This window comes from Synchiropus splendidus, chromosome 1 (assembly GCF_027744825.2).
Source record: "Synchiropus splendidus isolate RoL2022-P1 chromosome 1, RoL_Sspl_1.0, whole genome shotgun sequence".
NCBI lineage: Eukaryota > Metazoa > Chordata > Actinopteri > Syngnathiformes > Callionymidae > Synchiropus > Synchiropus splendidus.
Genome location: NC_071334.1, coordinates 66,246,886 through 66,490,181, shown reverse-complemented (window position 1 = coordinate 66,490,181; position 243,296 = coordinate 66,246,886). Strand labels below are relative to the sequence as shown.

The 243,296-nt window shown below is 41.4% G+C and overlaps 4 protein-coding genes across 8 annotated transcripts; 2 read left to right on the top strand and 2 right to left on the bottom strand.

Annotated features, from left to right (window-relative positions):
• Positions 1-14,882: 14,882 nt before the first annotated feature.
• LOC128748178 (gamma-aminobutyric acid receptor subunit gamma-3-like) lies at positions 14,883-118,042 on the bottom strand. 2 transcript variants are annotated; one of them, XM_053846662.1, is made up of 12 exons: positions 117,636-118,042; positions 117,312-117,463; positions 83,133-83,200; positions 60,646-60,737; positions 60,328-60,459; positions 55,476-55,558; positions 49,509-49,646; positions 34,918-35,070; positions 24,655-24,857; positions 18,964-18,987; positions 18,684-18,876; positions 14,883-16,899 (listed from the first exon to the last, which is right to left on the bottom strand). In XM_053846662.1, the coding sequence occupies exons 1-12, from the start codon at positions 117,833-117,835 to the stop codon at positions 16,586-16,588; spliced, it is 1,752 nt and encodes a 583-aa protein (XP_053702637.1). In that variant the 5' UTR covers positions 117,836-118,042; the 3' UTR covers positions 14,883-16,585. The 2 variants fall into 2 exon arrangements, with proteins under 2 accessions (XP_053702637.1, XP_053702647.1); XM_053846672.1 differs by having other exon boundaries at positions 16,757-18,876.
• A 3,581-nt stretch (positions 118,043-121,623) lies between these two features.
• On the bottom strand, positions 121,624-147,913 carry LOC128752861 (gamma-aminobutyric acid receptor subunit alpha-5-like). Of its 2 annotated transcripts, XM_053854550.1 has the most exons (10): positions 147,495-147,913; positions 147,148-147,222; positions 146,203-146,324; positions 143,572-143,639; positions 142,244-142,464; positions 138,450-138,532; positions 132,213-132,356; positions 125,990-126,142; positions 125,687-125,898; positions 121,624-124,805 (listed from the first exon to the last, which is right to left on the bottom strand). In XM_053854550.1, the coding sequence occupies exons 1-10, from the start codon at positions 147,542-147,544 to the stop codon at positions 124,503-124,505; spliced, it is 1,431 nt and encodes a 476-aa protein (XP_053710525.1). In that variant the 5' UTR covers positions 147,545-147,913; the 3' UTR covers positions 121,624-124,502. The 2 variants fall into 2 exon arrangements, with proteins under 2 accessions (XP_053710525.1, XP_053710527.1); XM_053854552.1 differs by lacking the exons at positions 146,203-146,324; positions 147,148-147,222; positions 147,495-147,913 and adding an exon at positions 144,284-144,512.
• LOC128752860 (gamma-aminobutyric acid receptor subunit beta-3-like) lies at positions 127,509-193,373 on the top strand. Of its 3 annotated transcripts, XM_053854547.1 has the most exons (11): positions 127,509-128,173; positions 149,156-149,203; positions 151,225-151,316; positions 154,228-154,295; positions 168,943-169,163; positions 173,037-173,119; positions 175,675-175,812; positions 180,301-180,453; positions 187,724-187,968; positions 188,155-188,223; positions 189,002-193,373. In XM_053854547.1, exons 1-11 carry the CDS (start codon positions 128,022-128,024, stop codon positions 189,371-189,373), a joined length of 1,641 nt encoding a protein of 546 aa, XP_053710522.1. In that variant the 5' UTR covers positions 127,509-128,021; the 3' UTR covers positions 189,374-193,373. The 3 variants fall into 3 exon arrangements, with proteins under 3 accessions (XP_053710522.1, XP_053710523.1, XP_053710524.1); XM_053854548.1 differs by lacking the exon at positions 188,155-188,223 and having other exon boundaries at positions 127,510-128,173; XM_053854549.1 differs by lacking the exons at positions 127,509-128,173; positions 149,156-149,203 and adding an exon at positions 150,712-151,145.
• Positions 193,374-210,188: 16,815 nt separating this feature from the next.
• ndfip2 (Nedd4 family interacting protein 2) lies at positions 210,189-224,401 on the top strand. Its single transcript, XM_053879298.1, has 8 exons — positions 210,189-210,403; positions 213,408-213,615; positions 213,680-213,810; positions 216,010-216,097; positions 219,999-220,123; positions 220,198-220,264; positions 220,338-220,445; positions 221,837-224,401. Exons 1-7 carry the CDS (start codon positions 210,377-210,379, stop codon positions 220,439-220,441), a joined length of 750 nt encoding a protein of 249 aa, XP_053735273.1. The 5' UTR covers positions 210,189-210,376; the 3' UTR covers positions 220,442-220,445; positions 221,837-224,401.
• The last annotated feature ends 18,895 nt before the right edge of the window (positions 224,402-243,296 follow it).

The window sequence follows — 243,296 nt, the reverse complement described above, 5'->3', positions numbered from 1 at the left end:
GGCAGATATCAGATTTTAAATGAAGCCCTAGATTTCAGCCATTTCATGACCACGTTTCAAGGATTTGATGACGTCACCATAGCACTGACTGACTCTTGCCGGCCTCAGAAAGTGCATCATCCCTTGGTGACTCGGCTGTCCGACCCCTGAGTTGGTGTCTTACAGAGGAAAACCTCCCGATGGTTTCAGAAGCCTCCTTCTCCTGTTTTCTCCCAGTCTGCTGTCAGATCCTACTTTTTTGCCAAATTCCACTTTTTTTGTTGTTTTTTTATGTCTGGTTGCAAGCTTTCATAACTCAAAGATCAAACACGACCATTTGAGCTGTTCTGGAAAAGAATATTGAAGTTGGATTGGTGCTTGTTTACAAGTGATTTAACTTTATACTGTTGGATCTGGTGACGTCGGAAGCATAATTAGACAATGAGGCGGACGCCAAGAGTCTGTTGTCATGGCAACAGAACTGAATCGTGAGGGGGGATATATGTGAAAACAAGCTAATAGGGATATGAGTCAACATCCCATAGTGCACGGTTTGTGAACGATTTTACTTGTCTTGATTCAGATTGCGTAAGTAATCCTTTGACGTGATCTGCACGAGAGGACCCCGACTAGAGGGGTGTCAGCAGCTGACCCAGCTCCATGACAGGAGAGGTATCTGCCCTGAAAAAATAAAATAAAATAAAATAAACAAAGGCTCTTCACAAATTCAACAGTCTGACGGCCGAGGGGAAGAAGCTGTTCCTGTGACGGTTCAATCATAATGTTATTATGTTATTATATTAAAAAAAAAAAAAAAAAAAAAAAAAAAAAAATATATATATATATATATATATATATTATTGTATTTTATTTTTGTCAGCACTTTATTCCAAAATACTTTCCTAGTTGGTGACCATGGCAATAAATTTGATTCTGTTCTGTTAATAATAATAATAATAATAATCATAATAATAATAATGTTCAATAATGAACTTAATGAACTAGTTTCTGTCGACTTTAGTTGGTTGATCTGCCTGAAAGAGGGAGAATGAAACGTCACGAAACAGTGTCCAACCTTTCAGAGCTCGGTAGCTGGTGCTCCTGGTTTAAAAGTAATCTGAGGTTTCATTGAAACGGTTGTTCAAACACAGAGGTTATACAACAAACAGTGCCATCTAGTTGCCCCTGAAAATGAAGACTCTGTTTCATGACTCAATCCATCATTAATATTCATTATCCTTGTGTATTGTGCTATTATATGGTAAATATTCCGTGCAACTGCTTCATGAGGCTGGTTTGCTCTTTTATTTTTAGTATTCAACATGTATTTAGTATAAAACTATCTTAGGAACACAGGATTTCCTGCTAGCACAGACTCGAGACAAAGAACCAGGTGGTCGGCCGTTCGCTAGATCCCTGGTTAGAATGTTTCACTCTTCCTGCTCGTGCAACTTGTGAACTCTCAACCTCAAACTTGTGATGGACTGAGATCGAGGGAGCCGTGGAAGTGCCAGCAGCTGTTCTCGTCCTGTCTTGGTTACACGAATAAAGTCAGTTCTGGAAAACATTTGGGGCAGCTGCTTGTACGACGAGGACCGGGGCTTTTGATTTGTTGATGTGCCTCCAAGTTGCACCCCCCACCTACCTGTGCAGGAAACATGAATAATACACACATTTATGTAGGTTGACAAGCTCGCAACACAGCCGTTTACTGGAGTGTGAAACAATCATGAATAAAATAAGAAACTATTGTCTTATTTACTGTCAACCGTTTTCTAAAGCCAACCTATTATTCAGGAAAGTTACAAACCCTTCAGTAAATCATATTCACCAGCCGCACAACGTGAGATCCGACAAACATCCAGTAATTATACTCCTTTGTTTTGACGCCTAATTGCACCTCGGCGTGATCGATGCTGCTGTCTAAACTTCCCCTCCCACCTCCGCTCAAACATAGAATCCATCTTCACATGGAGTGTGATGTCTTTATGGAGCGCACAGTGCGTCACGTTTCAGCGTGGTGCTGTCGCTAAATTAATAATTTGAGTGGATCGACACAAACACTGCGGATTGTAAACATGAGTACAGTGACGACGGCACACCTCCGAGGATTATCGCTCATTTGTAGTAAATATGAGAACATTCAATTACGAAGCATCACTTTTAATATCCCCCTCCTCCCGGAAAATAAACTGTAAGTAATCTGTGCTGGTTTGGTTGGCGAGTACATCACCGTGGAAACCTCCGCTGCTGCTGCGTTTTAGTAGCTGCATGCAGAGCTCTTTCCTGTTCCGTACTCCAACGCACACTGGGGTCTTTGTTGCTGCCATCAAATATTTACTCCCCAGCAAAGGAAGATTCTCCAACGCCGCACTTGGCTGAAGCCCTGTAATTCTTTGGCAATGTGAATTTTGTTCGCCTAATGAACTATTACAGCAAGCACCGGATTATTATTATTATATGAAACGTTGTGTTGGGACGATTGGGAATGCTGAATCAACAAGCTGCATGCTGAATTATGACACGTCTATATATTATATATATATAATACACGTAACAAGGTTTCAGAATTTGAGTCCACAATGAATGTAACGCTATTATATTGTAGCTACTGGACAAAAAAGTGAATCACAGTTCCTTGTGATAATTCTATTTTTTATTTAATTTATATGTTCGTTCAGTTGGAGTTTATAGAACAATAGTAATATTGGCAAAATAAATATGTTTTAAAGCGCAAGTTCAGTGCTTCCATGTTGCTGAAAAAACGTTCTTTCTAGCTGGCAGCTGGCTTTTCTAACAGCATTAATAGAGGATCGGCCTGTTGAGCTGCTTATAAATATTAACACAAAATGTCTAACTAATTTTTCACCAAAATGACAAACAAAGTGTGAGTCAGTCAAAAGATAGTATTAAACACAAGTTAAGTAGGTCAGTTATTTTCTCAAACCGTAAACTACGGTGGCCCAGAAATGCAACAGACAAAAATTTGGTTACAAATATTTTTTATTGACATAATCCAAAGGGTGTAAATAATAAATAAATAATAAATATGTAGGAAAACACAAATGTAAGAAAAATAATCTCCCAGAAGATGTAATTAATGATGACTTAACAACAATAGATAAAACAAAACAAATCCCAAAACATACAAACATAGACTAAAATAATGTCTATTAAATGTAACAAAAAATAAATGCAAATTAAAACAAAGTAAATATCTTGGCACTAAGCACTGGAAAAAATATGTTCAATTAAATTCAATAACTGAAAAGGGTAAATCATAAAAAGTTGTAGCCTTAAAAAAAACATTTGATTGGGTTTTTAATTCACCAAGTGAATAGTAACATTTGACCATAAAAATATACATTTAAATCTGAAATCATTAACACCACCACCAATAAATCAGCATGGCAGAAACCTGGAACAGTCGACCTCCACATTCTCACTTGGACATCAAGCTCATCACATCCCAGCAGAGGGCCACATTTGGCCCCACGGCCGCACTTTGGCCAGGTCTGATCGAATATGATGATAAACCACAGTCCCCATTGAGTTTGCCTCCCTAAAGCAAAATAGATTGGTTTCTGTCACTTTAGAATCGTGCCTCCTTTAGTTGGAGCTAGAACCGACCGCGGTTGACGTGAAGCTCATCGACAAGTTGCAGTTCAACTGTGGACTGAAGCTACGAAGAAAGAAAACTTCTTCAGTATATGTGAAAGAGTGCTGGCATTTCTTATTCATAAAGAACACTCTTTTTCCACGAGTGCGTTTCGCTACCATAAGCTGCTGTCCAGCAAAGAAACCAAGACGACTCCTCAAACAAGTGGAGCTTCGACTATTAAGTTCTGTCCTTCTTTGAAATGCACCCTTTTATTGGTGCTGCTCCTCCTTTGATCATTTAACTCCTTTCCAGCTTCAGACTTGACGCAGTGGTAACACACATGAAAGGCCTCCTCATCTATACCGAACACCTACACATCCAACATTACGTGTTCCTATACTCCTTGTCCCGTGGTTGATCCTCTGCTTTTGGTTTCGACCCAAATTCATATCCCAGCATTACTCCTCGCAAATCAATTTTGCGGCTGCTATGATTTAAAACCTGCTTAAAAAGCAGGTGATTTGGCCCAGATTAATGCAAAGATTGCTCAGGGAGTTTGTGTTGTTTCCGTCCTCTGAAGCATACATAAGATTTCCTCCAAGCAGGTGAGTCGCTGTGCTTTCCTTTTGTATTCCACATCAGCAGGCCGTCTGTGCTAACTGCCAGCTCTTATCTCTGTCACTGTCCTTCCCTCTCTCTCTCTCTCTCTCTATCCCCCATCCCACACACACTCCCACATGAATTCTCTGTCTGCCAACTCCATCGCTCGCTTCCCCTCTCTCTTTCACCCCGATCTCCCCCATTTACACTCTCATTCACATCCTCCATCTGTATGTCCCTGAAGCTTACGCTCACGCGCACAATCACGTTTGCCGAGAATAGAAAGAATCGACTCAGATAGCGACGACAGAGTAGGCGACTGGTGAGACAGAAAACAAGAATCTAGTAATACATGTTCAGGATAATGCAAACCTGGCAACAAGGAAGCAGAGTTTGTTGGGAAGATAAAAAGCCAGGATTAATCAAAGAGAAAACGTACATTTGTCCACCAGAGGAACAACACCCGTGAAAGTGTTGAACTTAAGGAGAAGCGTAAATACTGTAGACATGATATATAAATAGATAAGTCCCAGAAATAAATGAATGCAGTGAAGAAGCATGTAAACAGGAGAACAAAATGAGCAAAAGAATGAGTAAGGATCTGGAAGTTATTTTAGGAAAATTGTAAGATTGCAAACTATTCTTAAAATCACGTGTATTTTTAAGCAACTTTTTGTATTTCTGGTTTGTCCCTATTGACCCATTGTGCTTGGTATGGACTGACTCCAAGAGTTGCCATCAAATGTGAAAGAAATTTTAAGAACCACCTGAAGATGTGGAGTTGAACTGATGCCATGGCCAGGAGAAACCTGGTGGTAGCAGGACTCTGAGAGGGAGCAGGGGAGGCCAGCCAGGTGAATGCGGTCTGATTTGCCTTGCGAGATTGATGGAAGCAGTGGAACCAGACACAGGGGCGACTCTGTCTTGGAAGGAAGGGAGGCAAGCCAAGCAAGGGAGGTTGAACTATCTCCTATGACTGACCTGTTGCCAATCTCAATCTCAAGATCTGGAGCCAACATGACCCTATCCAATATGGAGAAGACACCTGTACATTGAACCACATAACTGGCCGTCCGAAGGCGATCGCAGAGGGGCGCTCCAGATGGAGGCATGATACGGTCCACGGGAAATCACCAAATGGGTGGAACAGCAATGAATCAAAGCCAAGAAGAAGCCTGTCAAAGTCATATCCATCGTGAGGGAAAGGGATGTATGACCAGCATGAATGGGCAAGAACACATTTTCTACCAAGGAATATGTGTCTGACTGGGAGCTGAAATGGATCTGTAGAGGAAGTCGATCTTGCCGCAGCAAGGTGGTGATGACGGCAGCTGACACACAGGCTTCTGGTCTGCTTGGTGCTGGGTGAAGCGCTGTCCCCTCAGTGTCTCTCCTCCTGCCGGAGGATGGCTATATATCCATGGTGTTGAGGCACCCTGGTCCTCCATCTCCACATTTGCCAAAGCCTACCACCTTAATTGTTCCATGCAATTCGCGGAGTCCCATGGGCAGGTGGTTGTCCGAAAGCAAACATGAATACGTTATGATTGTAGTCTTGGGAGGATCATTATTGGGTATTTAGACTAGACAAATGTTCACAGCAGGTGAATCAACAAGCAAGTTTTTTTGCAGTAAAACATTAGGCTCAACTGAATATCAATGACTGTTGTGATCCCAGTCAGCAAATGATTGTCGTCTTGATGTATTCAGAGACAATATTCATTCATCGTCTGACTCTCACAGAAGATGAGCCAGAGGATGGTACATGCTGCCACCATCAAAAAGTATCTCATCAACAAGACGAACAGCTTGTTATTTCATCACCAAGTATCATAAGTCTGGCACACTCCTGCTAGCTCCCGTCACCTAGTGCTGACGTAATGAACCACGACGCAGATCTCACCTCAAATCTGCCAGCTGGAGTCACACATCGACTGTGAACGTAGCGCCTCTGCCCTGACAGGATATACATGTATGGAAGGTTAATTGCTAACTTGCGAGACGGAAAGTCTGAGCGGCGAGAGAAGAAGGGAGGCTGAATGCTCCTCTGATTGGGTTATAAATACTCTCAATGGCTGCCTGATAAAGATATCAGACAAACAATACATGCTTGTACGAGTCTATACGGGAGATGGAAAGAGTTTAGAGCACATTAGGAGAGGATCATGAGAGAAAAACCCTCAATATATTGGTGTGTCTGGAAAGAAAACTGATGCACAGTTAGGTCTGAAAGTTGTGCTTGAACACCATCATACCCCTTGCAACAGAGGTCTGAAATCTGGTGACCAATCCAAATTTTAAGCAAATACAGATGGTCCAGATGATCTTTTTTCTTTTCACAAGTTTTTAGATGTCTTCTGAGTCCTGCTAGGGAGGAAACACGCGCACAGTTTGCAAAGAAATAATCATTGCGAACCAGAATATACATCTGCTTCACGGGATAATCTCAGGTTTCAGCCGTCACATTGAATCCAGGCATAATCTACAAGCAAGAGGCTGCTGGCGGAGCGGCGTTCTCGCTACCTCCAGTTTTGTTAAATAATTTATTTTTGCTATCGTTTGCAATTCCGCATTCAAATAGAAGCCTCCTGCTAAGACACATCACAGTGGATATCGCCATTCCACATGAGCGGACGACAGCCGGCGTCACGGAATGCAGGCGGGAGTGTGAGGAAGGAGTGCTTGAGTTTTTATCAGCTGGTCAGGTTGTGATTTAGAATGGCACAAGAGAAACCTTTCATTTCTATTAAGAAATATAAAACATGAATCCTGCAGAACAAAAGCTGATGAAAAATAAATAAATAATATCCGTTATTACGTCACGCCAAGGTTATGGTTTTGTCTATTCATTGGTCTGTCTTCAAAAAATATCTTGAAAAGTTACACTTTTAACTGATATGTTCAGAACACGTTGATGATGGGACAAAGAAGAGATGCTTTGAAGGTATCATGCTTTACTTTCATGGCTTGAAGCTCAGAACAAGGCAACAAATGAAAACCTTGACTGTAGCATCACACCATCAAAACAACCATCAAAACAAATCAACTTTCATGTGACTGGTGACATAACATGATGTTGTTGGACAAACAAGTTTGTTTCAGGGTTTCAAGAAAAAGATTGGTACTACTTGCGCAACAATAACTTTGGTGCCTTGCGGACCAGAGTTTGTGCTTTCTCCTCACGGAGGTTCTTTTTGCCATCAACTAACCCTGTTCCCATGTTGTAACTATGCTTTTAAAGATTATCCGGTCTATTCTTGACTCAAGCATTGATTTATCTTCTCTACTGTCCCTTTCAAACAAATGCAAATGTCAGATTCAAAGTCAGGACCACGGCCTGGATTGAAAAGGCAAAGCTATTATCAGTCCAAAAACACTTGCTGGACTTTCTCACTGCTGCTGTTCTATTAAAGGTTATATATTATGGCAAACCCACTTTTGATAGCGGGTAACAGTGGGTAACATTTGCGTAGCCCTGCCTCCACCTGAACTCCTGCTCAATAAAAGATCACCACCATCGGTGGGCCAGAATCTTTGTCTGCCATTTTTGTGACAAGGTCAATATGCCACAGCACCACAGTTGATCCACTGTTGGCTGTCAAGACGTGCGTAAGTCGTTCCAGAGGTTTCCAGCAGAAAAGGACAGGTTTTCACTGCCAAAATCTGTGCAGTGGTAATGTGTTGTGTTGTGTAATGACCCAAAATGGCTGATACCGAACCACAGCGCTCGCAACATGAGTTCCTTGCTTGGGTGGAGAAGTTAAAGAACCTCTTCCATCTGGTTTGAGTTGGACATAAAGTGAGGTAAACTGACATGACTGAAAAAGCTAAAATAATCTTCCCAGTTATTAAAACAATGTGCTTGAAGGCAAAACCTTTTAAAAACAGGAATCCCCTTGTGGTGACTCAGGCCTTCTGTCCACCAAGTCCACCTCATGCTCATTTCGGACCAGTCCAAGACCAGACTTGGCTTGTTCCAGGAGTCGCTGGAAAGCTTCTTCGTCTGGGAACTGTCACATCTAGAAAGGAGATCAGGAGCTCAGAGTGTCAACAAAGCCCCTTTATCCCAAAACAGGTTTTCATCTCAGAAAGCTGTTCACACTAGCTGTGTGAGTGCAACCATGCAGCACCTTCAGAAAGTCCAGATCATGGTTCATTGCACTCAGCTAGAGAACGCACAGCAGCAGGATTATACAATGCAATGAAATCACTTGATGCCAGAAATATGTCTCTACAGCTCCTCATTCATCCATGTCAACAGTGGAGGATTTAAATTAGCTGGTCTTCATCCTTTCCAAAAATCCTTTTGCATTCCTGAAAATCTCCTCCAGGTCTGCAATGTTTACAAATGCTTCATCATTTCTTGTAATTTTCAATGCAGCAGTTGACCTCAGAGTTTTGTCTGTTTGTGTAGCATTTACTCATTTGGGGGGTTGAGTTCAGTGGTTCCAAGTCACCAGAGGACGGAAGGTTAGGGTGAACATCCGTCTCGATAGAGTCCCCCTGTCCTGTTGGGCAGAGTCATGATAGATTTGTGACAAGTCCACAAAACTACATGTTGAATAAACGTCGAGCTGCATGACTGGTTATATATGATGGCAAACCAACTTTTGATAGTATCGGTGGGTCAGAATCTTTGCCTGCCATTTTTGTGACAAGGTCAATATGCCACAGCACCACAGTTGTTCCGCTGTTGGCTGTCAAGACGTGCGTAAGTCGTTCCAGAGGTTTCCAGCAGAAAGGACAGGGGGTGGAGGATTAGGGTGAACATCCGTTATAGATGGATGGATGGATGGATGGATGGATGGATAGATAGATAGATAGATAGATCATGTTCTGAATTTTAGACACATGGACGATGAGGATAATCCTCTTCTCCTTCTCCTCTTTCATCTTCTCCACCAGGACTTCCCTCCGCACAGAAACATGTCTGCTCGAGCCAGTCCCAGAATAACTGTCAGATATAACCTCCTGTGCATAGTACATATCCAGATATCCATGCTCGGGAGGTCCAGAAGGCATCCTGACAGGATATTTGAGACATCTGAATGATCGTCACTCACTGCAGGAGCAGCAGATCAACTCTGATTTCCTCCTGGGCGACCAAGTTGGTATCTTTATGAGCCAGCCATGCTGCAGTAAAAAGTAATTTGGGGTGTGATTTTATTCTCCTGTTACTAACCAAAGCTCCTGAACCGCAAAACCGTAAAACCCATGCGGGGTCGGTTTCCCCCTCCGTCTCGTCTCGGCGGGGCGGGCGGGGGGCCCCCCGGCCGCTTTGGCGACTCTGGATAACCTCGAGCAGATCGCTGGCCCTCCGTGGCGGCGACGTCTCTTTCGAATGTCTGCCCTATCAACTTTCGATGGTACTTTCTGTGCCTACCATGGTGACAACGGGTAACGGGAAATGAGGGTTTGGTTCCGGAGAGGGAGCCTGAGAAATGGCTACCACATCCAAGGAAGGCAGCAGGCGTGCAAATTACCCACTCCCGACCCGGGGAGGTAGTGACGAAAAATAACAATACAGGTCTCTTTCGAGGCTGCACGGAAGAATGATTGGTATTATGAGAGCTTTGTCCCTCCTTCTCTGATCTCTCATTCTTCCTTATTGGTGGACAAGATAACACCAGTAGGGATTCACTTTCAACCTCGACATAACATTCCACCCACTCATATGACACCTTAAGACCCATATATGCTCCCTTTACGTACAAAATTGTACCCATCCATTTCAGATAATGTTACCGTCACTGATCACATACTTCCATGTGTTCTTTACATTGATGTTCACCATTAGATCCACCAGGGGGAGCAGCCCAATGACAAACTGCAACATATACCTGGCCACTGTGGAAGAAGCATTGATAATGTACCTCTTGGACAAAAGACAAAATGGAGGCAGCATAAATGGGCCTTTGGTCTCTTGGGAATTAGGAAAAGCTGATTGTGGCAGGACATGGTGGTCGGAAAGGCTAAAAGGAAGATCCTGAAGCCTCATGGCCACGGCTGCATGTCGTATGTCCGTCAGTGTCCATATTTAAAATCACATTTCATTAAAAAAAAAGACTTGTGATGGAGAGAAGTTCTTACATTGAGGGTCATTTTCAGTTGTCAATCTTGCTCCAACTTTCATTTCAACCATTGCTGTCAGTTCAAGCGACACAAACCAAGTGTGAGCCGTCGCTTCAATTACATCTCAAAACTGCTCGACAGATCACGCCGTATTCCAGGGAAGAACGACTTCTTGCTTTCGACGCCTCGACAGAAAACAGGATGCATCTTTAATGAAGTTGTCAGTCGCGGGCATTGTGGGATGCATCCAAAACCTCTTCTCTCGCTTCGTGCGTGATGATGATGGAATGAACAAACAGAGAGATTTCCCACCATTCATGAGCGCGCTCAGGAGGAGGACGAATATTTTGATGCAACCGTTTCAATTTGCAGCCGTGAAGAAGACGACTCTATTGGGGCTCCAGATGGATTTACTCAGACAGCCCACACTCACCCAACTAAACAGCCACTGCAGGTCCTCGCTAAAGTTGTCTCTTCCGCATTTACCCTCCATTAAGAATTAAACTACACTCTTTCTAGCGCTGACCTATCTTTGGAGCAGCGCTACGCTGCGTCTGCTGGCCTCAGGCGGCTTCCGCTCAACAACTCCTTCAATCATTCACAAAACTAGGCCAGAAATCTTAGCCCGTGCAGGAACTTTGTAAGAACCTCTCAAGCCTAGTCCATCTCAGTAAAGTTTATTATTGTTACACATGGTGACGTAGACAGGACAGCAGGATAAATGACACAATTTACTCCAACAATTATGGATTTAAAATGGTGGATTGACAGCAGATGGTTTTTAGTAACATGAAGCACAACAGCGGTTCTATCATAATCTGCACTTAGCGGCTCTTGTTGTTGGTTTTCAGGGAACTGTAAGTCATTGCTTCCCAGTGAGCCACCGCAGCGAGCACTCAGCAGTTGTTCGGGTCCTCCAAGGTTCATGTGGCGTATCATCGAGCTGCATTTTGCACATTAACACTGGCAGCGGGGGCAGAATGAGTGGTGGCAGCAAACCAGAGGGATGTCTGAAGGATGCACTCTATGTCCAATGAATCGATTTCTAGAGACTTACCAATGAAATCTTGGGTTTTTCACATCATACTCAGTTTTCCAGTCCATCACGCACGTCTGAATCAGCTCACAGAGGTCCGACTGCTTCAATACAGATTTTGACATGTCAAAAACTAAAACAGGATGGTACACCAATCCACGACAGGAAATGTTTTACCTGTGAAAATTTCATCAATGAAAGTCAAGTGATTTCATTAACTATTGGTTTGCTCTGGATTTTTATTGTCACAGTGGTCACACAAATTGGGTTTGCCGACTCTATTAGAGGCATTTATAGAAAAAAAGAAAACACTACTTACGTACCTGAAGGCAGCATAGCGGAGGAGACCAGAGAAAGCCACTGCGTTAAGGTGCATGTGCACAGTAGATGGTTATTACTGAAGCTTTCACAGCTCTGACAACCCATCCTCACTCCAATGGTGTAACATTAAAGTTGGGAAAGTGGACTTCTGTGTCTTAGGGGAAGTAAAAAAACAAAACAAAAAAAACAGGTTTTACTCCCATTCGTGGTGGTGCAGGAAAGCGTGAGGCGAGGGCTAGCGGGGAGCATCACCATGTTGAATGTGCTGAAAGTGTTGAAGCTCTCTTCACTGAATTACACTGGCTGTCAGTTGCTATTTATAAACCCTTATGTGGCGCTCCTCCTCAGTGGCAGAAAGTCACACGGCCATTTGATGGATTAAATAGCAATTTCAGAGAGACGTTTTTTCACATGCCGCACTGTCAATGCGTCAACGTAAAACGCTGAAGGCTGCCTTTTTCATCAGTGTAGGATGCAGACAGCAACTTTCCCAACGTCAAAATATCACACCATGGATGTGAGGATGTGTTGCTGAGAAAGAAACAATTTTTCGGTCTTGTTTAAGGTGTCACACATCCATAGTGGTAAAAAAAATCAGTTGCCTGGGTGGGTGGAGCGTGGATGTGTGCGGTCATCTTCATAGTTTTCAAGTGTTCTGTTCTTGTCATCGACAATGAACACTAAAGTAATAGCAGGAAAAAAGCTTCAGAGTGGCAATGTGCTGAGACAAACAATGATGTCAATCATTGCCAAGTAAAAGTTCACCAGCAGTGTTCAGGGGAAAGTCGGATTGCCTCCCCACATATGCTAGGAAGACTGTGTTCTGTCCTCCGAGCGCTTCTTTAATCCATGATGATCTCCCTGGTCTTGCAGCAGAACTAGAGGAGATTGCTTGCCAAACACCACCGCGTCAATCCCCAACATCAGGCAAACTAAATGGGCATGTTGGTAAATTGGATGGCCGCGCTGAGGACACATCCTTGCAATGTTCCAGCATTCAAGTTCAGCAGGGTGATCTAGTCACACCATCTGGTACCAGTAAATGAAATAGTCTCCAGGAACACACTGGCAAGATGGTTCCAAGTGGAGGTGCTTAAGTGCTGACTTGTTGAACGTTGAACCCCAAGATCAGTCCCAAGGGAAGTTACATGATTTTGAGTTTATTTTATTCTATTTTATTTTTAAGAGATGATGACATCATCTTGAAATCCTCATAACTCATAAAAGTGATAAACTAGAAGCCTTCACTGATGTATGTTTGATCTGAAATTGAAACTCAAAAAACACATCCGCTTTTCTTGACTTACCTACCTGTCAAAATGTATGGCATTACATTTTTTTTTAACAAAACTCTTGATCTCTTGTGTATTTTGTCGATTGTTTCCCACCAGGCTCCAATAAAAACATACACACGCCCTTAAAAGCCATATAATTCCTTACTCATTGGAACAAAACGGCGTTCAGATTGAAGAGCGTGTACTTGAAGTCATTGTCGAGCCAAGAAAATGTTACAGCAGCTCCCACACTGACACAGATACAGACGCAGCTTACATGATCACACGTGTGCAAATATACTCCTGAAGCATGTAGTCACTCATGATTGAACACGTATTGCACATATGCATTCACACACAGAAGTGCATTGATTCCCTGAGGAGTGTTTTGTCACAAGGGGTGTCCATTCCCCATCGCAAAGCGAGCTGTCACTTTGCAAGGACGAGTGGGCTCATGAGTTAAATCTATGCACACACACACACACACACACACACGTGCATAGTTGAGCCCTCACACACACTGACAGTTCAATCTTACACTGCATAAGTGAATCCCTATCCATTTCCAGCGTTCGCATGCCGCCGAGCTTGTGCCTTGTGTAGGTGGCAGGAAAGTCTTCCACCCTCCGACTGCGCTCACTTTTACCCGCTTCACGCTGCCTGCTTTAAACTAGGTCAGCAAATTCAGGGTGAAGCAATGTCGTGCTACTGCATCTGTCGCTGTGTATTAGTTGAAATTAGTCAAGCCGAGCCCCGGAGGACAGTTGTAACTCATTTGATTGTGCGGAGACCTTCATTTGTCATCATCCTGACATTTCAATCGTTGTTGACTCATGAAACAATTAGAACATGAATTGATCCGGAAGTTTGTTTTTCAAACAGGGGGATGGTAGCACTCGTCATCATTTTTAGTGGGGGCACATTTGGTTCTGACTGATCCGTCGCAGCCTTGACAGGTCCATTCAAAAAGTCCAGCCCTGCGGTGTTGCTCCAACTTCAATGTCAGTGCAGTTGAGCTTCCACGAGGTTGGCAGGAAGACTGCGCGTGGAAGAGGTTGTGTACACGACAGCAAAAGTTATTCAGGATCAAAACGAATTGGGTTTGACAAAGAAAATGCCAGCCAAAAGTATTGAGCTTTTGGCTGACCTCCACTTTCCAGGCAGCAAATGCCAGAACCAGAGTCAGTCACTGGCTCGTGACGACTTGGAGCACACAGTCCCTATCATAGCAGAGATAGAGCACTATTTAAAACTTACATTTGACAATGTCAGGTACCTTCCCCAGTCTTCCCCAGCTACACAGGCTGGGAGCCGGTCCCTTGGAGGGCAATACTTAAAATGGCTGAATAAAGAAAGTAGTTTATCATTTTGAACCTCTGTTCAAAATGATAAACAGACAGATCTGATGTCAAGAGAATATAAAGGGATGTCCAGAAATGTCTAAGATGTCTACAGCGCTCACTGCTAAGGTGGTCAGTTCAGTAGCGTGATGTGGTCGGTGCAATGCTGTGGGGTGGTTTGGTGGTGGAGTCAGAACTGCAGACCACCCTGGCTGACCTTGATAGGACCTGACATGAGCAGCTGCAACAGTGGAAGACTGAGGTAAAGCACAGTCTTACTCTTGAATGAGTTGTCAAGTGGACTTTTGGACCAAGTTGACCAAATTCAGCCTTTCGTGTCAGGCTTTCAGTTGAAGCACATGTCCCGTCCTCCCAGGCATATCCTGATATCGCGGAAGTGCATCTTTGAAAGTCCATTCCCGGCAGAAAAAAAAGAGAAAAAAGATGTTCTGCCACTTTGCAATGAACAGTGACTTTATTTTAGGCATTAAATAGTTGTCATTCGCACAGGCCTCTCCAGCCAGGAGCCATCACTCACTGCTGATCAAACCCTAGTTGAGGAACGGACAACGTTAAAAATGAGTAAACATTAGAATAAAGACTTTCCTAAGCCACTTGATTAAAACATTATTTATTAATATAAGCAATGCATCACAGACTAGAAAAAGGAGAGCTACTTTCACACTACATCCTGTTACCATAAAATGTTTCTCCGAAAGAGAGCTGATCCAGGATCAGAACAGCTCTTCACAGATCAAAGCTCAAGTTTGAAGGAGAAACCAGGCGAGGAATGTTGAAACTTTGGTGAAGGGAAAACAACAAGAAGCAGCTACAGTTGCTTTGTACTAACAGCCAACACTGATCCTGGGTCAGTACTCTGATTCCAAAAAGGGCTCTAGAAATACTCATCCCAATCAGTTGAATCACGCGGATGACTTCCATGAGGACGTAGAAAATAGTGATTTGTTTGTCGTTATTAAAGTATCTCAATGGACTAAGACACTTATAAAGTGTAGAAGTATCGGAGGTGAGGAAAGTTTACCGCCGTGTGAGTCCAACGCTTCTCAGTTCAGTCAGTGCAGACCCACCAGTGAGGCACACTCAGCAAAAACACAATTCACTCGATTCACTTGAATCAAGGTGCGGGACGGCAAGTCAATGAATGCCACCCGGGAAAAGTGAAAAAGCTCTAGTCTGGAGGCTGACTGAAACTTTGGATTTTGATCAATAACTCAACTTTTTTCCTGATGCTGCCAGCTCCATGTCTCTCTAAGTGAAAAACGGTTACCATGTGACTCTGCCTAGAACTGGAGAATAATATGGGGTGTGATGTTGAACAGTTTCACACACACACAAAACAATTGATAATATTTGTGGAATCAGACCATATTACCTCCTATTTCTCACGGGACTGGAGGATAAAGCCACTCCCCCGTACAGGCGTTGTGGTGCCAAGGAAAACTTTTGTTGGGCCACATCACATCCACTGAATCCAGTCACCTGGGAGAAATCTCTACAAGAGCCACTGCCCACACACCCTTGTTGGAACGCAGGACTTGAATGAAAACCTTCGGGTACAGAGCCACTACTTCCACAAGTGAGTTCACGTATGTTGGCAGCCGCATGTGCCGACTTGATGCCATACTCCATTACGCAAAACAGAGAGTTCAAATTTCTGCTTTTCCTTACGTCTTCCTCTGCCTCCTCTGTCGCACTCACTACAGACTTCAATGGAAAGATCTGAAATTATGACCGATCACTGAGAGTGATCACTACGTTAAGATGAGGTGCCCTGTGAGACGGCAGTCACACAGGCACAAATCTGGTACTGTCCTCTGAAGGCTACCAGAAGGGATGTCTTGTTATTATTTCAGAACTTTATTTTGTGACAATTAAAAAATGTACTTTGATGTGTTTACTTATTGCACTGTGGTTGATGGATACACACACACACACACACACACACACACACATATATATATATATATATATATATATATATACATATATATATATATATATATATATATATATATATGAATCCTTGGCCACGCATCACTTGCAGTCAGTGTTCATTCTTCATTTTTCCCGCCTGAGAGGAACAAGCGCACTTCACTAAATCCATCATGAATATTTACCTTCAGTTTCAATCAGTTCATAGCGTTGATATTTTTGCTGAGTGTACACTGACTCGAGCATCATGGCAACAAACGCCACCAATGATTTAGCTTTTGATGAGGATGGAGGAGGCCCAAATATGAACTCCGTTTGGACTGACTCAACTGTGAAGCAGATCGACTGCGGCCTCACTACTGGCCTAACATACATTCCATATATAACAGTATGAAAATAGAAACATTAATTATATACATCTTACATAAAAAGCTTCTCTGAACATACAAATACTGGGTGGGGGGGAGGGAGTGTGGGGTGTTGATTGTTCTACAAAGCCCAACAACTGCAACGAGAACACCATAGAACAGTAAACAAAATGTTGCCAACAGCGTCGACCTACCTCAACCTGTGGTCTTGTGTCCATGTACATGGCATCAATTTTACATGTGTGAGTTTGGGGGCACATGGGGTGGGGGGATTGTGCGACTCCATTGTTGCCATCGATCGCCAGCCATAAGAACAAGACGATGCAATTCACCTTTGTTTGTCGTTGACCAGAAACTGGATGTGAGGCGAAACGAAACAGCAGGATTTGAAAGTTCTTCCGGCTCAAAGCCAAACAGTGTTGAGTGGCTCATTGAAAGCCAACACGTGTGGTGAAAAGCGCCAAAACAATGTTGATCAAAACTGCCGCAAAACACCCGTGGAAAGAGCACACCCGAGGGAAAGAGTTCACACGGCGGCTGCGAAGATGAACGACTCTCTCTCCATTTGAACTTGCTAATTCATCAACTGGATTTATTTAAATAATTTGTCATCTTGGCAGCCGCTGTAAACCTTCACACAGTGTTGTAAAGCTTTATGAACATTTAATCCGCTAAATTCGACCCATCGCCGAGACTGAATCATATGTAACACTTCAGTAAAAACACTACAAATAAACTGGTGGAGAAAGATGATACAAACAATAAGACTGCACAATATCATGGGCATTTTTCAACATGATGTGTGAAGAATTATACCAGATTTTGTTAGCATGAAACACTTTTCCAGTCTATTTGAGCCCTGTAACTGTGGCAAAGTCCAACAACTAAATTGGTGGCAATTGAAAAAAAGGGCAATAGCACATTTCATATATCAGTGACATTAAGCTTATAGCGGTTGCTATTAGTTTGAGTGGCGAATTACACGTTGGCAGCAGAAATGCAAAATAGAAGAAGGTTTCCTGTACGATAATTAGTCCACCAAGGAGGTTTCAAATTTGCTCTGAATTTCTATATTGATTTAAAGGGGCCCTATAATACCATATTCTTCATTAATCTCACATGCCTCGTATGGCATCCATAAAAAAGAAAGAAAATAAAGGTTGGTTTTTATGGTGTTTCATCCAGTCAAAATGGCTGCTTTGCTCAAAATTTAAGAAAGTTGGCACACTTGAATGGCTTCCAACTGCTGCTCACGAAGTAAGTTCAAGCCAATCGTGGACACTTAATACCAACGAAGGGGGCTGAAATCAAGAGCGAGATCAAACTGAATATAGAACAAATAACTTAGTTGATTCCAAAGAAAACATTTCAGTTTTTGATTTCACACTTTCTTTGGCAGCAAGAAATAAATGAATCTATACTACAAATAGACTTAAGCTTCTGTATTCAGTATTCAGTTTGTTCTCGGTCTAGCTCCCAGTTCAGTGGTCTCCACTACAACACTTGTGAGCGGTTAAAGGTTTTCCTTCATGAATCTTGGGTATTGATGAATAGTGTCTCCATATTTTGAATGGGCTTACGGAGAAAGAAATCTTAAATCACAATTTCAAGCTCTTTCTTTTACCTGCGTCCGCCAATACAGCCACGATATTGTGCAGCCTGACTTACAACAGAAGTCAATGTGCTGACAATGCCTGACACAGAAAGTTTGTGTGCATCTTTCGCAAAACATGCAATGTGGGGAATAAAAGACGATGAATAAAGTAAAAGCAGGGATCTATGTAAACGCTGTCTCTCCACATCGCACCCTTTCTGAAGAAGGCACTATGGGTGCTTCGCAATCTTGACCAAGATTCAGCATCCGTGTCGCCAACAATCTCTCCGGTCTCAGAGAGCTGAAACTTCTTTAACAATAGAGGCTTGTTGTCCTGAACCGAGCGTTTGCTGTCGTGACCTGACCTTGAAACCATGTATGACAGCATGTCCAAACCCTCCAAAGGCAGCAACAGTTTGTTCCACTTATGGCCGGACTGGCTTGTGCTTGATAGATCTAGAGGTAGAGGTAGCTGACCCAGTAGACGATGTTGAAGAGCAAAAACGAAGTCGGAAAGAAAACCCGGGAGTAGGAATCCAACTCACGAATGTTGACGTGGATCCGACCTTTTTTCCACCCGCCTTCTTTGCACTCTTCGTAGCAGCAGAAGAAACTTTTGCAGTCCTTCCCATCCAGGCACTCGTACATGCAGTTGTCGTCGTAGTCGTGCCAGAAGAGGGAATTCCCCATGGGCATCATAGGCCGAGGGGCGCGAGTGGCGTTGAAAGATGAATAAGCCTTGGTGAGAGACACAGTGATCAGGAATGAGTTCTTAAGCACTCAGTTGTCTAACGGAGTGACACAGTCGACAGAGAAGAAACTCACCATGTGGAAACGATGAGCCTGTGCCTGTGGGAGAGAGGGGATCAGTTCAGCACAAGTCCCAAAACATTAACTTTTATGACAATAACGGTGTAGCAGAATATTCTTAAAATTTAGACATAGCCGACCCTCTTTGGAAGGTGCAGGCCAATTTTTTTGACACCAAACACTGAATCAAAGGACTCGTCCACAGTCTGTTGAGACCAACTGACAGGATTTTTCGGAGAAAAAATCATTTATTTATTTTTGTGCGATGGACAGTACTTTAATGTTGAAGCAGTTTTTGAGATGCAATAAACCAGAAAAATAAGATGCATTTATCAAACCCAAAAAAGCATATTGATGATAATCTGAAATGCATCGGACAATTCATTGTTCATATATGAAGCATATATGCAGAGTGTTGTGTGGACGAATGGTAGCTATAAGATCTAGAATCATATCATAACAATCCAGCCAAAAATGAATGATTTAAAGAGTCACAAGACGTGAAAAGGAAAACTGTTGGTGGTTTTTATTTCTTTTTTCGTGTCAATGTTTCCTTCCTGCTTCAATCATCAGAGGACAAAATGCTTGTGATGTCAATCATGTTGTTGACACTTGCTTGTACTCATGTGAGTGCGGATGAAGGCACACGCTGAGGTGATTGACCCAAACAGGTTTTGAGGGCAAGAGCAAGAGAGAAGATGAAGTCACACCCGATGAAAGAAGGTCTCTAGTATATCTCATCAGGGAACTTTCTCACACGGTCCTCCATTGTCTGAGCAACGTGAGTGATTTCACCAGTCGCACATTCATCCTGCAAGCTGAAGATGAGTGAGAAATTGATCCCTTTTGCACTACTTGGCTGCACCAACTTCAGTCCAAGAGAATGAACATGTGTCAACTCTTTATGAGGTCTTTTACACTGGCACAGTCTTTGGAAAGAACTGGTTTGGAGCCTGAAAAGTTGGTTGACATCTGGAACCCTTTGACTGTATGAACCATGTTATCACGTTACGGCCAGTCCACACTTACGAGATGCATTTAGTTGTCTTCCATGTCTCCTCCTCATCAAAACTCCAATCGATCAACCACCGATCATGATCGGCCGATATGAGCCGATCACTATCTGTCCCTGTCCAACTGGCCACGTGTGCTACTGATGAAGCCCCGCTGTTTGTGATGCGTCTGCTCCTCAATCTGTCATGTAAACTTTGCATCCTGCAGCACATGCACGGGGAAAATGCTGTGCAGGGAAGCGTCTTCACATTAAATACGCCATTGAAAACACCAGCGCTTGACAGAGCATGGAGAGTTTTCTGGGTTCATGAAAGTGCAGCAGGCTGTTAGCGCAACACCAGCAAATTGCCCAAAAAAGAATTACGAATTTGACCAAGCCAGATGACCAGCCTTTCTCAGGTGTCGTTCACGCAGACATGGAAAAGACCAAATCCGTCACCGTTTGAGTGCAGTGTTGACTGCCTGAAGATGTTGCGGAAACTTTCATAAATGCAGTGCTCTCTGTCTTGGAGACAAGCGGCCAGTATGTAAATATTTCACAGACACAGAAAGGTCTCTTGAGATTCACCAAACTGCGACGTCTCACATCAAATTATTTGTTTTTCAGGTGTCCTTTTGAAAGAATATTTGCTGCATTCTGCAAGGTTTTTCTTTTTTTTTTCCTCCTTGAAGAGGTATATAAAAACATGTCTGATTTAAAATGATTTAATGGTTTATTTTTTTCACATCATGTACACACAAAGTCTCATCATTTTTATTACAAATGCATAGTCATGGTGAGCGGCATCAAAAATCCAGATCGGAACATCCCTAAACCCGTCAAAAGTTTGTTTGCTCAATGAAAACAAATATTTCAGAATATTAGAGTGTCCCATGGTTTTGCTGGTGAGTTGTTTACACTTTATAGCATCCTAGAACTTTAGTTCTGTTTACACTGGAATGAACTGGAGCTAGTTGGGTAGAATACACCAAGAACCAGTTCCAGATCCACAACCGCGTCATTGTTAAAGGCCACTGTATGTTTTAGGCGCCAGTAGTCGGGGTATGATTATTAAAACAACCACAGATGCGTTGGGGAGCTTGTTTGGAAACACAGCTATAGTACCTACCTAACACACAAACTCCATATCGTCACTGCTAAAAATACTGGCGCTTTTAAACATTAGAAAATCAGATACAAAAGGTTGCTCCTCCAGGATTCTACAACCCCCAAGTGGCTGTGAAAGACGTAATGCACTGTATTTTCCATAGTAAGTTTGCGTAGTTTCCGGCAAGTTATACCCTGGTATGGCTGGTATATATAAAAAATATGTTAAATATCATTTCACACTGACCGACATTACCGACATGGAGTAAGTATTTTCTTATGTTTGTGATGGATGGACCCGTTAATCTCGATTCCGTCCCACCACAGATCAAGGAGGTCATTCTCCAAGTCAGAAATCTCACATGATCAAACGTCACAATGGTCACATGGTCACACAACACAACACAACACAACACACGATTATGGTGTTTTTAGTTGTAAAAAAGAGGAAAATAAGCCAAAAGAAACATCACAATGATAGGACCACTAAAGGGAGATGAGTGATGTGGCGGCAGATGAGTGACATTTATTTACTGCTCATGATCCAAAACCTAGTATTTTTTCCTGTCATCCGCTCATTTCTCGGCTATGTTCCGTTCAGTGTGACAGTTCAAGTCGAGTGCAGCAAATGTCTCCTTGTGATTGTTCATCACAATCTTTGCACTTTGATTTGAAAACAGAGAGAAAATAATGACTCCACTAGGACGGACGACTCCACTCCTCTTATTTAGCATCAATAAACAAAAAACGCTTCATTATGGATCACACCATGAAAAGCAAAAACGTATTGTTAGTCATTTTAAATGAAGAAGAGTCAAGTAAAGTTCGGCGTTCAGCATGAGAGCTACCTTCTCCTTCGGCTTCATTACATTCCGCCTCATTGAGGCTCTTGGAGTAGATTACTATGTGATTAACCATTAGTGCAACGCACAGAGCTGATAATGACAAAGCGCTCAACATGTATTTAATGATGTTCCAGATTAATGGAAAAACTCCACTGAGCTCCAATAGTAATGTCCGAAATACATCATCCTCTGGTGTTATCACAGAGAAAGTGTTCACACATTAAAGACAGAATCGCCTCCGAAGAAATTCGGAATTGATTCTTTGAGCGAGTTCGACACTAATGCTCAGCTGTTTTCTGCACGACGTTGAAGGCTGGAGTGGGGCGCTTTAATTTGGGTAAAATCTGCACACAGAGTCATCCTTAAAGGAAGAGTGGGAGTCGAGAAAATGTCAGATGTGTGTGGTGAAGAACCAGAAATGAATGAGTGGGAGGCACAAAGGGGCCGAATGCTGTGGGGGTGAGGGAAATATGAGGCTTCCCCACAGAACATCCGTGCGAGGAATAGAAAAAACACCCTTCCAAAATAAGGGATAACTGAAAAGCCTTTGAATTGTTGAGCCCGAACTGACTGCATTCCAAACCCCTGGATTCATTAGCCGCAAGTAGCAGGCTTTAATGAAGAAAGAAAGATGGCAGCGGCATAGAGTCGGTTAGCTGTTGAGAGTCGCCGCCTCTGAAAGCGTACGTTGACATCAGGTGCAGCCTTGAGAGCACCCACGCAGAGCTGCAGGCTTGAACTCAAGAGAGACGGCACAGAGGATTTTCGCAGTTGTGTGTTCATGCCAGACACCTGGCACCCAAACACACGGTTAAATATCAGCGCAGCAATAACATCCGCTATATATTAACACTTACTTGCAGACATTAAAAAAACAAACAAATGTCAGTTCTCCGTATTTCTGCCCAGCAAACTGTCAGGATTCCGATATATTTTGAGCAACAATCACACTCATGAAACCAGGCAGGAAGCTGGGAGGAAACAGCAGGAATATTGAACCAAATATCATGACAGAAACAAAAAGTACATCGTTGATGATACTCTCATTCTGCATGACATCAGCAAACGTCTATTAAAGTGGTCAATTATTTCTATTCATCCGTGGTGTGCCTGGATTCTTCTATACAAAATTGTGTTCCAATCATTTCTATTGTGTCAAAACTCTAAGACAACACATGCCAAGAGTCGAGGGTCATTCAATATCATATATATATATGTATATATATACACACAAAACTCCATATCGGCGCTGCTCAAAATACTGGTGTTTTTAATCATAGCAAAGTCGAATACAACATGTTCCACCTCCTGGATTCAACAACCTCCAAGTGGCTGTGAACGTAATGTACCATATTTACCATATTTTCCATAATGAAACATAGGATATATATATATATATATATATATATATATATATATATATATATATATATATATATATATATATATATATATATATATATATATATATATATATATATATATATATATATATATATATATATATATATATATAGATGCACACACACACACATATATATACACATATATATATATATATATATATGTGTGTGTGTGTGCATCTGAACGCTCACGTCAGCATGGTGTGGAATGAAAGGTCTATCGTTGGTGGACTGAGGGCGTCACACCACCAGCCTCCTTCTCAGCCACTATTCCTAAATTGAAGCCAGGCAACAAAATCCATTTTCTATGTTTGGCAAGCCCAATATGAAGGTGATAAAACTTCAAAAAGCCAATGACAGTCATTTATCCGGTGATTCACAAGGAATTAGTTTTCATTTGTGGCAGCAGCTGAGGCTCTTCCACAAGATGGATGTTTGGGTGCGCACAGGAGAATCGAATCACGCTCCTAGTTTTAAGGTGTTTTGGTCGCTGCTTTGTTTTTTCCACAGGCGATGTGATGGATAGCTCATCACGTATTCTTGATATTTCAGAGACGTTGCATCTTACTGTCAATCTTTCGTGAAGAGGAATGAGACACTGTTTCTGATCAATGTCAGGAAGTCAGAGGAGGCCCAGTCAACATTCTCAACCTCATCATCTCCATTCATTTCTAGTATTTATGAAGCTCAAGAACATCTTCCATCATCCATCCATCCATCCATCATCTTAGTCCAACCAGGAAAGTTGACTGAAAACAAAATAAAACGGAACAAAAACTAGGGTATCCTGAAGTCCATCCACCTTCACTACATCTCGTGCAGGTATCACAGGTCAATTCAGAAACATGCTACATAGAGCTGCCAATTGAAAACACAAGTTAATTTTTTTTTTCAGCAAATCATACATTTCACTCAAGCTCTTGTTTGTTTTGGATTTTCAAGGACTTGGGTCAAACATACACCAAGGACTCATTTCCAGATCCATGTTAACTAAGACGCAGTATCGCTCAGTATCACTCCTCTGAGGTTGCAGACGCTGGACTAACATCATCAGTATGATGGAGGATGGAGGGTGTGGAGCTGACATTAGTGACTTTAGTTGGATTTTGGTTATCTAACCCAGATCCAGCTCTGTTCTTCTGCTGTGTCTGAGAAGAGGTCTCTGTATGATGCAGGCTGTCAATCATTGAAACAATTTAGCCCCAAAATTGTTGTTCTTGCTCCTTGATATTGCAGCTTTCTACAGATAATAATAATACTCCTTATAACACAATACTAAGAGAATTGACCAAGTTGAGAATGGCATTGATTGCCAAAAGCAGCAGCACAGCTTTTAAGGAAAACAAAGAACACATACCATAGCCATCCTCCTCATCTTGGGTGGCGGTCTGCGTATGCTGTAGGAGTAGTAGTTGAGCATGGCGTATTCAATCATGGCGGCAAAGACAAACAGGAAGCAGACGGTGACAAACAGGTCCATCGCCGTCACGTAGGACACTCTGGGGAGCGAGTTCCTGGCCACTGTGCTCAGCGTGGTCATGGTGAGAACAGTAGTGATCCCTGGAGGAGGGAGAAGAAAGCATCAGGGCAAAAGAGCGAGGCAGAGGAAACGCTTGCATCACACACACGCTCCTTGAAAACCGTTGTTGGGTTCACGGTTAAAGGTGTTTGGCGCTGACTTGCTGTCACTCAAGATAATGGTGGAGGCACTCTCAATTTGTCAATCTTAAGCTAGACCAGTGATTGGACCTGCTCTCTTCTGTGAAACAGATTCCGTATTTATTCTTAATTTCAAAAGGCTCTGGTAGCTCTCCTCAAGTGGCTGTGATGCAATTATGTGTCAGAAGTGGATTTGCAGGCAGAAGGCCTCCGTTACACAAAGGACAATCCCTGTGATGAAGAGGCCTCCGCTGACACCTGCTCATGAAAACTGTGTGAAGTGGCAGCTCGGTCTCTGGGCCAGGCAGCGTTCAAAATTCCTCATGTGTGGTGAATGAGGATTTAAATGTTTGGAAGGAGAATGTGTCCTTGGTAGTGTCACATTGAAGAGGAGGGCCTGAACTGTTTGACGGGGGGACATCAACTTGTCTTGAATTATCGTGACACATTCATGATCGTGAATGTGCACTCACAATATTGTTGTTTGTCTTGGCCATTTTGTTTCTCCCGCCACGTTTTTCATCACGCTACTCCTGCCAGAGCTTTCGTGGTAGAGACGCGGTTCGAAAGCAAAAACGTGGGGCCCGACCAGGAATCGACTGCTATTACTTTTCTCGGACCAAGGTGCTAGCTTTCCGAAGACATTCCAGGTTTAGTGGGATTTTTTTCCCGTTAAAAATGAATGGGAATATTTCTTTTACGATTTTTCCGTTAAAACCTCACCAAAAACCACAATAACCATGTCCGTCATTACGTTAAGTGTTTTATTGATGTCTCCACTACGATTTAGTATGTTTGATCATGTAAGACTTCATCTTTAAACGGCGTGGGGTGCACCACGATCGGAAACAGTAACAATGCAATATTCGCTGACTATGAAAAGCAGATCACGCTGTTGACATATTTAAAATTTACACTGAATTGCTAACCATGTATTCTTGAACGCCTAGTGGGCCACAACTTTGGCCAGATTTGGCCCCAGTGCCTTGAGTTTGACCCATAAAAAATAGTGCCTCATGTGGGTCATACAACATGTTTTTGGACACAATTCTTGACATAATCTAAAATGTTACTCTGAAGTATCTGTGGAATATATATATACATATATATATATATATATATATATATATATATATATATATATATATATATATATATATATATATATATATATATATATATATATATATATATATATTCTACACATATATATGTATATATATATATATATATATATATATATATATATATATATATATATATATATACGGAACAGATCAACTTGAGGTTTTGCTTCCTTCTTTACAGCAAAACAAAAGCAAGCCCTCGCATCTCTCCAAGATCCTGAGGTTTCAGAGTATCCTCTACTTTCCTTTGATTCAGAGATTGAGAATCATCGATTCCCCTGAAGAAGTTAAAGGCGGATCTGCGGGAGAGAGAACTGAGAGAACTCTCTTTTCATCTCCGAGAGCCCAAAGTTAAAACAGTGTCAGGGTTCTTAGTACAAAGTGGGTGTTGTGCCCAGTGGGGATTAGATAAATTAAAAATCATTTAACTGAAGCCCTGCTCTCATGACTTACAAATTCGGAGCATTCTCACCGCACCGGCAAAACATGGAGACTCTCACACAGAGCAAGCCACGATCTTTTGTGATGCAAATGAAAATTCTTCAGCAAATAGAACGCACTGAGGCATTTAGTGCAATAGACGAGCTACATCTCTAATTGTCCCTACATGCGATGATAATTTAAATAAATTACAATGCAAGAAAAGTCTTCTCCGCGTGGGACTTAATAAAACCAAAAATCGTTTTATGAGACATTAATTTCAGTTGAATTTGTCCACATGATGGGGAAACATCAGGGTGGAAGTGTTCCAGTGAAGAGTGGACTCTTTGCTGAATAAAATGCACAGAACAACATGTTTTGGTCAAGACGTAGTCGGAATGGTGCACTGAAAATCTCTTAAAGTTACAGCCCTAAGTTTGTGAGATTAAGTAGCTCCACCGAAACAGTTTTTCAGACATAATAGTTTAAAAAAAGGATCTAAAGACATCACATGAGAAGGGTGAGCTGGCTATTGGCATCTGTCAGTCCTCGAGCCAAACCTTGGTGACAAACAACGGAAAGGTTCCTGAAAAAAATGCCTCGGAGACAAACTTCATTTGCCTTTAAAAGCTTTCAACTACCGTTAACAGAGAGCGGAATGGTCTCCATTTGTCTTTAATGATGACTGGAAGTGGTCAGGAGCTGGCGTGGGTAATTACACATCACTTTTAATTGTGTCATCAGTGCCAGTGTTAGAAAAATTACTCCCCACGGTGCCTCAGAGGAAAGGATTGTGTTTGGCGGCTGAAACAAAATCAATGCCTTCAAAAGAGAGATGGACCCTCTGACATTAGTACCCACTGGGGACATCGATATCTTCGGCAGGGACACACGTCAATTCGTGGAACTCTCTGTCTCTCACTCAGCGTTCCCCTCACTTCTGGCTGACTTTCATCCTTGTATCCTATGTCTTTCAAAGCAGTGTTTTTACTGGTAGTTTCCATAGAGACGAGTTGCTGCCTTCTATTTCCAGCCACCTCCTCTGGTCTAGTGTTCGTCTAGACTTTCTCTGGTGTTTAATGCGGTTGCCAAAACACTTAAATTAAATGAAAGCCAGGGCTTCACTCAAACACAGAGACAGCAGTTTTTTATCTTAGCTTCATTTGAAAGATGTGACACCCCCTTGCTGGATTTTCAATCTATTCGGGGTCATGAGTTATCTTTGAGCACTTTAATTCATTCTGAAAGAATTGCCGCTTCATGGTGCCATGGCAACAGTGAGATTCTGGTCCGACAAAATAAAGTCGCACACATCATCCCAGACGATGTTGTGGAGATGGGCGATACAATGTGGGATCGCAGCTCCAAGCATATTCATTGTTATGGCGGTCTATCGAGGTGCAAAATCAAATCCATGTTGTATCATGCGGTCGCCTCAATACAGCGACACCAGATGCTGACCTTTGTTTTAGGATCTCAGGACAAATAATGCAGAACCTGTCGAAGCCTGTGTGCCTGTTAATAGAGTTGGGAGTGTTGGTGACGGGTCGGTGCCAGGTCCCGAGACAGGCTTGGATTGAATTAAGAGAACATCTGTGCTCAGGCTTGTCACAGTTCGATAGCTGACACAAAGGCTTGGAACAAGTCTGAATAAAAAAATACACAGCTCTGACATGTTGAACTCAACACCGTATTTTATGACTACATTAAAAAAATCAATAAATAACAACAACAACAACAACAATAATAATAATGATAAAAAGGGAACATGAATTAGCTAAGCATTTCAAGATAACTACAAGATGACACTTACAAAGTTGCAGGTGACAATCCCCAGTTTCTAGTTGGTACTTCTACTGTATACCGAGTTTCTAACATGACCAGTGAATAACTAAAACTGAATATTCTGTAGATGACCAGATTCAATAACTGTTGGTTTCAATCTCTGCACATGTATGGACATCAATTTCCATTGGCATTTACATTACTTACATGACATTCCCTCTAGTATACTACAAATGCGAGAAGCCTCATTTCCTCATACATTACACAGATTGAGAAGGAGCCGCGTACAGAACACATTTCTGCCCCTTCCAATACTGCTTGGATGTTGGTACTTTTGAGTTCCTCTCGTGTCCGTACCATGCCCTTTATATGACGTTGTGCGCAATGTTCAGTTTCTCCTGATCTTTCAAGTTTCTTCTCCAGAGTAATCCTGCATTTTCAGTATCAGATAAGCAGTATTTTCTTGAAAACCTTCATGATGTTTACATTTTTCATTTCCTTTGTCAGTGAGTCCCACATTTTCACTCCCACTATTGCAGTGTACATTAGTCTCTGTGTGGTTCTCGCATATGGTTGGTAGAAGTTCCCCCTTCTTCTCTGCTCCTCTTCATCAGGAGTTAATTTAAACAGTGTTTGGGGATGAACCGGTAGCAGTGTTTCATCATGCATTAGAAAATAGTTCATTGGTGTGCTCTGTATGCCACTTTATATACTATATCACTCTCATAGCCTTTCTTCAGCCATTCTTTTCTGTAGCAGAAGCAGTTGTCTTGTGTTACTTTGGTATTATGTGTTCCCCCTCAAGTCAGGTGTGGTTGATCATAGCACAGTACATGATAATGTACACCTCTGATACTCGATGAATTTCAAAAATCTTGTGCCTTCTATGTTCCGATTGGAGAATACTATTTTTAGATCCTCATCACTGTTGACAAAATAAGAGTTGTCACAAGTCACAGATATCATTTATGCATTGTATGAACAATTTAGATCCAAAAACTGAGCCTTGAGGTACACCACATTCTGTTATATGAAGTCACCGATTTCATGGTGATATCTCATGTTTTGCTTGTCACCCTCTTTATGCAGGGTATATGATCTTTGCGACATTCATTCTGTCAGGAAAGGCTGCTGTTTGTGGTGAGAGATTACACGTAACAAACACTGATATGAGAATCGGACTTCTTCCACTCGTACTCGCACACGTACCGGATATTATGTTACTGCACTTTTTTTAAATATTCCGAGTCAGACGTCACTCACCTGTTTTAAATTGTGTTGATGGTGACTGTTAATGAGTGAACGCTAACTAGCTGTTTGGTGTGGGGTCTTGATATGAGTTGTTTCACCTATAAATGGTCCATGTTCACAAAAGTGACTTTTTAGTTCACAACAGTTAGGAAAATGGCTTCAAGTTGATTAAATGTCAATTGCAATTAATCGCATGGCATCATGAGGGAGATATTAAAATATCTTGAACATTGAATATCCCCCAAAAATTTTGGTTTTTCAAGGTTACTTTCTCCTAGATTTAATGTCAAGGTTCCTCAAAACAGTTGGACAGATAGCTTTGTAAATGTTTTCTTCAACATAAAGACTGAACAGGAACTTGTCAAGTGAAGCTCAGCTGCATTGCGCTATTTCTGCTTTTGTTTTAGTTGTGTGTTTTCGCACCACTGCTCACAACACAATCTCACAACACAATCTCACATGCTTCGCAAAGAGAAAAAAAACAACAATATATGATTTTAAAATAGGGTTGAAACAAAGTGGCAACTGGCTAATACTGTAAAACATACAAACTCAATACAAACTCAGAATAGCAAGTTGACTGCTTGCTATTCTGAGTTTGTAACAAACACTATATATATATATATATATATATATATATATATATATATATATATATAGCTTGACGCTATGGAAAGACATGTATTGCCAAGAAAATGTGACTGAGAAATATTTAATATTTTACTTTGTTTAGGCCCCTCAGTGCGTCTTACTCTGTTTTGAGGTCTGCTGTCTGTTTTCCTTTAACAAACCTGTTGCTGGACTCATTCGAGATTAAGGTCTTCAGGGAAGCAAGCTCAGATATCTTACTTTCCTGTGCTTCTCAAAAAGCAATACCAGGAGAGTTGTGACTGACAGCTGATGGGAAATCCCGCTGAGTAAATGCTAGCACCTTGTCGGGGGACAGATCCTCAGGCTGCTGGGTGTAGGGAGGAGTTGGAGTGGCAGGGCAGTGCGGGTGCAGTGGGGGTGGTGGTGTCACCTGCCTTTTCCACACATTTCCTCCTCCGCCATCAGACTGACCCTCCTCCCTGGTTCTGACATTTCTCTCTGTCGCTGCTTGTCAGAGGCCATCACTTTGCTTTACACCCTTGTTTTGTTCCTCTCTTGCGCCCCCCACCACCATCTCTTATCGCTATTCTTTTCCTTCACCCCCTTGATCAGATCTGAGACTGACCAGTAAATGGAGGCAAAGCACTAAAGAAGGGAGGCTAAATGACTTTCTGCTGTCGAGCTGAAGGCGGACATTTATCAGCTTTGGGTCATCCACTCCCTTCCGAGGGAGAGCTGTGACCTTTCACTGCCACTGCTCTTGTCACGCAGCAACACCTGTGTGGTGTTGGATTTTAGTTGGTCTGATTTGACATGACAGTCGACAGAAAGACCAGTTCACAGCTGGACAGATGGACCTACAGTATTTCTAGGCAAAGCTCCATATTAAGGGGTAAAATGCCACCACACAATGCTGGTGTACAAACCTGGAGCCATGAATAATAAGGGTGAGCATTTGCATCACAATACTCCACAATATGACAGACGAACTGATACATAAGTCTCATCTTAGCGCACACACTCAATTGCTCTTGCACACAAAAGTACTTAATTGTACGTAGTATTGATGAGTAGATGAGGTTTCTTGACATAGTTTTGAAGAGTTGGCTTGGGGGTTGGTTTCATGAAACAGTGTCCTGATTCTCAGAGGCCACCAGATGGCACCGTCGACTGTAAACTGCTTGGACCTGAACAACTACAGTAATTCAATGAGCCCTCACATTATTTCTATACCAAAAGTGCCATCTAGTGGCCTCCGAAAAATAGGACACTGTTTCATCAAACCTGCAATACTGTATCATGATACCACATCTATCCATCAGTAACATTTCTAGTGGTTTTATTAGGATCCAAAACACAAGATGGAAGCGACCAAGCACTTGGACCTTTTCCCAGTTTAAATACAGTCAGTGAGTAGTTCAATGACCAAAGTATGGTTGGGAAAAAAAAACCTGCTGATTGAGGAGAACTGTAATGTGGAATATGGAATTATACTTGGGGATAACGTTTTCACTCTTACGTCTGTCAATGCCGACATGTTGTGTTTTGGATCCTAAACACTCCCGGAAGTGGCCTGTCGCTTTGCCCGGTCTGACTGGCCAGAGTGCGAGCTTGTGGCGGGAGTTGTCCCCCTGGGTTCAGACGGCCCACAGCCCTGCAAGTGCTCAAGTTCGTTTTGCAACCAATACCCTCGACTAGGAAGCGCAAAAGCAAGAGTGCGAAGAGATCGTGAGTTGATTCGATCACAGTGGCTTTGTATACTTCAAAATCACATTTAAGGACTTGTAGAATAACATAAAAATATCAAGAAATAACATTCTTCAACTGCACAGCTCCCTAACAGTTCTCTTTGTGACTTCACCGCTACTCATACTCATATATATATATATATATATATATATATATATGGGCATTCAAATCCTTTCAAAGGATTTCAAACCTTTTGTTGTTGTCCTACTTGATCCCTTGGATGTTCACCTGTCATCGTGACAACTTTAATCAAGGAGGTGGCGAAAAATAGTGGACTGCACACTGAGCAAGTCCTCTTTATTTTGATTTAACATACCAGAAAGAACCATCACGTGACCACAGGCAATGATTTTCCAGCCTTGATAACCACTTGGAATGACAGAACTCCAATATCAATTTATCATTTCCATGGAGATGTGTTGGATGATCTTGTCTGACATTGGTGGGCTGTTGAAGTGAAATTAAAGCAGTCGAGAAATGGGTGTGTGTCTCTATGTAAGTGACAACTAAAGTGTGAGGCTGATGTGGAAGGAGAGGCGTGCAGAGGCTCGACTGAAGTTCTTCTCTCAGATCGGCCGCAACACTGACAACACTAAAGACTACTTTAGTTATTCAATTACCAGCTTCCACTAGATTACACTCACAACATTATTCACGTGTGCTGCCTGTCCGAAAGGTCGAGGCACAATTGGGTCAAGTCGCGGGCAGTCGCTCCCGATACCATATGTCAAGCTTGACCCTCAATACTGGATAATCTGGAAGGGATTTAATAACACTGATACTGCAATAATTAATATAATAATATAATAACAATAATCCTCTGGCAGGAGGCTACGGTCTATCCAGACCAGAACCTCCCGACACAGGAACAGCTTCTTCCCCTCAGCCATCAGACTGTTAAATTCATGAACAGCCTTGTTTATTTTATTTTATTTTATTTTATTTGTCAGCACTTTATTCCAAAACACTTTCCTACTTTTCCTACCACTGACCATGGCAATAAATTAAATTCTGATTCTGATTCTGAATGCCATGAACATCACTCTGCTAACAGTATGGCAATTAGGTAAGCACTTCAGCAACTTTGTATTTGAACCATTCATGTGAAAACATATGTAAGAGATGGCCCTTTAGCAAATGACATGGTTGTATTTTAGCACTGACTCCGACATATAATTTTGAAAGCAAAAAAAAAAAGCCACTTGACATCACAGCCTTGACATCAATCGAGAAAAAAAAAAATGTTAATGCAAATAAGCATCTTATCATGTATGGCCTTTCCTTCAGAGGGAAGGTTGTTTAGTCACTAATTCTTGGTGCACCACATTATACAATGTGATGTCATCACCAATGCATCCATTCTGAAGGACAGTGAATGAGATACAGTCTCACAGCCTGAATGGAAAAATCTCATTTCAAAAGAATAAAGAGTTCACTCATCACTTCCACCCTGAGGATGAAGGTTGTGTCGATTCAACATAAACTTGGTCACGCTGGTGTCAAACACGAGAATGTAAATAATTTCGACTAAATAATCATAAAAAACGTAATTATAATAACAGACAAAGTAATTTGAGCTTTTTTGACTTGTTTTAACGAAGTCCCAATTGCCCCAAATTTGTCTGACACACGTTTAAAAGTCGGTAGTTTGAGGAACACGGTTCACCCAAAATATTGGGAGCATTCAAATGTAAAAGCACAGGACAAATACACGAATTCACTCTTCAACAACATTAAGATAAAGCAGTTTTATATTGGAGATTATTAGTCAAAATACTTTTTTGTGGTAACCAGACCAACATTTAAACCGGTCGATCAAGTTCACTGAACTTACAAGTCTCATGTTTTAAGTAAGATTTGATAGTACCCTGCTTGAGTTTAATTAAAGTCCTGTTCTGTTGGAGCAACACTTGCCGACACAGCGGGTGGAAATTAAGTTTAAGAAAGCGCGACCGACACGGCAAATGTAACATGATAACACGGTGTCTCTCCGTTGGGCCGTCAGAATGAAAATAAAGGATGGCTCCACATGGACACACACTTACCTTCCTTATCCCCATCAAACTTGTACAACACGCTCATCCACAGGGAGGCAAATGAACAGGCATGCAGGGAAGCAGGGCCTAACATGGCTGTCAACTCATGCAAAGAGAAATACAATTATGACAGAAGACAAACAAGCAACACTGATGGGGCGTGTGTTATCGAGGTGATTTAATGCACAAGTGAAGACGAAGCGAGACGTGCATATTCATTTGGCCACGCTGAGCCATGACGCCTGCAGGAAATAGGGTGAAACAAGACTACATTCATATGCTATAATTGATGTATCATTCATGACACGGCAACCCTGCACAGTAAAACTTAGTTGAATTAGAAATGCATTTTCATGTTGGCTCTCAAGGTATGACTGATTTCAGGTAGGCTTGCAACTACAGTTGTGCGGCAACAAACATATCAGTTCAAGAGAATAAGTGTCAACTTCATCTCTTAATTCATACCAACAGCCTCTCAAGTGCAAATGCTTGGACCACTCAACCAAACAAAGTTTGTAAAAAAAATAAATCTAAATATGTATAAATAAATATGGCGACACGGCACAAAAATATATTTCTTTTTATGTCAAGCTTGATTATTCTTGATCTATAACAGAGCACTCTTCAACAACAAAGTAAATAAAATAAATATAATAACAGAACCATCTCCACTTGGCACATGGAGATCGGTTGCTGGTACTGACAGCATGCCATGAAGGGTTTAAGCAAAGTACGCAAGCCTTCGCTCACGTTCCCCAAAACGGCAACAAGAAAAAAATACATCTAATGCATTTTGGTCTCGGACAGCTCACTGCTGAATGCACGGCTGTATTTTGGACTGGCACATTTTCAGGTCTCCATCAGTCAGATTCAGAAGTTAAGAATGGTCGACCAGATATTTTCCAACAAAAGATTGAAAAAATGAAACAAACCATTTTCAACACATACAAGACCGTCACCAGTGGGTGCACCATATGACACATCACTGCCACAGTGTCTTACCTAAAGCCGTCCGTGCAGGTGTGGCGTCGCTCTTGATCCAGAAGGAGACCCAAGAGAGGACCACTGTCAGGATGCATGGGATGTACGTCTGAATGGTGAAGTAGCCCATTCTTCTGCTCAGATCAAAATACACCGTCATCACAATGTAGTCACCTGTGAAGAGAGAGAGGGATTACTGAAAGGTCTAAAAGTCTTTCTGGTCAACCATCAGCAAAATGCAGCTCTTTTAGTTTCACATTTTCACCCTCCTGTTGAGTCGTGAGCGGCTCCTCGCAGTGCTGAGGAAAAATGCCATCCCATTTGAAGTTGATGCATATGCATTATCCGTGTGCGTTTGTGTGAGTCTGAAGAGCAGGTGTGCAGTGTGGGCTGTGCTCTTGGTCAAGGTCTAACCTTAATCTCCCACCAGAGTTGGCTGCCACATGGGAAAATCAAAATGACTTCAGTATGAATGTTCATTTGAATCCTCTGATTCATTGCAAATGTGTTCACATGCCATATGTGTACTCAGTAAATCACACAGTTGATACACTGCATACAACCCAGTCAATAAATATTTCTACTTTTATAATTATTGACTGAAATATGGTCGGTGCTAGGAATCGGAGTGGATTTCCGCGACTCAAATGCACCCTAAGAAATGACAGCCAAACCTACCACTGCAGTCTGTCAAATAATAAAAATATGTTTCCATGTCTCCTGAAGCTTTGAAGACAACAGGCTACTTATTTTACAAATGTTTGCAAATGACAATATCATTGCTAATTTGTTTCTCTTTCATTTTCTGATTATTCAACACAAATATTAATTATCTACGGCTTTGTCTTTTTTTTATCTCAAGATAAAAGTTATATGCATGTCAAAAAACAATAAACACATGCATGTCACTTCGTAGTTGCAACTAAAAATGTTGAAATATTTATTATTCATAACAATGACAAAGAAAAAAAAAAACTTGGCCGCATGTCAAAGCTTTTACCGAATTCACATAGAAGTATTAAGTATTGTTTCATATTCACATTTTTTTTTTTTAACTTCATTTCAGGACACTATTTTGTCATCACCTATTAAAAGAGGGATTTGCTGTTTAGCATCACCACCTCGTACTTCCCTTCAGATGAGAACCTGACATGACATGAGCTCTCAGCAAGTGAAGTCAGTGCTCACTGATTGAAATGAGTCAGAGGGATGAAGAGGAGCCCTGAGGCCACGCTGATGTATGAACGCACAAAACACAGAAATTCCGACGGCAAACGCGTTCATCTCAGCGGTCATCGATGGAAAAAGGGAAAATAGAGATGACCTTCAACAACAAAGGATTTCCCACCCCACACACATTCAACTTCTCTTGCTCATCCATTGGAACTGTTTAATCAGAGCAGCGCCTGCTTTATGCCACTCCCACTGTGAGAACCTGAGATGATCCCACACTAAAGGGAAGGAAAAATCCCTGCACGTGGTCCGAGAGCCCTCTGCCTGAATTCCTCTCACAAAGTTATCATCATTATTTTTTGCATTCTGCATTTGATTCTTTTAATGACTACTACTCATTTCAACAACATGTTTTGTCCCACAAGATAAATACATAATAGAAATAGATGAGGAAGAAAATACCTTGAAATAAAGTGCCTTTTAAAAGTAAAATATTTACATGTTTTACTCAGAGTTCTGTTGCCAAGATATTGGCAAATTCTAAAAGATCTAGTTATCATATACATCGTGGAACTCTAACAATGACATCATGTACAAATCAATTTATTTACTTTACAACAGTGAAGTCAAAATATTCAAGCTTCTTTTAAGATAATTTTTCTTCTGTCCGACTGTCTTTTGACTTGACCCTAACATTTGTCACAGGGAAAAGTGTGTCCCCTGCAAGAATTTAATTGTCCTCCTCAGTGTCAGACAGTATTTTGAGCATCTCAAGGGAAAAAAGAACCAAGGTGCAGTACACATACTGCAATACAGGCTCCATGAAAACATGTCTCCTGAAAGAAACCTTCATGGCAAAGTGTCCGGACTTTTTGAACTTAATTATTTAAAAATGTGTGGGCAAACCACTGCGATATTCTTTATGAAGCATATCAATCAAATGAAACTGAACTACGTGATAAAATGTATTTACCTTAAAAACACTTCAAATGTTGGAAGCGGCAGCTACATTACTTAAATGCCTCTGCCGTTCATGTCTGAAGGTCATAGAGCCTAAAGAAAAAGCTGTCTGAGAAAAATATACTCAGGAAGATTAACTGTTGACAACACATTAACAGGAACAACTTCAGCGCTTCAAAACACCAAGTGCATAAACCTGCACAAAGAGATTTCACATTAGAAAAACTTTCATCTTCTTGGAATATAGACAACATTTCGCAGTAAGAGTCACAAATTAAGAGCTCGTCTTTGTGGCATCTTTAACTACGCAAGCGGTCGAAAAACTCATCGATAGAGGTGCTGTATTGGTCAAATAAGTAGAGCTACATTATGCCTTGTTGTCTGAAGGTGTCTGAAGATCAAGAACCTGCATCACTGGCCCTTTGACAGCTGAGATCAAGACCCCTGCTCTAAGTTAATCTGCTCAGGGCTGTTGAATCAGAAGGCTTATTTTCATTGGTTTTCATGTGTTTCCGCTCACACAGTTGTTTCTACAGTTACTGTAAAGCACTTTGGTCAGCACCATGCTCTGGAAATGTGCTATACAGTATAAATAAACTTGACCTTTACAAGCCACAGTAGGTCTGCCACACTGGGAACACCTTCGCAGTGCCAAGCATTGCTGTATTGTATCTCACTGTTTTGACTTTGTTTTGCCTTTTAGGGAAACATTCTGCACTATAAAATGAAGTTAGACATTCCTCAAAAATCTTTCAAAGACAGACGCTGTGCAGTCAACCACCCTTAAATGTCTGAATAGATTTGCACACACTGACTAAATGGATGCTTTGAGTTTTTTTTTTTTTTTTTTTTTTTTGCTGATATCATTGCAGCAAGGCAGCCCAACACCTTCACAAAGACACAGGAACAAACAAAAGAGAATTGCAGCAGCGTGCCAAGTACATGCTACAATACTGGTATGAAATATACATTCCCAAGAAATGTATAATACATTACTGGTGTCGGGGTGTTATATTGAGGGATTGCTGAGGCTGGCTGCATTGTTTTTGGTGGCTGAGGCGCAGCAGAGACAATGCAAGGCTGAGGCTAAAAAGGGAAATAGAATTTAAGAACTTGATAAGGTGACCTTGGACCTGGTTTCTGATGCTTCTTTGGTAGCAGTAGTTCTTTTAATGCATTCAAGTTTTTTTATTATTATTTATTTCTTGCTATATTCCAAAAAATGCCACACTGACTCAAGCCAATGAAATCCATGTTCTAAAGTACAGCTTAAGTATCTTGGTCATTTGTGGAACGTGCAGTTGTGTGTTGTGAAAACACTGTCAAATCACTCTAACCGTCCTGCAAAGCAACCATTTATCCTGTCCCTTCACCCAGTCTCTGCTCTCACTGCAGTGAGCCATGAGATAAAAATGTATCAAATCAATGACGGGTAGCGAGGGCAGTATACAGAAAATCAGTTTAATATTCAATGGTAGGTCAAAACTTTGTCGCTACACCCGTTCAATAATGTCGCTTTCTTCCCACTGCTGCAAGTGCATTTTATAGATGCATTGTCAAAGAAAATGGAAGCCATTTCAGACATTTAGTCGATGAGGATGCAACAGAGACGTAAAACTGTGCCCTCGCAGGACACAAGAGAATATTGTGGTCCCTGACTCACTGGGAAATAAAGATCCAATTTCAAGTTCATGTTATGAAAAAAACAACCGGAGGCCACACGCTCCATACAAAAAAGCATAATGAATAAATAATGCTTGATCCCCAACTCGATATTGTTTTGTTTGACGCAAATCTTGTACAATCATTTGTACTGGATAAGATGCACAGTTGAGTCAGAGGTAAAAGATTCTAAGTAGGTGGTTCTAGTTTGTTTTGACTCTCAAACATTACAAAGACACACCAGTGACATCATTCACCCCCTTCTCCTATCCACCAAAGCAGGAGCTCCGTGCATGGAAGGGTGCATATCAGCTCACTTGGATAGAGGAGGCAGTGGAGCTTCAGCTGCAGGGGATTTGAACTTCCCAGTGTGCAACGATTTGCCATTTAACAGTGCAGCGACAAACTCCTGTTTCATGTAGGAGGCATTTCCGACAGCAGCAGTCAGCTACGGTGGGCTGACGGTTTCCTCCTGGCCAATCAGAGCAGAGTGGGTTTGGCTGGGGTAATTCGAATTCAGAACCAGTGATATAGGTTGGTGCACCTTTTCTCATGTAAATGTTTCAAATCATAAGAGTTTTGGGCAAATAGAGAATACTGATGTCATCAATAGGGGCCCGATACATTCCAAAAGACACTCAAATTCGTAGGTTCGGTGCTGTTCAAACGCATCATCAAGGTGGTGTGGCATAGAGAAAAGTTAGATCTGAGCAGGAGTAAGGCAATGAATCCGTTTTCTGGGCAGTCAGGTAACAGTCTTATTCCACAGGCAGTGTCACTGATCCGTCTCAGCTAGAGGTATGGCAGAACACCACACTTTGCAGGGGGCATTCTGTCGCCTGCTGAACGGAGCACAACAGGGACATGTTTGGGTAATGGTGCAGTCTGAAATGGACTACTGAGATTTGTTGGTATAACCCGTTCATCTTCTTCTGGTTATGAAAGGTATGGTTACCATGGAATCAGACTGAGCGAGGGAAACCCAAAAAAAGCTCTCCTCTGCCCGGGAGAAATCCCAATGCGGGTTGGGGGGGGCGTAGCAATTTCATTCGTATCATAGTTTAAGGTTTCCCAGACGATTCAAGGACAAATATGGTTGATGACTTCAAATGGATTCAGTATCTTTTGAGATAAAAATTCAAACCCGTGTAATGACTTGGACTAGTGCGTGTCCTGTAGCTTCTTGTAAGGGAATCAAGCATCAATGACTCTGGATACAAATATGTCAACAGTAGATGGCGAATGTGTTTTATTATAAAAAAGTGCAACAAACACGTGAAGTGAAAATGTACAAAACACATCTTAAAAAAAAAAAAACAAGAGCTACTTGATTGAATGTTAATTCAAAATGAATAAATGTTGTTTGGAACATTGTTTTTACTTCAAATGACTCCTGACACAGGACCGTAATGATGGCTTGGTCTTTCCTTGCACCGCTGCTTTCATGCCGTCATCCACGTGGTGCTTTATTTACAGATGGAGCATTGACATGTTACAGTCACAGATAAGCCAGCTCATTCTATATAAAGGCTGCCGTGATGAAATGCAATGCATAATTTTGGAATATCAATGTAGTACTTTTTAAATCTAGTTTAGAGCCATATATGCTACTGGGAAGACCAACCTGCCGAGCACAGCTCGATGTGGGGCATCATATGGGGTATTAACTGATACACCAAACTACGAGATGAATCATTACGCCCCTAGTAGGGAGTCCAAATCTCACCCTATGAGGCCCCTATGTCATGAAAGCGCTGGAGAGAACCCTGTCTAGTATAACACTGGGGGTTCCCAAGACAACCAACTTGATCTCTGCAGCATGTCCTTGGTCTTCCACTGCCACCTCCTCTGAGTTGAACAGGCTTAAAAATGCTTGAACAAATACTTACGCAACCTCAACTGACTCCTCAGTGTCTGCAGAATTGTTCTCACTCACTGTGTTTGAATATATATATATCCAAAATGTTCCTTTTGGCTCGTCTCTTTCTTCACCATAATGAACGGATGCTGAGTCCGAACTAACAGGCAGCAAATGGATTTTGTGATGAGCAGCCACAGTGCAGGAGCAAAAACGTGTTTTACAAATTACACTTGGATTTAAAAGATGCAAATAAACTGCCTTGAATCAAGTGAAACCATCCTTTAAACTTCTTGTGTTAGATCAAAGTTTTCCAATTACAGCCCCACGAAGACTTCCAAACTCTATTTCAGACTCAATTCCTTTTAAAGTTCTTCATCTTGTCACGTTATTGTCATTTTCATATATGAAACAAAGCAGCTGCTGCGTTTTGATCTCAGGTTAACAGTGCCACTTTTCCTTGTGAGCCAGAAGCGCTCTTATTATCTATTTTTATTTTGTATTGCCTTAATATCTCCAGCTGCCCCAAATCTCGCCTGCACAAAAACTGCTCACTGAAGACTCAGGCATCAAAGCCACCCATGAGGCGTCAGTCATACATTATTTATAACCTCTTTTGTTGCCACTTTGTGTTTGATCATCACGTCAGGCCTGATTCGTCACTTTTGGCGGCAGGATACGGACAGCGCGTCACACGACCTGATCTCACCGCGCTCAAAACTTCGCACCGCAATATGAGGACAATAAACAGAATTATTCCACTTTGAGAAAAGCCACTTGCTCAAATGGAATATTATAATTTCAGCATGAGGGGAATTCAAAGTTCTGAATCCAAAAACAAACAAATCAAAAAGAACCTCTTCCAAACAAAGACAAACTGACACTTCCTCTAAATCAACCCCCCTGTGTTTCAGCAACCACTCCGTCATGACAGCTATTTCAAGTAACTATCTGTTCCCCATATCTCATTTAATGACGACTGACAGTCGGGGTTCAAACAGTTCCCCATTAACAGAAGTTTGATTCAACACTGAGGCATTCCCAAGTCAAACACATGATCGAACCTCGCCAGTGTGTTTGGTGAGGAGGCGTCATATCCAGAACACCAAATCAGGAAGGTGTCCAGGAGCCACAACCACACACCTCACTCAATATGGTGGAGCTGTGGTTCTACTTTGGTTCTCTCCTGCAAGAGTCTGACTCTCAGGCGAATCTGGCCTCCCACACAAGAGGCTCCTTCTTATAAGTGCATTTCTTTATATTTTACATGGCAACATGTAGTGATGAGTTGGAAAAGGTTCATGGCGATGTGTCCTCATTTTCACAGCTTCTTCAGTGGCACCCCTTGTTTAAAAAAATGTTGTGAGATCCCATTAAAACAACTAGTCAAAGCCCCAAAGTGGCATGTAGTGTAGTGGGCTCTGAAAAAGAAGACTGTTTTATCAAGCTTCATCAGTCCATCACTGACATGACACATGCTTTGGGGTGCACCACTCTAGCTTTAGGGGGACTCAACAATGTTCCAAAAAAAAGCATTAATAGTAGATATTTACAAAGAAAAGCAATGACTGTGCTAAAGAAATAGTGGGAAAATTGTCATGTGCTGTCTTTTCGTTTATTTTGTTGTTACTTGTTTGTTTCCTTTTCCTTGTATGTTTCCGGCTTCCCGAGCGACATGGCTGGGACTCGTTGGCGAATCAAGCCCACATGGATTCCAACACCTTGCGTCGCCAGATGGTTGCTTCGCGTCCTCACAGTAAACTGTCTCGACCCTCGCTCCTCTCATGTTTCCATACATTTACATTCTGTGCGTGCTTGATGTCTTTTCTCAGCCGCCTCCTTAGTTTCTCTAGTTCCTTCGTTTTCGTTTATTGCTGTTCGCCGCTGTAGCGCGTGTGAGTGTTTTTTGGCTTGACTCGCTTTCTCTGTTTCCCTGAGTTATCTTTATTCCTTGTGTGTGTCTGATTAGATCCGCCACCGAGCGCTTTTCATTATTTGGGCCTCGTGGGCAACCTCTGAGTGCGTTTTCCGTTGTCCTCAATAGTCAGGCTTCCTATCAATTGCATTCTGTTTCAGGTTTCTCCATGGCCCTGCTCGTGTTTCCTCACTACACATTTGGTGTTGATGTCCTCAGTTTATAGTTCCTGTCCGTCTTTGAGTTTATATTATTGTATTAATAAATTGATACATTAGTCTTGCTCTCTCGAGTCTTCTGTAAACTTGCATCAATTCAGCTTTTGGGTTCCACGTCCTTGACAAGCCATGACAAAAATATGATAATTGAAGCACAAAAATAGGGCACAATAAATACAGCAAAAGTCTTGGTAGGAAAACAGAACTGATATGGGTCATATCCACATTTGGATGTATGACATTGACCAGAGGGAACAGACATGGACAGTCAAACGGCTGGATGTAGCCTCTGAGAAATTCCTGTCTGGTCACAAGGACAACATTCAAATCTGACATGTTTTTGTGGATGTAAAGCTGAATCAAAACTTCTGTTCTGCAATGTCAATCTTTAAAAATACAAAACTTCCACAAAAAAAAGAAAAGAAAGAAAAGGAATTTATTAGAGTTTTTGAATCAAACATTTCTTCCTCCTTGTTGCTTTGGCTGGAAATTTTAGTTCAGCAATTATTATTCATTTATTTAAAAAAATATGTTTAAGTTACAGTTGTAGACCTTGGTTGCTCCCCCCATCATTTGAAAAGTAGCTGAGTGTCCCAGCATGCATTGCAGGATTTTTTTTTGAATTTTCATTCTCCATGAATGATGTCAGCATAAAGTCCCTGATGGAGTCATTTGAAGTGTTTTGGTGACATCATTGGTATTGAGGTCACGTGGTTTGCACCTGACTGAAAGCTGCATGTTTTATAAGTAGGCCCTGCAGCCTGTGAGACAACGGTTGATCGGAGCGCGGTGATGTACTGACCCCTGACCCTGATGTAACTTAACATATAGAATTTACGCAGTGACCAAAAACTGTCTGTTTTTTTCAATCCATCTTCTGTCATTTTTTTGTACAAACCTGGACTGAGTTGAACAAATGGAATCAGGTTTGGCTGTTTCATACAAATATGCCACTTTTTCTTTCGTTTTGTAAAGTTTGTCCATCACGATTAGAATGTTCGACAAAAGGATGTTTATATTGAATTAATTCATTTATATTAATGTATTTTTTGGTCATTTTTTAAAAACTTTAAAAAATACATAAACGTTTTTACCTCCTCATTTTTCAAAAATGAGGAGGTAAAAACGTAAGCTTGTTAGTGGGGCAAAAAAAAAAGGCAGATGAAAGCCAAACAGTTGTTTTTCATGTGCTCCCCCGTAGAGCTGCAGGCAAATCGGGCTTGTGTTTGATTGGGGAAATGTTAATGCCGCAGAAAGTATTTGGCGAGACGTGAGTTTTGAAGGTCAAATCACAAGTGAAAGCGGTGCCTCTGTTTATTTTTGTGTGTTGTAGGTTTTAATTGATTGTTTGCAAATGAAATGGGTTATTTGATCTTAAAAAAAATAGTAAATTTACTGACATGCAGGGAGAAGATCTGAGGAAACCAAATATTTGAAGCCTGGGACACATCTTTGAACAACACTTGAGTATCAGCAACAGGTCCAATTCGCAATACATATATGTATTCATAAGCACGTTGGCCAGGATACAACCACATGCACGTAAAATACCCGCCGTTAATCACTCCCAAGAAAAAAAAAAAGTTTCCTAACACAATACCATTATAGATATTCTCACAATATAATACACAATACAATATTCTCCATGTTTTTACGGACTAGATTTCCAGTCAAGGATGCTGGTACGGCTAGTGAACTTTCTTGGGAACAACCGAATCATCAAACTACACTTTGAACTCACGCAATCCACCAAATTTTACTTTATTTTTGGAGAGCAATTTTAGTGTATTGTAGCCTTGGACCAGTGGTGTCACAACACATTTTCAGTCAAAGGTCAAACAGAATCAACATTTATAAAAACTTCCCAACCTTAACAGGGAAATACATTTGATTTCAACATGTAGCTCTTACAGCAGAAGCGATTCAAATATTGTTTTGCATGTGTGACGGTGCGCTGTCTGCTCCTGGGCATATGAAACCAAGCTTCCATTTTGAGATGTCGATCAGAATAGTGTCAATAGCATTGTTACACAAGTGCTGGAGTCCAGAGTGCCTCACCCAAGACCAGGTCATACAGAGACCAAGTCCAACACCAAGACCAAACTGACGGCACAACTGTCATATAGACACACATTTACCGTATTTCTCAGTCCAAAAAAAATGGTACACGCCCTACATGTCTTAGTCTTGGTCTGGAGTTTGGGGGTCTCATTTACAACACCATAGCTACTGTCAAAAAGAGCAGTGAGGTAGTGATATATTAGTACTGAAGGTTTGATACAATTGGTATATTATCAAAAGATTTATATGGAAAAGGGATTTTGTGGCAGATTCTTGAGTCTTGGTCGTAAATTGCCTGCAAGATGAAAAGGTCTGGGCACCCCAGTCCTGCAGTAAGGATTGTTCATTGTGTATTTGTTTTTGAATACCATCTGTACCATGGTGTTTGACATTGCCTTCATTTATTTCAATTTAATACTGATTGTTTAACTGTATTTTCATTGTTGACAAAACTCAATCTTTTGAAATATCTGCAGAGAAAGTTACTTATTTCTTCACAATGTCTGTATTGTTGAGAAAACTTATATAATGTAAATCAATTTGTCATGGTTCCATTGTATACAATTGTAATACCATAAATATGAAATAATGTCAAATATCATTTTTTTCATGTTTTTTAAATGTTTTTTGCAAAATAACCTCACAATTTTGAGTCATGGACGCCGTTTACTGTAAGTCAGTGTTGGCAGCAACTGTGTTTGGTATAAGTGGAACACACTTATGAAACTGAGGGAAGGAAGGCAGAAAGAGCTGTCAGAGTGATTTGAATTCCCAACACTGATGGTACCCACAAGACATCAGATAAAAAGATGATATCACTGATATCCCAAACTTTTCAATCTTTAAACGCTTGCATATTTTACAGCAGCGGGGATCTTCCCTCACTCTTCTACTGTATTACAGTTTAAAGATGTCCCGCTGTGCCATGATGTGATCAGTGGTCAGCAGAAGGTCAGCCAGCAAAGTGTGTAAAGACCTCAAAGCAAAAGGAGAACTTCAAATGGAATATCAAGATCGTGATTGAAGAGCAGAAATAGGCACGGTCTGCAATTTTTGCAGGGAGCGTGTGCATAAACTATCATTTTTCGGATAGTTTTATTTTGCGACAAACATTGAAAATGAATAAATAAATGCTTCGGATTTCGAACGAAAATCCAGAACTCGAACGCCGCCGAAAAAAACCGGAAAAACATAACATGCGCGGACCGATCAGCTGACCCACGACGCGCTTTGTTATTGTGTATAACGCAGCCTCTGTATGCAGACGTGTCCCGTTAGCTACATTTACTGACTGTTTTTTCTTCATACTGAGGTGTAAAACCTTTCCTGTCTCCGCACTGGACCGTGGTAGAGTGTCACAGGGGAGGTGCTGGAGCGCTCACTCCAGGGTTTGATGTCCTGTTGTGGGCTGGAGCTGGGACAGGGATGAGGCGAGTCTGGGACAGAGCGTGACTTGGTTTATGACTTTGTCACAGCCAAACTGCACAGAAGCGCACATTCAGAGCTGGACACGCACCGGGCACCTCTTCACTTCTGGGGAGACGTCACTCACTCGGCAACCCCTCCCACATGCAGCGGCCACACACATAGAGGAACAGCGCACCTGCAGCAGACACTCTACATTCACTCCTACAAAAGACTATTTTAAGGCTTGGAACGCATTATTTCTTTTTCCATTCATTGTAATGGGAAAAATCCATTCAGATTCAGAACAAATCGCTTCTCGAACCGCCTTCTGGAACGGATTGTGGTCAAGAACCTCGGTACCACTGTATGTCCTCTCCATCCATGTATGTGATGATAATTAGAGAAACAATATTTCTATAATATTACTAAGAATGAATGATATATACGACAAATTTGTGAACCCTTAGGTTGATACAGGAGCACTATATGAGCATCGTTGCCTGTGCGTATTTATTATTAGTTGACTTGTCCACCCAGTCTCCATCCAGAGAGAGGCAGTATTGAGCAACAACTAACTTTGGCTGTAGTGCAATGAATCACTATTAAACATGTTGCATACATTGACAGCTTGAGTTAAAACAATGTGGGACGCTGAACTAACTTGAATCATGCATTGTATCCTTGATCTGGTCGAATAAAACACAGACAAATCTTTCTAGCGAGGCTCGATCTAACAAGGAGGTTGGCGGGTTCAGAGCTGCTCTGAAACACAATGTGACGTCACACTCTGACAGGGAAAACTTCACAAAGCAATAACTTCAAACTGGAGGACTTACTGCATCACGGAGTGGTTCAGTGAGCTGTTTACTGTTGCTTTGAAGGACCTACAGCACAGCAAGTCTTCATCACAATAATACCGTACATGTTTGAGTAAACCAAAGAGAAGATTGCCCTCATGCTTACAAAGGCTCTTATACAAAGAAATCATCTGAAGAATGGCACAAACCATCAGCTAAAACACAGGCAGGATATGACGTTTCTGCTTGAAGATGCAGACTTGACTTTGCTTACTTGCCTCTCTAACTATGAGTATTACTCTGGAGCATCTGAGAGACATGCATAAAGCAAACCAAATATTTATCCAGTAACTACTGCATTTGCAAAAGATCCTTCTCCGAGATCGTTTTACATCCAAAAAACAAATATACAGCCTATTTTTTAAGTTCATGTGGACCTAAAGTAAAATCTCCAAAATCTTTCTCTCATCTTAGCATGCAGACCCTGAAAGCAAAACAGTAAACAACAAAGGAATCAATGAGAGAACAGGCAATTCTCCGGGAGCAGCGTGAGGTAAGTGAGTAGGTTCGCCAACGCTTCTGAGCAACTCGACAGAAGATTAGCACGGCAGCTTGTTTGACGATGCAGCAGGAGTCCAGGAGAAGATATAATTTATTAGGTCATCAATGCGAGTGTGCTCATTAGTCGGCGCTTCCATTTTTTCCACTTAATTCAACACAATAGCAGCCTCTCATTAAAGGCAGACGGGATGCTTGATCAGTCTGCCCGCTGGGCGAGAAACTTAAACACAAATAGCTGTTTCCCTCTGGAGTTCAAGGGACAAAAACAAAGCCGAATGACTTGAGCATTTCGAGCAAAAAAAGCAAAACAGAAATGGAACTGCTAATTTCCTGAGAGCTGCTTAATAATCTGATCCCACACCCTGCTAACCTCCCAAATTATGCCCCCTTTTTCCTGCGTATTCATGAGGAGATGTTCAGGCTTTTTTCAAAGGCAAACTGGGCCACATTATGTAGATTTCTGCAAACACAAAATACATTCTGTCCCAAACTAAATGCAACTTATAAATAAGGTTAAAGGAGGTTAACAATAGCTGCGTCATAGCGGCGCCCCACCTGCCGGTCGCTGCCTCATTCATGATGCTTTGCTTATTAAAGGGCCATTAAAATAATGCAGGAGGGTGATGCGCTCACATTAAAAATGTATTAGCATCTTGCCAATCCTTCGCCAGTCGAGGGTATAATTACTGGCACCTGTTGGAGCAACAATATTTCGACCGACGCCTCCAAACAAACTTCAATTCAATCAGCTAAGAACACAAGAGCTAATAGCCGCACTGAGCTCGCAGACGGAGAAAAAGAAAAGAGGTGAATAATTAAACTTCCTTTTCAATCTTTAATCTTTGTGATTAATGTCAGCGGAGGAACCGATTTGGCCCCGGCACCTGAGGAGAATAGTTATGAGTTCTGAGTCTTATGATTACGTTTGAAGGCACCATGCGGACCTTAACCGGCGAGGGGCGCAGAGACCTGAGTGCAGGCCGCTTATAAATATCCTGGCGCAGGACAGTGACTCGCTCCCCCTCGATTTCACAGTGACCTTAATAGTTATATTGTCATTACAATCAATTCTGGGGTGGACGAACAGGCCTCTCTCCATGAAGGAATTTGTCACCGAGCACATCAGAAAGGACTGATGTGCCAAATGAATATACATTTATTAGATTTTTTGGAGAGTTTAAATTTCATTTAAACTCACAGAAACTCACAGTCCCCGGGCAAAATCTGGCAACGATTGGTGCTGCACGGCCAGTGTTAAAATAAGGTCAGGAAGACGAACAGGAATTATTCTGCTGTGAATATGCAGAGATCCACCAAAATGGGAAAACCACTCCATCAACCCACAGCTACAGAATGACTAAAAATCGGATGAGATAGCCGAACTTCATGAACGTGTTTAAATGGCAAAGATAAAGATGGAAACTTTCCCTGAGGTTTTAAACAGCAGACTGCACCAAATTTAACCCAATAAAAGCACATCTACAACCATTGCAACTGATCGCCAAGGTTACCATACTGCTGCAAGGCTGCAGTCACTTATGGCGCCCCAGTGTGTGACAGGTGGTGACGGTTACTATGGCAAACCTGAACGTCACCGCTGTTTAAAAGGAACTGGATCACCAGAGCCAACACAATCCTGACTCCTGAAGAACAACATCAAAGTAATATAGAGCAAATATAGCATATACAGCAAACAATAGATACTCCTAAATAGCAAGAGATACTGATGTATACAATTAACATATTATTTTAAATACAATAAATATACAACATAATAAAAAAGTCTCCAATTTGTTTAATTTAATGATTTAGCCCAAGTCCTTTTTTCACATCACTGCCATATTTTCTTCAATCCTTAAATGAATTTTCTGCTTCAGGCTACACTGATTTCTTTTAATCAGGAGGGAAAGCTGTTGGTTTGATTAAACACATGCTTCCATTTTTAAAATTTTTAATGAATTATTTCCCTTTGTATAAAATGAACTGCATTCCACTCTTACCAGCTGTTGTTGCGAGCACATCTGTGGTGTTCCGCAGCCCCATGAAGTCAAACTGGTAAAGTCTCCAGTATTTCTGGTCCGACGTCTCCACGGAGTTGCGTTTCCACTTGTAGATGATTTCATCTCGCGGGTAGCCATCTGGAGAAACAAGGACATTTTTCTTATTTAAAGACGTATTACGTTTTTGCTTGAACTTCAATTTGGATGCACCGCACTCTCAGTCCACAATTGCAATACTGTTTGAAGAGTTATTACTTCTCATAAACTGCAGTTTCTGCTCAGCTAGCGTGCCCTTTCACATTTATTCTAAAATGACAGAAAAAAAAATCTCCATGGATCAAATTTCTCCCAACAAAATTGTGAGTATCAGTGAGTCCCTGCAATGCTTCAGAAACCCATTCCATTATGAATCCAGTGTTTGTCAGGAGCTCATGTGAGCAGTGAAAATACGATACAAGCCTCTTTATACTGGCATTCGACTACTGCAGCGATTGACTAGTTTTGATTTTTTTTTTCTTTTTTTTTCCAAAGCTTCCTGACCGAACCTGGCAGAGGTTGAATCACACACTTCTTGAAATAATACATGAGCAATAGTTTCCAAAAGAAGAAAGAAAAAAGTCTCAAGATGCAACAGCAGAAAACAGAGCTGGAGATGGATTAAATTACATCCAACTAATGTCATCGTAGTCCGAAACCACAGGACGACTCTGAATCACACTGATGGTGTGAATGCAACGTCAACAGCGAGAATCAGCAGCAGTTAGCAAAACACATCGGCTGCATGGATACTGCAAATGAGTCCATGGTAAACATTTGACTCATGATTTGTTTTATTCAGCCTGAAAACAATGGTTAACATGAATATTAAACTGTTTTTGACTGGCAGCTCTGTTTCAGGACTCTGGTTACCAAAAAATGGATATGACATCACATCATTGTCGCCTGTTGAAACATGAAAAAGTAAAATCCCCTTTTGGTTTAAAATACATAGATTTTAATATTGTAAAGAAAAAAGGAATATTTTGGGGAATAGATTTTTGTGCACCCAGACTGGATATAAACTGTGTATCAATTTTTATATTAACACTGAAATGTTCTACGCTAACTTCACCCTTCTATCATCGATCAAGTTCTACTCTATCGTTCACCTGTTTTTCTGCCAGTGCCATCTTCATTTCATCTCTCCTATCTATCCAACTACTGATACATTCATATTGATCGATTCCACGCACCTTCAAATTGTGCATCCTTCAAACATTTGTTATCATTAAAGCACTGATGTTCAGTCCTCTAAATCTCATTTATTATCAGGCCCAGGTCCTGTATGAAACATTATATTTTCAGCAAGATTACTTATCAAATTTTGATGCCTACAATTCACTCATAATACCTCGCAGTCTGGCAGGTTGGAGTGTTGCAGAGCTCTGGGGCATTCAAACCTGCATAGAAGGTCAGAGACTGTGTGAAGCGTCAGCTGCTTCAGTAATGTTTCTAAACAGAAAGCTTTTGGGATTAGGTCCCTCTGTGAACTCACGCTGCCGACTTTGAAAAATAGAGCTGAGAAACAGCAACACCAGAGGGAGGACCGCTGCTTTTGAGTTTCTCTTTGCTATTCAGCGACAGAGGAATTTGGCAATTTGAAGCGCAAAATTGTATTCCTTATTTTTCAGTCAACTCCATCAACTCCTCTTCACTCCTTGTTTACCACCCAAAGTGTTTAGAATTGGCCATCTTAAATGCATTGCTCTCTTTCATGTGAATCACACTGACCTACAAATATACAAATATTGTGATGATCCAATACACTGGCCCCACCTTGTCTTTTGTTCGACAGCAACCTGCATTTGGGTAACAGCACTATTTCTACAGTCTAATTCAGTGGCTTTCTTCCTACACAGACAGATACAAAGAGTGACCCACATAGCAGATCACTCTTCCTTCCACACACACTGTCAATGGTATGAATAGGGGGAAAGAAAAGTTTATCAGTTAATAAAAAAATACAGGAGAATTGTTTCTAAAATACCGATTATGAAGCGAGCTTCTGAAAGGTTTGTAAAGCGGAAGCACACATGTGGAATGGCAGCCACAACAAATGAGCAAGTGGAGCAGGAAGATCCCTCGTGATCTGCCCTCTGTGTCCTGACTCCAATCCAATATCAAGCAATGTGGCACGTAATTTTGAGCAACGTGCACCGAGGCATGAATTGATGATGTCTGTGTTGACTGTTGACATTTAAAGCCTTGCAAACGGCTGTACCACGTGATCCTTTCAAGAACTGGATCAAGTCCCTCATTTCCAGATTCAAGTGGAACAGGTATTAACCACTCTCACACTGCAAGAATCTTGATACCAAGGATGGGCCCGATTAGATCTTGTATCGGCATTGGGCTCCAATACCAGCATTTTTGACGGATCGGGAATTGCTGAGTTGATTATCGATCCAAAAGCCGATCTGAGCTTCATGTTCTCAGCTGAAATCTCTTCACAGTCAGCTGCTCTGCGAGTTCACTGCAAACTGTGGAATGGCTTTCCTGTACATTGAGACGTGCCGTAGAAAGTCCATTCCACAGTTTCAGTAAGCTCACAGTTCAGCGGTGTGTGACTTCAGCTGAAAACATATAGCCATTTAGCATGCAAGAGTTTATCAGGAGGTACCCAGAGCAAATACTTCCTTACTATCCTGGGATGTGTCTAGTTATGTGTCAGTTGGAACCCAAAGTAGACGTAAATAAAGTGGAGTGGTGGTGTTTGCTGACAAAACTAAACAGGAGTGCAAGACCATGAGACAGTTAAGCAAGGCATCGCAGCACGTGAATTGGATGTTTTCGACTCACAGACACAACATCTCTGATGTTGGACTTCTGATATCTGCCCTCTGTCACCTGTCAGTCAGAAGATGGGTTTATTTACGCTCCATAGGAAAGTATATGATGTTCCACTGACCAAATGAAGCAGCGTCTTGTATACATTCACTGTCTACACGCCTGTCTTGGATTTAATAAATATCCACATGTTCATTAAAAAAGCAGCACTTGTCTCACTTGCTGATCTGAAAATGAACCACATCGAAACTGAGTGCGGCACAGTGCATTAGTATTACACACATGTCGCAAATGCAGCAGCATAGCCAAGTATCTATGCATTAAATATTGATATAGCCGACATAAAATATAAGACAGTAGCACACAATCGTGTATTATGATATTTTCAGCCAAGTATTGATACAATATCACACAATCAAGTATATTTGAAAATATAGTTATTTTCCTACACCTCCAGTCTGCAATGTCACTTCCTCCAAAGGCTTATGATCCCAAGAAAAACAATTCACAGTGCAATTTTCTAGGGTGACGTGTGATATTTCTCTCAGCTCTCGCAGAAATATTTAATCTTTTCAGAAGAAAACCAAATTGTTTTTTTCCTTTTTTTTCCCTTTTTTTATTTAATAATGTTCTGTTGCAATTGAACACCTGAGGTGTTAAAAAGGAAAATACCCAAGAAGCCCATGGACACTATCAGAATCCATGAGCAGTGGTTTCTAGATGTTAGGACACATCCTGAGGAATTTTGTGTTTGGGCACGGGGAGGTAGTGAAGGCCAAAGCTGGCAGTCTGCTTCATTATCAGATGTCATCCTGATGTACAATGGTGGGGGATGACAATAAATCACCTCCTCCTCTTGCAAACCATCTGCTGTGCAACATCAGCAGGCCTTCGTGTTAGCACCTGGCAGGAAACAGTGTGTGGACAAAACTGGCTAAATATGAGGTGACGTGATCTGTGAGGCTGAGCAATAATGTTGTGGAAGTGGCATACACCTTAAAATGTGTTTACTTGCACATTCTGTGTCAGCGCGTGCTTTTAGAAGTTTGCTTTCACCTTTCTACATGTGACAGAATGAAGACAGACCCTTCATACCAGTGTGCAGTCAGCAGAAAATCCTTGGTTGTTGTACCAAAGTCATTCAAATTGAAAAATGTGGCTTCTTGTGGCAAATACTCTTATACCATTAAACTGCATATATATATATATATATATATATATATATATATATATATATATATATATATATATATATATATATATCTGACGGGGGCTAAGGGTCATCCTTTACATTGCGACAGTCGAGAGTGGCATCTCTCCTACAACTGACCAGTGTGTAAGCTGTGTAAAGGGGGCACATTAGATGGCCCTTAATTTCCCGAGCTTCATCTTTATAGACACCGGCTGCGGAAGAAAAGACAGCCTTTCAGACTAGACATGGATGTCTGAATAATGGTCATTACTGCAAATTCTCTTTCACATCAATAGCATAACAGCTCTGTGGTGAAAAGCTCTTTTATCACCTGCAGAAAGGAAGCATGGGCTCAGAGACTGAAATCATCTGCAGTTGTTAAGATAATGGAGTTGCAGCTAAATTAACTGTATTTGCAACATCAGTCTATGATTCCTAATAATACATTTGAACAAAGGCTGTCAAAATCAACACACCAATCCACCGTCATGAGTAATCGGATTACATTTTTTGATGCAATCAACCCATTTTATGATCAGAATGAGACGCTTTTGTGCTGCCTCTTCCCAAGGCATGTATATATATATATATATATATATATATATATATATATATATATATACACCTCGGTTCTCAACCACAATCCGTTCCAGACGAATTGTTCAAAATCTAAATCGATTTTTCCCATTACAATTAATGGTAAAGGAATAATGTGTTCCAAGCCTTAAAATAGTCTTTTGTAGGAGTGAATGTAGAGTGTCTGCTGCAGGTGGCTGTTCCTCTATGTGTGTGGCCGCTGCATGTGGGAGGGGTTGCCGAGTGAGTGACGTCTCTCCAGAAGTGAAGAGGTGCCCGGTGCGTGTCCAGCTCTGAATGTGCGCTTCTGTGCAGTTTGGCTGTGACAAAGTCATAAACCAAGTCACGCTCTGTCCCAGACTCGCCTCATCCCTGTCCCAGCTCCAGCCCACAACAGGACATCAAACCCTGGAGTGAGCGCTCCAGCACCTCCCCTGTGACACTCTACCACGGTCCAGTGCGGAGACAGGAAAGGTTTTACACCTCAGTATGAAGAAAAAACAGTCAGTAAATGTAGCTAACGGGACACGTCTGCATACAGAGGCTGCGTTATACACAATAACAAAGCGCGTTGTGAGTCAGCTGATCGGTCCGCGCGTGTTATGTTTTTTCCGGCTTATTTCAGGGGTGTTCGAGTTCTGGAAAACCGAAGCAAAAAAATCGAAAATCGAACCGAAGCAAAAAAATCTAGAAATTTGTAGTATATATATATATATATATATATATATATATATATATATATATATATATATATATATATATATATATATATATATATATATTGTAGGTAAAGGGGTCCAGATTCTACCATTTGACTGTTACATGTCCATGACCCAACACTCCATCATTAGCCAAGAAAATCCCATTATTTCAGTATGAAAAACCATCGTCGAGTACGTGCAGGAATTCTTAACAGGACAATCATTGCACCCAAACAGATGGGGCAAGAGGAGGGGCCTGAATGAAGGTGATTTTCAAAAGTGGAATCATTAATATGTAGTAACAAATTGGAATGCTAGCGCAGCACGTTGTAAGATTTGCTCTCACATTGAATAAACATTTAAAAAATAATGCTATTTTTATTTTGATCAAATAGATTTTTTACTTACATAATCTTATTTTAAATACTAACTCTCACACAACAAGAATGACTGGAAGTTGACAACAAAACATGGACTGAGAGGTAAATATTTTGATCACAAGGCAGAGAAGAAAGTGTTTGGTGAGTGCACAATGAAGTCCAAGTCAATAGGAAAGCTTTTCTTTGTGAACACAACAGATGTTATGCAGATGTCATGTATGTGATTGAGGCCTACAGGTGTTTTAATAAAATCATGTTTGTGTGCCTTGTGGTGTGATGTGCCAATATTTACAGCTGGAGAAGGCGAGCGGACAGGAGTGTTCGTCCATCGGGAAATTATGGAGTTGCAGCTGGCACTCTGCGTTGATGGTCATCCTGCAGAGGGAGAGAGACATATACTTAGACTTCTGAGACTGTGGCACACATGCCACTCAGTATTGTTCGCATCACATAACTTTGGCACTTCAGTTAGCGAAGCTTCAAACCAGATGGTGTACAGAGGAAATGAGTCGTGAAAATTCTGTCAAGTTACGAAACTGTACTGTGAGCACAAAACCAGAGTGATGAAGAGTAAATGTACTCTCCGACTTCTCTGTTGAGAGAGTCCACTCTCAAGCAGATCATTTTCCCGCACTGAGGTTCAACGGTTGCTTTTTTTACACTCTTAATTCATTTCAAAGTGAAGGCGTTTCGATAACAGGGAAGTCATCAGAGTTGATCCAATGTACCGGTATTATAACACTTCTGGTATTTGCAGAATGTTTGACAGTAGCAGCTTGTGTCATAACGTCTTCATCATCAGCCACAAATGTTGCACAAAGTCGGAGATCAGTCAAATTCAACTTAGTCAGCTCCACATAAGCAGCAACCCAGCCAAAAATTGAAATGAAAGACATTAGCTTCACAATGTACTGCTCATAGTACCAGAAAAGATAGCTCGAAATGGTGCGATTTTCAGGGCAACTGTCATTTATGAACTTCACACACGATGTACATTTGAATTTCATTACATTACAACATGCTTCATTCATATATGAAACACTGAGAGGGAGCTCTTTAAAAAGTACTCGCAAATCTCTCTAGAGGTATGTGCTTTCTTATTTTTTGGTTTCGTTTTTTCATTTAAAGGTTGAATGCTGAAGTAACTGGTGCAGTTTCTGCCAACTGATTCATGGTTTGCCCTGACCTCTTTACTGCGACAATTACAAAGAGGTCACCAGTTTATTTGGACCCCGCCGTCATATTCAAGGAGAGCCGAGACCATCGGTGTGTGAATGAACACTGCACACAGAACACAGGGCGATTCGATCGTTTCTGTCGCTGTGTAAACGAAACCTGAGATTGGCTGCAGAATTGTTAACAGAAATGCTATAAGTAAGAGCTTCTGACTATGAGTATTCATTATTATTATTATTAGCAGTAATAATAATATTACCAGATAAGCAACTGTCTTGGAACTTGGCGAACAAATTGCATTTCCGTGTGCTGTCAATTCAAAGTCTTTTGACTGACCGATCATTTCTGAGGTCAGCGTCCAGCTGAATGCTCCCCCCCCCACCACCGCCCCCCACCCCGACATAAGACTCCAAAAAACAGGCTGTAATTCCACCAAATTGATGAAGGCTCAGTTCCTGTATCCTCCAGGAACAGTGCTGTAACTGGACCTCTCACAAACAGTATGCAACTCGCAGTAGCATAAATAAATAGGGAGCGATGACTCAGAGGTTCCATGAAGACACACTTGTTTATTGATGTGTATGATAACGCTATCACATTGACTGCAAGGGACTTGAACCCATTCATCTCATTTCATTAATATCAAACAGAGATAATTAATCCACAATTCACCCAAATTACGCAAACATTTTGCAGTCTCCAATTCCAGGTGCACCGCATTATACAATGAGATGTCATAACCAAAACATCTACGATGAAGGGGACGATATGAGATTGTTGCTGATGGAAGGGAAATTCAAGTTTTAAAAAACTTCAGGATAGAAACACAAACGTGTCTATGCACTTAATGCAGCCAAGAGTTCACACAACATGTGAGCACTTCCACCCTGATGTTGAAGCTGTAGTGTACATATTCAACTTAATTTGATCATTCTGGTGTCAGCTTTTACAACTGAAGTGTGACTCATTAAAAATAAAACATCATGTTTTTAAAAATTAACCGAGTCCCACCCCTATCTTTTGCACATAATTTAACCAATAAACAACACAAATACATCTGTATGCATGTGATGACACACAATTTCATCCTAAAAAAGTAAGGCATTTTTGTGTCATCATATTTATTGTCCACAACCTTAAAACAACTGGTCATTGAGCAAAAAATAGCATTACATTCCTATGAAAATGTATTTTTGTTCTGAATCACTGCTAAAGCCAAAATGTCCTTCACATTGAAAAAAGAATGAACACAAATCTTATCAAATGCTACAAGAACACTCGCAACTGAAAGACACTCAAGAGGCAACAGGTAAAAATAGTGACACAAGTGCAAGACTGAGGCTTCTGGGGGGGGGGGTGAAAATGGAAAATAAATCCACAGATACTCCGCTCTCATCGATATGATCTCATTAATCATTACCCAGACTTGCATGAGCAGAAGCAAATGAAGCTCTCGAGTGTCATTTTTGGAAGTATCACAGAATTAGACTTTAAAAGAGCTGTGAGCACCCTCCTCTATCATAGCTGGATTCTGTACAGGATGCTGTGCAGTTGGATGGTCGTCATGGTTACAGGGGGGCCCCTGGTTGCAGATCACGACAAGGACTTGCTATATAATGCAGAAGCCCATTTGAAGGCAGTCCCAAACGTACTTACTTGAAACAAGAGTCTGAAGGACTTGAGGAGATTTGGCTCAGGTGAAATGAAGGAGCACATTTTCATGTTCACAGGTAACAGCTACGGTTGCCTTGACGTTTTAAAAAGCCAAGATGTCGTCCACGTAAATCTACCCATATAGCAACAGGGCCTTGAACAGATGACGTCAAAAGGGGAAAAATGCATTGCATTATGGGCTAATAGATAAACTACGATGAGTGATTCCAATACCATCACCACCTCGGTGCACTCCGCTTGTTTGTTGAAGTTCGTCTGTTAAACTTTGATGATGGTGCAGACTTGCTGTGTTGCTAACTGCAACTAACTGCAACACAGCCTGGACTTCAAAAATGGTCACTGACCACAAGTGACGACGGTCCATGGTGGATGTTTTTAAAAACAAAACAAAAACAAAACAAGGTCTGTCCAGTCCCTGTATGACCGGAGCAGGAGCATGGTTCGCATTGCCGGCAGTCAATCAGACTTGTTCCCGGTGCATGTTGGCCTCCGCCAGGGCTGACCTTTGTCACCGGTTCTGTTCATTACTTTTATGGACAGAATTTCTAGGCTCAGCCAGGGGTTGGAGGGGATCCGGTTCGGGAACCACAGAATTTCATCTCTGCTATTTGCGGATGATGTTCTGCTGGCCTCATCGGACCGGGACCTTCAGCATGCAGTGTGAAGCGGCCGGGATGAGGATCAGCAACTCCAAGTCTGAGGCCATGGTTCTCGACCGGAATAAGGTGGTTTGCTCTCTCCAGGTCGGTGGAGAGTTCTTGCCTCAAGTGGTGGAATTTAAGTATCTCGGGGTCTTGATTTCGAGTGAGGGAAAAGGGGAGCGTGAGATTGATAGACGTGTTGGTACATCGGACAGTCGTGGTGAAGAGGGAGCTGAGTCACAAGACGAACCTCTCGATTTACCGATCGATCTACGTTCCCACCCTCACCTATGGTCCCGAGCTTTGGGTAATGAACGAAAGGATGAGATCGCGGATATAGGCGGCTGAGATGAGATTCCTCTGCAGGGTGGCTGGGCTCACCCTTAGAGATAGGGTGAGGAGTTTGGTCATCCGGGAGGAGCTCGGGGTGGAGCCGCTGCTCCTCCACATCGAGAGGAACCAGCTGAGTGGCTCGGGCATCTGATCCGTCGAACACCTCCCTGGGGAGGTGTTCCGGGCATGTCCTACCGGGAGGACACCCCGGGGAAGACCCCGGACTCGCTGGAGAGATTATGGCCTGGGAACACCTCGGGATCCCCTGGGAAGAGCTGGCGGACGTTTATGCGTATCGGGAAGTTTGGGCTTCCTTGCTCCGACTGCTGCCACTGTGACCCGATCCCGGATAAGCGGCAGAAGAAGGTGAAGGTGAAGGTGAAAAAACAAAACATGGCGGTAACATTGGTGAAAACGAAAGGTCAGAGAGCCACTATTAGTCCGCAGTCTTGATTTAAGCCCAGTTGTTTGTCCTTGACTATTTTCTTTATTTTATTTTTTTGTGGATGAAGAAAACAAGTCCTGTTCATGAAATGTGGATTTGAATCACTGGATCATTTGCTTTAATAAACATCTGAGGAACAGCTTGAAACCACTCTCACATTGTTGCCTTGCTTGAGTGAAAATGCTACTGAGACAGTATCGCAGTGCAATGTTCATCAAAACGTTCACTTGAAGCTACGAGGCATGTTTTCATCAGGCAAATTGAATTTTCACAAATCCGAGCAGCAGTATATCAAAAGGACGTTGTCTTATCCCTTGGGACTGTGAACATGTTGCTATGACAAAAAAATACAACTGTCAATTAAGGAAACAATAATTTCATTTGAGGCTTTCACTCATCTGACAGACAGAGTCAGGAGTGACTGTTGTCGGTGAAAACTCCTTTTCTGACGGACTGCAACACCATTCAAACATACATCAATCAAGTAAACACAATGAATGCTGCAGTTGGTGGAGAGACACTTTCAAATCCGCTTGATTCATGTGCAGGGAGCATCTCTTCTCTGAAGGGGGCTGAACAAACACTTGTGTTGATATGTGTTATTTGGACAAAGTCTGTTTTGAAATCCTCCACGTTGAGCAGAAATTGGATCCGTAGGAGTGAAAAAAGCATGTGTCAAAAAAGCGCTGTTCAAAAGCCCAGAGGTTTCAAAGGCACCTGTCCACGTTAGGTGGCTGTAAACATGTAATGAGCCTGCATTCACACACCGTGACGCTGGCTGTCATGAATGAACCAGGTTTGTTGTGATTCAAAAGTGAAAATAGGAAGTTTGAGGCGACCAGAATTCCAAAGACAGTGTAAAAGAAAGACCGTACCTCAAGGTGTAGAGTATCTTTCCATTGTTCCATATCCGTAGAAGCTGGTTCGGCGTCGTGATCCAGTGAGAATCCGCATTTTTTGAGTTCCTAAATATTGTGTCGGGCAGCCAAATCAGGCCGACCATATTGCTGTTGGAATGAAAGAGAGACAGGCGGTTGAGTGAACACCAAGACGCCACTAGTTTAAAGACGAGTGCCTCATTAATTACGAGAGTGCTGTGTGGAAAAGAAGGATCAATCAATTAGCCATGTTCATTACTTGCCCCCGGGAAGCAAGTGGATGAAAGATAATCTCAGTATGAGGACTCATTTTACCTGTTGAGGGTAAGAATCCGCATGCTGCTGCTGTTATACCGCAGCCGGGTGTCCACCCAGGTCTGGGCGAAGATGATATCGATCTGGTACTCCTGTGGAAGAAAAGGGACGTCAATATCGGGATGCTGTTTTACACGTCCAGACAGAGGCATCTTTGTGTCCAGCAGCCTGATCCATTGGGAGCCACTAATGTGCTTGTACGGACACAAATGTGCAGCTTCAAGGAAGCCACTAAACCAGCGAAAAAAACAGACACGCTTTTGATATGGAAATGGGTTTTCACGACTCCAGGGAGTGTATTTTTCATTCATCTCACTGCTGACCCTTCTTTCAAATGAAGTTGTTCAACATGGGACCTTCTCAAGTTGAACAGAAGATTTTCTTTCATTCTGATACGCCACTGAGTTTGAATGAAGAGAACAGATGAATAAGCCTCAGAGTTATATGGCCTTTCTCCACAAGTTTGATTCTAGGAAAAAAACGATTACTCAATTTTCTCTGTGTCAAACAAAATGTTCACTCGCGTACGCTCTCTTCATGCAGCTGTCTTCATGATCATGATTCATGCCTACCATCAAGCATCGCCGAGCAAGTCGCCAAACACCCACAAAAACCTCAAATCCCTGCAGACGGTCAGGGTGGCTGGAGTAACTACACGTCAGTGAAGCCAGTGTTCTGAATGGTTTGATCCATTCAAGTCCAAGCACTGTTCCATTCCGAGCCAAGAAGCTTTGCGACAGATTGTGTTGTAACGTAACAGAGCACCTTAAATGTACTGCTGCTTCATCACATTTCTTTTAACCATATTTACTATTCATCACAACAAGATAGATTTGGAGTTCGTGAAGTCACACCTGTCACAGTACATATATATATATATATATATATAGATAGATAGATATATAGATATATATATAGATATATATACATACATAAACAACAGTTTATGTATGTTCGCTTGAATAGATGAAGTTGCTCAGTGTATCACTGTTTGTTTTTCCAGGGGATTTAAATGAACTGGTTCAGGATCTACTACTGTGTGCGCCCTGGCTCAGCAGAGCCTGTTTTTCTAACAGACCATTAAGGACTGAAGTTGTTTTAAGAGGTTGAAACCTCTTAAAACACCTTTTTTAAATCATAAACACAGCTTCGATTGTCAATCAGCAGCTCTCATGTTATCGACTTCAGTGAACACAATAATTAAAATTGCAGTTGCACTTTCATTAGCCCATATGGTGTGTGGCCAATGAATAAACAATGGTGGGCCAGCTCCCTTAAAAATAAATGTTGCATCACACTAATACAAAATGGGTCACATTGTGGTGATGCACGTAATATGAAAACTAGATGAGTAAATAAAAAAACAAAACAATGGATATCTGAAAATGTGTGAAGCCCATAACAACAAAAGAAAGGGACAAGGATAACAGAGGCTGTATGTCAAAGATTACTTGACAGCTCCCCTAATATCATATTTACCTTATTTTTATGTAACATATAAATAAACTTCAAATAAACTTTAACCAGCGGTGCAAAATCAACAAGTCATGCAAAGGTTAATGATGTCAACAAGACATAGCAAACTGTTCTCCTTCAAAGACACGCTCAATATCAAACACGTATAGAACCTTTCAGTCCTGCAATGGAAGTTGGGAAGAAACCAGAGCACATCTCCAGGACGTCGACGATAATGAGTGATGTACGGGTGTGACAGGGTTATTCATTGAACAAAGGCAGTTCATTTGACCACCAGTGGCTTGACATGTGATTTGCTCTTATACTCAAACTGTTCTACAACTTCAGGACTGGTTGTGAGAGGAGAGATGGAATAGCTTTAAAAACAAAGAAAAAGTGCATAACTAATTTTGACCAAACAATAATTGGTGCTGAAATACTGTACACTCAAACCTTCGGTCAGCGAGTCCCAAGTCAAGAGAGTTTGTGACCCCTTGATCTTCATGCTTCAGAAAACAAAAGCATGGAAGTGAATTCTTACATACAATTGTACCTCTGCACCTCTTCTTATTGTGCACTTCATGATGCCATTACTTTGAAAAATACAGTGTGAATTCCATATTAGATATAATACCCTGCCAGCAACACAGAAATAAAGAAATAAACAAGATTTTTTTTTCAAGAAAGTGAGCCACAGCATAAACATGAACAAATAAATCTAATTTATGCAATAATTACATAAACATAACACACAGTCATACATTAAAACTAATAATAATCTGTGCTTGTGAGCAGAACATTATGCTTTTCTAACCTACAGAACCTTATTTCACAATTTCTCATCCTACTCAGAAACATGGTGATTTTCAAGAAGGACCAAGAAACAAGGGACTGATGAGCAGTTCTCTGTCAAGTTAGGAGTCCAGCAGAATCTGTCATCCATTTCTCAGGATTTTCCTTTCTAAAATTTTGAATAAAAAGAGTCATATTCAGGAAAAAAAAGAACATTACAAAGGAACAACTGCTCTATTATAAGCAACAGGCCAGTTTAACCCTGCTCAAGCTGAAGATTCACTAAGCACTAAAATGTTGAAGAGGTAGTGATAATGAATTTTTGTCACCCAGCTGCGCCTGTGGATGAAAGGTATTTTAACCAACTTCTGTGTGCGGTTCTGAGTACAATGGCAGCGCAGACTTTTCTACCGAACAAAAACATTTGCATACAGAGACATGTGAGGCTGGACGATAATAAACTGCTGGCGCGGATTCCACTGGCATTTGGCCAGAGAAACAATCACACCCCGCTTCAACTGTCTGCCGGCTGGATAAATGATTCACTTTTGCTTGTTAGTGAGTGAATGTGTAGAAGGCGGCAGCGGTCCGACTTCATCGGCAGTAATGTTTATTCCAATTACACAAGGTACTAATTTAAATTGATTCCATGGAGATAACGGTTAAGTCAGACACAAACAGCCTGAGTAAAGCTGATTTTTACAGACAACAAGGGATGTGACTATGCACTGAAGCAAGGGCGTCAGGGATCAATCCTTCAGTAAAAACCTGGGAGTCATGCCGGGGGTAGAAAATGCAAGTACAATTATGAAGTAAGTTTAAAGTGTCCAATCCATTTTTTATTTTTCTGCATGATGTAAAGGTGTCACATCTTGAGTATTCCTTGATCCATTGTGATGGCTTAGCTCGGGTTTTAGAGCTTCCATCAGACGTCCATGAGACCTTGTCACACAGCAGTCAGGTTGCAGACCACACTTCCCAAGCCCCGACCTCTGCTGGCACCTGCTTCACTTGTTAAACCCCTACCTCTCAAGCCCATTACTTTCAGACTCCTACCTCACCTCTCAAGCCCTGGCCTAACATCTCACCCCCTCCCTTCATGGACTCACAAAACAACTTAAAAACATCAATTCCAAAGTTTCTCATGAATTTCTACCAAGTTGGAAAAGAGAATCAGACAGATGTTTGTTAAATATATTATTTACTCTGGTACTTCACCACATCCTCTTCAGCTATAGGTTTTGGCACACTGTTGAACTTTCATTGCAAACTGCAACTGTGCACTTGCTCTTCAATACTTACAACCACTGAGTACTGAACTGCCGATGAATTTGTGAACAGCCCTTGTTGTCTGTGGTTTATTTTATTTTATTTTATTTTTGCATAATGTACCAAAGCACTTTCTGAGTTGGAGGGATCCTGATTCTGATTCTGATTCTGAACTGCAGTGTCGCCATGATGGCAGTCGGAACCAACCGCGCTATATACCTGACTGTATGAACAACTAAGAAATGATGAATAAAGAGAAACGTCTAATACATGGGTAGTAAAGTCAGAATCATTTTGACTTGTGTTGAACAGCTTCTAACCAGCTGACCAGTGAGTGACAGAGTTGGTACTGTCACAGCTGAAGTGGAAGATGGTGTTTGACAACGGGGGAGTGTGTTGCCAGAATTTCGTCAGCGGTCAGTTACTTTCTCCTCCGCGCCACATTTTTATATTTAAAAAACACATTCCATCGCATCACGCATCTATTCCAGTATTCGGTGACTCAAATGTTGCCTTTTCTTCACTATTTGGCTGAATATATCCTGCCACCGAATGTTCCGTGCAACCCGAATCACAATATATCACTGGACCTACAGTATCACAAGACATCTGCCAATACGTAGCCCGACTTACCCAGTATACACCTGTAGACATGATCCACTTCACAAATTAGAACATAATAAAGTTAACTGAATGAAAGAAGCCAGTGGTGTAGCCCAGCACTTTATTCAATGATTTGAACTCACCAGCATGAGTCATGATAAAATGTAGTTTTGTCAAGTTGAACCATAACCGAGCCTGACTGGGCCGGAGCTGTCAATTCCGTGCACACTGCTGAACCGTAGAAAAACTAGCTGGTTATTCTGTAGCACTATCGTGCACTTTGAAAAGAGGCAGCACTGAACAACGGCCGATCCTTTTGAAGATACATTTTTGATTGGAGTTTGCTGATAGTCTTCACATCCTGTATCTGGCGTGATTGTACACCACCTCCTGAGATGATGTGTAGCTTGTCAGAGTGTATAAATAAAAGAGAAAACATTGTTATGTTTTGACAGAACTCTTTGATGTAGTCATGCATCAAAAACGGAATCTCGGGGGACTTGTCAAAAAAGGCTCGCAGCACTAAAGTTCATCCGCTGACAATGTCTCCGATGAGAAGTTTATTCCAGACTTGTTGTTGGTCTATATTAATGCAATGTAGTTATGTGTCCATGAGCTCAGTCAGAGAGTCAGGTTTAATATCCATGGCGAGTTTTGTGGGAAATCAAAAGAAAAAAATATTCAGTGGGATGCAATTGAATGTAAATGCAGTGACACTGGTAGATATTCTTTAATGTCGAGTTTCCCACTAAACTCCGAGGGGGACAATAACAAGCGCAAATGTGGCTCTGGGGTATTTTCCTATTATTATTATATTTTTCATATGAAAGGCTGTTTTTTTTTTAAGGAAAGACGATTAATCCCTCTTCCATCTTTTTAAAAATGTGAAGGAAAAAAACAAAATGTCCATGCCTTTATTGTTTTAGTCTGTTTGATGTTATCAAGTTTAAGTTCATCAGTGACGGCTCATAATTATTTCAGCAACCTTCAAAAGACTTCAGTTTAAAATTCTAAATGACTGTCGATGAGCTGCGGAGAGTGGATGAACGCAATTGGAAAAGAAGGAGAAGTCGAGTGAGTCTATAGCAGAGGGCAGACAGAGGGAGGTGGACAGTAATAAGCTGGAAGAAGGAAGAGAGGAAAATGCATGCAGGAAAGTATCAAAGAGACTGTATTGACTTTGCCATTATTGCAGTATTGTTAATCGATATTCAGTCATTGTTGAAATAACTCATTTCATCTTGCAATCGGCTGAGTCCTCTATCTGTTTATTACTTTGCTTAGTGATAAAATCATGTGTAGGAGTGGGTTATGTGCATCTGTGTTGCTTTAATATCTTACAAAGTACCTCACTCCCCTTATAATATCAGCCAACAAGAATGTAAATATATGACAATTCCTGCTTGTTAAACGCCTCACGTTCCACAACACAACACAGCTGCTGTTACTGCGACGGCTCAACATCTGAGTAGAGGTTTGTGTTTCCGACAAACAGGAAGATAATCAGCTGTGTTTTTGCTTACTGCAATGAGGAAATTAAAAGCAACCTTCACAAAGTTTTACTTCACTCTTATTTTTTTAGGGCTGGCACCGTGTTTATGAGTAAACTGGCTTAGTCAAATTATTTTATACAGCAGTGGGATCAGGAGTTCCACAATCAGTTGTACCAGGTGCCAAATTTAAAACAAGTCTGGGCAGAAATAATTCATTTATATGGATGCTTCGATATCTGGAAAGTTCAGTATGACTTTTCACTTGGGATGCCCCAATATCGCTTTTTTGCTGACCAAACATGAGTACTGACAATTGAGTACTTGCTGATACTGAGTACCGATACAAGTACTTAATAATACCATGACAACCATTTCAAATTATGCTTCTTAATATTTTTTTCTGCACATGTTCCCCGAACAAACATGACACCACTGTCACAGATTTTACTTTGAACATTTCAAGTCATCTTCAGAGACTATGATTCATGTTTTAACGTTGAAAAGTAAACAATACATCACAGTACATTTAAACACTGAAATGCGTCATCATATAACTGCTTTGCAAATCCCATGTGTTTCAAGAAACTGCACCAGACAGAAGCATAACCTTCCATTGCTGACCCTTAAGACACGAATCATTATTTCTATTCATGCTTGTTGAATGCTTGTCAGAAAATGTGTTAAATGTTGATGGGGAAATGGACATATATCGATGTAGAGCTCATTTGTAGACAGGATTAAATTAAAAACCGACCATGAATATTTTGAGCTTTCATGGACCAAATAAGCGATGAGGTACTAGATCGCAAGTTTGACACATGCTTCATCTAACGTCACAGGAATTCGTTTTCTTTTCTTTAGTTTGCATTAAAAAATATCACAAAGTATTTTGAAGTTTCCATGCCGCCAAATATGAAACGCTGCATTGTGTGAATTGTCTGTTTTCTATAGCTCACCTTTTTGATTTAGTATTCATTTATAGTTGATGAAGACTCATGAAACAGTGACTTAATTTTCAGCGCTTTGTAGATGGTCCTCTTTCTTCAAAATTATGAGGTATAATGTTTTGTTGACATAGTTGTTCAATACCAAACAATATACAGCATACTGTGCCACCAAGGGGCCACAGAGAATTTGGACAATGTTTCATGAAACCTCAGCAACACATTAGTATTCTTAGGTCACCGTGCCAAAGGTGATGCCACTGACAAACACATTCTGAATCATAAAACGTCAAATATTGGCTGTCCTCAAGTCAAAAGGAGGACAGTGTTTCAAGAAACTTCACCTAGTAATGTTCAACACATTACCTGAAAAGGCTAACAAGAACGACTGAATTGATTCTTTTGTAAAATTAAAGATGCTCCAGAAGATACAGTGATCTCACATGGCCTGTCCCTCTCCATCACCAACGCAAACTCTACATAACACTATTGGAAATGAAAACAAAGCACCAGAGTGAGGAGCACAGATATATCCTGTTCTCGACTGTAAGAAGAATTTCTTTTTTTTATTTCACAAGCAAAACATTTATCCTTGATGTTCCATCGATTCAAAGTCCAGTTAAGTGGATCAGCTAGGAAGCCATCCATTGATACGTCAACCCCGGTGAACATAGATCAATTTTAATATTATTACAATGATGTCCGACCACAGGTGACTTCCATTCACACGCAGGAAATATCATTCCGTGCATCAGCTGTCATTTCATTTTCCAGAATGAACTTAAGATGCCGCCTTGAAGCCACGACAGCACAGGAGGTCCGTGAACAGAGAACCTGCAATCAGATAACCTTTTCCGGTACAACCTCTGCAAGGAAGTGAGTCATTGAAAGTCTGGCAGCATGGGGCGACACACACACACTCTAACATTACCACTCACCCACAGACTCTAAGTTAAATGGATCTACAAACTGTGTTCATTGTCTATAAAGCGCCGCACAAGAGAACAAAGCTGACTTCGGCCTCAAACAAGTCACATCAAATTAGGCAAGTAAAATGACAACTTACTTAAAGCTAAATTCTTTATACTGAACAGCCTTCAACATGAGTGATAGAACAAGTGTAGTTGAGATGGATAGAAGAAATAAACTGGCCTCTTGGTCATATTGAGACTCTTATTGTTGCCTCTTAATTCTCTCGGCCTGTGACGGAGAAAATGATCCATCCATTGTGTGGGATCTGGAGGCAAACTGATTAAAAGACAGCCGGTTTGTTTCCTTTTGATATCTCTTGGCCTTACTCTGTCAATGCGGAAATACATTTTGCGAGGAGACGAATGCTGGATGCAGCTGCTTGCAAGAGTTGGTGAGCATTGCGAAGAAATAAATGAACAATGTCTGCAATTCTTCCCCTGACTAAAAGATTAAAAGATATCTTGCAGGGCCTGCCAAAAAAATCACACTTCCATAGGGGCTTGGTGACTCTTGTACCTGCTGGACTTCACTGTCTCAAGGACTTGTTCAGTTCTGCTGAAATGTGGCAATGCGACTCTCGTGCAGTTTTTTCTCCCTGCATTTGTCTGCTACCTTCTGTCCGTATGAGGCTCTACACTCTCCATTTTCCTAGCCACAGTTGAGTGGTGGCAGTAAGGCAATGGCACGGATTGGCTGTGAGAGCTTTGATAAACTGGCATTCACTCTATTTTTCTATTTGGCCTTGTCAGTCTTAAGGCTCATTTATGCTTCCATAACGTAGGAAATTGTACCTGTCCGTTTCAAATGATGTCATCGTCACTGATCAGATACTTTCATGCGTCCTGTGCATTGGTACTGCTGCTCACCAATATATCCACCAGGAGGAGCAGCTCTGACTCAACAGTTTATGACAACAACAAACTCCAAAACCAACATGGCGACTGCGGAACAAATACTGATAATGCACGTCTCCACAAAAGAAGAAAGCGGAGGCAGCATTTTAAGTCAGTGGTTGGTGAGGCTGTTAAATATAGCGTAACTGGAGGATTGTGTCATGCCTTCTTCAAGCCTCATTAGAGCTACACATCCGGTGGTATCAACAACATTGCTTACACGGTCGCAGCCAGTGATGCCGCTCTGTTTGGCCCGTATCTATATACTTTGTGGAAATGTGAAGAAATAGGGAATAAATTAACGCAGAGCATGGACGGAAGGCTCCGTCCATATCCCGATCCATACGTAACATTGTGCAAAAATGGGCCATTATTAGCAGTGAATGATCAGCAGATGAATTCTGCATGTATTGTACAAGCTGATGATAGACGTCTGAACCACATACTTATTTTTATAAATCAAAATCTCTTTGAATGGAAGTGCCTGTTCAATAATGGTTCTTGTTTTACAAAAAGCTACTACAGTAAAAAAAAAAAAAAAAAAAAAGTCAGCAGCTTCTGCAAGTGTGTAATGTATTGTGGAGAAACAAAAAGATAGCAATATCTGAAGATATCTGAAGAAGAAAGGAAACATGATGCTTGGAAAATTGCATTTTGATAAAAGTATGTTGTTTGTGTGAACATGTGTGGGTGTCTGCCAGAATTTTTTTTTTTTTAAACCCTACGGTAGGTGGTCCATTCATGGACTCAATTATTTAGTGAGTCCATCCCTTGTAGCACTTGTTCAGCAGTAGCACAGCATGGGTTATCCCCCCATCACATTCCAATTTAAATGCACTTCAGGTTCAGACAGTTTTCAAAGGTAATAACTTATCAGACGCAATGGTGTATATATAATGCAAAAATTTTAATCATTGTTCAGATTTATAATATACACCAAAACCAATATATGAAGTAGAATCTCAAATCATATTGTGCGGGAGTCTCAAATAGACACATATTGATGCTGCACTGTGCACTGTCATGTGCGATAAATATGCAAATAAGACAACAGATAGGCTCTAACATCATTTAAATACTCATAAATCCTATGTTTTCCAAATGTAATGTTATTCCTGACAGCATTAATGCTAACGGTGCAGCTTAACAACCACTCCTGCTGCAACACTCTTCATTTATGCCCAAGGATCAGGCATCACAAGCATCTGGTGCATCCCATTTTCAAACAAAGGTTTCGTCGTCGGCTGCTTAAGGAGGAAAATGAGTCTGTATCAGGAGACCTGCCAGATAACGTAATAAAAACAAAACGACTTCATGTCACCAGGCCACCTTGGGTGCTTACAAATACTGAAGCAAACAGCATTCATTATTCCTCATTGCTACTTTGAAAAAAAGATAAGATAAGCTACAATTTGTTGATGTCACAAAGGAGAAGTTTACCGTTGCTGAAGCTCTTAAAATTGGGATGTTCCCAGTATTTTGAACGCAGGACGACTGAACAGTCAGTGCATTCGTGCTACCAAGTAGCGCACTAAGTTAACCCAGTTGATATGCTGCTCGGAAACTACCCCACCCCTCTCACACTCTCAGTACTGGACCGGAAGTCTCCATTAGTGCTCTCTGGTCATGTTGCCCATGTGTGCACATTGAGTTACCAACGACAGGAGTCAATAAGATGTTTGCATCTTAATGAAATCAATACATGCAATTGTCGTGACATACTGGTTAGTTGCTCAACAAGTGTTACTTAACAAAGGTGACAAATATTTGATTGACTTAGGGCGGTTTCACACTGCAGGTTCTGTCTCGGGAGGCCTGAGCGCGATTCGCAATCTTGTTAAACAATGTGTAATCTCTATAGTAGCTACACAAACACCTGAAAAGTTAAAATTTTGGCGTAAATGGAGTTTGAAAGCTTTCTCGTAAGCTTTTCTATCACTTTGGAGAAACAGTGAAGTAGCTTCACACACGGACATGTCTGCCCTCACTGCAATTCCATTGTTCCATCCAGCCCACTGCTGTCAGGTTGCACAGTGGTGGACTCTGACTGGCCTGTCTGTCATTGTCATTTAGGACATTTGGCACATTATTGTTGAGTTTCTTGGAGAAAGTTTAATCTATCTCATCTAATCTAATCTAAATGACAATGTTGATTTACAGTATTGCAATATAGCTCGATCGTCAGTCCTACATCGGGTATGAATTGTATCACCATGTTGGTTCTATCGACGGATGTGAGAGTTGGAGGGTGATAATATTGCTGCACCATTGTCAAAATGCTCTCATGTGTAATTCCATCCGACAATTTAGTTCTCATTTTCCCACTTAGAAATGTATCAACTTGTCTAAGATCTGGGAAGAACTTGTACCCAGTTCTTCATATTTTCTTTAGCCATTTCTTATGACGCTCTTCATCTTTAGGTGACACAAAGAAACTTGCCATCGTGTAGCGGCCTCTGTGTTTATAGTCCATTCTCCATTGCTCATTTCACTTTAGTAGAAAGAGGGCTTCAGAAAGTTCTATGTACATCTTAAAATGTTCCCATGTCCTCACAGGTCTCTCCAAAAATAGTCGCCAAGTCAACAAGGGCATTACCTTGCAGCAGTCTTGAGCACTTGGTCCACACTGGTTCAGTTACCAGCAGCACGCCAGCAGATGGACATGCCTCACATGAAGCCCACTGCAACAGCTGCAGCACCCACCACTGCCCCAAGCTCCAGTTTCACAGAACGCTGACCACCCAGGTGGCCATATTAAGGAGGTGGATGTAATTTGTAATTTCTTAATTCATTGTATTCAATTGTATCTTGTCTGAAATAGGCTCAGATTTATCTATGGCCACTTTCTGATTCAACTTTCAACATCCATGAAACTCTGACTTTGTTTTCAGAGCTCAGTAGGTGAAGTGGTTTAACTGAGTGGTAGGTAAAACTGAGTGGTTTTATTGATACAGTAGAGCAAAGCCAAATATTATTGAACGGAGAGTGGCCTCTGAAAATGAGGACACTGTTTCTTGAAACCTCATCAGTCCATCACTAAGCTTCTTGATAGTGATGCATTATGAAAACCCCAAACATTTGCTGAAAAGAAACTTCTGGACTGACTCAAATCACAATTCATTCTATTGTGACTGATCTTCCTAGTCAACGTTACAAGTTATAAAGTTTCAGGAAACAGTGTCCTCAAGTGCCACAAGCAGTTTAAACATCTCGATTATCATATAGATGGCGCTCTCTTCTCTATAATAATTGGCACTTTCACAATCACTTTTAACCCAAGTGCATCACCATCTGAAAATGAAGACAGTGTTTCATGAAGCCTCATCTGCCTCACTGCAACCAATTTTAAAGAAAGTGAAAAATGTATTTCTTTTTTTAACAGAGAAGAAGAAAGTGAGGACGAACACGCTACGGAAAAATGACATTCTGACGGGACCATAATTAAGTCAGACTTATATCTTATGCCTTTCTTAATTCAAGTATTTGATCACGATCGATGTAGACAAATACTGTCTTTTACATGCACACAGCCTGCGGGATGATTTTGATGTTGGTGGCATTTGGACAAGCTGTAAACAAATTAAAAATGTGTGACAATGCTGCCATCGATGTCAGCAAATTAGAGCCACAAATGCGCTGTTATTCATGTGACCTGCTCATATTTCGGGTCAGCAATAACATCTCAGAAACGTGCGTTTGGTAAGATATGCAGCATGTGTGCGCAACGACTCAGGGATGCTGTAGATTGATGCTGAGCTGCTCAGAATAATAATAATCCCTCCGCCTCATATGTGACTCAATGGCCCCGTTTTCTTTCTCCTTTTTCTACAATGAAGGAATGACAAATGTGTCCGTGGTCAACGTGGCTGGACTCACGTAGCTGGCTACTTCAGGGTGAACATGAACTGAGCACAGAATGAGTTATGACTTGCAGAATTATAATTGACATTTTTTCTGAGCTGTTGAGGCTCAACACAAAAGAAATGGAACAATAAGAAAAGAAAAAAAAAACATGAGATATCACAAGCGACGAAAGGAGTGAAAAAAAAAAAAAAACATTGCATGGAATCACTCAAACAGAAATTCAGTGGGATTATCAGTCTGGACCATAAAAAGCCACAATATAAAGCCGTTCCCAATTGCAATGAAGCACCAACACATGAAGGGTGGGAGCAACTTTGAAGGATTGCTTCTGTCATCCTGGGATGTTTTCTTTTAACTCCGGGCAACGTGTCTTCAAAGATTGTTTTTCACGATCACTCCAATGTTTTTCATTTCTTGGAAATGGATCTTTCAAACCAGTTTCAGTGAGAAACATACAAACATTATCATTGTTGTTGTTGTTGTACATGTTCACAAGGGGAGATGATGAAACTGTCCCACGGAATTGATTTGCAAAAGCTGCAATGTAGCACAGAAAAAAATAGTATCATCTTCAGTTTGAAGTTTCAGGTTTATCGTATATATATATATATATATATATATATATATATATATATATATATATATATATATGACTTAAGCTAAACTTGTGTCTTGTTTAACTTGTGTTTAATTCTCAACAGCACAGAGACGACAAGGCGTGGTCCAGTCTACCGCTTCTACACTCACACACCGATGGGTCACACAGCACTGTTGGCGCTATCCAAGATATTAGAGAGTCCATGACAGATATTACCCCATAGTGATTGGTGACAGGATACACCAAATATCCGCCCACTGACATGTCTGATACACATACAGAACCCAATCACTCGAGTGATTTGAGACTGATCCTCCCTCACTGTTGTGCCTTTCTTGAGTGTCTCAGCGATCCTGTGATGCGGGTGAAGCAAAACAGATTTGCCTACAGCAGAGGCCAACAGCTATATATTTGGGGGTCACTCAGTGTAGACTTTGTTTACAGCTGAGATTGACACAGTGTATCTCTTGCAGCAACACAGAAAAACTAAATTCACAGTGGCCACACAGCGAAAAGAAACCCGGCTTTCACAATCTCAAAATTCTGCTGTTCAAAATTGTGCTTTTGCTCACAAAACGATAAATTATTTAGCCCTTACCTTGGTTTCTGTTTGTATTTTGGTCCTTTGGAGATAATGGATTCTTCCCAGTTTGTTTTCATTCATTTTTGTATACCTTACTTTGGTATTTGGACTTTAGCTTAATACAAGATGATTTTTTTTCAACATTAAGTCAAACATTTCGTACTGTATATTACTTATGAAAACAAATCTTAGAAGTATAAACTAGAAAAGCACTGAGACAGCACATTCTTTGTCCAAGGCCCATATTTTATAACCTGATATCACATGCAAGATAATAACATCCATGATTCATGGAATGAATGCCATGTTCAATGTCACCATCATTCATTCTCAAAGGAGAATCTAAGTTATCAGAAGGCTAGAAGGAAATTATTTTGATTCTGTGTTCAAATAACAAAAATTTGGAGAGTACATCTTAAAGCCTCTGATTCTGCAAGAGTATCCAAAACATTTTGGCTCAGAGAACTTACACCATCCCTGCCAAATTTGTGACTGACAGTTCTTTATATTTCCCAATGCCACACTCTCACATCACACTTTTTGTGCTGCAGCTCTTCAAAGTCCATTGGACTTGAACATGTTAGATCAGTGGTTCTTAACCTGGGTTCGATTGAACTCTAGGGGTTCGGTGAGTCGGTCTCAGGGGTTCGGTGGAGCCTCGGCCGCAGAGGTCCACCCCTCAGTCTAGTCTAGTTAGTGTATCATATTTCATTTTTTACTAAAGAAGGGTTCGGTGAATGAGCATATGAAACTGGTGGGGTTCGGTGCCTCCAACAAGGTTAAGAGCCACTGTGTTAGATAGATAGATAGATAGATAGATAGATAGATACTTTATTGATCTCCGAAGAGAAATTCCCATGAACCAACGTTTTGTCGCCATTGGTTCATGGGCATATGGACAAAAAAATGATCACGTTAAATGTTGTCATTTCGGTGATAACGATAATTATCACGATAAATATTTTCATTCTATTCCATGTGTTGGACACACTACAGTCTCTTGAAACTGTTTATGTTTCATTAGAACAGCTAAGTGTAGAGATGTGAAATTCAACGTTTCACGTCTCTCCTAGAACCTGGTCGTGTCTGTCAGGCTGCTCTGCCAACTTTATTTAGGGGTTAAATTGAGCCGTCCGTCTGTTGTAGCTCATGTCTCGCAACAGTCAACTTTAACTATGGACCAGTCTGGACACATTTCCTCGATGCTACTGAAGAAATATTAGAAATATTGTGAGTAAATGGTCATTTCATTACTGTATATTCTATACTAGAAATCATTATATAAACTGTCAGTCCCTTGTCTAGTATGATGGAAAACATTTTCACACTTCTCTCTGCTAAAATGGTTGTTTTTCATTGCCTTTTGAGGATTTCACTAATATTTTGATTGAATCAGAATTTGTTGATGGTCCCTAACTAGTAGTATCATTAGCGCTACCTGTGAGAGTGTGTCCACGATCAAGGAACCCTAATCGTGGACGTGGAAGAGGACGCCACCGCCAATACCGGAGCGGACCTCCGTCCATTATCCAACTGTTTTCCCCACAGTGTTTCACTGAGGCACCAGCGCAGCGGGAGACCTGCATGTGTTGATGTGAACCAAGTCAGACGGCCGCGTCAGAGAACCTACGAGGACCACTCCATCTAATAAAATAAACACTGATCCAGAGACTCAGAGTCGACCAGAGTCGTTATCAAAGGTTCCCTGGAGTAAAAATAAGTTTAAAACTACGATCGTGAACCAAAGTCCACCACACTCTCCACAACTGTCACACGCTGGTGTCGGCTGTCAAACTCCTCGGAGCTGGAGAGCGTGATGTGGCGTCACGGTCACATCATGTTCAAGTCCAATGCTGCGAGTGGTCCGTGTGTTTATGAAATGTCTTGTGAGATGCAGAATTCTCATTGTGGAGATTATGTTAAATGATAAGTTATCGCCCATCCCTAGTCTTCAGTGATGAAAGTGTTTAAGCCTTTATGAACTTTGCTTTTTAAATTGAGCGTCTATATCATAAGACGTGATACAGTTGACAGCCATTGTCACAAGGAAACTTCACCTATCTATAGTAAGACGACATCAAAGCTTCTGTGAAAGTAACACAAAGTACCATGCAAATGACACTGTCCACTCCTTGTTGTCCACAGCAATTTCCCCCTTCCTTTTTAAATCAATTGAACCCTTCAGTAGCTTTCCCATTCTCATCTTGAGAAGAGGCTCTCGTGATGCACTTGACTCGATGATAATAAGCTATAACGCCTCAGGAAATTTGAAGCCTGCATGAACATGAAGATTTGATTTTCCATCTCTGACATAAAAAACGTTGACTAGCGTTACAGCTGTCATGCATCAGCAAACAGCAGAACAACACTTCCACAGAGATGCGCATTGACACTCCAGGCAGACACAAATGGAGGTTCCTCTCATCTCGGGACGGGCTCAACGTGAGTGGATCCTTGTGCCGCTGTGACTCTTCTAACCATCAAAAACAACTATCTCCGTGAAACTTTCAAGGAACATTATAAGCTTTATAAACCACAGAAAAATAGTATTCTAAAACACAGTAAACCAAGTCACCAGATTAGTAAACTTACAAACCTTTTAAATGTGTCTGAGCTGCAGGAAGCCACAACACATTCTCACTCCTTAGATATCAAATATTGTAGGTAGACAGGTGGTATCTAATGTCCTAGGGTCGGACGGACCAACGTCTCAAACAAGTACAGTTGGGTAATGGCACTCCTTAGAGTTCTATAAGTGGAAGTGTGAAACTCCATGATAACACACTCTATGTAGAAGTTACGTGGTTTCATGAAAAAGGGTCGTAATTTTTCACTAGACGCCACTGTCTGTTCTTTGCTTGGCTACGATCAACTACTTCGATGAAAGCTCACATTCTTAGAGACCACTAGATGGCGTTTTTGGTGTGCAAATGAAGTGAGGATTTATTTCAGTAGCTGTTCAAATACAAACATTTTACAGCAGACAGTGCCATCGAGTGGCCTCTGAAAACAAGGACAAGGTTTCATGAAGCCTCATCTACCCATCACAAATGTCCTACCCTAATCCCAAAAGAGATGCTCCTTCATCCCGACCATTTCTTCATATGGGTGAGGAGAGCCGATCGCTCCCGACTTAAACAGTTACGTGAAACAGAAGGTAGTCAATCAAAAAGTGATCAATCCATGCTGCGTGTTGTGTTTCCTAGATTTCTGGCTTGAAGGATGAGCTTCTCTATTGGTGGTGGCACGGAATGTTTATGTGAGGTGTGTTGATATTATCATGGAGAAATTCTATGGCGCCCCAGTCCACCAGTCATAGAGCCGTCATGCCGTCATTTCAGCAGTGACTGCGGTGCCTGTCGACCATGCAGGAGCTGGTCTACAATAGTCGAAGAATATCTGGACAGCCCGAATCATGTCTCACATGTCATCATTTGATCATTTCCTTGTTGTCACCACTTTGCTTTCCATAGACTGACTCCCTGTCGGCATGATCTATCTTACGCAATACAAATGCAGAACCCAGTTTAAAGGTGGAAAGAAGAGAGCAAAAGGGAGCAATTCAATTTCTCCCCTAACTCATTCAGCCTTAGTGAAAATCAAAGTCAGATTTTTATTAATTTTTTTTTAATCTTCATTAGGTTAAAAAAAAAAAAATGTGAAAAATCCAGAGTAAATGCCAGAAGAGGGCAAACAACTGAAGGCTGACTTCAACATCGGACGAAGTAGTTCAGTTGAAAAAGTGCTAGAAAGCATGAGACACATATTTAATGGGTGGGGCAAGCAGTGACCTGTTAGTGTCTGGTTTATTTTCTATATCCAGAACAAAAGCTATCGCCCATCAAAGGCAGTGTTTCGTAACAATCCCTCTTTCTTTCAGTTGCATATTAATCGGGAAGGTGGTCGTCCATTATATCTGAGCTGTTGTAAAGCCACAGATTCAAAAAGACGCCCACTCACTCGTCCAGGAATACATTAGAAGAACAGAGAGTCGATGTCACTCTGGGTCCATCTTTGACAGTTCATTTACTGACAGTGAAATCTGACGCGACTGGCACCAGTAATAGAAGCTCAGCGCTTTGACTTTAATGCTGCTAATACTCTCGCTCATCACTCAACTGCTCATCACGCCGTGCTGAATGACTCTAACTTTCAACTGGCATTGCATCATCAACTTAACCTGGCCAACAGAGCAAAGATGCGCTGATATTCCTCTTGTTTCTGGAGGAAGATGAGAGGAAATCTGGCACTTGAGTGCTCAGAACTTGAAACAATAGTATGTGATTGGTATGGATCACGCATTTCCATCCCGGGGGATTTGGCCCGGTTTTTCATGTGGAAGTCTCAGTCACACGTGCCACGATGTACGCAGTTTAGAGACGCTACAAAATGGAAATGTCAGCACTGATGAATCAGACAGAAGTCAGCAAAAAAAACAAAAAAAGAAAAGAAAAAACAGTCCAGAGGGTGCAACCTAGTGTGGGCAAACAAATCCATGTCGATCTTGCACAAATGAGTGGTATTTGTTTACTTACTGTGCATTTGCAATGCCAGCATAGACGCGCAAATATCTTTGAAAAGGAGTATTTAGGAGCAACCCATATAATGGGTTCTTGTTGGAGCCCAGTCAGAGCTCAGGGCATTTAAGTATCCACATCCCAGCCACCCTGATAGGGTGAAACCAATCAGTGCCATTGTGGGAACAACCAGAATGTCACAGTAGGATCTTGATGTCCACTAAAAGTCGGACTGGGAGTCCAATCCTGCAACGTCCTACTGACCCACTACAGGCTGCAGGGGCTTTACAGCCACATCGACTTTGCTTCCTCGGAATGCCTCTCTCTCTGCATGTCTATCTAATGCCCTACATAATTAAAAAAAAAAAAAAAAAAGCAGAAAACAAATATATAACTTCTATCAAGTGTGTGCCTTGTTAAGACATCCATTTGCAGTAGTAGGACAAGATTAAGTTTTGAGCTCTTCAAACTAAATAGATGCAAGTATAAACATAATTTGCATAGCTGGGAGCAGTTTATAAATAGAAAAGAAGGCCAACTTGGAAAAGCGCAACATTTCAACAGTTTCAAAGAGTTTCGATATAGAAGCGAGGACAAATTAAGCTACGTTCTGTCACTGAGATGACAAGAACCTTTGTCCAGTTTCACTTCAGTCATCACTTCAGTCTGTGTGTAGGGACATACATTCAAGTTGAAAACATGACTATTCTCTATGATACCGTAGTTAGTGCACAACATCAAATGAGCACTTGCCATCATAGACATCCAGATTTGAAGTCTAGATTCAGTGAGTAATATTTTTTCAATAATACAGAGATGATCACTCCTATTGTGAACAGACCAGACGTTCATGATGTTTTTAAAAAAACTGTGATCTTGTTTCTGGCATGAATAAATTGTAGAGTCAAATAGACTGAATGATGACACCAAAATGTTCCAGAGTCTCGGTGTTGAGCAAAAACTAAACTTGTGTTACATCAGACAAGATTACTCACAGGCTCTAAATATATCCACTGAAATCCCCGTCTGATGTCAAGCCCCGAGTGATTTGCTCTATCTTTAAGTTCACATCTTCACTCGGATCATAACCTTGTGTTAAGGTTGCCTGCTGATAGCCTTAACATGAGTCCTTGAATATGCATAGGTTGCAGAAAATAACCCTCACGAAGTGTGGCAGAGTGGCACAGCTCCTTTGGGTTTCTTGGTGACTAACTAATAATAACACTGATGAAACACGTGTTTATCTCCGTCGCAAATTCCTTAAAATAGTGTATTAGATTAAATATAATTTAGTTTTCTACAAATTTTAGTTAAATATTCTCAATATACATCATAGATATTGAACTCCTTTCAAGTGGTGAATATATTTGTAACAGAAGAAAAGGTAAAATGGTAACTTTTTTACAGGGAAATTGAGTTTTTTGTATTTTTTTTTTTTTGAGGGACAAAAATACAGTTAAAATTAAAATACTTTTACATTTCAATGTAACAAACACGAGCGAAAGGAGAAAAAATAGACATGTGAAATGAGGGGGAAAAAGAAAATGAGTTTTATTTTCAAATAGTATATTAAATTTTTCTTTTTTAGTTTAGCTCTGATCTCATGTTGCACATATCTCATCAACCAAATATTCTACACCTATTTACATCAGTTGGCACTTTCTTCTGTGTGTAGCAAACTCCCACAAACCTAAGGCCACCACTCTATCTGGCGACATGACACCATTCCTGAGGTGATCCCATACAGCACATGCTCAAAAAACACTGGTTGCATTTCAGACATCCGTGCAGTTGGCCAGCCCACGAAAGAAATGGAAGGGTTGTGTTTATATTTCGACCTTGCAGATGCTAACAGCGCACAGTCATACACACATTGTAACAGATGGTTTACTCATGTGGAAGTCGGCTGCTCAAAATGACAGTCATGATTTATACTTGTCTTCCATTGCAGGAATTTTTGGTCCCAAATTGGTCCCTTATTAAATATGCAAAGTTTGAAGAAATAAATGTGTTCAAAAGTGGCTGACAAAGTGTGAAATAAATCCCTCAGGTAGCATGCCGCTCCTCAACTATAACTAGACTTAACAGCTCCTCCGAGTCACTTCTTTTACACAAAGGCTAATGATCCATTATTATGCTGACAGTACACGTCTTTACCTTCAAAAACCTGCCATCCACCTCCATCCCAAATGACTAATAAAGGCCATTGGACTGCCCTTATGTTATTGTGTCCACGGCATCTGTGCCTCTGCGATAAGTTGTTACACCAATGTTTTATTGCCAGACCAGGGAATTTCCCAGCTGGACTGCTGCTCCGCGCCATGTTGATGAACTTCTAAAACTCTACGCAGTTTGTGTTCCACAGATGCACTGAATACTAATAAGTGTCAAGCAGAAAGGTATCGTCCTATGGTTAGAAATATGGGATATATACACACTAGAAAATTGCCCTTTTTCCTCCATTATTCAAAGTAAGAACAGAAAAAAAACAAGAGAAAGGGCAGGACATCCTTAATTTAAACCCTCATATAGTTTCACATCTTTCTGCGCTCCACAATTTGTGAGACATGATTAAACTCCTCAATTTGCTTTGTAAACTAATTGACCTAATTGCTCTTGGGATGGATGAGCGCCCTGTGACGTATGACGGCCTGGAGCTTCCGACTAATGCAGTTCAATTACGACAATATGGGACGTGACTTCTTGTTATGTCTGGAATAGGAATGCCTTCACCGGAAAAAATATGAGACCGCACAATCATGACGGATGAGTTTTAATGAATGAAGCTACAAATGTATTCCCATATTGTATGGCAACAGATGACAAACACCAAAGTGAACTGTCCATGTTTGGTGGCATTAAACCATAGTATGTTTAACACATGTCTTTCGAACTAGAGCAGAACATTTAAGCTGGAAATACATCAAAAGAAAAGTCAATTTAATGAAAGGAATTTTAAAGGTTTATCCTGATCATTTTTGTCTCTTTAATGCAAATTTCATTTGGAGGTACCCTTCACACTATATTAGCTATCGATGGGAAAAATCTCCCAACCAAGTATGAGATTCCACGAAAGCAGATGTTCACAAAAGAATATTGCAGTCAGGAAATGTATAGTCAGACAGAACTGCGGCCAGCTTGACACTGTGGCTGGTTCCATTTCGATGGAAATCAAATTACCGTTCTACCTGTAGGCAGAGGATGTTTCTGAGTTCACGGGCAAAGCTCGTCGACACTCAAATTGGTTGGGCCACATTATAAAACCAATAAGTCAAACACGGCCAGAGTTTCATGCTGCAAGCAAAAAGACAATAAAGAATGTGTCCCTCATAACAACAACACAAAAAAAGCTACAATATTTTGGGATTGCAATATAAGATTATATATATTAAATTATAAATTATATTAATTATTAAATTATATTAGATTATCATTATAGAATAAACACATTTGACATGAGACGGTATGAGATTTGAGTCACAACAAAAATGCTGTCTTTTATCACTATTTATATATTTATTTATTTTTAAGTTTTCACGTCACAACAATGAAAACAATTCACACTTTTTTTTTCTATGACAGTAACTATTTCTCTCCAGAATCACAAAATCACAATTTTTCATTATTTCTTTCATTATTTCATGCTTACCAGAGCTGCCACTTAAAATTTCATGTTCAAGAAACAGGAATTTGTATGAGTCTGAGGGGGGTAAATTAACAATACAAGGTAAATTAACAATCAAGGTAAACAGACACAAGTTTACACACAGTTATACACAAATACTGCGCTAAAAAAATAGAGGAATAAGAGGAATCATGGAGCAGAAATCATGAGAACTGTTCTTCAGTCTGCTTCTTTTCATTCTCTGCATCATAACAGTGTAAATCTAATATATATAGTATAGAAAAAAACAGGACTTTCAAACTGAAGTTTTGGTTGCAACCAATATGGACATCTTTTTTTCACAAAATGTCTATAACAGCCTTCGGATGGTGGTGTTTTAAAGAGGCTCAGTAGTAAAGTAAGGTAGCTCCATCTCAGTTTTGAAATCACTGGGTTAACCTATGTCTGTCTGTTTGACTGGAACAAAAAACCTGCACGCACTTTGGGGCCTTTGAGTTCCGGATTGAGCCCCCTGCTAAATACGTAATACATAAATAAATGAAAATAAGAACCTCCCGAAATGTGGGCAGCATAAACGACACATTAAAATCAGGCATCAGTTTGAGTCAAGACCTGTGACAGAAAATGGAAACATTGCTCCATTTCCAAATGTGGTGTAGCTGCATGTAGGATGTGAATCCACTCATTTTGTAATCTGACCTGAACCAAGCAGCAGCACCTGTCTGATCAGTACATCCTTGAGTGGAAGAACGTCTGTGGCAGGCGAGAGGAACGAGAACAATCGTGTATGATGCTAATGTGGGATGAACGTCTGCAAATGCAGGCAGGTGCAGAGACGCAGGGGAGAAGGAGACGGATATAAATCATGCTGCAACTCACCATATCGATGGACGACACCGGCCCGATACTGTTGACATAAATTCCAACATCGACAACTGTTGGTTTCACTGCAAAACAAAAAACAAAACAAAAGATGGAGGCATAAGTGATGGCTGTTGCAAATATAAAAGGTGGGAGACATGGGAATCACACACATGAAGCCTCAGTTTGTGGCTGCGCGCAGGAGCATCCACCAGATACATCAAATCAAATGCCTTCATCATTCATAACATTGTGGTAGAACATAACCACCCCCTGTTTCTTTTTCAGCAACGATAGTCAGCCATCCACCTGGAATAGAAAGATTTAAAGAAAGCGCAAAGCTTTGTGGAGCCGTGTTACCATGGCGATTAATAGTACTGCGCTCTTTATGAAAGACGTAGCAAATTTTGCTTGGCATCAACATTTGGCTTGGTTCGAGGAATTATGGAAAGAGCTCGTCTCAAACATGTTTTTTTTTCGTATTCCTTTGTTTCATTGAAAAAAAGCACGGCAACGAGAGGCGAAGGATTTGATAGTTACCCATATTCTGTTTGCAAATCTCGTGACTGCATCATTTAAAGACAGAAACCTTTTTTTTTTTTTCAATGCAGCGAAAGTGGAGTGCTGTTAGTTAAAAAGAATCCTTTTTTCAGTGGCTCTCATAACATTGCAAACACTGGTTGCATAGAAATGCAGTACATTTGGCCATATACTGTTGTATTTCTCACAAATGAAATACATTTATGACAATTTTATTTATAACAAACCGATTCTGAAATGTATTTGGATTCTTTGCGTGACAATATAAAATATTTATATCTCTCCTGATTATTATTATTATTTTTTTCGATGAAGTGCTCATCTAAACATCAAAAACACAAGTTTAATACTCTCAACAAAGTATGACACCAAGGACTGGTTACTGATGCTTACACAGGGCTGCCAACTGCCAGGAGGCACATGAGAAGTGTGGCACATCAAAAGCCTCATTCGTGTGAGGTTTACACTGGACATGAGAAATTTGGAAACAATATGGTAACACGCTAGTGCTTTATGCTAGTCGCTCCTCAGTATCGCTCAGGAAGGTTGGAGATACCGGAAAAACAATATGTGACAGTATGTGATGAATTCCTGGACATGCATAGCCTTTTGATCATTCTTTATACCATCAGTCTGTGAATTTCATTTAAAGAGTGTAAAGCAATATCATTAAAGAAGTTCAAACTACCCTTGCAAACAATAAAAAGAGATCAAAATTAGATGACCTAAAAACCATTTGACAATTTAGAAATGGTGTTCGCTGTTGAAATTCCTGTTATTTTGCTAAAAAAAAGTGATCCGTAACAAAGTATAATTAAGAAGCCAATGAGAGGATCATTGATTTTTCTGCACTCCGAGCAAACTAAAGTCAGAACGTTCTGACGGAGAGCAAAAACAAACTCACTCCTCATTCATGTACGTCCACAAACACAGCCTCCCTTCTCATCCAGCACACTCCATTTAAGAGCATTTGCAGCTAGAGAGGAGAGAACCATCTCACTGACCGACGGCATAACCTCCATTGGGAGGTTAAGTGCAGTTCTAGGGAAATGCTTTCCCGGAAGTTTTGTTTCTGACCAACCAGTGAGGGACCAGATTGAGAAAGGCAATATTGACTTTTGTTGTTGTACTGCAGTTACGAAGCTACAGCGTCAGTATGAAGTTTTACTCTTAAAAAAAGTGAACGCTGTTCATTAATGGGGCCATACTGTGTGTCATCCATCAGTTATATATGACCGAAGAATGGCTAGTGTGACAGGCTATATATCCTCTATATGAACAGTAGATTTTACAAATACATTATGCCCGCATTCGGCAAGCGCTGTGAGATCCTCCACTTCCCAGAACAGTTCCTAGAGCACGACACTGGGGAGCGGCAGTAGTGGGTTTTGTGGCCAAAAAAACACCAAAAGACTGTATTGAGTTGGTTTTGTAAAAGATTTTTTAAACTTTGGAAAGTACCAGCAGTTTCCCCCTGTCATTAGTGTCAGACATCCCATCAAACACAATGCGCTTCCATGTCGTGAGTGTGGCAACTCTCGAGATGTGAATAACCGTGAGATTGCGGTAGTAAACAAATACGGTGCCCGCGAACAGCGAGCTACGCCTGCAAAAGTGTTGGAAAATTGTGAATTTTGGTCATATTCGGCATCATTACCGGGCGGAAACACACTTTTCGTGGAACCTAGTGTGATGACACTATAAGTGGGGCAGTATACAGGCACTAATAATCGGAGACTCAGGGCGTCCTGCTGTGAATGCAGGAGGGCGTCCATTTTTTTATGGTTTGCAGTTTAGACGCCCCCCTGAAAGGCTAAAAGCCGGTGACTGATCCAAGTATGAGCTTCATGTTCTCAGCGGAAATCTTCACAATCAGCTGCTTTGCGGGTTCGCTGCTAACTGTTGAATAGACTCACTGTATGTTGGTGACAGGCAGGAGATGTGCCTTAGGATGTCCATTCCACAGTTTGCAGTGAGCTCACAGAGCAGCAGTCTGAGACTTCAGCTGAAAACCTGTAGCCAGTTAGCATGCAAGCGTTTAGCAGAATGCACCCAGAGCAAAGTCTCCCTTATTTCAGTCCTGGGATGTGCGGTACTCATGAGTCATGTGGAACCCAAATTAGACGTAAATAAAGTAAAGCGGTGGTGTTTGCTGACAAAGCACAAGACCGTGAGACTGTCAAGTGAGCAAGTGAGCGAGCAGCGCACTGGATGTTCGCAAATGCAGTGTGTGCGAAACATATGATGTTTTGATGATCAAACGATGCGGCGTCTTGTATCCATTCACTTTCTACATATGTCTTGGATTATATGTCTTGGATTTCATAAATATGCCGATGTGAAACCTTCAGAGTTACAAATTTGTGTTCAGGATAGTATTTATACTGTTGTCATGTTTTCCTGACTCTTTATTCTGAGATAGTTAAAAATGAAATTAAATATAGGAGCATATCATCCACAGAAAAGAAAACGCACGTTAATGTGCACCAATGAGGCGAATTATAATTACTCCATGTCCCATATCTCCGCTGTTCTTTATGGCTCGTCAACACTAAACGCCTCATGCATTGTTTAATTATCAGCAACTTCACAATTTTTGCCGCTCTCAAGAACGAGTATGGGAACTTTGGTGCACATCTGTGTGTGATGTCCCTGGGGAGCTGCTGTGCTGGGCCGCTGTTGCACACAGTTTCGGTAAAGGTCTGCTGGGAGGCCTTGATTCTATTCCAACATGTTCTGCTCCACCAACTGCACAATTAGGGACAAGAGGGCACTTTCAATTTTGAGAGGAGTGAGATGGGAGTAAATGAATCTCCTTTCACAAAGCCCTCTGGTTTGTTTTTGTTGTTTTTAACAATGTCAACAAAAAAATAAATAAATATTTTGAAGGACAAAATTACATTTATAGCATCTCTTCAAAGGCAACACATTCTCACTCCAATGGCATCAAACAGCTACTATTTTGAGTGGACTTCTGCGTCCAATGCACATTGCATGATAGTTCATAGGTGTTGCAACAAAGTGGAATGTTTCCCTTCCAGTGTGGTGTTCCAAAGGTAGGAGCTACTTCACAAATCCGGCTGACAATTAGAATCTCTCATCACTGGCTCAACTTGGTACTTGTCACTCAGTATACATTTCACATTGTATGACAGTGAGGTGCTATATATGCCAAGTGACATCAATGACCGCAAAGAGGAAATGGAGCGTTGTTCCATGGCACAACCTCAACCTACGTCTTTCTTTTACTGACGACTTACTGCCCACAGCACTAGGAAACTGACACCAAATGTGTCAAAATGCCACACACATGTCTGACTGCTGTGTTATTCAAGGTTGCAAAAGTCCAGTTGAAAATAGTCCCTATGAGACACTGGAGGAGTGAGAACGTGTTGTCAAAAGACTTGACTTCAGCTACCAGTTTTAGCAACCTCACCAGTCACTCGTAACCATCAAATAACAGCAAGAAAAGTCACCGTGCAAACCCTGCCTGTCGTTACCACACTCCGGCGAGATCGCGAGTCTACGGTAAAGAGTGCAGCATTCAAGTAACAGATTTTGAGTGCAATAATTAAATGGACTGTCCGAGCCATTCCTCAAGTTTCCTCTTTATTTGACCATTTTCATGTCAAGCATCAAGTGCAGCAGGCAAGTGTCATGTGCGATTCAAAGTCTATGCTTTCCAGCGACTGACTCCCTGCCTGAGAGATACATTGTACTCCATATTAACGCAGAACCCAGTCTTAATGTGGACAGATAGAAGCTCTGTATGTGTGACGTTTTGAGGATAGTGGGTGCCTCATTACTGTACACTGTGAACAGGGTGATATCTATCTATGAGTTTATTTAACTTTATAATTATACTGTTACTTACAATGTTTGAAGTCAATATTCTAGTCATTTAAGGTTCCTATTTTTATATCTCAATCATAAAAAAAAATGTATTCAAATCAATGGCTACATGTTTTAAATATTGTGTTCCGTTTTTTATTTTTCAATAAGTTCATCTTTATTATAGATGTTAATCTAACACATTTGACATTAAGGATAATATCATTTAGTGTATAACATTACAGTGCTCTGCTGAGTAACTACTCTTACAGTGAGGTAACTGAGTTACCACCTCAATTACTTTGTGGGAGAAGTAATTTGCCACTGTAACTCATTACTTTTTAAAGGAAAGATGACCAACACTGGCCACAGGCATGTTCTCTTCTCAGCTATAGGGACACAAGCATCAACTCTCTATGACTGTTGGCCTGCAAAGAAACCAGTGTGGAACTGCTGATCCAGTTTAAATTGCTTTGGATGACTGACATCTCATCTGACAAAACAAAAGTGCTGACATAAACTTGGCATTAAAACACCTTGAGCTTGGCATTGAAACTCAGTAAAGTAAAAAAGAAAATAATAGAATTAAGTACAGTGACAATTCCTGGCCAGCTTCTATAGTGAGCAATGCAGGATTGATCCCAATTGGTTTCTACAAACGCTGGGATTGATGGACTTCAACCAAGAGCGTCAGTCCCAGTGCTACACTCTCAAGTCATAACATGGTCTCCTCAGTACTCCTGGCGTACGGCCACAGCATCACCAGACAGCATGTTCATCCAGAAACACATCATCTCCAATCAGAACAGTTTGGCACAGAGAAGGCCACAGTGATATTCCATCATCGTGCGAGAATTGTCGCAAAAAAAAAACTCATTAATTGTGATTCAGGAAACAGAAAAGCCTGGAAAATAACTGGGAAACCCCCAAGATACACACAGAGGAGCCATATTCAAATAAGCTGCAACAGAAATATCTTCAGGACAATGAGGAGGGAACACCAGGAGAAAACCTGGTGAGCGTCTGCCCTTCCCATGAGATCTATTTTCAGTGGAAAAAAAAAAAGGGTGAAATCCATAAATTTGAAACTGGGACACCCATAAAGGAATTATCCTTAATTGACACGAAACAGGATCTGTGAGACAATGAGACTGTAAATCTCCATATTTTATGGAGATATGACGCTGCCTTCTGAGTTAAAAAGAGAGTCCAGGCGGGGTTTTACTGATTCTAACTGGGTCAGCTGAGAAGCCACTTTGTACTGAATGATTGAACAATGGGCAGGAAATAACGTGTGTGCTGTTTCTTTTAGATGTTCACATGGCTATACAGTTGTGAACTGACAAGAAAAGTCAAGTTACTCATATAAAACATTTATATCCACCCCCCCCCAAAAAAGAAAAAAAAGAACAGGAGTAGAACAAAGGTTTTTAAGGTTTTGACATCCAATGACGGATATTGCTATTATGTTTTCTTCTTTCTGTTTGGAAAAACTGACATGATGGCTGGACGATTTGGGAAAAAATGAGAATCACAAACAAATTAACCTCCCTCCACAGTTGCGGTTAATGCATGAATATCCCAATCTCATGCCCTGAATAGCTACACAATAAGTGTTGTCGTGTTATTTACTCTTCAGGAAGACACTATGCCTTTCATGCAATGGGCTGCAACAACTAGCAGACTGAGTTGACTATCATCCACTAATCCGTTTGTCAACGGGGCAAAAAAAAAACCAATTCAAACCACATTTTGAGCAATTAAAATGTTTAGTTTCAAAACAGTACTTAACTCTTTACAAGAGTTACAAATTGTTAAAATTGTTGTGACTAGTCGACTCTCAATAAGGTTGTAATTCAACACAAAAATAGTCTTAGTGCAACAATTTACATCCATCACACTGGTGATGTTAATCCAGCATCTACAACCTCAGAGGAGAGACACAGAGCAGCTCTGTCTCAGCTAGCGACGAACCACAATTAGCATTGCATGGAGCAACGAGGCCTTGATATACAGTTGCCTCAAATGTATGTTTATTTGGGTTTGAAAACAAGATTTTGGAATGGCTATAAAGCGCTGCAGGACACACTGGAAAACAGAAAACGGGGGGAAACTGAAGCAACCAACATGGCAGCTAAGTGTTGCTTGAAAACCAGTAACTCTGACCGTGTTCTAGACTGAGTGAGTACATGATGAATGTTCAAATATGACCTCAACAGACTTTTACCAAGTTGCTGTTGAGAGAATTTTTTACAGTATTGAAAAATAATCTCTCTCAAGTCTGACAGTCTGCTGCAACACTGAACATACACATTTCAGAATGGAAAAGTATATAGAGATCAGGCATACAGTGAAGTGTTTATCTGAAGCTTTCCGTGTATTCCACCTTAAGAGCAAGGTTAAATCTCAAAACACTCTAGAACAACCTGATTAAAATACATTGCTTCATGAGTTGACTGAAGGGTTGGTGCAGTTCGGTGAGTGGTGGCGACACAGTGATAAAACATGTCCTTTATATGTGTTCATCTCCGGGCCTCCATTTCAAGGGTGATAATCGTGATGGAGAGCCTCCGAGATCATGCTTTTTTTTTTCTCCCACCTCTTCTTGTTCCTTATCCTCCTCCTCATGTCGCTTCGGAGAGAAGAAAGTAAGGCCCCATCTGTATTACCAAATTACCCCGTGGGTCTCCGTGAAGAAGAAAGGGCTTTTATGGCTGTGTGGCCCAGCAGAATGACTAATGCGTTACACATTGTCATCTGTGATGAACACAAACGCAATGCACCAATCCCAGAGGACTACTCCCAAATTTTGAACTGCCAATGCTGCAGGTATCACTCTGCTGTTACACACCACCCAGGGGTTATGACTCACACAATTATGCAGTATATGAACATTTTAATCACATCGCGCTCACAGAGGCAGTTGGCTGAATATCATGTCGGTTACCAAAGCAGATGTTGTCTCAACTGTTTGATGAATAGAATTCATGGCGTTCGAGGATAAAGCTGACTGATGGTCCGATGGAAGGGATTTAGAACTGACTGAACCTTTTATTGCGTTGCTGTGGACACTTTGCTCACACCAACTCTTGTCTCACTCTAAGAACAGAAGCATGTGCAAATAATCTGGATAATGATTTGCTAATAACTTAGAAGCAGTGTGAGCACCATTATCACAATGTCTACTCACGCTCTGTATCAAACTTCCTGCTCGGATTCCTGTTTGACTTCATGTCAAACTGAGAAAATGTTTACAACGATGGAGACGCATCGTAAAAATCTCCTCACTGACCTCCGTATTCACCACAAGCAGCACTTTAAGTCTGCCATGTTGGCGCCATACAACCAGTCAAAATTCGGGTCGGTCACTCTGGTCAGCAAGAATCACCCGAAGGAAAATAATGGAACAATGGAGATGATCAAGAGAACAACTCGCAAATTCCTTCATGCTTGGAGGCAGCTCTGTTGACGTCGCGTTGCGCATCAGTCACTTCGTCAGCCGCAGCCTGAATTACAAGATGACCATCTGCTAAAAATGGAGGGAGGCCAAGAAACAGATGTTCCTCCTGACTCAGCCAAACCAAGGAATGTTGCACAATGGCTTAGTCGCCTGTATCGCCTTTTGGTAATCTGCTGCTGCCTGTACTTTATGAATCTATACAGCAGATGAATGAATGAAAAACAGGGGTCAGCCCAAACCAAATAACCAAATGTACCCTTTTACAGTCAACAAATCTTTATTCACCAAATAATCTAGAGCCTTCCGTTTCCATTATTCTACTTTAGTTACTGAACTGTAAGCCTGTGACAGACGGACAATAATTCATTTGATGTGTGTTTATTTTTGTTTAAGGATTTCTTTTTTAATAAAAATATTTTTTTAAATGTCAGACAATTCAATCAATATTTACCTTCTTTGAAAAAGGAACATGTTTAAACTTGTATTCTGGGTGATTTATGATATTAAAAAAAAAAAAAAAAAAAAAAACATAAGTCATATTCAGTAGTGGCCACATGTTTCATTTGTATTTGGCTTCAGCCACAATTTTTTATTTTGGTGTATCGCCAGCTTTCATTGTGATCAGCAACATTTTCTGCTGACATCTTAAAAATTGACTATAAAATGGCTCCAAAATCTATATATTGGTCACTTGAATAATAAACTTCAATACCTTCCACCGTCATTTAGCTTATAGTTGGAAACCATAAATAGTAGTTTGGAAGCATCATAGCAAATTCATTGCTTTAAAGGGTGGAAAATTAGTTTGTTGCATTCAAAACGTGGAGCTTTTAAACATGAAAAAAAAAATGGTACTATTCAATTTCAAACAGTCATTTTGAAATGCATCGTTCATCCTGTCTTTAATGTGTTGTGAAATGGGACGAAATGACGCCACCAAAGCATATAGCTAAAAAGGGCTTTGCTACTGCAACGGAAACTGGATTGTATTATGAATTACAGTAAATATACAGACCAATCTTGACATATGATCGCAGCGTTAGTGAAAATGAGAAGCCTCCATTTTGTGTGGTTTTGTACAGGAAAAGCATGAGAGATTTCAGTCGCTCATGCTTTGCGACAACTGTGGCAGTAAATATGATGCACACAACAACCAGATATCATTTGTGTCAAAGGTGTGGACATGAATTGTCTCCCACAGCCTCTGACAGTTAATCTTTATTTATGTGACTGCAGCAGACTCCACCTGGGAAAGATCCTTTTTCCTCTCCCTGTTCTCGTACTTCTGCTGCCTACGCACACACAATTACCAAAATATATCCAAATTGTTCAGAAGCAAGGAGAAACACAGAACCAGGCAACGACCTGATTCGTGAAAAAACTTGTGCGCGACGGTGCTGGCTAAACAAATCATCCGAAAGATAAGTTAAATGTCAAATGACATCAGTGCACTCAGACCAGACTTTGCAATTTATCACCAAGAATTCAACATGTTGAAGAATAGAGCACCCATTCAGTCAGTCAGATGAAGCTCCGTCAGTCGAAGAGAGGGGTAGGCTGTATGGAGGTTTGATACCCAAAGAACTAAGAACTAACCCACATGTCTAAAAAACAAAACAATTCATAAAAATTCACCGATCATGAAATGGCACAAATGACATCGACAAAACAAAGGAGGGGAATATTTACTGTAAGCAGCACTAACCATTTTTGGAAAATTTGTTTTTGGCGCCGCCAGTGGTAAAGGAGTGTAATTGCAAACTGTGGTTAAAAACTGAATCTCCAGTTCCGCCTCCACCGTTATATGTGCGTCAGTTTATGAGGAGAGAACATCATATAATGCACTAGCACCGTCATCCTAGTCCATGACAAAGATGTTTCTCTTCAGATGTTCTTCTTCAATTCGATGATTCCCATGTCGTCGTGCACCAATGGCAAATGTTGCAGTTTTGTACATCTTGCGAGTCGCGATATTCACATTGCATTGTTTGACGTGGAATGGAAGAGAGCTGTTATTGATGTGTGGCGAGGGACGTTTTTGGTGGAATCAAAGAATCATTCATGATATTAAGTGAAAGCATCAGCTGGTGGTTTGCTGTGATATTGTATTCATCTTTTGCAAAACTGTCCCCCATTACAAAGTGATATTTAATTTTAATGATAAAAAACAATTAGTGTCTTCTGAAGTTGCTTTTTCATGACTCATCATAGATGGGTTCTTGTCACTTATTGATATGTTATTAAAATTATTATGAGGCCAATATCATGCTAATTCTCCGCAAACAAACACGGCACGTTTTACAAGCATCTACCAGAGAGAAGATGCAGCTTCACATGTGTGTATCGCAAACAAATAGAACTACGGCTTCGCCTTCAGGTCCCAGCTGCTTGCTTGTAGATTCACACGCTCTTGAGCTGCTATAAGTCACGTGTCTGTGCCATAAGTTCCACCACTAGAGCAGCAGATGGCGCTGTTTCACAAACAACACGATTGCACAGACAAGACAGGTCAAGACAGTCAAAATCTTGAAAGACTTGACAGATGTGAATTCATCTTTGGCTCATTTATAGCCGTTATTTATAGAAGAAGTAGTTATGGAGGGGCAACAGCTAAGATTTAAATAATGAGTTTGTAACTACTCTTATTTACAATGCTAACGGAGTATTTGTGAATAGTCCTTTCTCAAAATCTAGTGCAAATTTAAGCCTGAATTCACATCAAGTGGGGCATTTTTTTCTTCTGTCGGTCAATATGCCGATCTCACCTGTGTTGGTTGTGACACAGCGCCGTCTTCGGCTCTGGCAGCGGAACTTTTGGCACAGACATGTAACTTTTGAGCTACGAGAGCAGGTGGATCTACAAGCGAGTGGCTGGAGCCTCGCGCAAGCTCTTGTGGAGCCGTAGTCGTCCAAGTGTTCTATTTGTTTGGGAGACGTCACACACTTGCAAAGCTTCATCTGCTCTCTGGCAGATCCCTGTGTGCTCATGAAACGTGACGTGTTCGTCTGCAGAGATTTGGCTTCATAAACGAAAGTAATAATGACGTCCACATGACTCCATACTGTCTTGTATTTTGGTAAACAAGAGATGTGTTTCATGGCTCTTTGAATGCTTTCCCTGCAGTGCTTCAAGAGGCAAAAAGAACAGCAACTGGCTTCCAGAACGACGCGCAGGGCGCCATGTGCACTGCTGAGAGGGACATCAGCTGCAATCAGGCAGATGCCGAGACATTAAAATTATTTCGACACAGGTGATGTTTACTGCCCCAAAGAGCAATAATATTTAACTGAGTTACATTTGGTTGATTTCCTCAGATTCTTGTCACACAAACAAAATGAAGTCTCAAGTAAAGCCTGCAACAAATTCAGTATAGAGACCATTGACTTTGGTGGCGACTGGTTTCAGCCGGAGCACCGATTTCTTATTTCTTTATATGTACAACAGAACAACACCAATAACGTGTCCGGAGTTACTGCCTAGCTGCTGATGTATCTGACAAGTAGTGCTGGTCAGTGAATCGATTTTTTATTGGGATTATGATAATGTCTTTCTAAAATTATGAAGATGTGATAATCGTCAAGAAACGATTGTCCCGATGCACCCAGGTGCTGCACCATGCCTTGTCCTGGGAAGCTATTCTGGAAGACACAGTGAGCCCGCTACACAGAGGGAGCCCCTCACTGCGAAGCTCTGCCTGTCAGCGAGAGAGCTGGAGCCTCTGTTTACACGTCGTGGGGGACTCTAATATTAGCCACTGTTAGCTCCCGACTCAGTCGTCCGAACAACGGCGGCAAGGTTTTCACCATCAGAACCTCTGAGGAGCAGACGCTCATCCAGCGTTCTGAGTCACAACAGCAGTGAAAAATGACTAGAAAAGCTTGGAATGTGAATTAACAGCGTACAACATCGGAAACACCAACCTCATCACGAAATATTGTCTCCTGCCTCCACTGTTGACGAAAGCCAGACCATACAGATCGGTGTTTATTTAACCTACATGACGAAGGTTAAATAAACTGCTCCATTATTATTTATATTTTAAGCATTGTTTTATTGCGGTTTATTGATCAATAAAGTCTGAAAGTTCAATAACAGCAAAATCCTAAATCGCTGAATAATCATTTTAATAATCATGATTATGATATGAATCAAAATAATCACGATGATCATTTTTGCTATAATCATCCGACCCTACTGACAAGTGTCACTGGCTCAGCGTATTATATCTCTGGTTTTTGAACGTCCTATGCTTTGTGGTGAGCAGGGTGGCGAGATTTGTGTTGGGGCGAAATATATATAACTGTAGTCGCTCCATGACTTCAGCTCTGTAAAATATTGCATTCCTCTACAACGTTGTAATCCTGTAATTCCAAGATGATGATATGGTAACGGACGGACACGTGTCTCCTGCAGTCCATGAACGCATCACGACTGGATAGGGAGTGGTAATTCGGTTTTGGTAAGCTGCACATCTGCCAGTTCTTTAACACCTCACTCCTGTGACACTACAATATGTTTGCTGCTGCGTGCAGTGGATGGCTGTGGTAGATAAATTCGGTAGATAGAATCATTTTCCAAAAAATGAATCGCTCAATGCTGTAAAATTAGGGATATCGCTGGTACCCTTATAGACTAGAAGTGAAGGCAAGTTGCTCTACGATCAGCAATGCAAACAAAGAATGACAAATAAATGTGCCCCTCTGTTAAAAACAAAAATGTAAAAATTTTCCTTATGTTTCTGAAGTAGTGAGAAAATGTATGTCAATGTGTAAGGTTTATTTGGTTTTTTTAATAAATAAAAATAATGGCTAAACATCTTAAAAGAAGCAAGATTCCCTTCCAACTCAACAAACTACTTGATGTTCAGAAGCATCGGATCAGACGAGTCTCTCGAGTCCTCAAGCACATTCTTGTTCTTCAGCAAGAGTTCATGGCTACAGAAATAAACCAAACGGAAAACTTGGCTAACAGTTTATGTGTCCTTTATTTCCATTCACGCTAAGAGTATAAACAAATACGACTGAAACTTTATTTATTAAAAAAGACAGAATAATGATGCGGATTTTTTGCAGCTATGAACCAGTGAGGAACATAGAATCGAGGGGAATATGAGGTGAATTTTTCATGAGCTACAGTTTACCTTAGACCAGGTGAAGGGATTACGATGCACCTTCTTCCTGGTCTGGGATTTTCTGCCGCCGCAGCACCCGGCTCATGCGGCCTTCTTGGGGCAGTTCAGAGCTGTCTTCCAAAACTGTTGGCTCAGCAACTTGACAGCGGCTCTGCAGCCGAGGATAAGATGAGATTTTAGAAAGTTAAGATTAAATTCGAAAAACTTTCAGACTGTGTGATCGGCAGAAGTAAACAATGCCGACATTAATTCTGGGTGAGTGCCGGGTTTGAGCGCAGACAGCAGAAAAACCCCTCTGATTGTTTTGTGCACGTCAACAGGGGTAATTCAAAGCGGCGTATTTACTGCTTGAACGTATTTGCTCACCGAGTCTAGCGCTTATAAACAAATGTGATTTCATTTGATGGAGTGGCTTCTCCTGGTGACCCTCCATGACAAGACTCAGACGGAGAAAGCAGTTTAATTTTATTGGATGGACAAGGGAGATAAAAATGTGCATGTGCCTCTCAAATTCATCTCATGTTGTTTTATAGAGAAGTTAGTGGAGGTGGTTGGAGCAGCAATAAATGAGGTCTGTCTGCTGAAGACCTCTCTGTTGACCCACAAACACCTTGCCTTTCATTTCCGTTTCCTCCAAACTGAGCTTTTAAAGAATGTTCTGAACATTGATTTGGCCACACCTGATGTTCTTGCTCTCTCCTGTGTGGGTTTGTTTGATTCTGCAGCCAGCTTGTTGTGGTCCTTGTAAATGGGATAATGAGGTATACCAACAAAAGAAGCTGATGTTGTCGAATTACTTTTGTTCCCATAAAGGTGGGAGGTAAATACCATTACATTAAAGTACAAAGACATGTTGTAGGTTTCATTTCATATACTATTGAGACGATACTTATGGACTTGATGAAAGAGCTAAGAGTGATCTGCTGACTGCTCTGTAGCTTCCAACACAGTTTGAGTTCTAGCCTCAAATGTAATATCACCAGAATGGTGGTTACTTGAATGGCTGTCAGTCACCGGCCAGTCGAAGGACAGGTGTGAACCACACAGTTTTTTTTTTATTTTTTTATTTTCAATGCCTGTTAGAAATGTCAGACAGATACATCTGATCACTTTTATTGCTAACAACCAACCATGGTAAACACAGCTGTAAAACCTTGAGATGGTTGCCCAGGTGGAAAGCTATTGCAATACAGCAGGGAGTCAGCGCTCCTCCGCTATGCTTTCTGGGTCACTGTGCAATGTGGGGTAAGATTGTATTCATTTCTGTCACTTTTAAATGTGTGGTCAGATTGATTCAGGCCGTCCAACATGTACCCATGACATCACAATAAGCTTAGCCTTCCGTGATAAACTCCCTTGCCCAGAGGAACACAGGGATCAGATCGCCTCTGTTATTACTCATTTTAGCTTTCATTTTACGCTTTCTTCAGCAAGCAATGAAACAGAGTTGATCAAACCATATTTGAATTTGTCAGATGAGACATTTAAGACATGCATCTTTGTCGTTTTTCAGGCAGCCGAGAACATTTGGCCGTGGCTATGTGGTGTCTCGAGCTTACAGATGGTAATACGGACCATCGCAAATATATAACCATGTAATGAACCGTATGAAGAGCATATCCCAAAAATATATACTCTGAAATCTGTTCATAATATTTGGCATCACCTGAGTACATAGTACTCAGGCGATCACCACTCCTATGTTGAATGTCTGCCCAGGATACAGAGCAGAACATAAGAACTAGCAATTTCAAAACATTCGGCAGTTGGAAATTGTAGGGCTGTCACGCTAGCTGCAGAAGACCTCATCCAAAATGGTTTACTGGAGTTCTGGGTGAATTTCAACACCTTCTCAGCTCCACTGTGGGCAGATAATAATAATATAATATTCAAGACAAGACTAAACAAGTCATTTCTAATCAAATGGGTTATTTCCAGTCCTAGCAACTTTACAATCCTGTGTTGTGTAGGACAAAACATATCATTATGTTACTGTTTATCTATGTCTCAATATTATTGTCTGAGTCTATGGGTTGGACAATTTAATTTTCAAAGGGGTCACATGATCTACTGTGACTTTTTTCAGAATTCCCTCTCATATTGACACGTTTTATCATAGATATCAACAAAGCGTCTTTTTGTCTGTCGGTCTGTTTGAGAAAAAAAAAACTCAAAAAAACAAGCAAACAATTGCTTGCTTTTTTCAGTAGTTATCCGTGAGCTGGTTCTGTCTGCCATGACTGTTTCCTCTGTTTAGCAGCGGTAGTTGGACTTTGTTTTCGTTCGTCTGCCATGATTCTTTATTTTTTTGGACTGTGTGAGTCTATTTTATGCTACCACTGTCTGTGTTTGCTTACTTGTATTTTACATCATTTTAGCATCATGCGTTACGTCTCGTTGCTCTCAGGCACCCAGACCGCAACCCAAGTGCCTGAGAGAGTTTTGAAGTTTCCCATTGCCGTAATGACTTCCCCAGCCTCTCACTCTAACCTAAGCATCCAAAACAATTGGCTCACCTTAACCAGAACCAAACTGAAACCTAATTATAATGACCCAGTTATTTTGAAGTCATCATCCTCAAACTGGCGCTTACCTCGCGGGGTCCGGCCAAACGCCGCCACAATGTCCCTCTCAAGGATAGTGTTTTGTGAAGAATTGTTCCCCACAAAGCAGGATACTCCGAGGACCTTAAACACTGTCATTACGCAGCAGAGGCACGGCTTCATGTCAAGCTTTGGTGATATTTCGATAACTAATTTTGTCTGCTGAAACAGGTGGCATCAGTTTACATCACATTTTTTTTGTATAAAGCCATTATTGAAAGCACAGAGTCACATCCAAAATAATACATCAAACTTCAAAATGCATTCAACAAATTGCAAACAGTTCGGTCTAAAACTCTTCCGTTTTTCCTGGTCACAAGAGGAAGCGGATCAGATGGAGGGGCCGAGCGAAAATTCATGGTATACCCAAAAGATGCAGCCTAATTAGACGCCGCGTCCATCAAGTCAACAATGAATAATGTATTTGGTCGCTCTCTGGTGGAATCACAACACTGATATGTGACGATAAGCAACACCACGCCACTTATTATGCAGTGGCAACAAGTCATGTAAAGATCAATGGAGGAACCAAGTCCATGGAGATGCTGAGCAGAGACCCCACTGTCACCACCACCACCACCTGGCTGTGATCCTTTAACCACCTACAATTTTCTCACAGACTGAAGCCAACATAAGAGGTGCTGAGATCGATAAAATGCTCACCGCTAACAGGGATGGGGAATGTGTCAGGCATGATCCCAAGCATGCTCATCCTTATTACCAGTTAATGCTCTCCACTTTGCTATCTGCCTGCTCTCTAACAGGCTGCATGACTGAGCCATTCCTCTCTGCTTTCCTATTTGCTCAAGAATGCTGTAGGTGTGGTACATGTATGTGAGGCTGTGCAACGATGCTCTCGCTGTTGAGAGGGAAGAAGGAAGTCATTTTAGTTTCTCAAGATGATCAACGGGACCCAATCATTTCAACACTAGATGACAAACTTTAAGTAGGCATTCGACCTGTACATTGCTCTTCACAGTTACTTGTATCTTTTCAGAAAATGTATGCAACTGTGCATCAGTTGTCAAAATTATCAACACTTTTCGGGTGAATCGATACTCAAACGTTGTGTGCAGATATGATACTGATTTGCCGTGGTATCGGTACTGCTAGGGTTGTCACGATACAAAAATTGCAAACTCAATATCATCAAATATATACATGAAATAAAAAACGCTGATCAACTAAATACATACATAAAATAGTCAGGGAAAAATAAAGCATTACAACAAGAGAATCACACTTTGACTTGCAGCGCAGCAGCAGACACCATGACGACTGTTAGCAAAGCTTCCGTTCCTCACCATACTTTACTACTGCTGAATGAACTTTGGTTTTTTTATTATTAGCCATTAGCCGCAGCTTTCTGGCTTGAGCTCACTAACCTGATTCAAATGCTCTTTGTTCGACTTGCAAGTAAAGTTGACTTGCAACTAAACACAAGAAGTCACAGTCAGAACAAGTACTTATATTTGGGTTTATTTTTGCATCTATTTCCACTAAGTAGAAAAAGGGATTATCTTGGGTTTTATTTTATTTCACTCTTATTTTATTAATCATTTAGTTGATCTGTTTTTGTAACTACTAAACTGTTTCAATGCATCTTACATATTCATTTGGGACATCGTGGTATTGACAAATGGACTGAGTACCAAATATCTTCCTGGGAAGCGTTATCAAATTTGCAATTTTAGTATTGTGACAGCATAAACCTTCTCAACTCGGAATGTGAGGTAAACATTCCTATTTGTTCCTCGATCTAAATATGTCACCAGATGAGAATAAAAATCAAGGAGAATCGTACTTTTAGCTGGCGTGGTGGCACCGCTGTGCCAAACGTCAGCTCTGCGAGGATCAAGGAAAAAAAGGCCTGCCAGATTCCAGCCGGGATCCAGGAACTGAGCCCGAAGGGAGGAGGGTTCATATTTTCAGGCAGCATGAACGTAATTCTGTTCATTTCAGGCAAGAAACTATCGACCTGTCAAGTGTTCTTCAGGGAGCTAAGTTGGCGTGTCGATGCATGTGGCTCAAATCAAATTCTCAGTGGCATCATTTCAGGGGAAACATGCAATGTCTTCATTTAAATCAATCCACACACTTTTCCTTTGAATATCACAATCAACACACTGAATGTGGAATTGAACACGCATATGTTGGAGTACTGCCATTTCCACACCCCCATTTAAATAGGCTAAACCTATTAACATGGGAGTCCTGAGAGTTCTCTCTCTCTCTCTCTCTCTCAAGTGCTCACATACTACTGAAATAATGATGACAAGTGATGGCATCACCTTGCCAGGCGCTTCTGAACTGAAGTTACAGTGGTGTTGTTTTCATTCGCATATACAAAATTTAACTAATTTAATGACACAAAAGGTGCGTTTTGTCTGCCATGTGTACAGGTTCACAAAACAATTATAGTGGACAAAGGAAACTTTTCTACTGTCCATCAACTTTGGGAAGATGCAACTGAGCAAGCCTCAGGCAGATAACAGACCCACCAGCCCCGTCTATAATGGAGACGTCTGCTGCCTTGAGGATACCAATTGGAGCCTCTTTGAGATGGAAATTCGATCAGAAAATGGCCTGGACTTATAGCTCAGCTCATTTTCATAACAGTGAAAAATAAATCTCGTATCTGTGACAACAGCAGTTATTCAGCTCAAGCTCAAAGAGTCAGAAACTTAAAAAAAAAAAAAACATCAGGTGGAGTTGGGCACTTGGTCAGAAACAAACAAAGCAATGTCGCTTCCAAACACTGACACCTCTTGGTTAGTTGGCTTGAGCACTAATGGGATTTCACTCTTGGGAAACAACAATACAGGCAATGATTTGGCAAACAACTCACAAACCCATGATTGAAAAGGTAGGGAAAGGATTAATGGGTAGTGAAGACTCAGAGCAATGAGACACATTTACATTTTCAAAAAAATGCAACTTATGACACACTAAGACAAGTTGTGAAACTTGATCCTGGATGGAAGAATGAAACAGCTCAACTATGTTGTAGAACATTAAGACAGCCAGAAATGGATAACACGAATTTACTCAGGGAAATCTGGAGTCAACAGGGGATTGTAAAAATGTGTAGCCTTCTATTTATGAGAACTACGTTGCCATGACGTAGGGGTGCACATGCTTGGACTGGGCAGTTTTGGCCTTCAATCCGATCTGCACTATCTGAATACACGCTGAACTAAAGTCCTTTGATATGTGCTGAGGTTCAGAAAGTGGATTTGACACTTCATTTCCACATTTAAGATGCAGTGAAACACAACTGGCATGCCCCATTATAGTGTACCATTTCAGCCCCACTCACATCACCATGCTACGACTGAGAGCTTTTAAACAGTCCATCAATCAAACTGAATATAACCCAACTCTATAAGACTTTCTTCATTTGCACCAATCCAGTGACACAATTTCCCAACATTGAACATAAAATCTACTTAAATGCAAAAGCCATTAACTTGTGAACCAAAGAGATTGTTAGGAGTGCGTCCATTATGCAAGTAGCTACCAGCTTGCAGCACAGATCAAAACCCACCATGTATTTATCGCAGAACCTTGAAAGTCAGTCCTCTTTATTTAAATCATTGATTCGTTCTGTGCAGAGTCAATTCAATACAGCAGCCCTTTACACTGAAGAAAGAATTCAAATGATTTATCCACAGTCACATTTCAAACCTCAACTATGACATGTATTTATCACAATTAATTTAAGATTAGGTGCCTGATATGTGAAATTATTACACTTGTTAAATGATTCGGGCAACCATGGAGAAGGTAAAGTACTTTTGAATCAAGCTTAAAAATTGCGCACAATGCAAATAGATACAGTGGTGTAATACAAACCTGCCGTCCTGGACTCACATGCCTTGGACCAGCAGCAGACATCCTTCTCAAGACAATGGCGGTAGATATTGCAGCAACCTGGTCAGCCACTGCTGATCAATAGCTTGTTAGCTATGGACAATAACAGCCATCAGTCACATTCAGCGGCCGCCAACACACACAATCTGCAACTAGATTAGCTAGCGGAGTTATTGTGCAGATGCCAGGAACTGAAACTGAACATGAACTCTGAGTGGATCGTTTATAGGGCGAGTCACGCTCTAAAATGAATCTGTAATGCAAAAGTGGACCATAAAACAACAAAATATTAGAGTGAAATACTCAACAAGGAATTAAAACAGCCAACAACTTGTCGCATTAAACATAAATTCACGGAATGTGTTCTTTTCGTTTTGGGTATCTCATTGATTATGTTCAGGGAAGCCATCTTGGATTGCGACTGGGAATGTTCCACTTGTTTACATTTAAGCACTCAAAATGTGCTGTTTTCGCCTGCGTGTCTGAAGTTCCGACACCACACACGGTCTCAGTTGCTGCTTCTCGGTCGTTTGTCTCCGCTTGGCTCCTTTAGCCCGCAGCAAATGCACCTATAAAGCGCACTTTGAGCTCTTTGATGTAAATAAAACGCCTGTGATTTCTTCGGTTTGACGCAGCTCAGTATATTGTTCGCAGAATGCTATTTAGCTTGTAAAAATCCATGTATTACCTGCATCATTGTATAAGCCGCAGGGTTCATTCCACAGGAAAAAAGTAGCAGCTTATAGTCCGGAACTTACGGTAATAGCAAGATAGGATTTTTTTGTCCATGTGATATGCCAGTTTATGATTGTGTTCAAGAATGATACGAAGAGAATATGTGTGACAAGAGAGGAGGCACATGATAGGTTAAAGTGGATGAAACTGCCCTGATGGGAAAATTCCGAAAGCAGAAGAAGGTTCAGGGTTAAAAAGCTTCGGATTTTACTGAACAATTTGTAACGACAAATGCTTTGTTTTAACTTGAGAACATTGCAATTGCAGCTTCCATGATCTGTTGCTGGCCATGAATTCAGTGGATCAATCTTCTTAAGAGACCCAGTCCATCATCTGTCAGTGATGTGCATCGAAACCACTGATCCTCTCTGAAGTCTGTTACACACAGTTTTCACCTTTGGGTCCATATACTGTTTGTGCCAAACTCTGGCTGTAACACCTTACTGTACCAATAGAAATGGGGGGTTCTGAATGCAAAACTACAGAACAATGGTCATTTGCAAAACAAGGTCAAGGTAAATTTTATTTTACACAGCTCACCCAAGTGCTTTACAACAACAATAAAAACAAATATGCAATGACAAATACAGAAGAAACAGGACTAAAATAGGCGCTTTCATAAACCTTGGATAAAACAGTATAAAAGAACACAAAATTATAAAAACACAACACAATAAAAACTGAAAAAAAAGACGCTCAGGTTGTATTAAACAATTGCAATTACAGTTAGAAGACCTCAAGCCTAAACATTTTGTCATAGAGTGGTGTTGTTCACTTCATTGACCAATAGATTCAAAACTATTCCCACGTAGCTGACTTGTGACCAACGGCCATGTCATTTTAAGTTACTTGAATGTTTAATGAGAATTCCAACCACCATAAATTTGTGCTGTAGCCATTCCATTGGTGGAATTGAGTCCAGCATTTGGATTCCCATGACCACATGAACATTACTTATAAATATTAATGTACTGTAATATAATACATATTACAAATATGATAATAAATGTTAAAAAGATGCTACAAATGTTTTTCTTTTACGACTCAGAACACAAAGATGTCAATCTTACTCATTCATTCTCTGTATTGAGAAAAAAAAAAAGATGTATATTTAATACTTTTTTTAAAGTCATAATTTGTGTGAAAACAATGTGCACAAGCATGCACTCAAAACACAGCAAATAACACAAGTCGTCATTAAGAACCAAGACACAATCGGACTCGGAGGTGAACTGCCCTTAATCTGTTCAAGTCAAGCACAACTCTTGTCGTCTTCTAGTGGGCGAAAAAGGGGGGTTTGGGTGTCTTCTCCTTCAAGTGGACCAGTCACCCAATTTATATGAAGATTAGACTCGCTGCCGACTTCACGGAACCGTAGGAGACAGAGTGAATGCAAACACTAGGAGCCAGATAATAAGCCTGTTGTGTTTCATCTGAGGCTATTTACAGTGTTTTCCACAGATTTGGGGGGTGTGACAGGAGGAGGAGGGTTTCAGGTGGTGAGGCTGAATGTTTGACTCAAGTTCAGATCGACAGACCCTTTCAATACAAAGCCTCACGTATCTTTACCTGTAAAACGCTCTTTACACGCTGGTTTTTATGAACAAGAATTTTACCTGTCTTCCTACTTAATTCTGCTTTGGTTACTTGGGATGAAACGTTTCCCACTAAAAAACTGTGAAACCATGGAGGAACTTCTTTTAAAAGGCAGAACTAATATTATTTTGTAAATACAAATCAAAACGATTCAAATTAATTGAGTGCTTTCACTGTTCCACATGGACAACGCTCTCATGCAGGACGGACAAAGTGGCAAGTTGCGCGGGTCACACAGCCTTTTTGTTATTAAATCAGTCAAATACATGTTGTTGATACAGAAATATTGTGTATACAGAGTGTTGCCGTCACAGATAAGGGTGAGTGAGGGAGACAGAGGTTTCAGGTTTGCAGTGGATGTTATGCAGCATTGTTGCCATTAAATCAGTCAAATCTATGATGGTGAAACGGAAACGTTGCCTCTGTTGATAAACATTTGAACGGTCCAGCAAATCTCGACGGTCACTCTTAACCATCGTGATCGCGTGATATTCTCCTGCTATCACAGGATCATATGAAATGATGATCCAGAGACATCTGCTACATTGTGCTGTTCTTGGTTGGAAACCTTGTCCACAACAAAACAAACAAACAGCACATCAACAGCTTGTGTGTAAAGTGGACGTGCAGCCTCAGAGCCAGTGATGGGAGCTGTTTCTTCATCTCAGCACAAACTTTCTAAATGCAGACACCTGCACAACAGAAGGGGCGTATGTTTTCGAATAATTGAATATTTTTATTTTTTTTTGCAATGGTCCCTTAAGACTAGGCCAGTTTTGACATCTAACAATAACAACAACAAATATTGGCTTCTACTTTACGTTCAGCTTTGTCTGTTAAGCTTATGACGCCGATGTGTTGACAAATCCATCAACATGACTGATTGTTTTGTTGTAAATGATGATTTAAGAACACTTGAATATTGTTAAATACTACTTTGAAACTTTTTATTATTTTTTAACAACATTTGCTCAAAATGTGTTGTGTCCTTTCATTTCTCCTTTGTGAAATGACCGGATGCACTTGACATTCTGGGTCGTGAAGGTCCTCAGTTATTTCTCCTGTTATTACATTAAGAGAGTGATGACAAACCTTTCTGTTACTATGGCGTCTCTTAAAAGTCATATTATAAAGGCTGCTATGTGGGCATCACAACTTCATCACACGACTTCATTATTTCCTAGAAAAACACCTAAAACTGTCACAAATGTCATGAATTAAATTAAAAAAAAGTCTGACAGACAAGTACTGAAGTACTGTGCAATAACTGAAGCTGCGGTTTAAATATACAAACAACCGCAGGAGAGCTGCAATTTAAACTATGTGAAATGAAAGTGCTTGATTCCTTGTATGTGGGTGTGCGTGCATGCAGGCAGGATTCATTTCAGCAGTTCTCAACTGAACTTGCCTTTTCTTTTCTTATACCAACTTAAATGTCCCAGATCTGTCTTTACTCGCTGTCATCTCACAGTGTGTGTTCCTGCGTGTTTGTCTGCATGTGTGTGTGGGGGAGTGTGTTTTTTTGGCACTTACTAGCGCACTCTCTTTCACACACTGTCCTGGGAAGACATTAACATTTGAAGAACGACAGCAAGGTTCGTCAGCTAGATCTAATCAAAGTTTCATCTTTAATGACGCCGGCAGCGCTGGAGGGAGGATCCCTTTCTTCTGAGGTAAACTGAAAACTGCACCAAGACCTCAGGGCTCAAGATTAAAATCAGTCACGCCGCTTCGGCCGCGGTATTGTTGCCAGTCAGACCTAATACAAAATATCCTCTTGTATAAATTAGGCAGATTCTCTACAAGTGAAAATGTAAGGTTCATATCTGATATTTCACATATTTATCCTGACAGTGTATTAGTATGTAAAACAACATCAGATGCTCAAAAATAAGATAAAAAAGCTGCATTAGATTGAAACAGGAATTTAGAGCTTCTAACCGCTGCTGTAAAAGTTGAGATTTCCCGCTCTTCTGATCCTCTCTCTACCAGTTACCCACAGTGCCAGTCCACCTCAAGAAAGTATCACAGATGAGTTCAGGAACACTCAATCGTACAACCACTCAAAAACATGGGCTTAATATTTGAGGTAAGTGTGCATTTTCAAGAACTTCCACATATCTAGGGATGCTCCAATCGATCGGCCACCGATCATGATCAGCCAATATCAGCCTGACCTTTTAGCTAGGAGGGCGTCTGGGCGTGGGACACCCCATTCTCAACCGTAGCTTGGTCGCCAGATTGCGGTGGTATATGGCGACATCTGGCGGCCAAGCTACAGTCGAGAATCGGGCGTCCATTTTTTCATGTTTTGCAGATGCCCAGATGCCCTCCTAGCTAAAAGCCTGGTGACCGGTGATTGCCGATCACTGCCTGTCATTGCCGATCACAACAACTGATCACGTGTGACAGCCGGCACTCTGATGAAGGCTTGCTGGCTGTGATGCGTCCACTCCTCCCTACTCGCTGCTTACTCTGCGGCAGCACGTCTGCTGTGAAGGTTCTTTCAATCTGTAATGCTAAGTTTGCATCCTGCAGCACACACATGGGAAAATGCTGTTCAGGGAAGCGCATTAAAAGGCTTCGACGCCATAAGATAAATACGCCATTTAAAGCACCAGCAATTGACAGAGCACAGAGAGTTTTGAGACGCTGGTTCCTCAGGCTGTTAGCGCAGCAAATGCTTAGCAACACCCGGCGGTCTGAGCGTGACATTCAGAAAGCGAAGCAAAAATAATTATTAATTTCACCGGGCTAGATGACCAGCCTTTCTCAGGTGGCGTTTAAGCGGAGTCAGAAAAGACTGAATCCATCGGTGTTTTGGAGTCGGGTGCAGCATTCGTTTGCCACCTGAATCTGAAATTGTGGAAACTTTCATAAATGCAGTGCTCTCTGTCTTGGTGTCCAACTACAAGCAGCCAGTATGTAAATATTTCATTGACACACCAAAGTCTAAGTAATGAAAAAATAAATGCAGATATACAATGCAGACTGTCTATAATTCCTGTTATGTGTGTCAGCGTGCATTGCAGAGTATAAGGTTTAGGTAACTAATTTTTCCAGATGACTCATTGTCACATAAAGTATTGCAGATAAACAATAATACTGCCAAGACCAGGTTTAACACCTGATGTAACTATAAAATATCATTATTATGCAAGTACACCCATTGTAAAAAATAATAATAACAATAACATAAAACCTTTATGTCTTATCAATATTTTTGTTTGCTATCCCCCAAGAACGTATCTTGCATTGCTCCCCACAAGTCTAACTCGCCTGCCACGAGCCTGAACTGTTTGCGCATTCTAGCAAAGACACAGAGGGAACCGACTCCAAGACTGGATCACTACGAGACCGGTGCATAGAGTAACAGGTAGCCGTCTTAAACAGACGGGCAGCTCTTTGAAAACCAGGGAATCCAACAAGCATGCATGCTCAAATCGAGCCCAGCGAAATTATCAATTCACGTTTATCATATTCGATGAATTGCCCCGTAACAGATGCTAATCGGGTTTCCCAATTTAATCTCATGGAGAGAGCAAACATGGACATGTCTTGTGCTTCTCCACATCATTGAGTTTGAAAAGTCGGGGGCTGAGTGATTTGACCGCGAATCAATATCATGATAAATTGGCTTGTTTACCTCCATAACGATAAATGCATGTGTGCATGTTTACTCTTTATACATGCACAAAGCTGTTTATATGTTCAATAACTAGGTGCTAGAACACCTGACAGTAAACTTCTGGAGTCAAATTGCAATGTGCATGAACAACTTCTTGCCGCAAAAGTTTGAGATACATTGTTTCAGTGCAAGCATCATAAAGAGAGAGAGGCTGCACAAGAAAACCGACTAGGATCTGGCTTAAACCAATATCCAAACAATTTCAACAACAACCCTCGAGTATATTGATGGTGTTACAACCTCAGAGGAAGGATACTGAGCAGCTCCGTCTAAGTTAGCATGGCACAGCTTACCGCATCATCTACCTTGGTCCTTGGTAAACATTGCCTAAAGTTATGATTTGAGTTGTGTCTGAAAATAAACATTTTATTTTCAATTGGTTGCTTCGTTGAGTATGTTCCTGAACATATTTGTGGTGCCTTTAAAAGACATTAACAGAAGCCATTTGTCTGGGTGGCTGCAGCTGTCGATCATGCACAAGCATGAAACAAGGTTTTCAGTTGGCCGATATTTTAGATCTGCTGTGATGGGAGAGTGCAAAGGTGACGTTGATGTTGGGGTGAATGACATTGTAAATTTTGTGACAGCTATATCTTGAATGTTTCCTCTTACTGGATGGGTGGCGTCACGTGACTACACGCACTACACACAAGGTCTTATAGGGAATGCACATTGCCTGACTGCACACACAGTCAGAACAGATTAAAAAGTTTATTATTTTCATTTTTATGAAAGAAAAAAAAAAAATGAATTTACCGACATGCACAAAATGAGGTTGGTTATAGCAGTAAATATCGGTAACGGTACAATGTCGCCCAGCCCTACACCATAGTTCATGAGAAGAATCGTGTCGAAACACTTGCAATATTATCAAGATGACAGATTTTTCAAACCTTTTGCAGCACTAACTGCAATAAATATTGGGAACAATGACTGTGTCACACAGAGAGCTCAGAATTAGAACATCTGTTTTTGATTTGAAACACAGCGTCACAAAAAAATCAGCAAAGTCTAATTCAAGTTAACACATTTGCAGACAAAATTAACAGTGTCAGGAAATTTTCACTAATTTCAAAGCTTATGAAGTGAAAGCCACAGAGATGAAACACACTGTTGAGAAAGTGTGAGCAATCACACCAAACAGCTCATTTGCAATCTTCCTAGTTGTTAAATTTGGCTGCAAACACACTGCGATATCAGTGAGTTTCAGTCCAAACCCATCAGCAAGAGATTTGTTTTTTTTTCCCCATCGAAGATTGCAGCGAACCGGAGTCCTTCAGAGTGATAGGGAATCCCCTTTGGCAACAAAAGCCAGACCTACCACTCTCCCACAGATTATCTTCTGCACCGACTACTCGTCTATAGCCATCAGGAAAACCATCCTACGGTGAAACGTTCGCATGAATGATTAGGACATGTCCCCGTTCTCACCAACACCTTCTTTTTGGACGACAGAAAAATATTCATACTTTTTAAACATGACAGCCACAGGCTTTAAAAAGATCACAGTTTCTGCATTAACTGCAGCAGGTGTGATGGGAATAGATTGATGTGCACTAGATTAGAAACAGTGACATTTGTCTGTTTCAATAACACGTAACAATCAAGTGTTGTTTTACAGTAAGTATATGGAGGGATATCTCTGCCATCGAGATTTGAATACAAAAAAACAAATTAAATTTGAAAAAAAAAACAATCATTTCGAAAAATGATGTTTTGATGCCCTGTTATTAAGGTTTGAATATGAAAAAAAAAGTTTTACATAGCATTTAAAAAAAATTTCAATACAGGATGAAAATAATAATAAGCTTGAGTGAGTTTTTTTTTTGTTTCAAATTGTATTTACAAATTCAAAAGTTTTTTCAGATTCGAAACTTTTTTTCCGATTACGAATCTTTTTTTTTTTACGAGTTTAGAACTGATGGCACAGAAATGTCCTTGGAGGCGTGTCCTTGCTCTGTGGGTGAAGCCGAATCAAGACTGACAGCACTCAGGACTGCGGTTTAAGGTGTGACGTTTAGAGGCAACATAGATATTCTGATGCTGTAAAAACACATGAATATGTGGATTAGTCATGTAGGAGAAAAGGTGCAGCTACAACACACTGCTCTACAAGCTATTTAAGGTGCAACTTGCCATCAAATACAATATAAAAGAAGTAAATAATGCAAAAAACATTTTAAAAATACTATGTAAAACTTTTTTTTTTTTTTTCGTATTCAAACCTTAATAACAGGGCATCAAAACACAATTTTTCTGAATGTTTTATTTTCTTTCTAATTCAATTTGTTTTTTGTATTCAACCCATGATGGCAGATATATCCCTCCATATTAGTACTGAAGTATTCGTTTTGCTAGATTGAGTCACACGTCAGTCCAGAACAGACTTCAAGACATGTTGTGATCAATTTTAAGGCGAAGGTAGACACACACTTATAGGAAGCTTTCGTCAAGACAATGCCTGAAGTGCAACTTGGTTTGTGCAGCTCCCAGTAAAGTATGGCTCCCTCCTTACCGTCAGTGTATTCAAAGTCACTATGACTGAAACGCACAATCACTTGAGAAACTTTAGATACCACGTGACACATTGTAATATACAGAGTGAAAGGCGCGCCATTCCATGGCAACATGCAACCTGACACATGACGCACTGCCCAGAGCGTAATGGCAGGCCACAACGCTGTTTCAATTGAAAGTCCTATGTGTCCGCATGCAACGCTGGAGACTGTCTTCTGCATCATAATGTAGGAAGCAAATGACAGTCGCTATGTGACGCCTTGGGAGTGAGAATCCATACACATGTTTTCATGACAGCAGGCAATGGTTTGCATCTCCTGAAGATTATCTTCAATATTTTTCTTAAATAGTACCAGCACTCTTAAGCAAACAAGCACACTGTTTAATTCAGTTGTCCATGTGTCCTATTGCCAAAACCACTTCAGTTTTGGGGCGTAGTCAGCAAAGACAAGTGAGAGAGCATGGTCTGTCCAGCCACATTTTGATGGACCAACTGTTTTCAAACCGTTTTTTTAACCTGAAGCAATTCCGTCAGTAAGTATAGAAAATAGGTTTACTGGTGACAAAGTTCGTACACTAGCATTCTTGAAAGAACACCTGAAATCACTCACTTCAAGCAAACTCTGGTGATGAGTGTGTACCTTGAACCTGGAGCGCTTTCACTTCTCTTGATGAAAAGAAGCAGCTGTTGTAGAACCCACTTGTTTCCTGCCCCTCTGGACAGACAATTGACCTTTTACAACCTGAAGCCCTTGACTGCACCACACTCTCGACACGGTTTCAGTCTTCTTCTGTCTTTCACTATATTGCTGCTTCAACCTCGATCAGCTGTGCATGAGCTGATCTTGGTCCATTATCTGATCAGATATAACAGTTAATAGACTAACCACCTTCAAATCGCAAGTCACTCCAGCTCATCTAACTAGGTATTGACTCATATTTCAAAAGGTGATCATGAGCTTGAAAGTCGAAAAAGAAGCGTTATCAGTGGACCAGGCATTAACTGTTTCCCAAGAGGTGTTTTGGGGGGTTCAATTATAGAGACATAAAAAACATTCTCCACTCAGCACACTGATCGAGTCGGAACTGAAATCATGCCGTGTTGGAACCAGTCAGCCAAACTCCACGAAAAGTCACCCAAAACACCAACAAAGGACCAGTCTAATAGATCTGTTATGTAACATGCCCTCAGTTTTAGTACTGAACATTCTGTAAGATCTCACTCCTGTGGCAACACGCTTTATTTTGGATATACAGATGCTACAGCCCCCAACACTGTCGCTCTCACTCTCATCTTTTTGATGACAAATTCATTGTCAATCCATGTGATCGATGGTGATCCGTATCGGTGATCGGTGGTGATCTGCACGGCAGCAAAAATCCTGAACGGAAAATCCCTAAATCAAAAGTACCTCTTGCACAAAAAGACGAAAACGGAGGCAGTGTTGCAGGAGAAGGTGGCCGGTGCGGCTGCTACATATATAGCGACAGGAGGACGGAGAATGTATTATTATTCTATTCTTCTCCGTGTCTCATTCGAGGTATGTGTTGGGTAGCTACAGCAACAATGCCCCCACGGTCTCCGGTGGTACTGCTCCGTTTGGACCGTATCCATAAGCTTTGTGAAAGCAGAGCACAGACAAAGTCTCCGTCCTTCATCCAGATCTATATCATCCATAGCGTTGACCGCATATGGGCTCTTGGACACCCCACCAGTTTAGAGTGGAGAGGATTTTCGGTGGTATGGGCACCAAGCCACCAGGTGGACAATGACCTCACTTGATGCTTGACATCATGAATGATGAGGAATCATGATCAAAAAAGAGGAAGCATTGTAGTCATAGGACTGACTAGTAATAAATAAATAAATAAGCTGCTGGTCAATTGTTTGCTTCAAACACCCAAAATGCTCAACTGCCACCCAATGTTTCAAATGAATAAAGTGCAGACTAAAGACTACAGTTTCTCTCAAATAAAGACGCAGAAAAATAAGTACCATTTTCTGTGAAGGGTATCAGTTTAGTAGCTACTATGTTGTACCAATGTGCTGTTATTATAATATATTCTGCACCTAAACTTGTCGATATAGGATATAAAAGAAACACGTCTTGATAGCCAAATATGATGGGGCCGAGGCCCATGACATCCTGCATTTTCACCCAAGAGATCACTTGAGGACAGCAGACTGCGCAAAAACACAGATTCTGGGTTGTCAGGTTTGCTGATACGAACGTTGAGCAGTCCATCTTGTCAGCAAGGCTTTTGAATGAGGGGCATAATCCACTTACAGCACTGAACTTGCTCTGTGGGTGCTGTCCTCAGAAGTTCATGTGCTCGATGACCTATATGATTACCTCAAAAAAAGTCACTATTCATCTGTGAAATTTTGAGCGAAAGATCCACCAAGTATTTGCAAGGTGAGTACACAGTCATTTGTATCTATTTGGCAAAAAGTGCACGGCGACTGTCTTGGGGACAAACACTTGCCACATGGACACCTTATATTTAAATTAAACAAAATAATAAAAAATCAGATGAAACGGGACGGTTGACATCTTAATCTCATATTGCCATTAAATAATCAATGACCATTTTCGTAGCTGTCAGCCATGTCAGACAGCAAATTGAAATTTGAGAACGTGTTCATTTTTTTAACAGGCGTTTCAGTGAATAACTTATGAGAGTAAACAGAGGGACGACAAGGTTAAGGATGCAAAGAGGATTATGGCGATGCTAACCACACACAGTGTGCAAGGTGAGTTCCAAGTGCCTCATCGCTGGAGCACTTCCACCCCGATGTTTCAGCTCAACGGCACAGATTCCACATAAATTTCATCACTCTGAGGTCAAATTCTGAAAAGAGGTTGATCATGACTAATTCATTATAAAACCTCAAATCAAATATTGTGAAAATTGAAACCAAGACGTGATTAAAACAAACAGGTCTAGCACCCTCAGTTTTATAATGCTCACACACAAAACACTTAAATGTAGCGTTTCAAATGCTCACATTGTGACTGTCTCAGTCAACTAAGAGACCACCATCAAGAATATTTGAATACTTGTAAGCTGCACAGCATCATCAAGAATACTCAGAAATGAAAGGAGGAAACAGAGTAGTGGAGCTGACTGGACTTGGTTTCAGCCGTTTTTTTTGTTTTTTTTTAAAGGAAGTCGACCAAAGACTCTGACAGTGTGTAGCTACGTAAGTCAACAATTGACCTCTGCCTCACAGCACAATGAGCCTTGAATCACAATGCAGAGGAGCCATCAATTGATCACTCTGAGTACATGGCACAATGGCATCATCCAGTGGATCACCTAAGGTCAACAGACCATGCTTCATTCATGGGACCAAGCACATTGAACGTGGTATTTTAAGGTGCCAAGCTCATGGTGAGTCACATTCATGCTGAAATAGAACTACACAAAAGGGTTCAATTGCAACCAGACAGTTGCTATCGAAAGCTTCATGGGAAGAGAGTCTGCAAAATATAAAAAACAATATGAAGTACATCGATCACAAGGTCTTCTGTCTCAGAGTAAACCTAAGATTTAGCTTGCGGTCATGCATCAATTATGGATCACCGCCTGGTTACAGACGAAGCCTCCATGGAAGGTCTGTAGATGGCCTTTCCTTGGGGCAGCAAATCAGCCTAGTATAAACTAAAAAATAAACTGTGTGACTGGAGTATTTCTGTGTTCAGGTTGGAGGAACAAGACTCGTTGAAAATGATATTGTACGTATAGTTACACCTGCAACTAAAAGTTAAGGACCTGAAGTGTCGCTTCTGATTCTTGGGATAGTAGTTTTTCCACTTGAAAGATATTCATGAAAATCATGACTGGTGGTTGCACCAATGGTGCACTGATGTTCATGGTCATGGCATGGAGGTACAGTGGTACCTCGGTTTTCGAACGTCCCCCTTTGTTATTCTGTATAACGCAGCCTCTGTATGCAGACGTCCCGTTAGCTACATTTACTGACTTTTTTTTCATATTGAGGTGTAAAACCTTTCCTGTCTCCGCACTGGACCGTGGTAGAGTGTCACAGGGGAGGTGCTGGAGCGCTCACTCCAGGGTTTGATGTCCTGTTGTGGGCTGGAGCTGGGACAGGGATGAGGCCAGTCTGGGACAGAGCGTGACTTGGTTTATGACTTTGTCACAGCCAAACTGCACAGAAGCGCACATTCAGAGCTGGACACGCACCGGGCACCTCTTCACTTCTGGAGAGACGTCACTCACTCGGCAACCCCTCCCACATGCAGCGGCCACACACATAGAGGAACAGCCACCTGCAGCACACACTCTACATTCACTGCTACAAAAGACTATTTTAACGCTTGGAACGCATTATTTCATTTTCCTTTCATTGTAATGGGAAAAATCGATTCAGATTTCGAACAAATCTCTTCTCGAACGGCTGCCTGGAACGGATTGTGGTCGAGAACCGAGGTCCCACTGTACTTAGCGTCACTCGAACTTCAAGACAATTGGAGGCTTGATCCATTTATGATTTGTGCAGTAAATTGACCTTGCCTGTGTATGCATTCATAGTTTTCTGGAACTGTTTGGGAAGGTAGACATTACGAGCTTGAAAGGAAAGGAGGTTACTATAGCAACACTGAAAGTGGCAACTAATCGTTTAGTTACCTCAGAAGATGGCTATGCTTCTATAACAGCTACGCTTGACAGCCTGACATGGATTATTATTATAAACTTCATATAGAAGTATACAATCACTTCTGCCTCTAAGATCACTAATACATGAAAGTTTTTGGTAAGTGACACTCAAAAGGTTAATTATTCTCCTGTTATTGACGACGTCCAACCCAAGGGTCATGGCCCACATTGGCCATATGTGCCGGCCGCATAATTCCGTATTGTCTGTTCGTGATGGGCTGTTGTGGTTTTAATTGAAACAGTTGTTCAAAGCCTCATAGAGAAGAGAGGGTCATCAAGTGGGCTCTTAACATCGGCAGCAGAAGAAGCCATAATAAGGGTACAAGATTAAGTACCTAAGTAATAATGACAAATACTGCTATTTTGAAAGGAGGATGGCAGATCTGACGCCTCCTTCTGTCTGCAGTCGCAGCACACCTACAGAAGTCCGTAGAGAAGCCGTAAAGCTGGACACCATTTCATTGTGCTACAGTTTGATCCGTCAGATGGTGGATTCATTACAGCAAAAGTGCTAAGGGGCTAAGTTTACCGGCTATATCTGGATACAATACACAACACCGGCACCTGGCCTTGATGATGAATTGCCACGTGAAGTGCCCCTTCACTATTTACCTCACTGCATTAAAGAGAATACTGATGTTGGTCAGGCCGGTGGCCTACATTGCTTATGGTTGTTTTCTTACTATCTATGGCTAGCATACTAGTCAACTCTACCGCTGCTGTTGAAAAACTACAAAAATAAAATTACGAAAATATAATCCCAAGTCTCCTGAAGCTTTGAGAACAAACAGAATTGTTTTATACTTACAGGATTCGCTTCCTTTTTTTGTCATTATTTCATTATTTTTGGTGTGTGGAATATCTTCCTGGTTATTGATATGATGGTTGCAATTTTAGTACCACGACAAAACTTGGATTTTTGCTAACACTCTGACAGAGCAAACAGCTAGCAGCAGCACGTAGTTGCGCCAAACAATTGTAAACCATGCCGATAATGTAATGCCAAAAGAGATTTTAATCAAATCGGTGTTGCACATTGAACAGAGTCACTCTCAGGAGCTACTAAATACAAATGCTGTTTGCTTGAAGTCGACATTTCCTCTTGTTTTTGAGATTGAAGATTGAAACCTTAGCTACAACTAGAAACACACACCTACACCGATAAAGAATGTTTTTCAAAATTCCTGACGGTGAGCTGGATGACTCCAAAAATTGAATCATTTGTGACATGTCCTATTTCTCATATTTCCTGAAAATGTCATCCCAACTCCTCCATTAAAACACCGACAGACACACGGCGCCATCGAAAGCATAACCTCCTTGACGTGGGGTAATCAGTGTCAAGCTCACACAGAGCGAAAGGTGGGTTCTTAAGAACATTTGACAAGCCGAAACCAGGGCAACAACAACTCACATTTAGAACACATGAAAGAACTGTGAGAGTTCACAAATGTGGTTTACACCATGAACAAAAATATTTATATAGGTCAAAGGTCAGTGGCATCTGCTCGAACTTGCCAAGAGCTTGAAAATAAATACCTCCAATATCTGGACGCAGCGTCTTGTCGTATTCCTTGAGCAGGTTGTTGAGGATCAGAGTGGCGTCCTCCTGGTGAGACCTGGGCACCAGCATCTGATTGACACCGGTGTCATGGAAATCTTCGTCGTCGCCATATTCCAGCTGATTTGGGCTGAAGGAGGAGGGGAGACAGGTGTGATGAAGGGGGTGTCATTCATCCTAAACACGGTCGATGAGAAAACTTTCGGCTGGGAAGGGGGTGGTTTAATATGAGGTGTAACGCGTGAGCCATGAAATGTGTCGCAACTAGATCAACTTTTAAATGCAGAAAAGCGTGGACTCACCGAGCACCGTGGACGAGCAGAAGAAACAGGAGAATGACCCCAAACTTGATTGTCATTTTATAAGCGCGGATCACCGGGAGGAGGAATCTTTTCTGGGGAGGGTGGCTGGAGACCCCAGTGCTGCCGCCGCCGCCGCCGCTGCTGCTGCTGCTGCTGCTGCCGACGCTGCGTACAAGTCCGTACAGTAGGTGGGTGACCATCAATTCCAGCTCTGAACTTCCTCATCCGCCCACACACACTTTCCTCTGCGTGTCACCCGCGGTGCAGGAGGTGGGTGGGTTGGAGGAAAGGTGGGGTGGGAGGGGAGGGGGCTTCCCTCTGGGGCACACCGACGATCAATGAGGGTGATCAGCGAGCGCGCGGAGTCAGATCGGCGGGAGCCAGCACCAGCAGCGCCCTCCTCTATCTGTTGCCTGAGCGGGCTGAGATGAGGATGATGATGAAGATGATGATGATGATGATGATGATGTCTGCTGCTGGTGAACCTGGCAGAGGAGAACCGTGCGCGCGCGACTGTATGAGTCAACCGCACTCTGGTTTGCGCTTACACTTACAACATATCCACATGACGTCATAACTTACAAAAAAAAAACAAGTTAAATATCCATTGTCCTTAGTTTTATTCTGGAACACATTTGATCATTGAATAATGTAAACGTGACATTCCTCAGCGACTCACAGGTTGAGATCATAGTGTGGTCGACATAAAATGTGAAGTAAACAAAAGGGATAATTCAATGTTAATTACATGAACATTTTGCTTATGAAAAAAAGTGAAATGGCTTTGACAATTATCCACTCCTAAAATGATTAAACGTGATAGTAAACCCGTTTTAATCGGCCGCTTCTTCAAAACAATGATAAACCAAATATATGAATCACATTCGAATTTATTGTTGCTCAGTACAATTTCTATCCATGCCACACCTAAAGCTGTATGACGAATGTTTAAAAATAAAACAAATCTAGCATTTCTAGTTACTATCAATAACACAAACACTGTTATTGGGCTCGGGGGAGAGTGTAATAGCAATATTAGTATAATAATAATAATAATAATAGAAGTAGTATAATAGGAGAGTTTAAATATATATATATATATATATATATATATATATATATATATATATATATATATATATATATATATATATATATATATATATATTTTATAATAAGTCATATGTTAACTTCTGTAACATTCGCAATTTTTTTTTACTTACTTATTTGTTTATTTTATCCTTTTTTTTTTTATTTAACTAAATAAAAACTTGAATGATTGAGACGCCCGCCCAAGAAAAGGCGGATTGTTGTGAATTGGCATGTTCGTCGGCGCTATCCTAATTCTCCACAGCCCATCCAGATCGCGCCCCTCCCTTCTTCATTCTGCAAATGATTTGCGAAGCTGCATCGGAGATAAACGACTGACAACAGTTGCCAGTGAAGATGCATCACTGCCACCCAGTGGATAGATCTGTAATCCGCTATAACTATAAATGTTCTCTGCAGCGATGCAACGAGTTGACTGTTGACCCCTCGAGTGATTCATATTAACTGATAATCCATCAAGAGACACGTCGTGCTTTTTAACCTGTCGATTATGAACCGAGGCAACTGTCATTAATGAAATTCATACACGTCAACTTTTAAACCAATAAATAAAACTCTTGCATTCAGCAATTGAGAATGATGACAACACATATATATCTAAAAATTGGAATGGTGAACAGGCAAAAACTAGTAAATCACAAATGTCCTTTGTTTATTTATTTATTTATTTTTTATTATTATTTTTTTCCCCCAACATCAAGAGTGGTGAACAAGCTACAGGGTGGAGTAGGTGTAGAGAGGACTGTCATGGGTGTGTTATAGATGTTAAGTATAAGGTTTCAAAAACACTGTCCTTAATTTCAGAGGCCACTAAATGGTACTGCATGTCATATTGTATTTGGCTTTGATGCACTATTTCAATGAAATCTCACATCATTTTAAAACCAATAGCGGCATCTGCTTAGCTTTGAAAATCAGGAAATTGTTTTGTGAAACCTCAGAACAATTGCCAGTAGGGGGAAAGGGAAGATTTGCAGGACAGTTGTGAGGCCTGCCATGATCCATGGTTGGGAGACAGTTGATCTGACACAGGAGGCTAAATGTTTGGAGACTGTCACGGAGGCCAGACTCAGGTGGCTTGGACTAATGGAGAGGAAAGACGGGGAACATGCTCTACAAATAGTCTTGTAGACAACAGGGAAAAAAAGGAGGTGAGGATGACAGCTAATTCATGGTGGTAGCACTGGGACCTGAGAAGGAAGATGATATGTGCGACTAGGGAGGATGATCAAGATTCTTCTTCACTAGCCACAGATGATGGATAGCTGAGGTGCTACACCACTGCCACAAACCGATCAGGTTGCAGGAAATGAGCTCCCTTTTGGATGAAATTATTTATTTTTCATTTTATGGATTTGAACGCAATGTTGGACTCAGGAAGTGACATGTGTGAAAGGCCACTAGATGACTGCAGAGCTATGGTCTAGTTTAATGAATAAAAACAAAAGGCTACTTCTCGCTCCTTCGAGGGCCTGGTAGCTCACTGAAAGTCTCAACTTGAGTTGCGAAGTGTCTGGTGAATATACTCAGGATGGGACATTGCTTAGGATGTTTTACTTAGCTATTTGAAATACACCTTCACAACATAAAACAAATGATGAAAAATACAAGTCTCTATAAGTTGCTACTTTTGTGTGAGACCCCCAGGTGAGGAGTCCAAGTCTACCTCAATCCCCATGCTTGGGATTAAGTACACATTATCGATCTGAAATTTGTTGCCAGAGCTCAGCAGCCACCGCAGTCGAGAAGAAAAGACCTCTGACAGACAGACAGCAGATGAGACTGCAGCAGGGTCTAAAGGGATGGGGGAGGAGGCATGATTCTCTTTGACTGACATAAAGATGATTATATCTATTTTAAGAACAATTTATATTCATTCTTTATCAAGTTATTCATTTTTTTCTCTCATTCTTATACAAATATAAAATTAGAGAAAATGTGTTATCTCGGGTGGGACACATAGTGGGACACATCATCGGCCAAAGATGGAAGATATACACCGGCGGTGACATCATACAGTATGGACACGTCCACGGTCGGCCCCATGACTGAACGTTCTTGTTTATGTTCTGATTTCCCATCAATGTAGGACGGGTGTCGGCTCTCATTTGTTTGTCCCACACACAATATGGATATGGTTGAGGACTATAAATATCTTGGGGTCCTCATAGACAATAAACTTGACTGGACTCGGAACACTGAGAGAAAGGACAGAGTCATCTCTATTTCTTAAGGAGGCTCTGGTCCTGAGGATGTTTTATGAGTCGGTGGGGTCCAGTGCCATTCTGTTCGCTGTGGTTTGCTGGGGCAGCATATTAACGGTGGCTGACACTAACAGACTCAGCAGACTCATCCGCAAAGCTGGTGATGTGGTGGGGGTGAAACTGGACTCCTTAGAGACAGTTATGGAGAGAAGGATGCTCCTGAAACTAAGGAGCATCCTGAACAACCCACGCCCTCCATGAGCTCCTGGTCCAATACAGTAGCACACGTACCAACAGACTGAGACTACACACACACAGGAGGTCCTTTCTCCCTGTGGCAATAAAAACATACAATTCATCTCTGAAAAAATCACAATGAAGGATTCTTCTTGAACTGCATTTTCTTGCACATTGTTCCCATGGTTTCTAAGCTCTTTAGTATAGCTTTGTTTTTGCACTTTATCATATAATTTCTTTTTAATTTATTGTGATATGTTGAGCGTGTTACGAACATAATTTCCCTTGGGATTAATAAAGTGTTTTTCTGATTCTGATTCTGATTTTTTTTTTGATTTGTTTTTGCAACATAAACCAGCAGGGAGGCTTGAATACAGATTCAAGGAAAAAAGAAATCACAGCAACCAAAGTCGACAAAATAAATGTAGCGTCACGTAATTTAATTTACAAGCGCTGTTATACATAATGAATCATTATTGTGTCATGGCTACATAGCAATTTTCTTTTAAGTAAATATCAAGGGATATTTCTGATTCATTCATGGAGTGACGGCGCATATCGTAGCGTTAATACATGTAACAACATATTGCAAAGTTAAAAGAAAAAAAATGAAACATTATACAACAAAACCAAACTGAATATGATGAAAATGAAAAGTCATCACAATACATTACACAGCATAATTAACATCACATAACATAAAGTGACATAACAAATAAAAAAAGGTTGTTTTTACAAAACACAAAACAATAGCAACAATATATAACATCTTAATTTAAATTTGACTCAGAAAGTGCAACTTTCAGTCAGCGTTCAAATCCAAATATATTTTTTAATAAAATCAACATGAAGTCCATTCCAACCATCAGAGCCAGTTTGGATGCTAGAGCACTTTTTGGTAGAAATAAAAACGTTAAATGTCAGCAAATTATTTTCATCAGTTAAGGCTTTAAAATCCAAGACAGCACAAATGCAGCGTGACACAGCTAAAACATAAATTCAGCTTAACACATGGTCCTGAACAACACTGACATTGCGATCAAATTATCAGTCAAGAGAAAAGTTAGACGAAAGAACGTAAGCTGCAGATCTCAGTTCGATACAGCGAGAACTGAGAAAACCTATTTACAAGATGTAGAAGTCACCGACAGTCTGTTTACATCCACAAAGGTGACGACACTGGGAGCTGGTTTAGTCCCTGAGTTTGTCTCACCAAAGTCCGACACTTCCTTCCCTGTGCTTCCAAGATTGGTCCAGGTAGAAATCATCGATAGAAAAATCAGATTCCCCACCCCCAAGGTTTAGTAACAACACAGTGATATTTACACGTTAACAACAACTAAATATTTTTTTTTCAAACACAAATCATTTTAAGGTCAAAGTTAAACATGAAACACAGGAGTTGATCTACTTCATGAAGAACTTTTTTTTATTTCAAATTTTTTTTCTAGGAATCGATAAATTGGAAACGACTATCAAGCCAGCAACCTATCGATAAGTCATGATAAAAGCAAGGAAAAAAAATGTTGACTCTTCAAAGTAGTCAAATACTGTAAATCACACTTTCCTATTGCCTACTGATGTGCTTAAAGCCTGCGTACGCTCAAACATGAACCAAGCCCTGCCTTCATTTGACTCCATTTGATCCACGCATTCCAAGGTGAGAGGCTTTTAAAGTGCTTGAGCAATTGAACCAAAATCTCTCAACGTTTGTCTAAATATAGGAACAGTTTTATCCATCTAGTCAGACGACCAAGAACAGATGAGCAGAAGTTGGAGAAGGGAAAAGGTGGAAAACAACCTGTTGATTTGCTGATAATAGATATATAAGAAATAAAACTATTTTTCATTGCTACCATGAGATATTTGTTTCTTGGAACTCAGGTCCACCCAAACTCAACTTGTGAGTCACAAGTACATGTAACATCCGACTTACAACCAGTATCGGTTCCACCAACCGGTCGTAAGTCGCATTGGATGTAAGTCGAATTCCATTGAAAATAGCCACGTGCAAGTCATAGGTACTACTGTAGTGGTAGATCTCTGTGTGAGAGTGAGATGCTGGGATACTGTCGTACGTGTTGCTGGGCCGCTACATGCTGCGGTGCCAGACATTGAATATGGCCGTGGTTGTAAGTAAAGGTGGACGTAAGTCGGATGTTACTTGTATTTAACATTGTACATTTTGTACAGTTTGTAGTTATCCCAACACCACCCAACATGTTCAGGGTCGCATCCTGCGACCATCCATCACATTTTACAATTATTTTGGTTAACCTCAGTGTCTAGTACTTTTCCTTCACTTAACCAGTCACATGGTAAACAGAAAGTGCTATATAGATCAAGGCCGTCATTAGATGTGGGGGTTCAGTTAGAATGCAGCGACGTGAAGTGACGCACCATCGTGTACGTATGTGTAGTAGAATTTGCAGTCACGTGTTGATGTATGATATTGTAGTCATCTGTACTGGGTCGTCTTATCACATTTGTTATAGCCAGTTCCCTGTTGTTACCTCTGAGTAGCGTACCTAATACGGTGCCGTTACACAATACAGTGGCAAAATATATTAAATACCACCCAGAGCAGTGATCCTCCTGCCGCTGTGATTCTACTTACAAGCTCAAGGCACATTTCCCAAATAACTCCTGACACATCATCCAGGGTGGTCTGGTCACAGAGACATTTTTTACAAACATCGGTTTTGACTCCTCAAGTGTCCACTTCTTCATTCTTCTAGGCTGTTTCAGAATCCATGAAAACATTTATCACCTCCAAGTGGTATTTCAGGTTTCTTTCCTCATAGAGAGGTTTTGTGAACGGAGCCTGCTGAAAGAGGCAAGGATTCTCTAACACACCAGTGCCTGTTGCAATAAAAGAACTTAAAAACTGAATTATTAATGCACTTGCAGCATTGATCTCAAGAGACGTCCACATGTTTGTGTTTTCTTCAAGGCATGTGAAATTGCAGTTTTATTTTGCCCTCCAGAGACCGAGGATCAAACCTCGGCGATTTCACGAGCGTAGCTATGATTGGCTGAATAGGTCGAGAGATATCCTGTACAGCAGAGCGTCATGCAAACAGCAGCCGAAGAGTTGAGAAAGAAGCAAAGCTATCTGGTCTTGAAGGCAGTCTTTGTGCATCAAGCAGATTTTTAGGCAATGGAATCCAAAAGAGTCATTTGCAGCCTTGCAGTCATTCAAAAAGCTGGAATTAAATAAAGAAAAAATACTGTTCTTGAAATTTTTCAGATTTTTCTTTTTTCGGCTGGAGCCCTTAAAAGTCCTCCACCATGGCTTTGTGACGAGTGCTATCAATTATGTTGAGGTGACGACTCCTTTGATCACTGGTTCTCTGTTCAGATACGTAGCCCAGTAGACGAGGTTGAAGGTCCCGAAAAGGACTGGGAACACTATCCGGGACATCTTGTCGATCTTGCTGACGCTGTTGTACGTCTTCTTGGGGTCAACCATTTTGGTTTCAGTGGCGCGCAGCTGCACCGACGTGGTGTTCGAGATGGTGGAGATGGCAAAGTCTTTGGTGAGATTTGTAGGGGTGTAGTTGACGCCAGCTGAGCAGACGTTGTTTGGCTTTTTGGATAGAACCATGGGGTCTCGTTTCTACGGCACAGGAGAAACATCAGGTTAACGGCACAATTTGGACTGAGATGATAAACTACTAAAGACTTAATACACTTTTCTAAGCTACATTTGTTTACTTATAGCTTTTGTTGGCCACTAAAAATGACTTGCAGGCAGGATTTAACAGTTGTGTTTTGTTTGCAGCTCGGCAAAGCAAGCCCGTATCTCCATTAGAACCTCAGATGGAGGCGAGGAACTGCTTGTCCTTGGGAGAAAAGTCGGTTTAATGAAGTACTGCATATATGGGTATACCATCAATTACATTCTGTATGAGGATTTTACCCTCAAAGTCTGTCTGCAGGTTGTACTGACTTCAGGATGAGGCAATGGTGCAATAAGAATGGATGGCCCCATTCATCCAGTGAAAGTGGCTTCCCAGAGGAGTGACGTGAGAACCCTCAGGTGTAAAGTGGGTTTCAGAGGAGTCGAGCAAGTGCCCAAAGAGGTAATTTCAGTTCTTTGATGTGTAAGGTCAGTGCCCAGAAGAGTAATGTGAGATCTTAAATGCGTAATGTGAGTGCATTGATGCGTGGAGCTAGAGTCCAAGAGTGGCCTGTGGTGTATGCATAGAAGTACAGTAATCTAAGTGCCAAGAGGAGTAAGATGAGTGCCAAGATAAGTAAAGAGTGGCACTAGTCAAAGCTTTAAAGGAGTCCCAAGATATAAAATGTGCTACTGTAAGTGGCTGCTGGCACACCTGAGCATTGAATTAGGACAAATTAACCTTTACTTTCGGGTATTTGTCAAGTTACTCAAAATGGCTAAACTAGTTTAATTCAATATACTATTATGAAGAGTCATGTATGAACACAAACTTTAGGAGAACTAGGTTTTATGAGTCAGTCAGCCAAGCAAAGTACCTTCGGGTGCTGGGCCTCCAGGGCCTTCTTTCCGTCCCAGGCCCAGCTCCTCTTGGTAAAGTAGTTCACTGTGGCAAACTCAATGAGAGCGGAAAAGACGAAAGCGTAGCACACAGCAATGAACCAGTCCATGGCAGTCGCGTAGGCCACTTTAGGGAGAGAGTTTCTGGCACTGATGCTGAGGGTGGTCATGGTCAGCACTGTGGTGACCCCTGTGAGAAGACAATTATGATGGGGTGTTCAACACAAAGTGAGGTTCAGGTTGAATCATGTAAAAGTGCACGATATTTGAATAGCCATTACCAAAAACTGTTCTGGCAGGAACTGATTCTCTGTTAAGCCAGAAGGACACCTGGGACAGGATTACTGTCATGAAGCAGGGCATGTAGGTCTGGATGACGAAATATCCAATCTTCCTCTTCAGATAGAAGTGGGCCATCATCACGGTGTACTGTCCTGAGTGGGAACACAACAACAGGCGTCAGAGGGAAACAAGAGGAGGCACAATGATCGAACAGTGAATGAAGGCACTGAAGGTGAAACACGAAAACCCCAACAACAATTTTGCCCAAACTTGAACCCAGCAATCGAACAAGCCTTTTTTCTGATAGCAATGGCCTCATGTGAAGGTAGATTTATTGGGAGGCGTCAGACTAGTGCTGGGACTCCATTAGGAAAAGCTAATCTGATTTATTATGGGTTTTCTAATTAATGAATCACGCTTAATCACATTTTGACAGAGGTATGGTCAAAGTGAAGTTGAATCAGCGCACATGCGTTTGAATAGTGTTGCAATGATGTGTGAACTCTTTGCCTCATTCTTCGTGCATCTGTTGTGAAGTGTTTTTAAATGAAAATGTTCCATCCATTGGCACAATCTCAGTTAATCTCCTTCATCATGGATGTTTTGGTGATGACATCAAACTGTATAGTACAGTGCATCTGGGATTGGGCCGCTGGTTTGCCCCTCATAACCTAGTCCAGCAACTCGGGACGAGAGGCAGAGGACGCCCTGGACAGGCAGGTTGCCAGATCAACAACCATTCACGCACTCACATTTTAGGATATTTTTTTACTTTGGGAGCGAACTGGAGTTCCCAGAGGACACTCATGCATTTGCCTGGATATGAAAACCTCTCACCAATACAAACATTGTACAAATCCAAAAGGAATTTTTCAGAAAAAAAAAAAGAAAATCTGTGCTAAATTAAAACTTATAAATTCCACAATGGAGGAGGGAACCCCATTCCATGTAAAATATAACTGCAATGCTGTGGCAAGCTTGTAAACTACGAAACACACACACATGCGTGCAAACACACGCAGCGGATATTCATTTCCGGCACTCTCACTCCACCAAAACTATAAAAAGAGCCTCACTAAATCTCATATTCAACCCCACTCGGCATTAACCTTTCCATCAGTTTCCAGTATCATCACTCACTTCCTGTCCCCAAAAGTTACATGCGCTCTGGCAAAAACTCACATTAATGTTCTGAGAATGTAAGGAATGCCCATCAAATACACACCAACACACACACACACACACACACGCACACACACACACACACACACACACACACACACACACACACACACACACACACACACACACACACACACACACACACACACACACACACACACACACGCAAAGTAATACGCCAGGCTTTCTCCAGGCAAAATCGGATTTTGAACCTCCCTAATCCTCAGCTACAATCTGCATCCTGCCATCAGTGAGAGAGGGAGTGAAGGGGAGGGAGGGGGATAGTCTTCCTGTCCTGGGATCCTCACATAGCACTAAGACCCGCCCACGTCGCCCTGCCAATTCAGCCACTGCCACACACACATGCACACACATCGTAATAGACATGATTTCTGACTGCTGACACACACACACACACGTAGACATACACAACGATAAGGACACTGTTGCCGCAAATAACTGATGGGATGGAAGGGGGGTAACCAGCACTGGTTTCGTTTTTTTTTTTTTTTATGTAGTTCTGTTGGTCCATTTTTTTTGGAATTATGATCTTCAATTTTAAAAAGGGACAGAGAAATTGCGGAAATGTGGATACCTCATCATCAGTTGGCTGGAACCTGCAAGTGAATTTTTTTTTTTTTGTTGCTCTCTGATGACCATCACTGCAATGTCTCCAACAACTGATCCCAAATATCTCTAGTTTTTTTTGGGCTGGTTGTTGGGCCCTTCAACGCCCTGATGACTCCAGTCCACCTCCAGGCTCACAACTACCACTTCTGCTGCTGGAAGCACCCGGACACCGGCCGCCGTCAACCTGGGAAGCCCCAGGATCTCCTAGGCCCTTGATGCATGGATCCCGACAGGACTGGTGGCAGAGGAATGAGGCGGACCATGCTCCTCTGGTGGATCAAATTGTTTCTGTCCCAAGGATTTCTATTCTGCAGCGTCCAAGGGGAACTTCCTTTTATGCCAGGAAACAATGCTGCCATGCTGGTTAATTGGTAAGTACCCCTTCACTTTGAGCGTGTGGTGAACTATCAGACCAAATATCCATAAAAGTATGACTCTTTTGGTCTTGTGTCTATTAATCCCCGCCATTAGACACTAACTTACGTGATCTATATGGCCAAAAATGTTCCAGGTCTACTTAGAGCTTATGTTCCAGAAGTTGGTAAAGCACAGGACGACTTAAACACACACTCATTTGGTATTTTTTTAGTTCACGTTTCATACTTCTTAAGTGTATGAAAACCAAAATAAATACCTCTTTTGAGGAAGGAAACCCAGACTTTATGATTGTCTGAGATGATGCTGACAGTTGGAACAATCTTACAACTGTCAAAAGTGTCTGAATTCAAAAGCGAAGAGATTTGGAAACATGCAGCATGGGTGCCCAATTGGTACACCAGCTTTAACCGGTAGAGTTGAATGACTCTATTGCATATCCTACAATGGGCATTGTAGGGTACATTGTGAGAGGCGAATATACTACCTTGGTGCTCACAGTGTGAATGGAACCAGAATCAAAATATGTGAATGGAATTATGTGGCTCGGTAAAAGACTCTTGTGATGTTGACTAAAAACACACTTTTATGAAAAGGAGTGTAGGTGACTGGCCAACTGTCATGTCAAGAATATTTGTTTGAATCCCTCATTTTGGCTTGCTTATGAAGTCGTTGGCCACCTCACATTTGGCAGTGTGATAACTGAATTTTAATGAAATGAACTGAATATAAGCAAAAAGGAGATTATGTGCGAATACATTTCTTTGCCCTTAAAATATATGGATATTGTTATCGGAAGTTATTGCTTCACCAAACATTGAGAAAGTCTGTCTTTCAGCAAACTTTTGTGAGTTTCTGTTCTGCCCTGCCTTCACATTGTGGCCCTGCACATTTCTTCATTGATTCCAGATGTTCGTATTGTTACTGGCATTTTACAAAGGTATAAATGAGTATGTGAGTCTGAGTAGTGAAACACCCTCCTTTAACATTCCAGTGGCTCATTCAGGGAGGGTGTCCTCACCCAGTTCCCAATAGTGGTTCAGATCCACGGACCACAGCATGCAAGGGTGAGTGGCAGACCATGCCACACAACTAGTGCTGGACCGCTGACCGGGTCAAGCGTCAGACATGATTATATGACACGGACGGTTAGTCAGATTTTGGCAGCGAGACTGAGGCTCGCATCGTGAAGCAGGAAGGTGGAGACCGTCCAAATCTAAGAGATTTGACTTTAAGCTAAGAGGCGACTAGTCGGTAAACTTGCAGACTGAACATTGGAGATCTTGAAAAAAAGTTTGTGTGTTTGAGCTTGTGTAGGATTTTCAGATCAATTTGTATTACATTTATCGCCCAAATTCCACAGGAACCAGACCATTAAAGTACACATATGAGTATATCCAAATAAAAGTCTTCATTTTGTCAAGGAACACACAAGTAGCCTTTGAAGTTTGAATTCATGTCTAACAAAGATTTTGCTTTCATGCTTATGATCTGTCGCTGTTTGTGTAGAGGATTATGCGAATGCTGCAGTCTCACCTTCAAGATCAGAACACAAAACTGTGTCGGCACTAAAAGATTTTGCTTTGACGTACTGTTTTTCTAAAGAACAACACACCCTTTAACCCTTGGAAGCTGCGAGTGAAGCCCCGCAGGTGATGCCTGAGTAAAAATGGAGTGAAATCCACACTTTTAATAATCATTCCACTCAAAACTGCAGCAAAGTATAATACAGTTCCGTTTTACATAAGAGTATTAAGCAGATGCCTTTCAACCACCCGATTGCTCCCCCACCCTCGCCACGTGTCACAGCTGGACTGTCCATTCCAGACACACAAACAAACACATTTTCTTTCCTGCGTCATTGTGAGGACCTCATCTATTTTAACTATCGGCGTCACAGGCACCTGAAGGATTCAATCACTGTAAAATAATCCCAAAGCCGAAATTCCCGGACCTGCTGTCTACGTGCGCGCAGTTGGTTCAGACAAACATCATTTTTACTCACTAAGATAAATCTGCGTCCAGCAGACACACATGGATACACTCCGGCACCACCGACCAACCAAATCCCAAGCTGATCTGTGATGTCACCTTCTTATGCAAAAGCTGATGGGTTGGTTGGAGGGTGGGGATTAACTCAAGGTCCAGGTCTTTCTCTTGCTCTCCAGTTGGTGTGTATATTGCTGTGTGTTGGCCCGTGTTGGGATGAGTGTTGCTGGACAGGGTTGACCAGGCCTGGAGACAGCTGGTAGTGTGAGGGATAGCCTACTCTCCTGCACTACTCTGCGCTCAGTGACTCTGATCTCGTACTAATGTTTGCCACATCGACTCTGAGGGCTCGCACGACCATTTCTCATCTTATCATTATTTAATCTGAAATGGGACAAACCGCTTTATTGTGTACTTCTTAGGACCATGCATTTAATATTTAAAAAATGGTAGCATGTGCTATATGCATTGCATATTGTCTTGCCATGTATATTTATTCATTTAGTGTAGTGAATCTCAGTATCATGAAACAACAGTTTGTGTCAGGCGACCCAGATATTCATTTCTGTTAGCTGTCGACAACCTTTGCTCCTCTTGGTATTGCAGCCCTCTTTGGGTATTTTAAACGCAAATCAGAATACCCTGATGGTTTTTCCTCTGAACATCCATTTTTTAAAATTTATTTTAAACGTGACAATGTTATTGCATCCTAAAGTATCAGTATTTCCCCCCAGAGTTGATTGTATTGTCTTATTGTTCATGTTTTGAAAGGCACAGATGATGTGAAGTCATAACCGTGTGTGGGAAAACAGAAACTGAGCCTAGTTCAAAAGTGTTTCCAAAGATAAAACCGGCACCATCTCAGACTTATGCAAGATTTCCAGCTGAGTATTACAGCCAAGGTGGTCACAGATGAGTCCAGAAAGGTGTCAACCGAGCAGTGAACCAAAAACACCAGTTTAATATTTTCTCATAATTTCTTTACAAATATATTTTATTTTCAAACCAGAATCAAATGAGAACTCAAGTCAAATGTATACCAAGGACTCTGGTGTAGATGCTAACAAGGTCTGCGTGTTCTGCTGACCACAGCTCAAAATCCCACCAACAGTGTATTGGGTACTTTTGGATTTGGGTGTTTTAATCCAGCTCCAGCAGCTTCAGTTCAAACCACCTTCTTTGCACCTTGTTTTAGCACATAAATAAAGTATCCATACAGACTCAATAATAGTAATAAATGTAATACTTAATATTTAATTTCAAATTACAGTTACAAATCACAGTTATTTGTATGATTCTACTTTTGCTTATGATCGGGAAAATGACCAATGAGGAAGACAGGTAGTGGACGAGTTTGACTCAGGAGGATGATAATACTGGGCTGAGGAAGGCTGTCTTTGCGTTGCAGCCACAACAAGACACACGGTTTGAATCTTTCGATAACATCACATCATAGTTGCCCTCCAATGGTCAAAGTTGGAAATGTATTTTGGAAGATTCAGGGAATAATGAGCCTGATCATTTTTCTATCACAAGGTTTGTATGTTGTTACGACATTTTTTGATTCTATTAGTGGGAAAATGTGTGGAGTTTCTATTGATATAGTATTATATCATTTTTGAAGTCACAAAATGCTAGTTTATTCAAGATTATGCACGTCTTGTGAGACAGAAAGTGACCTTCCACTCCCTTCCAGCCATGTCATTCTCATCTCTTGGCCGTCCATCTGGGCATAAAGGTGACAGAGATGGAGCATATTATGGGTCAGATTTATTGTTTTCTTCTTTCTTGTTTTGGAGCATCCTCTTAGAAGAAAGAATTCAAGTAATTCTATCTTGACAGAAAAGTCCTGAGCCCATGCCATGTTATGACATCATGGATTAAAAGACCTAACATAGTCTACCAATGAGGTTGTACGATGGCTGGTTCTCCTGATGGGTTTCCTCCAGTATTTTAGGCTCAGTAGACACATATGTGAGTAGGTTCAGGGACTCCTAAGGATGAGCCACCATTTTTGGATTTTTGGAGGAGACTTGGAAACATTACCTCTGCTTGTGTGAATGTCCTCAGTGCCAGCAGTTTGACCGATCAGCAGGTACTGGTTGAGCCGAGACCCGTCCTCCTCCACCACTACAGACTTGGCAGCCCCTTCGGTCCACGTGTAGACCACCTCTGACACAGGATAGGCATCTGAGGAACAAAAGTTGATGTTTTTAACAGCAAATCTGAAATGGAATCAAAGCTTAATTTCTAAAGAGGCGAAAAATAAACTCGGAAGTCAAGATTAAAAAAAATAAAAACTATATAAATGTATTATCTTTTGCCTTTTGGTGAGTGCTTTAGCTGCATCTGACACCGTGTTCTGAGCTCGCTTTTGATTGGACGGCAGACTTAAATCCAAGCAGACAGCCGTGTGTGTGAGTTGAAGAGCGTGAGGATGAATATGTGAGTGTATTTTGTTTAAACAGCACTGGTGGGTCAGAGGTGAGTTCCCATGTCAGCAGAAGCCAGACCCACTCAGATTAACCATAATGTGTTGCATCACACTAGTGATGAAAAACACAAGCAACTCGGCAGCTGGTCCGGCTCTTCCGCTTGTTTATCATTTTTGCTGAAATACTTGGAATGTGTTGTCCCCTTCAGGATGAAATACTCAATCTACCAGCAATTTGGACTCGTCTCCATACATTAGTCTTCACCTAGTTGCGTAACAGATGCTTTTTAATTTGGATTGCACATTTTAAATGTTAGACAAACACTCATTTAAAGGCTGAGGATTAATGTTGAGGTTGTGGCTACTTTCCGGGCATGAAATCATAGATAAGACAAAGAAAAGTGAAGTGACCTGTTATAACAGAGGTCTGCATCCTCATATATCTTTTGCATCACATGCTTTAGAAACCAGACTGCAGCGAAATACCAACTCTCTGTAAATTCCATGTCCTTGTGGAAATCCAACTAAATAATGGTTGAATTGATACAGCCCGAAACCACCGTCTGCACAACAAAAGATTGTTTCACCAGCATCTGAAATAGACTGCTCCTGTCCACACTTGTCACCTTGTGTCACGACTTCCTGCTGAGCCGGTCTCCATGGAAACACCAATGCTCCCCCAGAATGCAGGACTTGTCAGGCTTCCAAACGCCTCCATTGCACAAGTGAATACTGACTTATGACTTCACATTGTGACGCAGTACAGTATAGATTACTTATTCACTCCCATAACTATTCAACTGACAACAAATAAGGATGCATCGGAGCTGTTCATCTTCAAGGCTATCCTCAAGGACAGAAAACACAGAACAATATTTGGATAATACTGTTTTAAAAAATGATATATTTAATGAATTCACAATGCAATTTGAGTTTGAGCAACAATTTTACAGTCTTTGGACATTTGAATTATGCATACCAGTACCTGGGTGGATGTGGCTACATGACACAGTGTCTTTACTTTCCGTGCTCAATAGGTGGCGCAATTGGTTTAAAAGTGATGTGGGATTTAATTGAAATAGGACAAGGATTTTACCGCAGACAGTGCCATCAAATGGTCCAAGAAAACAAAGACACTGTTTCATGAACCCTCATCAACCCATCACTGGTCATGCAGGTGAAGTTTCATGAAACAGTGTTGTTATTTTCGGAGATCAGAAACACATTGCCGCCTTTGAAAATGAGGACAGTGTTTCATGAGAGCTATGAGATATGTTCCCAACTTGTTGAACCAGACTTTTCCATGAATTGGTAAAGAATAAAAACATGAACATCCGTTTGCAGGCTCACAGCACACTCACGCTCACGCTCTCTCCCGTGACCCGGTATAGCTGTTGTAAGCACATCTCATTTTAAGTTCAAATCAGGCGACTGACTTGGCAGCGCCACTCGTCTCTAAATGTATGTTGTATTTATATTTAGACCGTGTCATGCCATGGGCCGGGGCCTCAATGGGAGAGTAGTTGGATTGGAATGAGGGATTATTGGCGATTTTCATTACGGAGAGGAAGAGCTAAAGACGCTAGCAGGCAAAGCAGCGTGGCGGTGCCAACTTTTCTGCACATCACTCTCAATAGATTTTTGCAGCAAGTGAGAGCCAGAAACGTCAGCTGTGACTTATTATTGCTGCACACTTGAGGTTAATCTGTCTGGACATCTTTAGCATGAATGCTAACATCATTCACATTTTATTTTGTGTTGTCCTCACGTGGTTCAGGTTATGTCACAGTCCTGATGTTAGACCCTGTCAGAGGACACAATGTATTTTTTTTTTACGTTCAAGACTCTACCAACGTTGTGTTTTGATTCCAAACGTGTTGAGACACTCGGTTTACGAGGCTAATTCGGTGTATGGAGGGTCAAACTATTTAGCAGCAATAGCTACTAATAGACTCACCAGTGCCTGATTGGATTAGACGTAGATTTAAGTCGAACCCGTCCGTGTACATTTGAGAGCTGTCTGGTTCCATGCCAGCGTCCGATATGGGAGGAGGCTGGCAAGACTATCAGAGCCTACCGTCTATAATTTCTGACTATGTGATGGACAGATGAAGATCTGTCTTTGAAAATGTAAACCAGCTCACACAACAGCTAGATGTCAAATAAAATCTTTAATAAATAAAACTGAAAATTAAATAAAACTGATGCAGATAGAAGAGAATTCAATGAATGTTTTGAATTCAAAATAGCATTAAACAACATTACTTCATAGTGTGTTGCATGAATATATGAAGAGACACCTCCTGTTTAAGGCATACAGTAATTTGGTTTTAAAATCTTTCATGTCATTGAGGTAAATCATCTGAGCTTAAACTGCAACTCTTCTTCCAGCTTGCAATAATGTGGGTGTCATTGGGGCCCTACAGCTGTGTAAGTCAGTAGTGAGAGCTGGCATGGTGTAGTTCAGAGACAGTGGCTCTGACACAAGGACTGGAAGCGGAGTTGGAGAGTGTGAGGTTTTCATTGGGAGTGACTTGTAAGGACAAGAAGAAGTCAAAAGAAGGATATCAGATGGCAAGTTCATTGAGATGTCTGGGGACAAACGTATGGAGGTCAGACTGTGGTGGTTTGGACACATGGAAATGAGACACATGTAACGTGTTGGACAATGAAAAGGTTAGAAACGGAGATACCAGGCAAAAGAAGGACAACCATTTAAGTTTATGGATGTGATGAAGTAGGGCATGAAGAGGAGAGGTGTGCCCAGGGAGGATGATGAAGATAAGGCAAGGTGGAGGAGGCTGTCTTTCTGAGGCAAACCCCAGGACGGTGAATGCCAGAAGACAACAGAGAAAAACTATTGTTTTCATACTATGAATAAATTATACAAAAGGACACTGGTGAGGTGTTATGTCCCAAGTTAAGTGGAGCATACAGGTTGAGTAACATCTCAAGGTGAAGCGAATTCTGAAAATCCCAAGAGTGAATTACTTATTCATCATTTCCATGAAGTGAAGAGGTCGGAGAGGGTGGAGCCTGTGGAGACTGCCTGACACCAGATCAGGTCAAAACTAAAACCAGAGTATGCCAACGCCAAGACGACACCAGAGGACAGAAGTACAATACTGTTTACTTGCTCTAGGTGAATTAAACTGGCCTGCCATTGAATCCTGCCAAGGATTGGTGAGGCACTGCGACAACACTCTTGGACAAAAGACGAACAGAAACATCTTCATTTTTAATGTGATAAAATATTCACCAACACACACACACAATGGGGAATAATAGTATGTAACAGATTACATTCATTTTGCATCTGGAGACAGACAACTAGTCACACACTGACAGACAGACATGCGCATATGCACACACACACCAGTTAAACACAGTTAATAACTGACTGCATTAATGATGTATATAGAGCTCTGCTTTCTCTTTAGCTCCATGGTATGAATATGGTTCATTAATAGAGCACGCAATGTATAAATGTAGTCAAGACTAAGGCCATAAAAACGATGGTCTAGGGATTGAGATCCTAACAGCAAAGCTGGGGTTAACAGAATAGAGCCTGGGTCACTAGTCCACCTCAGAGCGTGCACAGAAAACTAGTCACACAGGTGCAGATGCGGATTTGTGTTTCTATCCTTGTTTGTGAGGACCACACATTGACACAATGTTTTCCCCAGCCTCTCCCCCGAAACCTAACCATCCACATCAACCAGGACTCTTAAAGCTAAAAAAAAAAAAAAAAAAAAAATCATTTGTTCAATATGTCACTTCTCAACATTATCGGTGTCAAAGTCAACAAATAACTGAACCAACAATAAATAAACCACAGTTTTTAGTAGTCCCAGCGTGCAGCAGAATGCATGGAACATGTGACTGTGGTGGGAGGGGCACCGAGCCAATAGGACAGAAGAACAATTGAACTTAAATTTTGCAGATAAAATGAGAACTTAAAAATTAAATAGCAATGAATGAGCACCTAAATCGATCACCGCCAACGTAATGTCATTTTTTGCTTCCCTGTGTGAGTGGGCTGGATGCCTCTCCATTGTCTTACATTGTCAGCAGGATTGTTGAACTGAGTGTTGTTGTGAGGACAGAGGGCATGTGAGGTAGTGCTCAGGTTCAGGACGCTGTCAGGACACCAAGATTACTCTAAGCAATGACATCAGATCAAGGATTACAAGATAAGACAGTTTTGCTTAAAGCACTGATGCTTGTAAAACATCAAATTCACTTCTGCGATCAAAGCATTATCTGCACATGAATAGTTTTTGTAGCTTCAGAGTGGTGCAGCGGGTGAACAGGTTAATGTGTAACTCAGAAAGGCCAAGCCACTCTATAATTGGATTGCAGTGAGCTATGCTAGTGGCTGTAGGTGGAGGGGATCGCCCAGAAATCTGGGGATAAGGCCCGTCATCCTAACCTAAGGAGCTCCCGAGGTGTGGCATTTGGCCAGATCGGTCTTTAAGTATCCGTTTCTCCCCCTCAGATCCTTTCCGAGGCATATAAAACATCGTCCGGATGCACCTTCACCAGCAGCCTCCTGCAACCTTGTCAGCTTCAACTGATCTGTGAATGATTCCTACATTAGTTGCTGTACTTGCTTAGGTTCTTAGGAAGGAGGGGAATTATTAGGGTCAATAACTCCTAAAGACATGTGTAAAGTCAGAGGTCATGTAGGAGGTGACCAAAGGTCAGAGCCGGGAAACTAGGTGAGTTCAAGATGAATACATCACTGGCTTTGGTGAGGTGAATCATGTTGGTGGTGCTTGAAGCTCATACGTCTTAGTCCAGTTACACCAAAAGCGATATATCGATCAGATTTAATAATGACAATTTAAATGCAGTTTAGTTTGTATATGTTTATATGTGTATATATGTATAATAATTTGGAAAATAATTATATCATAAATTTAAATAGCATTGAACGATACTTGTATTTTTTGTGGTTTCTTCAACACAAAACTTCAAGCAAACAGGACTCGTGGTTCAGGTTGAGGGGTTCATCGGATAAACAGGAACCAATGAGCATCATGGTGGTGGTTGGAGGGACCGGTTGGGGGACACTGCCAGACAGGTTTTATGTCAGTCTCCCAGTGAGCTTACCATCACTAAGCTTGCCACCACCAATGTGACATTGGGGGAAATGATAATGTGCTGAATAAATAAATGAAATGAAGCATAAATTAGAAGTAAAGTCAAGACTCTACATGTCCTGTGCTTTCCTTCACAGCGCCATGATCATAGTTTAATGGGATCATACCGCTCTTCTGTTGGACATTTGGGGCAAGATTCAAAAGAGTCCCTCACAATTGAGGACACGCGGTCATCTGAATGATCTGACATTGAAACTTAGATGACAGTCAATCTTTCTTTCTCACCATAACATTTGTCACTGTGGCATAACATCAGGACGACAACGTTTTAAACCTTTGATCTGTTTTGGGTGATTTTGTTTATGCAAGTTCCTCCTTTGAAGCGTGAAGCCAGTTTTGCTTCTTTGATATTTAGGAATGTCCTGCTCCCGAGAGAGTACGAGTGATAACATTTGAGTACTTGAGCCAATACAGCGTACTGATACAAGTATTAATAATGCCACAAAAACTATGATCTTGAAAAATATCCTCATTTCTTTCGCAAGCAGCTGGAGCGGATCATAAATCAGCAGATCAATCGCACGGGTGGATCTCAACCCCGCAACAGTGAAAACTACAATCATAAATACGGAAAATATAGCGAGGGACTATAGCAGGTCTATTTATTTTCCATATTTTCCAATTCACAGACAATCCAACGCATTAAGTAGATTTTAGTAGTAGTAGGGGGGAAAAAAGACTCACAGCTGCCAAACTTGAGTGGGCAGGCGTGCGCGTCCATGGGGAAATCCTCCAGCTGCATGGGACACTCTGCAGATATGGTCAGCCTGAAAGACACATGTGGTGACCATTAAACCTTTAAATACACTTCAATGCATTTCTGTGTGTAATGTGTAAAAAAATAAAAACAAATAAAACTGAGCAGTGTCCTGATCACATGGCTTCACACAACCTTCTAGACATAAATGTGAGATAAGAATGAAGGTAGCTTTTTGGTTCATCGTTAGACTTGATCCGTGACCTTGAACGGCTGCCAAAATACAACCAGGAACCATAATCGTGTTTTTCACAGTGGCTATAATTATGTTGGCAACAGCACCACCTGCTGGTCAACAATGGCAGGCTCAACCCATATGAAAGTTTATTGATCCTATTCGCCTAATGCTGAATGTTATTACAATTACATTTTTCAGTTTGTTCAACCTAAAAGACATTTTGTTTGTATCCCAGCTGTGGGTGAATCCTCCTGAGTGCTGATTTTGCTACTCTTGACTCCTTATCTTATGTTACTTGAAGCATTTACCCTCCAGAGACTCCTGCTTTCCTGCTTTAAAAACACTCAATGAGCTCACTTGTATATTTGCAAATGAATCCACTGAAGGATTCCTAATGAAATTAATATCTGCGCTGACCTGTCACGAGGGGACTGAAAACATCTGTGTCATTTACACCATATGTACTGTATATCTATTTTCTCAGAAGGATTGGTGAGGCACTGTGACAACACTCTTGGACAAAAGACGAACAGAAACATCTTCATTTTTTATGTGATAAAATATTCACTAACACACACACAATCGGGAATAATAGTATGTAACAGATTACATTCATTTTGCATCTACAGACAGACATGCACACACACACACACACACACACCAGTTAAACACAGTTAATAACTGACTACATTAATGATCCCTTTTTCTCCATGGTATAAATATGGCTCATTAATAGAGCACGCAATGTATAAATGTAGTCAAGACTAAGGCCATAAAAACGATGGTTCAGGGATTGAGATCCTACCAGCAAAGCTGGGGTTAACAGAATAGTTGTCAATATAACAATTGACAACTGTGAGGCATTAAATCAGAAAACAAGAGAACCACAGTGCATAATGATTACTCACTATTAAGTTGAATGAATGAGTATGATCACACGAGGGCCCACATGTGGCCCTTGAACTATATAATTACCTACCACTTTATAAATAAATAAGTAAAAAAAGAGTAGGGAAAAATAAATAATACAAATAAACAATAAAACAGAAACATAACACAATAAAGAAGTGCAAGGAAAACAAAACAGTACAAACACACCAGCGTGATCATGATTTACTAACAATGCAGAGACAGATTTTCTTGTAAAATCGATAGGTTTTATGTGATGGCAACCGAAGGTTGAACGATCTGTTTGTGTGATGCCACAGAGAGAAGCGTGAAGAAGAGCTGCCTTTTGACTGTGCCTAATGATAATGTGTGTGATGTGGCTGACTCCAGATAAAAATGCCGTCTCTGAGCGTTGATGGGCTGCCATCAACGGGTGTGCATTAGGCTTCTGAGTGCCACTGAGAGCTGCCTTCAAATGAATCTCCCATGAAGACAAATACGTGGAAATGTGGCGTACAAAATCAAGCACTTGTTCCGGGGTAATGGATACGGAGACGCGGCGCAGCGGTCGTGTCTCGCCGGAGCAGCTGCTGACACTCATGCATGATGCAGGAGCGGTCCAATGGCTCGAAGAGGATGTGTGTGTGTGTGTTCTTCAGGATGTATGAGCATTCAGGACATGAGACCAACCTTTGACCTTTTGTGTGTCAGACTGAAAATGTCGATGTCACTAGAGACTGTTGCACAAAGGTCAGTGAGCTGTTTAATATATAGGCTGAATATTGGGGTGAGAAAAGACGAGATGACAGCAAGGGGCCAGTAGAGTTCAGCAAAAATCATGTTGGTCAGCAAAGTCTTTGGTGTGAGGAGCAGCAAAACTGCCGCTGACAGCAGCAGTCAAGTGTCAGACCCTGACAAGGACGCGAAGAGAGAGTGGAAAAGTGGAGCATTGTTGAGACAAAAACAATTTGAGGAAGGAGGAGTCCAAGAGTCAACTGGTTGTTGCAGGTGCCCAAAGAAAAATGCTTAAAACACTGAGTAGTCTCACTGTATGGTCTTCATTGTTAAGAGTGCCTGAGGAATTTATGGGCTCCCAAGTACTCAGAGAGGAGGGCTGAAGAGGTTTCATGAAACAGTGTCCTCATTTTCACAACTCAGTGGGTGGAGGCTTCATTTTAGCAAAAGCCCAGACTAGATTAACACAACTATAAACACTTCAGCTTGACACATTTTGCAAGCTGCAAACGGTGAATTGCACACCGAGCATATAGATCAGACACATGCGTATATCATCATGTCACAAATCCTCACATAAGAACTGAAATTCAGACAAAAGCATTCAAATAAAATTGAATTGCCCCGCTTTAAGGCATGTGTGTGTCTGTGTGTGTGTACCTTGTATAGCTACACTTGTGGGGACCAGTTAGTGGCCTAGAGTCCTGGTGAAGGTTTTGGATGGTTAGGTTTAGGATGAAAGGCTGGGGAAAGGGTTATGAGAATGAGAGGTCCCCACAAAGACAGCCATACAAATGTGTGCGCGAATGTAAAAACATTCTATATTGAGAGTATATAGAGCGATGTTCATCATGGTGTGTGCACGACTGCATATACCGAAGCAGATGACTTCATATATGAATAAATCTCCATATGTATGCACTTCCACCAATCCCTAACTTGTTAAGCCCAAAGGTCAAAGTTCAGTGCCACTATAACTGATTAATGCAGGCTACCGCTCCGACACGCTCGGCGAGTATTGGCTCTTACATGTTCCCACACACATTTGCAAGTCCACAAATGTTCTTTGTCAGCGTGTTTATATGTCAGCAGGGATGAATATGGATAATCTGCGGTGTTATTCTCGCCGTCGGGAACGCCGCTGTGAGATGGAGAGCTCTCATCCGTGATATGGTCACTCTTAAGTCCTGCAGCTACGCCGAGGATGAACGCTCGCTGAAGAATTATTCTAATTCCCGGTTCAAAGGCCAACCTCATGCGTTTGGTCATCGAATTAAATTTGATCCACAAGTCTTGCACATTCAGACTCAGAAGTTTTGTCATATTCATGTGGCATGTGTTCTTATTTTCACATTATTATCACCTTATTAAGTGTATCAGAAGCAAACGTCTGCTAGTCATATAGACACACACATTGATTCTTCACTGCAAAGTAAATGGCAGTCATTTTTTCCTAAATACATCAAGAACTGAAATGCTTTCATTGGAACAAACTCGTAGTTTGTCCTGTGTTCAGTTTGGCCTGGGTCTCGCTCCTCATTGGTCGTGGTCTCTGTGTGTGATCTTGACTACCACAAAGAACATTGTTTACATGCTGTTAGTCACAGCATGTTTTAAAGTGTTACATTTAGACAATGTACTTTTCCAAACACTTGGATCATTGTTTTGAACAAAGACTTTTATGAATATGGTGTGGTGTGAGAAATGTCTTTGTTTATTTTATTTTATTTTATTTTATTTTATTTTCAAAATATGAATGTAAAACTGTGACCAGATGTGACCACTGGGTGTCACTGCTTCACGCTGATTCCTGATGTTAAGTTGCTGCATAGTGTTATTACATTTTGCGGTTAGACTGTGGGGGTATTAAGCTGATATTTAACTCCATCTGGTGCCCCATTGGATTTTCATAAATTGTACCTCATGGTGTAAAGCAGAGTCCCGTCATCCTTGAGCCGGAGCAGCTTGTTCGGTGTGGTCATATTGTGGGCGATGGACTTCTTTCCATTGAGGAAGAAAGTGTCTGGAGTCCAGATGTTGCTGGCCAGCAGGTTGTTCAAAGGCAACATCTCCATGGGGCCTTTGAACCGCAGGCGCTCATCCTTCCAGCTTTGACGAAAGAACACGTCGATGGTGTACTCCTGAAAAAGCCAAAAGCAAAATCCATCACGACTGTCTCTGCATTACTGCCTCGAACCATTCGAACGAATAAATAAATAAATACAATGAAATACCACAAGGAGGAGTAGCTCTAAAGATTTATCCATTTAGGCAACCCAGCAAAGCAGTTGCCATGGAAACAAGCGCTCCATCTGGTTTGGCACTGTTATTAAAGTTTTAAAATGTAGTTTTAAAATTCAGTCCATGTTTGTTCAGACCTATACAAAAAAAAAAATGATGGGGTGAGTTGGCCCCTTGCTCGAGGGGTCTCTGGTTCAAATGCCCAGATGGATGGATGGGGAAATGCCAAATACGAGAACACTAATTTTCAAAATTGTTTCATGGAGACGATCCACTTTCTTTCATACAATACGTACTACGTGAAACCTACGTTTGATATGAATCGATGAATCAGATGTTAGAAATGGTTAGTTCTGGCATGTGTAAACTCCCACAGAAATATTTGAGGAACACAAAGCATGTGTTTTTTTAAACTGCCTTTTCTAGTAACACAGTTATGAAACGTATTTATGAAAAAAGGTATTTCCATGTCATCTGAGCAAGGAGTCTGAGCTAGTTAGAAACTGAGCTCATACACTAGATGACATCCAAACGCCATTTTTTCACATTACAACTCTGCGAACTGGAGCCTAGAAAGATGCCATGCTTCACCCACAACTTGCTTCGCTATATTGGACTAACTCGGTTTTAATGACGCTGATGGAAAATAAACAGTATTTACACTGAAATATAAGTGAAGATAAATATCTGCTGACTTAGCGATATTAAAATCCCTGGGCCTGCAAATTAATCAGCCTGAGGTGCCAAGGCTGTTTAAATGTGAGACTTAAGATTATGCATGTGAACCTCTTATGCCATTATTAATCACATTTCCGACCCAGCAAATGGCTCGGAACCACCAGAAATGAACCCGTCCAGTTGCATTAAATTTAAAAAAACTTGCATTGGTCCTGGAGTTGGTGCAACAGCAGCAGGAGAGGAATGAAAATACAGTGTAAAAATAACCAGAGTGTTTGCCTGTTTGCTAAGTTCAGCATGTGTGTGTAATATTTATCAGTTCCACTCACCATCTCCGTGTCCGACACCGGCCCGAAACTGGTGACGAAAATATTTGTCTTGATCTCAGTGACGTTTTCTGTTGGGAAATAGGAAAGAGACTCATGAATGTGGAGACTCCCAACAAACAAGGATCTTTCTCTGCTCAGAGTTTTACACTACATTTCATTCATTCATTTATTTATCTGGGCTGTTTGTTGACTTTACCTTGTTTTAAGTTTCTCATTTTATTGTCAATTTGAAGACAGCACTTTGATATGAACTGCTGGACTATTAAAGTTTGAATATGAGTATGAGTTACTGCTGCCGTGTGACCGTCTGTGACTGGCTGAGCTGCTGCTCTAAAGGGGCACTTTTTCCACTGCCCCGTAAAAAGTATCCAATAAATAGGACCCGCAAAATGAAATGATTTATATTTTCTAGTTGACATATTATAGCGCACATTCATGCTCAGAACAGTGATGAGTAATGATGACAAATGAATAAATGCACCATGTGACTCTCTGCAGGTACTGTACTGTGAGGTGTGGGAGTGTGCCGCAGCGCCCTCTATTGACCAGCCACCACTATTTCAGTCTATGAAGCAGATTTGCAGAATCTTCCCAGCAAAGCACACAACTTAAAGCCTCTTAAAATATTGACTTTTATTGGTGAGCTGAAAATAAAAAATAAACTATTAAAAAAATAGGAATAGGATATTTTCCTTGTTTCGTAAGTACTCACGTGTTGTTTCATCATAATCTATAACAAACATGCAAAGGTATGTTTGATTCCTCCCTGGCATTGTGTCCTGTGAGTCTTTGTTGGATGTTGACAGATGCTTGTTGAATGTGTTCCTTCCCAGTATTTACAGGCCTCCTGTCTTGGGTAGCAACCGTTGCTAGGTAAGAGCTGCTTTCACAACGCAGAAAAAAAAAAAAGACCTTGGTTCTTCCTTTTATGGGACAAAATATTGAACGCAGGCGTGGAAACAAAGTGAAACATGTACTGGTGTCACAAGGTCAGGCTGAAAAGCTGTAAGGAAATAAAGGCGTAATGAAAGCGATGAGAGCTTTCAATAGGTTTTCATCTGCGAAAATGTTGAGGTTGGAACTGTGGAAGTGTGATGTGAAATCTCTCAAGGTTATTTGCCGTTGCCAGGGTGAGCCACGTGAACAAAAAAGCTACAGAATGACGCAGTTGGCGTCCAATGGCTCGATTGATCTGCTGCAGTGACTGAGGCCGACTATTTAGATCATCGACGAGGAAGAAAATGATGGTGCTGCCCGCACAGCTGAGCAAGGCATCGTGGCGAATGATTGATTTACAGTTTGTTCAAGTTAGGATAAAGCTACTGTGATGGAAATGGAAATGTGTTCAATACCAAAGCCACATGGAATCTGGTCAGATAACATTAACAGCATAATGACTTGACCTTTAGGAAACTTGGCCATATTGACATTTCTGACATTTCACACTGATTAGAAACCACTGAACTCATGGACAGACACTGTACATGAACAAAGGCGCAAATTTGACTGGACACTTTCATCTGGATTAATGTCTTTTCAATGAAACTTTTTTTGACATCACAACAAACAACTTTCTTAAAACCTTTGCTCATATAAGATGTAACAGCAGCTTCATTTGTTGCAGTGTAATATGGGAGATGTCGAATGGTGTTCAGTAGAGATGGGTTTATGAGGTTTCATGAAACATTATCCCCAGTTTCAGAGCTCAGTTGCTGGTGCTCTAGGTCTAAAGAAATTATGTCAGGTTTCTTTGAAATAGATGTTCAAAGCAAACAATTATACAGCACACAGAGCCATCTGTTTCGCTGTTTCATGAAACCTCCCTTATCATTGGTTCATGAATCAACTCGTCCTTGGGCCTTCAAAGTCTTGGCCTTGGACTCAGTCTCTGTCTGCTCTCGATGGTCTCGAGGATAGTCAACAGCAAGGATCAGATGCTACATCATCGATATTCATAAATAAAGCCGTGGCTAGCACGGACCCTAAACTTGAGTAAACTTGAGTCTTGACACAGCCATAATAAACTCCATTATTCTCACACTTCTAAATAGACCCAACTAATTCATTATGTCATATATCAAACATCATGTCAAGTTAAAGTTTGGAGCAACAGCCATGGCAACAGCACAGAATACAGCACTCAGGTTACTTCACTCTACTCCAAGCTTGTGCTTCATTCAATTCCTCAGTTCAATTCAGCTCCATTAGCTGTTGATTGAATCAGCACACACCTACATTAGTGCTTGGGCGACGTAGAGCTCAAACATCGGCCTCACTGACTGTAGTGTAGTGTGTGTAGTGTGTAGTGTAGTGTGCAGTGTGTTCATCAAATTGGAAGAGGAACAAAGCCAAAACAGCACATGATGATGACAGAAGACTTTAGCATTGAGCCATTTCCAATAACAACTGGTAATAACAAGGTTGGTCATGCTGAGACGCCATCACCTTAAAAGAAACACAAAGTTGTGTTTGAGTCCCTATTGCAGTGATATTGTCAAACATTTGAGGAATTTCCATAAAAGTTGGGAAAAATAAATATTTCGTGGCAACCCTCCTAATATATTTGTACATATAATTCTCATTTGAAAGCCTATTCATGGTTCCCAAGAGTGGAGTCAGTGTCGGTGTTACCTCCGAGCCCCGGCCGTAGCCTGTTGTCGTAGCCGTCCAGCAGGCTGTCCAGGATCCTGGTGAACACTGTGCTGTCATTGGCAGCCGCCTCCTTCTGAGTCTCTGAGGTGGACTGGCAGGAACTAGGAGAGCAGAGTTGAGCGAGGGAGACGTCGGAAAACCCTCCCCGAGTTAGTTAGAGGGCGAACACGGTGGTGGGAATCATAATTAACTCTCCTGCTCCGTTACAGAACACTGTTGTGATTAATTATTGAACACAAGTACAAGCAACGGATAATTAAGTCTTTGACATGAGCTCCGAATAAAAATTTGATGAGTTTCTGCACCTAAAACTCAAGAGGCAGAAGCAACCTGAGCAAGAAAACAGGGGGAATAGCACCGCTGCTTTTCTGCACAGAACACTCTGCTCTATGCAAAAGCAAATCTCCGGATCGTGGTTGTACGCTTTGATGATGAAGGAGCCAGTGATCCACTCAGATGAGAGTGGACTATTCCAGTGATTTACAGACGGCGTTGCCAAAGATCTTTTAGCTTTTCATGAGTGCAGGACAGGCACTTAAGCGGTGGTGTAGCAGAGTGCAGCTGGGCTGTGCGATCAATCAATGGAGTGGAGGCAGGGTTGGCCAGAATTCTCCGCAAAATAATTATCCAGGAGTTTCATTAACAAAATGGAAAATTTACATTTTGTGATGGAAATAAATAAATAAAAATATTTGTCATTTATTACGTACAAGGATGGTAGCAAAATGGCTGCATTGGTGGAAACCGTACAGCAACATGGGACATACAGTTTGTGCTGTCCATTAAGTTACGAAAAAAAAAAAAAAAATTCACAACTCTTTGTCTGCACAGTTTTATCCCTATAAATAACAAAATGACGACATTAGTATTTGGACGCTCCATGTGTATGTAGTTTCCAATAGATGAAATACGTATTATACTGACCTTTTTGGGACTCCATGCACTAACAGAAGGGACAGGACAAGACCCACTAACGTTCTGTTGGTCATCATCCTGGTCCTGAAGAGGAAGATATTAAAACACACATTTTATATATATATATATATATATATATATATATATATATATATATATATATATATATATATATAATCTCAGCTGAATCACTGAAAAAAGAGGCCCATTTTATAGTCCTGTTTGATGGAAAATGACACCATATATTTGTCATATATTTATGATGGTCCTATACTGCCAAACCTGCAGCTTTTTAATACACAACTCTCCAATTTAGGCCACCTACTAGTGCAGGACATCCAAAATTGACGTTGTACCTGGTTGCAGATCCGACAGCAGCAGAGGTTCCGTTCTCTTTCACCTGCATAAACGCACTTACGGCGCCTGGAGGTGAAGAAACAAGGCGATCTCCGGTTGGATTCCGGTCTGTTGTCGCCTCCTGCTCGCAGCGCAGTCTGCTTCTCGCCTTGTTCCTTCACTGGCTGCCGCACCGCGTCTCCTGCATTATCGCCCCCGGAGGTGTCGCAGCAGCGGCGGCATCACTCTCGCTGGCCGTTCGGTCCGGTCCCGTTGTCGCGGTGGAGACAGGATTCACTCCACATTGCTCCTCCGCTATATACGCCGACTGCCGGTGCGAGAGTAGCAAGTGCTGCAATGGAGGTTAATAATTTTATAATGGGGGCTCCTGATTGGTGGGATGGGAGGAGAAGGTGAGGGGAGGAGGGGGAGGCGCTGATGCGGCGAGGAGGAAGATTCTTAATAAAATCAGGTGAACCCTGTCCAACCCGTGAACAGAAAAACACTGCGTAACGCCAGTCCCCCAACCATCAAGCCTTTCTTCATCCGAGGCGCAGACAGGATTTCGGGTGGCCATGTGCTTGACGCGCCCCTGCCACCGTCTGTTGCCAACAAGATGCGCGAGGAAAGTTGAGAAATTTGCATCATAAAGATGTTTTTGACAACCATCACAGCATTCTTTTATCTACTGCAGCCAGAGATGATGACACTGACTGTTGAAATGTGTTCACTTGTGTCAAACATTTGAATGACTAAACCAATGGGGAATGAAACTTTTGGTGCAGATGAAATCTTTTTTTTTTTTTTTTTTGCTTGTTTTGTTTAGTGAATATGGGCTTTGAGACAACTAATGTGTTGAACACAAAATAGCTATGCAGCTTTCTTCAAAACCTGTATGTAATTCTTCAAAAATCATGAAATATATCATTCATTAATTACATATGTTAAATACTGTAATGAAAATAAATGGCTAGTGTTAAAATAACGTATGGCAAAACGACATTAAATGATAATAATAGCAGTCGTAATAATAATTATATTGAACAAATAGATCTACACGACATAACATTTAAATAAAAAAAATACAAGACATGGTATTTAAGCTTGTGTAGTGCATTAGTACAGAATACAGACACCACATCTGCTTTATAGCTAGTTCAATTCATAGCAGACGTCAGAAAGTCTAGAAAAGTAAGCGTCTATATCTCCTTTTTAAGTTGCTATTAAGCTTGAAGTTCGTGGCCATAAGAGGGTAGTCGAGATCCATCTCTCGTTGATGGTAATTAGAGCTCCGCACTTTCATAATTGGTTCGAGGTGCGTGGATGAGCAGCAACACCAGTGACAGTGAGTGGAATTTAGGCGTCCGAGTTCAGCACCAGAGGGGCGGACAGCTCCTGCAGTGGCTTGTCCGGTCATACGAGTGTGCGCGAGAGCGAGAGAGAGAGAAGTGGGAGATGTGTTTGTGGGGTAACACGGCGGGAATGTTGCCTCCACTTTTAATAACGGACCTTACACCTGCCCCCTCTATTTGATTGTACTGTATTGTACTGGATTTACGCACGTGGCACCCAGCACATCAAATAATAATAATAATTTTAAAAAATCAAGATTGTTTCAAATGTTATTTGTATATTGATTTATTCTTACATTAACTGCGTCGTTCATCTTCTTTGTATGCAGGAATGCTGTGGACGGAAACAAGAAGTTGTTCGCCATCTACGACACCAGGTAAAAGCAACAATACTCGGTTCAGACAACGCAGTCTAATTGAGGCGCCAATCGCACATGCGCGCCAGCGCAGTCCTAATTAGGCGCCAACTCTGACTCTGATATTTCTCAATAATTCATGCTCCCGCGCAGTGTTCCAGATAGAGGGGGAAAAAAGGGGGTCATTATGGGCGATTAACAAGCCAATCTATCACGGGCACTGACGGAATGGGAGGCTGAATGCAGCACGTCCCTTCTCGGTATCGCTCAGGTCCCGCCATTTTTACAGGAAACACGAGGGAAGGGGATTGGCGCAGATGGTGTGAAGACCACTGTAAAAAATATCAGCCCTTCATTTACACAATTCGGATATTAAAAAAAACAAAACACATAGATTGAAGGTATATCCTAATATTCTACCCACTTTAATTATTATTATTATTATTATTATTTAATGACGTTGGGAGCAATATAAATAATGAGCTGAGATGAGATGGGAAGAATTTAAATAATGAAATGCTCAATTGAAAATACATTGATAAACTACAGCCATCACAACTAATTGCCTTTGAAAAGTAAAAGGCTTGAAATTTTACGTTCCATTTACACCTTCCCTTATTTATATTGGAGGGATGCGGGGCTACAGCTGCATGAGTTGTGAGGTACTGGGGGCACCATGCGTCAACAGTCACCACCAATGTTTTCTGTTATCACCCTTTCCTATGGATTAATATTGAAACTGCCTGTATTCAGTGTCAGGGTATCAGGGGCCACATATCCTCATGAGGTCAGAGCAAAACAACAAAAGAAATCTATAGACATTGGAAAGCTAATTTATGTAGTAAAACCATGCCTTTATATCTTAGGTTTACCTTTTTCCCATTGTTATGTTAGCAAGATTTTCACCAAGTCATATATTTATGATTTATATTGATAAACTTTACATTTAAAAAAACTTATAAAATAAATAATATATATTCAAATATGTTTTAAGCAAATAACGCCATGTCACAATTCGCCTTTTCCCCCCATTTCTCTATCTTTTATATTATTAAAGTACAACACTTTGTGAACAGTGTTCTAAATGTTGCTATATAAAAGACTTAGCAGTAGCAGTAGTACAGTAATAGCAGCAGCATCTGGAGTAATAGTGCTATTTGTAGCAGTATTAAAAAGTTGTTCATTTCAAGGCTCTTTTTCTTCGAGTCCAGTGTTTTGGCTTGCTTCACTCTCAGTAGTCAAAGTCGATAAAGGGGGGAAAAACATTACGGATGAATCCAGATTTCATCATAAAATAGAATATGTAATGGACAAAGAGGTTTACTTTTTAAAAGATCATCAAGCAGACCTCAGGACTGAATCCCAAAATGCTGCAGAGGGCTCCTCAACGACATGATGTTGAGATGATGATCAGAGAATGATAGGGTCATTTGCGTCCTACCACATTTGACTTCACCACTCCCACCAAAGAGGCATTAGTGGCCAGCCACTGGTGGGTGTATTTTTTGCAGTGGGAGTGCGCTTCAGAGTGCCTTCATCGCCACCAGCAACAGCATCCTCGTCCAGCCTTCTCATCAATATGCGCTTCAGCTGCTGAATGTTCATGCACAGTCAGAGACTGGGAGCCAGGATTCATGACAGAGATGCCAGCCCATGTTTCACGTCTCACTCCATCCACGGACAGACGCTGACTTTCTTCCTCTCTCACTAGCGGCACTACAACCCCCCCATCTGTTCCAGCCGACTTTCTCCTCCTGGGTAATCAATGGATTTACTCTGATTTGAAGAGCGGCCGGAACGATCGGGGGGGCTTCTTCTCCTGCAGCGTTGCTCTTGTAAACAACAAAAATAGGGGGATATTTAGAGGAAAAAGAGCAGGGGTGATGTTGCCTTTGCGCAGGGTTCGTCAATTCCGCGTCTTCTCCGCACTGGTTGTCGGTTCAATTGTGTGTTGCGCCAAGAGGTGAGAGCTTCTGTCAAGTCAAGGTTATTGCCCGGAATCAACGGCGCTGATTCTTCTCCTCCTTCCCTTTTTTTCCCAGCGTCAATGAGCCGGGCAACATGTCTTTTGTGAAGGAGACGGTGGATAAACTACTGAAGGGATACGACATCCGACTGAGACCAGACTTTGGAGGTTTGTCATTTCGTCTTTATGTGCTCAGGTGTGCCAAAACGCGCCATGACTAGCGGTGTCCAACGTCTGACGCAAACTGCCATTGCATTGCAGGAGTTCCTTCTTTGTCAATGTATCCATCATAAAACATTCCGCTGTAACCAAGTTGCCGGTAGTCAAGAACAGAATGAGGGGACGAGGTGTCAGTCTACAGCTTATAACCGCGTTTCACTAGTAATTACGCTTCACTAACTAAAGTTCCTACATATACATCAAGCAACATGCTTAAGAAAATCTCAGCAGCTGTCAAGATGACTGTTTTAAGGCAATACTAAAGATTTCACTCAACGTTCTTTTTTTTTATTTTGGGCCCCAATAGATGGCGCTCTCATTTAATAATGTTGTGGTTTTTAATTACTTTTTGAAACCGTAAAAAATATTTGGTTTACGATCGTTCAGATACCACTAGAATATCGTTGAACCTCTAACTTTACAAAGAATTAAAATTCTGCACAACTTTCATATCAATATTCTGAAACGTTGTATCTTGAAAACGGTTGGAGATGAAGGCGTACGGCAAAAGAGTTTGTGATGGAAGTAAATTCACTTTTCTGCTCAGCATGCAGCATGACGTCACTAGGCGGCGGCCATAGTGAATTACATAGTGTTACTGATGTTTATCGAATGCACTAGAAATACTGTTCTTCAGCTCTCAAGCAACAATGATGATGAGAGTGATAATGGCTGAGCTTCATCAGCATTGTCGGCAAGACCGCGTAGAACACCACTGCTATACACACTTTATTTTCTAATGCAGCTTCGACCATGTCTGCCACATTTTTTATTTTATTTATTTCATTTTTTAAAATCCCGATGTTCTAAATTGGCCGAAACACCAGTATGTGCTGCTGACTCGCTGTCACTTTCTGAATCTGACTTAGTCAAATCCGCTCTCTTGGTCGCTGTTATGCTCCTAGTACGAAGCGATAACCTCACCTGTCTCCCCAACCAGGGGAAAGTTGTCCGTCATTATTCCCTCAAAACATGCATTTAAACACACCCTGAAATGTAGCTCAGATTGAAGATACAGGTGTCTGCAGTAGTAACTATATCAGACTCCATGTTTGCCGCTTGGCTTGTTCAAATGCTCTGATGCTGCTTGTTTCCCTTGTGAGAGTTTGTCACATAAGAGCTTAGCCTGCATTTCACCACAGCACAGCCGTCAACTTGGAACATTGTGAATCAAATTGCTCTCATTGTAGTTGCATTTTAGCATGTGAATTGCACCCATTTGCTATGAGATCATGAACTACTGAATGCAGCCTTTCTGACCAACCAACGAAAGACGAAACACAGCATATGAATTGACGCTGAACTGCCGTTTGCATCACCTCAACCAACTTGCCCAATCTGGGGGATCAAGTGGGAGCAAGTATACATTTGCTCGTGAGGCCTGTAAAAGTAAAGACCACATATATACTGGAACTAGTAGCAGAAATTGGTGACACATCAAAATGTCCATATTTGACATGTTCTAGATCAGGGGTTCCCATTACATCGATGGCGAGCAGCCAAGCCAAAGGTGGTAAATCGCAGATCCATGTCAGGAACAAGTGTGAGCGCTTCAATCTGTTTCAGCGCTTTCAATCCCATCGGCGAGTTCATCCAAAAATAGACATCACACTTAGCATGAGAGTTGCCATCACTGAAAACAACAAACTCAGATCCAATGACTTAAACCTGGACAGTATCGATGATGCTGTGCAGCCCAGATCAGTAAAATGTGGTTGAGCCTCGACACATCAGACCAAAGACTTCACTGACATTTTATTTACATTAAAGCGCTCACATGCACTGTTTTAACCCATGAGTGCAACAGCGGCCAACTCTCCAGCTCTCCGCCTCCACAGACCGACTCAGCTGCGGGGGAAGCTCTGGTCTCAGCGGAGAATTGACCGGGGCGAAAACAATGCATCTGAGTGCTTTAATGTGAACCAAACGCCTGTAATTTCATCTGCTTGCTGTGATGAGTCTAATTAAATAGAGTTTTGATCAACAGTCTCGATACTGGACCTTGTTTTCAGAGATATCCTCCTGCATTTTTAGGTGATGCATGGAATTCACTGACCTTTCTACGAGGCAGACTGCACCGCTGCGTCTGCTGAAGGAATGAACTGATCTGTATTGTGTCATGTGTGTTCATGCAGTCATGCAACTACAACAATGCAACCTCTTGTTTTGAAAGAGTTCCGTGAAGGAACGTTGTCATATACAAAATTAGTATACATCATATTTTTACTTTTATTTAATTTTATTTGTCTGATATATTCAGCATTCTTCAGCAGCCTCTATTCTGAAATGATGCTCTTTACGGATAAATATTTGTTTTGGATTTTTATGGTATGTTCATCATTGTGACCTGGCCATTTTTATATGTTGCTCGAGAGCTGAATAAGTCGCATCATTGCACTTGATATTCACTACATTACTACACTTATAATAAGTCTTATATCCTATAAACAAAACAATTATATAATTCATGTAAAAGTGTGTTTTCCTTTTAATCCGTCGGAAGCATTATGAAATTGACCAAGGCTAACCAGTTCGTCCAAGCACTCCTTAAGCAAAAGCAGCATTAGAGTTTATTAGGATTTCATAGCTTCTGTGGGTAGGTGGCTGTGACAATGGAAAAGTCCTCAAAAGTCTAGTCCTCTCTCTCAGGGTCGTGGATAAATAAAAGATCTGACATTACATTGAAGCCCACAGATAATGCAAACTGACTTGAGGTGGCTACACAGGGCTTTTCTCCATTTATTAAATAGTTGTCATCTATTTTGAGTGAATACATTTCTGCTTTCCTGTTTACCTTTCTCTGTTTGATCACTTCTTTCTATGTCCTTCCACCGTCTTATGTTGTTACAATCTTCCCCAGGGGCCCCTGTTGCAGTTGGGATGAGTATAGATGTGGCCAGCATAGACATGGTGTCAGAAGTCAACATGGTGAGTGATTGCACTTCGTATACTCTTTTCTTTCTGTTCTCTGCAGAAATGCACAGACACAACTATGGTTGTACAACGTGCTGGCTGGCTGGCGATGGAAGGAAGTGCTGATGTAAATGCATTTTTTCCTTTCAGGCCATTATGTGATGGTGAGAGGGATGGGATGGGTTTCCTGGAATTACTGAAGGATTTTTATCATTCAGACCAGCAGCTAGATTCTTGCGTGCGGCCCTGTCGAGGCAGAGAAATAAATTTAATGTAGCAGGTTTGGCATCAGAGGGAATGCATAATGTGAGTCTGCAAAACATGCCGCGGCATTGTCAAGGCAAGTTGGGGTATGGAAGGAAGGATCTTTTCTTATTAACCTCTCTGCTGTTGATAGTGCAAAGACTTGTTAACCTTTTGCGCTGGAGTTAGCAGTGTTGAGAAGTCCTCACAGGAGGCCCACTCAACAGACTCAAAATTCTCCATTGCTAATATGCTGCATTTAAGTGGTGATGTGGAAATGGTAGGTGTGCGACTCCATTAACCTTCCTCTGGTGTTTTTAGGTTTTAAATGCATGGATGTTTTACAGAATATTTTTTAAGGCATCAATACCTTTTGAGTTGGGCGGAACATTTGTATCTAAGCACACATGTATAAGCATGCGTGTTCTTTCACCAACAGACATTTTACAGCCTTAGTACATCCGTACTGTGCCTCCATGGCAGAGATGAGGTCTGCAAAGACACACTAGTGTCACTTTTTAGTCACTCATGCATCTAGAAATACACACACACATGCTCTTTTTTGGAACTAGTACTTAATTTCTGTTGGTTGAATTTACTTGACTGGTTGTTGTTTCTGTGTCCTTACACATCTACACGTTGTATTATTCTTAGTTCTGATTTTCACTTTGCGTTTGTCCTCGAGTTGTATTTTTGAAAGAAGAAAGAATGTTATTATTATTATTATTATTATTGTTGTTGTTTTAACATTCTAGAAATGTGTTCAAGAAATGTGTTCTAATGCCACTCACTACACACATTGAAAACAAGGAGTATGTTGTGAAAAGGCCTGCGGAAACAAAGAAGCCAAACAAGGTTACTGCGAGTGAAGAAACAATTGGATGATTGGTAATTACTTGTCGAGTAGTTTACTATTGATTTAACATCAGTGTCAGCACCAAACCAAACATAAGAGATGCCAGCAGAGTAAGTTTTAAAAAACCAATCTAGATAATTTGGGGTTTTATACTCCATATAATATATCGAATTTTAATATTTGAGACCGAAAGGAAGTCGAATCTGTTCACGTAAACCTCAGGGAGGAAGTGCTCCTGTGATGAACACACTCAGCACAGTCAGTTTCCAACAATGTGGATCTTTTGGTTGGACATCACATTGATTTATGTGATGCACCTAGAATTGCTGCACTGAAAGACAGTTCACAAGTAATATGCAAGACATTATTCTTTGGGTAATATATTGATCAAAATGAATCTCTTTGAGTTTCAGCCTCAGTAAATATGAGTGATGGGCAGATGAGGTATCATGAAACAGTATTGTGGGGTCGATGAAACAGTGTCCTAATTTTCTGCGGCCGCTAGATGGCGCTCCCGTTTTAGACTTGATCTGCAGTGTCATTAAATTAGCTGTTCCAGTCCAACTGTTCCAACAGACAGTGCCATCTGGTGGCGTCTGACACTCAGAACACTATTTCGTGAAACAACATCAACCCTTCTATTGAGTGTCGCGGTCATGACTAGCAGTCAAGCGCAACTGTGGTGTCGGGAGTGGGATGCTTATTGCCAGGCTTTTGGAAATGTGTGTTGTAATGCTGAAAAGATTTCAACCTCTGAGAGCGAATTCAGCATATCAACGTGTGTCACACATAATTACCAGCCAATTACAGTGAAAACCAAGACAGCTAATGATAAGAAACACAGAAAATACACCGAAGCCATTAGAAAATTGCTGCATTTAAAGCAGCTTTAATTGGTGAGCTACAAATACGGTTCGGGTTCCAGAGGGAGGAGTGACTAATGAGACAGCTCTGACACTTTGCTACTTTGAGGTAGAGTCGGGAGTTTTCTGCAGTAATGACTATCTGCTTGTTTTCATATGCATTTCGGAAGCCGGCGACAAAATGCCCTGGTAAAAAACCAGCAGACGGTTGCAAACCATTTTAGCCGGCGTTCAAGCTGCGCATCCCAACATCAGGCATCGCAGGTTATCACTTCCAGTGCTTTCGCTGTGGAAACCATGATGACTTTTATGATAGATAATGGCTGCTGAGCTCATGCACTTTCTTGGCAACACAGACACTAAAGCACTGCGGTCATCAAGAGTCAAACTTGGGTCAGACAGCTTTTTACACTTCAACACACTGTCAACTCAAGCAGCGGGGAAATCAATCCACCTTGATGCAAGTGATTTATTGAGCCATTCAACCCAAAGAGGCCCAGGGTTCAGATTTATGTTTTATGTTTGAAAGGGTGATCTTACCCGAGGTGAGGACATTAGTGGGCATGTTGATGAATTCTAATGGCCCATTGATTACTTTTACCAGGTGGTTCCTGGCTTTGATTTCTATCTGGACCCAGCCAGTCGACTGTTTATCAGCCTCAGTGTTCTCACATTATCTTCTTATTGGACGCAGTCTGTGATCACTCTTCGAGCAGAATTGGTTTATGGCTCGGACCCCCCAAACACAGCAACATTTCTGATGATGTTGATCTCTATAGAGCAGCTGATAAATCAGAGTCGGACAGCTGCGATCATGTTAAAGCCATGATTCATTTCGTATTTTTCTCTCTTCCGTCCAGGCTCTCGGGGGCTGCACATGTGCTTGTTAGCACTGCTTTCCCCGATCAAATCCCAAACAGGACTGGTCAAGCTGCTTGTTATTTCTGCGCCAGTCTGTGACATTTACTGGCTGCTGTTCTTCCGATGCATGCGCCCGTCCTTAGGGCTGCCTCTTTTTGTCTTGTGGGGGACTGGATTTGCTTGAGGGAAAATGATAATGGATGCTTTTGTCCCAAAGAGCCATTTTTTTTTATCCTTTGAGCTGCAGAGCCTCGACAAATGCTGCTCTCTCCCATTTGTTCTTGTCCAAAAAAAGACAATTTCCAACTCGTAATAAGCCCTTTTCTGCATTAATTTTAATACATTTTAGCCACTAAATCAACTCTTCGGTTGAGCTATCCCCAAAGCAGGCGCATTTTTTTTTCGGTAAAAGTAGACGGTTTGCTAAAATGAGTACTACTCGCAACACTATCAGGAAAAGCTGGATACGACTCGGTTTTATTTACAAGGAGCACAGATTTGCAGATGAAGAGAGAAACGGAGCTGCCAATGTTTTTTTGGCTCCTGTTTCCTGCAAACAAAAAATGAGAGATGATGCAACAACACACGACGGCATTGAGGGCGATTTTAGAGTAGAAGTCCCAGTGGCCTTGTTAGGAAGGAATGAGAGGCTGGAGAATATTTGGGTTGATGTAGATATGATGAAGTGCTTTTTTACACGGCCATTTGAGCGTAACTGGCTTGGTTTTCAACATGTATTTATTCTATTTTATTATAATGACGAGGATAGTTGATAACGCTTTTGCTGTTTTTGATCACTTGAATCGCTCATTTGGTCATCTTCCCGGGCAGAATTCCTTCAAGCGTCACCAAAACAATGTTGACCACTCACCAACATTATATTGTATATAACAAGTCTTTGGTACTACGGTGATTAAGTCCAGCCTGTTGGCTCTGTTTTTGGTCTTGGAACGTACCATAGTAAAATCCCTTCAGTAAAGTCAATGTGACATGACTTAAGGCGGTTAAATATAGATTATGAAAGGGGCGGGGGGTGACTTGGCTCTGAACCTTGGGCGGAGTCATCTGCCAACCTTAAAGTCTTATGAAGGTCCTCACACTCGACGACAGACCCAGGGTTCACATTTCAAACATATTAATGAGACGGTAAAGTGGCAATAGAAGATGGGGTCCCATTAAAACCCGTGTTACGGGGTTCAATTGGAGCAGGCCACACTTAGATAATCATTGGCCTCCACCTCTGGCAAGAAATGTTGGACCTCAGCTGATTCTCATTCCTATGATTTGTAATAGCCCAGTGAGCACAAAAGAGAAAGAGAATCTGACAAAAGAAGTGATATGTTGGAGTCTATTGTACCGGGACACGGAGTCAAAATGTCGGGGAAACTCACTTAATCCAAATGAAACATATACAGTATTGCTCAGTCATGAAACGCAGGAGTCAAAGATGCCTTAGATGAGATGACATGCTGAAAGGAGAGCAGCCGGCATCTGGTGCTGTCAAAAACCCACCTGACAAGGGGGGATGACATCGCCAGCCTGTGCCACACCTAAAGGCTTTTGGAGGCAGTGGCGATGTGAACAAGCAGATGCTTAGGCATCTGAGTGAGGCACTCTAATTACCTCAGAGGTTTGTTTGTAGTGAGCCTGGGGCAACAGCTGAGGAGAAACACATACTAGGACAAGATCAGAGCAGATCGCGCGCGTGTGTGTGTGTGTGCGCGTAGAGGCGGCACAGGCGGTAATTACTCACAAACTGGTGGTACATTTAAGAATAGAGCTGCCAAAATGTGCCACTTGTTAGTGTTCGTCTGTTGCTCTGATCTTTTGTTTTGATTGCTGGAATAAACATTTTTTAGCATAATGATCTCTTTGCAGAATGAAGTCTAATTGCATATATTTACAGCGTGTTTTTGTGTGTAGCCATTATTAGAACAGAAAATAGGCCCACCTTCAGCGGTTTTACTCAGAGTGTGATGAGGCAAAAAACTGTACGCTCACCATTTTATTTGTTGTGCCGCTTCTTCTGCATTTTTGTTCACCATCGTCCACCACCTAGAGCTATCTATCGCATTCTCCCTAGTCACACCGACACTCCAGTCCAATTGGTCACTACATTTTACCGTCTGAATTTGGGGAAGATGAATTGCTGATGCATCATGACGGTGCAGGCAAAGGGGTTTTAAACGTGGCCTGGTGGGTTGGTGCCAGATGGGCTGGTCCGAGTCTTTGAAAAGCTGCTGATCTACTGGATTCTCACTCGCAACCATCTTGAGTTCCCCACTCCTGCCAATAATTTTTGCTGTGGCATTCAAATGGTAGAGTCGGAATTTGGCTTAAACAGCATGAAAGTGTAGCTACACTGCCTTGTCACAACTATTGGACGGAGCATCGATCCAATACCGTTGCTGACAGAGTCGTCACAAGAAGGGATATTTCCGTGCCAAGGTGATACTGACACATAAAGTTACTTTGATGCCCGCTTGTTTTGGCAGTGCCACTACTGAATATACTGCCACATTGAGAATTGTCGGTTCTTGGCAGAGCAGGGGCGGTATGCGCACATAACCACTGAGCAGTCAGCACCGTCAGCAAACACCCGTTGTCTTGATGGTTTCAGATGGGTGAAAGCGCAAACACCTTGGCTTATCGATGAGGTAGTTTGAGTTACAAGTGGCGATTGAGGCGGAGGAGTTCTGAGCAGATATTTCCACCCTAAAACCGACATCTTTGGTTTGTGGTGTAATAAGAGATTCAGCTCATGGAACACCTTACTGCTTCAAAAATTTCAGGCAGTTTGAAGACAAATGACTGATTTTAGCATCTGCGTAGTTAAGTGATTCACAAGTTTTTTTGTTTACCTGAGGAGCTCTTGCTCAAAAGGTTTGGGGGACATTGATGGAAGACGTCATGATATGCAGCGAGGTGTCAGGATGCATTCCAGCAGCAGCAGCAAGCCGAGCTATCTCTTCATCCGTACACCCACTCGTGGCTGTAGGTGTACAGAGGCAGAACAAGTCCATCATCATAAAGACCTGCGAGTGTCTCTGCCTAAATGTTTATATGGTTTCTTTTTACTGTGTTTCTTATTGCTCCAGATGTTCTCGGCTATTTTGCTTTAAGTAATTCAAGACTCCTCGTGATTCACCAACAATGTCACCTTTAATAATTCCCATTTGTTCTCCAGCCACCGGAGCTTAATGTACCTGTCTGTCAGTTACCAAGCATCTGGTTTCCCGACTGATGGAATGTAATTGGCCGTGAAAATGCTGCTGGATGAAGTGATGGTCTCTGAGATTCTCCAGTAAGCAGAGCGGGCTTATTCCAGTTTACTTCGCCACCGCACCAAATCAACTCATGGTTTAAGTGAGAGTGGGCCGCTTCACAGATTGCATCTCTGCAGTTGCTCCTCATATTTTGCAGGGTGATGGTTGACACTCATATCAGAGCGATCTGGAAATGACAAGAGGCTTCCTCCTTTCCTTGCTCTCCATCATGTAAATGACTGTAACGTCGGTGCACATAGAAGAACAGCTGATGCGCCGTGTACAGGATTCATGATAGGGTAAATGCTTGTGCCAGTGATGGTGGTACGTCTGTTTGTGTTCAAAATAATTTGCAAAGTTTAGGACAGATTCAGCCAGTGGCGGGCCGTCAGGACCTTCTCTGCTGGCCTAACATAACCAGAAATCATGAGCATAGTTGCAGTGTTGTTTTTCTAGGTTACAGGTTGGACACTCAGCGTCATTTCCGGACTAACCGTGTCTCTTTTCTCACTCTCTGAAGCCTGTGGCTGACAAAATATACAGATTTTTAGGGGGAAACTAGCTTCAGGCAATGAAACCACAAATGTTTAGTGACATTCCAGCGCGTATTGTCATCTACACCGGCGAGATAACCAGGCAGAGGAAGTTTGCCACTTCCGATTGAGCGGCTACCGCAGGCTTAGCGCTTGGTGAGTGCAAACGTTTGAGATGTTTATTTTGTTCACGGTTAACATGTTAATGACGGGGCGCACTGGTTCTTGTGCCGCAGTCTTTCTGATACGATTTTTTTTTTATTTTTTTATATGGCGGTGGAGTGACTAGACAGAAAGCCTCGCTGTAAAATGCACTGGATTCAGCATTTGCTTATTGGTATTTATTGGATTTATTTTGGAAGACACTTTGAAATAGGCTGTTGCTTTTCAGACCAAAGAAGAAGATGTTGTTGCATTAAGCTTCAGAAGTTTGGTTGGCTTGTGTTTGGGTTTTCCTTCTTAAACAATATCAACAATAGTCTGATAATATTCATCTAACTATGTTCGGTACCATACACTCACATCACATCGCATCAAGTGGTGAGCACTAGCTGCTTCTGAACGTCATTGGTTTGAATCAACTAGGCACCATTTGGCACCCGTAGGTATTGTCCTTGGTGTGTTGATCTCCACCTCATTCAAGTTTGCTAAATCAAATATGATGCAACCAAATCAATTGAATATGTATCAAATCTGTGAGAAAATGAAACACAAAAAGAATTTGCTGTGAACCTCATGAGGAGCCAGATGAGCAAAAGGAAGGATGGGGGAATAAATAAAGGTGATGGGATGTGGGTGGGATAATGTACCGAGGAGGTTGGTGATAATGGTAATAATTTGGACGAAGGGGGTTTTAAACTTGCTCTAATGAAGAAATGATTCGTATGTAAATTAGGCACTTTGAACGCTTGCTCCGTGTTCAAAGAGTGAGCTGCTCTGCACTTGGAGGAGGTGGTGTTGACAGCAGCGTAGACAGGAAGCAGCGAGAATATCGGCGTGTGTAGAGGGTGCAACAGCACCTGTCAGGTGATAAAACGTTGCAAGTTGCAAGTTCAGAAGGCTGTCAGAGAACTTTTCCTGCTGCTGATTAAAAAAGATCAGAGCACAAAAAAAACAGCTAAAAATATCTGTGATAAAAAAAGATCCTCCTTTCTTCATTTAGATTCTTTCGTGTATGAAATCCTCCTTAGAGCAGTACGACCAGCGACTGCTCTGCAGTCTGCGACGACCAGAAGACATAGTTTAGTAACAGCATGTTTTGAGTTATCGATACAACAAGAAGATCCTTTTGCAGCAAAACCAAAATGAAGCTCTTGGGCTTCTTGCATTATCTTAAATGGAAAGTGATCCTCCAAATCCTAAGCACTGACCTCTTAAATGACGCGAGTGCATCAGTGCCAGTCCTCCTTTTGTCTTCGCCAGCAGTTCCAATTTTCGAACCACGTATGGGTTCAAAACATAGAAGCATGCCTCTTGACTTCATGACCGCTGAAGCTTTGAATGGCTGGTGAAACCCCAGCACGTCCATGCCTCTGGAAAACTGGCAAAATAGCCATGCTCTTATATGCAGCCACATAACGACATAACAAACTCACTTAGGGCTGCGGCCCCAACTTCACTTCCTCCATGGCACTGACAGAAATGTTTCTGCTATCAAAATATGCCTCCTTATTCAGAGCCAAGTTTTGGTGCCCTGAAGCAGGGCTGACAAGTCTCACACACTCAGTGTGTGACACACGCATTTTAGCCATTTTAATATCCAGCGTCTTCAAATGTGTAATTTCACTTTTGTTTATTTTCAGTGTCCAGATGAAGAGAGAGAACGATTTACAAGGGTTTATACAGTGGCATTCTAATACAGGAAGCTGAATAAAGCTGTAAATATTGATCGGGTTTCTTGCAAGGAGAGTTTATGGTTATGAAATACAAAAGTGTCTCCCAAATCCATTTGTACATGAGCAAGATGAAGTATATATTAACCTTGAGTCAACTGAAGAATGAGAAACATAGCAAAGTCACATTTTTACGAAAATTCTTCATGTTTAAAAAAAAATAGATGAAAACATCAATTACCATCTTGTAAAAAAAAAAAAAGCATGTATTATTTGCAACAGATTTCCCTCTATTCACCTCCTTCCTTGTTATGAGGTAATATATCATGAATTGTGGGCAGTCAGGAAATGACCCGATATATTGAAGGCCAATACTGTCATTTTGAAGGAAAAGCTCAATTCAATTGCCTCCCCGTTGTTCACTCTCAATAAAGGACAGATCTATTTTTAAGATTCTATAGCAGCAGAACCGGAGGTGGGAGCGAAGGGGGTGACTGGAACTCACTGAGGGATTCCCCCGCACTGCATTGATATATTGCCTAAGGGTCCTCCCAGGGGAACGGGGCAGAAATTACATTGAAGTGACTCAAATTGCTGCACTGAACAAGGGGTTCATATGGAGTACATGCTGATTACATATCACATCCTCCTGTTTTCTCTCATTTCTAAACAGCGATGGTCATTTATTTTTCATGTTCCGAGCTGTTTTGATATGAAGCCCATGTAATGCTTGGTGCTGCGGTCTCTGGTGAAGGCCGGGGAGCATCGGCAACATCGACGCCGAAAGCGCCGTTCAAACACCGAATTAAACACGGGTCGAGTCTGCCTCATTTTAAATCCTGCACTGAATGAAAGTGATTATCTGGTTAGGTTAATTAAATCATGGAGGCTCAGGACGACTCTGTTAGACCGGTCATTAACTCTGCTGAGATAACAAATGCGACTCCATATGGAGACGTTGTCAAGCAGGCTCTCATCCTCTCAACTCTTTCTGAATGAATTTTCATCATCTGCATGTAATATTGATGCAGATTCTTCAGCTGTGTGTTTGTGCTGGCTACAAGGTTCATTTAAATCATTTATACGGTACAAGTTGCGCGTGTGCGCTCCACCGCTCCTGCCCACCCCAGCACTCGCGATGGATGGATACCTAAGGATTGAAACCATTTCAGGAGCTGTGGGAACCGTGCGAAGGCAGACGGGCTGTCATGTGTTGGGATTGATGAAAGTTAGAGATGGAGTGGTAATGGAGGGGAGAAGGAAAGCAAGTCAATTTATTCATTCAGCAAATGAAATCCCCACCTTTCACTGTGATCAATCCACATTGGCCACCTTAATAGGACTGTGACTGATGGGGTGTTGCAGTGGATGGAAGCAGAACCTGGAATCAGACAAGGATTTATTTGCCTATCACTTGTTGAAATCTCTACATGCCACTTAAAGCGGCAGTGAATTGGAACGAGGACTTCTTTTATACCTGTTCAGCCTCAGTTGTAATGTGTCATCCAAACCCGTATTTTTCTTCCAACACTTCCTTTTAATCATACTTTGGAAACTACTGCCACAATGAATGCTGCTACTTTTCCCTCTACATTTTGTGTTGTGCGCAGATGCATCAGGTTAAACCAGAGGCATTTTATATAATGAGAGGTTTCTGTCTCTGTAAATGTACTTGTTTCAAACGCCCGCTTCTCCGTGGCGCATTAAGTCTCTCACCATAATGAAGGTCTGTTTTGAAGTTATTGCATTAAAAAGTTCGGTATTGCCTGAAATCTCAGTGAACGACAGGTCACAACAGCAAGGCTCAGCTATTTGTCCAGTGCAGCTTTGAACTTGCCCAACTCCAGGATGGATGGAGCACATCCATCGGTGCAATGCGCGATTCAAGTTAGTTTGTTTGATCTTAATGAGCACATGTAGTGTGTGCGCATGAACGGCACAGACTCACAGCACTCTGTGAGGATGAAATTACCTCTGGTTTACTCTGTTGCCGTCACCACAGGCAGACGCCATGTCTCAGTCATTCTTTATTGATTTTGGAAACAGGTTATTGTAATGCAGAGAACATAATCACTGCTGACTCCTCCCTCACCCTTGGTTCGATGTTTGACTTTTGAGTCTCACAGTTGCTCCGGTGACCTCCTCGCCCTCCTTATCCGAATCCCTGCATATGGTCAAATAAAAAATAAACAACAAAATCAGGCACACGACAACACGATCAACTTGTACTGACGTGGAAGTGGAGCTTTGTCCATCAGTGATGTTAAGCTTTTATTTGGGATTTAGGCAAGTTACTGCCATCAAATCATCATGTTATTACTGAAGAGTATTCACGTGGGAGGCGTTCCTGACAGAGACTCTGAGCAGAGGCGGGCTGAAGGTTTTCTCCTGACCAGTCACTGCACAGAGGGCGTGGCTGGGGAGAATGAAATTTCAGATCCGCGAAACAAAGCATTTTTAGATGTACTGGACTTATCTGCATTTTCTAACATAGAGAGACACTTAAACATTTGTCATTTTTCTCTGAACATGAAAGAAAATGAATGGGATGTGAACATAATTGTGGTAGCCAGTTAACTAGATTTTAAACACTAATATATTGAAGTCCATAAACCAACAGTCTTAAATCGCACTGCAGTCAGTATTTACCAAAATAACCACGAGGATCACGTGTGCCAATTCAAGGCCAGCTTTGGTGTTCACCACCGTATATATTTTTGGTGAGCTGCCAATGCACTTTCCATCTCACGCTGAGAGACCAATCTGTACCCTGTGCTGACTAAGAATGTTCATGTGTCTGTGTAACCTACACCTGCTTGAGTGCTTGTAAGGAATTTAAAAAAATAAAATAAAGAAATATATAAAGGACAAAATAATTACTGAGGAATCCATCATAAGCCTTTTGAGTTTGCTGCTTTTTTCCCCACAATGATCTCATAAAAATGCAAGTGTTTTGTGAGCACTTATCAACGCGGCCTTGAGTGTGTGCAAAACGAAGAGACAAACATGAGATGGTGTGGCATAAGAAGTGGAGCACAAAAACATTTTGGAGAGAGATGCATATTGTGGAGCTTTTTTTTTTTTCCGTAGTCATCTTTGTTTTGCTTTAACATGAAAACTGCAACGCAAACACAAATGTCTCAGCACTGGCAGCTTCTACGTGCACTGGTTTCAATCCGGCAACACAGCGGGCAGAGGGGAGATCATAACACCTCGAGGGAGAAGGCGTGGGGTGGAGAGTAGGAGGGCAGACTGACAGACAGGGAGAGGGGAAGATTGTGTAAAAGGGATATTTGGTCTTGAGGGAGCGTGGGAGGCAGACCGTCCACCACTGCTGCTGCTTTTACTCAACACTTGCATGAAGGCTAAAGGAAATATTGACTTGCTTCCAGTCTTTAGGTAAAATTTGCTCAACCGTCTCCTTGACAGGGTTAAACCCACAAGACAAGAGCATCCTCACAGAGGCTATTGTCTAAACAACTTCTTACTGAAGACTGTATTAGCAAGTGAAACTATTGATTCAGAGATTTTTCTCGTCTGATGTCGGCATTTGCTGAATTTTTTTTGGGCTCAGGATGGTTTCATAGAGAAGGCACAGGAAATGGGAACGTAAGCAGCAGGATTTAGAGCTGCTTTTTGGCATATCTCTAATAAATGAGCTGAACATTGATCATTTTAATATGTGCTGTATGGTAAGTAGAGATATTTGAAACCAGGCTTTTTGCTAGGGGGGCGTCTGGGCATCTGCAAACCATGAAAAAATGGACGCCCAATTGTTGACCGTAACTTAGCCGCCAGATTACGCCGATATATGGCTTGTGGCCAAGCTATGGTTGAGATGGATGGATCCATTTTTTCTTTTTTTGCAGACTCCCAGATGCCCGGCTAGCTAAAAGCCTGTTTGAAACTACAAATTCATAACTCTCATGCATTCTGAAAATGGTGCTGATGTGGTGATGAGATTTCATGAAACCTCATTCTCAGGCCACTTCATGGCGCTATCTGCTGAATAATCTCTGGCTTGGAACAACAAGTTCAATGAAACCTCACTGAAACCTCCCCATGAAACTAACTTCACTGCCTATCGAGCATTGTAGGATACTGTTTTCATTGTGATAGTATCCAAGACTGTTTCTCAGGACTTGTATTCTATCAGGCAACATCATACTCTTACAGTAATAGCATCCAAGCAAAGCAAAGCAAAGCAAATCCAAATTTGCCATTGGCTGTTCCACACTTATTTTAGTTTTGGTCACAGTTGCATGTACTTTGTCGGTTTCTTTAGAATGTGTAAAAAAAAGAAGGCCTTACAGTAAAGGGCTCAAAACATCTATTCAGTTTTTTAAATAACAGAACAGCACTGGGTACCATCATTTGTTGCTATCTATCAAATCTGTCACCGCCTTAATGACTTGGTTCCTCGGTGGATTCCCCCGCCAAATTTTGTGCCTGCTGACTTTGGATCAGTGATAGATGATCCACTGACATGAAGAAAATCACGAAGCACAATATTAGATTTTAATTAAATAGAATGAACAATAAGGCTTAGCTGCGCATATTTAATATTCTGTAAAAGAATAAAGCAAAACCTTGAACGAAACTTGGGCACCATATTAACTAATTGTCCTTAACACTACGACCTGCCATTGTTCTTCTTTTGACAACAGATCCTTTGAGATTGAAGCTTTATGAATTCAATTTTGTGTAAATGTAAAATGCCAATTAGATGAACAAATGAGATGCGACCCCAGAGAATATACACAATGATGTATTCAAATCACATTTATCCCCAGTAGAAGCTCCACAGCAACAGAACACGATTAGGAAGCCTAAAAGCGGAAATGTGCAACAATGGAATATGCATACACCATGAATTCAATTCAGCTGGCTCATCGCCATTTTGCAAAGCATTAAGTGTCATTAAGGTTAAACCCAAAGCCAATAGACTTCACTTTCCTCCCACATGGTTAGTACATGAAGAGGCTGTTAGGTTTTGCATGAACACCAGTACAAAAGAAGCATCAGCATGAGTCAGTCATCCCACGTCATGGTGTGACTTGGCGTTACTTTTTTCTAGAGCTGCGCTCTTTTCTGCAGCAGCAGGTAAATGAGTTTCTATACGCAGCGCTCATTATTTGGGAATGAGCTGTGTGATATTACACCCAAATCTGCACCAGATTCATGACACTGTTCAATCTGACTTGAATGAATCGTTCATGGTTGCCACTGTTTTGGCTAGCATCGTGCTTGTGTCAGTCTCTAATTCCGGTTTGGTTTGTTTGTTTGGTGTAAAAAATAATGGACTTTCAGGGTTAGTTGGTCAGAAGGGATTTGATTTTGGTGGTGTTATGCATGTTTCCCCATTGGTATCAAAAGAGACTGAATGAATGTTTTGGATTAGATTTTTTTTTATTCCCACAATGGGGAAATTCAACATGTTACAGCAGCCAATGACAACAAAGACATCCACAAAGCATCAGCATGTTAAAAAATACCCAAAATATGTGATGACAAAATCATGACAAAATAACTGTAAATTGTCATGGACTCGAACTGGCGGCTTTATCCATTACAGCATCAGGTAGTCAGAGTGGTGGCAGACCCAAGTTTAGACTAGTATTGCTAAAAAATCACACTTCAGCTGTCAGGCCAGGTGTCAAATATCTAGTACGTAAAAGTGCAACTGATTCAGGACAGTTGGCGGGATTAAATAAATGACAGTGGCGGGGCGTATGTGTGGACTTGCGGGACATGTCGGCCATCCACTTTACAAATTAGAACGTAATAAAGTTAGCTGAGAGAAGCCAGTCATCCAACACAACATGTTATTCAATATTTCAAATCCTGCCTGACTTGACAGGAGCTGTTCATGTAAGCGTCAAACAGTATTAGAACTTAAAGGTCTGTGCTCTTCTGGTGCTTTTCTAGTTGAATTGTTATGTAGCTTTTTGTGTCTTTTGTGTGTCTTTTTCATACTGGAAATATGTAGAAAACGCGCAAAAGCGGGTTATCCCATTCTTATCACTTCTTTCTATTCCAAGTCATGATTGTTTTAGCGAATAAACATGCGCCTTTTTCAAATTATTATTGTAATGTAAGGCAGGGTGAATACCTTAGACTTCACTATAGTTAGCCAGAGACAAAAATGTTCTGGGCCTTTTCCTGCCGGATTGTAATTTCCTTCTGTGTTTTGCTTCTTTTTCCGCAGGACTACACGTTGACAATGTATTTTCAACAATACTGGCGAGACAAACGTCTAGCCTACGTAGGAATCCCTCTCAACTTGACCCTGGATAACAGGGTCGCCGATCAGCTCTGGGTCCCCGACACATACTTCCTCAATGACAAGAAGTCATTCGTCCATGGAGTCACTGTCAAAAACCGCATGATCCGCCTACATCCCGATGGGACAGTTCTGTATGGACTCAGGTGAGTGCTGCAGTTTGGCTTGGAATCTGAAATAATGCCGGCTGTCAAATCCACCAAAATTACATTGATCATATCGTGGGACTTGCTGTGCGCTACATGAGGTGTTTTTTAAGTGAGTCAAAGGCATTACCAGAGGAATTATGCAACCTGCTCTAAAATGATGTTGAGTCATTAACGTAAGACCTACATTTCAGCGGTGCTGCTATGTTACTCCAGCACCTCTGGTTATTATTATGTTTTCAGCAGAAGTCCATTTATTGACGTTGTTATGATGCTATGAGCAATATTTAGGCCATGCAAATGACTCACAAGCTATTTCTAGATCAAAAACTCCTGAACTGTTCATGTGTTTCTGGGTCACAGTGGTTACAGTTTTACCAGGGAGCCCCATCTTTTCCTTTGCACTGCTGTTTTACCACTCATGCTAAGGGATACCTGGAAATCCCGATCACAAGAGTAGATGCATAACCTTATTATCAAGTGCATGGTCTCACACCTTAATATACCGTGAATCTGAAGTGCCCACTTCATATCATTGTATTGTTATTTTGGCTTTTCTGCAAGAGCCTGCATATGACGGCTGAAACGTTTTTGAGTTGGTACCGATTTCTGAAAGTGCTCTGCTGAGACTCTTGAGTTGAGTTGTTCAGATTTCTGTCCTGCTTCTTGTCAGGAGTGGCACCCAACTGTCCCCATCTCCATGTTTATCACGGTATACAGCATGTCCTCTTTCTGTTGTCCACTTGTTCCATTTTGTTTTTGGTTGTAATGTGTGTCCCATTTGTTGAGGCACTATATTAACTCAGAAAGTGGGAATGAAATTAGATTTATTTTCATTACAGCAGCTCCAGTTTTTAGGTAGACACTGTTTCACAATAGTCCAGTTAAGGACAGATGTAGAATGAGACTTTCTCTTTTCCTTTTATTAATAACAATGCAAGCCCTAGTCTTCGAAACATCCAGGCATTTTTTTACGCACTTGCATGCATTTTTAACTATTAACACTGGTGAGTTTCATAGTAAATAGTTGAGCTCTTCTTATAAGAATCTTAAATTAGTATGTAGTAAAAAAAATAATTCAGTCAATTTGTTTTTAGGTATTTTTTTTTAGATTAGATGAGATGTTAGTGTTTATAGCCATTTTTTTTGTTGAGCATTTTATATAAATGGCCTAATCGTGGAGTTTTCTTGGAAAAGCTATGTATTGAAGCATAATTTGGTTGCTATTCTTCCTGCTCTTCTATGGGCCTGGTTTACTGGAACTGGATTTATCGGCCCATGTACTGACAATGTCATTAGAATGACTAAAAGATTGCATATGGTAACTGTGATGATCTTTGTGATGATCATTCTGTTTGCCACAGTCTGTGGTCCAACCCTCAGCGATGGCCAAGAACTATGTGTCAGCCAACCAAGGTCGACAAATACAAGCAGCTGAAGTTGTTTTCTGTAATTGAGCTGCTGGTTTTCCATCTGGCTCAGTCATCCACCTGGGAACCAGTGAAGGGCTATTTCTCCCTCGTGTCAAAAGACTGCGTTGTGCGAATGTCACCTGGAAGATTGTCTTTGAGATGTTGGGCAGACCACACCTTCACTCCATTACCGAGGCCATGTGGATGAGGATATTTGTTCTGTCGTGCTGGTTGATTAATAAAAGTCTCCCGCTCTAGTACATCTTGAATATGAGAGCACCCGTGATCAAACCTATGAAGGCACATTAATGCAACATGAAGCTTGCAGCTGCTGTTTGATATTTGTGTCATAAAGCCCTTGTTTAGAATTTCTATTCATCTTTCAAGGTTCAGAGGAGTTTATGTGACCTATGAATATGAATGCATGCTTTGAATTATTAGAGTGCCAAGCCAACAAAGTGTGTGCGTGTGAGCGCCGTGGCCTGTTTGTGTATTTGTATCTTGTCAGTCTGTAGACTCATACACCTCTGCTTGATTATGCAAGTGGAGTTCATAGCACTTAGCCTCTTGGGCTACTTATAGACCTCTGGATGCTTTCAAAAGATGAACTTGAGAGAGAGAGAGATGTGCCACGTGGTGCTTAGAATTGGCAGCTAAAGTCGAGTAGTATAGTAATCCTGTGTCCATCTCACATTGGCTACATGGACATTCATGTCTTGGGTTTTTAATGCAGGTGTCCTTTCAACGTTGTGATCAAAATCCATATTTTCCTATGAAAGAGAGAGGTGTTTTAGTATTTGTGTGAGTTTACTCTGTTTTAACTGTATAGTAGAAGGACTAAAATTAATTGAAAAACAAAGAATTCTCAGCACTTCTTGAGGATGAATTAAAGGTGCAAACATTATTATTATTATTATTAAAAGGAACATTTGGTCTTGAGGGTTGTTCCTGATCATTAGGGTCCCACATGAGGTTGATCATATTGTTGCATACATTTGTTGTTTCCTGTCTTTTCATGTGTTTCTAGCCGACTAACGGAGACGCTGAATGTCCCAGAGTATTTGGATCTGAACGATAAAACAAGCTCAAGGCTTGACTTAATGAATACAGACTTTGAGGTCACTCAGTCTGTGGCATAATACTGTACCATGTGGAGCACTGGCCGTGGTCATTGTCTCCCTGTAAAACATGATATGGGGAGATGAAGCCAATTACAGCAGTCATCAGACAAGAGGAGAGGTTGTCAGTCCATCGCAGCTTACACACATCCATTTGCACACACATTAAAAAGTCCTCAGTTACAGAAAGAACAGGGGGATGTGTCCTGAAAAAGGCTGTAATAGATGAAATGGGTATTTTGACGTATCGGCAACACAGTTTTGGCAGTTGATTTCTCCTCTGCACCCCAAGATGATATTTTCAAAACCAAATGAGGAAAAGTTGAGTCACTTTAAGGGGATTTTTTTGCTTTTGTTTTCAACGATGCACGTCTTTCTTCATGTGGTAAGAAAGCTGATGTCGACCTATGGCTAAAGTGTGTGTTTCGCCGATGCCTGTATGCTGATGACTGAGGTTGACACCCACCGCCTGATAAGAAATTCTACGTGGCCCACATGGGCTTTGAATTTTCAACAATTCCATTCAACACCATCCAAGCTATTAGGTGTGCTGTTCTTTTCAAAGCACAAATGTCAACAATTAATCTGCAAACTGCAGAAGTAAGGGCATTTGTTGAAAGTGGATGGGCGTTTGTGGTTGGAGGAGACGTGAAGATGCAGTTTTTGCACATGATAAATGTGCCTCTATTAGTCAAAATGGAGTCTGCTCTATCTCTCCTGAACCTGTAAAGGTGCTTCAATAAATACATGTTTTGTAATTCCTTCTGGTGTGACTCGCTACAGGACTCTAATGTATCCAAAGATGGGTTTTTGGCTCAACAACATTCCAAGCCCACAAGAAATAGAAAGTTGTTGCCCAGCAATCTGACTATTGTTGATGCTGAGAACTGAACTCCTGTGAAGCCGGCAGAGGCAGACAGGTAATGCGTATCGAAATCCGATGCAGACAGGCAGTTCACTCCCAGTGTTATCATTTTAGCTGTGTAATACCATCCCATAATGAGTTTCCATTGCCTCATCTGAGTCTTAAGTGAACAGAGACATGCAGTGGCTATCTACCATGCAGCTAAAGTTTTCCTGAATTTGCTTCTTACACTGAGTAAATGGCGATGAAATCAGTGGTACCCTCCTATGATGCACCTCATGACCAGTTAAACAGCAAACAGATAATTCTTGCACTATACCAGAAATGCGATGATTTTTCTTTCTGTGTGCACAGATGCGCAATATTTTGGTGCCTCAGCTTTGCTTCCCTGTCTAAACAATGTGTGTAAATCAGATGCTGAAATGTATTCTGCTCCCCCCCGCCCCCCTTCTTCCTCCCCGTGTGTCTTTTCCTGCAGGATAACTACGACAGCAGCATGCATGATGGATCTCAGGCGCTATCCCCTGGATGAGCAGAACTGTACTCTGGAGATAGAGAGCTGTGAGTAAAGTCATGTAATGTCGCCTGGTGTCAACATGCTGCACATGGGAACAAAAAAAAATCAATGCAGTCGCATATGAAACATTACATTCTGCATGAAACTGCATCAATCCAGCTGTATTTTTTTTCCTTAGAGGTGTTATGCATCTGGTCGACTTCCTCAAAATAAATAGAGCATTTTTATGTTGTTGCTTAAGCTGCTCAAACACCACTTTTTCACGTTAAACCTCTCTAACTCTACCTTGAGATGGAATGTGTCAGCCCTTATATAATGACGTTGACTAAGAGTTATTGAAAAAATGAAGATAATGTGTCCCTGGAGCAAAATGTAAAAATAGCCAAATATGTTTGCGAGGGCAAAAATAGCTCTAGTAATATTGAAATATCACATGTCTTTCAACATTTGTGTCTCAAGTCTCTATCAAAGGAGTTATCTTATCTGTGAAAGACGCCGCACGGTTTGGGCCTAAAATAAACTTCATGGCTGGTGTTTGATTCCGAAATAGATGTAAGCGTAATATTTCTGAACCAGGACTGCAATAAATAAGAAGTGATGTCATGTCTTTGACTGTGAAAACTGAGTTATCAGTGACAGAATAATTAGTGATGTTGAATTTGATCGTGTAAAGCACTGACATGCTCCTGGATCGCTGAGTTGCCTGGAAATTACAGTTTTTCTCAGTGGCTTTGGTACATTTCTCGAACCATTCTTGCTATTGGCAAAACAGAAAGTGCATTTCTCAAAACAATTAGTGAGGAAATTGCAGAACCGCGTGGATCGCCAGCAAAATCCAGGCTCCTGCTCAAAAGCCTTAATCCGTCTCTCAAAAGTAAATCTCAGTGTCAATGAACAGAGCCTTCAGAATGTCAAGCCCTTGTGTCATTGTGTACGGACAAGACAGTCAAATTGCTTAGTCATGTTGTCAGCTTAACAGTGACGTTTTGATGTGTGTGATGCATATAGTTTTGATGAAAGTTTGTATATTTGTATGTTACACCTTATGTGGGAGATTGACTCGCATTTACTTGTTTTTACTCTCCTGTAATTTGTTGACAGACCACGTTATTGATATAGAAAGGAAAAGACTGGAGCAGCACAAAGGAGAAAAAAAGGAGAAAAAAGTAGAAATACAAGGGCAGGATAATCTTTTACTAAATAATTTCATTTCAGTCTTCCTACACTTCCAAATGTTAATGTAGTTTTGGCCCCAAAAATGCAGCATGGGATCTTTTATAGTGTCTTATCCAGCCGCTAGAGGTATCTGCTGTGACGTAAACACATGCAGCATCCATGACAGCAAGGTCATCTGTGTGTGTGTCTGAGGATCATATGCTTTCCATCTCCATCCTGAGAAGATTCCTCAATCATCAGTATGTGCTCAATCAAATTATTTTATCTCATGCTTCACGCATGTCCTTTCATTGGAAAAAGTCAAGACCCACCTGGCTGCAATGAACAAATTCTGGACAGACTTAATGGGAGTGTATAGAAATATGATTGACAAATGACCACATGATCAACCATTTAGCACAGAAGCAGTTATGCCATGAACTGAAGCCTAAATGTTGTGAGGAGCGGGACTATTAGAAAACAGCAGAGAATTTGCATGAATGCACTAAAGTATTTGTAACCTGAGCGAAGACGTGAGAAACTGCTTTTCTCAGGTGCACAGGTGGCACAATGATGTACAGATTGAACAAGTGGTTTTGAGGATGTCAATTCTGATCTGAGAAACACATCAAAGTGATTGAGATAAACTGTAAATCATGCTTAGCACTGAGTTTCACTTTGAGCTTTGTCCGCGTTCTTTTTTCCTTATTTTGTTTGTCAGAAGTTTAACGCGATCAGACAAAAGATAGATAGATGCATGGATGATGGCTGGATAGATAGATGGATAGATAGATAGACAGATAGATAGATAGATAGATAGATAGATAGATAGATAGATAGATAGATAGATAGATAGATAGATAGATAGACAGACAGATAGATAGAGGATGATGCTGGATAGATAGATGGATGGATGATGGCTGGATGGATGGATGGATGAATAGATGGATGGATAGAGAGATGGATTAATGATGGATGAATGATGGCTGGATGGATGGATAGATAGACAATAGACAGATAGATAGATAGATAGATAGATAGATAGATAGATAGATAGATAGATAGATAGATAGATAGATAGATAGATAGATAGATAGATAGATAGATAGATAGATAGATAGATAGATAGATAAATAGATAGATAGTTAAATAGATTTTTCCATTATACATATATTTATTTTATTAACAAGAGCTTTTACGTTGTTGTACATACAAAACCAAATAACATCGCAATTTTACTTCACTGTATGGACTTCAACGACCTCATTAACTCAGGTGACTTCTGTAAAAGCGACGTCTGGTTCTGGGAACATCAAAGGCTTTTCTTTTTCCTGGGGCGACTCCATCGACAGCCCAGTTGGCAGACCTCAGACACCGCATAACTCAATCCCTAATGATGGATTGACAGATGGTTACACCTTGGTGTGTGCCTTTTCTCCTACAGATGGCTACACCACAGATGACATCGAATTCTACTGGAAGGGAGGCGAGTCTGCCGTTACTGGGGTGACGAGGATTGAGTTGCCTCAATTTTCCATCGTCGATTACAAGCTGGTTTCCAGGAACGTAGTATTTTCCACAGGTAAGTACGATATATATATAGATACACTACCCTTCTGAGCATATACCAATAGAGATACGCTAATTTAATTTTTGATGACTGAGTTGCTGAGCAGCTGCATTACTCAGACGCTCAAATGTTTCAGGAAGTACACTCTACTAAAAGGATGCCAATGAAATGTTTCATCCATGACTGCCCCACCCTTGTGAAAACGAGACATAGTCTCAGGTCCACGTCTTCACTCACCGCTTACACAACTTTCAACAAGAGTTTGAATTATATATACATATATATATATATATATATATATATACAAAATTCTGCTCCATCGCTGTCTTTTAGTTTCAGTCAGTATTTGATTTATTGTTTTCCGTGTATATATATATATATATATATATATAGCTATATGTATATATATGCTATATATATATAGCATTTCTTGTCTCTTCACCAGATCATGTGCTTATCTTGTACATGTACCTTTTCCCATGCTTTTTTCGTGTGTCAGAAAGTAGTGCTGAAGAGTTGATGAGGTTTCATGAAACAGTTCCCTCATTTTCAGGGGCCTCTAGATGGCCTCTATTTCAATGAAACCTCACAACAATTTCAAATTAAGAGCGCCACCTTCTGAGCTCTTAGAAGAAGGACACTCTTCCATGAAATGCCATGATCAGAAAATGGAGAGCTGCTATCCATCCTTGGTGTTGTGGAGCTGTGAGATTCCCCACCGAAAACAATGGGGTTGTTTCCTCCGCACATTCTTTGCAGTCAGTCTCTTCCTCCCCCTCTAAACAACCTTGATCCACTCTGAGAATAAATATTTGTTAGTTATGATATAATCTCCAAAATGTGCAATGATAAGACATTTAATGAATATATTTCATGAATTTCCATAAATATACCAAGGCCAAAATCCACAAGTGCCTTGTGCTGTGTTGTATTTGATTCTAATCGGTTGTTGTGGGGAGTCTTTGAGGTAGTTTATGGAAGTGGATGATGCAAGGACGCTGCAGAAGCACACCCATAACAACAAGTCAAGATGTTGCGTTTGGGTTCAGATAGACTGCCAAATCAATCGGTAAATCAATGCGCTTATTTACTGGACACTCCATCAGGACCCCTGCATCATTTTATGTCCTTAAATCACATTGAATTTCTTGGTTTTGAAAGCCATTTCAAACACCCCAGTGTATTTGCACAGTGACATAAGCAGAAGAATCACAGCTTAAAGCAGCCCATTAGCAGCATTTCTCTGGCCTCCAGCAGGTCCGATCCCTCCTCCAAACACCTAATGAATATGTATTGATCCAGCTTAAAGCACGGACGCTCGCAAAGACCAGATGCAAACTGGAGCGCTGGCCGCGTAAATCTCCCGACGTAGCTGCTGTCGCTAACCACTGTTGTGAACCACATCAATCAAACTTTATTTATAGGGGTTTTGGTTTGAGGGTTTCATGTCTCGGGGCGGTTAATAAGGGTGACACTTGAAAGTAATTTGTCAAGTGACATTTGCACCCTTGCATTCCACTGCCGTAATTACTTTGCTAACTTGGTTCATTGATCAACTCTGTGGCTTGAAGTCGTGTGTCTTTTTTTAGGTTTATTGACCAGTCCAAGACATGGCAGTCATAGAACCTGGCCAGCAGAGACGTCGCTGCTTTCATCCGTAAAAGCTGCGTGACATTTGTTAGTTTTCATTTAGACGAGACGAGGGAATGCCCCGCCCACTCTTTTAAAGGGCATCTTTTTATTGTTTGCTGTTTACAACAAAGCCATTGCAGTGTTTTGCTCCCTCCCACCAGTGTCTGAGCCTTCGCCCCTTTGCATCATGTGCATCGTATTCATTCTCTCCTTATCTCTGCGCTCAGAGTGTCGTGCTGCATTGCGTTCCTCATCATCCACACAGAGCAGCACGTGTGTCTTTGCTTTCGTGAGAGTAAACCCACCTGAATGCACCAAACAACGGAGAGTGTCCCTTGGGTGGGTAGCAACTATTAAAGTTAAGTATCTAGCGGTTGGCTGCGCTGGCTTTGGCTAGATCTGTGAAGCACGTCAGCGTCTCCCTGCCGACTCTCCTTAATGATCAGGTTTTCTTGGAATCACATGGCATAAAAACACACACAAACATATATCTATCTATCTATCTATATATATATATATATATATATATATATATATATATATATATATATATATATATATATATATATATATATATATCTTTGTTTCTCCTTCCATTTATGCTTTTTATTTCACGTTCTTTCTGTGAATAGCTTTATCATTTTTGAAAGATCGCTTGCCTCAACCTCATCAAAAAAAATGCATTGATAAGGTTTTCTGTTGAAAACAAAATCATAGTCACTTAAGTTATTGAAAAAGTATGGTGTCCCTGAAGGTCAAATGACTATTAAAAAGAAAAGTAGAAAAAACAAATGTAAATGTGGTTCAGTTTTTTGTAAATGTTTTTGCTTTGCACTCTTCTTTTTGTGACTGGTAAATTCTGCACGATGACCAACAGTTACAGATTATTCGCTGGAAAATTAGTGTAAAGTATCTCCAGCGAATTGCAAAGTTTTGTCTGCCTTAAAACGCAAACTGTTGCGATAGAGGCAGGGGCAGTTTGTAGTGCTTGCTGCGTCACGTAGCACTCACAGAATGCCTTTTGTTGTAGTAGAATCCCTGCATTGTCAATGTACAGCCGTTGATCCCTGTAAGAGAAAAACATTGTTTTGTCACCAATCTTTCATTATTTGTGTTCATATTCCAACAGCAGCTATTGTTAACTATAAAATGAACTATTATAGTGGAATAGATTTTACATGAATGTTTACAGTTTGAAGCAATATGATCTGTATTTACTGCAGTGACAAAAGAATATTAAACACGTTACACAATGATGCTTATTGTATTGATCAGATTTCACTCAGAGATTAATATTAATGTCAACTCCTAACCACACTTTCATCTCATTATGATCTAGTTATTATGAAGTTTTAATAATCAAACTGAGGGTTGAATTAGGTGTTGAATTAAGTGTCTCTAAGCAACACTAAGTTTCTTCAATTCCCAAAAATGTCCTCACTCCTCTAAAATCTCATCACACTTCTCACAAAGTACGGTAACAGGCACTCACATCTCTAACATTCTGAGGACTGCTCATTGCCATTATGCTTCCCCAGCCTCTCCCCCGAACCCTAACCATCCAAAACATGGCTAGCCTTAACCAGGAATCTGAACCAACTTAAAACCAATCGTGATACCGCAGTCATTTTGAAGTTTTGAACCTCAAATCGGGGCTTAACTGTGTGGACGCCGGCCAAAATGTCCCCCTAAGCAGAATGTCCCCACAAGTAGGTGTGTTTTCAAGATGTGGTCCCCACAAGTGAAGCTATGCAGTCACACACACACCTTGCGTCTATTGTTTTCCTGTCATCATGAATTCAACTTTTGTAACCATCCCTTCATGCTGTCAACTCCTCTTTCACCCTCTCCTCCTCAACCTCACACATGCCGTTCCACCCACTCACAGATGTTGTTTGTTGTAGCAGTTACAGCCAGTATCGTTATACACCCCCACATCCCCACACACACACGCGCGCACAGATCTCGGTCTTACTTTACTTAAACCAGTCCTGCATCTGTTACCACGGAGATGAAGCCAGCGTGAGTCTGAGTAGAGATGCCTTTAAGGAAGCATTAAAGGAAGTGAACGTGATATTTTAAGACCTGCGACAGTCTGTTGTGATATTTTTGGAAGCGTGACAGTCTATTTCCATATTAATGCTGTGAAGAAGTTAATGTGAAGACTTCCGACGTGATGTGCCAAATATACCAGGAATAATTTAACTCCAAACCCTAGCTTTGATGTCAAGTTCAGCCCGGTAAACAATGATCAATAGACTGAAGAAATACCTTACTACTCAAATATTGTTTGCATGTTGGTCTGTCACAATAACTGTCGTCTAGATGGCTTGTTGTCTGACCAATTTTAGAATGAAAAATGCAACACGCTCCCAGTGACTGGGCTCACTGCCAGTCCAAGTAGCTTTGGAAGAAACCCACGGATTGGAAATTTCAGTGTAATGGCCCCAACTTACCCTCCAGTATGGGATGGAAGATGGAAAAGTGCTAAGAATAGAAAGCGTAACGACCCTTAGATTCAATTTGAGAGAAGTATGAGGCAGATTGATGAGAAATCATGCGCATCACTGTGCAGTTTTTCTTACTAGCTGTTGCCTGATGTTGCCTGGAGATTGAGTTTTTGCTGCTGTTGCGCTGGATCCCTCATCTTGAATTATGTACAGGTTTGATAAATAAAAATGTGCAAAAATTTTCACCTTATTATTGTCACACTGTAATGGAGTGAGGCTTTAGTGAATGAAATACTTGTTGCCATGGCAATCCATCCATGGGAACAAAATCATCAGGTGTTGCTGCCTTTTCCTTAAAAAGTCACTTTTTAGATGTTTTCAATGTCATTGTAAATGTCTTTTTTTTGGTTTCCCACAGGTGCCTACCCTCGTCTGTCGCTCAGCTTTAAGCTTAAGAGGAACATCGGTTACTTCATCCTCCAGACATACATGCCATCCATCCTGATTACCATCCTCTCCTGGGTCTCCTTCTGGATCAACTATGATGCATCGGCAGCCAGAGTGGCTCTCGGTGAGAATTGCTTCTTTCTGGCTTTCACAGAAGAGGCCAAGCTTCCTTCAGACTTTATTCAGACATTTCTAGAAAGTGACACTGAATAATTTGAGTGCAATGCTGTTTCTAGGGAGCATGTCTTGGTTATAGTAATAAATCATATTTCAATAGCATTGAAAGCTTTTGGATTCATGCTCTCCCCTCTGTATGGAAAGCATGAATTCACGACCTTGACTTAGAACAAACTGGATTATTTGCTGGGTTTTAAAGTTGAGATGGTCCCGTGGAAGCATGCAAGAGCTAAAAATACATTGCGTCTCTAATCCAGGGTCTCAATTGGTGGATTTTTTGTTTTTTTGGATTGGTTTTGTGGACTTTTTACAAATTAATTTCTCTAACTAAACTGTCAGGATCATTCAATTGTTTGATTGGATTCCAACTACACATGCATTTTTGTGGTAGCAGTGAAGAATGTTTATATAAAGTTTATTGACACATGGTTTTTCCCAAATGCAAACAAAAACTTACAATAAATATTATGTGGTGAGCTCAACAGATGCAAGAAATTACGTTTTTATTTCTTCTCAGGTGTCTCATTGAGCTTTGTCATAAGTTAGCAAAATATTTTAAAGAAATTTCTGTGCCTCCAAAAGAACCAGGCCTCTTACACACAATTGTAGCCGTAATGAAGTACCACAAAAAGGCTAAAAATAAACACTTATGCATGAGGATAGCTAATTAGATCTTTTTGGAACACAGGTCATTAAGACGGACATTTGCATAGCGGTAGTTTAAAGCTCATTACTAATTCACCAGGTGACTGTGATGGTAGAACTGTAACGGTGAAGCGCCACCTTTGAAGCCTTGCTGTCACATTGGTCCCTTGTGTCTGATGAAAAAAGTCATAGTCGGCCACTTTGCATGCCATTACTTCCTTTGAGAATTTCACTGTCATCGCAAAAGCGCCTTCGGAATTGACAAGTCTGAACTACCAACCAGGCCCTTGTGCGAGAGGGCAGTTCCCATAAGAGCCACCATACTCACAGCATGTCAGTCCACTTTTGTAGCAAGTCAAGCAGATATAGATAGATACTGTAGACAGATAGATAGATACTGTAGATAAATAGACAGACAAACAGACAGACAGTTAGATAGACAGACAGACAGACAGACAGACAGACAGATAGATAGATAGATAGATAGATAGATAGATAGATAGATAGATAGATAGATAGATAGACAGACAGACAAACAGACAGATAGATAGATACTGTAGATAAATAGACAGACAAACAGACAGACAGTTAGATAGACAGACAGACAGACAGACAGACAGACAGATAGATAGATAGATAGATAGACAGACAGACAGACAGACAGATAGATAGATACTGTAGATAAATAGACAGACAAACAGACAGACAGTTAGATAGACAGACAGACAGACAGACAGACAGACAGATAGATAGATAGATAGATAGATAGACAGACAGACAGACAGACAGACGGATAGATAGACAGAAAGACAGACAGACAGACAGACAGACAGACAGACAGACAGATAGATAGATAGATAGATAGATAGATAGATAGATAGATAGATAGATAGATAGACAGACAGACAGACAGACAGACAGATAGATAGATACTGTAGATAAATAGACAGACAAACAGACAGACAGTTAGATAGACAGACAGACAGACAGACAGACAGACAGACAGACAGATAGATAGATAGACAGACAGACAGACAGACAGACGGATAGATAGATAGACAGACAGACAGACAGACAGACAGACAGACAGACAGACAGATAGATAGATAGATAGATAGATACTGTAGATAGATAGACAGACAGACAGACAGTTAGATAGACAGACAGACAGACAGATAGACAGACAGATAGATAGATATACAGATAGATAGATAGATAGATAGATAGATAGATAGATAGATAGATAGATAGATAGATAGACAGACAGACAGACAGATAGACAGACAGATAGATAGATATACAGATAGATAGATAGATAGATAGATACATACTGTAGATAGATACATAGATAGATAGATAGATAGACAGACAGATAGACAGATAGACAGAGAGACATTTGCTCTTACATGCAATATGTGGCGATTACCGCGTGTGTGTTTGCCAGACGTGAAGTCCTGCAATATCCGGTATGTGTCTCCGAAGCCAAGGGCCCAGCAGAGGTTCTCCCACCGGTGCTGATGGATCATTAAGAGCTTTCACAAACCTTAATGGTGGACGCCTGCGAGCAGCCGAGATCCTTTTGTTGCCGACCAACCTGCCAGTAAGAGCGGCCTAATGATCAAGCAGGAATCAATTCGAGGAGGCAGCAGGCAAACAATTGAATTGTTTAAAGGAGAATCTCATTTTCCCGAGCAATTCCGAAGGATTCCAAAGTTATAAATGACCTCTTCCGCCTTGAAACCCATTTACTGCAGTCATACTTTCTGTTCTTAATCGTGTTAGATGAACATTTAAGGTGTAGGCATTAGCAGTAGCTTCGACAGAGGCGCTGTGGGTCCAATGGTGGACGCACCTCACAGTTGACTGTGAGACCTGTGAGGGGCTCTGTGGTGCTTAAAGACAGTAAATACGTTCCTACAGATTTTATCATTTGTGGGCCAGTGGCAGGAGATTGATCGCGGGTAATGGGGCGCCAAGACATCTAAATAATTATAGACAGGCTGTTTATTCGTTACCCTTAAAACTAAGATTGAAAATAGATGGAAGTGTAAAAAACAATAATAAAAAAAGTCACTCTGACTCGTTCATGAAACATGTAATGGTCTAGTTCCTGCTGCCTTACATTCATTGTCTAAAAGATTGCATTTGCTGTGTCAAAATCACAGTTCAAAAGACTGGAAGAATGGTGAAGTTGTTTTTAACTCTTCCTTTCCTGATGCATAACTGAGTGTCTTGCTTCTACAATGATGTTATGCCTGTTCAGGAGACATGAGAGTCACTTATGGGATTCTCCGACATGCAGTGTGTTTGGTGCGTTAAAGTGTAGGTTTATTGAAAAACAAATAAATAAATAAATAGTTATTTATTTAGTATTCAGCAGGGCAGCAAAAAACAAAAAGAAAAAAAGGATTTCTCACCTTTTTTCAATCTAGTTCCAAGCAGTTGTCCAGCTGGGTTGACCTTCAACATTTTATGAAGAGCATGGAAATTTGCTCAACCTGTGTACCTGCTGTAATCGCGCATCACTCACCTCAGTTTATGTTTGGAATACTGTCGCATAAAATGAGCAAATGAGAAACCTCGAGTCACAAATGTAAAGTCCAACTGCAGACTGTTGCTTTTCTGTCTAGGCTTCTCTGGCCGAGAACCTAGAGAAGACAAAGGGCAGTCTGTGGAAGATCAATAGAGATTAATGTAAATAAAGAAAAAAAATCTATATATAATATATAATAAATATATAATAATAACACCCTAAAACCTACTGTAATGTAATGTAAAATAGAATGTTGAGGCTAACTGATGAAACAATGCTAAAATAAAAATGATGCCACTGAAGGCATGTGCCACATGCACCTTAAGCTGAGGAGTATTTATGTTATTTTATAATAAATCTTATATTGCCCACAAGAGACAAACATAGTTGGGTTGCATAAATGAATGAAATAGTCATTCATATCAATATTTAAAAAATATTAAATAAATGTTAATTGCTGTTAACACTCATACTGTGTTAAGCTTTAAACCTCACGTTTTAAATACAGCAAAAGGTTCGAAAGGTATTTTTGCCAAATGTGTCTCACTTTTGTTTTAAAAGTAAAATGTCATTCATTTTGGCGTTTTGGATGATGATGGTCCGATGACATCACAACATGAGAGCACCAAAAACCTCCTCTCCTCCGGTGTGTTTTGGTGTGACTCCCGAAGACAGCTGACATCGCAGGATGTCCACAATTCATTTGAACCTTCAGAAACTGAAACAGAGAGCTAGAGACAGATGGGACTTGGATGAAAACCAGGAGGAAATAGGAAACTGCGCTTGTGAACTGTGAATGTCCCCTGACTTCGATTTGCATGACCAAGTTTGACCCCCTTTTTCTCTAACACAACTCCATACTTGTGAGTGTGTATAGATTTAGCCTCATGGTTTTTGATCTGTGAGCCAGCAGACACTGCAGTGGACACATGCTATAAATACTTTTTCTGATTTATCACCTCTGAGCGTGTTCTCACAATTAACATGCACTGGCATCCCACAGGTTTTATTGCCTCCTACATGATAACTTTTTTTTTTTAATTATTATTATGTGCTGTGATTAGAGGACGAGACTTGATTGCGGTGTGCCTTTGTTCAACCTGAGAAGGCGGATGAGAAAGTTCAGCCCTGGGGGAAGGGCAGCTGAAAGAGGGAGAGCGCTGCGGAGAAATGGCAGGATATGGGGGTGAAAATAAAGATAAAGGCGATTGAAAAGAGGGTGATAGGAAAGAGTGAAGGGAGAGGGAGCAACAATGGGACGCCACAGATGGAGGGAGTGAGATAGGGAAAGACCACGCAGGAGAAACCCGATAAAACTATATTTCTCCCTAGAGATAGTAATGGTGTGATGAAAAACGAGGGAAGCCCATGAGCGTCGGCCCTCTTGATTAAATTGTCCAAACATGGAGCGAAGGTGGGTGAAAAAAAAAATGGAGGAAGAGAGGATGGACTGAGAGTAATGGCATGACTGAGAGAAGACCTATGAGGATGGTTGTCGAGGAGAAAAAAAAGAGAGAATCTAGTCCAATCACAAGCCAAAGGTGCAGTGACACGGAGCCTTCGCGGGCCAGGTGACACCTCACCGCAGTGTCGGACAACACACACACATTCTGTTAGCCTTGTAATGTGCCAATGAATCACACTAAGGGCGAGCTTGACCTTACTTATCCGGCCCCCTCCTTCCGAACCCTGTGACTGCTCTGTGTCCCGTGCTGTGTTTTATGGCGCACACACACCACTAAAGCGGTGCACGGCCCACCGAGCGACTGATGGGCTCCATTTATTTCCAGCGTGGTCAGACAGAGCGCTGCAGATATGAGCGCCATATTTCTATAATGAGATAAGATTGTCTGAGGTCGGCTTTGCACGGACGTGACAAGCCTCTATTTGCTGCATGCTTACACCAGGGAAAGTCCGGCCGGCAATTCAATTTCCTCTCATTTATGCCGATGTATACATCTTTTTTTTCTTGAGGCGCAGAAACGCACGAGGTGCCTTGACTGTGAGACGGCAGAAAATATTAGTTACCCCTAATGGTTAAGGTTAGCGGGAGCTCGGGGCGAGGTTCACGCCGCGCTATTCTAATGAGTTATTTCTGCATGATGACCACCGGGGCAGCGGCGGTTTTCCAGGCAGACCTTTGAATTTCAATGAAGCAGAGGTTACGCACACACCTAGAGGAAGGGGTGATTTCATGCAACTAAATGTGAGCTAAATGTTTTATTCACTCCATCTTCATTTCAACAACAATGAAGCCCAAGTGCAAGATAATTGAATCGATCCCTCTGTTAATGAGCGGAAGGGAAGTAGCCACAGAACAAACACGCCTTCTGAAGGAAACTCTCTGTTTCTATAGTAACACTTCTGTTGGAGTTTTCTTGCCATCCTGACCTCAAGGTCAAAGAGGATGAGGCAGTATATGCGGTGCGTCTTCTATGATGTCAATCTTTCCTTATTAGTCATCCCATTACAGGGACAGATAAAGTAAGTCGGTCCATTTCTGAGGAAAGAAAACAGATTTCCTCAGACAAAAAGAGCAAACTGGCCACAGCTAATAAGAAACAGCCAACCTTAATGCAGCCACTAGCATCACTTATCAGTCAGGTCAGATGAATGGGCACTTTATAAACCTGCCGGAATCCGTCATGAGTAGTAAGATGCCAAATTATTATTGTTTCAGGAAAATCCTGACCCACTTGTAGATATGTTGTCATTTAGTATCAGGGACATGCTGATGCTCGAGCACCAGACCCTTTTCCTTGCAAGAGAAAAGTCACCCCTCTTTTCTCCATTCCTAAATTCTTGCGGAAAAAAAAAATTAGTCATCCAAAATGTATTTATTTGAGTTCGTGCGTGGCTCATGTAGGGCTCACAAGCCTGCATCATGGCCCTTCTCAATTCTCCTCATGTCGTGCCGTGCAGCTGTCAAGCGGCTCCTCCCACCTACAGCATCAGCCGGGTAAACAGCCATGTGTTTGAGCGATCCTCCTCAGCCACAGTATTGACACGGTTTGGGGGGAAAAAACTCACTAAATATTTCAAACTGGCTCAGGGCAAAATGCAATTTAAAAGACTTAGACTGGACGTGAACCAACAGCTTTATGTTCTTATGTTTGGAGTTTGATTATTGGAGTGATCATGTATTTTTTTTGCAATGCGTGCCCTTTTTTCTGGTTTGATCAAATGTCTGTGCACGTGCCTTCTCAGTTTATTTGGATTCATATCCAGGACTATAAAGACGTAAACTCTTCAGGAATCTAACATTTACAACATATTTATGAATATTATATCAGAATCTAACTTCCTGATGCATCAAAGATCAACTACCTAACCTTACAAGACCCTGGAGGTCATCTCTAAAAACAATTTCTTAGTGATGTAGCGCTCACTGGGTGGAAGTCTGAGGGGGGTCACTACTTCACTGTATGTGAGGGTGTCCACAGGTTTTTTTGTTTGTTTGTTTGTTTGTTTCTTCGATATAGTTTTGCAACTGAGTGGCCAAATTATTGGAAAACCAAAATCTTATAACCTTATAATTTAAATTTATACCCTGCTGCTTTTATGACATCATTCCAAGTCCATTAAATCACAACTGAATATGTTTTTTCTAACATATAAAAAAGTCTATAAAGCCATAAATATTTTTTCCAAAATATGAAAAAAATGTTTATGGCTTTATAGACTTTTTTATTATTATTTATTTATTAAATTATGTTATGAGTGTCTGGGGGGTGAATGAAAGTCATTTTGAATATGTTGCATCAAAGTATTGATTTCTGCTATTGTATTGTGTGGAAATCAATAAAGAGATGCATCAGGGGAAAAAAATAAAAATGATGCTTCTCCCATAAACCTCTCGTAACATTAGAAGAGCTGGACATCACTCCGACTATCACATCACGACAAAGCAAAACTACCGCACTTTCACTCGTGGTCATCTGTCCAGTCAAGTGACTGCAATGTATTTTTTTTCCAAACCCACAAATCACTCAGTAGCTGGACTTTGCCTGGCTGTTGACCACATGTAATATTTTTCCAGGAATCACCACGGTGCTGACCATGACCACAATCAACACACACTTGAGGGAAACGCTGCCCAAAATCCCATACGTCAAGGCCATCGACATGTACCTTATGGGCTGCTTCGTCATGGTCTTCCTGGCACTCCTGGAGTACGCTTTCGTCAACTACATCTTTTTCGGACGAGGGCCGCAGATGCAGAAGAAGCTGGCGGAGAAAGCAGAGAAGGCCAACAACGAGAGGGCAAAATATGACGCCGCGAGGGTGAGTGAGCATGGTGCACACTTGCTGAGGAAAATGTTTAACATTCAGCAGGTGTCAGAGGCACGACTCAACATGGACAGTAGTTACAGTGCAGCAGATCGAGTCATCGCCGTAGATTAACTACTCTTACAAGTCACAGCAGCTTCCAGGTATTCTACATGTGGCTGAACATTTCCATCTTCTCAGGAGGCAGGTAGTAGGACCGCCTCCCTAAAGCGGTCCAATCAGATTAGAGGTCTGCGCCACTCGCGCTCGGTGAGTCCTTTAAAGTGATGTAGCTCACATCGCCCATCAGCTGACGTGGATGTGTATCTGCACAGCGTCCTCCCCACTCATGGAATGAACATTTCCATTCAACGGCTCATTCATCTCCAGTTGTTGGATAGAACTGATAAAATCATGTTCAACTGCACTCTATCTTATCTCTCGCCGGTGCATGCTCTCTGCAGATCTTCACAAATATTGTCTCTGAATTGTCACAAAAAATACATCTCTGGTTTTCATATCATTACTATCATACGGTTCAGCATTTACAAAAGTTTGGATTTTTAATCCTTATAGATGTCTGTTTAAGTTCTACATGTTTGCACACAAATGTCCAAAGGTTTGACAGAGATTTAGTTCGGATGACCACACCATGTACAAATCAAATCCAATGAAGTGGGTTTTTGAAAAATGAATCATCCATTTTATGAGAATACCGTGAAATGAGACATATGGTCACTGCATTATCCTGCAACATTATGAAAATAAAAGAAGATATTAATTTCCTAATTGAGTCAATGAAAAAAGGATTTCTACCTGAATAAAAATACATTAATGTAAAAATAAAAGAAGGGGAAAACAGTAGCCATCAGTAAATATTTGGGGGACAAAAAGTCAAAGCCCTTGAGATAGCAAAGAATGAAATATTACACTCTATAATATCCTTTCATTCGCCCAGACGTGCATGACATGACATCCGCATCTCACCGAGTCTCAAAGGTTTCATCGCAACCTTTTCCACTCACCTGTGGTGGTCTGGTTCCTCTAGGCAGAGCCGCACAGCCACGGCAACATCCTACTCACCACGCTGGAGATCCACAATGAGGTGGCGGGAGGCGAAATCACCACCAGCGTGGCAGACATTAGGAACTCTCAGTCCATGGTGCAGCTGGACAACACAGCCTCCACGCACATCCAGTACCGCAAGCAGAGCGGCGGCATCGGGCCGCGCTCGGCCAGCCGCCACTCCCTGGACCGCTCGGCCCAGATGAAGCGCAGCCGCCTGCGGAGGCGATCCTCGCAGCTCAAGATCAAAATCCCCGACCTGACGGATGTGAACGCGATCGACCGCTGGTCTCGCATCATCTTCCCCTCCGTCTTCTCGCTCTTCAACCTCGTCTACTGGCTCTACTATGTCTGAATGGACCATTTTGTCGATTGTTGTTTCCTTCATATTGTTTCATTCGTTCCCTTTTTTTCTGTTGCTTTTCTACACAATCGTGTCTCTCTCCTTTAAAAGTACAACTACACAAGAGAAACTATGACTGAGAAAGACTGAAATGTGGACCAAGTTCTCATCAATGTCGTTTTTATATTTGCAGTCTTTGAAAACCTTTTTATTTTGTCGAGTGTGTACTGTATCCGGGACTTGTGACATTCATTTCCCAAAATTAGCCCTCTTAGCACCGTGTAAATAGATCTGAAGCCAGCAACTGAATACGTATCACGTGTTTGCAAAAAAAGTCAAATACACAAAAAGCTGATTTTCCTCACATCCAATGATCAGTTATGATACACATTTACTCTTCACAGGTGATCAGATACGAGCACGGAAATCCACAACATGTATTTTTGTCAGCACCCTATGCACACTTAATGCACGTATTGGTCAGCCGCTGATCTGTCTCGCCCTCGGTTATCTCATCACTTTGTTTATCGTGTCAAAATGTAGCCTAGAATTTAGCACCTATTTCAGTGACCAAACACTATCATTTAAATTTGAGGATTTTTCCCTCACAATGGAGTGGTTGTGACTCAGGTTCTAAATTACAATATCAGTATCTGTCTTACAAAAACAGCGTATTTTAGCAGTGAAAAAAAAAAGCACAAATTTTGACTTTAACTGCCAGAGTGTTTACGTCCAACAGCAGCAGCTTCGAGTGATTGCATGACAGATTTGCACTCAAATTTATTCGACTCAACTCCTGGAATCAACTGCCAAGGACCCTCATCCTGGGAGCGTCACAGTAACTCACCCCTGGAAATGTTCAGATATTTTTGTACTGTGTGTCATCATTTGGTTTCTTGTTGAAGACATTTCGTCCAGTCTCATTGGAGGAATGAAACCCATTTCTTCTGTACATAAGTACATAGTGGTGTATAATACTTGTATATATTATATATACTATGTGTCCCACCCCAAATGAAGAGTCATAAGATATTGTGATGGTCACGCTGGCTAGTTAAAGTCAGAATATTTAGAGCAAAAAAAAAGGTGTGAGGACAGCTGAGGTGTCAGGTGAAGATACAGATCTCCACAAATGGTGCCACTCCAGGATGTGATGCAAACGTTGGTTTGGCAGGCGACCCACAGGAACGTCGAATGATAAGCACATACAAGCACTGAATGTATTAGATCCATTCTTCAGGGAGAGGATAATGAGCCATTGGTATTCATTTCTCCATCAGAATGTAAACACTCCCATTCTTATGTGGTGAATGAGCTGATGAACTAGAAAATGACCGGGTTGAAGAGGGGCAGGAAGAGATGGTGAACTTCGGCGTCAGACTTCAAACCTCACGCATCCTCAGTGAACGTGATGATTAAAGCTGACAACATGCGAAGCAATAGACCATATGCACGCGGCACTTCCTTGTCTGACTGAAGCTGAAACTACATTTCCAGCAAGAAAATGGCTGAAGCCTTTTGGATTTGCCTAAAGTTTACATTGAATGATGTCTTGAATATTAATTGGGAAAATGTAATTTTGTAATCCGCAATCCTTATTTTAACTCGCCTAAAAACCAAATTTCATCGTCAGATTTAGAAAATTGTTGAAATTCTGTTTTTGCTGGTTTGGCTCCTTCAGAAGCTTCGGTCAGGCCAGAGAGGCCGGTTCGGTTGGAGGGGATGTGGCAGCCTGGATGTAACCGTTGCTCGGCTGCTCAGGTCTTTCCCAAACTCCAGACCTTCAATTCACCTTCTTCATGGCAGCGTACCAAATCGGTTTGAACTGTTACTATTAATGATCAATGATTCAAATTTTCACCACCACCAGGTGTCTATCGAGAAGGTTTGAGAACGTGAAAAAAAAGCTACTGCACGCAGCAGTAGTATCCTGAGGTGCTGCCCTCCCGTCTTAGTAAAGTCAACCTGGTCAACGTTAACATTTCAAGCTTTACAGGAAATATGAGTCTTATATTTAACCGGAAGTTTGCCAGCAGCCTCCGTGTAAACAGTCCCTTGATTTAGCTTGGACTTCATTTTTGGTCAACTACACAACCTGTCTGGCATTGGACAGCTAGCACTGAATGTCTTTCATCCAACCTGTTGAACCACTGCTAAATGAATTGTCACTGGCTCTAACTTCTTTCTTAAGTTGGCCAAGGGGTGTATCCCTGACACATTGTTCACTCTCTGGTGATTCCCAGCTTTTCATGAACTGATACAGCTTGAATTTTCCTGTAGTTTTGGCAAAAAGAAACATCAGTGTGTTTCAAATCTAAGGTCTAATTTTTTTGTGCGGCAAGTTCCCTTTCAGCCCACCTACTGCAGTCCCTGCTTAAGGATATGAGCATGTTCCTCAGCCAGAGAGTACATTTAGTTTCAATGTCTGGGCAGTGTCTGTTGCACCCAAAACTGAAAGGACAGATGACTTGTGAGCGAAGTATCATGGAGGAATTATGACACCAAACGCACGCGTCAAAATGCCATCAGTTTTGACATCAGTTGTTTCCATTTGTTTTGGCTTCAGCCGGTTCAGTCAAGAAAGCGTAAACACTGCCAACTGGTGGCTAAAGGCTGTCACTTGGTCACTACATCGCATTCTGAATGGCCTAGTTTTGTGTGTGTTACCTGGTATTGTATTTCAACCATGAGCATCATAGGCACAAGCAGGCCACTTCAAATGATGCGACGGGCTGGATTCAACCTGATAGCCTTGCGTTCGATACATACTCGCTCCCATGCCAAGTTCTTCTGCTTTAATTGTTATTTTTCTCAGAGTTCATGGCTGTAGGAAAGGGCAAGGAAAAGGGTGCTAATGTGTCCATCGCTTCTGTGCCCTCATTTAACCACCGTGGGAACCCACTCTGCTGCTTCACAAGTCAAAAGTCACAAGTCGAGGAAGCTTAAAATAGTAGTTCGAGTTTTGAGTGATGGTCATGCACATAATTCCTGGATCTTTTCTCACTCCTTGCCAGTGATATAAAGCAGAAATGATCGCCCGCCCTGCCGGTGCATCACAGTTTGAAATTCAATGTTTTCTATGGTCTCTGCTTCCAACTTTTGATTGACAGTCATCAGAAGTCTTTAGGTTTGATCATGGATTTCATCTGTGTCTGCATGCATTTAAAAAGTTGTGGTTGAACGTCAGGATCAGTTGACAAAAATCTATGAATAGGAAACTGAATGTATTGTTCTTGGATTGTTGCTGTACAGCTGTACTTTCCCGTCAGACCCTGTCCCTGGTTCATTTAGGGCTCTAGTTGATCCCCGGCTTGTTTCTCGCCCCCTTTTTTCTACTGTGTAGACCGGGCGACGTGCACATGAGAGCTGAATTCAAGAACCAATAATGCAACAGCTCAAATATGGAAAATGGAACGAGTCATGTTGCTAAAAATGGATGTTTTGACTTATGATCTTGGGCACAAAGCGACGCCTCACAGTCACATGCACTTACAAAGAGTGAGAGCGTTCAAAAGAGCCACTTTGTCCAAAGATATTTCAAGCTGCTTTGCATATAGACGAGGACATTTGTACCTATGTAAAGTGAACCGGTCGTTGTGTCCAGTCATTATTATAAGACACTCAAGCTTAAAATAGTCCTGGCTTACTCTTATTTGGTCATTCTCGTTCTCAACTGCTAAAATACTGCTCGATACTTGTTTATCATGCATGCATTGAACTTCATCACAGAATATTTTGGAGAAAAAAAAAATGCGATTCATGAGAGCTGCTCGTTTTCGAGATGATATTATGCCATGTGAGCCTACTTTAAAGAAAAAAATACACAAAAGCAACAAAAAAAATAGAGTCATCCAAGACTTCAGGTGTTGTATGGCCTTGGTCCCATAATGGAATGTGAAATGTTCTGTGCTGCCACAAAAAATGTATTTAGGCTTAGATTTATACTGTATATCTGTATGTTTCTCTTCCTTTTTCAATAGATCATGTCTATCATGTTAAGCCATCAAATAAATGATATACATTCTACCAGTCTACCTGTCCCTTTAGTGTGCGAGACACGAACACAACAGCACGTGCTGCATGGACAAGGCACTCATATAAATTGAGCTGAAGAGCATATCATTTGATGTATTTAGTAATGTAGTTGTGAAAATTGTTTCCACACCATACATAAAGACAGAGTCGAGACCGAGACCTTTGAGGTGGGTGAGTCAATTAATCATAAAGACACAAACATTGATTTCTTACGGCAAAAGGAACAGTGGATGTATTTTCTTGGAGGGGGAGCGGGTTTGTTTTCATGGAACAAACTAGTAGTTTGCGCTGAATCCAGCTTGGTCTCAGTCTTGGCCTTGACTACAACACAGTATTTTACAAACTGGATTTGAATGTTATGGCACACAAACTATATTTTTCGATTTGTTGCACATACGAGGATGCTGTTTCCAGAAACTGTATTCAACCAATGAGCTTCACTGTTTTTCTTGCCTCATGTTGAGGTCTCCCTGGAGGGACGCTGACAGGGCTCCCAATCACCTCTCGCTGCTTTATTTTCTGCGTTTACATCAGCAACATCAATCGGCATAAATGCACTTATAAACACATGAAATGAGTGGATTCAGCTCATTCCTGTGTGCATACACAGCCCTGTCCGATCATCACTCTGTGCGTGTCCTGACTTTAGCGTCAATGCAGATTCTTAAAAACCATCTTGGTTATTGGAGCAGCTGCATAGCAAAACCACTCGCAGCAGCGGGTGAACGTGAATTTAAAGATAATGGGAACCATATGTATTTGTGTGTAATGAATCATACAGACCTGATCCAAATCTTAAGACTAGTAGAAAAATAGAAGAATACGCATTTTGCACATTTGGACCTTAATGAGGTTTTAAGTAGAGCTACAATATGCAAAAGCAAGAAGGGTGAGTGAGCCAAAAATTACAACTAAAATTTGTAAAAAAATAAGTCAACTGAAAAAGGCTGTTTATCACCTGATCAAAAGTTTAAGCCCATAGGCTTCTCATTTTCTGTCAGGCATTGACATGATCATGTCCTACTAATGGCTAAAGCTCAGAAGCGCGTGGTTGGATCTGTTGGCATTATGGAACAAAAAAGTCAAGTGGTAGACACAAAAAAATGACACCTTCCAGGATCCGATCGGCTGTCCGTCAAGACACAGGGTAGTGCTCGACCCAAATTAAGGCCCCTGCTGGTGCCGACTGCAGCGCAATAACCATCAGACGGCAGCTGCGAGAAAAAGATTTCAAAAACCCAAAATGAATTCAAAGACTTTGTCTTCTTCAGCGCCACAAAACTGCCAGTTTAGACTTTGCCAGGAGCAACAAATATGGGACATTGAAAGGTGGAAAAATGTTTTATTCTCTGATGAGAAAAAAATGTAACCTTCATGGTCCGGATGGCTTCCAACGTTACTGACAACAACAACAAGATGCCACCTGAGATGTTTCCTGCCCGGCACAGTGGAGGGGGGTCCATCATAATCTGGGGTGCTTTTTCATTCAGTTCAACTGATGCTGCTATTCCACTCCCACAAGAAAGATATTGGGCTCCCTGCAGAGAAAACCTGTTATGTAGTCACATGCTTGTTTTTTGGGGCAGTAGTAAGAGTGGTGGTGTGAATCAACCTGGAAATTTGTAGCTTTATCTTCTAGCTCAAAATAGGTAAAAGTATTTACCTTGAACTAGATCCTTTAAGTAAGTTGTTAACACCACTGGCAGCACCATGTATCATGTGCTTCTTGTGGCGTTCATAAGACAAAATTAAATTCTTTTCGCTGAAGCAGCTCTCAAAATAAACAAAAGATTTGTCATTGTTCAGCCTAACAAGAATATCAGACACTTATATGAATACCCTCCAGAATAACTGCTTATACTCCACTGGGGAGCTCAATAATTCTCATATTTGTCACGTCTTCGGGTCCAGACAGCAGATAAAAAACGGCTTGTGGCGAAACCAGCAAAATTTCTCCATTAATTCAACCACAACCAGGCTGGCAGCTGAAAACAGAGGCGATGAATCAGGGAGTAAATTGCCATTGTGCTCTCCTGACTGGCCATGACCTTTGCTGCGGCTGATGTGTCTGAGTAGTGGACACTTCAGAAAAGCAACGACGCGCCGTCCATGTGTGAGAGTTCCAGCGCCTTGTTATCCCATCAGCTTCCTTGAAGATTGAAAAGCGTTAAAGGTCAACATATAAATCTACCAGTGGAAAAGTCTGCAGTTCAATTTTGAGCTGTTGTTTGTATTTTTTTTTGTACGAAGAGATCAAAGAGATTAGTTGTCCAACCTCTGACGTCTGGAAGGCAACAAGTTCTGCATTGACTGATCCATAATTGTTCACAGTCCAAAACAGATGTACTGTCGCTCTACCTCTGTGGTGGGCCTGCAGCCGCATGTGGACCGTTGCCCATGTATTCCTAGTACAACTAGGAATTTGAATTGTAAGTAAAACCTCATTCATTAGATTCCTTGAATGAACAATGCTTATTTTAAAAGTTCATTTATGATATTTAAACGACAACATGTTCATTGACTTCAGACTTGGGAGCTCACAATAATACCATAACATCATTCTCAAAGTAGTTTGTTAGCCGGGCAAGTGGTCACTAAACTAGTCTGACCACAACACGCTAGTTATCGAATGCGGTCTTCAGTTCATACAACACTTGAATGAATGCATCATAATGGGGGAGAGAGAGCCAAGGGATTAGTGACGCCAGCTTTCAACCTGAATGAGGTTGAATGTACTGAGGAAAGGCTCGTGATGCACAATCATTTATGCGTAACTCTTCATTCTTTTCTTTGCAACACTGTGCCAGATGATCACCTATATCATTCACAATATTCATCCACATGGCGGGGGGCTCATTTAAGCAGGTGATTTACTGGTTATTTCCTTCCATCAGTTTAAGTAGCAACACAATTAATATTAGATGGTTTCTGGTGTAGGACGAGAAAGAATGCTGAGCTCAGCGTACTTTGTTTCCCTGTGTCTTTACCTTAATGTGTCCCTTGAGGAGGGGCTGACAGGAATTTAATCTTCCCTTCCTTTGTAATACAGAGTGAGGTTCTAACCCCACCGAGGCACTTCTCAGTCTCACTAAAATATCCCTGTTCAGCAGTTCTGAAGAGTTTAGACCAGGTGGTAATGGCAGGACTCGGAAGCAGGACTCTTGACCGAACCGATCATCAGACCTTTTCTTGAAAAGAGGTCTTTGTCAGCCATCGCTGCCTCCCAACTGAACATCCCACTCACCGCCTCCACACCTTCAAAATACCAGGTTGGATCATGAGACAGGTGGAACAACTTAGACAACTCTAGTGTTTCAAATGGCTATCTTCAGGCACATGCACAAACATTTTGTAGGACAGGTACTCAAGGCAGAAAAAAGGGCAGCTATCGCAAAAATATATAAATATATGTTGTTTTTGTTTTACACTTGTAAAACCACAACAACTTATACAACATATAAAAAGTCTGGCTGCTCTGTATGAGTAACGTTGGACTCATAGTAAATGCGTAAATGTGGATAATCTGGCTCCAAATGACGCCAGGAGATTGCAGTTTTAACAGTTCGTCTTCCACTTTGCATGAGGACGTGTGGGTGGGGCTTGGTGGGGATTTTTGAGCACCAGAGTAACTTTTTTTTCATAGGAAATTAAAGAATGAAGACACAAATTAGCATGTGAGGTGTCATTGTATTTCCTGTAAAAGTCCAGACACTTAGCAGACAGTGTCATCTCGTAGCCTCTGAAAATCAAAACCCTCTTCTACACATCACTGGAGCTACATATCTGGTGGTAAGAGCCACTCCGGTGGCACTGCTCTGTTTTGTCTGTGTCTGTAAGCTTTGTGGTGACGTGCAGAAATACAGACAAAATGAAGGCAGTGCACGGACAAAAGGCTCTGTCTGCAGCCAAATACCATTGAGCATAAATGGGTCTTTAACATAGATTTATGTGACACTCGTGAAGTCAGACCATAATAAAAAGAAACCTCGAAATTTTAATCAATCATTACGATTTGCATTCCAACTTTTTTATGTCATTTTGTGTGTTTTTCACCACCCACAGCTATTAATCACGATTGGAGATTCTGAAATTAAAGTGGCTTATTTTAACAATATTACCCTCAAAATATATGAAGAAATAAAAATATAATATTCCAAGATATAACAGATATTAAAGACTTCAAATGCTATATATTAAGGACATAATGTCATTTTATTTATTTTTTTCCTCATTTTACAATATTTTAGTCATAAGTTTAAGTATGTACTTATCAGTATGTACAGTATATACTCACAAACTTAGCCATCAGTTGCCTCATGTGCAACTGGTTACTGCACTGACCCCGGCTCAACATGTCCAGCTGGAAAACCACTGCTCATCTACCATCACCTTAAACACTGGTGTACCACAAGGTTGTCAATCCTCACTCTTGACTGCAGACCTGTCATTGGTTCCAACGCCATCATCAAGTTTGCAGATGACACTGCAGTGACTGGCCTCACCGAAGACATCAACAAGACTGCCTTCAGGAAGGAGGGGGATCATCCAGCGAAGTGAGCTCATCGTTGACTTCATGGGGAATGCTGACCCACATGTGCCCATCCACATCACGGGGATGGTGGTGGGGCGTGTTCTCGGGAGTCCACATCTCTGAGGATCTCACCTGGACGACAAGGTAAGCTGCTCTGCCTCGCACCAAATGGTCCTGCACTAAGTTGTGAAAGTCGCCCAGTGCATTGCCAGGGTACCACTTCCTGCCATCAAGGACGTCCATGGAAAGCAGTGTCTGTAAAGGGTGCGGAAGGTCAACAAAGACCCAGGTCTCCGAGCAAAGGGACCCTTTTTCCCTCTAGAAGGTGCTGAAGGAGCCTCGAGATTCAGACCCCAGGTACCAGAACAGCTTGTCATGCTCCTGAATCTGGCCTACTGACATCTGAACACATTACCTGCAATATATCACTATTGATGTCATCGAATCACGTTGTCAAAAATGACATTAGTAATATTTTGGTTTTGATGCTGCATGATTTGGTCATATTGCAACATGAATAATAGCTCTTGGTTTCTGGGTAGGTCTTACCCAGAAACACATCGTACACAGCAGGATTGGTTGGATGTTCAGGTTCAGTGGTATCACGGGGAATGTATCATTGATCCTGTGATTTCTATAGGAGATGAGTCAAAGAAAACTTTGAATTAAAGAGTTAAGTATTATTTTGAAGTTATGTGTTTTTTAAAAATGCTTTATGAAGTTAAAAAATAATAAAATGAAGCTGCATCCTGCGGGCTTCAACTGGCCGAGATTGAGACCCCTGGTTTGGAGTTTTTTTAAAAACTGGGGGGGCAAATTCTGAGTGAAGTGAACACTTGAAATGAACACTTTGACAACACCATCACTTTCCAAGCGAAATGTATCAGGCTGGGAGCAGGTGTAACCCTCAATCAGATAAAAAAAAAAAAAAGCTCTCACTCTCAGTGAGGGCTGTTTGAAAGGCTGTTCTTTCAAACAGCCTTGTGTTGCGTAGCAACAGCAGCTACCTCAGCTGGGACTTCCTACATACAGTGTGTTTAACGCTGCTTGACCATAATGAAGCACCCGTCGATACACCCGGCCAGGATTCTTAAGTCGCTCATCAATATATTTGTCCCGCTGATGGACCCAGGCTGCTCTTCTGAAACCTAATAGCTGACCCAAATAAAGTCAAGAAGCGGCGACGATTCAGCAGAGACACTCACTGAATGAATTCTTTCTGATGTTGTCTTCTTTCTTGCTTTCTCCCTTCGCTGCCTGCCAACTGACATACTTTCTTTTAATTCATCGGCAGCATGGCGGGCAGCGGAGGGAGCGAGTAGGAGGGACGGAGAGAGAAATAAAGTCTTCCAGCATCAAAAGACTGACTCGGAGACCATTGGGAATATATCGACTCCTCACTCTGCTGTTTGATGATGCATCTCTGCTCTGTGAAGTCCATGAAACACAACAGCGGCGACGTGTCCGCCAATTTTAATGTTCGATGTTGACATTAGCTCGCACTGTTTCCTCTCATGTCCAATTACGCCTTTTATTTTGTAAGGGTGACTTCCTGGGGCCATAGGAAGTCAACGAGCTGCTAATTTAGTTGAGTCGTGACACACTGCCTGAGAGCTCAGTCAGAGTCACGTCTCAAGTCTTTGGTCACGAGTCAGAGTCAACTCTCAAGTCCTATAATTGCAACCAGCTTGCTATGGTTTGCAGCCAGTATCCAGCCGATTTAGATCAGTGCTGTTAAATCTAAGGAATCAATTGACATGCAATATTAGCGGATGCCATGAAATGCGTGAATGTTGCACACAACTAGGTCTTCCTGTTTGTGTTTACAATGATCTTTTTCTGCTCATTATAATGGAAGAGTAGCTGGAGATTTAGTGCTAATATTTGCAATATGCAGAACGGAGGTAGCCAGATGAGCTGGATTCTGCAGTCTGATGTTGTTGCAGAGATGTCAAGCCAAGACAGACGGGACAGTGATGTCATTGTTTCAGTTATGTTGCTGAACTGCTGTCTGGTATTGGATTCGGTGAATGAACACGCTGGAACCATGCAGGATGAAAGGTCTATGCGAAACCGCAACTGTGTGGATACGACTGAGTCCGTCTCTGTGTGGACAGGAACCAAGCTACCTGACAGGTCATGTAATCCTACAGTGTCTCCCAGGTTTGAGTTTATTACATGAGGTGTGGTGCCGTGCAGTTGGACTCAAGGGGATCAATCATTGAGTAAATCAGTCGATAAAGTGCATACAATTTTCTTTTTTCCGAAAATTTCAAAACAACAACTATTTGTTGACTTTGAATTGCCTACTAAACTTGCAGCCTCAATGTGTCAGCCTTGCTGGCAGCACAGGCAACAAGCCATGACTTTGTGGCCGGGAATACAGGGGGTCGAGAAGTGGCGTGAGAAATTTAATGTAAATAAAACACAAAAGTAACTACATTTAAATAGAGCATAACAAGGAGATGTCATCTGATACAAAACAAGCTTGTCACAGATGGGCATCGGACATATCAAGTTACCATTTCCGGGGACATAGGTGTCGTTGAATGAGTCAATGATTTTGCTGTGTTCTTGCGCAATTGTGTGATGTCACGTACCAAGTCTAGACTGTGTAGCACATGGCAAATGGCTGCCCCTCTTTCCTGTCCCAATGCTTTGTAAAATTCAACCCAAATGAAGCTCACGTTTCACAATGTATTCAAAACAACAGGCCACCCTCGGCACCAATTATGAACAAAAATAGTTTCTCAAAATGTTCAGGTCTTTTACAAGCCCACACACCAAATCAAAATACAACAAACCCTGGCTCAAACAAAACTCCAAACAGGGCTTCTTGCGTTCAGCAGCAAACAAAATGGTACAAAACAATCGAGGAAGTATACAAACTGGCACAACAAAAAATACAATGCAGAAAAAAGGACAGATCCAACTACAACCACGTGGTAGTAACAGTGAACTAATGACTTGTGTGTTCTCGTCCTTGATCCGAAGTGAAACCAGATCTACTATGAGTCACTGCAAACCAGGATGGGCTGGTCTCTGTCAGCGCTGCTTTTATTAGAGTGTGTTTGGCTTGGTGTTCACCGCCTATTTGCAGGCGATGTAGTGCTTTTGATGACACCAGGCCAGTGTCTTCTATTCTCCGTGGAGCAGCTCACAGGGGCCCGGATGAGGAATAGTCCAAGACACTAGGTTGCAAAAGGGTGGAATGCAAAGCACCTGCCCAGTGAGCTGTTCAGAGCATGTCAAACTAGGAGGAGGACAGACCCATGATGCTGTGGACTCCGAGTTTCTTAGCTTCATTTCCATTGATATAGCGTTTTAGTTATCCACCCGAAGACACTAGATCCTCGCATCAGTTTGAGCCTTGCTTCTACTACTTATTTCCATCCATCTCGTGCCCACTGACACCTTTACTCCCAAGAGAGGAAACTTCTTTTTCACTGGCACGACACTAAATCTTCATAATGGTAAAGAGTTGTCTCCTGGGTTTCCGCAGAGCAGTACCACGACCTAGATAGGATGGATGCAGAGGAGAGTCCTTAGCATACTTCCTCTGAGCAAAGAGCAAAAATCTAAGAATACATACCTGGCACGTTTAATTGAACGTGCTGGCATCTGTGTGCAGCTGGTGTTATTCATCTGCAGTCATCTCTGGAGACTCATTTGTGTCACTACACAAGGTCAACGTGTTCAATAGAAAACACCGTCACGCATGACAACAGCCATCTGCTTTCAACGTGAAGAGTAAACCTTTTACAGACTTAATATTCACCCAAAAGACCAGATTTTCTAGATCACAGTCGGTCGGTGGTCCCAATCTGCCAATCCACTCATCATGTTGCTATTTTAGTTCCATGCTTGGAGAAAAGGCTGCACTCAGCGAGCAAACATGAGCCAACTTTTATAATTCTGGAGTAATTGGCTTCACAGAAGTTTGCCTGCAGCTTCTTTTGCTGTTTTTCAGTGATGACAGTTAATCGACTGACCCATGGGCTGTTTGTCAAGATGTGTGTTCTGTTTACCGCCAGTGAGCTTTTTCTACATGTTCCCTCAAAAACATATCCACAAAAGTTTTGCCGGTGAAGCTGACAGGCCTCGTGAGGAGGAGCCGTGTGTGTTCATCTTGAAATATCTTGCTTTAGGGAACAGCACTTGCTGGCAGCTAGGTGGGCATTGCCTGGAGTCACATTGCGGTTTTCTCTTCTCTCCATTCAGCAGTATGCTTATTTCGATATCAGTAGCATTTGTAAAATGTGGCGTAATGAGGCACGGAAACTGATGACATCCACCTGAAGCACCCATATTAAGTGCACTGGTTCTGTCCTGTGCTGTGTTCCTTCCCCTGACTCCAAGTGAGAAACCATCACCAGCCATGAGTCCATCAACTGATGCCTCCTGAGTCAGAGCAAAATGGAGCGTGGGGATCTGTCATGGTGTAAGTGTTTCGAGTTAGCACCTGCGGCACCAGGGCATCATGAAATATATCAAGTCATTCCAATGTGCAAAAGTGTAGGTGATATTGGTAGAAGCAGAGAGTGTTAGGGTCACTGTTGTACCAGCATGAGTGCAGGACCACTGGTGGCGCGGCCATGCTGGGAATATCAAACTGTGAGGAATATCAAACGTGTTTCCTTCTATTCAAGATGCAGACAGCAGAGAGAAGACAAAAACAAGAAAATAAAGATGGAGGACATGAATAAAGTTGGGTTATATATGTTTCATTTCTTTTCACAAGTGAAAACATGTCTTGTTTATTGTTTTTTTTGTCCTCATTTCATAATAATGTACACATACACACATAAGCACACGTGATACGTGTTCGTCACGCCACATCTTTGTGGGGTTCCCAGCCTCTCACCCTGAACCTACCCATCCAAAAACCAGCGGCTAAGCTTAACCAGGACTCTTAACCAAACTTAAACCTAATTATATCACCAAGTTATTCTGAAGCCTTCATCCTCAAATTGAGGCTTTACCTTGTGGGTCACAATAATGATAGAGCTATACCAGCATGGACGTCGCCCGGGTCAACAAGGTCCACATCAGTTGCTAGGCAACCAAGGCAACCTAATGAGAAATGGGCTACTGGAACAAGACGCAGATGGACAAGGCCGGAGAACACGTAACTGTTATAGAAGCAACCCAGAGAGATGGGATATATGGGACGTATGTGATGCAACAAAACCCTCGATTAAGGTGAAAAGTGAAGTACGTACATTCAGAAGATCTACTAGTGCATATGAATGCTACAGTGAGACCCATCCCTGCATGAACCATCACCGAGACGAACAAGCTGATGCACGGTACAGCAACAGTAATCCATGAAATGCTGGGGTACAAGAGCAAAACTGGACAAAAGAAACATTGTCCTCCATGGAAGAGATGGTTAGAGGCCAAGATAAAGGCAACACAGTGGACAATGGTGAATAATAAAGGGGTAGAAAAGAAGTACAAGGACAAGCTCATATCTGAAGCACTCGAAACAGCCTGACCACAGTGTTCAGCCAGCCTGAATGTAGACCCAGTAGCAGGGAAGTTACAGCAGTCAGCCAGACCCACCAAGAGCTGAGATGGAAAAGTACTGGAAGAGCAAATGGCTAGTGGACCTTAGAACTGGCCAATGCAAGACTGTCAAAGATGAAGAGCAGGACAGGATCCCAATAGATTCCATACATATTTGCTCAAGAAGCTGACAGCACTCCATGACAGCCGAGCAGCTCAGATGAAACAGTTGCGAAGGCACCTGGTTCAATACATGAGCGAGGCACAGAAAAGAATTCACGCCAATACCCAAGGAGTCAAACACCTGCTACAGAGACTGTAAGAATAGACAAATCAACCTGTGCACAGCCTGGATCGATTAACAGAAAGCCTACGACTCAATGCCGCACACATGGATACTGGAGTGTCAGGAACTGTGCGAGATTAAAACGGACACGAAGAGCCTTCATCCAGAACTCAAAGGGTATATGGAAGTTGACACTAGAGGCAATATGCTGCACTCAACTTTGAGTGCAGCATATACCAAGGGGATGCACGATCCCAACAACTGTTCTACAAAGGCCTGAACCCCCTCAACCAGGTCATCACAAAGAGTACGGTACGGATACCACTTCGGATGGGGCCAATGATCAGCCACCTGCTATACATGGATGACATCGAGCCGTACACCAGGAATGAGCGAGAAATTGACTCACTGATCCATACCACTGGGATCTACAGTACAGCAACAATATGGGGATGTCATTCGGATTAGACAAATGGGGTCGGATCAAAGTGGCCAGATGATCAGAACGGAAGGGGTTCACCTACCAGGGGGCACGATAGGAGACATCCAGGACAGCTACAAGTACTTTGGGATCCCACAGGCTAATCATGAGGAAGTCACAAGAACCTGAACCACATACAAAATACTTCCAGAAAGCAAGGGAAGTCCTGAGAAGCTGAATGGTAAGAACAAGGTCCGAGTCATCAACATGTAAGCACTTCTTGTTATCAGATAGAGGATGAGAGAGCATGGCAGCCACAGACCAGGATGAAACATTGAAAATCTAAGAGTACATCAGGAAGATGGGCCCCAAGGATGAACTGCTCAGATGACGAGGGGGAAGAAGAGGAGGAGACAACATGAAGGGACAAGTCCATGTACCAGGGCTTGAAAGAACCACTGGAATAGATTTGGGACCACTGTAGTCCCTGTGGTAATAGGAGCACTCGGAGTGGTGACCCCCTTACTGCTCCAACAGATCCCAGGAATGACATCTGAAGCCTCAGTCCAGAAGAGCGCAGTCCAACAGTGAACAGCGAAGATACTGCGCTAAACCCTAAGACTCCAAGGCCTCAGCTAGAGAGAGCGAGAGACGCAGTTACCATGTGATATTATGACATCATAATGTCATGATATCATCCTGTGTATCAGAACTGCAGCTTGAGTGTGTACAATTTGATTTCACATGCATTTTGTTAGAATCATAAAAAAATAGAGCTGTTGCGTTTGTTTGCTCACCAAAACATTTCAACTCAATTTTACAGTTTGACTGCATGCCACATACACAGCCAAAGGGTCACATGTTGCACCAGAGTCGCGCTTCGACTAACTTTGCTTTAAATGCTACTTTTGTTCCACCACACTGCCTTCGACAGCTAGTCACAACTTTTGACTTTGATGCATGCTTAGTTTTGCTTGTAATGGCCCTAGTGGAAACAAAATCACAGCCCATCTCTGTACATTTCTCCTTTACCTGATGTTTTGGTTTTCAAGCTCACAGCCCTGATTCAAATGTCCTTTCTCAAGGCGAGGTAGTTTGTGCTAATCATCCTGCTCTTGTGTAGATTGCTGTTTGTCTGCTGAGAGTAGAGTGATTCTGTTTGCTGGAATAGATCATAGACGTAGTGCTGTAATAATGGTGCAGTCTCACACATTTGTTTAATGTAGTTTAGTTCAGTCATGATGAATAATTATCAAGCAAACTGCCAATGCAGTGCCTCCGTTCTCACGCGGCCTAAACAACTGTATTTGTTGCAGCTTTAACCTGCGCTGATCAATTATTTATGACGAGCAATTGATCAAATGACTGCTCGCCTCATGAAAGGAAAAACACAAAGTGACAAGTCTCCGAGGGAATTATCTCTCGACCTTGTGGGAAAGTGTTCAGGCATAATTTATAAGTTCTCTGGCACGAGCTTCTGGGATCTGTGGATGCATTGTTGTCTGCCAACAGCAGGCTGGGGTGAGACGGAACACGCTTCCAGGAAAAGAGATGTAAGATGAAGGATGATGGGCTATTAAAGTGATGAAACAGCTGATGGTGACTAAGCAGAGGCAAACAGCTGTGAGGTCAGTCGTGATTTTCTGGCCGAGCCAAACACGTTTATCTCACTTTGTTCTTGATGACCCCTGGAGTGTAACTTATTACAGTTTTTGTTTTTTGAAGACTTTTGTTTTGTAAGTGTTATTTCTCCATAACTGATCTGATCAGAAGCTCTCATCATTTTTAAAGCAAGTGCACCATCTGTGAGTGCTGAAACTTTTTCCACTGTTTCATGAAACCTCATCAACCCGTCTCTGGACGTCCATTCAATATGGCAATATGGCAATCTCAGATTGTTTCATTAATGCCACTAGATAGATAACAAAAAAGAGATGTTTTTTTTTATTTTCAAGCTTATAAAATTACACTGTTTTTCTAAAAGGTTTAGAATAGGTTTACAATTATTATTATTTTTTTTTTTTAATTTCATTCAGTCGAAATAGAGTGCACATTTTTGCCATAATAAAAATGATGATGACAATTGTTAAATGTTCAGATCAATATATATATATATATATATATATATATATATATATATATATATATATATATTTTTTTTTTTTTTTTTTTTTTTTTTTTTTTTTTTACTTTATGCTTTCCTGAAAACGACACTGTCTTTGTCTATGTGTCTAAACAAAATCTACGCTTCACAAACTTCAGAATAAAATGTTTATATGCTATATTTTTATATATATTATATGCTATATTTGTTCCATTTGTTTCCATATTTCCCTGCTGCCGCTACCATTCATTATGACTTTTTTTTTTGTAAAATTAAACGGGTCCGCTGAGGAACGCGTGGCAGCCCCTCCCCAAATATAACCGTGTATCTCCTGCCCTCTGCCGGTTAATGCGTGCAAGTGCAGTCCAAGTCCCTACACCCACACACTGGTCCACAGACACTGAGGGGTGTATGATTAATGCCCTCCATTTTCTCGTTTCTGGCTAATTAGCGGCTGCACGGAGCCCAAACTGACGGTTGTTTGAAAACATGTTCTTCAGTCACCATCGACCGTCTATAATTAAAATTTTAATGAGAACATGCTGTTGAGAAGGAGCAAGAATCAAGGCCATTACAGCTGCGACACAAGTGTTATGTCCATGATTCTAAAGTTTGATGGAGACAATGATGCCGTTGAGCGTCTATCAAACATGTCTAATGCAGTTTTCTCTGGAAAATGCAACAAAATCAGTGATCAAGAGTTGAGTAAAAGCCATGTTGTCTCATTTTAACATGACAGGTTTAAGGTTTCCTGAGTTTGTTGGGCTACAGGCACCGGTCCCGAGCGTCGACTCTCCGGTGAAAGAACCATTTGCCCTCGATTCCAGTGGCTCTCCAGCTGTGTGAAGCAATCCAAGATTTAAATTGGGTGTCGCCCACTGTAGCTCCAGTTCAGTAGGAGCGTTGACTGCGGCAGAGTGAGTCAAACTGGCTTTTTATAGCGCCTGTTCACCTTGAGATGATGTTGCCAGGTAACAGCATCCTTGCGCTGGCTCCTATGTGTGTGTGTTGATGATGAGTCCTCGAATGCACAATTACAAGCCCATGGTGCGCCCACTGTCCACTCCAGCTTCCAAACCCCTGCATTGTTTGTCCTCATAAAGTGAGTTGAAGCATTGAAGTGCTTAATGTGCTGTTTCACACGTGTTCTCTGTAGAAGGTTTGTTGTTCGAGCTTATAGGGGAGATCTTTCAACACGCAATATTAAGAAAGCATTTCCGCAAACTCTGCTCATGATCCTTGAGGCATTAACTCACTGTTTCAAGATGAGAACATTTGCTATATCGCTTACAAATACAAACCTTTAAAAGTGACACTGAAGTTTACTTCTCTAGGGGTCTTTTGTCCATGGTTAGTGTCCTTTCGTGAGACAAAAAAACACCTGATCCCTCACTCCACACTCAACTCCACACTCACACAAACAGCGCATGTATAACAAAAAAGTGAGTCTGTTTGACTAGAATTACATTTTTGGTTACCGAAATTATGTCATCTATTTCTGACGTTGCAGACGCAATTCCGTTCTTCTCAACTGACTTGTAATAATATGAATATAATAATAATAAAAAACATAATTTATATTTCTAAGAACGCTGTTCACAAAGTGCTTTACATGCAGAGAAGCGCAGCAACGTTTTCACTTGCTCGACCATGAGGGTGAACAGATGGGGAAGGGTAGGGTAGGAGGATACATGAGTGCAAGCCTATAAAAGTGAGTTTTTAGCAGAGATATAAAGTTTCAAATGTCCTCTTGCCAGACAGTAATGTATAGCAGTTTTTACAGGACTTCTCTTTTACAGTTCTTTCTAAGACGGACTTGTTGTTTTCCTTGATCTGTCCAGAGTTTGACAGAGTGGCAAACATCCACTTGAAAACCCAACACTGAATTAGAAATTCAAATTCATTCAGATGAAAACATTAATTACATTTAATTTAGTGAATGTTTTTATTATTATAGGTACACTTGGGATGACTGGTTTGCCATCTTTCAAATCTGGTTTGTATTGATTTATATATTTTATTTGTTGATATTTATTTTTTCATATTCTGACTATAAGTATATGTAGTAAGTATATGTATATGTATATAAGTATATGAATATCTATTACAACTTTCAGTGTTTTTCAGTGTTTAAGAAGCAGTTTATTGGGAAACGTCTACAAGAGTTAGGTGTAATAATATTCTCAGCAGCCAATAGATAGTGATGTCCTACGATCTTGAGAGTTGAAAGGACTTGACTATCACCTTATATATAATATTACATGAAGAATCCAGCAAACACATACTTTAATACCTCCCAGTAATAGCCAATGGTTTCTTTTTTTCCATTTACAAAGGACAAGTTTCCTTTGTATCTTTCCAAACTTACCTGTATATCTAGAAAATAAAAATACAAGACAGATGGAGAATGCAGAGTATTTGTAACTGGATTATTGTGCCTCGCTGCTTTTATCCTTTATATCATTATATTTCTTAACTGAGGCTACATGATCTTCACGTGGCTGGGATGGGGCAACTGGAATACACCTCCAGGTTAAACCCTCCCAAACTAAAGACATGTCCAGGATTTATCCAGCTAAACTTAATAGTGCCAGTAAGGTAAAAAGTCCATACCTTGCTGCTGGTCAATAAGGCAAACTAAACATGTTGATCATGCAACCGTTAATTCGTTGAGTTAGATGAGTCGAAAACCTATGAAGATGGCCTGTCAGACATTCAAAATATGTGACATTCTCGTGCGTGTAATCCGCAATATCTGTCAGACGAAGTGCCTATGTTTGTACACACTAAGAACCTGCCTGTCTGCTGCGCTTATTAGACTCATGGACTATGGCAGCGGTGCCAGTATACTACATAGGAGCACTAACTTGGTCGACAATGGTGCACGACTGTGTGTCAGTACTTTGTTTACAATCACTCCGAAGCAAAAACCAAATGCGCAGTGGAGGAACGCTTCTGATCTCCAAGTCAGGTCAGTAACTTATGTGTGTCACTGCATCTAGTGATGTTGTGGCTAAATGTTGTTCAGACAAATGAAAAAAACAAAAAACTAAACAGTTGCGATACATCATAACTAACACTTAAGTGTTCTTTGTGTTGTATGGCATCATGTGGTTAATAAGCAAATAATAAAATGTATTATAATGGCCATTCTTTTCTGACCATTGTTCTGCTTGGACAAAATAATGATGTGTTGAAACACATGACGCGATACGTCATAATTATATACATAATACTCCAGTACACGTGTGTATATTTGAAAGCTATACATAATATAGTCGATATACATCAATCAGTGTGTATACAGTGGTAAATATTCACTGTTTTATTTGTTATTCTTCTTATTATAATCATTTCACCCTGATTAAAATTGACCAAAAAAATATTACAAGTGGACATGACTAAAATGTGCCGAATACCATTGAGTATTTTCGTCCAAAAGACGAGAGAACTAAGACTAAAACTGAAATGTCCACACTGCTAGTGGCCTGGCGCGTTAACTGGAGACAACTTGTCGTTGTCTTCGCTCGTCAATGTCTACAGCAACACTGCCATCTGGTGGCTGTCAAAGCGTATGTAGATCCGAAGGTTATTAGTGGATAAGTGTGCGTTTGAGAATTCGTGTGTATGTATTCGCCATTGAGTAAAGCGGACAAAGACAACTGTCTCTTTTGTTTTTGTTTAGCGAATGAAAATGATATACTTGCAAACACACATTCATTTGTGAAAAAAAACAAAAAAACAATGATTAAAAAAACAAAAAATGTAAATTACATTTACAATTGTGCAACTGATTGACTAATTATAGATCAATATCTGTGCATTTATATTATATAAATATATAAATATTTGTGATACAAATATAACATCACCCATATTATGAAACGATCATTCGGAAGACCTCTTATTTTGGAGGTGTCTAGAGGGAAGCGTTGCACTTCCTGTTTCGCTTGACGGCTGTGTTTTTCCCAGCCACTTCGCTGCGCTGCGGCCATTTCCTCCGTCTCTGCTCTCGTTTCCTGCTTGTGCTGCTTGACAGAAGTGTCTTCCGTCTCTGACAAGACTCAACAGAGGCTCGGCTCCGCTTCACTACCCCCGGCTGGCCCCCCTGCCAGCTGAAACCCGTCGGGATGGATCCAGCAAGCCGATATCAAGTGGTGAGTGACGGGATCACGACACCGTGTGATCCGCGGGCCTCGTCGTCCGATCAAGGCCTCCGTCCACTCTGTTACATACAGGTCTCTGTGCACACCATGTTGACGTTCTGTAATCCCCCTGCCTCGGATTTGTGTTTTGTTCGAAAGCGACCGAGACGAGGGGGGTTTTCACGTCATCATGTGACCCGTCACAACAAGTCATTACGACGTCATTACACGATTGCTAACGCAATTAGCTGCCCAATAACTGTCGATGACTCACAACATTCTAAATCGTTAATTCATTCTGTGGGTGGTTCAGTTGATCATATCTGCTCATCGAGTATAAAGACTCGACTTTTGTCGAAAGCCAATGCGGCTTTGAAAACTGAAGAAATGACATGCAAATATTAGCACACTACTGTAATATGAGCTCGGAGCAGATCACATTTTGCTGCTTGACTTTCATTTACATAAACCCCATAATCCCCCTAACAGACTTCACAATATCTGTGCCATTACAAACCTATTGCTTCGACTGTATTTGGTTCACAAAGATGACGCTTGGTTAACTGTGAGACACTTGGTGAAGAGCCGCTGTTTCTGAAGATGTTTACAATCCAGGACACCACCGAAGAGACAAGTGGGATTACAAGTGAACTCTGGTTTGGGAATGTCTTCGATTACCTTGACAATGCAGGGGAAAGGAAGTCGAAATAAATAACAATTACGACATTCTATTCTATTGTTATAAATTCTAAATTCATGATCATATAATGGCAACCAAGGGTGCTTGTTTGATTCCTCATACATTTATGAACTGTGAACTGTATGTAGAAACACTGATTTTCAAATAGTGTTTTTTTATTGCCTGAAAAAAGGCAGATCTTATCTTAAATTTGTAGACAAAATAGATTTTCATGCGTAAAGACAGAGCGAGTGGCGTGATCTCTGCCCAAATCGTGTTTTAATCCCTGTGGTTGTTCCAGCTCAGAGGTTTTGACGTCATCTTTTATGAAAAAAACCTCTATCTCGACTTGTAAAGATCCTCCCCGGGGTAAAGAACAAAATTATGCACAGCAGAATCTAACAAAGCTCTGATTATTCGTCTGCTCAACACGTTGTTCTGGATTTAATCTCAGCCGTCTTTTGAAAATGATGCTGGCGCTCGTACATCTGGTGGAATATTTGGGAGTCAGGAGGCGGCTTGTGGCTGGGAGGTGTTACGTAATGGAGTGGGGAGCGTGGGAGCTCCGTCCTTGATCCTGAGTCTTCAGCTGCTCACACTCACTCCCTTCCTGCTCTGAGTCACCTGAACGCCCGGCTGATGTTTCACTTGTTTGGACACCGTGGCACATTGCCGGAAACGGCTTAAAATTCTCCGCCGAAACAACCCAAATAGTGAATGCTTATAAAGGGTTATAAAACCAACCTGAAAACAAAGCCAGCTGTTGTATTGGTTTTTGTAAATAATGGCGACACTGAGGGAGTATGTTTACTGACTCACTTTGTTCTCTGGTTCCACTTCTACATGGTTTATAAGAGGGGGTTTTGTTAGCGGTTTTTGTCCCGACAGATTATAAACAAAGTGAAGCAAATGTTTCAGCAGAATCCTACACAGATGAACACTAGTGCTGAATGATGATACATGAATCCAATATTAGTTGTAACTCATATTTAAGTAGAAATCACATTCAACTTTAGTTTGTGCTCCTATGTATTATACTTAGACTCAAATATTTTCAGTTTCAAAGTTGCTACAAATGATTTGGGCCCAGAAGAGCCCAGATGTGAGTCCTTTAGTTATGATTTTTTTCAGGATTTTCTGTTAAAAACACGCCTAAATGCACCATCAGCCTGTCTATTTCCATGTTATGTTTTTGCATTGTTGTCTTCTACTCTCCTGCTTTTTGTCTTGGACTATCTTGATTGTGCTGTGACAGAATCTGTGTGTGTGTGCTGCGTTGATATAACTACAGACAGGATGCAATGCGATTGACCCGGTTACCGGAAATGAGGCAACAGGTTTACGTAAACTTGCTGTGGTTCACAGTATATCTCCGAGTACTGCATGTACCATGAGCCTCAGCTGGTGTCATCCTGCAGTTATCATGTATTACTTAGACTTATTACCTTTTTTTGCAATGAAAATCTGAATGAATGAAAGCACTGAACAATCAGATTTTTGTTTTCTGATCCGTATTGAGATGGGACATTTCTCATTTCATCAGGTTCTTGGTAGTAAAGGGCTCCTCGTGTTAGTGCTGTTGAACTCCCCAGTCATCATCGTGTTAAGTTTGGTTTTCATCAGATAAAAAAATCAATCAGACACAGTTTTTTCACTGCCTGAAGTGGCCATTGTTGTTCGTGTTTACACTAGTCAGTTTTTAGGTAGCATGAGACCGTTCACCTCATGACCTCATGTATTGTCTTAGCTCCACCCACTTCCCAGCTAGCACACGGCGGTCGCTGAGTAGGTGTTCTTTTTCAATGAGAAAAACTTTTGAGTAGTTCATATTTTTGCATCAAAACCATCCCTGCCAACAATGAGAAGAACACAGTATAAGATCCCTGTGGTCATGTGTTGTGTGACCTCAGCTAAGGTCTCACAAATGCTCCCCAAACACTCACAGCTGGACTGTAATTTAAGATGGTGTTGAGCTTGACAGAGCGATGACAGGAAGTGTGTACGTGAATGTGTCAGCTGTGGTGGGCCCACTTGTTTACTTGTGTATCACGTATCCAGAGACATTCTTGTTGACATGGTGGTTGTTTAATAGGGACTTGGGGGAGGAGAAACAGTACTCGTGCAAAATGTTTGTCAAAGACGATGAACAGTTCTTGAAGAATATAAACTCGGCTACAAGGCACAGCATCAGTTGAGGAGGAGGTGGGACATACAGCTGGTATGTGAGATGAGTGTCTGAATCACAGCCGAACAATTTAAACACGTTTGGTGCACAATATCAATCAGAGGTCAGCTATTTTGTTCATATCACGTTGACCGGTTCCTCCTTCACTGCAGCTGCACAATGAAGACGACCCCTCAGAGGTCTCCTCCAGCGAGCAGCAGCCGTCCACTTCTGCCCAAGCCCAGGCTGGACCGTCCCAGGACCCGAGCCAGGGCCACACCTGCTCGCCCTCAACATCTGCATGCAGGACTCAGGCGGAAGCGGAGGCTCCTCCTCCTCCGTACGCCTCCATTGACCTGGGAGCCACCGCGGCGGTCCCTGGTGAGGACTGACGTCATTCACATTTTAACCGTGGCCATCTTTCCAAATGTTTCATGTCCCGCAGAAACCAGTTTCCAGGCTGACTTCCCAGTGCCTCCGCCATACAGCGTCGCCACCTCCCTGCCCACCTACGATGAAGCAGAGAAGGCCAAAGCTGCTGCCATGGCCGCCTCCACTGTGGAGGTGATTCCACGGGTGAGGACTCTTTATATGTCAGCGATGAAGAACTTATTATAAATTATTGTATGTTGAATCATCTCTTCAACACTCTCCAACTAAGGTAGTCATGCGACAAAGCTCATTTGTCTGATAATGCTGCAACAAGGAAATGACTTCATATCACGAAACATAAAACTTAAATGAATAAATCAGAGCCAATAGTGACGCAACTGCAGATTATGGTTTCTGTTCTAGAGAGCCATATAGTGATAAGCCTCCTTTTACAGGGAGCTGATGGTCTATGGTGAGTCAACATATCTGTTAAGTGCTGCCCTTTGACTGGCGCTGTCAGCAAGGGAGTATTTAGTCGAACAAGTGGACACATTTCTGTTCAGATTTTTAACTGTCTTTCTTGTGTATGTTTAATAAAAAAATAAAAATAAATCCAATCTGTCAAAGGAAGGGTTCTCCTGGCACTATGGTCCTTACACTGGGATTTTGATCTCCTCTGTGCTAGGATTTCTCCTTCGGCCGAAATGACCTCCGCTGGTCTGAGTCGATATAGATGATAAAAAGCAACCATGGGCGAAATGAATACCTGGCCGAATGAGTTTGTTTTGCAAGGGTTTCTTTGTTTCTGGCAGTCATCGGAGAAGAGAATGAAGAGTTTGTTTTGTATAATTATCTTATTATTATATGCAGGTAACAAGCTACAAATTACCAAAGCTTTTTCAAAGCCTGCTTTTTTATAACCCCCTCAGTGTTGTCTCTGTAGGCCCTGAAATGAAACACATTATTATTGTTTTTTTTTTTTATATTTGTGTTGTTAACTGCCTGTTTAATCGTAAGCCACACACGCAGCTATCACCAGATCCATGTTTTTGAAATTGTTGTCGACTATCTGTCACATATTCCTTTGGTTAGAGCTATAGATAACTATCATAAGATAAGTCCATGGCATTAGCACATTACCACGGTCATCTTAAACCATTATCGGCACAAGCATGTTATGCATGCTGTTGTCTTGATAAAGCTACATTTCCGCAGAGAAGAATGACCATTTTGTGACCTTAACTTAGTAAAACCATAAAATGGATGTAACACAATGGTTATCATAACATTAAATCTCCATAAACAAAGTAAATAGTTACATGTTGGCTAGCGTTCATAGCGGTTTTGGGCCCCATTTTGATTTGCTGAAAATGCACAGTACATTCAGGGCATCCCTTAATGTTATTCAATGTTGACACAATACTGTATCAATTATAAAAAACAGAGGTGCAAGCAACAGCTCTCAAGTTGCGACACGCGCATTTGATCGGTCGATGTGGCATAGTTGAACGCTGTTATTGGTGCGTTGTCTGCCGCTGCTATTGTGAATCTTCCTGGTGATATTTTATCCAGACTCAAATAAAAATAAAAATCCTAACGTTTGACTCTGAAGTAGTAGAGACTGACCTATCAGTTTTCCCTACCGATATTTGTCCAATAGCGCCCTCTTCTGTTTAGAATATAGCCTGCTGCTTACCCGTGCCTTAGGCAAATGGCAAGTTCACTTCATTCCTGCCGTTTGTCAAAAATCTTTCTGTTTAATTATGTTTCCATCAGTGATAGATTAATATCTACTTTTGTCCCTTAATCTAAGCCACTGAGTGGCTGAGTTGTAATTTTCTTAACAAACCGATTCAGCCTAATTTCGATCAATATCTCAAAATGCAGGAAATAGAGTTTGGCGGGGGCCTTCTCATTTGAACATTTCCAGCGGTTGGGGGAGGCCCCTGCACTCCCTTAGAGGCCTATTGTCTTCCGCCACACCGTATGTAGTCACCAAATACAAATTGTGTTAACTGGAAGCCTGCGTACTGTGATACTGAACATGGTGTTTTCCAACCTCTGCATTTTTTAACTTTCCTAGTCAGGATCTGTTCATATTGTCATGTTACTTTTTGGTGTCATGTCTTATTCAATTGTTTTTTTTTGTACCTTGTTGTAATTATTGAACATGCTTTCTTTCTTCCTCAGAATAATATCTGGGATCAAACCTATTACACTTTCTTAAAGACCAAACTTGCCAATCTCAGTGTCACATATCAAAGGTGAATTACACCCAGTGAGTCGTTGGCTGACTATAAGTAGCTGTTATAATGCCCCCGAAACATGGAAGTATAGTCTCTGTTTGACTCACATCAGGTGCAAGTTCATGTTTAAGATTTCTACGGTATCTTTGTATTGAAGGACGACGAGTTCCCTCCTCGAGATGATTTCAGCGACGCAGATCAGCTGAGAGTCGGGAATGACGGGATCTTCATGCTGGCCTTTTTCAGTGAGTATAAACCATTTCCAAGTGAAACAAAACTAAGTGCTTGCTGAAGTGTGCTCAGTTACAACTTACTGTATGTGAGAGGTCACGAAAGGAGTGTTGAAACGAACGCAAATTCACTCTCTGCGGGGAAGGTCACGCCGTGTTGAACAAACAATGTTTAACCTTGGACGCTGGATAGGAGAAGCCACAGTATTAAAACTAGGGAGTTGTCGAGTCAACCAGAGTGTCTAGTTGTTAACATTGCTGTGTTTTAAACCTCACTGTAGACTTTTATTTTAGCGTGGCAGTCAATTACTTCTGTCCTTTATTTGGGATAATAAAACTGTTGCTGGTCATTTTAGTTTTTTTCTCTCAAATGTGTCTTTATCCTGACATGAAATCTGCTTGTGATATTCAGTTCCGGAGAGCAGCAGGCTCTTGTTGTTCCTTCTGCTGGCAGGATATGCAGGTCTCAATAACATGATAGCTGAAGAACACTGGGAGGGAATACGGCTGGGAACACAAAACATTGGAGGTGAAAGAAAGGTTTGTGCTGCAGAATGAAGGTAAACCTCTATGAAACCAAATACCTGCAGTTGATGACAGGTTACAGACAGCAGGTTTTAAATCTGCATGTTACTCAGGGCCATCATGACATTGTCTCTTGCTTAGCTGAATAACTCTGAAGTTTCACCATCTAATATCTGTTGGTGACCAATTCACTGTCACCATGTCACTGCCACCTGAAGTGTGGAAGGGCCGAGGACCATGTTCTCATTTTCACTGGCCACTAGATGGCACTAGATCGGCTCTGTAGTCATTTTCTTTAACCATCTATTTCAATGAATTCGCACTACATTTTTCAACCAGCGGTGCAATTTGCTGAGCTCTTTAAATGAGGACACTGTTTGACTGTTGCATAACCACCAGATGTGTCTGCACTTTTTAAAGCAGTCACTCCAGGAAGTTCACCATGCAGCTCTGTGATGGACGGGTGGTTTGCAGGCTGGTCAATTTAGCAGGGAAAGACTCTCTCATGAATAAGCGTTGGTTTGATGAAAGTCCCACTGAGACTGTTGAGTTTGAAATCCACTTTCATTGGATGCACTTTGATTTAACGGCTTAAATATTAGTGCTGATTCAGGGTTCTTGTTCCAGCTGTGGAGAAGTTCTAATGTGTTTTTATATTTTGAAGATTACACAGATAAAAATGAAAGTTTCTCACAGGGAACGTCGTAAGTGAACAATTAATAATAATAAATGGCATTTTTTATGATTTATGAAGGGGTTGACCGTGAAAGTAAACATCCAAATTCAATACTTCTGTGCCTCTTTCTTTGTCGGAGTCCAGTCCCTGAATGTTCTTATTGGTGGTACATGGCTGTGTCTGATCCAACAGGTAGACAAATGTATCATCAGAAATAAATATATTTGTAGACTTGCGATTTACAAAGCAAAAATCTACTAGAAACCAGTCGACAATCGAGCAAGTGGAGGTTATTAAAGTGAATATTTAGTGACAATACCAAAAAAGTGATGCAGGTAGGGGCAAATGCTTCAAGAAGAAAACCAATCTGTCCTGAGGTGTGTGTCAGCTTTGTAGAGCATCATTCATGGCAGGGGTCCCTGACCTTTTTGGCCCCATGGACCCCTTTATTCTATGCATTATTTTCATGGTTTAGCCTCTGAGGTGTGGCAGGCATATAGACATGAAAAATGTAAATTGAAAAATGAAATTCTGCTTTGTCACCACACGTTTTACAGAACAGACGTGGAGCACAAGAGACACTTGTTGTGACAAACCTGTATTTTAGCCATGACTTGGGGCGTTGACTGTTGAAAGAAGCTGTCCTTTTCTTGAAGGTTGTATGTCCCCCTTCTGGCTCCTCAGTTGGTCTCTCTCTCTCCCTTAGCTGAGAACAGTAGTGACATTTTTCATAGGTCTGGCCAGGGTGAGACGATTACACCCCCTAACCGCCCAACAATAACAAAGGACCTTACAACTTAGAAAAAGTAAAAGAGAAGAAATTAAATGAGAAATAAATGTTAAAGAATGACATTGAAGAAATTGCATAAAAATAAAAAACATAAGCAAAATGTGAAATGTGAAAATTATCATAACAGCAGAGGATTTCTATGTAGCATAATATTTTACCTCACACAACGTGCAATATTTGAAAAACGGTGAAGGTCTAGCTTTTGAGCGGTGCCATTTAGAGGTTCTTGCGCCGATATTAAAGTAGATTTTATGCATCTAAAGACCTGTTTCAGGCCTAAACAAAGAAAAATAACATGAAAATAAAAAACAACATCTGTTGTGCAACTCAATGGCCTTGTAGAAAGAAAGTAAAAAAAAATCTGCACTGGCCTGAATCCTCTTCCGAAACGTTGTACTCCATGCTCTAATAGACATTTTGGGGATGCACAATGTCTCACTTTAAATGCTTCCTCTTCCATCAACGTATTGCTGAATTTGCACGTTGGACCACTTCCAGAGATGATCATGTAATGGTGATGCGCAGCCCAATGAACGATGGAGAGTTCTTTGTCTGACGCCAAAGACTGTCTGCACTGTTAACAGGCTGCATCCTGACCTTTACACACTGCAAGTCAGATAAAATTGACAGAAGGGTTTTCCAGGCTAACAGTCTATGATCGGAATCTGTCATGATGTCAACTTTGAAGAAGATGAAAATAAAATAGTTCTGAAGCTGGGCCTTTAATATTCAGGCTCAATAACCAGACATTGCAGTGTGAGCTTTTCTGTTCAAAATAGTGAGTTTTCATTTGACCCTTTAAAAAAAAATCTATTGAGTGTTTTGGTGCACATAAATCCTGTTTAAAGAAAATGTTGATGAAAGCAAATAGTCATGTCTTCATTTTATTGACCTACATGTTTATTAAAAGACATCTCTTATGTTGCAAGAGTGTTCTTTATAACAGCTGTTCACCTTTTGTTATATTTGGGTTCTTTGCACAAAATTGTGCTTTCTCCTGAATTGTCAGGTTTTTTTTCTTTCTTTTTAGGACTGTTTCACATACAGAAGTGGTTGGTTGCACTTTGCACAAACTAAGCACACTAGCCTCAAAAATGCATGTAAATTTGTGTCAAAAACAAAATTGTGATTGTCATGGTAAAAATCATCATGAGATATTTTTGCCATTTCACCCACCCCATTCTGATGGAAACTTCCTCTAAATGAAAGACAATTTAAGACCTGAATTATCTGGGATTTAATTTGAAACTTTTTTATGACCTGTCTCCAAGACCTGTCTCTTTCTCCTCGTCGTTTTTGATGCTCATAACCGATACCACGGAAGGTATGTCACATTTTCATTCTGTGAAGCCTTGTGTACTGGAACTAGGCCGGCGGTTGGAGATTTCTCTGTTTTGAAGCTACACACAAAGAGACATATGCTAAAATGAGCCATCGATTATCGCCAGATTTTTTCAATGACATATTTCACTTTGATATGTCAAAAAGTTTTAGCTTAAAAATGGCTGGAGATAAAGGCTCGCGGTAAATAAGAATTGAGTTTGGAACCTGATTTGTATCGTGACATCACTTGGCTTTGGCCTTGGTGAATTACAGACTTTTACAGAAGTTTACCTAATGCAATGAACGTACTTCTCCTCATCTCTCAGACAACAAGGATGATGATGGCTCGGCATCATGAGTGTTGTTAACAGTGAAACCGTGACCCCCACTGTTGTTATTCTTCTTCCATCTACTCCATCCGTGTTTGAAAATGTGGGCCCTAACGTGATACTATGGGGAGGAGCAGGATAATTATATAGAGCGAGGATCTGATGCCAGTGCAGCAAAAGGAAAAACAAATGAAAAGGAGTTGCGTGTTAGGGTCGTAGCGATGATTCACTCATATCATGTTTCTTAACAACTCCTCTCCTCTGTTCCTCCAGTGGCGTTCCTGTTCAACTGGATTGGTTTCTGCTTGTCCTTCTGTCTGACCAACACAATTGCAGGACGCTACGGCGCCATCTGCGGGTTTGGCCTCTCACTTATCAAGTGGATTCTCATCGTCAGGGTATGACATTGACCTTATGACACGGCGGCCCAAGACCGTCCGAACTCTGCTATATCCCTGTTCTCTGTGTTCAGTTTTCCGATTACTTCACCGGCTACTTCAACGGTCAGTACTGGCTGTGGTGGATCTTCCTGCTGCTAGGTAAGACTCGCTCCCCTCCCTCACTCCGTTTGTGTTTGACAGAAAGCGATTGGCTGATTTCCCCCCTACGCAGGTCTGCTGCTGTTCTTCAGAGGTTTTGTCAACTACCTAAAAGTACGCAACATGTCAGAGAACATGGCCACTTCACATCGAACGCGCCTCTTCTTCCTCTATTGAAAAGGTATGGTCTCTCATAGGGCTGCAAGGATTAGTTGAGGTCATCCATAACCTTGACACGTGGTGTTATTGTTTGTGTAAACACACACAGGCTGCAGGATGGGCATCTAGAACCGGTTGTTATTCAGAAGCTGTGAGAAATTATAACATATATGTTCATTTCGACTCCTCGCTCCTGGCTCTTCGTCGCCACCTCCGGCTGACCGCAGCAGTCACAGTCACTGAGGAGTTGGTGCGGGTGGTGTGTACAAAAGTGCGTCTTTAGTACGACCAAACTCCTTCGACACCATCACAGAATAATCTAAGAGTGTTGGTCTATGACACCACACACCCTCACGCTAACAGCAAGCATGTGGGCTACGACGGAGCTAGCTGTTGTAAGAGGGGATTGGTTTGTTTTTAATGATGTCACACACGCCACATATGCACTACTACAGAATCTAAGGGTGTGTAAGGGAGCTACACTGAGCGCATTGTTTTAGATTATCGTTCAAATAAGAGCATGTTAGTCAGTAATTTTATATGAGATTCATATATGATCATTGATGATTTTAAATTATTCTCAAGGTCCAGTAAGGACCTCCATTTTAAAGAACTGGAGCTCTCTGTCAACTGTTTCATGGTCTATGCTTCACAGGGTTGATACATGTTCCTACATTATATGTCCGTAATGTAATGTACTTGTTTAGAAATGCATGGTGTCGGAGTATCACAGTGAGAATGATTTCACAGTTGAGATTATTTAAGCCACTCTGGGTTAAACTGAAATTCCAAATGGGTCCAAACAAAGGTTATCATGATTAATGGTGACTAATCGAAAAGAGTTAGTTGCAGCCCAGGTCTCTTATTTGAAGTAGGCCTGCAACTACCAAGTGTTTCGGTAGAAGACTAGTCCACATCGTATGTGCATTGACGATCGCGTCAGCTGTAGTGGTGTGAATGGATTTTTTTTAACAATGTGTGTAAATTGCTGCAATGGCTTGCACAGTTTAATGTTGTTTTTAAACTTTATAGTTGAATATATATAGTTATAGAGGGGTAAAGTTGATGAACCATACGATGAAGTTGTGGGAAAGAGTAGTGGAAAGTAGACGACGGGCAGAAGTGACCAACAGTTGGGCCACATGCCAAAAAAAAGAGCACCACAGATGCAGTGTTTGCTTTGAGGATGTTCATGTAGAACTACTGAGAAGGTCAGAAGAGATTGGAGATTTGAATTTCATTGTTCAAATGTGGTGTGCAAGTTATGTTTCCCATGGCCTCAGCCATTACTGCAGATTGTGCCAAGGAGTAATGGCATCATGACCCGTCGACTCATGAACCTATATCGATAATATATACAGGAGTAAACTTGATGAGTGGTTGCAGACCTAATAAGAAGGCACATCTCCACAGGTTCCCCACATGGCCAACACCATTCCTCTCCAATGTGAAGTCCCTTCTCTCCTCCCTTGAATGATCTGTCCCTGGAGTTTCTGCAGTGAAGAGGTGAAATGGAGTGGCTGAAGGAGAGAAGGTGAAAGACCCAAGACATCAAACTACTTTTGGTTGAGCAGGAACGCGATTCATATGTGCATGGACATCTTAATAATGTCAAGTTTTGCACTTTTCCATATATTTTCCATGACATGAAATAGTTTTAATCAGCAGTGCACGCTTTATGAAGACAAACAGAAATATAAACAACATCGCAACAGAGCTCGACAGGGCAAAGTCACAGAGTGCAAAAACCGCAATGCATTGTGGGCTTTGGGGTCAATGGTAAGGTGCGTTTACAACCGTGACACCAGCTCTCTGCGCCGTGCTTCTGTTAAAGTTCATTTGTTAAATGTTGATCATGGTGCAAACTTGTTGTGTTATTTAACTGACTGCTTCGGGAAGAAAAAGAACATAGGTTTGCGAACCCATTTTTCCGAAGTGGAAGAAATGCCAAGGACTTGGTTACGGAAGTTGCAAAGATGCGCTGAATTGCCTTTCGATGCAAGCACTCAACACATGGTTGTGTTATCTGCATTTCCAGACTGGAAAGCTTGAATGAACCAGGTCTGAATCAAAGCACGTGTTCAGCTGTTTCACAAGTAGCACTTAAAAATGCTGCTGGTGCCAGCGAAGCTAGCAACAAACAAAGGCAACGTAGATCATCTCTCTTCAAACACAGGAGAGTGGTTTGGATTTCACGGACTCAATGAAATTAACCGTCGAAGCAAGTGTTGTTTCGGAAGTAGCATACGCAAATGCAATGCCTACCGCGTCTACTCATTCATTTTAAGTTCACTTCGTAGTTGACCGCATGCGGATCAGTACCGTTGTGTTCTGATCCTATGTGTCAGGTTTGTCTCGGCTTGGTCCATCGTTTTCTTTTTTTTTTTTGTTGCTTCACACCGCATTCCACGGTGAATGTAAACAAACACTGTTGACCGTAAACATGGTTACCACGACCCACAATGCATTGCCAAATCATGTGACCTTTCAAACTGGCACCCCATGGTCTCTTCCGACTTTGACAGCTAGCTTTTACACACCAAGTCCTGAAAATTCAAGTCGACCATTTTTGGTAGCAGATCATATAGCGAGTACAATTTGGGTCATACCATCCATCCAGCAAACCAATCTGTTTTTGAACAAAAAGTAATAAAATAGCACAAACTGTATTTGATCCGTACAAATGTCGAAGCTGCTCGAACTTGTGATGACCAGAAACAGTACCCTCCGATGGCGAAATCATTATTACAATATTCTAAAATCTTGTTTCTGACCTATGCAGCTACTTTTTTGTTCATGTATAATTTGACAAATGTCAGAGGGCTTGTTTAGAGTTAGAGTAAATATAACGCATTGCTTTTGTCTGCATATAAAGTGGATGCTCTGTTCAAAACTGGGAATGCACTGGACACAGTCGTGAAGTTCAGCCCAAGAAAATCATGTCTTTAGCCGCCATCTGGTCACAGTTAATGTCTGTTGGAAGAAACACAATCTCATTTTGAAGGTACAGCTGCAGATTTATTTGACGCCATTCATCTCATTAACCTCAAACCCGGCACAAATTGTTTTGTTTTTTTTTTTTGCTCCCTTGTCCAGTGCGTTCCCAAACAAAGCTGAACAAATGGCCAAAAATGTTATTGCAAGTCACATGCGAGTGTGACTGGATTGAGCGGCGTCATGTTTGTGTAGAGCGTTTGCTTCAGCAGCATATCCTGCGGCGACATCGGCGTTGCTGCTGCAGACGGGTGCAACACAACTCGGAGTCTTATGCAATGTAGTTTAGCAACTACGACAACACTTGTGAATGTGCTGTAGTAATAACAACAGTGAAATAGCTCTGTAGTGTAGTGCGTCAAACGGTGACATCAGCCCGAGGTGACGTGGTCGTTGATATTTCTAGCAAAGTGTGAACACAGAGGTCAGCAATACATCAAGTGTCAGCAGGTGTGCATGTTCTGCATGATGTAAAGACGCATCTCTCCAGTCAATGAACCGTCGTCGACAGCAGAGAGCAACTGACCGCAACAGCTCTTGCCAATTTACCATGTTTGCACTTTGAATTGTACAGAATAACTTGTGAATGTTGTTCACAAAATGAGCTGACTGGAATTCTTAATTGTCCTGAAACTATTTTTTTTTCCTTTTTTTTTGCCTTGTTTGCACTTTTTACAGCCAAGTAAACTGTGACAGCTTTGGTGTTGCCAAACTTTTTTTTTTTAAATGCTGTTTTGTACAGGGTTGGAGTCACACTTGACCCTGCGACAAGCGAAACGAAAATCTCAATTAACTCTGCGGTGAGTGAGTGGGGTGAAGTTACATATTTGTATATACTGATGGGAAGTAAATAAAGACGGCGGCTATGCTTATATAAATATTATTTTTTTGCCCATAACACAACTTTTCAGTCTCAATGCATCTATTGTAATTTAATTGACAATTGCAAAGACAGCCAATAAAGTCCAAGCGCCTGCCACTGAAGTGTTGGTCTCTTTTGTTCCCCCCCTTTGAGAGATAGCTTTCAGCATGTACCTTCTTGAGGTAACTTGCATCTTGAGGCCCAGGCGCTCAGCAGCCTTTTGACTGCCACTGTCTGTCCCTGCAAGCACAATAGGAAATACATCCAATTTTACAACACGCCATTCCAGTGTCTCATATGGGTCTTTAAAATGCTGAACACAGTGCTGTGTACAGTAAGTACCAGATCATGAGGCTACTCATGTTAAACTGCCCCCCCTTTTTATAAAACAACAGTTACATACAGAGGTACATGACTAGTGCACCGGTAGCAGATAAGTGTTATACTAGTGTATTTTTTAAGACTTATACCACTGAAGTCTGAAGAAGTTTTAAATAAGTATACTTGTACACAGCAAACTGTGCTGTAACTGCTTCACCACCAATGCTTCATTCTGCAGCATCTGGACTGCCCAGGAACCTATGCCAGGATCCTGTTTGTGGACTTCAGCTCTGCCTTTAACACAATTCTTCCAGCTCTGCTTGAAGACAAGCTTCGCCAGCTCGACGTGCCTGACTCCCTGTGCAGATGGATTACAGACTTCCTGACCAGCCGGAGTCAGTGTGTGGCTGGGGACGACTGTCTCCGACACTCGGACCCTCAACATCGGGTCTCCTAAGGGCTGTGTTCTCTCTCCATGGCTCTTCTCCCTGTACACTAACTGCTGCACCTCCAGCCACGAGTCTGCGAAGCTGATCAAGTTTGCAGATGACACCACCATCATCAGGCTCATCTCAGATGGAGGTGAGTCGGCTTACAGGAGGGAGGTGGAGCGGCTGGTGTCCTGGTGCAGCCACAACAACCTGGAGCTAAACGCCCAGAAGACAGTGGAGATGGTCATAGACTTCAGGAGAGTCACAGTTTCTCCATCCCCTCTCATGTTGGCTGGTTTACCCATTCCTATTGTAGACTCCTTCTGCTTCCTAGGAACCACCATCACTGAGGACCTCAAATGGGAGCCAACCATCAGGTCCCTCATCAGGAAGGTGCGGCAGAGAATGTTCTTCTTGAGGCAGCTACGAAAACTATGACCGCCGACGAAGTTGCTGGTGGAGTTCTACACGGCCATCATCCAGTCCATCCTCACCTCCTCCATCACTATCTGGTACAACAGCGCCACCTCCAGGGACAAGAGCAGACTGCAGCGCATCGTACGTTCTGCTGAGAAGGTGATCGGTTGTAGCCTGCCACCTCTTCAGGACCTGTATGTCTCCAGGACCCAGAGACGTGCCTTTATTTTATTTTATTTATTTATTTATTTTTTCTGTCAGCACTTTATTCCAAAGCACTTTTCTAGTTGGTGGGATCTCCACCTACCATGGCAATAAATTTGATTCTGATTCTGATTCTAATTGCCAGAGGAAATAACAGTCAGGGTATTACAAGTGTAACATCAGGAAACAGTTGTTCGGTTGTGTGGTGCACAGAAAGGTCCCATACCGGAGATGAAAAACTGCTTTGTCGATTAAATTTAGCCCGCAGAGCCACGAGAGGGTGCAAAGCATCTGTGAGGTTTCACAAAAGGGCAAAGAGAAGATGATGTTATTGGGAAGAAGGGAGGACGCATTTTGCCCTGGAGGCTAATCTTTGATCTGAAGTTTAGAACAGAGTGTAGATTAAAGAGACTTAGATAAGGAGTTCAATGAGTCGACTGTATCTCTGAAAACTGATAGTGTCACTGACTGCAGACCAGGCAGGGTGCTGACGACAGAAGGTGTGAGTAAGGGTTCAACATGTCTGTTGTCTTGTGTGGGTGTGAGTTGCTCCTTCATCCCCGGCAGGTCAGTGCCTTTGGGAAGATTCTGCAGAGACACGGTGCCTGCCTGCAGGGCCGTCGCCAGGGACTTTGGGCCCCATGAGTGTTACTGGCCCCCCATAGGAAGATTTGGTATGTCACATAAAACCACAGATCTTAATGATACTTTTGACTATGATTCCCAGTTTTGTGGATAAAACCAAGACTAACATGGTATGACAAGCACTTGGGCAAAAAACTAAATAATACTAATTCCAAAACCCACTTCAATAATAAAATAAAATAAAATATTTGCAGATACTTTTGATTATGTTATTAATTCCCTGAAAATACAACACAGAAAAACAAAATAACTTACACTATTTAAATGAAATACAATTAATTAATTTGTGGGAAAACAAAACAAATAACTAAAGAAAAATTCTCAGCAAAACACTCAACAAGCTTTGCAAACAACAATAATAATAATAAATTCTCATTTAAAACAACAGTGAAATATATAAATCCAGAATTATCTTCAGAAATAAGAAGCAATATGGGAAGATAAGTGAGCTATCTTATGAACTATGTACAAAGTACACACAAGCAATAGTGCCAGAACCTCCCATCGATCCACCCACTCACCAGCCCACCCTGCCTACCAAAGAACTAGGTAGTGTCACTGTGACTGTTAGTGTTGTGCCACCCTTCCGTCTCAGTCTCTGTTGAAGCTCTGCAGCTGAAGGAGAGGTGGTGGAAGTGAGAAGAGTTTCCACAACAAATGAATTTTGCATTGTGCTGTAAATGAAATGTTTGAGTTATGACTGGGCATCTGACAGCTCCCCTGCCTTCCACTGATGCAGGTCTAACTCAACTTACTAATGTGGACTTTAAACTTTAGTTATCTGTTGCAAAGATCTAAAGCAAGGAGTCACAGCAAGTTTAGGCCCAGTAGAAGGTGAAGACAACTCAGGCCGCTGTCTATCAAATTGGCTTTTGTGTGATGAACCAAATACCAGTGAATCTCCAGTACACTAGGTAGGAGCTTTGTAGCAGCTTTCTGACTGACACTTCTTCTTGCAAAGGTCAGCTGTGAGATGTTCTATCTCTGTTCCTGACCAGGGTTCACTTTCACAGCTCAGGACGACTGAGAACTTGAAGGATTTTTTTTTCTCTGCTCCAGATGACTTCACCAGCGCCGCCAGCGAGCATTAACCAGCCCATCGCTCCCATCTTTCAGAGGCGCTGGTTTATGTGAGATGAACTGGAGCCAGCGGGATTCGCTGAGTCGTGATATGCCAATTTGTTAGGTCAGCATTAAAAACACTTTCTCACGAGTCATCGCTCCGCTTCCCATTCCACTTAACCTTCCCTCTCCAAAAGTGATCATTTCAATTAACAAAAAAGAGGTTTATTCATGTTGCTAAACATAAACGTTTCAACGATCTATGGGTGATATGAGCTTGACACTTTGGTGCACTTCTTGTTCCTCTTCCAACGTTCCGAGTTATACGTTTTTGATGGGTCAGTGTTGAGTTACAGTTTGAGAGTGTAAGTGCCGTGCTGGACCACAGGGTGTCACTGTTCTCCTATTTATCGACCGGCAGACGTCTATTGCTTTCAACTGCAGTGCAGCCTCCTCAGGTGAAGCCACATCTCAAGGGGCTTTGAGGAAATGGGCTCCCACAAAAGGAAAAATTAATATATATCCAGTTTATATATATATATATATATATATATATATATATATATATATATATATATACAGTAAAAATATATTTTATGTTTCTTCAAGTTTGATCCAAAAAATGAAAACTGAGATTTATACATATATAGATAAAAATCTCAGTTCAATATATATATATATATATATATATATATATATATATATATATATATATATATATATATATATATATATATATATATATATATATATATATATATATATATATATATATATATATATATATATATATATATATATATATATATATATTATTTATTTATTTATTTATTTATTTTTAAGATCCTTTTTTGATGCTCTGGATTCAGGTAACGTACTGACACACTGTGCCCACTTTTCAGTCAGTTCACCTGTTTTCATTTGACTGCCACCAATTCCAGGTGCACCACCTAGTACAATGTGATGTCACACCCTAGGCACATTATGAAATGGTGTTTTTGCCGAGCACAATATGCAATATGAGGCTCTCTCACTCTCTCAGAGATACATAACAAATAAGATTTCCACGTCACTGTTGGCGCTGACCTCAAAGTCAGAATCCATTCCCGGCATGGAAGATGACTTTGTGACACAGTAACTTATCTTGAGTCCCAGAGAACGAAAGGCAGTGTCTTGACCTCGCTGGGGCTGATAAGTACGTGAGGAACAAGAGTGATCCAGATCAAGATCCAGAAGGTACTAAGGTTACAGAAGCTTGATTAAAGAACAAAAGTGAATTAAAACTTTCATCCTGAAGCAAATCACGATGAAATGAAATTCAAATGTACACAACCCCTGGCAGAACATCCCATCAGATATGATGGCGATACTGAGATTTTCAATTCACAATGTGTGGCATCAGAGCTGAACCTTCATGTGTGGATACGGGACAACAGACCACTGACACGGAGAGTGTTCTCTCAAAAGAAGTCGTCCATTTTCTGCAGCAAACCTATCATCGCTGCTGGATATGTAACATAGAAGTGCAACAATACAAAGTGTCAAAAGCGTTCCCAGTATTATTGTGGAACACTATCCTCTTGAAAATCTTCCAGAAAGAAAGAGGAGCTTATGTAAAACAGAGAAGTCCATTCACATAATGGGTTCATGTTCCCGGCCCCAATCTGGCCTCCTCTCATTTAGAAGGCTTTAATGACGAACCCATTTCAATGACTGCCTTCCGGTGCACAAATGTTTCCCTTTATGAGGCCCTTTACCTCCTGGTCGACTCGCTCCTGCACCCTTTTTTCTGTTGGTTTCGGACCAGGTGGTGTCTGGTCCTTGAGTTTGAGGCCTGAAGTAAACTGCGTTTGCATCGCTGCTTCAATGTCATTCGTCCAAAAACACAATCTGCCACATTACATGAGATTAATGGTTCAATTAAACGTCTTCCCTTTCTGCACCATTTACGTCCTTTTTATGGCAATTTAGTTCGACACATTGAAGTATCGATTTGTTTATTTGTGCCTCTGACGCATTGATTTATGGACGGTAAATATTAAAAAGTGCAGGTTGAGTTCCTCAATTGAAACAATAGCGTTGATAAATGGTGTTTGTCAAACTCTTAACTCCATTTAGCTGGGCTTTAAAATAATTTAGCCAAGACAAACAGCAGCGCGTGCCAGCTTGTGCGCGACGTCTGGAGCCGCACCGGATGAAGACTCGCTGAATGTAATCTCTCTGGCAGTGGTCACGGCGAGCAGATTTAAAATGAAACACGATGTTATGGGAGAACAGAATAAGCATGTGTTCCGCTTCTGCAGCGCACATGTACACACACGCCTCTTTCATTCAGGTGTCTCTACAAACACCCGGGCCTTGGGGCGACTTTGCTACACACAAGAAGAATGGTTTTGGAATGGCTTCCAGGACACATACCTGTCTGTTGTTGACTGTCAGACACAGAGCTGCTACGTTTCACAGCCGCGCACTTGCACAGCACAGTGCTGCTTGGAACAAGAGAGGGTCAGTGGTGGTTCTTGCTTTTGTCATCATGCACAGAAATGTGTTGAGATCAAGATCAGACTATACAGAGACCAAGTGCAAGACTTTGAGTAAACAATAATAATAATAAAAATAATAGTAATATAAGAATAATACGTCTGTATTTATATATATTATATATATTATTTATATAGCAACTTGAGGGCATAAAGATACAAGGTGCTTTGCACAGAAAAAGAATCAACACCAAGGACAAGCAACATTAAAAACAACACGAAACACAGATAAAACAAGGCTGAGATACAGAGGAGCAAAGGAGAATAAAATGCAGTGTGAGAGTAAAATGACACAACTAGTAACTAAAATTCACATAAATGAATCCAGTGAGACAACATCACATGAAAGGGTAGATGCTGTATCGCGAAACAGTATTGCTGTGTCTTCATTTTCAGTGACCTCTAGATGGCGCTCTTGGTTTTGAAATGATGTGAAGTATCATTGAATTAGCTTTTGAACTTCAGACCCTTTACAGCAGACAGTGCCATCTGGTGGCCTCTGAAAATCAGAACGCTGTTTCACGAAACCTAATAAACTCTTGAATACTATCTCATGAAACCCCATCCACCCATCACTGCAAAATGTTTTTTTTAAAGTGATTTAAAAGAAGTCATTGACTTATTTCATCAAACAGAAGTTCCATATCTAGTTCTGCGACACACACATTTATTTCTTGCTACTAAAGAAACTGAATATGAAATAAACTGAAACGCTTTCATTGGAACACACCAGTAGCTAGTTCTGTATTCACTTTGGTCTCAATCTTGGACTTGGTCTCTAGTCTTCACATTGCCTCATATACAAGAAAATGTCTTCAGAAAGTTCTCCTGTTGCTTTAGCGTATTCCATCGCTAACGCTAACATGTGAGCTTTTCAGCTTGTTCCCACGCAGCGAAGCGGCTGTCGCATGTTTGCATGATCATCTCGGCACTGCAACACGGGCTAATGAGCTCAGTAAATATTGACACTCTGGCACGGATGCCACCTGGTCTGCCAGTGAAACAATAATAAACCGACACATTCCCGTCAAGCTTGGCACAGTGGAGACATTGTTTTGCTCGCGAGCTGTTTCGATCTTCACGGAGCGATCCTTCGTGATCACCGGAGTTTTATCCACGGAGCAGTTAGCTTGCTAGCTGCGGACGTTATTAACTTAAGTGTCTGAGCTCTCTGGTTTCCGGGGGGCTCAGCGTCCCCTTTAACTCCTTCATGTGTGGAGAGCCCTGACACGTGGATTAGAAGAACTCCAGGAGAGCAACCTCTTCATATTTTCACAATAAACAGCCGCCCTGAAACTCAGGCTCTCGCCAGAGCGTCGGAGAACACTGGCCTCCTTTCAGGGCCATCACTTAAGGGCGCTATTAATAATTTGACAAGTTTTCTCAAAGATTAATTATGGCCAACTTCACGACTGCAATTACGCAGGGTGGAGAGACTGGATAAACCCTCTCCAGCTCCATTTCCAGGCCCAATTTTCCACTTATTGGCATGTCAGTGAGAAGGAGTGGACGCCTCAATGATGAATCTGCTAGCCTCAGCTGAAAGCGAGTGACACGCCAGTGGTCAAAAAAATCGACGTGACGAAACCCTAATCTCTTGACAGAAAACGTCTTAGGAAGTGGCAAGTGCAGCCCTCATATCAGAGGTTAAGTAGGCAATGAAATGAATAGTTTTGATTTATAAGTCACAGAGGAAAAGCTACGTATATATATATATATTTTTTTTCCATCTAAGTAGCTTGTAGTTCTTTTTCTGCTGAACTACAATGTCCATTATTGTTATAACCGTTCTTAAATAGTTGTTCAAAGCCAAGGATTATACGGAGGACAGCACCATCTAGTGGCCTATGACGATAATGACACTGTTTCATGAAGCCTCATCAACCTATCACCTATCACCGAGCATAGACAGCCACTGGTGGCCATGTCCAAGTACCAAGAACGAGGTCTGGTGTTGGGAATGATGGTGGACTGGTGAGGTACAGCGTCTTCATATTTAGTGCTCAGTAAATGAAAAGTGTTTCATGAAGGTTCATCACGATTTGGACGTCCCATGGGTAGCGATGGACTTAAGAGTGTCATGTAATAGTCCCCTCCATTATAGGGGCCGATAATCTAAAATCTATTTCAATAAAACCTCACCATTTTTTTATCCTAAGAGCGCCACCTACATTCTGAAAACAAGAACACTGTTTCATAACGCTTTACTAGTACATTAGCACCAGTGGAAGGAAATAGATACAAAACAAACTATAAATGATAAATAAATGAATTTAAAAATGATAGAAGATGAGGTTTCATGATGCAGTATCTTAATTCTCCAAGGTCAGTAGGTGGCGCTGTTGGTTTAAAAATGGTATGAGTTGTCATTTAAATGGTTCTTCAAAGATTGTACAGTTCCACTCAGATGCGGACAAAATATAGGACACTGTTTCATGAAACGTTGTCCTGCCATCTCTCGTAAACACATCAAATACGGATTTAAAGTAATATTAGACGTCTGGTCCAATCTGAAGGACCAACAGAGAGAGAAAGACCTTGACCCCGACGTCGTCTTGTGGAGAAGACTAGGGTCCTGTTGCTTGTGTTCTGCTTGCCCACCGCAGGGTGTCACTACGTTTTACGACCCATGCTGAAAAATACGCTTCAATTTCCTACTAAATATAACAAAAGGCAAACATTAATCTTCCTCCCTGCCCACTGAGATTTCTCAGCATGTTCACGAGCAAACAAGAATTCTGCTGCAGTTGTTAATCTGCATGATGAAGTGCTAAACTCTTGACAGCAGGGTGAGGTGGCCAGTCGCAGCCAGACACCATCCATCACTGCTGGAGTGGAGGGCTCCTGTCCTCGGCAGCAGATGGCTGGTAACGGGCCAGCAAACCCTTCACTCCACTTTCTTCAATTATCCGTGTGTGCATGTGCAAACTTGTGGAGCTATGTTTGTGGGGACCAATGCTTGGCAAGACACCTCCTTGTGGGGACCTTTTGCTATTAGTGGGGACCTTTTGCCACGAAGGTTATGCCTCAATTTGAGGATTCAAACTTCATAATAACTGGGTAATTATCATTGAATTTAAGTCAGGTCTGGGTCTTGGTTAAGGTTAGCCATTTTTTTTAGATGGCTAGGTTTCGCTGAGAGGTCGGAGAAGGCATTATGGCTATGACAGGTCCCCGCTAGACACAAATACGTGTGAGTGTATATGTACTTTTATCTTTGTGAGAACCTGTATGAGATTTTAGTCAACAGAGTGAGGACATTTTTGTAAAGTGAAGACATTTTGGCAGGTCCTCACTTAGTCGAGCCTCAGTTTGAGGGTTAAAACTACAAAAATTAAATTTGGGTTTTAGTTTGGTTAAGTGTTAGGGTAAGTTTTGCCATTTGTTTTAGATGGTTAAGTTTAGGGGGAGATGCTGGGGAAGGGGTTTTATGTCAATGTACGTCAATGACGGTCCTCACTAAGATAGAACGACAAACACGTGTGTGTGTGTGTGTGTGTGTGTGTGTGTGTGTGTGTGTGTGTGTGTGTGTGTGTGTGAGAGAGAGAGAGGGCGAGAGAGCAAGAGAGGGAGACAAAGCCGCAAGTGTGCCCACGCTTAGGGTTGCCAGAGATAAGAGCCACCTGCCTGTCCCGGACCTCCTCTGCTGCTGGCTTCTTAGGCATGTACAAACCTTGACCTCAGCTTTAAGTCCTTGTTTCGAATGTTCTGCTGCAAAATCACAGAAATGAATATCAGGGAAAATCGTCAGTATTGTTTGCAAATGCAGAACACTGAGATCGGTGGAGCTGCGAGAGGCAAAGAGGTGAACTTGGAGCACAAAGGCCAGATTGTTCCTCGCTGTCTGTCCGTGACAACAATGAGCCATTCAGTTGGCCTCGCAAAAAAGGACCCTACTTAATTCCAACTTTACATTCTGACCTACAATCTTACACCCCGCACATCCCCTGATTCCCTCTCAATCCCCTTCCAACCCTTTACTTTGTGACATTTCATCGGTAATAAAACAACAACAGCGAAGAAGATGTGTTTCACAACACACGCAAACACAGTTTATTACAGCCTGGGGAATGTTCTTTTTATGTTGGCACATTTTGTTCTGCAAGTTACATGTCACACAGGAAGAAAAAGAGGAGTAGTTCAAAAAGTAGCTGCAGATCAGGTTGTGCATTTGTGACAAAGCACTCATAAACATCCGACTAAAGACTTGACACTAACACGAGTGACATAATCTTGAATATAACAAGTACTATTGTTGAAAATACGATCCTGATCTGGGTAACTTGGTACAGTACACTGCAACTCTGTACACATGAGTTCCTTAATGGTTCACAGTGACATATTCTGAAAATGATGTGGCCATTCTGATCATTGCAAATGCAAAATCATGTAATCATTGTGACTTTCACTGCAACATTACTATTCAAATACAACATGTTGTTGATTAAGAACTCGGAACAAATATCTCATTTGAGAATCTTTCAATTTCAGAGCATGGGACTCGAGACAAGGCTGAACAGCAATAAATAAAATTCACTCAACAAACAAACCACTTCAGAATATGAATATTTGCACACATGAATAACAATTATACAAGAAAAGCAAAGGTTACACTCAACTTTTTTCAGTCACCAATTCTACAAAAGACAACAAACTAAATAAACTAAATGAAAACTGAGCTGATGGATGGGAATTTTAAGGATAAAATAAAATTTGAAAAAGGAAGGTCCACAAGTACCTTCATTGACTTTCAAGATTTGTGTTAAACTCTCACCCAAGGTGCAAAAATCTCATCTTCCACCTGTCGTTTGTTTAACAATATTTGTCCTGCATCAATATTAAGTCATGGACAATCACCACTTGCTTGCTTATTGGTAGTGATGGGTATATGAGGTATCATGAAACAGTGTTGCGGAGTTGATTTAACAGTGCCCTAATTTTCAGAGGCCTCTAGGTGGCGCTCTTGGTTTAGACATGATATGAGGTTTCCTTGAATTCGGTGTTGAAGTCCAAGCAATTTACAGCAGACAGTGCCATCTGGTGGCCTTTGAGAATCAAGACACTGTTTCATGAAACCTCATCAACCCTTCAGTACTCATGGAATCTCATCGACCCATCACTACCTATCGGACACTCGTCTGTACATTGTGTTGTTTGTCAACAGGTTCCAGTGCAATTGAAATTGCTTTTGAATTTGATGTCCTTGCTCTTAAAATGACTGGGCGGCCCAGATTTGAGCCTTGAGTTGAAGCTTCAGCATCGTTGCTCCTGTTGATATTTTGTATCTCCACGCAATGGAAAGCGAAGCTCGCGGCTGTACTTTGAGAGTGTTTCGGTGTTTGGTCATGTCACCCTTCACATTGAATTTATCTCAACCAACCGAACGCACTTCGAAGCTCAACAGAAAATGTGATTCGCACCGCAGGCTTCGAGTGTGACACTTCTGACTAGATTATGAGTCACTTGAAGACAGGTTTTGCATCCCACAGGAAGACACTTGTGGTCCAAACACGGACCCATTCTGTGGTTCAGGATCTCTGGTTGAGACGTGACGGAGAAACACACTCAGATCAGTCAGTAGTACTCCAAGGCAGGCTCACCATACAGTCTATGAATGAACATCAACGTGCTCCTCCCAGCTGAACATTTCAAAAGGACAAATCCAGACCTGCTCTAACAGACAGCTGCGCTCATCTACAACTGTCCAGCATGCTGGTCACAGTGCCGACGTCTGTTCCACTGTCATAAACATGATGCAATACAGGTGAGAAGCAAAGAAGCTCATCGGGCGGCAGGGAGGTGGGGAGGGAAAGGGGGATGATATAGAAGGGTGAAGGCATGAAATGTGTGAGTTAAGGGGGGAAGGGTGACGAGGGGGTGTCTGTGGTGGGTAGAAAATGAAGAACAGAAGCCGCTTTGTCGATAGCAACAGCAAACTTTACGGCCATCACTTGGTGCGCTCACGCTGCGGCCTCAAAGGGCTGCAGTCTCTCCGCATGTGTGTGTGTGTGTGTGTCTCCAAACATGAAGGAGGCGTCCACCACCTTCCAAAATACACATGAAACAGAATATTCAGTGAGTTAGATCGAGTTTAGCTTGGCACTGCCGGGCGAGATAAGATTACCAGGCCAATAAAAACAGAAATGTAAGCGTATTTCCGTCGTTTTAGAGCTTAGCTAATTAAAGTGTCGCTCAGAGGCTCATATACACTTTAGCTCATGTATAGAAGTGAAGGTCACTTAATCTTTGACTACTGCCAGTTAAAATAAGAAGATCAAATTGAACTTTGAGCACCGAGGGCATTATTGCAAAACAGCAAATCACACCGGAGCAAGGGGGGGATGTATTTCCCCAAGAAAAACTGATGTAAGCAAACGCAAATTAAACTAAAAAAAACAACACTGAATATCAATGGATGCAAATATTAAACATGACTGAAAGTAAATTACAATTAATCTTTGAAAAAAAGCCATATTGTAAGACATTTTGTACCATTTTTAAAAAGTATTATTTAGGACAAATGCGCATTATTCAGGTAAGATGGTGTCTCTGCCCAGCTGAGCAGCTCAGTGTCTGCAGTGCTGCCTGACACAGACGCTGAAAACTAGCTCCTGAGGAATTCTGCCTTTCGCCTTTGGGGTTGTTGTGCACGTGTGACCACAGGAAGTTGTTTTCCCGAGCCGTTCCAGCGGTGTGTGTGCTCAGCTCAGGGCTGGGTCACCACAGGAACGCTCATTTTGGCCTTTAAGTCCCACATCTCTGCTCCACTGCACACACACACACAGCATTCCTTAGGAACGGAGCAAGAATCAGTTGCTGTCGAGGGAGTGAAATGATGGGATTTGTTTTTTTTAACAAACTGCATCAGACATGTTGAGCTCATGCAATATAGATGCATATGGACATTACTTCCAGGATGCACAGAAGCAGTTTGACACCGTATTTTAGAACCGGTAGCTGCCCCCCCACTTTCTATCACCTTGCATGATGTTGATGGACACGTTGCTTTCTCCAGTCACAACAGAAGAACTTTCCTACACCTCTGGGGTTATTCCTCTACCTGTTCCTTTATCTGTTTTTGTTTGTATTAGTGCACAGATTTTGAAAGCAACCAAGACATGAACACAATGCTGTCTGTTATTGGAAGGTTTTCTAGCGATACGATACGCATCCCGATCCCGATGGATGATACGATACATTATCGGATATTGTTAGCACTGCGATATATTGTAATATTTGTTAGCCACATCCTTTAGTTTTATGGGACAAAAACCTCAAATAATGCAGAAAGCCAACAGCATCCTCTAAATGTAAACAAGTTTATTGTTCAGATTCAGATTGTCTGAGGAATGAATAACTCCAGTGTACAGGGGGACAATATTAGTAGTATTAAAAGCACATCCCATAAGCAGGAGCATATCCAAGTGTATTAAATTTCAATACCATTATCACACAATTGCTACATTTGAGCGTATCAATGTTGTCTTACACCACGGAGTATAATCACTTCTTATGAGAATGAAAATCATCATCTGCTGCTGCAACTGGTTTCAGTGTTGTGCTTCAAGCATCTTGATTCATGAAGCAGATGTACGTGAATATGACCACTGTGTTGTGTGACTGGCTGTAAATGAACTCAAGACTTTGCTGTTTTCTGTTTAGGTTGAAGCAGCGCTGGTTTTCAGCAGCCCTCAGCGAATCTCTGTTGTTTGCTCTTGCAACTACACACTGGCTTTCATTTATAAAATGTGTGTGTGTGCAGGAGGAGTTGTGATCACATCCGACGCAAAGCTGGCTGTTAATCGATACTGACTCGCAAGGGATGACACTCAACCTCTACCTAAACAGACACGAGGTGAGGATCCAGACAAAAACATGGCCACCGTTATTGCACCACTTTGTCGACGCACCAGAGCAGGTATGTGCCGCCACGCTGACCTCCGTCTTGAAAAGTGCACACACACACACACACACACACGTGTGTGTGCACCAGGTGAGATCAAGCAAACATGTTTTCTAGATTAATCAAGCCGACACTCTGAGCTGATGGAATTCTGTTGCTCTTGGCCAGCAGCCAGTTCTGACTCTACAGACCCTTGCAAATGAAATGACAAGTTAAGTGTTTGGCTTGTTTTCTCGCATTTTAGGGTCCCAGTAATTAGGCAAACATCAAACCACGATGATCAGGGGGGAGGGAGGGTGTCAAAGTTTGGGCTCATTTGGCGTCTTCAATAAAAATATATATTTTCATCATGACATAACTGAAACTGAATGAAAGGCTCCATCATGTCCTGCCAGTGATGCACAATTCTTTGCTTACATAAACCCACTGCAGTGTTTGACTAAAAGTCATCAAGACAAAAAACTATATTCATTTTTATGGAACATTTTTACGAAAAAAAAAAAATGGTACAACAACAATTACTGTTTGAAGCGTCGATGCAATAATTCAGTCAGTCACATTGCAAAAAGACATGATACTGAAGTCAATACAGATTCCTCAGATAGCAAACATTCATGACGTCAGTCACAAATTGTAGCGTGTAAATGCTGTGACGACAGCCACTGCTTGAGTTCTATTTTCTGCCCTTGCAAATTGAGAAATAAGTGAATCTAATGCTCCGCATAAAGGTTCCAAATTGAGTGCATGGATGTGATAAAGGAGGACACGGAGAGGATAGACGTGACCAGATTGGTTGAGGTGGATGAGACGGGAAATGCCACAAGGCAGCGAGGAAGTTTGGGCTGCTTCTGAACACTGTAAGGTCACATGCTGTAGTATTTGGTCTGACCACTTTTTGTTTCAACTATGACACATAGTCACTGCGGCGTTGTTCAGATAAGCTTCTGCAAGGTCAGTAGTCCTATTCATTTCTCATCAAAATCTTGTGTTGCTGATGGGAGAGTCCAAGCACACCTTCTCAGGAGGGTAATGGTCTGGACTCCATGCGTGGAAACGATGAGCCATGCTCCTCTAGTGATGGGTAGATGTGGCATCATGAAACAGTATTGCAGGGTTGATGAAACAGTGTCCTAATTTTCAATTGCCAATAGATGGTGCTTTTGGTTTAGACTTCATGTGAGGTGTCTTTGAATTAGCTGTTGAAGTTCAGACACGGACAGTGCCATCTGCTGGCCTGCGTGTATTAGGACAGTGTTTCATGAAACTCAATCTACCCTTCAATACTGTCATGAAACCTCATCTACCCACATCCGTGCTCCACCCTGTATGTGCCCAAGAATCCTGGCATTGTCTTCAAACCAACCCCAGAGTTGGGAGGGTTTGGGGTGCTGTGCCATGGTATTGCTTTGCCTTGTCTAGTCATGTCAGAAGGAAAATAGATGACTGAACGATATGGGACATAGACGTGACAATACAAAGCCCTAACTAAATGATCAGGTCCAACCCCAAATAACGCCTACTTGCAAGAAGACTTTTGTGTTGACGTAGAAGGCAGCCAGCAGCGCTGCATGTTGACACATAGGCGTATTGGAACCACATGACGTTCCCAGTGAGGGCTTGGCATTAGGACGTTCTGGAGATGAAGGTCGTAAGTGCTAAGTGTCGCTACTACAACTCATCATCATTCCAGGTACTATAGTGACACAAGTGAACATTCAGAGTGAAAGGGCACCACCACATGACTTGAACCTGAACCATAGCTCTGTTTTTCTTGCATGAACATGAGCCTATACAAGTAAGATCCGACTTACGACCGGGATCGGTCAGATTGGACGTAAGTCGAATGCCATTCAATATAGCCGACGCGAGGGTTCTAGCTACTACTGTAGTGGTAGATCGCTGAGAGTCAGATGCTGAAATACTGTGCTGCAGTAACTGTTGTAGTCGTCGCTGGGCTGCTACGTGCTGCGGTGCCAGACATTGAATTAAAAAAAAACATCTTCTGGCTGTGGTCGTAAGTCAGATGTTACTTGTAATTGAAAGTCAAATGTGTCTAAATGCAGCAGAGAAGGCTGACTTCTGTATCACACTGGGACATTAAAGTGCACAAGAGAATCATCACAATATTTGATCTCTTGCGAGCAGAAACGTGAACAAATAACACTTTCCAAAAAACTGTCATCCTCTCACATGTGTCTTCCTCCAGACTGAGAGAGAACTGTTGCTACCGTGACTTATCGGTTGAAGAGTGAAAGGTGGAGACAGAAGGTTTAGTTTGCAGCTGCTTGTCAACGTCGCGCAGTTGAACTTATACCATAACTTGCTGAGTTTAATATGTGTCAGCCAACATGTGTTAGCGTCTGGAATGTGTTGTTGAATGTGACAAGTGAAAATGTTTCAAGTGAAAATCCTGAACACATTCAATCTGAGCTTCACTGAATTCTACAAGAAAGACTTGCTATGGCTCCTTTGCAAATTCCGCACATAGTGGTTCACTTCATGGAAGTGAACTTGCAGCGTACAATGTCCCGCATACTGCATCAAGAGCTGCCGGTGCACAGAGCGGCCTTTCTTCGATGAAATATTGCACCTGCGTCTGCCGCAAAGTGGATAGCTTGCAGAAGGACTCTCCCTCTGTAACTCATGTCTTGTCACTGGCTGTTTGGAATCTGGAAGAATTCCAAGTATGCACACAATCTCCGCAGCCATTGACAAATTTCTGTCTCCAGGCCACTGAGTAGAAGCAGCACCCACGCACGCACACACCTCGGCTCAGCTCTGCTGTCATCATCAGCTTGTCAGCGCGCTGCATCTAAGGATGGTAACAAGACCCTGCGGCTCAAGGTGCTCTCATAGCTGCCTGACAGACTCAAGAGATCAATTTCCTCCAGTAGAAGGAACAAAATTGGAGGAGGTCGGCCTCAGATGTCACAGCATCTGTAATTAGCTGACTTGCACCCGAAAACACTCATTTTCTTGTTTTCAGAAATGTATAAGTGACATCGAAAGCTCTTGCACATTCATCAGACAATTCCAAGTGTTCAACACGCAGTTTTCCAAGCGTGACAGGCTTAAACTCTACAGTTGTTTTATGTATTGAAGAGTCTGTAACAATATGGAGGAGTCTAAACAGAGGTTGATCTTAGACTCCATTGAACCCTTCACGTTCTTATACATTGACAGGTCAAGCTTGGAAGATTAGTATTATCCACTCAACTTTAAAGTTTCATTGCACAGCATTTGTTTTCCGAACGTGTCCAACATGTGATTGATAATTCCATCGTGACTCAAAGGCAACGTGAGGCTGAAAGCTGCCTTTGACTTTCCCAACGTCAGTCTATTACACCATGGAAGCAATGATGGTGACTGGTGTGTTTGCAATACTATTATTGTGAAATTTTAGCTGAAGATTTAAAGTTAATATTTACAGTAATATGAATTGCTGCCCAATGAGTTCTACTCTGTAGTCCAGTGTTATTGTTGTGAAGTGACTACTTTCAATTGGGGGATCATTTTTAAATGAATTCATTCTCGGGGACCCAGTTTCAAAAACTGTCGGACATGGACACAGGGACTGTCAGTGCTGTATCTTTCTGGAGCTTGAGTGGATGTAACTTACCCTGTCTCTATGTGGACTAGCGTCGTGGAAAAAGGAGTGAGTCTTTTCAAGGCAAAGGCTGCTAGTCCTGAGTCACTGACATTGATGTCCAAGTCACTTTGTCACAGTCCTTTGACTCAAGTCCCCAAATTGATGACTCAAGTCTGCGTCGAGTCCAAGTCCACACCACACCTTCTGTCAACTTCCCTCCCAAACTTTGGGTCACTGACACATTTGTCAATGACAATAACCTTTGCAAGTTTCGATTAAAGGTACCATAGGATATTTTTCTTTTTCTGGAGCATTGTTGACAACATCACTTTAGATTGGTTTCACGCTGAATGCATCAAATTATATAAATTCTCCAACTCAAAAAATATTATTTTAGTCACCTGTGCAATACAATATTGTTAAAAAAATGTGGAATAGCAAATAAAAGCTTTTCCTCTATAGATTTATGGTGTTCCACTTGTGCTCCCCCACATCCAATGTCTTTGATGGACCAGAGAATTTACATCAAAACAGTGTAGTAACGCAATACCTATCAGGTATGGACTGCAGTTACATGCTGCGAGTAGCCCGACTACCTGTACGACAATAGCTCGATTAAGCCGCTGAGTCTGAATACGTCATGTTCTCCCGCTTTACATGCGGTGCATTTACAATTTAACTATCAGTGGTTCATCTCCGTAATGAGGGGTGGCGCTGTTTCTGACTGTTATGTTAATTCCTGGAGACAGCGATTGTGCTAACTGGTGAACTGTTTTAACTTTGGACGTCCAGAATGAGCTTTTCTGAATAAAATCTCCCAGAGACTGCACTGTTTATGGATTACAAGAATGATAGATGTGGAGTTTCTAAAGAGTTGCGCTTTTGATCACCGGTGTGACCCTCAACTAACTTGATCAAATGTCTTGGGTGAAAGAAGATGAACACAAATCTGCACATTGAAAGATCATCGTCACAAGTTATGAAACACATTTAATATCAATATGTATATATGAGTTCACCGCAGACATTGGCTAAGACAGAGGAAGACACATACTGCATCAGGTTGCACACATTCTCCGTTTGGAACAAGGTTATTAGACATCATTAGATCGGGATTTGTCTCGGAGTTTGTCTACTTCCGCTATGTAGCTGCAGCTCGCGCTGCCGCACATCATCCAGTCCAGCTATAGGCAACTTGCTAGCTCAGTCGAGATATGCATTATCCAGATTGTGCAGTCCGACTAAGAGAAATTCAGTAGTCAGACTAAGTTGTTTACATGAATTGAAAGAGTCCGAACTAAGCCAGACTTTAGCTTTCTGGGCCGTCATGTAACCGCACCTGTCTGTAGACATTAAACAGAAGGTGTCAGTTGGTGCTACTCTGGATGGAAATTGTCTTTTCAAGCCAAAGATATTGCAGCAGACAGTGCCATCAGGTGGCCTCTGAAAATGAGGCGACGGTTTCATGAAACCTCATCAACCCATGAAAGGCGAGAGGCGACTGATGCTACATTTTTTTAGCCATGTTTATGTTCCTGAATTCAGAGGTTAAGTTGGACTGCAAGCACAGTGTGGTCAAATTGTGCAGATTTTTTGACACTTTGACTGAAATCTGTGTCAGTTTTCTGAGGAACACACAGTTTTACTATTAGAGTTCTAAGAAAGTCCAATGTACTATACAGTCCCGCAGAAGAAAAAAATGGAGCAAAGCGACTTTAGATGTCTACACTGACATCTGAATTAGGACAAAAATGGTCAGTTGAAAGCATTGCACTCATAATAAAAGAACCATAAACGTTATGTTTTGATCATGCAAATGATATCTTTTATGTTCCACTTTCATAACACCTAAATATTTCTGCTGTTACCTGAGCGACCGTGGCTGAATAAAGCATGGAATCCCTT

Bases quoted from the DNA above. Each gene is read 5' to 3' on its own strand.
- LOC128748178 (XM_053846662.1), bottom strand. From the start codon at position 117,835: ATGGTCACCCACCTACTGTACGGACTTGTACGCAGCGTCGGCAGCAGC. The intron at 60,460-60,645 runs GTAAAATGAGTC...TCATTCCAACAG, and splicing joins CGGATTCTTACCCTCAACAG to CAATATGGTCGGCCTGATTT. The intron at 18,988-24,654 runs GTATGTGTTCTT...TCTCTCCCACAG, and splicing joins AGATGAGGAGGATGGCTATG to GCACAGGCTCATCGTTTCCA.
- LOC128752860 (XM_053854547.1), top strand. From the start codon at position 128,022: ATGGATCCCGACAGGACTGGTGGCAGAGGAATGAGGCGGACCATGCTC. The intron at 169,164-173,036 runs GTGAGTGCTGCA...CTTTTCCTGCAG, and splicing joins ACAGTTCTGTATGGACTCAG to GATAACTACGACAGCAGCAT. The intron at 187,969-188,154 runs GTGAGTGAGCAT...CCATCTTCTCAG, and splicing joins CAAAATATGACGCCGCGAGG to GAGGCAGGTAGTAGGACCGC.
- LOC128752861 (XM_053854550.1), bottom strand. From the start codon at position 147,544: ATGCAGGTGAAAGAGAACGGAACCTCTGCTGCTGTCGGATCTGCAACC. The intron at 143,640-146,202 runs GTAACACCGACA...ATTTCCCAACAG, and splicing joins GCTACGGCCGGGGCTCGGAG to AAAACGTCACTGAGATCAAG. The intron at 124,806-125,686 runs GTACTTTGCTTG...CCTGTGCCGTAG, and splicing joins TGGAGGCCCAGCACCCGAAG to AAACGAGACCCCATGGTTCT.
- ndfip2 (XM_053879298.1), top strand. From the start codon at position 210,377: ATGGATCCAGCAAGCCGATATCAAGTG. The intron at 220,124-220,197 runs GTATGACATTGA...CTCTGTGTTCAG, and splicing joins AGTGGATTCTCATCGTCAGG to TTTTCCGATTACTTCACCGG. The intron at 220,265-220,337 runs GTAAGACTCGCT...CCCCCTACGCAG, and splicing joins GTGGATCTTCCTGCTGCTAG to GTCTGCTGCTGTTCTTCAGA.